Source organism: Spermophilus citellus, assembly GCF_964194105.1.
Source record: "Spermophilus citellus genome assembly, chromosome: 2".
Lineage (NCBI taxonomy): Eukaryota > Metazoa > Chordata > Mammalia > Rodentia > Sciuridae > Spermophilus > Spermophilus citellus.
The window spans coordinates 238561680-238827684 of record NC_138183.1 but is presented as its reverse complement, the minus strand read 5'-3'; the positions used below and the strand labels follow the sequence as shown (position 1 = coordinate 238827684).

Below are 266005 nucleotides of genomic sequence, written 5' to 3'. Positions count from 1 at the left end.
AAAAGGGATAAAGAAAGACATTTCATACTGCTCAAGAGAACCATACACCAACAAGGCATAACAATTATAAATATATATGCCCCAAACAATGGACCATCTTTGTTCATCAAACAACTTCTCAAGTTCAAGAGTCAAATAGACCACAACACAATAATTCTGGGTGACTTTAACACACCCCTCTCACCACTGGATAGATTTTCCAAACAAAAACTGAACAAAGAAACTATAGAACTCAATAATACAATCAATAAGTTTGATTTAACTGACATGTATAGAATATTTCATCCTTCAACAAGTGAATGCACTTTTTTCTCAGCAGCACATGGATCCTTCTCTAAAACAGACCATATAATATGCCACAAAGCAACTCTTAGCAAATACAAAAAAGTAGAGATACTACTCTGCATTTTACCAGATCATAATGGAATGAAATTAGAAATCAATGACAAAATAAAAGATAAAATTTACTCCAAAACCTGGAGACTAAAAAATATGCTAATGAATTAACAATGGGTTGCAAAAGACATCAAGAAGGAGATATAAAAATTCTTAGAGGTTCGGGCTGGGGATGTGGCTCAAGCGGTAGCGCGCTCGCCTGGCATGCGTGCGGCCCGGGTTCGATCCTCAGCACCACATACCAACAAAGCTATTGTGTCCGCCGAGAGCTAAAAAATAAATATTAAAAAAAAAATTCTCTCTCTCTCTCTCTCTCTCCTCTCTCACTCTCTCTTAAAAAAATTCTTAGAGGTAAATGAGAACAATGATACAACATATCAAAATCTTTAGGACACTATGACGGCAGTACTAGGAGGAAAGTTCATTGCATGGAGTTCATTCCTTAAAAGAAGATAAAGTCAACAAATAAATGACTTAACACTATATCTCAAAGCCCTAGAAAAAGAACAAATCAACACCAAAAGCAGTTGAAGAGAGGAAATAATTAAAATCAGACCTGAAATCAATGGAGTTGAAAAAAAAAGAAAAAAGAAACCCATTGAAAAAAATTGACAAAACAAAAAGCCGGTTCTTTGAAAAAATAAATAAAATTGACAAACCCTTAGCTATGCTAACAAAGAGAAGAAGAGAGAAAATTCAAATTACTAACATACGTGATAAAAAAGTAATATCACAACAGATACTACAGAAATACAGAAAATAATTAGAAATTATTTTGAAAACTTGTACTCCAATAGAAAATACTGAAGCCATCAAAAAATTTCTTAAGTCATATGATTTGCCCAAATTGAATCAGGATAATATACACAATTTAAACAGACCAATATCAAGTGATGAAATAGAAGACATCATCTGAAAGGGAAACAAGGAAAACTACCCCATTTACAATAGCCTCAAAAATAAAATAAAATACTAGGAAATCAACTTAACAAAAGAGGTGAAAGACCTATACAATGAAAACTACAGACCCATATCTTTAGGTACAGAACCATAAAGAAAGAAATCAAAGAAGACCTTAGAAGATGGAAAGATCTACCTTGCTCTTGGATAGGCAGAATTAATATTATCAAAATGATCTTACTACCAAAAGCATATACAGATTTAATGCAATTCCGATCAAAATCCCAATGGCATTCCTCATAGAAATAGAAAAGACAGTCATGAAATTCATCTGGAAAAATAAGAGACCCAGAATAGCTAAAGCAATCCTTAGCAAGCAGAGTGAAGCAGGTAGCATCACTATACCAGACCTTAAACTATACTACAGAGCAATAGTAACAAAAACAGCATGGTATTGGCACCAAAATAGACTTGTAGACCAATGGTACAGAATAAAGAACACAGACACTAACCCACAAAATTACAATTATCTTACATTAGACAAAGGCGCCAAAAACATATATTGGAGAAAAGAGCCTATTCAACAAATGGTGCTGGGAAAACTGGAAATCCATATGCAACAAAATGCAAGTTAGCACATCCACTTTGGAAAATAGTGTAGAGGGAAAAAAACTAAAAAATAAAAATAGAACTACATATGACCGAGAAATCTCTCTACTTGATATACATCTTTATATCATTTGCTCCCCAATGCTTATTATAGCATGTCTGCAATATCCATGATAAGGAATCAACTGAGATGTCCATCAATGGATGAGAAGATTAAGAACATATAGTATGGAGAGATTCAAAATAGCAGATTAGAAGCACCCAGCACTTGCCTGCTTCTCCACAAAATAGAATCATACTAACAGGTATGCAGTTGCTTGTTGAAGTGGGTGATGTGGCAGAGTATGAGATACAACAGAGGAAGAGACCTAGAGAGACCCAGATCTTTTGGATAATGGGATAGTGGGTGAAATAGAGTGACCAGCACCAGCTATACTAGCATTATGGCAGGAGAAAGGGTGCCGCAGTCTGGCTGCAGCAAAATAACCGGGGGGTGATGAACAACTTGTGTACATTGATACAGCAGGAGTGGGAGCCGTTTATTGTAGGACAGGAGGGGTATATATACATTCCACACAGCTTATCTTAATTAACATAAACTCAATACAGCAGTCAACCAATAAGGAATCTCCACAGTTAATGGCTCACTGGCATTACTTCACAAACCACTCCCTCTGGCAAAATGCCAGGCGCCATCCTGACTTGTTTACAGACTCTAACATAAGGGAATATCCCCTCAGTGAAGACACCGGTGCCTACATTTGCTCTGCCTCACTGTGCAAGCCTAGAAAGCTCCGGAGAGAATCTTTGTTTAGGGAGCTCTACATTTCTAAACAAAGATAGTTAATGTGCTGCAGCACCAGGCTCTGCCCCATCCTTGGAATGCACGGCTCAAAAAGATTCTAAGTGAATCTGCCTGGTGAGTTCCATATTCCACACTAGCTCATTCCAACACACAGAGTAGCTGAGAGGAATTCCACAAATCCCTGTCACTTATCACCTGGCAAGCACCACAGTGGAATGAATCAGGGGATTAAATGGCTCCTAACACTCACTCTGTCCATGAGATGCACAGCCTGAGACCCAGAGAAAAACTTCTCTCAGAATAGGTTGTGAAAATCCACCCCGAAACCCCACTGGAGTATCTCAACAGGGAGACAGAGTTACCTTAGATTAGGTAGAGGGAAATGAGGGGAGGTGGGGACAGGAGGGGATGTGGGGATAGCAAGGACAGTAGAATGAAACAGACATCATTATTTTATGTATATATATGACTGCATGACCAGTATGATTCCACAACATGTACACTCAGAAAAATGAGAAATTATATCCCACCTGTGTATTATATATCAAAGTGTATAAATGCATTCTATTGTCATATATAACTAATTTAAACAAATTTAAAAATTAAAAATTAAAAAAAGATATTGGCACAAACAATGATTTCATGGATATGATTCCAATATCTCAAGAAACAAAGCAAGAATTGACCAATGGATACCATCAAGTTAAGAAGCTTCTGCACAGCAAAGAAAACAATGAACAAAATATAGAGAAACTCAACACAATGGGAAAAAAATCTTTGCTAGATATTCACCTGACAGGATTAATACCCAGAATATAGGAAGAACTCAAAAAATTTAACAAGAAAAAACAAGCAACCCAATCAAAAATGGGCCTTGAGTAGACACTTCTCAAAAGAATGTTCCATCTGTCTTTCTCACTGGGGAAACCAAATCTGCACATGAGTAAGGAACTATCATCACAGCCTGCATCCTAAAGTCTTAGCCTGCTTTAATGCAGGCAGGGAACCAAAGAAGAGAACAGAGCTACTTTTATTTTGCTTAGTTTGGAACCAAATGTTTTGAAATATGCATTATCAGAATTTAAAAGCATAAGACATAGAAGAGAGGTTACATTACAGTAAGCATCTACTTTTTAAAATATTAAATTCCTGTTTTGTACCACATAGTATGTAAGGCACTCAAAGTCAGTTAAGTAACAGAAAGGAAACAAATGTTTACCCAAAACAAAGGAATGAACTGCCAAGAAGTGCTTGAAAGCTTTCAAGGTGGAACCAAGGTCTATTCTGAATAGCACTACAGAACAGAAAGACCAGTGTGTGGACAGAGAAGCAATAAGAGACAAAACTAAGGACCCGCATTAATGTTGATCATACTGATAGCTAATATTTATTGAGCACCAAGTTCTCTGTACCGTGTTTTTTACTGTTCTTTTTAGTTACACATGACAATAGAATTCATTTTGACATAATTATACAAGCATGGAATATAATTTGTTCTAATTCACTTCCCAGGTCTTTCCCTTTCCCTCCCCTCTTCCCTCTCCCTGTTCCCTTCCTTCTGTTCTACTGCTCTTTCTGCTATTTATTTATTGTTTGTTTGTTTGTTTGTTTTTAATCAGTGTCCTATGGATGTACATGATGGTGAGACTCACTGTGGCATACTCACATAGGCACATAGGAATGTGAGGTCCGATTCATTCCACTGTCTTTCCCTATCCCATCCGGGCTCCCTTCCGTTCATTTCCCTTTTTCTACTCCATTGTACCATGTCCTTTTCTAAAAGCATTACATGTATTATTTTAATCAGCTTTTTTATTGCTGTGACCTAACTACCTGAAAAGAACAATTAGAGAAGGAAAAATTTATTTTGTCTCATGGTTTCAGAGGTCTCAGTTCATAGTCAGCTGACTCCAGAGCTCTGAGCCAAGGTGAGACAGCACATCATGGTGGAAGAGCATGGCAGAGGAAAGCAGCTCAGGACATGGCAACAAGAAGCAGAAAGAGAGCTTCACTCACCAGGAACAATATATAAACCTGAAAGTCGTGTCCCCGATGACCTACCCCCTCCAGCCATACCCTACCTATCTACAGTTACCACCCAGCTAATCCACATCCCTGGATTAATTCATTCATTAGGTTACAACTCTCATTATATAATCATTTTACCTCCAAAACTTCTTGCATTATCTCATACATGAGCTTTTGGGGGATACCTCATATATAAACCATAACATGTATGTCATATAATGTTCAGAATAATCTTCTGGAGATTTTTTATTGCTACTGAACAACAATAGTCAATCATAAAAGTTAAGTGACTAGGATCTTGGGTTGTGATTGACAGGCAATTGGAACCACCTAATAAAATTTTGAAGCCTGAGCTCTTACAATTTTAACAAGAGAGAAATGCTGCCCCACTGCCAATGTCTTGGCTTGGCACAAGATCACGAGCCACCACACAGCTTTGTAGATTCAAACAGCAATTCTTTATTCCCGAACTCACACCGGCCTCTACACACGTTCTGGGGCAATCCCAGTTCTCCTCCGCCCAATTCACCTACTCCACGAGGCTTTTTTCCAATATCCCATTTGAATCTCACGAGAACTCAACGGGAACAAGCAGCAGGAACACCCTAATCCCGGCAGCAATAATCTTCAACCTCCAACTTCCCTAAAACCCCTATTGTCTTAAACCGGGAACGCCTTAAAACCAAATTATCTTAAACCCGGATACTTCCTAAAACCTGGATCCACCCTGGTCATTGAGCAGGGTCACCTTTCTCAAACACACATGCAAGGTCACAGCAAATTTCCAAGACAAGTCCATTTAACATGGGGTACGCTGGCAAGGAAATATCGATGCGTCATTCCTACTTGGCAATGGCCCTCAGCACCCCACCATGATGGTGTTCCTGAAGAATTCGTGAGGGTTGACTTTGCAAGGTTTGGACATGAGCCTCAAAGTTTGCTTATTCAACAAGTACTTTTGAAGCATCAACTAACTATGTGCGAGATTCATAGAGCTGCCAAGAAGAGGAACAGCACATAGTGCTACCCTTGGCAGTTTACAGTCTCATGAGAGAGAAACACATAGACAGTAATCACAATCAAAGTGATGGGGTAATGATGACATATAAATGTAAAATGGCCTTGGAAACAACCGCAATTCTACTCAAGAAAGATGGAGGTCAGACAAGGCCTTATAAGTGGGGAAATTTTAACCTAGGTTTTATAATCGTGCAGGAATTTTGCATTTAGAAAAGGAAGGCAATGTATTCCAGGCAGAAGCCGTAGCATTTTCACTGGGGTTAATGGTGGGCATCCATAGACATGATCAATGGGGACTACTCCAGGGAAATGCGGAAAATTTCCTGGAGCACTTACATCTACTCACCTGCATACTGAATTAGTACCTTCTGGAGAAAGGGGGAAATCTTCAAGACCTATAACACACCCAGGATGCTCCAACACTCTGCTTGGCAATTGCCTGTATGATTTCAACTGATCCTCAAGGAAAAGTGGATGGAGTGAGTGCAAACTCCCCACAACTGTGTGTAATTCCCCAGTCAACAGGGGCCACTTCACAATGTTGGACATTGTGAAAGGGCCCAATTCTACCTTTTGTGCCGACATGTCAAAAGAAGTAAAAATGCTTCAGGGACTTTTCTGATGACTATGATCACACAGTCTATGGTACTACCTGCCAAGAGCCCGCCAGAAGAATAGAAAGTTCAAAGAAACTCTTCTTCACATTGTAAGAGAAAAACAGATTGCTGTTCTCATCTTCAAATTCCCTGACAATTCCTCTGCTTGGTTTCCTTTCTTATTAAAATACAAGCTAATATCATGAGCAATGTTGAACAAAGAAGGGAAAAGGAAAGAAGGAAAGGAGGGAGGAAAAAGGAAGGGACGATATTACGGGGAAGGAAAGTGAAGTGCTTTCAACCTACAAAACATTTGCAAAATGTTCCTCTGTACAGGGATGCAAGTAGATAGAACATTAGGATAGCACAGGGGGATCACCATGGGTGAAAATAATTAAGGAATACTCTATACTAATTAGTGGAGAGGATATTTAATATTCCCAGTACAAAGACATGATAAATCATCGGGTGATAGATATGCTAATTTTCCTGATGTGATCATTACACATTTTATACATGTATTGAAATATCACACTGTGCCCCATAAATATGTAAGATTACTACAGAGGGAAGCAGAAAGAAATCAAAGAAGTGGTTTTAACTTATAAAACATGTGTCAAAATCCGCCATTTTGCATTTGCACTTGGTTTGAGCCTTCCAATTCCCCAAACCTTCATACTATTGGATATCATGCAGCCAATAAGATTCAGGGAGAATTCCTCACCTCTATCCCTCAAATATTACACCAGGGTGTCATGGTTACCAAGGAGAACCACAGAAGAAGTAACACAAAGTCCTTTATTTGTTGCGCCATACTAAAATATCCCACTGAAAATTATTTCAAACACCCAATAATCAGACGTACATCTTTCTATCATGTTCCCATCCCTGGGTTCTCCTTTCTGGCCCACAGCTTCCTCATGGCATTTTTCACCTCTGCGTTTCTGAGTGTGTAGATGATGGGGTTCAGCATGGGGGTGATGACTGTGTAGACCACAGCCACTAGTTTGTCCCCAGTGAAGGTGGACGAGGGCCGCATGTAGATGAAGATGGCAGGTCCAAAAAACAAGATGACCACCGTGATGTGAGAGGCGCAGGTGGATAGGGCTTTGCGCCTCCCCTCTGCAGAGCGTTTCCTCAGGTTGAACAGGATGATGGCATAGGATGACACCAAGATGGTGACGGAGAAGATGGAGATTAATCCACTGTTAGCCAACACAATGATCCCCTCTACAAAGGTGTCCTTGCAGGCTAGCTTGAATAAGGGACGGAGGTCACAGAAATAGTGGTCAATCACATTGGGACCACAGAAGGGCAGATTAATGGTGCTGAGAACCTGAATTATAGAGTGGATGAAGCCCCCCAGCCAGGAACCAGCCACCAGCATGTGACACAGTTGACGACTCATAATGTTCATGTAATGAAGAGGCTTGCAGATGGCCACGTAGCGGTCATAAGCCATCACCATAAGCAAAAGGATCTCAGTGACCACAAAGAAGTGGAAGAAGAAGATCTGGGCCAGACAGCCCTTCAGGGAGATGGTTTTAACCTTGGCAAGTAAGTCCATGATGAATTTAGGGACCACAGTAGAGGAGTAACAGATCTCCACCAGGGACAGGTAGCCAAGGAAGAAGTACATGGGGGAGCGCAGACTCTTACTGACACTGACCATCACAACAATGAGGCCATTGCCCACCACAGTGGCCAGGTACACAGGGAGAAACAACACAAAGCACACTTTCTGCACCTCTGGGTCCTGGAAAAGGCCAGTGATGATTAACTCAGTCACGTTATTTCTACTGGCCATGATTTCCATTTAGAAAAGATGGATCTCAGACTCCTGTAACAAAGGATATACAGTCATAAGGACATCTCTGAATTCTATCAGACTCTATTGTTTTGGCCCACCCCACATTCATGAATTTTTAAACATATTTTAAATTTTGTCACCTGAGAGCTAAGTGGACGGCTGGAAGTAGTTCAGAATATAGCTCACTATCAAACCACAGTTCAGATATAACATCTGGTCATTCACTACTTCATTATTTTTGTTCCAAATTTGCCCATCACTGGCAAACTCTTATCACCAGCAGGTTAGGATTTTTTCTTTATTTTTTATTGGTTATTTTTATTTATACATAACATTAGGATTCATTTTGACATAATTATAAAAGCATGGGATATAATTTGTTTTAATCCAGTCCCTCTCTTCTCTCCCCCAGTTCCCTTCCCTCTATTCTATTGATCTTTCTGCTATTTACTTATAGTTTATTTTTCTTAATTAGTGTCTTGTGGATATACATGATGGTGAGATTCACTGTGATATATTCACTGTGATATATGTGTACATAGGAAAGTTAGGTCAGATTCATTCCACTTTTCTTCCCGTATCCCATTTCTTCTCCCTCCCCCTCAATCTCCTTCACCTACTCCACTGATCTTCCTTCTATGTTGATGGAATGCATCCCCCTTTTTCCCTTCCTCCTCCCACCTCCTCTCTCTATTTCAGTCTCTCAGGATTTCTTTTATATAATTCTCTGAAACAAAGACAGTGTTAAGGGCTGGGGTTGTGGCTCAGTGGTAGAGCGCTTGCCCAGCCTATGTGAGGCACTGGGTTCAATTCTCAGCACCACATAAAAAAATAACCAAATAAAATAAAGGTATTGTGTTCATCTATAACTAATAAAAATATTTTTTAAAAAAAAGATTGTGATAAGCAACTCTGAGACAACATGTACCTAGGCAACTCAGGACTTAGGAGAAGACAATGGAAGATGGCTCCACCCTCAGGAAATTTGCAAGTCCATGTGATTAAAGAGCACATTTATGAGCTGAGGGAAAGAAATTCTCAAGATTTTCTCTGCTTTTAAAATTACTTTGAATTATCTCTTATTGTCCTGAATTTTCCTTCTTCCATATGCTTCCATCTTTATATATATATATAGTATACCCCAAATTTCTGTCATAGTGAAATATGAAGATTAATACGAGGTGAAAATCTGCTGAGAGAACCCTCAGTATGGTTTCTGGCTAGAGCTAGAGAAGACACAAGGGTTGCTCAGGTAAAAACAGGGGACCCAGGGAGCTGGAGCTGGAGCTCAGTGGCAGAGCACTTGCTTAGCACATGTGAGGCACTGGGTTCAATCCTCAGCACTGCATAAAAATGAACAAATAAAATAAAGGCATGCTGTCCATCTACAACTACAAAAAATAAATTTTTAAAATAAAAATAAATTTTAAAAAATAGAAGGGGACCCAGGAAGAACAACTTCATGGGAGACAGGAGGCAAGATGGCGCTCGCCTACTGTACCAGAGGAATGGAAATAGCAAAGCATCAGAATAGCCCCAGAAGGCTGCAATGCAGTCTGGTGGCCTGAAGGAAACTAGGACATCAGCGTGTGTGCCTGATGGTCACCATTTTCATTGTCATCCCAACACCCACAGACGACCACGAGGGCCCAAGGTCTACTGTGCATTGTACTGTAAGCACTTCCCCACCACCTCCTCACTTCATTCTTCCTTATCCCTTTGAGGTAGCTAATTGACCTCACACAGGTTTAGCATCTTGCCCAAAGAACACACCTGGTGAGCCCAGGCCAGACCCAGGCTATCTAGAAGAAAAGGAAGGAACCACCACACCTCAGGACACAGGAGTGAGCCACTCCAGTGCCTTAGGAAATGGCACCAAGACCCATGGCCAATGCAAAGCTTTCCCAAATCCATTTATGAGTCCCTCCCTGGGACTAGTACAAGCATTGTAAAACCTCCAAGTTATTGGTAGTGTTTCAGTTCCACCTTCTCTGGTCATCAGAGACCAGGAAGCTCTATGGGTTCTTCAACACAGTGTGAGATGAGGGATCTGCCTTCCTTCCTCCAGCCCATGGCCAGCACTGGGACAGGGGGCCCAGCTGCAACTGGCAGACTAAGCCATGGAATCTGTTGCTCCTCCCAGTAGAGGTGACCAGACAGATCCCCTCCTGCACTGGGTCTCATAGCAGCACCTTGTTCTCTCAGGCCCTCCCACCAAAGCCCCAAGGTCACCTCCACCTCATGCCCACCTCCCCCTCTATATTTACACAGTGCCACATCCAATGATCTCACCAGTCCCTGTGTCTGTCTTCCTGCAGCCATCTCCCAGCAGGACAGGAGCCCCTGTGAGGATGACTGCAGACCATCACATGCTCCATCTGTCCCCAGATGTCACAGTGTTCACCCCTCTTTATACTGAAGTTAGAAAGTCTCCCTGAGTCTCCCTCGGCTCCTCACATCGCTCAGCAATGCTCACTGTCTCCCTGTTGCCTGGCACTCAGACCCAATTTCCTCCACCTGGATTTTGGAATCCTCTCCAGTACTTTACCTGTCCCTTCCACTTCTCTCTTGAAAGGCCAAAACCCTTACAGACACTCAGGTCATTTCCAAGTCCTCATACAGACTAGGTTGCCATAATGGACCACGTGATGAGGATTTCAGTTAATGCATTAGAGGGGCTTAATACAATATATCCTATGGTTCCCTGGGATCATTGTGAGAGTCCAGAGCAGATGACTTCCAGAGATAAGTGACCTGTCTTTAGTGGAGGGCAGAGTTTAAGTTCCTGGATCTCTGAAGGACTGAGGAAAACAAAGCAAGTACCTAGCGGAATACCTTGCCCTTTCCTCAGGACTGGTCTAACGTGGCCCCAGGGGGGAGTGGAGCAGCTGGCAGCCTGTTCAACTCTGCCAACCACGTTTCACATCCTGGTGAATGGGGTTCTTTAAAATAAAGAAACAATTCATATTTAATGCGGTTGTTGCAAGAATTAGCTCTGAGATAAAACATATAAAGCACTTAATAGCCCTGTCAAACTAATAGGAATCTCTCCATAAATAGTAGCTATCATTAGCTCAGACTTCCTGGTGTTCATTGCATTTCTACTTTCTCATCTCCCTTGCCAAGGAGAAAGACAGTTGGTAGCAAGTTACCTCCTCTTCCCTCCAGAGCTTCCCCAGATAAAAACCCTCAACCTAGGATCATGAATTACAAGGTGAGCCATGGATTACATATAAAAGCCTAGGTAGAGAAATGTTGGGGAGACACAAACTAGGTCAAACGTTATTCACTAACATAAATGGACAAAGTCATAAGTGAGTCTGAAAGACCCACTGCCGTGCATTCCAAGCAGGAAGGTCTCCTCCCTACGTGGTCTTGCATGGAACCCCAGAAAGAGGACACCAAGGAGGAACTTTCTGTCCAGAACTTTCCTTTTTACAGTTGGGACCTGAGCCTAAGGGACAAAAAGTGACTCACCCCAGATCACATAGCGATTTGAAGCCTCTTACCCACTCATTGCACCTGAGAAACCTCGTGATTGGGCATTACTTACCTTCCTTGGGTAAATATTCTATCTCAGAACAAAGAGTTGAACATGGAGTTTCCACTCCTTAGGTTCTGAATAACGACCTCCCTTGGTGGCACGGCCTCATCACCCAGATGGACGGCCAGGCCTGAGGATACTGAAGGGCTGTGGCTGGAACAAGACTGAGCAAGACTCCTCCAGCCGGTTCCAGGATCTGCACTGAAGGCACCCAGGGGACTAAACCACTTCATCTGAACCAAGGCACCAAGTGAAGTCAAAGACATTTTAGAGCTGAAAGGAATATGTACACCGTTAATCTAATCTCTAGTTCCCAGACAATAGGACTAATGAACATAGAGTTTAACTGACTTCTCAAAGTCACACAGCTAGTTATTGATCAGGATTCTAACATCAAAATAAATGCTGCTCCCAGGTTTTTATTTTGTGGTTGTTATCATCAATCAACAAATAAATCTTACTTTTTTTTGGTAACAAAATTCCCTAAGTCCTAAATTCCTTTCATAAAATGAACAGCTTATGGTGACGTAGACAAATCACAAAAGGAAGGATTTAGGAAATCAGTCCCATGGCCAATCTTTGGATCAATTATTTAAAAATAGAAAAACAACTAAAGGGAGCAGCCAACCAATTGTTTTTGGATTCTGGGGATTATTTTTGTTTTTGTTTTGTTTAGAAACCCATTCTCACTGGGTCCCACTTCCCACTTATAAGATCTTGGGCAAGTTAAGCACAGTCTATGAGCCTCGGTTTCTTGATACAAAGTGATGTTACTTACTGTCTTTATCCTCTGGGATTTCTGTGAGAATTCAATGATGGAAGTGAAACAGTTAGAACGATATCTGTACTCAGTAAATGTTCCCTATTTTGGAAGTAGCCTATTTGCATTGTTGAAGAATCTAACTGTATAAGCCATTTGCCCAGAAATGTAAAAGAAGATCCTTTTATATTTTACTTTCAAAATCATACCATATTTAAAAGAAAAAAAAACTTTTTTAATCCAGAGAAGTATAAAATCCAATAACTGGTAAATAGTGAAATTTTCTCCTTTCTACTTTCTCATCTCATTTGGCTTCCATTTATCAAAATATCTTGCAGAATCCATCAGTATGTCCTTTGAAATCCTTACTACTTTGATATAATAAAGGTGCATAATTTTCTGAACTGAATTGAATTTCTCCAGACTCTAAATCCCCTTCTGGAATTTCCTCCTGTGATCTCCCACTACTCCAGTATGTGAGCCCTGTGACCACCTAGCCGAGCTTCAGTGCCATCTATGATGACCCTTCTCTAGCATGCTTAGGAGGGATTCTGCACATCAAACCTTGAAAAAAAAGGAATCAGTCACCAGATATTCTGCTTATACAGTCATGTGTTCATTCAGTAACAGCATTTTGCCTTCTTTAAATGATTTAAAATTCATTATTTCAGAACATCACTGCATAACAAATGAGTCTTTAATGCTAATAGTAATGAAGATACATTCCATCTTACAAGGCAACAACAAATTTATAATCAAATGCATGAAGTGGACATTTGAAAAGGAAGGAAGCCCACTCACTCACTAGAAGATCAAGGATTGTTTTCCGATATTGAGATCCTTGAACACTTTCAAATAAATTGGGCTCACTTTGTGGATCAGGAAACCAAATTCCCCTTGGAATTTCTTGTCTCCAGTGTGAAACTTGGCCAAGCAATTGAGTTAGAAAAATTTTCAAAATGTGCTTCAATTAATTCAGTTTCAAAGCATCTGTGGGTATGCTCATGAGAAGGGACATTGGGAGAGATTTTATGCCATCGAGTTTCTATGTCACCATGGGAAGATGAGACCAAAGGGAGAAGAAAAAAAGAGGGCTGGTCTGGGGGTATAGACTGCCAACTGGGGGCCAACTGGGTGCCAACTGGGTGCCAACTACTCTATCTTTAATTACACATTGAAGAATAGAGACCAATTCTTGGAGAAGTATTGCAGATGCCATATGGGACAGCTTTTGTACCCATGGGGAAAGGGGACTTTGGGAACCAATTAATAACAATGCACAATAGGAAGAGATAATGTCTAATCTAAAAATGTTCATCAAAAAAATGTTTAGTTCAAGATAAAAAAAATATCATAATGGAAAGTATGCATCAGGGAAAAGACAGCTATAGATTGTTTCTACCATTTAGTAACTTGAGAAAATTTAGTTAACAGCTAGAAGCCTCTGCTTTCTCATCTATTAAATGGGGATAATAATATATACCTTCAATGTTGTTAAAATGAGAAATCAAAATGACCTGGGTTGAAATATTTATCTAACATGGTGCTTGATGTATAGTAGATGTTCCATGAATGTGCATTAGGATTTTTAATTATGTGGAATTTCTTGTCTCCAGGGTGAAACTTGGTTGAATTATTACCCAGTTCAATGTGAAGGGGTTTGTATTGAATTTTATAGGGGAAGGGACACTTAAGAGTAAATTCAGGCTGGGGTTGTTGCTCAGTGGCAGAGTGCTTGCCTCGCACATGTGAGGCACTGGGTTCAATCCTCAGCACCACATAAAAATGAATAAACAAAATAAAGATATTGCATCCGTCTATAACTAAAAAATATTTTTTTTAAAAAAAAGAGCAAGTTCAGCAGCATCCCAAAAGAACTAATAATATTTCTTTCTTGCAACAAATTGGATAAAGACATCTCTTCTTCTATGGCAGTTACTGCTCCTTCCTCTGTTACGTTTACTCCTTTCTAGTCCTCAGAATAAAACAGTCACACTCTCAGACTCCCTAGCAGCTAGACACGATCTTATGACCCAAGTCTGGCTGAAGAAATGTAAGCAAGTCACTGGGTGGAACTTTTTTAAAATGTTAAAGGGTTCAAACCTAGTTGGTATGCCCAGAAACACACCTGCTCCTCTTTCCTCTCCTCCCTTCCCTCTTTTTTCTGTCAACCAGGTGCCAACTGGGTGCCAACTACTCTAATTTTAATTACACATTGAAGAATAGAGGCCAATTCTTGGAGAAGTATTGCAGATGCCATATGGGACAACTTTTGTCCCATATAGTACAGAGATGAGGAATAGGATCTGTATCAAGCTTTCAAAGAATTAAATAAATTGAATTAAAACCACACCCATAAGCATAGAAAAAATTCCTCCAAACAAATGTCCTATGAAAAAAATCTGAAAATGTGAACAACAGCACATCAGTTGATGAAAATGATGTAAATTCTTCCTAAAAACACAAACACAAAGCTGAAGAATTGTGCAACACCATAATCACAACTGAATTACAGATATACAAACACAAATTTATAGATAAAATTAAAACTTTGAATTAGAAATACAAAAAATTAAGACAAAAATAGATTTTAATAATCAGGATGAAATGAAGTGAGAGGAAAAAATAGAATAAAAAAGAAACCATATGGATAATGAAGATTAAAATACCAAAGGGAGAATATTTAAATTAAAATATAATAAAAAGAATGAAAGTAAACCAAATAATCAAAGTAAAATGAAATGTAAAAGAAGTAAAAAATGTCAATAAGAAAAAGATAGAAATGACTAAACTGAGCTATCTGGCATCTATTTAACTGATGTCCTGAAAAAAAGAAAATCAGGCCAATGAAATGGAGCCAATATTAAAACTGCAATCCAAAATATGTTCCAGAAATTTTAAAAATATCTGAATCTATTCAGAGGCACCAGGTTTGATCCTCAGCACCACATAAAAATAAAAATAAATTAAACAAAGGTATTATATACATCTACACCTTATTTATATATTTTAAAACATCTGAATCTACACAGTGAAAGGATCCACTGGATGTCAGAAAAAAGTAACATAAACAAACAACAGGGGCTGGAGTTGTAGCTCAATGGGAGAGTGCTTGCCTTGCACCTGTGAGGCACTGGGTTCAATTCTCAGAACCCCATATAAACTAAAAAAATATATTTTTTAAACTATAAATAAACTATATATAAACTAAAAAATATATTTTAAAAAACAACATTAAGACGTATTCTAGTAAAACTATTTTAGATTTAAAATAAAGAAAAAAATCCCAAGCACTCTCAGGAGAATAATAAAATAACTTATAGAAGTAAGAGAATTCTAGTGCAACTGATTTTTTTTTAAAAACAGTATACAAAGCAAAGCAATAGCATAGCAGCACTTTTAAGGAAATTAAGAAAATATAAAACAAAATCTTTTAACCAGCTAAGATTTTCTCTGATAACCAAAACTATAGCACAATAGTTTTGCTTGTGTTGGGTTTATTTTTAACTATTAATTCTACCTTTTAAGACCTCACATTGTCTTTGGTAAAATATTTCATTCCTTTTTTTTAATGCATAACAACACAATAAATGCTGCACTTACGCACCCTTCTGAGGAATCTACCACATGATGAAGTTCATCCAATCTGTTATGGTTTCGATATTAGGTGTTCCCCAAAAGCTCATGTGTGAGACAATACTAGAACATTCAGAGGTGAAATTATTGGATTATGAGAGCTTTGACCTAATCAGTTTGCTAATTCACTGGTAGGGATTTGGTGGTAACAGTAGGCAGATAGGGTGTGGCTGGAGGAGGTGGGTCACTGGGGATGTGCCTTTGGGATTTATGCTTTGTCCCTAGTGAGAAATGCTTCCTGATGGTCATGTCCTGAGACGGTTTTATCCTTGCGCTCTTCTGCCCTGATTTTCTGCCTCATCTCCAGCACAGAGCAATGGAACCAGCCATCTATGAACTGCGATCTCTGAAACTGTGAGCCCCAAATAAACCTTTCCTCCTCTACCTTGTTCTCATCAATTCTTTTGGTCACAGCATCGAAAAGCTGACTCAAAACACAATCAAAAGTTGATTGGGAAAACTTTGGTAAAAGAGCCATCAGCTCTATACATTTTGTCATGTATTTTTGAGACTCTGTTGTCAAGTGCATAAGCATTTAGGATTATTATGTTTTCTTGGAGACTTGGCCCAGTTATCGTTATGCAATGTCCCTCATTACCTCTGGTAATATCCCCTGTACCAAAGTCTACTTTTCCTGATACCAACATAACTGCTCCAACTCTCTTCTGATTAGTGCTCCTATGGTATATCTTTTTTTATAATTTTACTCTTAACCTATGTATGTCTTCATATTTAAAGTGGGTTTCTTAATGGACAGAACTTGAGAATATTGTGTTTAAACTCAGAAAGTCAATTGTCATGTTTTCTCTCACGTGTAGAAGCTAGAGAGGAAAAAGGAAAAGAAAGGTGGTGGGTAGAATCTCATGAATATCTAAAGGAGATCAGTAGAGTAACAGGACCAAGAGGAGAGAGGAGAAGAGAGAAAGCAGAAATACTGGGAATGATATTGGCAACATTATATTGTTATATTGTGTGCATACACAATTATATCAACGAATCCCATTATGCACCATTATGGACAAATATAATGGACCAATAAAAAGCATGGAAGAAATAAATAAAGTTGGTTTCTGGCCTGGGGTTTTGGCTCAGTGATAGAGTACTTGCCTAGCACATGTGAGGCACCAGATTCCATCCTGAGAACCACATAAAAAAAATAAACAAATAAAAAAGTTATTAAAATTTTAAAAATTTCAAAAAAATAAAATGAGTTTCTGTGAACAGAATAAACTTGGGCTTGCTACTTTATACAATTTGAATTTCAAATTTGTATGTTTTGACTATTGACACTTAGTACAATTATTGATTGGTTTGATTTCAATCCAATCTTAATCCTTGTGTTCTATTTGTTCCGCCTGACTTGTGTTTCTTTTTCCTTATTTCCTGCTTAACTTTGGATTAATTGTACATTGTACCTCACCATCGGTTTATTATTTATACCTCTTTTAAAAAAAAAAAACATTTTAGTAGTTTCTTTCGGAAACATTGTATGCATCTTTGATTGTTCAAACCTATCATTAAATATTTTTATACCTCCCCACATCCGTGTCAGAACCATGCAGCAGCCAAGTTCTAATGCCCTTCCCCACATTTGTGCTGTCCTCGTATCGCTCACTTTTACATTAGCTAAAAATCTGCAATATATTGCCTACTACTTTTGCCTTACATAATCAATTATCTTTAAGAGCAACTTTTCCAAAAAGTATTCCTCTATGTTCACCTTTATTTTAACCATTTGGGAGCACTCCATTTCTTTGTGTACATCCAGATTTTTATCAGGTGTTACATTCTTTCTTCCTGAAGAACTTTAATATTTCATATAGTGTGGAAATTTTTGTGCAAATACTCCAAAAATTTTTTGGATTTTTCCCAAAATATCATCATCAGGCTTTATTTAAAAAAAATTTAACAATGGTATCAAACTAGAGGTTAGCTGGGCCATGGAGAGTGGACGGTTCCCAATACTTTAAAGCCATCACTCCTTTATCTTCTAACTTGTATAATTTCTGATGAGAAGCCTGCTCTGATTTGTTTCTTATTTTTTATATAATGTGCATTCTTCCCTGGATGCCTTTGTCCCTTTTCTCGTTGCCTTGGTGTGAATCGGATTCACCATGTGCTATATCAATACCAACATTTCAGCAATGCTTTGCGCTGGTATCAGCCCACTTGCATGAACCCAGGTGAGAAAGAACACTCCCACAATGAGTTAAACAAAACAACTTCACTACTCATAGATACACACCGAGGGACAACAACAGCCTGGGATTCACGATGAGCCAGTCCTCCAATGCTCAGGAAAACTGTCCAGGGTGGATGGAATCCCATCTGCACCCATGTCACACTATGGCTGATGAACAGCTAAAGCATGCTGGGGCTGGCACCTGGGAGCTACTTGATCCTCTGGGCTAAGCCCTATAAAACAATGTGTCCAGGAGAGATGTTGCTGAGCCCAGGCTATTCAGGACCTTTCCTCTTTGCCTCAGGATGATGTATTCTTGACCCCATTTTACAGTTATTCTTGAGAACTATAGCAAGAGAGTGAGAAGAGCTGGATCCACTGAGGCCACCTGGGGACTTGTCCTGTACTTCAATTTTCAGCAGGTAGGACCACATTCCTTTTATAATTGTCTTTTCTGTTTGGAGTTCTCTTGGATCCTTGGCTCTGTGGTTCTATGTATTTCATTATTTTTTGGAAATTCTCTGTCAGGTTTCAGGGGGCTGAGTCTAGCTTCATGATATCCACTGTCAGCAGGTTGACTGACATCTAGGAAGGCTACACCCAAGGGCACAGTAAGATAAGAGGACACACAAAAGGTGTTTCCTTGGAACACTCTATCCCAAACAGTGCAAGGGGTAATATTACAAAGGAACAGGTGAGTGTAGCTCCACCCATGGGGCTGTAGGAAGGTAGGCAGGAACCCAAGAAGGGCGGGGCATGTAGCAGCATCTGCCTGAAGCCTCAATCACCCAGGCAGGAAGTGACTCAGTCAGGTGCAAGGTTGGTCTCCCACATCAAATAAAACACAGACACACAACCTTAATTCAAGCCCTTTACCTTTAATTCAAGCCCCAGGATGTCTCCTCTGCCCTTGGCCTCAAGTTTCCCAAATGGGAGAACGAGGAATGTCACGAGAGGCTGGCGAGAGACAGAGAGCTAGCACGTTCAGGAGTGGTCTTTAATTGGGGGGACTCTCATTCTTTAGAAATTTTCATCCAATGAAGATCAAGAGGGGCGGGGTTACAAGGACAGGTAACCCCTGGGGCTGTAGGAAGGCATGCCTACGCATGAAGACGCATTTTGTGACATTTTTATAATTTCCAAGATCAGGGCTGCAGTCTAGGGCCACTTGATGTGGCCAGATCACGGGAAGTGACCAACAGAGCCTCCCCAATCAGGAAGGAAAACACTGGTCACATGGTGTGGTGGCCTCCCACGAGAATCATGGGATTTTCTATAGGGACCACAACAATGAGATAACCCTATCACAGGGGCGTCAAGACCAATAGACTAAGCCAAAGGTCAGACAGAGAACAGACTGGAACTCAGGGAGAAGCCAGTAAAGGAGAGAGGAAGTACAACCCATAATATCCTATAAAACAATAAGGAAAAGTTCAACAACCAAAGCTAATGAAAAGACAATAGAAGAAAAATACAAGTAGTCAATAAAGCATGAAAAAATTCTCAACTCACTAGTAGGGAAATATATAATTGCTTTAGAAAACATCATTTTCACCATCAGTTTGGCAAAAAAGAAAAAGAAGAGATTGACTTTTGGTTTGCGATAGGATGTATCTGTCTTTGTGGACATCCAGATTGAACTGGGAAATACATTTGTAGGTTTAAAAAGAAGTACAAGGTTGATAATGTCCATTGTTTGGTACTGTGCAGGACAACAGTACCCTCAGATATTGCTGGAGGGAGCATTAGTAACTGGGGCAGAGATCACTAACTATCCACCAACACCCGATATCCCCCTCCTTAGACACACAGTTTGACCACATTGCTGGCAATCAAATGTTCTATTGTATTTAGGTATAATTTTTTGGTATGTTAAAACTATGCTTTATGTCATAAGCAATGATATAGTGCCTTTCTTTGTGTATTTTGACCACAAATGCAATTAGGGCGGCAATTAAATAGCTTTTCACCTGCTGAGCATGAGAAATGATGTAAGCCACTGACTCTGGAAGTCCCCCATGCACACACTCTATGATCTTCCTCTTCCACTACCTGGATACAGATGATGCTGAGTCCTTAGTAGACATCCCTGAATGACAGTGTAGGGAAGAGCCACCCACAAGCCTGATACTGCCCAGAGCAGCTACCTGATACTGCTTAAGCCCTTGAAGTTTTCTGGACCTTCCACTAGCATGGCCAATCCTAACTTAAGAAACTGAGTTGTTGAGTTTTTAGCAGAGCAATTCAGCCTCCCCCTTTAAAATATAAGCATCCCAATGACCCAGAAATTCTCTTGCTATTTACTTCTCCTAGATCATTATTGCAGATGATCAAAGAGAGATGTACACAAAGAAAGGCACTGTATCATTGCTTATGACATAAAGCATAGTTTTAACCTACCAAAAAATTATACCTAAATACAATGGAACATTGCCTGCTTGAAAGGAATGGGAGAAAGAAGAAGAAAGAAGATAAAAGAAACACACAAATAAGAGGGACCTTACATGGATCAGGGACAAAACAGTGAAAGGATCTCAATCTTGAGGTTGATACATGTATGCGGCTGCACACACACACTTGGGGACATGTACATATAAAATACTAAGAAACAGTCAAAAGAATGAATGTACATATACTGACATTGAAAGAAATCCAAAATATAGTGTTGGGTTAAAAAAAAAAGCAAGTTGCAAGATAGTGTTCAGAGTATAATGCCATAGGTATAAAAAAAAAATGCTTGTTGGTTAAATCCATGTTATTTCATTATTTTCCACAACTCTCCACAACTCAGATGTTGTCCTCTTTGAGTTTAGTAGAAATGCTCTCTGCTGATACCGTGATCACCAAGGGGAGAAAAGGGGCCAATTAGTCCTGTTCTGTGAGTTTGATGATCCTTCAGTCCTCTGCCTTCTGGGTCTGTGCCCAGGCTTCTTGGCATGGCGACAGCCGTTGGCAAGTAATTATACCCTAAGGAGCAGAGGCAAAGAGTTAGGAAAGTTTGCAAAGAAACAAATTAATGCTATCCCTTGGAGGTTCTTCAGAGATGACTGAGAACTTCTTTTGCCTCCTTGAGATTCCCAGGAGCCTCAGATCACATAATTAGTGGCACAATTAGCGGCCAGGTGAACACATCCTCGATGATGAGCCAGGACTTGCAGTTCCAACTCCTCCTGAAGCATAGTGTAGACCATGCTGTGGCCTTGCCAGGAACCCTGTTAGGTCCACAACACACATTGAGAAGGAGTGGGTTGCCATGCCAACCTAGGAAAACAGAGGCCACGTCCCACTTCTTTGCCCCCTATTCTTTCTCCCCACAGGTTGCTCTGAAAGGAAGGATAGTGCCATTTATGGAATCCCTACTGTGTACTGAGTACTGTGCTGAGCCCTTTACCCAATACCTGACCAATGTGGCAGAGATGCCAGCAGCCAGCATCATCCACAGTTGGGCACACAGCTAAATGCTATTTCCCTACCAGAGGAATGTAGATGAAAATGATACATGTCACTTCCAAACTTGACCCATGACCCACTCTGCAAACTGTTCCTATCTTCTAGCTAGATGGAGACACTGTGGGTGATCTTAAGAGGTGTGGGTTAAAGATCATAAAATCTCATCCAGCCTAATTCCTTGAGCGGTTATCAGCCACGTGTCACATAGGTATAAAGTCAGGGTGATCTGATGGTTGTTTGTAATAATAGTAAATTTACCCAACTCACAATCTATTTCACCATTTGGAAAATACTAATCAAATCATATCTTCTGTTTCCCCAGCCAATGGATCAAATCCTCACCTGCCTTTTTAGCAAAATATCCACTATCTCTCATAGAATGTCTGATCCACCTCCATCCAAACTGTCCAAGAAAATCCAAAGAACACTCAACCAAAAGGATTTCTGCTGCCAAAAGCCCTGGGGGGGGGGAAGAAAATTAAAAATCTGACCAGTCTTCAATCCCAGCCACTCAGGAGGCTGAGGCAGGAAGATCACAAGTTCAAAGCCAGCCTCAGCAACAGTGAGGTGCTAAGCAACTCAGTGAGACCCTGTCTTTAAATAAAATACAAAATGGGGCTGGGGATATGGCTCAGTGGTCAAGTGGCCCTGAGTTCAATCCCTGGTACCAAAAAAATATATATATCTAACCAATGATTGTTTTCCATCATTGCTATTAGTTGGCCCTGCACAATCTGGGGTGGGGGATGGGTCTACTGCCCAAAGTTGCAGGGATGCTGCTGCGGGTCTGGACTCGGCCATGCCATGGTTAGTCTCCATACTCCAAGGTCAGAGTTCTCTTCATTAATTCTCACATGCTCAGCTATTGATCCCCAAAACACAGTGGTCCAGGATGGCTGGATCTAAATGCTACACTGTATCAAGCTCCCCACCAAAACCCCAGTTCTGAACCTACATCACCAACACAGGTGTCCCTTTCCCTCAAGGTAGGATCCCTCTTGGGAATTCTAATATTCTTTTATGCGGAGAGAGCAAGCATAGTCAATGTCACCCTGAAACACCAGAAGAGGCTGACCTAATTGCAAATCTCAGAGTTCAAAGTTGAGGAATCTTATCCTCTTCCTTCATGAAAACCCCTCATTCTTTGTGAAAAATTTACTTATAAGAGGCGAGTCATTTTTTGCTCTACCTCAGGACAAATAGGTATCTACACTTGCGACATCTGCACTCTCATGCAAAGCACACAGTTAATTTATCAGAACAAGGACATCTATTCCAAGGAAATTTTCGGCCTCTGCTTATATAGAACAATAGTTAATCTTGAATTTTGCACACATTATCTCATGTAAAATTTAAGTAGGATATTATCATGATTTTCACTCTACAGGGAGGTGGAGTGGCTTGCCTAGTGTCACAGCTAGTAGGTGGTTAGCCAGGACACAAACCAGATGCATCTGGCTCCTAAGTCTGAAGTTTTCCCATCCCTGTACCACCTCCCCGCCAGCCCTGCGATTCTACCAAGTATCTTTTGAACATCTCTTCCCCACCTCACTCCTTTCTAAGCCTCCTCCTTTTCCCTTTTCAGTGATTCTGCATATTGCAGCTTCTCTACTCCCTTTACCCCATGTGTCACCACGCCTCCTGTGTCCCCTGCTCACTTACACTAAGTTGGAAGGAAGATCCACATCAGAAGGCTGATGTAAAAAGCAACTCCCTGTTGCAAAGCCAGGGTGGAGCCGTGGACACAGCCCTGACTTTTAAGCCAAATAGACTGGGGCCCAGTTCCCAGGCTTGTCACTTGCTGACTGTGTGGCTTTGGCAATGCTGGTCACTTCTGATTTCCTGATAAGGATTTTGCAGGGCCTGAGAGAGATGGACTGCTATTCTAATTTGATGCCAGACAAATCTGTTTTTCCCTTTGTTTCTTTCAACAGATTTTAATATTTCATGAGAAGGATAGATACAGGCTACAAAAAATTCTGATTTGGCTTTGGCTGTTAAAATAGACGGTTGAAATAAGCCAGTCCCACTAGGTCAAATGTCAAGTGTTTTCTCTGATATGCAGAAGTTAATCCAAAATAAGGGGGAGGATAAAACAAATTTTTTTTTAAATAAAAGAAAGATTGGTGGAGTCAATGAAGGGGAATGAAGAAAGGGAGGAGGAATGGAATAGGAAAGACAGTGGAATGAACGTGACCTAACTTTCCTGTGTACATATATGAATACACCACAGTAAATCTCACCATCATGTACATCCATAAGACACTAATTTTTCAAACAATTTCTGATAGCAGAAAGATCAGTAGATTAGGGGGAAGGGAACGGGGGAAGGGAGGAGGGAAGGGGAGGGGAAGTACTGGGGACCAAATTAGAACAAATTATATTCCATGCTTTTATAATTCTGTCAAGATGAATCCTAATGTTATATATAACTTAGAAAACAATAAAAACTAAAATTTAAAAATAGATGGTTGAAACACTCATGTGAAAAGAATATGCAAAGCCAAGTTCAACGGAGCAGAGTCAATGTCACCCTGAATCCATTCCTAATTGCAACTCTGAGAGTTCAAAGTTAGAGAACAGCTTTTCTAACAAGGTCTTCCAAATTCCAGAAACAATCTATTTATCAAGAATAAAGCTCAGACTCTAAGGACACAATTTTACTGTAACTACAGGAAAAGAAAACAGAATATGTGACGGGGAGGAGGTGAAAGGGCTGTGGCTGAAGGCTGAATAGAAAGAGACATTCAGAGGGAACTATACTGGAGCCCCTGAGGACTTACCCAGCTCCTGACAGGGATCCTAGCATCTTGCCCTTTTGCCACTTGACCTAAAGACAGGAGAGTTGAGACTCAAGGCAATAAAAACATCAGGTGGAGGGGCTGAGGTTGTGGCTTAGCTCAGCGGTAGAGCACTCGCCTAGCATGTGTGGGATGCTGGGTTCAATCCTCAGCACCACATAAAAAATAAAAACAAATAAAAAATAAAGATATTGTGTCCAACTACAACTAAAAATATATATATATTTTTAAAAATCAGGTGGAGTCGAGCACAGTGGTGCATGTCTGTAACCCAGCTACTCGGGAGGCTGGGATTATAGGATCTCACATTTGAGGCCAGTCTGGGCAATTTGGTGAGACCACATCTCAAAATTTTAAGAAAAAGTCAGGTGAAAATTCCAGATGGTGAGAACATCGAGACAGGAGTTGCACCCCGACCTCCAATAGAATGAATGGTGGAGCTTCATCAGTGGAGGAAGAGTGACAGCAGTACTGTGTATGGGAGATCCAGAACTTTCCATGTAGCCCCATCCCAGAAGATTCAGGGCTGCTGAGAAGACCACTAGACCTGAGGTGGGGACAAGAAAGTAGCCTAAAGCGGAGACCTCAAGACAGTAGTAATAACAGAATCCATGGCCAGCAGCAGCAGACATGATGGCCAGGAGCCAAATTCAACTCCTTAAGATTCAGCAATGATCAGAGGCAAGCAGATGCATCAAGAGAAGGGCCTTCACCCATCAGCCTGGAAAACCACGGGCCTCCCCTACAACCAGCCTCCATCACAGGAAGACACAGAGGACGATGGAGAAAACTTGATGGCTGAGAACTGATGAAAAAGAATCTGAGTTCATCTAAAAAACGGTTTTTAACCAGAAGATGCTGGATCACCTGTGACAAGTTGTGCTTTCCCTGGCCCCCCCCGCCATCAGCAAGGTGGGCTTCAGAGCAAGATGAGATCAGGTCTAGACCATCAAGACCTTTACTCGGCTGAACTGCGGTATACATTTTGGACCCCACAGCAATGCCTATCTCCTAGGATTAATCCAACATTTATTAAGTGCGAGACAGCCTCAACCAGTCACTCCACGAATATTAGGTCATTCTCTCCTTCAAGAATGAAACTTCAAGCAGTGGAAGGATTTGGGTGGAAGTGTTTCCTGGTTTCCTTTAACCGTATTATGGCAAGAATGGCCCACTCTGAATATGTATTTCTGCATGCACTCATTCATTCATTTAGCAAACACCAGAAGCCAGGCCCTGTGCTGGCCTCTGGGAAATCGTAATGACTAGGAAAGGGTTCCTGTCCCACAAAGTGAGGGTAAGGCCACAATTACGATTCAGAATTGCAAATGTGATAGACACAGCAGCAAACTGTTTTTGGATGACTTAGTGTGTTGCAGGCACTGTGTGAAATGTCACTTAACACTGACAACAACCCTGTGACCCTAAGTTTTCAGATGAGGACACTGGGCCCCAAGGTTACCTAAGAGACTCTATGGTAGTGCAAATCTAAATAGGAATGAGGAACAGAGGAGACTTTCTGGGATAAGGAATGCCTGAAACTGAGTTCTATGTCATTTTTGCTGAGCACAGAGAAGACAGAAGCATCTGAGCAAAAAGAAGCTTCTGTGGAGAACCGGAGGAGGAGGTTCGCTGTGGCTGGAGGGTGGATTCTGAGCAGAATGCAGAGGAGGTTGGTAATTGGATCTTACCATGGAACCTTCCAGTATTAAACTGAAGTAGCACACAGGTCTGTCCCAGTCCACCCTCCTGCCTCCCCTGGGTACCAATGAAGGGACTGAGATGAGGCCCTGCCATCAGAGGTCGATTCAAAGGGCTGATCCGTCCTGTTCTCTGATGCTTTCATTCCACCTTCGCTGCTCCCAGAGCTGAAGACACAGCACCAGGAGGTAGATCTCACAGAGGTCATGCTCCAGGCTCTTGGGCCTGGCCTTCTCCACCTGAGCTGCGCTGAGGGGCAGCTGACCTCTAGGGGACTTCACTCCTCAGGAGGCTTTGTCTCCTGTTTAGCAAACCTGCCTTCCTGTCACTGCTGTTCATAGGACCTCGATCAGCCTGTGGGGCCTCACGAGACAAATCTGCTCCTTCTTACCGTGGTAACCTTTCACACATTCCAAGAAACCGCCCGCCTTCTCCCTACCTCCAAAGATCCTGCCACTTATGTAAGCTTCCAGGCCAGGTCCGGTAGACACGACCCAGGCGTAGACAAAAGATTGATTAGAAAGGTCTTTAAAGATCCTTCCCATCTTGGGAGCTGATGCCTTGGATGGACCTCACTGCCAAGGCTGCTGAGGTCAGGACCTACAGGTGTGGATCAGGTTGTCCAAGACACAGTCATGACACCTGGCTTCATACCCAGGGCTGTAGCCATGGGAACCCCACAAAATTCCGTAGATCTTCAATGCATGGTGCTGGCTAAGTGGGAGAATTAGGCTTCCCAACTCCACGTAAAGGTCCCCAGAGGATTTTCTTTCTTTTTAATTTGTCCTAAAGTCACAAAGCATCTGGGGTTTGTTGTTGTTGTTGTTGTTTTGGTGCTGGGGATTGAACCCATGGGCCTTAACCACTGAGCCACATCCTCAGGCCCCCCGCCTTTTTTAATATCTTTATTTTGTTTCTTTATTTTTATGTGATGCTGAGGATCAAACCCAGTGCCTCACCCATGAGAGGCAAGCACTCTACCGCTGAGCCACAACCCCAGCCCCTCCCCAGCCGTTTTTTTATATTTTATTTTGAGACAGGGTCTCACTGAGATGCTTAGGGCCTTGCTTAGTTTCTGAGGCTGGCTTTGAACTTGTGATCCTCCTGCCTCAGCCTCCCGAGTCGCTGAAATTACAGGTGTGCACCACCGCACCCAGCTCCACAAAGGATGTGCTTATGAAGAGCAAGGCCCCAGGCCCAATAACTAGCACTAAATAAAAGAAGAAAAGTCACACATAAATACAAGGGGGGTTTGTTTATTATAATATTTATGTTGTCAAAGGTGCAGAGAACCCTTCTCAAACACTGATTAGAAGGAAATGGCTGTCTAGAAGGAAATTCCACAAGATTTTATCTCAACTCTTAACTTTTTATATGCATTTTTGATTCACTCATTTTATACGTATGAAAATTTGCTAAAACAGAAAACACTAAGAATTAGACCAGAAACTTTGCAACTGATAGAAGAGAACATAGACCCAACACTCCAACATATCGGCACAGGCACCGACTTCCTTAACTTCCTGAAGTGCAAGAAATAAAGCCAAAAATTAATAAGCAAGATGGCATCAAACTGAAAACTTCTGCACACACAGCAAAGGAAACAATTCAGAGCATGACTAGAGGCCTACAGAATGGGAGACTTTTGCCAGCTGCTCCTCAGATAGGGCATTAATATTCCAAGTATATGAAGAACACAAAAAACTTAACACCAAAAAAAAAAAATAACCCAATCAATAGATGGGCAAAAAACTAAATAGACATTTCTCAAAAGAAGAAATACAAATAACCAATAAATATATGGAAAAAATTTTTCAATATCCTAGAAATCAAAGGACTGCCAATCAAAACTACACTGAGATTTCATCTCACCCCAGTTAGAATGGCAATCATCAAGAATACAAATAATAAAAATAAATGCTGGTGAGGATGTGGGGGAAAGGTACACTTCTACCTTGACAGCGAGACTGAAAATTAGTACAACCACTGTGGAAAACAGAGTGGAGATTCCTCAAAAAAACTAGGAATGGAACCACTGTATGACCCAGCTATCCCATTCCTGGGTGTTTATTCAAATGAACTAAACCCTGCTCTGTCAGTATACTGATACAGCAACATTAATGTTTATAGCAGCTCAATTCACAATAGCCATTAGGGAACAAGCCAGGTTCCCCAGCAACAGATGAATGGATATGGAAAATGTGGTATATATACACAGTGAAGTATTAACTATGAAGAAGAATGGAATTATGGCATTTGCTGGGAAATGGATGGAACTAGAGAATCAAGGGTCAAATGCTTCCTGAATGCAGAAGCTGGATCAAAGTATGGGAAAATAAAGGGGTGTAATCCCAAGAAAATAGAAGAGAGATCAATGGAATAGACAAAGGGGAGGGAGGGGGGGAAAGGAAAAGGGAAAGACTGCGGAATAAAATTGACTAAATTGTGCCATGTACATATGTGAATACATCAGAGTGGATCTCACCTTTATGTACATCTATAAAGCACTAATTTAAATAACAGTAAATAAATAGAATGAAGACCAGTAGAGTAGAGGAAGGAGAATGGGAGAGGGAAGGAAGAGGGGATTGAAAGAAGTACTGGGGACTAAAGTAGAGCAAATTATAGTCCATGCATGTATGATTAGGTCAAAATGAACTCCACTCTTATAAGTAACTATAATGCATTAATAAAAACATTAATTGGAACGTCTTCAAGATCAGGTTACTGCAAGAGATGCCGCAGCCTTGCAGAGAGTCAAATCAGAAATGACCTAATGTCAATCAACAAGAGTAGTTTAGCTAGAGTGACAGGTAGCTGTCCTGTGGAATGTTATGCAGTCATTAAATGGTGAATAAGATGAATAACTAATGGCATAGAAGAAAAGTTCTTGACACCTCAGCGTATTAATTCAAAAAGTGCAAAATCAACTCATTATGTCAACAGTCAGGACGGTGGGAAGTGTTGCCAGGGAGCGTCTGGAGGAGGCCCTGCGGTGCTCTGGAGCGCTGGTCGTGTCCGTTTCTTGATTTGAGGACCAGTTGCATAGATGTGCTCAGTTGTTTTTTTAATTCCTCAAGCTACTGACCCATAATTGGTCCATTTTTTTTGTCTGTATATCAGGTTTCCAAAGAAGATATTCAAAGACATGTTAATCTTAAAAAGGGATATTAACATATTTGACTCCAGTTTTGCAAGAAAAAGAGAGAGAGTGTGTGTGTGTGTGTGTGTATTGTGATGTGTGTGTGTGTGCTCTGTAGAGAGAGAGATTAGGAGGATGAATACAAGCATTGAAAGCTCTTAGAATTATTGAAACCAAAATGTTAACAGTGGTATTACGTGTCCGTTGGAATGTTCTCACCTATACATTAGTTATCTCTCACCATGAAATGAATAATTCCAAAATGCAGCAGCTTGAGATAGCAAATCCCATCTCAGTGTCCATGGATCAGGAATCTAGGAGTGGCTTCTCTGGATATTTCTGGTTCAAGGTTTCCCACGAGGCTGCAGTCATCCAAAGGTTTGACTGGGGCTGGAGAGCTGCTTCCAAGCCCTCTCCTGTAGCTGCTGGCAGGAGGCTGGACCTCCATCCCACCTGGGCCTCCCATAAGACTGCTGAGAACATGTCATCTGACTTCCCCAAGAACAAGAGATCTGAGAAAGGGGGGCACAAGGAAAAGAGAGAGAAACCAAGAGAGACACTGCAGAATTTTATAGCCTAATCCTAGAAGTGAGCTATCCCCACTGCCTCTGTCTTCTGCAGTCACACGGACCAACCAGCTACAAGTGGGAGGCTACTACCCAAGGGTGTGCATGTCAAGTGGCAGGGTCACTGGGGGGCCTCTCACTGGCTGGTGACACATGGGATTTCTTTCCATTCTGAATTTCCCAAATTTTTCACCATGAATATATTTTATGTATAAAATTATAAGAGAAAGCTACTAGACTAACTGCTGACAAGGGCACTTGCTTAGCCCCTTTGTTGCTATTGGAGCTTCTCTCACCTCCTCCTGGTTCCTTTCCCAATCCTACTTAACTCCATTCTTGCAGCCTGGCGAAGCGTGTTTTTTTTTTTTTTTTTCTTCAGCCTGGACCTCTGGCACCATCTAGTGGCAGCCTCCAAAACCACCACCTTCAGCTGACATTTGCCCAACTTTTGGGTCAGACCTCACCTGCATGCAAGAGGGTGACTTTGATAGGATGCAACAGGTAAAGCCCACGATCGATCTCTTTTCCCACATGGGCCATAGAGATTCTCCACATTCATCCTCACAATACCAAGGACTTGTGAAATCCCAGAATGGGTAGGAGGGCTGTCACAAGTTTGAGGAATGGGAACCTAAAGCCCTTCTGCACTGACTGCTCATTCCTCTGGCTCCCCAGATGCCAGCCAGGCCCTGAGCCCTCGCAGACCACGCTCAGCCAGAAGCAGAAAAGTGGTCCCTTGTTTCTTATCACATTTCAGCTCATAATCTAGTATCCAAAACTTTTCATTTTTAGCAAGCTGCTAGCAACACGGGGTGCTCAAAAAACAGAGATGGTTCACACACATCTAAAGAATTTGACAAAATTTCACTATTTTAAGATATGTTGTAGCTTTGGGTTTTGAGGCAAGGGGGAAAATAGACTATGTGTTTTGTTGTTGTTGTTGTTGTTGTTTTGCATTGGTTTGACTTTAGTACTAAGGACTGAAACCAGTGAGCTACATCTCCGGTCCATTTTTCTTTTCTTTTCATTTTTTCTAAAGATAGGGTCTGATCTCACTAAGTTGCTGAGGGTCTAAGTTGCTGAGGCTAGCCTTGAACTTGTGATCAGTCTCCCACGTTGCTGCGATTACAAATGAGTGCCACTACACCCAGCCAAGTTTTTAACTAGTTATGATGATGATGATGTACTCTATGCTTAGTTGGAGAAATTAGAAAATATAGGCAAGTAAAAATAAAAGCCACTCACAATCCTATTGTTAACATTACTCTAGAATTGTCTCTTTTTCCTCCTATGTATTCAATTTTTAATGAGATTATTTTCTACTTAGAGTTCTGTACGTTGCTTTTCTCAGTTAAGCCTGACAGGTGATCATTTGATTGCTCCTTCCCATGATAGCTCCGTCTCTAGGTTATACCCAGGCCATCTTAATTAAACTAAGTGCAAGTATTCAGAAGACACTTGAATGCTGTGTTATTTTGGTCAGGTTAGCCTGGTTTTATACAAAATACACAGATAACATGTAGTGAGAGTCTGAAGGTTTCTTGCGTCCTCCTACCAATAGTGTACGCACCAGAGCTGTGGGACAACTTTGGCCTGGCACAACAGGAAGAGTACAGACACTGCCCCCACCACCAGCCCAAGTGTGGTCACTGCAGGAAGCTCAGGATCTACCTACAACAGGATCTTTAGTGATGGCCAGATGATATCAGGGCCAAAACTTACCCATGGGAAGCTGCCCTTTAGCAGTCTGAGTGTAAATGTAAATTAACAAGATGCCACACCACTTCCACCACCCTGGACAAGCGGCAGTTTCTGCACTCCCAACACTCAAGGAACACTTCAGTTCTCTGCCACCTAGTGCTGACCACAAGAAGAAATGGTCTGTGGTTTCCACTCCACCCCTTGAGGTGGAGGGAGAATCCAGGTGAAGGGAAAGTTTGGGACTTCCTACTTTGCACCAGTCAGTGTACCGCCACATATCCAGAAGGATCTTCTTTTTTTTTTTTTTTTTTTAATATTTTGTTTTAGTTATCATTGGACACAATACCTTTATCTCATTTTGTTATGTGGTACTGAGGATTGAACCTAGCACCCCACACATGCTAGGTGAGCGCTCTACCGCTGAGCCACAACCCCAGCCCCCAGAAGGATCTTCTTAAAAGCAAAATACTTTCTACCCTCAACCAGCACACTTATATTTGGAATGACTTATGCCTAATCAGAAAAAAATGGTTCAATAGTCCTTGGACTGACCTGGACATACTAAGGGACAATGTGCATGGAACTGACCTTATTTCACCCACTGTTTCGCATCCATGACTCGGGAGTCTAGTTATTTTGCACATAGCAAGCAGGCCAACATTTAGGCATGGCCCCCAGAAAGGCTGGAGGAGAGAATGAGGAGAGGGACAGAGGCGGGAGGGAGTGGGGGGGGGGGCAAACTCCTGACCTGCCCCCATCAATGCCTGCTGAGAGTCTGGGGGGACCTAAGACCAGGGAAACGTGTCTCCCACTGAAAGTGCCACAGCATGCCCTGCTCAGTGTTGCAAACTGTTATCCTGTGTCCACATTAACAGGACTGTACCTTCTGCCTGTGTCTGGTGTTATCTTTCATGCTATGGTCACTCGTGTGACCACCATGCACTTCCCCTCACAAGAAAACAGTGAACTAGAGAGGCTGAGGCAGAAGGATCACAAGTTCAAGACCAGCCTCAGCGACTTATCAAACTTCTGTCTCAAAATAAAAAACAAAAATGATTGGGAATGTAGCTTGGTAGTTAAGCAACCCTGGGTTCAGTTACCAGTATCAAAAAAAAGAAAGAAAAAAATACTGAAGGTAAAATTCTGTGTGCGTGTGTGTGTGTGTGTATACGCCCACCTATCCACCTACACACACACACACACACACACACACACACACCTGTGCAATGGTTTAAAGGCAAGACCGTTTTAATCACTTACCTATTTCCATTACATGCTACCGCCTCGTGGCACCAGGCCTCTGCCTGCACGATCCTGCTCTCCCAGCCACCCCCCAAACCTTCCTGTTCCCCAGCAAAGCCTGCACTTTCATGCCCTCCACCTCTCCCTTTTACCCCGCTGCTAAAACTCTGTATCTTTAGACTCCACTTCAATACCACTGTACTCGTATCTCCCCCACATCCCTGGTACCCCTTCCTTTACACCTCCTCAACACCTCTGGCAGGTTGAGCCTGGGGTTCACTGGCTTCCGCGACACACAGGCCCAGGCCCCTCCTCCTAGGCTATCTCCCCCATAAGGGAGGGCTCCTGCTCATTCCTCGCCTCCCCACATGCACAAACTCTCTCTCCTCTCCTCTCTTCCCCCAGAGCAGGGTGGGTGTGGAGTGTGGGTCAGAGAGCTCTCCCCTAACAGCTATTGAGTGAAAATGGAGAGTTGCTACGTGGAGACGTGAAATCCCACATTTCCCCATATTTTCACACTCTAACCTACTGAAGACGTGGTTTAAGTGTGTTTCTTGTTCATCCCTTCTTATCAAAATGTAAACCCCACAGAGGCAGAGATCCTAGTCTGTTTCGTTTCTGCTGAATCCTCAGTCTCTGAGCTGTGGCACCTGCCCCACAGCAAGCACTCTATCGGTCACTGCGGCATGAATCTGTCTCACAACAGAAGCATCTTAACATGCCAGCAATTTGGAGATCCCCAAATCCATCAACAAATGAGTAAAAATCCCGAGAGCAAAAAAAATAAAAGTAAGAATCCTGGGAGCCAGGTGTGGTGGCACCGGCCTGTAAACCCAGCAACTTGGGAGGAGGAGTTGGGAAGATCAAGAGTTCAAGGCCAGCCTTGGTGACTTAGCAAGACTCTGTTTCAAAATAAAAGTCAATAAATAAAAACCCCGGGGACTTGCCCAAGGCCTGCATGCCTCCACCAAGCAGGTACCTACCCATCTGCGATCCATGCATCTGAACCTCTGAGAACCCACAGCCATGTCATCTGAGCCTCGTCTTCACTAAATCACCTAGCATGTGTTATGGGCTGAACTGTGTCCCCTTAAAATTCATATATTGGAGACCTAACCTCCAGTACCTCAGAGGGTGACTGCATTTGGAGATGGGATCTTTAAAGAGGGAATTCAAGTAAAATGAGGTAATATGGGCCCTAATCCAGTGTGACTGGAGTCCTTAAAAGAGATTAAACAGAGACATGCACAGAGGGACAACCATGTCAGGACACAGGGAGAAGCCAGCCAAGGAAAGAGGCCTGCTGACATCTCGACCTCTGACCTTTAGCCTCCAGAATTGTGAGAAAATAAATTCTTGTTACTTAAACTACGCAGCCTGTGGTATTTGTAATGGCAGCCTTAGAAAACTAACTCTGTGTGGAAAATCCCAAAGGGAATCATGTTTTTGACGGGAGGGGGTTGTTTATTTGTTTTATGTTGTTGTTTTTTTAAGCCTACCCCAGCCAAATATAAGCCAATAAACTGCTTGGTAAATAGTGTGAACATGAAGTAAAGAGAGAGGGGGAAATAAAAGAAAGAAACAAAGGCATAATGTGTTGACATTTTGTATATTTGGTATTTGTAAGTCTTTAAAAAAAATTTTCAGGCCATTTTTTCCTTAAAAAAAAAAGCAACCAACAGCAATACTCTGTACAAGTATAACAAACATTAAAAATATGCATCATTCCAAAATAGTTACAAGAAAATTACAGTTTAGAGTCCACATCAACATGTCCTATTCATATGTGCCCCCAAGGGAGAAAAAGCTACAGTATGTTAAACACACAACTGCTACACAGTAGTCTGAAAACTCAGAAACTTGGACTTTTGAGGCAAATCAACATCAGTCACCAAGACTTTGTTTAGCTCATCAAGCGCAATCAAGCATTTCAAAAAAATAAAATAAAATAAAATAAAAATCAAGCTTTTTCATCCCACATGAAATACAAATATGCATAGTTGACCCCACCCCACCCCCACACCCGAGAGCCTCTGACTTTGCCAAGTACAAATCCAGTGGAGTCAATTATGTCCAAGTCTGGTTGGAGGTCACAATGTGGCCATGGGGAACAGACACCAAATGTCACTTCCCACTGGTGCCAGTCATTACTAGATTCAACTTTGGAGGCAAAATGTTTTTGCTCTTGGGAGAAGATATTAATGGCCCAAACCCCTCAAACCAGCTGGTCACCAATCTATAGCCCTTTCATGAACAGCAAATCCACACTGGCTGCTTTTCTATGTGCAACTGTCAAAATACTGAGCAGGGAGCACAAACCATCCTCACGGTCCCAATGGACTCTCCAAATTCTAGTTCATTGTTCCTGGGAGGGCTTGGGACAGAAGCTCAGGGCACCGTGGTCTTACATCAGACCCGCCCCCAGCCTGTCCTTACTATTTACACATTCATCTTCCCTTTCCAATGACAGTGCTATAAATACACTGGCCACCCCCAGTGGCCTGGTCCCCAGTCCTTCCCAGGCTGCAGAGCATCATCATGACCTTCGTGTGACCTACCCATTTGGAATTCCAGACCTCTCCATCTCAAGCCTTCCTCCTAGGAGCAGGGTGACGTTGGAGAGTGGCTTGCTGGGGCTGTTGCCCAACTATTTCCCAAGCTCACGTCAGGCAGGGGAAGGAGGGTCTCTGTGCTTTGCAATTTTTACACAAGATGTTTACAATTATGTTGACTTAATCTTTTGAGGGACTCTGATATTCTAAAGGACATTTTTAGGGGTAAGTCTTTCCTCTGATTTTTCCGTGGCAGCAGTGCAGACAGAGCAGGGCTTAGAAACTACATGGGATTTGATACTTCAGGCCCCCACCATGAGTGGGAAAGGTGTGGCCCACAGAGTGGCTATTGGGACAGGGAGCTCTGAATGGTGCCTGGGACTCTCCGCAGCCTGCATGACTTGGGGACAGATCAGTGTGAAGGTGCCGGAGCAACAGACCCAAAACCAGCTCCACCCCAAACCCAGGGATGGTGTGGCTTTCCTGGTCCCCACCTACAGAGCCACAGCCCTCTGTGACATGGAGTTAGGAGGGCCCAACCTGGCCTGTCCACCTCATGCTTGAAAGCCTGATACTGAATGGACTGCTTACTACCTAAGAATGCAAAGGATTCAGCAAAAAGTGCAATTTCCATTTGAGAAGCAAACTCTCCCCAAATCATGACACCACCATGACCTCTCCTTTTAATCCTTTCAGTACCTCACAGGGAAAGGGGGACAAAAGACATACAGCATGAAACCTCTGAACCACATCGAGGGCTTTCAGTACATTGAGGTTCATCCTATATCACCCTAAAATACCCACTAACATGTCCAGTCGCTTCTCAAAGTGCCAGTGAGGTGAGGAACATGGCAGCATCGGGAGGCAGGATCCCTCGGGCCCACAGTGACCAGGGAGGCAGAGAAGTCCCCGCTCTCGTTCTCAACAGGACACATGGTCCTGAGTGTGCAGCAGGATGTGTTACTGTGGGACACGGCCACAGGACTCCAAGGACTCAGTGATTCCTTCATAAGACCTTGTATACTTCATTGCCTATTGGAAAACAAACTCGAAACTTCTTCAAAATGTAACCTGAGCCACAATATAAAACAAACAAATCCTTTCATGTTAATGCCTTGAGAAGTTTACAGATGATGTACCCATAAAGTAAATCCACATAAATCCTGAAATTCTTGGTGAATACACACCTGAAGCCAAAAAAAAAAAAATCAATCTACATTAAAAATCAAAGTAATTACAGCAGCAGTATAGTGAAAAGAGGTTTTAAAAATAATAATTACATCTTTGATACAAATCAGACTTTGTACACCTCAATTCATAGGAATGACTGTTTTAAGAGTTTAGTATTTATATGTACAGTAGATACCGATATGTGTCACTGCAGATAGGGACTAAAGCCAGTGGACTTTGGGGGAGGGGGATTCATCTGACACTGAATTCACACCGAAGTGTTCACAGATTGCCACACTTTTAAACACACACACACACACATACACAGACATACGACACACATAAAATGCCAACCTGAGTAAAACATTACTAAAAACCCAGAGCATCATGAATCACTAAGTCACATATTGCACCTTTAAATAATCCTTCTTACCAAAGACAGAAATGAGAAAAGGGTTGAGACAGGGACAAGGAAAGGATTTATGTCACCGTAGGATTCCTCTGCTTCTCCCATCCCCATCCGCAGAAATTCTCACTGTGATATTTTAGTTTCCATTCTCACCCAACCAATGGGCTAAAAATGTTGCCAACAGAAGTCTTTGGAGAAAACTGGGAGGGAAAAAAAAATAAAAGCAAGAAAGAAATGGAGCACAGATGTACGTGGGGGGAGGGAGGGAGCAAAGAGAGGCCTCCTCAGTTGGGTGAGAACAGGAATGTGAGCGAGAAGGCGAACCTCGGATGCTAAACTATTGTTTAAATATTCCACATACTCCAATTATGAGATTCGATACAAAAATAGAGATATCTACTGAGTTTTGCCTGTGGAAGCATAATTCAGAAAAGGCACATGTTCAAATAGAAAACTTATGCGGAAGAGGCACCGCATCCCCCTCCCTACACAATTATCACCCACAATTATGTATTTTCCATCAGCTAGATTCCAAGATACAGTAGGTAAAAATAGACCTCTGATACTTAAAATATATTCAACCCAACACAATCCTGGCTTTAGCATGTGAATCATATAAAATAGTCTCTTTAAAAAAAAAAAAGAAAGAAAAGAAAAGAAAGAAAAAGAAACCTGTTTTGAAAAAGAAAAAAAAAATCATAGCTCACTTTTCCTGATTTTCCACAATTCTCAAAGAAAATAAAAAAGTGAACTCATCCCATTGGTAACAGGAATGCAGTTGATTTGCTCACCCCCATCCACAGCCCCTGAAAGCCCCAGCTTCTCATCTGCCACGTTTGACATGCGCAGCTTCACACCCTCCAGAGTAGTTCTAACAGAACAGAACACAGAATTGAGATAAGAGACGTATGAAGACATGTCAACATCGGGGCGTTTTCCTCTGCTGTGGGTGCGTCAGTCTGGTTAACTTCAAAAAGGATCTGCTTTGGAATTAGGCAATGTAACCATTTGTTTTTCCAAACATGCTCACTGGCTCAAGGTTTTCATAGATTGTCATTGCAGTCATATTCTGGTAGATGAGATTGACTTTGGAGTCTTTCTGGGATCTGATAATATCCAAAACACACTGATTGAGGAAAACATACTGGTCCTGAGAGAGAAAAGGAGAGAGCCAATGAGCACAGGTCCCAAGATTAGCACCCAAACTACTTTCCAATACATCATCCCTGTCACCAACCACCCAAACTCCACCCCACCCAATGGCAAGCAGCGAACAGGTTTTAAGAGATTCACAACATTCTGGTAAAATCTGAAACCCCAGACAGCAATATTTCTGCATCAGTGATTCTCAACCAGAGAGGCACATTCCCCCCTGCCCTCCCCATGGACACATATCGGAATCCTGGGGAAAGGGAGGATGTGGAGGAGATAATGCACAGATGTCCAAAAAAATAACAAGCCCAGCAAGATTTCCTGGGCTCGGGAAGCTGCGCAGCAAAAGTAAATCATAATTCTCAAGATAGAAGATGGGATAAAGGAGTGATCAGGTGAAAAGCAGTGAGAACCACATCAGGATATGCAGGTAGCCATGGGGGAAAAAAAGAGAGAGAGAGAGAGAGACAGAGAGAGAGAGAGAGAGAGAGAAAGGACTAGGTTGTGGCTCAGTGGTAGAGCGCTTGCCTAGCATGTGTGATGCACTGGTTCTTTCTCACACAAAAATAAATAAGTAAATAAAAGTATTGTGCTTATCTACAACTAAAAATATATCAGAAGAGTAGGAGGAGGAGGAGGAAGAGGTGGAAGAAGAGGAGGCCAGGCACTATAGCACATGCTGATAATCCCAGTGGCTTGTGAGGCTAAGGCAGGAGGATCAAAAATTTGAGGCCAGCCTTGGTAACTTGGAGAGGCCCTAAGCAACTTAAAGACCCTGTCTCAAAAAATTAAAAGGGGCTAGGGGTGTAGCTCAATGGCTAAGCACCTCTGGATTCAATCCTCAGTACCAAAAATAAAAAATAAAAAGAGGTGTATGCCAACACAGAAAGATAACCATAATCCTGTAAGGAAAAAAAAATGAGGAAGCCTTATGTAGAAAACAGGATCCATTTTTTTCAAAATACTCTACTCCATTTGAGTGAGTGAGTGAGGCTGTATGTATACTGAGGAACATGAAGTGGCCTATAAAAGACATATTCCAAACTAGACCCATTGACAGCCTCCAGGAAGCAGGCTTGGGGAAGAAAAGGGAAAAAGGAAAAATATACTCTACAAAGTCCTATATTGCTAAATTTTTTAATGACTAAGTACTATTTTCAGAACATAAAAAAAAAAAGAAAAGAAAAAAAATCCACAGGCACAAGACTTCTGTATTTCTTAAAAGAACACAGAGACTGAGAGATGACTCTATACAATTATAGCAGAAAAATGAAACTCAAATACAGGAGATAAATGTTCCTCTTTTCATTCAACGGCACAGTTCACCTTGAAGCACACAATGTACCTGGGCCTCCAGAACATTCCCTGCTAGACTCAAAAACACAGCGCATATTCAGAGGGTTCTAAATTGGTACAGGGCAACAGCCGGATACAAAATTAATATTCTGCTCTCATCTTGGTCAAGGCACATCCATCCCTTAGAGGAAGGCTAGTCCCCACTGTACTGTGACGAGAACATGCCTTGAAAAGACTGTTGATCGGGAACATTCGGGGAAAACAAATCTAACAGTCCTGCACACGTTCCATGGTGCACTGACCATCACCTCTGTATCTCTTGACAACTAATGTTCTTTAACCGCTACGAGGTTGGGTGGGGACTAAGTGCTGCATTAATGCTTAAGCAGAATCATGCTATTTCCTAGCTTTCCTGTTTAAGACATCTGTTTGGTCAGTTTACTTTAAAGATGTCAGATCTTCTTAGAAAAAAAAAGAGTGGAAGGATCAGTTTTACTAAAACCCGGACACCAAAGTTTGGAGACGTGAAAAGATTATTTGATAAGTCAGAGGCAGCACGGTGAAGGATCCTGACACTATCCAGGTAGTTCCACGACTGGGATCAGTGCCACTACGTCACTTGTATCAGGTCATTTAATTCCAACTCAGTTTAGGATTTGCAACGAAATTCAGGGTTACTCCAGAGCCAAGAGCTAGAAGATCTGGAAAGGTGAAATATTCTAATGCAAGCATGTGACCCCATGCCACCTTGAGAAACAGATGGGCAGGGCAGAGTGCCCGTCACGGATCCTGGCCTCACCTCTGTCTGCACCATGAGAGGCCTGTGCATCCGAAGGTCATACACGATGCCATACACATCCACAGTGTTCTCGTTCTCTATCTGATAGATGAGACGGTCGATAGCAATGAAAGTGCCCGTCCTTCCAACCCCAGCACTGAAAGAAAGGGACAGAAGCCCATCACCGTGGTTTGCCTCAACTGTGGACTTCCAAAAATGCCCCCATTTGTTCTCATTTCTTGCTCTTCTCCACTAGCACTGTTGGAGAGCGATGGCCAGGATCAACCAACCTTGGCTCAACTGAAATGGCAGCAAGTCAGGCTGCACTAGCTCGAACCTAAGGCATAAGTCCCAAACTAACTTTTGAGTTAAATGTCTTAAATAAAACACCTTGTCACAGAGTCTCCACTCATCCCACTCTAGTGGCCACCCTAACCCAGGAGAGGACCTTTCACCTATTTATTTCCCCACAGAGCAACAAAGCCCCTCCTCCTTTCTTCAGCCCCAAATTAATTCCTTTAGCTTTAAAGTTCACTTCTTATTGTTCTAGAGTAGGAGTGGGCACACTCTTTCTGCAAGGGCCAAATAGCAAATACCTTCAGCTTTGCAGGCCGTAATAGCACTGTAGCATGAAGGCAACTATAAAAGATATGTGAACAAATAGGCTGGCTGTGTTCCAATGACATTTTATTTGTAAAACAGGTGGCTGATCACAATTGGTCCACAGGCTACAGTTTGCCAACCACTATTCAAGCACCTTGGAGCTTAGGGAATCAATTCAGATCTTTCTTGAATTTGTAAATGACTATTATGCTGTTTTTGTGAACTGCTCATAAATCGCATGTGGAATTGTCACACATTTAGTGCCATCTGCATACCTGCAATGCACCAGAATGGGTGACTCGGGAGGACTCTGCTTCATGTAGTCACGAACAAGGTATCGGAAGTTGATGAGCAGGTCCGTGGTGTCGGGTACGCCATGGTCTGGCCAAGAGGTGAAATGGAACTGTCGCAGCGGGTGACTCTCACTGGTCTGGATCTACAAAACAACAAAGGGGTCAGGTTCAGAGACAAGAATTGCTTGACAATGTCACAAAGGAGAGCAGAGCTTGCTCACTGCATGCCTGGGACAGACAACAGGCACTGCAGCAGTAGTGGGCACAACCAGAGAAGAACTTCACATAGTACCAACGCCTGCTGTGGATCTTCCACATCCTTTATCCTCATCAAATCCTCATAACGTGCGCAAGAGGAAAGGGAGAGTCAGAGGAAAGTGAGTGGCTTCCCCGACATTCACCTCAGAGCCAGCTGAGACATCTACTCCTCCTCCTGTTCCTATCTCTTCTTCCCTTTCCAGTTGCTGGCCAACAATGGACTCACATCTTTGAACCTGCACCTCCTGAGAGATTCACAAACCCCATTCCTAAGCCCACCTGGGGACGTCGCTGACCACAAAACCAAAAGTAGTTTACCCAAATAAAACCATGAGGATCCATACCTCATAATTCATCAAGGTCCTCCAGAGACTCTAAGAGAATGGCAGGCAATTAGCAAGCACCAAGCAAATATTTACAATTGCAGAGTTTTGAGAAAGGTTCCTGCCCACCCTGCCCACTGCCAAAATCTAATAGACAGTAGAAACTGGGTCCTGTTCCAACAAACTAGTTATTGTGCCTACTGATTTCCTACCTCTGACCAAACATGTACTTTTAAGTATCAGAACTGACCCAGCTACAGCCCATGACTGAGCCTTGGCCTCACCAAGTGGACCCACAGCTGGACCGCAGGCATCTCCGTCTCTTTTATGAATGCTGTCCTTTGAGGCTAACGTTTTACTATGTATTTATTATAAAAATCAACGATTTCACATTAATCAAAATATTAAAAACAGTTGGAAGAAAGGGCAAAGTGAGGTGAAGCCTCATCACAAACAAACTTAACATCCCCAAGTTTCACCAAAAGTCCTCTTCCAAGGAAAGGGGCTAGCTAGGCAAAGTAGGAGGAGAGAGAGGGAGAGAAAAAGAAATCAAGGAAGGAAATAGTTCTCACTGTTATTTCTGCAGAGGGGCTCAGGTTAGGGGTGGTGGTAAAAGGAAAACTCTTAGCTGTATTAATGCTCTCATTTTTTAAAGGAAAATGTATTTGTGCATTTTATAAAATTGAAAGAATAATATTTTACTAAATGTCATCTGGTAACCTGGATTGGATTCTAATATAAGAGAAAGCTTTAGTGGAAAAAAAGTGAAATCTGAATTAATCTGGAGTTTAATTAATGAAACAATAATGACAGCCATAACAATCTTTTTATATGATGTGGGCAATTTGACCCACAGTTCCCCTCCACAAAGGCAAACTCCAAGCAGGAAAAGCAACCAGAGATAAGCCACTCAGTTTAAATGGGCAAAGCATACAGAAGTAAGCAAGGTTTTTCAACTATAAACCTAATTGTTTAGGCGGCCCAGCCAGTGCCTGGTAACAGCTTTGACAACAAGGAGGAAGTAAAATATTAATTGAGCCTAGAATCTTTGAGACATAGCAATAAGTAAAGAATTAATATTTATTATCCTGTGCTTTACCTCTGACTTATAGAACCTTCAAGGATAATCCTTGTCAACTAGAATTTAACACCCCAATTCCCATAAGAGTCCACACCACTGGATCTGCTGCCCGGCTTTTCTTCCATACACTTTTCATAACACTCATAAGATTTCATCTCCTCAAGTGTCTCAGTCACATTATGTTTTAACATCTCATGATGACAGTCATCCCTCAGCAACCTTGGGGGTTCCAGGACCCCCACAGATATGAAAATCCATGGATGCTCAAGCCCCTTAAATAAAACGACATAGTATAAAATGACATAGTATTTGCACATGACCTACACACATCCTCCTGAACACGGTCATGCACAAAGTTTCAACCACAGACCATGTAGAAGATATTGTGTGCATGACCTAGGAGTGCAGTAGTTTGTACCATCAGGTTTGTGTAAGCACACTCCATGTCGTTCACATGATGACACACTTCTCAGCACCTACCCCTGTCATTAAACAACACATGACTGTACTTTAAATCATCTCTAAATTACTTATAAAACCTAAACTATAATATAAATACTATGTAAATGGTTGTTACACTCTATTGTTTAAGGAGTAATGACTGGAAAAAGAAGTCTATGCACTCAGTGCAGATACAACTTTTTTTCCTAAACATTCTTTGATGGTAAGTTGGTCAAATCCATGGATCTAGAGCCCGGGTATCAGAGGGCCAGCTGTATACATACTATGTATATGCATCATTTCAAATAAGTGAGTAACAATATAGTTAGATAAGTCAGAGTTTCGCCTTTCTCCAAAGGCTGGGCATGTGCACAGTTTCCATCTTTCATCCATTATAAATAATGCTCAGACTCATCTTTATGACTAACAAAGCCTATTCCTGTATTTCCTACTATTTCTTTAGGGGAGAGACTTAAACTTGGAACCAGAAGATAAAAGAGAATAAATTGCAAATAGTTAAATCCATCTACACAGCCATCAGGAGGTATCAGTGTCATTTCATGGCATGGCCTCTATTTCAAACACTGTTTAAAAAATAAAAATAAGAACATATAGACTTGATGTCCTAGAACACCTGCACAATTTAATTGGATTTGTGTTTGTAACTTTTGGGGGAAAAGATGCAATGTGCATAGAGAGGCCCTGATCCTCTTAATATAACCCTTATAAACCACTCCTGGGCTGGGCTTGGGGCTCAGTGGTAGAGCACTTGCCTAGCACATGTGAGGCACTAGATTCGATCCTCAGCACCACATAAAAACAAATAAATAAAATAAAGGTATAAACCACTCCTAACAGCAATTGGCACCCCTGATGACATATTCCCAACCAAATAATCCAAAAGGCTTCAGTGTGTGACAAAAACTCCCTGAACAAATCACCTGGAGGAGGGAGGAAAGAACTACTGATTCAGGGCCATGCTCTTAAGACTCATTTTATTCAGGAAAAATTTACGAAATTTCTCTCGAGAAAATAAATACAAGGAGTTGCCTTTGAGTGTATTTACATAAGAATACCTTTTTTCTGCAAAATAAAGAAAAAAGAAAGAAAGCTAAAATCGTTTTCCTGATTCAAAAAAAAAAATAACCTAACAGTCAACATCAATCTAAACGTACACCCCAAAATCAGAAACTGCTAGCTTTTTAAGATGTATCTATTTTCACCTCTTACTTACATTTTTCACTGTGAAATCTCTGATGGTCCATTCCGGAAGAACAATTTCTGATGTCATTGCCACAGTTATGTCCCCATAGTCCTGGGCCTGCTTGGAGGGCCAGTACTCCTCACATTTTGTCTGAAATAAAATTGCAAAATTGCACTTTTCATGAAAAGACTCAGATCACATCAACTACTATCACTAAAGCCTCACAAGGAAAACCAGGTAACAGAAACTGGCATGAGGGACAGAACTGGTCCCTTAGCAGGGCTCTGGGTTGACCCTTTCTGGCTTTTAATTTATAATTCTTGTCAACTCCTTTAAAATGGGAGCTTTCAGACTTTGTAAAAATCAGATCTGCCAACACTGGGTCATCATTTTCTCTCCCCTGCCACCCCCAGTTTTACCACTGAGCTACATTCCTGGCCCTTTATAATTTTTATTTTGAGAAAGTATCTTGCTAAGTTTCCCAGACTGACCTAGAACTTGTGCTCCCCCTGCCTCAGCCTCCCAGACAGCTGAGATTATAGGTGTGCACCACTGGGTCCCATCATTTCTGCATTTCTGATTTAGAGCCAAACACCTGCTATCTCTTGACATTGGGACACAATCCCCATCCAGTTCCTTTTGGCCTTTTGAGGAGCCACTCCACGACAGATCACTGCACTAAACTCAGGTTGGCCCATAATCCCAAGCAGCCCAAAGAAATGGGAACTATTCCCAGCACTTGTAGATACACCCCATTTGCAGTCCAAATACACACAGCAGTAAAGGGGATCAAGTTGAATCACACTGAGATCTTCGATTCTGATAAAGTTGGTGAGCAAATGTAAACAGAAATCAAAACTAGGAAATAACTGCTCTTCAAGAATAGCTGAATCCCCATTTGGCAAATACCTTACACACCAGCGCACAAATACACAACTTCCCAAGGTGTGTTCACTTGCTAGTAGCTTCAAACTTGACTGATTATCTGACTTATCAGAGAGGTTTGTTTTGTTTTAAAAACAAATGCCTGGGTTTCCCCTCCAGAGATATGACTCTGGCTGGGGAATCTCTGCTTGTTTTTTTTTTAAAGATCCTATTGTCTGTACCAAGCTTCAAGAAAGAACTCAAGACTGGGACACATTCTAATACAGATTTGATTACCAGCTCAGCCTCTTATCAACTGGATTCTGTTGCTACTTTGTGAGCAAGTTATAAGGTTCTCTGAGCCTCAGTTTCTCCCTCTATAAAGTAATGATAATATCTCCCAGGGTTGATCTAGGAAAACCATAATAAATATGGCAGCAACTTAGGCTGTAAACAACTTAGTGAAACCCTGTCTCAAAATTTTAAAAAATAATAAAATAAAAAATTGTTTAAAAGGGGGATGTGGCCCATGTGGCACCCCTGGGTTTAATCTCTGATGTCAAAAAAAATGCAATTCTAATGCAGAAAATGCATTGGCTTCCTTTCCCTTTGACCCAGTCAGTGACACCCACTTCTACCCTGACCTAAGATGAATGGCCCATCTAAATTCATCTTCATGTTCTCCACACATTTAACTATTCATTTTCACTTGTCTAACAGTTATGATAATATTCCATGGACAAGGTCCTGGGATCAGCAGTACTATAAAGTTTATCTGCATTCATAAAATGACGGTTCTTTCATGCCCTTAAGAGCCTATTGTCCTGATGCAAGAAGGAATGCAGAACCCAGCCCTGTGTATCACAGGCAACGGGAAGCCGAGCACCATCACCTGCCGACCCTTGTGATCTCTCCTGCTCCATGACCTCCACTAGCACAGGAGCTTACCCACACTTGAAGCTGGATAAACATCTGGTAACTTTATGTTTTAAAGAACTACTTAATAATTTAGCCACATTCCTAAGATACACTCATAAGATAAAAAGAAGAGGTTTAAAAAGCCTCAGTATAATGTCTATTATGAAATAATAGTGTGTGTGCACTTATACACATTGACAGAAATTTTACTTTCAAAAATAACCAGAAAAAAGGAAAAGTGAGCAACCATCCAAAACTTTTTTTTTAAAAGAACATTTTTTTAAATGAAAGCTGATGAGTTCCCACTATCACCTAGGATGGTACCAACTTAGTATGTACGTGGACTTCAGCATCTGTATCACCTGGCCCTGCCAGAAATGCTGTTCTCAATGAGAAACTGGGGGTAGAACCACCTTCCAGGTGATTCTGAAGGACATCCAGTGTGAGAACCACTAGCTTAAGGAATCCATTCCTATTCCTCAAGAAGTAAAATCTACATTTTTTTTTAAATCAAGAATGCAGCTCAGTGGTATGGCTCATGCTTAGCATGTACAAAATCCTGGGTTCAATTCCCAGCAACAACAGCAAAAATTCACGGAGTAACGTCAGGCACCAAAGTTTTGAATTCAGCACGTTTTTCTATCTTCTTTATATCAACTTTGGGAAACAGAGTCTTATTACCAGAAGAAATCTTATCATTGATGGAAACAATAGGAGGATTCCAGGACACCAGGAAGAGCTGCTGCTGAAACTTATCTGGGGATAATGCTGAGATTTTACTTCAAGAAGGGGCCTCACTGATAAAAATCTAAGTGTGAAAATCACTAAACTGGTGAAACCTCCAAGCTGAGAGATAAAGAAGCCTGCTACTTACTGACAGGGTGGGCTTGCTCACGTGCACACAGCTGATTATGGACAGAGCTACGCATCTCTGTTATAGTTTAGATATGCAGTGTCCACCAGCTCCTCGTGTGTGAGACAATGCCAGAATTCTCAGAGGTGAAATTATTAGATTATGAGGTGTGAGCTAATCAGTGGATTAATCCACTGATATGGATTAAGTGGGCAGTAATTTGGGCAGGTCAGGTGTGGCTGGAGGAAGTAAGTCACCAGGATGTGCCTTTAGAGGGGTTTATGTTTTAGTCCCTGATAAGCAGAGCTCTCTCTCAGCTTTCTGGTTGTCATGTTTTGAGCAGCTTCCCTCTGCTGCGCCCATGCACCATGATGATCTGCCTCACTTCAGGCCCACAGCTGTGGAGTCAGCTGCCCATGGACTGAACCTAAGAAACTATGAGCCAAGATACATGTTTTCTCCTCTAAGTTGTTCTTGTCAGGTCTTTGGGTCACAGTGATAAAAAAATTAACTGAAACAGTCTCACTGGAGATTTTCCACAGCACTAACCCAACTCTTGCTATTTACTAACTCTAGCAGCAGTGACTTAATGAATTGAAGATGTTGCTATTTGTACACAAATGAACATAATGAAAAATCAGATGTTTTTCAAGATTAAAAAAAATATGACATGAAAATCAACAGAGAGACTTTTAGAGGAGAGGAAGGGAATCTGGAGGAGGAGGAAGAGAGGTTAATGGGAAAGTGAACATAATCAAAATGTTATCTGCATGTACAAATATGCCACAATCAAATCCATTATTCTGCATAATTAAAACACTAATAAAAATGAATAAAAGCTTAAAAGAGAAAAAACTTTTTAAGGAATAAAAGGAAAAATAAAGTTCTAAGAATAAAGATAGTAATATTTAGGAGGAAGGGTTTTTTTTAAAAGACATAGTTGCACCACAATAAAAAAAAAAACATTAATTAATTTCATTTGATTTTTAAATTTTTAAAGACTTACCCTTCCCTGTTCAACACATTTGGTCAACATCACAATGGCATAGACATTTTTCTCCCAAACCATGCGCCAAAAATCCTTCAAAGTGTTGGGTAAAGGTCCTTGTGTGGCAATAAACTCTCTTTTGGAATGGTAGCCCTAAAGACAGGAAACACATACTCAGTGTCAAAGAAAACAGAAAGGAACACTCTGATATTTCTGTCGTAACAACCCAGGACTATGAGCCATCTGCCGACTTACTGGCATGTAGTTGGCATTAACGTAGTCATCAGTGGAATGGGTCTGGACTGAAAGTTTGACTCGAGAAATATCATCTGTAACCATAAAAGGAGAAATCAAGGTCCACGTTAGAAGCCAGCATTTTAGAGAAGTTGCAGACATGAAAGAGAACAGAAGTGCAAGATCCGGGCTGTGTCTCTTGGAAGAGGAGCAACTTAGGATCCTCTACACCAGCTCATTTAATCTCACGGTCATCCTATGTGACTGCGGCATGGAGGAGTTACACGGTCACCCAAGTAGGGCTCATAAATGGCACAGACAGGGTTAGAACCCAGGCAGCCAGACACCAAGGCCCCAGCTCCTAACCACACCAGTCTCCCTGCTCAGACAAAGCAAGAGGCCACAGGTGTCTGCCATGAGCAGAGTAGGAATTGTACTGGGCAATTTTTTTCATTCCTCAAAAGCACCCCACAAGCTTTTACCCTGTTTTACAGATGAGGAAACTGGGGCTTATGAGTTGAAGTGATTCATGGGAGTCTTTGTATCTGGTGAGCAGCAAACAATGCAAAGTTAATGCCTGTTCTACCACGACAGGGTACACGCCCAGGTAAACCTCTTCCACCCTGCCTCTATCCTTATATAAAAAGGTTGTTATAAAAAATACTAAGTTCAAGAATAAACTGAATGTATAAGACTACTATGCATAGAAGTGTCAAAGTACTCACGTTTTCTAACTATGACTATCATTTTCAAAAGCATGACTCACAAATTTGCCTGATTCCCCAGCAGTGAAATAACCTTAGAACTCCAAGAGTCTGGACAGGCCTTGAGTGGTACCACAGGGGCTGCCCTGTCTCTGCCCACACCCACCTTACCTTCTCTGGGACAAAATAACACAGCAATGCTAAACCCAGTGACCAATGTGAGTCTCAGTCAAAAGTCTTCCAAGAGAAACCATACCCAGACACCAAACTCCCAGCCCTCGCTCCAGATCCGAAACTCTGCACGGATATTCACAAGAGCAGGCTGATAATCTGAGGTGGCCTCAGAAGCAGTGCTAGGGCAGCTCCCCCAACCCAGACTAAAAAGATTTTTCTCAGAAATGGAGTCAATACTCCTTGTCAAGTGTAAGGGGAGGAAATGAAGAAAAAAGAACCCAAGAGCTAGAGAGAAATGCTGAGACTGAACTGAGAAATTAATGTTTTAGTCCAGGAAAGAGAAAACATGGCTTCAAATTGAAAAGACAATGTCTCTAAATAGCCTGATGTACAAATTACCCACAAGTCTGTCAGTTTCTGCTAAATCAGAACATGGCTGCAATCCACCTGCACTTCCTTCTGGGCCCTAACTAACTCCCATCCCCAAAGAGAGACCACAACCCACTTTCATCTAACAGTTGATGTAATAAATGATTCTCCTTTTAAACTCAACTTGCTGTTTTCCCTGTTAGTTGTGTGGCAAACATGGGTAATTCTTCAAAATAGGAAGGAACCCACACATAACTCATATTTAGCTGTGGAATGTGCTTAGCCAATCAAAGGAGTGTCTGGACGAGCAGCAAGTGCAACCGGCCTGTTATGCATCTGCCCACCTTCACCCTGAACTCTACAAACTGAATTAAAGGGGCTGAAAGACAGACAGCGGGGTTGAGAGCACAAACTCTGGTTTTCCTTGAACGAGGATTGCAGGCTGGTCCAGAGCCTGGTTTTGCCCTTCCTGCCTGTGTGACCTTGAACAAATCACCTACACTAGGTGCTGCATTTTCCACATCTACTCATAGAAGTTCTATGCATTCAGTTTATTCTGCTACCCAATTCACAGTGATCGTGAGGACTCAGTTAAATGAGATGTCCCTGAGAGTAGCATTTAACATACAATAGGTGACCACTGAATAGTTCTGGAATGTGGCTATTAGTTAGAGCACTATGCCCCGACCCCGTTAGAGAGGTGCCGGCCAGCAAGAAAGAAGGGAAGGGAGTGTGGGCGAAGTCTCTTACAGGGCAGAACGTTATTATAGCGATTCTTTCCTCTGTTCTCTGCCAGCTCAGCCGCATATTTAGGTAGACTAATTCCAACAAGCTTCAGATCCTGAAAACAAAATGAATAAGTTGATTATTTATTCAGTTTTCACATATGATTACACTGAGCACAGAGTGTGGCAGGACCAAGGGGGAATGCAGAGGTGATCATTTATCTGTGTCCCCCAAAGGTATGCTGAACATCCAACTTCCAGTACCAATGATTAGTGGCATCTAACTGGAAATCTCCATAACTATTGACGTCATCAAATTAAAATGAGGTCACGCTAGAGCAGGGTGGTCCTTAATCTCATATGGGTGTATTGATGTAAGTGGAAAAGAGGCAAAGAGAGACTCACACAGGCAAAGGAGATGCCACGAGAAGATGAAGGTAGAGATCAGAGTGACGCTACCACAAAACCAAGGAACAACCGGGGCCACCAGAAGCTGCAGGTGGGAAGCGAGGACCTTCCCCTAGAGGCTAAGTTGTACCTAATCCCAGTGACACAGGATGCTGAAGCAAGAGGACTACAACTTTGAGGCCAGCCTCAGCAACTTAGCAAGACTCTGCCTCAAAAAATAAAAAGGGCTGGGGGCTTGACTCAGTGGTAGAGCATATGTTTGTTTACATAAATACATTTCTGTGTGCTTTAGGTCCAGAAAACCAACACACACAGCTAAAAGAAGAAAAAAAGGGCCAATTCCTGTCTTCCAGGGCTTGCAACCTAGAGGAGAGGTGTAGACAGAAATCGCCAACACGACAAGACAGAATTGAACAAACACCAAAGGTGGAAAACAGCAACTTGCCGCAGAACAAGGTAGTCTGAGGACAGATGCTGCAAAGGACAGAGAACTGCAAGGACAGACAGAGACTTCATGTTCCCCCAATGGGATCTGAGGAAGGGACATGGAGAAGGGAGTGTGTGAGCTGTGCCAGGTGGTGAGCAGGGTCTCGGGGGTGTAAATGTGGAGGACCAGTGTGCAGGGATGCTCTGGGCAGGGCAGTTCCAGGGCTGCTCTGGGGGGCAAAGGCAGGGATGGAAGTCAGACACTGGCAGTGAAACTGCACATAAAACTCCAAGTCAAACTTGGAGACCTCTCAAAGCCCCATCTGGTTTTCTTTCCAGCTCCTACAGTGTGCTAGTTATTCTATTCAATAATCCTCTAACTTGAATTCCTAGTTTCTCTACCTCTCTGCGTAATCCCCAAACATCAAGATTAAACACATAATCTACTGGAAGTGACAGTCAGTCCATCTGAGCTCTCAGGGTCAACAATGGGATCTCCAGGGTACAGGCACAAGTTTCAGCCCTCTGACACAGTCACCTCTCACACAAAGCAATGGAAAACACATTTGCAACCACGGACCTCGTATTCCTCTGCAAAGCCACAGTTGGAGTCGGCTTGCTGTTTCTTAAAGTAAGCCTCAAAATTCTCCACTCTGATTAACTTGGACCTAAGAAAACCAAAAAAAACAACTTATTAGCATTGTGTTTACATTTGCAGAAGTTCATACTAAAAGTAGAAAAATGTAAGTCATTAAAAAAAGGTGTTACTCACTTTTTAGGTCTTCATCACAGAAGGGGAAAGAAAAAAGTAAACAATTAGAAAGACTTGCTCATTTGGAAAGTAAAAAACATCTCAAAAGAACAAAACACAGAACATAATTTGTTGGGGGGAGGGTAGAATGAAGGCTGGAGATTAGAATAATATTATTCATAAAACACTGAACTGTGAATCAGGGAATCAAACGCTCTTCTATAACTGATCATATCTGTGACTTTACATGAGTTCTTCTCTCCCCTTAAATTTAATAATTCACTTAGTTTTTTAAAAAAGCAAATCACAAAGTATGTGTTTACTGGTAAAACAATAGAACAAAGCAAGATGCTAGCTTCAGATTTCTTGTAGAAAACAGCTACCAAGAACTTGCAGATGATCATGGCCAATTCTGTCCATCAGGAAAAATGACAGCAAGTTCCATCAAGAATTCTTTTGTCACTGAACAGATTGGGGGACTGGGTGTCCTAAAGTAAAGCTGATAACTATAAAAACTTACTTGATTTGAGAAAAGGACACTTCATTGTTCTTTGCATCTTTCCTGTTTAGAAAGAAAAAGAAGATCCATTAGACAAAATAGGCTCATTCTGCACTTCCCCCTTTCACACCTGCACTAAAGCCTTGTCCCTGGGCCTGGGTTCATATCAGACACTAAATCCTGCTCACTAATACCAAACTCAACAGCCCAAGCAGCAAACGCTGGTTACAAATCTGGAAAGTTATTCTCTTTTATGTTCTGGGAAAGTAGGAGGAAATCTTACTCAAGAAACTGTCAGGAATTTCCTTGCAAATACATATCAGTGGCATTTCTTTACTGAAAATCAAGACTTGTTCATACTCCATTTGTGTGAAGACCTGTCTGGTAAGTTATCTCGATAAAACAGAAAATCATGTCAGACCCAGAGCTGCCACACTGGTGGGCACCCGCATTCTTCCCCATTGCCAGCTCAACTCCGTTCTGGTGATTAAAATACACTTTCTGGAAGGCAATTTGGCAGACATGTACCAAAATTGAAGACATGCATACCCACTAACCCAGTAATTGCCCAGTTTGGAATTTAACCTCAAGAAAGAATCATGAGTGTGCCCAAGGATATGTAACTATGGCCAAAAATTAGAAACATCCAATAAATCAGTTAAATAGATGGCACATCCACACAGTTAAATATTCCGTGGCCACTTGAAATAATGATGAAGTGAAGCTGTCCACTCTGTCTTAAGTGGATGTGGCAGGCTAGACACTAACATGTATGATATGACTCCATCCAAGTGTGAGCTTTGTAAGCACATCAAAATGGTAAGAAAAAAAAAAAGTTAAGAGCAGTCTTGTGTGTTTCTACAATTATGGATTCCTTTTTGTTGTTGTTGTTGTTGTTGTTGTTTTTTCCTTGCATTAATTTTATTTTTCAGTACTGGGGATTAACCTCTACTACTAGGCTACAGCCCCAAGCCATTTTTTGAAACTGAGTCACACTAAGTTGCTGGGGCTGGCCTCAAACTTGTGGTCCTCCTCTCTCAGCCTCCTGAGTCACTGAGATTATAGGCATGAGCCACCACAGATTAGGCCTACTCTATTTTTATAACAAAAATACTATAAAGCTGTTTCACCCAGCCACTGATCTTTCCTTCCCCAAATTTAAGAACTGTGAGCACTGCCACCATCTGAACAGTGCAAGGTGGCAGCACCAGAAACCAGACACAGGTCACATTAAAAACCCTGGGTCAGGGTGGAAATCCCCTGGTTGACGGCACCTGGATGCAAATCAACCCCAACACCCAGGTTTCCCACGGTCAGGCAGGAGGGTAGGCGACAAAGTGCAAAGACCACGTTCAAGTTACGTTCTGCACCTCTGCATTCATGGAATGGGGCTCACAAGATCTGCCTCTCCAGATCCTTGGGAAGGAAATAATTCATGGAAAGCACAAACCCAAGCACACTAGGGGCACCTAAAACAGGGCGGCTATTTTCCATCACTACTTAACTACCCACAGGGTGCTTACACAGGTCAAACACCAGCTCTCGAGGGATAAGACAGTGTGCAAAGCATTTCACCTTCCAAGGCTCCGCAGCCTCCCGAGCTGGGCACGCTTGTTACCCCACACTACAGAGGAGGCCGCTGAGGCTCAGGTTCCCAACAGCAGGTGAGAGGGGGATCCTAGGTTGGGACCTGGCTGACTCTACAAGGAAACCTCTGACCACTACCCCGTGGAACTGCCTGTGGACTAGAACACTCCGAGGGAGCGCAGCATCCTACGCCGCAGGGTTCACCAACAGCCCGATGCAGCAGCCAAGTCGGGCTGAAAGTGCCCCGGCTGGGGCAAAAGTGAAGCCAGACTGGCAGGTGGAGACCCCTGAGGACGACGGGAAGGAACAGGGCGCTCTCCCAGTGACTCCTTCCAATCCTGGAATGTTTGAAATTTCCCACGATAAAAAAGCTCCCTTACAGAGTAGAGTGTTACAATCAACATAAACAATGTCACCTTTTCTTCCTCCAGAAGATGAAGCCTCCCACAGCCACGATGACCAGGGCACCAAAGATACATCCAAACACAGCTCCGCAGATGACACCTGGGCAAAGTCCAAATGGGAGGCACTTGGAAAGGTGTTCCTGCAGGACCCCCGACAAGCAGACAACCAGCCAGGGGCCTCATAGCACAGGGCGGGGGGTATGGTCAGAGTGCCAGAGTACACACATGTGCATGTGTGTGCACACGCACATGGAGCATGGTCAACTATCTTTGGACCTTAAACTAGTCCAGGCATTTGGGAGCTGGGCTCTTTATCCCCATTATTCCACCACTACCTGGACAGTTGTGAGAAAGGCCTAATTCATCTCCAGGTCTTAGTTCCTCAACTACAAATTTAGGGAACTGGGCTAGATCACTGATTATCTTACCACTTTAGGATTTTTGAGCCCAACACCCCGTATGAGCAAAAAACACTTTACGGCACCATGCTAAGGTGATGTGGATCTCTCATTTACTGGGGAGGAGTGGGGACTCCCCAGATTTTGCTCCTAGGGAATTCTTTTTTATACCCAACAACTCCCAAGTAGAAAAAACAGACAAGTCAATTTGTCTCTGGCATGGAGCTGGGGGAGGTACCTCCCTTAGGTTCCTGAAGCTCCCATAAGCACTCAGTTCTACCACGACGGATAGCAACACTTGACAAGGAGTCCAAGGCCAGAGTTTCAGGCCTCTAAGCCGCTGTGTAACCCTGGGGAAGTGACTTTCCATCTCGGGGTCTTAACAGCCTTGTTTCTAAAACAGATTGAATGAGGCAATTTCTATGATTCCTTCTGATGCAAATATTCAAGAATTCTATGCACCAAAAGTCACACAGCATGCCCAGCTACTCTGAGATTAAAGGACTAGATAATCTATGCAGATTGGAAATGCAGCTGGCTTTTCTAAAAGGGAGAGTGAGGGACAAGGGCTGCCGGGGACCTCAGAGTAGGGAAAGCTGAGCTGAGCCCAATGAACAAATGACATCTCCACTTCTAAGAGGGGAGAGGCAGGCACTCCAACCCCCTGGGGTCCAAAGGAGGTGGACACCGGAATTGATGACGGGGCTCCCGTCTTTCCTCTACCTGGATCCTGGGGCAAGAAAACCGCCTCTGAATAGGGACCAAAGGTCACGTAGCTCTCAGCTCCGTTGATGAGTCCATCACTTTGAAGGTTAAAGGTAATATTGGTGAAGCCAGCAACACAAGCCCTGTGGATGACAAGGACCACAATCAGGCACACAGAGCTCTGTATTCAGGAGGCTCGGCCCCAAACACAAGAACAAAGGACCTCACCGGTAGGAGCCCAGAGGCTCCAGCTTCCCGTTGTAATAGCCGTGGGTGGTTGACTCATTCCCAACATCGATCTCGTATTTCAGGACCTCAGACAAGCCCTGAGAATGTCCCTTTTCTTCTGTGCTTATGAAGTATGTCACGTAAGTGTTGGAGGCCCCGTTTTTGAAATCCTTATATGTATACTTCAAAACATCTGCAGAAGGGTTATCAGCTAAGAAAAGCACAGAGAAGGCAAATCGTTAAGTGACAGCAGAGACTTAAGTCTCCCGTTTACCTACCTTATGACACTGGCGCTGCGTGCCAGTGGCCTCTCACTGTCGGGCTTTGCTTACATTAACTCACTTCACCCCCATGGATCCCATCACAAAAGCTTATTATCCCCACTCTATAGACAAGAAAATAAAAGCACAGGTAAACGGACAGGGCCTGGCCCAAGGTCACAGGGCCCACATGGTCCTGGATTCCTAAGCCAGACCATCCGGCCGAAGGCCTGGGGTCCCGTTCATCACAGGCCAGTACTGGTCAGCAGTGCCACTAGGCAACATCAGCACCCTCATTCAGCAAAGGTCTGAGCCGTGGGATTTGTTGAAAACCATCCCAGCAAAATAAAAAAGAACTTGAAACAGACTCAAAGAGAGAAAGAGAAAGAGAGAGAGAGAGAGAGAGAGAGAAATGTGTCTCAACACTGCTCTTTGAAATTTTGGAGCCAGCAAACTTTTATCTCCTAGGATCCCTGCAGAGTGTGTTTGGTCCCCGTCTTCTTCAAGGAGATGAGGACAGCACCACAGGTTGAGGTACAGGGAGGGCAGAGGTGGCCCTGCATTTTTCACATGAAAGAATTGCCCAAAACAACAAAGCTTGGCATTTTACATTCAGGCCCATGCGGTGCCCTCACAGGCAGCAATTGAGGGCACTCTGTCATTCCCTTCTGACCACCAAGGAATGTAACAGAGCCCCCTAAGGAAAAGCAACCTGAATCCACTTCTGCAGGGATGCACTCTGCAAAGGAAATCGTTTTCTGTTTTCTTTCAAAAGAAAGTCATCCTTTAAGGATGATCTGGATGGGAGGGAAGATAATGTTGGTTAAGACTAAATAACATTCTGCCACTAAAAAACCCTGTGTTGCAAAAGAAAAGAAAAATCTACATCAGAGGTTGGCACATTATGGTCTATGACCCAAATCTAGCCACCACCTGTTTGGTAAATAATGTTTAAGGAGAGCAGCCACCACCATCTAGATGTCTCTCCTACTACAACGGCTGAGCTCAACAGGCAGAGGCTGTAGAGCAGGCAAAGCCTGATACATTTGCTCTCTGGCCCTTCCTAAAAAGTTTGCTGACCCCAGATCAAGACCATCAGGCCAACAGCCAGCTCCGGCTCTGGGTGCCAAAACAGGGGCTGAAGTGTGAAGAGAGGCATGTGCTTGTGTCACTACTATGCCTCAGTGGTCATGGCATCTCTCGCACACTGATTTACCCGTGGCAGCCCCTCCTTACCTTCCCCAGTGGTGAGAATGACAGCGTAGGCTTTGATGGGTCCGTGGCTGGCTTCAAACCCACTGAACTTGACCTTTACTGAATTATGACTGACAGATGTAATATTAGGGGATCCATCTGGAGGAGGGGGGTCTGAAAGAAAACAAATCCAAACAAACGTGATCACCCAACACATAAAACCAAAACAGGAACAAAAACATTCCTTAGCCAGAAGCAATAGCACATGCCTAAAATCGCAGCAACAGGGTAGCCCGAGACAGGAGGATCACAAGCTCAAAGGCCACTCTGAGCAACTCAGCAAGACTCTGTCTTAAAACTTTGAAGAAAAAAAAAAACTTTAAAAAAGAACAGGGGAAGGCTGGGTTGTGGCTCAGTGGTAGAGCACTTCCTTGCATGTGTGAGACCCTGGGTTCAATTCTCAGCACTGCATATAAATAAATAAATAAATAAAATAAAGGTCCACTGACAACTAAAAAGTATTAAAAGGAAAAAAAAAAAAAAGAACAGGGGAGGTAGCCCAATGGTAAAGCACCACTGGGTCCAATCTCCAATACAAAAAAAAAAAAATAGGGGAAGAATGCTTGAATGTCCTCCTGTCCACGCTCTGGGAGCTGAATGACAGGTTAATGCAAAGAAAATCCAGAAGGGAGAGGCAGGAAAGAAAACCAGTGACATGGAGAGACTGTGGATCCTGGAGAAGCCTTGATCACTCCTTCAGTGTGTCTAACCACAGTTCCAGGGTAGGCTCCCAGAAACCTCGTCTGACTTCTAACAACATATACTTTTCTTTTATTTTTTAAACAGATTTGTGGAGGTAAAAGACTTGTACACTGAAAACTACACAACACTGCTCAAAGCATTAAAGACACAGATAAATAGGAAGACATCCCACCTTCATGGATTGGGAGAATTCATATTATCAAAACGTCCACCCTACTCAAAGAAGTCTACAGATTCAATGCAATCCCTATCAAAATCCCAATGGCATCTTTTTTTACAGGAATAGAAAAAAACAATCTCAAAACTCATATGAGCCTATGAAAGAGAGAGAATAACCAAAGTGATCTTGAGAAAGGAGAGCGAAACTGGAGGCCTCACACTGCCTAGTTTCAAAATATCTACAAAGTCACAATAATTAAAAGTATAGGAGAGGCATAAAGACTCACATAGAGCCATGAAACAGATTGAGAGTGTCCAATTAAACCCACGCATATGCAGCTGATTGATCTTCAACAAGAGTGCCAAGATACACAGTGGGGGAGAAAAGACAGCCTCTTCTGCATAGCAACGGAAACAAGCGATACGATGAAAAGCCAGCATCCCGGTTGAAGATAACCTGCCTTTTCCATCTCCCCACAGACCTTATAGCTTAAGTTGGGCCAGGTCCCTTTCCAGAGAAACAGGTGGAAGGACAGTGAGAGAGACCATGTGGGTAGAACCCGAGGTGTAGACTAGGGAGCTGTACACAGACATCTGCTCGCACACGGATGGGTGCCGGGATCATCACCAGCTCACAACAAAGATGAACCAGATGCCCGGAGAAGAATCAAAGACGAGATCGGGAGAGGACTCAATCTCTCCTGAGACCTGGCCACGCTTCTGCTTCACGTCCTTCAAGCTGTAATCCCCATTTTTGGTGGAGTTGATCTGAAATGCCACCTAGAAAAACTGAACCAACCCTTTTTCTAGAAAGCAGAAAAGCCCACACTGGAATGTTCCACGGGTGACCTTCGTGAGTATACACCTTCCCTTTCCAAGCCAGGCTCTGAATTAGCACAGAAAAAAAAGAAATGCTGAATTAAAGTGAATCCCTCTCTACCTAACCTGTCTCCCGTAGACAGTTTGGGCTGTTTTCATTACGACATAAAGATTCAGAGAGAATGAAAAAACCAAAGTCCAAAAAAATCCACAATACAATTCTCTGAACTCGCGCTATCCAAGATGGTAGCCTATGCCCCAGCCACGGGCAACAGTTGAGCACATGAAATGTGACAAGGGCCAATTCAGATGTGCTACAAGCACAAAACAGGGAGTGGCTCTCAAACTTAGTAGCCAAAAAAGGGCAAAATATCTCATTAATATTTTAAACAGATTATATGTTGATCTTTTTTTTTTTTTTTTTTTTGGTACCAGGGACAGAACTCAAGGTCACTTAACCACTGTGCCACATCCCCAGCCTTTTTATTTTTTCATTTGAGACAGGTCACGCTAGGTCACTTACAGCCTCGCTAAATTGCTGAGGCCGGCTTTGAACCTGCAATCCTCCTGCCTCAGACTCCCGAGCCACTGGGATTACAGGCATGCGCAACTACACCCAGCAAGATATTTTTAATATAAAAGTTAAATTAAGCGTTATTGATTTCAGCTCTTCCTTTTTACATTTTTGACATAGCTCCTAGAAAATTCTGAATGATAGTGGGGCTCCCATGAATGATAATGAGGCGCCCATTCTAGTGAAGGGGTGGCTCTGTGCTACATGCTGGGAAACCTCTCATGTAACGGACAGCAGTGATCACTTGGAGGTGCTACTCCCACGTCTGTCAACTGTTCCAACAAAGGTTTTCAAACAGACACCCACACCTTCCATCAGCTCTGCCCTTCAGCTGGCCAGAGAGGGTCCCAGCTCTCTGCCCTCGGACTAGCACAGCATGCCAGCTCCCCTACTACTAAACCTGGAAATCCTTCCCTCTCATTCTCTATCTGAATCCTGAACTCAGCAGGGTCCCTGCCTACCTTATCTACCACAGTGTCCCTTAAGTGTACCACCACCATCCCCCCAACCCTGGCACACAGTAACAAACAAACAGCGAATCCTGGCAAAGACTATCACCCTGGCTCTCCTGGATCCACCCCACCCTCCAACAGCTCCAAACTCAGAGAAAATGCAGCTCCACTTTCATGTGACACACGCTACATTTATATATAAAAATTCATCTGCAAAAAGGAAGCTGTGAATTAGAGTGAGAGAATCACTGGACTAAATGTTGTATGGTCATTATCCAACCCTGACCCACATTGTTCAGCCTCAACAACTAATTCTGCTGCTCTCCTGGGCTTTGTCCTGGAAACACGTAATCCAACATGGTTTCTGATTTTTAGTAGTTTGTACACGCTGAAATATCAAAAAACAGAACTATGAAAAAGCAAACAAAATGTTCATTGCTTCTATTATATTCTGGAGTGCTGCAGAAACCCAAAGGGATGTGACCCAGGGTCCCATGCAGTTGTGTACTACATAACTTTAAAGAGCACCCCCCCACACTGCACTCAGTCTTCCTAAATGGTGTCCCCAGGAATTGTATAGTGCACAGCCTAAGCAGCCACACATGGCAACTCTAAAGTGGTCTCTGGTACACATTACTTCATCTAATTTGTACAACAGTCCTAGAAAATAAGTATTATTTCCCCTTTTACAACTAAGAAAAACAAGGCCCAGAGAGGTTAAATAGTTTTTCTGAGCTCACACAACTGATAAACGGCAGAACTTGGAATCCAACCCAGGTCTGCCTAAATCAAGGCTCTGTCCATACAATTCCTCAACCACTTTCCAAGGCAGCTCTCTGAAGTAAGAGGCTTTTTTCCCCCTTACTATTGCAAGCACTAATTCTTTAGATTGTTAGGAACATTCTTATGTCCTAAAGAACATATATCCAAAAGTCAAAAAGCACAAAGTAAGACGGATCCCTACCAGGTCATTCAAAGACATAACTCTGGCAAAGACACAGGGAAACGGAGATCAGAAGCAATGGAGCACAAATTCATAGAACTTGGTTTTTCCCAAGCACAAACACACACATATGCAGCAAAGACCAGGCCTGAAAAGATTACTGAGGAGGATCCCCTGCATAGGAAGTGTCTGCTTCCCCCAGCAGCTCCAGAGCTTGTTAACACGGACTCCAGGGAAATATGAATCTTGACTGAATATCTAATAATGATTTTTTTAAAGGTCTTGTTCCATTTTTAAGTAATATTATTGTAGCTATGTCTGAAAGAAAGAAGACGGGTGTCCCTGACTTGAAGTAATACCTACTGAAATATTTACAATTAAAAGTACACAACCATCAGAACTGTTTTAAAAGTCATCCTACATGGGAAAGGTGGCGGGGCGGGGAGGAAATAAAATGAGATTGGCCAAGTGCTCACGCGTGTTCAGCTGGGTGCATGAGTTTTATCATACGTGTCTACTTTGTGAGAATTTCTATAGAAATGTCTTTTTTTTTTTTCCTTTTTTGGTACCAGGGATTGAACTCAGGGGCATGCGACCACTGAGCCACATCCCCAGCCCTATTTTGTATTTGAGAGACAGGGTCTCACTGAGTTGCTTAGCACCTCACTTTTGCTGAGGCTGGCTCTGAACTTAAGATCTGCCTGCCTCAGTCTCCCAAACCACTGGGATTACAGGTGTGTGCCACCACACCCAGCTATAGCAATGCCTTTTCAATGCAGGAAGAGAACTCCCTACTTGAAAGAAAATGTGGCAATATGCTTTTCTACAAAGCAAGAGAACCTCCTAGGATGTAAAAAATGAGACCCTCTTATTCTGCTCTTCTAGACGAATTTCTACAGAATGGGATACCAGTCGATGCCAATAAAAATAAACATATGGGGGCTGGGGTTGTGGCTCAGTGGTAGAGCGCTTGCCTAGCACATGTGTGGCACTGGGTTCAATCCCCAGCACCATATAAATATAAATAAATAAATGAAGGTATCGTGTCCATTTATAACAACAACAACAAAATTAAAGTAAACATTTGGGGGGAAACTTAAAAAATAGATTTCTAGGCTACATTTGCAAAGCCACTGGGTCCACCTGTCCAGGCATGACCTCCCTCCTGCCATGCAGCCCACCTGTGATGCCAGTGACACAGGTGTTCTGGGTGGCGAGTGCCTTCTTTCCACAAGACAGGGTGGTGATGCTGAAGTTGTACGAGGTAGAGAAATTCAAATACGTGACTTCTTTCCTGTACTCAGTGCCGTTCTCTGAGGTGCAGCTCTCCAGGTTCGTCACGTTGTCCCAGGCTCCACTGCTGACCTCTAGCATGAAGCCTTCATTGGTGCCAGGGGGGCAGGCCCATTTCAGAACCAAGGCTGGCTCTTTGGGGACCACTTCACAGTGGAAGGGGGCCACTGGGGCAGGCTCTGCAAAGCAAGCACAGTGCTTTGTGAGATTCTGGAACTTTTGCTTTTGCAAACATGCAGACATGGGGAGCAGAAGGATACTGGCCCAGCCATGATGAGCAGACAGGCCTGACCTGAATTGGGCAACACAAGATAGTGCAGCCTTGGATCAGCCCCCACCTGCTCTGAGCCTCCACTGCAGAACTTTCTAGGGTCAGAGGAAACACTGGGTGTCAGTCTCTGAGCAAGTGGGAAGGCAAGTGGGTCCCTGGCAAGTCCCATACTGTGAGTGGTAGCAAGCTCTTCACCTGCAACGCCCCACGTGGGGCCCTCTTGACAACTCTTTAGGGGCAAAGTAAGGTCCATACTGTTCTGTTTTGCAGGTAAATCAGCTGCAGCTTAGCCAGGTGAGTCATCTGCAGAACAAGACACAGCTGGGGATCAGCACAGCCAAAACTGGATCCCAGGTTTTCTAAATGCATGCTCAGGGCACTTCCTATCCACACAGCATGCTGAGGGATCCAGGCCCAATGGCATCAGTGTCTTTGCCTTGAAAAATGCAGTATTATGTGTCTCTGTCTGAAGACCAGCAGTTTCACCAACGGCAACATCAAATTGATGTCAATGGGAAACTGTGCCCACATACTGGAGGAGGCTGTTATCACTCATGCCACAGAATTCTAGAGCAGGGAAAGCTCTCACCAGTCACTTGTGTGGCTCCCACATCACCCCCCCCACCCCGAGGCCTGAAAAGTAACCCACCCAGTGCACCCACTTCAGCAGTTCTTGTTCCATCCGCCATAAATAGGCGTATGAATTTTTTCTCTTGCTACAGGCTGCAATAATTATAGCTACGACAGGCGTCAGCAGTGGAAGCCACCCAGATGCCGAAGATCTGAGACTAGACCACTTGGGATGCAGCCCAAGTTGGCAGGGGTGACTCAAAGCTGCAGGTTTTGTAGCCACCCCATGGGAAAGGTCAGAGGCCAAAGGTCCTGCTCCAACACACAGGGGAGCCATGGTCCCATGAGATTCCCACCTCGGAACCTGAACCCACTTGAATGATGTGGTCTAAGGAAGAGAGGCTGCAGGAGCTAAGGGAGCTGAGAATGAAGGGGTCCAGGCTAGAGAGGTGACAACGCGCCAGCATCAACAGAGAGCAGGAGCACTCATCAAAACCACCTCAGCGCCTTCCCTGGATGCTCTCTCAACACACCCCGGCTCAGCACGGGCTCTTCTCCATCCCACCTTCTGAGTTGTGAGATGGGTAAAAATCAAGAAGGGAGAAAATGTTGAGCAATATCCTCTTCATCTTTTTCAATGGAAAAACCAGGCCAGGAACTACAAGGATGTGGTCCATGCCCCGGCCAGTCACCTCTAGCTCCTGTGGTCCACTCCCGCCACTGGCCTCCTGCTCTTCCTCCAGCACAGAGACTCCCACTAGCCTCGGGTGTGGGAGACCAACCTTACATGTGACTGAGTCACACTCCCCGGCTGGGTGCTGAGGCGCTCAGTCGCAGAAATGTGGCAGAGCTTTCCCCACCCTTCTTGGGTCCGAGGGTCGGTGCCTTGTGCATGGGTGTGTCTTGCTACAGCCCCATGGGTGAAGCTATGCTCACCTGTTCCTTTGTAATATAACCCCTTGCCCTGTTTAGGATAGAATCTTCCATGGAAGTGCCTGTGTGGGTCCCCTTCTCTTACTGTGCCCTTGGGTGTGGCCTACCCAGGTGTCAGTCAACCTGCTGACAGTGGACATCATGAAGATGGACTCAGCCCCTGAAACCTGACCCCTTGCCTCATTTGAATAGCTTCTCCTCAATAAAAGGGGTCAGTGCATGCTCTCTCTCTCTCTCTCTCTCTCTCTCTCTCTCTCTCTCTTCCTGTGGACCCTTAAGGTCAGAGGAGCCGTCACAGCGACCCCAAAGACAAAGGAATTTGTGTCTCTTGTGTGGTTATTTTGCACAGCCCAGTTCAACTGGAGTGACCCCTGAGCCTTTTAATCGCGAACAGAAACCCGGCACTAGGGCCTTTGCACGGCTGCTCCTTCATGTGTGATGCTTGGACACTCTGACAGCCACACGCTGGCTCCTTCCCTTCTTTGGGATCTCTGCTCAAAATTGCCTTTTCATTGAGCCTTGCCTGGACACCCTAGATAAACATCCCATGGTGCCCTTCTCTGTGTCTTCCTCCTCTCCTTAGCAGTAGTGATCACCTAACAATTTACTCATTTATCTTTATTATTTGTCTTCCCAGCCAGAATAAAATAAATAAAATCTGGCACCCAACAAGTGCGCAGTAAACATCTGCTGACTGAAGGGCACCAGGACAACAGGACGTCTCAGCCAGCCACCTACTACTGCACACCACCTGGGACCTAAGAAACCACCGGCCAGGGAGGACAACGTGAGGACATGGTCAGCACCACACAGGCAGAGGACCAAGAGGCACCTGGGGCTGCTCACCTGTACAGAATGACTCCAGGAATGGCAGCGACTCGGTGGCATTCCCCACCTGTGCAAAGATCTCCACTCTATAATGTGAGCCAGGCATCAGGTCCCCGACTGTGGCGTTAGTGACCCCAACGTCCGTCCTGACCACTTGAGTCGCGTTGCTGGAATTATCAGCCTTCTCAATCAGAAGGCGGTAGGAGTACGTGGAAGAGGCTGCGTCCTGGTTCCACCAGTGCAAGGTCGCCACTGTGCTGGTGGTCTTTATTGTCATGTTGGACACATTGCTTGGCCCTTGATTTGAAAAAAAAAAAAAAGATTTAAAGAAAAGCACAGACTAATTTGAATTCCAGGACTATTTTACTTACCATATGCAAAAACAGCCCCGTTTCCTTCAGAAGAATGAATAAAAGCTAATATGTGCTGGCTCAAAGTTCAGAAGACTTTCCCAAAAAGACACTCAGGAAATAATTATACAGGTCAAATCTGAAAAGAGTTAAAGTTTTTCAGACTTCTTCTAATACCTCAAGGTGTATCTGAAATGTATTTTTAAGGTCTGATTTCCAATCTGTTTTTCAAATCTGACTGATGAAAAGGGGGAAATACACTGAAGGTATATTATAAACTAACGTTGCTACCGTCTGTTTGGTTTGAATGTTAGCAAAACATCTCCCTCCCTACAAGCAAAGCTCCTCATCCAAGCAGGATTTTCCAATACCAGTGTGACCAGGTGACTCTCCTCCAGTCTGTGTTCCCAAGGAATGAGTAGAACAGTTATGTCCTCCACTCCCATGGAGTAGATCGCTTTGTTTCGAAAGCCAGGTACGGCGGTATACACCTGTAATCCCAGTGACCGATGCAGGAGGGTTTCAAGTTCCAGGTCAGTCTGGGCAATTTAAAGGGAGCGAGGGATGTAGCTCAGTGCTTGCCTAGAACGTGGGTTCCATCCTCAGGATCACAAAAAATAAACAAAGACAATTCCACGTTCACACAGGTTCCACACCAGGTGCTGCCCGACGAGAACAGCAGAACCTTTACCAAAGCTGAGGTTCCTCACTGAAGCCACTTCAAGGTCACCCTGGATCCCAGAAACACAATGGACCCTTATCCCATCATCCAACCAGTGCTGCCCCCAAGTGACAGGCAGGGAGACTCTCACCTAGAAGGGCATCCTAAGAGACTTACGTGTGTACTGGACAATGGAGCTGGGGTGCCCCTGGACAGCGTCTAGAGAGACTGAGATGTTGTATAACGTGCCCGGCTTGAGTTTCTGCAGTGTGACGGCTTTCCCCGAGATGTTCTCTTCCCTGGTGTAGTTCTCAGACCAGACAACCAAATGGTAGGTGTACTCAGCTGCACCATCTGTGTTCTGCCACTCCAGCTGCATCTCGGTGGTGGTGACACGGACCACACGGATGTCAAACACCGCACTAGTGTCTAATCAGAGGAAAGAAAGGAAAAAGGAAAACACGACCATTGTGACAACCGGCTTCCTTTCAACACGTCCAACCAAAAAACCTGCTCTTCTGTCATCAAACTCCGCAACGAGCTCGCAGAGGGCAAACTCCAAAACTGGGGAAAGAAATACACCAAGTTCTTTCAAGAATCCAGGCTCCTCCGTGACTTGGATGAACTTACCAGTTCTCAGGTGTTTTGATTTTGTTGAAAAATGACCCCTTCCAGGGGTTTTCTGAGGTGGAAATCGTGCTTGGTTCTTTCATCTGAGCTGGTACTCCCATGTGTTTGGTTCGTGAAAATGTATCAAACTATGTACCGAGGATGTGTGTGCACTTTTTGGTTTGTACATCACACCTCAATAGAGAGCTTGTTTGTTTTAAATCATTCCCTCAAAATAAAAAATGCTTTATTGTGACAGAGCCTGGAACACTGAAAACTGAAAAGGGGAGTTGACTTATTACTAAGTTGGAGCACCTGAGGTTGGGGGAGGAAGGGAAGAAAGCCCAGGAGTGCTCCCACCACAGAGCTGGGAGCCCAGAGAGAAGTCAGTGCGAGCCTGGACTTGGACCGCTCCATACCTGACCACGTACAACGTGAATGCAAACTTGCAGCCTGGAAATAACAATGTAAGCAGGGAGTCTTCTCTGCCCTCGCTTTCAAAAGCCTCCTCTCTACCCAGTAAGCAAGGTCACCTCTGGGGACAAGAATTGGATGGTTGGGGGACAAGAAAGGGGAACATTTCCACTATAACAGTAATACATGCATGTACTATTTGCTCCAAAAATAATTAATATTTTAAATGGGTCCTCCTAAAGGGAGCAGTGTGCAAAGCCTTGTTTCCCTACCCCCAATTTCCTGATGTCAAAGGGACCCACAGACAAAAGACTATGCAAAGCAGTTTTTTTCTATAAACATACACAAAAAACAGAAATAACCTAAATATTCCAATAAGGGTGGTAGGGGAGCAATGGGCCGTGATAACTATTAGGGCATATTTCCACTGAGTAAAACACAAATTCAAATACAAAATAAAATCATCTGCATAATAACTATGATGATGTAAATAAAGTCTAGACCCAGAGAGAAACAGAATTTGATCAGGTCAGGAGTCGTCGTAACCGTCTGTTAGTGTACCACTCAGTGGCTTTAAACACATTCCCTTCCTGGTGTAATCGCTATCACACCCCAGACATTTTCATCATCCCAACACAAGCTCTGTGTCTACTGAACAATAACTCCCGAGCCCCCGTAACCCTTGTTCTACCCTCTGTCTCCACGAGCCTGCCTACCTAGGCACCTCATGTAGTGGAATCCCACAGCATTCATCCTACCAAGCACAACATTTCCAACCTCCACCCGTGCTGTACATTATCAGAGCTCCACTCCTTTTTTACGGCTCAAGAATATTCTGCTGCACGGAGAAGCCACGTTTTGTCTATCCGCTCACCTGCTGATGGACCCTGGGTTGCAGCCACCTGTTGGCAATTGTGCATACACCACTGTGAACACTGGTGTGCAAGGAACTACTCCACACCCTGCTTTCAATCCCCGTGGATGTGTACCTACACGTGGAATTGCTGGGTAACATGGAATTTATTTTCCTTCTTCAAAATTGCCGTTCCTGCTGTTAAACTGGTTTTTCTCAATAACAGTGACGGCTACTCAACAATGGACTGGTAACCCTAGGCTTCTAGGGCCTCCCTTCGAGCCTTCTTGATTTCCCTTCCACAGGACCCAGCTTCAAGCTGCCCTGAAAGATATCTTCTCCTGGTGGATACTATACTGCTGGGCCGCACCACGTCCCTGTCAGTCCACACGGTGGTCAAACCCCTGGTCTCCATGTGCCGTTTTGTCACGCTGGGCCATTTACTAAAACTCACAGAGCCCCCCCCCCATTTCCTGTTCTATCAAACAGAGATAACAGAACCTATCCCACCAAGTTGAAGATTTTAAATACAGCATGGAGAACCCAGCACTCCGCAGACTCCCACCACATCACATGATTATTACAATAACTCGGTATTAGCGAGTCACACAGTGTATCAAGGGTTCAGAATAAGACTGAACCACCATCTCAACAGTCTCACCTAAAAGGTGAGCTACTGAATTTTGCCTGAGGGACAGATTTTACCTATTCCAGTATTTTGGAAGCAGACTAGTAATGCTTTGCCATAACCAGCACCACTTAACCAACCCAAGAGGGTGGAAGACACCTCCCCAGCCAGAAGGACTTGTGTGTCTCAAAGACTCCAACTCATTATTTTTCTTGCCCTTGATATAAAGGGTCTTAATATCTTGCAGTCAAAGATAGAGGAGTATTGTATGTTTTCTGTGCTTTCTGAAAAATTTATGCCAAACTTTAAAAACAACAAAAATTAACTTTATGGCAAGACTGTGGGTAAGAAGGTTCACTCCTACACTGCTGGTGGGACTGCAAACTGGTGAACCACTATGGAAAGTAGGATGGAAATTCCTCAGAAAACCTGGAATGGAACCACCATTTGACCTCGTTACCCACTCCTCAGTTTATACTCAAAGAATTTTAAATCAGCATACTACAGGGACACAGCCACATCAATGTTTATAGCAGCTCAATTCACTATAGTTAAACTATGGAACCAACCTAGATGCCATTCAATAGATCAATGGATAAAGAAAATGTGGTATACCTATGAGATGGAATATTACTCATCCATAAAGAAGACTGAAATACGGCATTTGCTGGTAAATGGACGGAACTGGAGACTATGATGCTAAGTGAAATAAGCCAATCCCCAAAAACCAAAGGCCACATGTTCTCTCTGGTATGCGGATGCCAACACACAATAAGGTGAGGATGGGGAGAACAGAAGTTCATTGGATTAGACAAAGGGGAATGAAAGGAAGGGAGGGGAGATGGGAATAGGAAAGATAATAGAATGAATTGGACGTAAGTTTTCTATGTTCATATATGAAACTCCATATATGTATAATATATCAAAAGATACTCTACTGTCATGTATATCTAAAAAGAATAAATAAATAATAATAGTGATAATAATAATGAGCAAGGAATTCCCAAAAGTTTCTCCAATCAACCTAGGAATAATTCAATGATTTATTTAAACTATTTTCATGAAATTGTTTCATCAATATCAATTATCATTATAGAACTAACAAAACCATGTCACAAAGTTCTTTCTGAAATATCATAAACAGTCGAGGTGCCCGAACACAGGGTAGTAGTTAACTTACAACAAACACATCTAGACCACAGCTCTTAAAACCTGTTGGTCTCCAGACCCCTTTCCCTTCTTAACAGTTATTAAGAATCTCAGAGAACTTTTTTTATAAAGGTTATATCTACCAATAGGTTATATCTACCAATATTTACTGTATTAGAAATTAAAATAAGGAATTTTTTAAAACATAAGAATGCAGAGCATACATCCCACTGGCCATCAGAATGAAAATGACATCCCATTTCACATAGTATCTGGAAATTTCCACTATATACTCTTGAGAGAATGAGCGGGAAAGTCAAAAAGATTTTAGTACAATGATGATGATGATGGTGATGATACCTCACAGAGCCCCCGAAAGAAAACAGGGGGCCATTTGTTAAGGGTAGATATGTGGTGACTCTCAAAAGCTCATGCGTGAGACAAGAAAGTTTAGAGGTGACATGATGGGGTTGTGACAGTCTTAACCCAATCAGTGTGTCAATCCCTGATATGGATTAACTGGGTGGTGAGAGTGGGAAGGTAGGGAGTGGGTGGAGGAGGTGGGTCCCAGGGGTGTGTCTCTGAGGTTTATATTTTGAGAGCTGAGTGTAGTCTCTCTCTACTTCCATGTTGTGACATCCCAGGCCGCTTTCGTCACCCTCACCCTTCCACCATGATGTTCCGCCTCATCTCGGGCCCCAAAGAATGGAGTTGGTCATCTATGGACTGAGACCTCTGAAACCATGAGCCCCAGATAAACTTTTCTGCTTGTTCTTGCCAGGTCTTTTGGTCACAGCAGGAAAAAAAAAAAAAACTGACTAAAACACTGTTGGAGCTTTCTGGACCACACTGTTCTAGATCAGGGGTCAGAAAACTTTCTCAGCCAGGATCAGAACATAAGTATTTAGGCTTTATAAGCCATAAATTCTCTGTCATTGCTACTCACTTCTAGCATGAAAGAAGGCATAGACAGTACACAAGTGAGCATGGTTGTGTTCCAATATAACTGTAGTTACAAAAACACACACCCATCAACCATGACTACCTACCAGTCCCAACATTTAGACAATGGAATACAAGGTAGGTGTCAAAAATATCTTGTAGAAACACTCACTGACAGGGGAAAATACTGATAACAAACTGTTAAGTGGGTTAAGACAGGTGACAAAACCACATGCATAAAATGACCTCAACTGAATCACCTGATAGGTTACATGCATTTTTTTTTCATTTGCCTGTTTTTTAAATCATCATATGCAAAAGTGTCATGAAAAGTTTTTAAAGGTTTTTTCCTTAATAAAAAGAAAAGCAACACGTGGAAAACGTGACATCTATAAATCATACAACTATCCTTTAAGAAGCCTCACTGACAGAAAGCACAGCCCACTTGCTTACCGGTTCTATTGTCAACTGTTTGGGGTGTCCCTTCAGTCCCATCCGGTCCTCGTGGAAATATTTCAAAACGATAACTGGTTCCAGGGGACAAGTTACCAATGGTAATACTTTGGTTGGTGGTTGTGTCATTTTTAAGTTCTCTAGTTTTTTCCTGCGTAGTAAGAATCCTAAAGGACTGTGAGTCATCGCTGCTCCAGGCTAAGCCAATTTCCCTGACGCTGACATTCGTCACTCGAAAGTTGGACACTGAACCAGGGGCTGTGGGAAGACAGAGGATGATTAGGTGAAGAATCTGCACCCCGAAAACAAGGGTGAGCAACTCTCACAAAGTATCGACCCTGAGATGGAAAGCACAGAGGACACCTGCTCTCTGGCCCATCAGCTACAGCACCGGCCCACGGATACCCGTGTTTCTCCCCATGGAGCAGACACCTGGCCACACGGGGGCAGATGCTGTGTGCTTACGTTATACAAAGCCATTCCCAGGAAACAAGAGGAGGCTAGAGCCCAGGAACATGGGCTCCAGCTCTGGGTAGATAACTGGTCACTGCTGCCTGCTTTCTAAGCCTCTTAGGAAGGACCTCTGTTTACAGAGCAGAGTCTGCGGTTGACCTGCAAAATACATCTCCATCCTACCTCCACTTCCTTTGTCACATACCCCCAGATTTTCAGCTATGTACATGAGTATAGGGAGTAAAGACTACATTTCCCAGCCTCCTTTGCAGCCAAATGGAGCCATGTGACTAAGCTCCAGCCAATCTGATATGAGCAGAAGTACTGTGGGACTTCTGGCAGCAAGCAAAGTCCTCAAGGGTGAAGCTCTAGGCTCTGCTGGGCATCCTTGTTATAGCTGGAAAATGGAGGTGATGGCTGGCGCTCAGGCTGCCGGCCTCTAGAACCAGCTAGGTCTCTACCATGCTAGAATAGTTACTACCGGCACAGGTTGGAACGGAGACAGACCAGAGGTCTAATCTCCCCTCTGTCATTTAGCAGGTGTGACACCTGCCTATGTCACCTCTCAGTCTTGACCTCTTCATCCATAAGATAAGGCTAATGACAACCACATCACAGGGTTGTTGTGAGCATTCAATGAGATAGCACAAGGAAAGAATGTCACAAGAAGCTCAGTGTGTGCTAGGGGCAACCGGTGATCACATTATCATCACATAGGCCAAAGAAGGGAAGAGTCCCTGTGGGTCCACAGGCTGCTCTGGGGACTCCTCCAGAGCAAGAACAGAGCTTCTTTGTCTTATAGCTGGTCCTGGCACATAGCAGGATGCAAGAAAGGTCAGTTAAGAGCTATGGTTGTGGCTCAGTGGTAGAGTGCGCATCTTGCATCTGTGAGGCCCTGGGTTTGATCCTCAGCACCACATAAAAATAAATAAATAAAATGAAGGTCTTTCAAACTAAAAACATATATATTTAAAAAAATAAAAAGAGCAATGGGTGAACTCACAGGTATATACTTGGAGAAAGCCTGGCATGCCCTCGGCGTCCCCCAGGAAAGGCCACACCGTGATGTTGTACAAGGTACTCGAGTTGAGTCCTGAGACCATGGCATGAGTCTCCCTGACAGTGAGATTGAGGACACTGGCCTCCCTGGCCACTTGTATCTTGTAGGAGTAAGCAGAGGATGACCCATTATAGATGGCTTTCCAGGTCAGGGTCATGCTTGTGGCACTGACGTTCACCGCTTTGAGGTCAGAAACCTGATTAGAATCTGTTAAGACACAGAGAAGTGAAAATTAATCGGATTGCCAAGCCAGAGTGGGGAAAGGGAGAGGGCCACCACAAAGCATGTCACGGGGCCTAAACACCAGCAGGAATGGCTCCTCCTCCATGCTACCCCTGCCAGGACTAGAAACACACACGGGTCCTGGAAAAGTCAGGCATCACCGGTGGGAGAAGAATCCACCTGGCCCTGCACAGATGCCCTTTGTTATTTTTTGTGAATCAACCTTCAGAGAAATGACAGGCTCCTGATCAAACAGTAACATGGATTCTTCTGATGCCAACCCCCACTTGGTGCCCAGGTGACCCAGGAAAGTCCTCAAGTATATCCATCCTGGAGCAAACACTGAAAAACTCGACATGAACAACTAAAGACCACAGGCTCAGGCTTGAGGCACATCTGATCAAGTCTGGCTGAGCTTTAATAGCCAGGCAGACCTTAGAAAAATCATCTCAGCTCAATTTGCGCATCTATAAAATGGAGCTAACAACCCTAACCTCAAGCAAAAGAGAACAAGAGAAGCCAGACACGGTGGGGCCCTCCTGTCAAACCGCTCAGGAGGCTGAGGCAAGAGGATTGCAAGTTCAAGGCCAGTCTAAGCAACTTGACAAGGCCCTGTGTCAAAATTTTAAAGAAGGGCTGGGGATGCAGTTCAGTGGTAGAACGTCCCTGAGTTTGGTCCTCAGTCCCGGAAAAAAAGAAAAGTAATTCAAGAGCACACTCGTCATTGTCACTTCCCACCCCAACCTCCCAGTCCGTCCTCTTTCCTCTTTTCTGCTCTGTGCCATGGAGGGCTGAGCATCACTGGGGGCCCTACCACATGGCCTGTGAGCAGGTTCCACAGTGAATGACATGTCGGGCTGCTGAGGGCAGGTTGGAGGAGAGCAGTCGGGGTCCTTCCTCCATGCTCCTGCTCTGTGCCCCATGTCCTGGCACCTCTGTGCCCTCCCCTGGCTCAGCACTCCCTGGGATCCAGAAAAACCATCGCCTCCCCTTGCCTTCAAGATGTATCCCTGCCATGGGCTTATGTGGGGCACCTCAAACCCCTCTGGTTTCCTTAACCCTGCCCCACCTAACTAGTCACTTATAGAATGCCAGGCGTGTGTGTGCATGTGTGCGCAAGGGACTGAATGCTTATGTCCCCCAAGTATGTGGAAATCCTAACTGCTGAGGCAATGGTACAGGAGGTAGGGCTGTAGGAAGGGGATCAGGTCATGGGGGTAGAGGCTTGTGGATGGGATTAGTGCTGTCACAAAAGAGGCCCTGTCTTACCCCTTCTGCGTGTGAGGACCCAGGGTCTACAACCCAGCACAGGGCCCGCAACCAGAAACCAACTATGCTTGTCCCCCAATCTCCAACTTCTGGCTTACAGGACTGTGGGAAATCAATAGCTGTCCAAGTCTGTGGTAACTGGTTACAGCAGCCCAAACTGACTAAAATGTAAAATGCAAACACACACACACACACACACACACACACACACACACACACTTATACATACCACAGAGTGGGGTATAGCTGCTGTGATTACGATTTATCAAGCCCTAAGGAACTTTGACACAAACCATGATATGTACATACGTGGAACACCAACTAAGACACAATCACTTTTGCTCAAACCTCTTTAAAAAGAAGGAACCCAAAGCCCACCTTAATCAACACGGACCGGTTTCAATCAGCGTTTTTGCTGCTGTGACTAACAGGACCCGACCAGAACAACTGTAGAGGAGGAAAGTTTATTTGAGGCCTCAGGGCTTCAGAGGTCTCAGTTCACAGACAGCAGGCTCCATTCCTTGGGGCTCGAGGTGAGGGAGGACATGGCAGAAGAGTGTGGTGGAGGGAAGCAGCTCACATGATGATCAGGACGCAGAGAGTGAGATCTCCACTTTCAGATACAAATATAGACCCCAAAGCCACGTCCCCAGTGCCCACCCTCCTCCAGCAACGGACTTTACCAGTCCATTAATCCCATCAGGCGATTAATTCGCTGATTGGGTTAAGGCTCTCACAACCCAATCACGTCCCCTCTGAACCCTCTCACATTATCTCACACGTGAGCTTTTGGGGGACACCTCACATCCAAACCATAACAGCCCCTTTTAGTAAATCGGGCAAAGGAACCTTCCTCTGAGCAGACCCAGCAGGAGGTGCCTGGCTTGGTGAGAGGCCCCCAGGCCAGATTTCGGCACCACTCGCCTTCTCACACAAGCTTCTCAAGTGAATGGCACCTGTGGAGCAGCCCCGTCCTCCTAGAGTCCTCCCCACCCTCCCTACCCAGAAGCCTCCACCTGCCACCCCGCTGGGCCACCCAGGGCCCTCTGAGGCCAAATGGCTACTCCTGTGGCCACATCCTTCCCTCCCCACCCACACAGTAGCATCACCTGGAGAGAAGGAAAGAAGACATACCCATGTGACCCCTTCCACAGGGCACGAGGAGAGCCTGCCATCCCTGACACATGACTAGCACTCACTTCTTCCCCGAATTGCCAAGCCCTGCATGTAATACAGACCCGCTAGGCATTCCCAGCCTCCTCCCCTTTTCAGTCTCTAAAGGAGACAGAGACGATTCTCAAAATCTCAAAGAACACCTGCAACATTTCCCTGGGTATTAAATCAGGCACTCTGGAGTGAACCAGGGTCCTTGAGTGTCACTGAGTCCCCTCCTTTTCCCACACCCTTCATCCCACCTCCAGCCTTCATCAGCCGGGGCATGGGCTCCTGACCTTTCTTCCCAGCCAAGCTTCCCGCCCAGGACTCTCAATGCTCTGAGCTCCACTAGTTACCATTCTTCTAAACACCCACCTATCTGGTCACTCCTTAGGGAGAGGCCTCTGTGAGCCCAGGGGAGACTTTGTAAGTATTTGTTTTAAAAAAAAAAATTCAGGGGCTGGGGTTGTGGCTCAGCAGTAGAGCACTCACCTAGCATTCGCAAGACACTAGGTTCAATCCTCAGTACCGCATAATAAATAAATAAATAAAATAAAGGTATTGTGTCCGACTGCATCATATCATACACACACACACACACACACACACACACACACACACTCAAAGCTCCCCAGATGGGCCTGGAAAGGAGAGTTACAGTCCCCCATTCATCTCCCCTCCACCGCCCTCAGCCCTCTACCTTCATACCTGGGGTCTGTCACTTGCTCTTCCACTCAGGACATTTCCTCACTAAGGTGTCCTGCTCTCCCTTCTCTCTATCCTAGTCCTATTGCCCCTCCAAAGGGACTTCAGATCCTCCCTACAGAAGAGGTCTTCCCTGGGGAACGGAAGTTAAAATCAGCTCCCACCTCCAATAGCCACAGCACTCCCTGGGCAGATCCAGGGGTCGGTGCCCACGTGTTACCTGTGCAGTAAGCATTCCTTCCATCAACACCCCAACATCCTTGGTGGGAGGAACCGCTTGTCACTCACATAAAATCTGGGGGACAGTGGCTCCTTCTCCCCACACAGCCACCCAGCAAGCAGGTATGACATTCTCTCCTTCCAGAGACTTTAAATCCTGAGGGGGTCACTGGACCTGGTGTGGCCCAACCCTCCCAGAGCTTTCTGGGTGCCGGTGTGCTTCCTGTCCTTGCTCCGCCAACCTCCACCCTCAGTCCCTCAGTTCTGTGGGCCTGTTCACAGGTCCTGCCACCAAGGCCCCAGGAACTGTGATGTTGCAGCATTTGTCCCTGAGCCCCGCCACTTTCTTCTCCATGAAGGTTTGTCTCAACTCCCCATCTGCACTGGGAGCTCCCTGAAGGTAGGAACTCTGTATCTCTTTACTCCCTCATCAGCACTGACCCCAAAAGCCACCGAGCACTGGTCAATTGACAGAGCAGAAGTGCTGATGGATCACAGCTAGGGAGAAGGGATGTGCTCATCAACAAACGTTTCCACAGAAAGATCAGCGTGAATTCCAAGGACAAGCCAAAAAGAGAAACTCATTTCCTCATCTAACAGTGGGGAAAATTAGGCAACGACTATCTACTTATAAGAGAAAAAAACATGACTGCAGTTGTCTCTTGAACTAACAAGCAGAGACAGGAAAGACACGTGAGACGGGGCCACAGCCTGCAAACAGCAGCTGCTCGGGGTGCTCTCCTGAGCCTCATGAAAGGCGTACTACAGCCACAGACGAAAGGAGACACCCCACAGATCTGTGCTGCCCAAAATCTCTCCCAGAAAACTCCCCCTGACCACAGAATTCATTGATAAGCCACAGATAACTCAGATCCATAATCACAGGAGATAAAACTCTGTGCTGGGAAACCCTGATTGAAATCATCACACAAAATCCAACATACTTGTCCTGAACTCGATGGCCTGGGGCTGTCCTTTTGTGCCATCTGCTGCTTGAGAATAAACAGTGGCCTTGTATTGAGTGTTGGACTTCAACCCAATAAGCAGGACGTCAATGTGTTGGGACTCCTGGCCAGAGGATGGGTCTGCAGATACACGGCAGTATGCAGTCACGGGGCCCGGAGGGCTGCTGCACGGCTGGTGTGTGCTCACCTCCTTTCCTGTGTTGCTGGCATCTGTTTTAAGTGCAGAAAGCAAAGACACTGACCACAAGAGAAACACATCCCCAACTTCTTTCAGTGTCCCCACCCCACAAAAGATGACACATCTGACCATGCCCACATTTGGTACTCCATAAATATCTGCTCCCTTCCTCCCCTAAAGAGAGATATGGTCTCTTAAAAAGGCCTTGATATTTTACTTTGTGCTGTTATTCCAGTAACACCCCAGATAGTTTGTGCTTCTCTCTCAAGTTCGCTATTTTGGACCATTCTCCCTTCTTTGGGACATTTTTCTTCTCCCATCCCAACATGATCTTCCAGAGACGGTCCATGATTCAGATTTTGCTAACCAAAGCCCACTCGGGAAATGCCTCCCTGGACCGCAGTGGGTAGGGGAGATGCAGGGTACGAAACAGGGAGGCCTGGTGGCTACTACTCCCTGAGTGTGTGGAAGGGGCCCCTCTGACAAGAAGCTGCCAAACACAAGGAAGAAGAGAGGAAAAATGCCCCCCATCTTTCTTTAAGGCCTTGCTGCCTGAGGTGGGGAAACACACACGCACCATAAATCACTCTCCAAAGTCTGATTTCTGTCTATCACTTGCAGTAGAGAATCCTAACACCAACTTTATAGTTCTGGCTCTACTTGGGTTAATCCACCTGTTACTTGTTCCAGTAAAAAATAAAAAGCTAAGAGGTCCGCCTCCTTTCATGGATGGCAGAATCCAGAAGTTTGAAGACCCACTGCTTTCTGAACCCCAATTCGCCTGTAAAATAAGAACACTCTTTCCTCCTTCATAAAGGAATTGGATCAAACTAAAGTGTGGTGGAAAAGCCCTCTACAAACCCTGAAACCCTCTACCAATATAAGAATAGTGTTTTTTAAATAAAACATTACTGAAAGACAAAACTAGGAGGCACATTTTCACAACTTCCCCCAGTCACTTTCCATACCCAGGGTGTCTCCTTGTGTCTCGTTTGATTCTGGACGAAGCGGAAACCCCGGCTTCAGGACTGAAATATTGATGGCCAAGTCTCTGGTCATCTCTGTCTGACCTCCATTGGTTTCAAGGAGAATCTGGTAAGACTCAGTACCGTTGTCCTTGATCCAGGTAAGAGCAAGCAGCTTCACACCCATGAAGGTAACACGAAGCCCAGACACTGGATGAGGCTCTATTTTAAAAACACACAGTGGACATTACTGGACCAAGATATCTGCAATCATCTTTCCATTAAGTCACTGACGTTTCGATGTGACCCACTAAAACACTTTATTTATACCGGGATCCAGCACATAGTCATCATTTCACAGGAGAGGAAAAAGGACATTATATAGAAAGAAGGAGAAATAAACCTTAAGACCAAAATTGTCTAGGATCTGTACAATCCCTTGACACTAACCCCAATGAGGATTGGAAATTCTTCTTTAAAATGTCCCTTTAAACAGCAGCATTTAATTATGTTTGTTTTAGACACTTACAATAAAGGTTCAAATAAAATTATTATTTCCCAAGTCTAATGGTCTCAATTCAAGATAAGGCACATAGCATCATTTTATAGTACCAAGGCACTTAGGTTAAGGAGCACATCCTGTATTCTAACCCCTGAGGAGATTGTCCAAAAGTCTATCTATGTACACCATACCCTCGTCCTTCATTCCACTACCTTATTTGGCTGACAGTGACATAAATCAAACCATTGCCTCTAACATGACATCTACTCCACTTTTGAGATGAAAAAAAGACCCAGAGAGGCAGGGTGGCTTGCTCAAGAACACACATTATTGGTGGCAGTGGGGAAAGTAGAATCCATAAACTCACAGGCAATATTGCACATAGAGGAAAACACTTAACCAGAGGTCTCCAGGTGGCTCAACATAGAGACACTGGCCCTCTCCAGCCTTGTAGCAAGGTGGTCTGCTCTCTGATTTCCTTCCTCACCTTAAATATCTCTCATGCAAAGATTTCTAAGATTTCTAAACCAGGTCACTCAGGTGCGTACATGTGTGTGTTTGTGTATGTGTGGTGTGTGCTAGGGATGTAACCTGGGCCCCACTCATGCTAGACAAAGAGCTCTACCACTGAGCTACACCCCCAGCACTCTTTTGCACTACTACTATTAAGAAATGTAACACTAGTAAACCACTCAGCTTAAGGACTCTGGCTGCCTATTATGTGCGTCGTGGTACCACAGTGGACTGCAGACAGGTTCCCTGGGCTCCAATTCCATCACCGGATATTGGAAACTCTGGTATCTTGGAAGAAACTTAACTTCTCTACATTTAGTTTTTTCAGATGTAGCTCTTTGGGCTACTATGAGGAAAAGCAAATCAATTAAGGACAGCTCTGCACACGGTAGGTGCTAGATCCACAGCAGCTGATGTGCTCTGCACTGACACCAGAATACTCAGCTCCTCTGCCAGGTGCTTCCTGCCACCTTCCATGATTCCTTCTCCATCATTCTACGTGCTTTTCTCTTATTCATCTCCTCTATTGATCCTCTGCTCTCCTTTCCCTCTGTCTTTTACAAGGCAACAAAGAAAACCTGTAATGTGGGCTTGTTATCCCCCTACAATTGTGCTCTGAGAAGCTGTAGGACATTTTTGTGAGGTACCTGAGACACCCATCCCTGTAGCTCCTTTCTCCGGTTTTGTTTTATTTTAACATATGTGGTTTCTGGGCAAGATTTTGTTTAATAAAATGGCTTCCCAGCTTTAAAAACAAAAATGCTGAAAGCCACTGGTTTCATATTTGCCTATTCCATGTCCAGATAGGATATTATACTAGATCCAGGTGACTTCAAGTTGTGGGACCCAAAGGCCGGGTTTCCACAGCCTTCACCAGCCAACAAGATGACACACCAGCCTCAACATCCAGAAAACCAACAAAGGGCCTTTTTTCCATTCTTACCTTAAAAGATAAAAAAGAAAAAAAAAATTAAATTTCCAGCTATAACAGGAGCCTTACAGTACTGGTATCCAAACTACACCATAATCTAACCTGCCTAATATGATCTAAAGTCTAAATGTCATCAGGCTCTTGTGTCATTTGAAACACACATGTTTTTCTACAATTCATACCAAACTCTCCCACACAAAAGAAACTCCTGGGAATACAAAAACAGCATTGATTTCCTGAAGATACAAAATTCCATAATTTGCGGGTAAATGAATGGAACTGGAGAATAACATGCTAAGCAAAATAAGCCAACCCCAAAAACTCAAAGGCCAAATGTTCTCTCATATGCAGATGCTAATGCACAATAAGGGTGGGGCACTGGGGAAGAATAGACTTACCTTACATTAGGTAGAGGAGAGTGAAGGGAAGGGAGAGGGAAGGAAGGATAGTAGAAAGGATCCGGCATTATTAGCTTATGTACATCTATGACTACACAACCAGTGTGATTCTACATCATGTCCAACCTGAAGAATGCGAAATTATACTCCATTTATGTATGATGGGTCAAAAGTGCATTCTACTGTCTCATATAACTAATTAGAACACATAAATAAATAAATAAATAAATAAATAAATAAATAAATAAATAAAATCTTTAAAGGCTAATCATTACTGATATCATCAAAGCATACTTCTAAAGCAGTCTCCGCCCCTTAAGTCTTGGCAAAACAGTAGGCATGAACCAATAATAGCAAAAGAAATTTTGAAAACAAAACAGGTGGAAATAGTTAAAACTCCCCAAAACACGCAGAAGCTTAACACTGAAGGGTCTGGCCAGCTGAACTCCTAGGCTTGACACAACACACACCCTGTTCTCCTCCTCTAGCAAATGCACACCCATCTTATCACAACTGGCAACCTGAATGGACAACGTTCCAGGAGACAGAATGAGAAGAAACAGTCCGTCATCACCCCTGGGAGCCACAGAGCTCACCTGTTGTGACAGTTTTGGACATGGGACTTCCCCACGTCTCATTGGCTATTCCTGGAGTGATGGAGAATTCATATGAAGTTCCTGGACTTAAGCCTGCGATGGTACACTCTGTTTCATTTCTTCCAGTCATCCTCCACTCGTTGTCCCTCTCATTCTTTACTGCATACGAGTACTCAGAAGCAGCTGTGTCATTGTTTTTCCAGGTTAGGACCACGCTGGTTGGACTCATGGAAACAACATCAATGTCAAACACAGGACTAGGTGCTGTTTATAAGTTGTTTTCAAGGAAAAAGAAAAAAAAATACATTAGAAAAATACATGTGTCAGGTCTGCTGTGTCTAGTATAAAAAGCAAATCTTACAATGACATTTTCATTTCTCTTCATTTGCCCCTTAGGCATTCCTGCAACAAAAGGCATTTAAACAAATATGCACATGTATGAGCATATGTCCCTGAAACGCAGGCTTTAAAATGAGGCAAAACTCATACAGGTTGACCTTGTTGTCTATGACTTGAACTTAGGGTTAATTCTGTCTAGCAGCAGAATACAAAAAGAGATAGAAGAGGCAAAATGAGTCTGTCTCCCAATTCTCTGGAAACTCTGCATGAAGAGAGATGGTATAGAATACAGAAGCATGTGGTAATCATTTTGCCAAACCCTGACATCACAAGGAAGCTCAGACGTAAGAGCAGCTCTAGGAATCCCAATCTGGACTTAAAGACCTGATCCACTTGTTAGCTGCGTCTCCTGCAATCTGTCCCTTGAAACACTCTCTGGTTCCCCTGTTGACAGGTAAAACACACCACCAAATGCAAATGATTACTACAGGCCACCATAACATGGAAACAAGACACTAGACTTGGACATTTAGAACTCTGGGCTAAGACGCCATCCTGCTAGTCACTAGCCTTACAATTTGCTCAGAGTCGTCTCATGACTTTCACCATCTATAAAATTGCAGATGTACAGAATCATAAACTAACGGAAGCCGTCTGGAGTAAAAACCAGAAACCACATAAACACAGATGATGTGGCCCTTACCCTCAAGGAGCTTCTAACTGACCCCAAATGAGCAGAGACTTTCCAAGTGACACCATCTTGGCATGAGCCTGGAGAAGGTACCTCATCTGGCTCATAGGAGGTGTGAATATTTATCCAATCAGTAAAAAAGGGCAGGAGAGGTGATAAAAAGAAGAAAAAAAAATGGAACAAGTAGGAATCGTGTCAGGGACCACGATTCAAAAAGTTTCATGACATGAAGTTTCCTCTTTCTAAAGCAACACATGCCAGTGTCCGAGAAGCAGTTTTGGCAGATGATCACTGGGGTGCTGCCCTTTACATTCAGATGATGATGGTGAGGAGGATCATGAGAAAACAAGAACAGCTGCAAGGGCGGAGGTACCTTCTTTGGGGGCTGGTCATCTCCCCCACACTGTGGTATGGCACAATTTTCAAGGAGAAAGAAATTTTGTTCACTCATTTAGGGGAGTCTGGGAAGGTCTGGGAACGAGATTCATAAGTTTCAATACTTCAGAAAAGAAAGAAATGGGTTTTTTGTTTGTTTGTTTGTTTGTTTCAAACTCTATTTCCTACATTTGCTATCATCCTTCATCCTGTCGATGTGAGATATCGGGGTAATACCACTGCACCATCCTTGCCTCCCTGGAATGAATCTCACTTCATCACAGTTGAATGGTCTTTTAACTGTACTCTTGAATCCAGCTTCCAGTATTGCGGTTAAGGATTTCTGCACCTGCATTCACTGGGAATCCTGGCTCACAGGCTTCTTGTTGCCGTTGCTGTCCTTGTCTGGTTTCTGTATCAGGTTGAATGCAGTCCTTATAAAACCGTTTTTGAAAATATTCTCTCCTCTTTGATTGTTTTGGGGAAAAAAAATTAGATAAATTGATATTAATTAATTTTTAAATAGTAGGTAGAATTCCACAGTGAGGCCATCAGGTCCTGGGCCTTTCTTTGAATGGGAAATGTTTTATCACTGATTCAGTTTCCTTATTCACTGGTGATCTGTTTAGATTTTCTCTCTTCACACTTCAATCTTGGTTGGTTTATGTGTCAAGGAGTTTATTCATATCTTCTGGGTTATCCACCTGTTGGCACATAATGGCTCATGATGTCTCTTTTTATGCTTTGCATGTCTGTGGTGTCAGGTGTAATTCTCCTTCATTTCTGATATTTAGTGAGTCCTCAGTCTTTTTTTCTCTAGTCACTTTTCTGGTCAATTATTACTATATTCACTTCTTTGAATTCTTTCTCTGTCATCTTCTGAAGTCAACTGGGTTTCCCTAGAGGAGTTATTTTGTCAATTTTGTTTGTCTTTTCAAAAAACAAGTTGTTCCTTTTATTGATTTTTGAATTATATTTCTAGTTTCTGGATTGTCATTTTTTTTCTTTCTTTCTTTGATCTTTATTATTTCCATTCCTCCACTAACATTGGGCTCAGTATTTTCTTATTTTTCTAGTTCCTTAGGTGCAACACGGGGTTCAGATCTTTCTTCATTTTCGGTATAGTTATTTGATGCATAAACCTCCCTCGTAGAACTCTTCTTGCCATATCCCGTAGGTTTGGGCATGTGATGTTTCCACTGTCATTTTCCTCAGTAATTTTTTAGTTTCCCTCTTAATATTTTTATTAAATCTCTGATTGTACAAGAGAATAATGTTTACTTTCCATATACTTTTAAAGTTTTCAAAGTTTTTTTTTTTTTTGTAGTTCTACATGGACCTTTATTTTATTTGTTTATTTTTTTTACGTAATGCTGAGGATCAAACTCACTGCCTCATGCATGCTACGCAACTGATCTGCCACTGAGCTACAGCCCCATCCTTAGTTAACAAAGTTCTTGTTATTAATGTCTACTAGTATATTGGATGGTTACAAAAGATAAATGAGATAACTTCCGTATTCTTATATCGTTAAGACTTGTTTTGTGACCTCCCATATGATCTATGCCAGATAATGTCCCATATGCAACTGAGAAAAATGGATATTCTGAAGCTACTAGAGGGGAGGTTCTATACACATCTGTTAGGTCAACTTGGTCTCAAGTACAGTTCAGGTCTTTTTTTAAACTTTGGCACTTTTAATCTATCATTCCACTCACTCATGGACTGTAAAGTTTCTGCTGAGAAATCTGCTCCTGGTCATATTGTAACTACATGATATATTATTTGCTTCTTTTCTTTTAAGATTTCAAGATAATGTCTTTGCCTTTGATATTTGATGGAATAATTATAATGTGTAGAGGTAGCTTTATTAGGATTCGATATGAATGGAGATTTTTCTACTTCTTATACCTTGATATTTATATCTTTTTCCAGGTTTGGAAAGTTTTAAGCTATCGTTTATTTAAATAACCTTTCTAAATTTTTGTATATTTCAAAATATTTTTTAGTTGTAAATGGACTTTTTTTTTTATTCATTTATATGTGGTGCTCAGAATAGAACCCAGTGCTTCACACAAGCCGTGTAAGCACTCTACCACTGAGTCAAAACCCCAGCCCATACTTTTTTGTATTCTTCTTCTCCCTCTTGAATTCCAATGACTTGAACACTTGCTCTTTAAATGCCATTCCATAAATCCCGAAAGCATTCTTCATAACTTTTCACTCTCTCTCTCCTCCCACTGTATATTTTCAAATAAGATCTCTTCAAGTTCCTAGATCCTTTCTTCAGCTTAATCAGCTCTGCTGATGGTGCTGTCTAAGACACTGGTCTCTTCAGTCACTGTATTTTTCAGCTCCAGGATTTCTGTTTGATTTTGTCTGTACTAGTTCAACCTTTGTGTACAGTTCCCATTTCTGGTCACTTATGACCATAGTCACTTCTTTGAATTCTTTCTCTGTCCTCTTCTGAAGTTCACTGGGCTTACCTAGAGGAGTTATTTTGAATTCCTCAGAATTCAAACATGCATCTCTATCTCTTTTTGTCCAGTTGCTAGCAACTGTATCTCTGGTGATATCGTGGCCTCTCTCATTATTCTTAGTTCTTGTCACTAGACATTAATATCAATGCATTTGAAATATAGGGATCATTCCAGTCTTTGTAGACTGGTTTTGTCTTAAGGACCAGCTGCTATGTTCCCAATGCCCAGCACCACTGTGGCCACTGAAGCACTTGAGGTGTCCTCAGACTGAGACCAATTTTAAAACACCACTGATGACATAATCTCCTTAGGAACTCCTAAAATTTCCTTATCTTGCCCTAGGAACAATTCAGTAGTTTGTTTAAACTGTTTTTGAAGAATAATTTTATCAATACCAAATAGCCTCATAGAACTAACAAAATTATTGCATCACAATGAAAATAATCGACCTATTCCACGTTATGAGGTAACTAGTTATAGAACTTACAAAACCTGCAGACCAGCAGTTCTTATACTTTTTTGGATTAAGGACCTATTTACTCTCTTCAAAATCAGGGATCTAGGGAGCTCCAGAATATTTTTGTGAAGATACCTGAGACACTCATCCCTGTAGCTCCTTTCTCCAGTTTTGTTTTGTTTTAACACATTGGGTTTCTGGGCAAGATTTATTTAATGAAATAATTTCCTAGCTTTAAAAAAAAAAAAAAATGCTGAAGGCCACTGGTTTGAGACTTGCCTATTCCATGTCCAGATAGGATACTATACTAGATAGAGCTGACTTCAAGTTATGAAACCCAAAGGCCAGGTTTCCACGGCCTTCACCAGCCAATGAAATCACACACTAGCCTCAATAACAAGAAAACCAACAAAGGGTCTGTTTTCCCTTCTGACCTGGGAAGTGGGGGGAAGGGGGGAGCTCATTTGTTAAATAACTTTTTAATTTTGGGGGGTACTTTCAGCTTAAAAAAAAGGAAAAGAGCTAAACTTCCAGCTATAACAGGAGGTTTAGGGTACCGATAGCCAACTACACAATCACGAAAACTGCTTAAAATTATTTAAAGTCTGAATGTCATCAGGCTCTGCTGTCATTGGAAACACACATGTTTTCTACAATGCATACCAAACTCTCCCACACAAAAGAAACTCCTGGGAATAGAAACACAGCATTGATTTCCTAAGGATACAAAGGGATGAAAATTTTGCAGGAGAATAAATAAAACTGGAGAATATCATGCAAAGCAAACTAAGCCAATCTAAAAAACTCAAAGGCCAAATGTTCTCATATGAGGATGCTAATGCACATAAAGGGTGGGGCACTGGGGAAGAATAGACTTACTTTACATTAGGTAGAGGAGAGTGAAGGGAGGGGAGAGGGAAGGAAGGATAGTAGAAAGGATCCGGCATTATCACCTTATGTACATCTATGACTACACAACCAGTGTGATTCTACATCATGTCCAACCTGAAGAATGGGAAATTATACTCCACTTATGTACGATGGGTCAGAAGTGCATTCTACTGTCTCATATAACTAATTAGAACAAAATAAATACATAAATAAATTTTTTAAAGACTGGCATCATCAAAACATACTTCTAAGGCAGTCCCTACTTCTTAAGATTTGGCAAAAAGTAGGCATGAATCAATAATACACACAAAAAAATTTTTCTTAAATCAAAACAGGTGAAAATAGTTAAAACTCCTCAAAACACGCAGAAGCTTAATACAGAAGAGTCTGGCCACTTGAACTCCTGGGCTTCACACAACACACACGCTGTTCTCCTCCTCTAGCAAATGCACACCCATCTTATCACAACTGGCAACCTGAATGGACAACGTTCCAGGAGACAGAATGAGAAGAAACAGTCCGTCATCACCCCTGGGAGCCAGAGAGCTCACCTGTTGTGACAGTTTTGGACGTGGGACTTCCCCACGTCTCATTGGCTATTCCTGGAGTGATGGAGAATTCATATGAAGTTCCTGGACTTAAGCCTGTGATGGTACACTCTGTGTTATTTGTTACAATCATCCTCCAGGCGTTGTCCCTCTCATTCTTTACTGCATACGAGTACTCAGAAGCATCTCTGTCATTGTTTTTCCAGGTCAGGACCACGCTGGTTGGACTGATGGAAACAGCATCAATGTCAAACACAGGACTGGGTGCTGTTTATAGGTCGTTTTCAAGGAAAAAGAAAAAAAATACATTAGAAAAATACATGAAAGTGTCAGGTCTGCTGTGTCTACTATACAAAAGCAAATCTTATAATGACAGTTTCATTTCTTTTCATTTGCCCCTTAGATTTTCCTGCAACAAAAGGCATTTAAACACACATATGCACCTGTATGAGCATGTGTCCCTCAAACAGAGTAAGCTTTAGAATGTGGCAAAACTCATTTTGACCTTGTTGTCTGTGACTTGAACTCAGGGTTAACTCTGTCTAGCAGCGGATACAAAAAAGAGATTTACGAGGGAAAATGAGTCTCTCTCCCAGGAAACTCTGCATGTAGAGAAATGACATAGGATGCAGAAGCATGTGGTAACCATTTTGCCAAACCTTGACATCACAAAGAAGCTCAGAGGTAAGAGCAGCTTTGGAATCCCAATCTGGATTTAAAGACTTGCTCCATTTTTTCATGTACTTGTTGATTGATTGTATGTCCTCCTCTGAGAAGTGTCTGTTCAGGTCCTTGGCCCATTTGTTGATTGGGTTATTTGTTATCTTATTATCTAATTTTTTGAGTTCTTTGTATACTCTGGATATTAGGGCTCTATCTGAAGTGTGTGGGGTAAAGATTTGTTCCCAGGATGTAGGCTCCCTGTTTATCTCTCTTATTGTTTCTTTTGTTGAGAGAAAACTTTTTAGTTTGAGTAAGTCCCATTTGTTGATTCTGGTTGTTAACTGAGAAATGCAAATCAAAACCACCCTAAGATACCATCTCACTCCAGTAAGATTGGCAGCCATTAAGAAGTCCAACAACAACAAGTGCTGGCGAGGATGCGGGGAAATGGGTACACTTGTTCATTGTTGGTGGGACTGCAAAATGGTGCAGCCAATTTGGAAAGCAGTATGGAGATTTCTTGGAAAGCTGGGAATGGAACCACCATTTGACCCAGCTATTCCCCTTCTCGGTCTATTCCCTAAAGACCTAACAAGAGCATGCTACAGGGACACTGCTATATCGATGTTCATAGCAGCACAATTCACGATAGCAAGATTGTGGAACCAACCTAGAAGCCCTTCAATAGATGAATGGATTAAAAAAATGTGGCATTTATACACAATGGAGTATTACTCTGCATCAAAAAATGACAAAATCATAGAATTTGGAGGGAAATGGATGGCATTAGAGCAGATTATGCTAAGTGAAGCTAGCCAATCCTTAAAAAACAAATGTCAAATGTCTTCTTTGATATAAGGGGAGTAACCAAGGACAGGGTAGAGACGAAGAGCTGGAGAAGAAGAATAACATTAAACAGGGATGATAGGTGGGAGGGAAAGTGAGAGTTAAGGGAAATTGCATGGAATTGGAAGGTGAGCCTCAGGGTTATACACAATTACACATAAGAGGAAAGGAGGAGTAGGAGAAAAATTATATAAGTGGAAGAAACGATTTATAGTAGAGGGGATGGAGAGAGAGAAGGGGAGGGGAGGGGAGGGGAGGGGTGAGGGGACAGTGGAGAATGGGATAGACAGCAGAATACATCAGTCACTAGAAAGGCAATTTGTAAATCAATGGAAATGTAACTGATGTGACACAGCAATCTGTATACGGGGTAAAAATGGGAGTTCATAGCCCACTTGAATCAATCTGTGAAATATGGTATATTAAGAACTATGTAATGTTTTGAACAACCAACAATAAAATAAAAAAAAAAAAAAAGACTTGCTCCACCTGTTAGCTGCGTCACCTGCAATCTGTCCCTTGAAACACTCACTCTCTGGTGCCCCTGTTGACAGGCCTAACACACCATCAAATGCAAATGATTACTACTGGCCACCATAACGAGAGGAACAAGACACCAGACTTGGACATTTAGAACTCTGAGCTAAGACGCCATCATGCTAGTCACTAGCCTTGTAATTTGCTCAAAGTCATCTCATCTACCCAACATGACTTTCACCATCTATAAAATTGCAGATGTACAGAATCATAAATTTAAAAAACCTGTCATGGTTATTAACATTAAGGACTAACAACCATAAACCAAGTAAAACACAGATGATGTGGCCCTTACCCTCAAGGAGATTCTAACTGACCCCAAATGAGCAGGGACTTTCCAAGTGACACCATCTTGGCATGAGTGTGGAGAAGGCACCTCATCTGGCTCATAGGAGGTGAGAATATTTATCCAATCAGTGAAAAAGAAAAAATGGAATGAGCAGGAATCATCTCAGGGACCACGATTCAAAAAGTTTCATGACATGAAGCTTATTCTTTCTAAAGCAACACATGCCAGTGTCCGAGAAGCAGTTTTGGCAGATGATCACTGGGGTGCTGCCCTTTACATTCAGATGATGATGGTGAGGAGGATCATGAGAAAACAAGAACAGCTGCAGGGGCGGAGGGAGCAAGAACAGCAGCACCCTCTTTGGGGGCAGGTCGTCTCCCCCACACTGTGCTAGGGCACCATTTTCAAGGAGAAAAAATTTTGTTCACTCATTCAGGGGAGTCTGGGAAGGTCTGGGAAACAGATTCATAAGTTTCGATACTTTAGAAAAGAAAAAAATGGGTTTTTTGTTTGTTTGTTTCAACCTCTGTTTCCTACATTTACTATCATCCTTCAGCCTGTTCATGTGAGATATCAGGGTAACTGACTTGCAGGCACCACTGCACCATCCTTGCCTCCCTGGAATGAATCCCACTTTTCACAGTTGAATGGTCTTTTAACTCTACTCTTGAATCCAGCTTCCAGCATTTGGTTAAGGATCTCTGCACCTGGGTTCACTGGGAATTCTGGCTCGAAAGCTTCTTGTTGCTGTTGCTGTCCTTGTCTGGTTATGTATCAGGTTGAATGTTGTCCTCGTAAAAACACTTTTGAAAATATTCTCTCCCCTTTGATTGTTTTGGGGAAAAAATTCAGATAAATTGATATTAGTTCTTTTTTGAATAATTAATAGAATTCCACAGTGAAGCCATCAGGTCCTGGGCCTTTCTTTGAATGGGAAAAGTTTTATCACTGATTCAGTTTCCTTATTCACTGGTGATCTGTTTACATTTTCTCTCTTCACACTTCAATCTTGGTTGATTTTTGTGTTACGGAATTTATTCATATCTTCTGCTTTATCCAACCTATTGGCAAATAGTGGTTCATCAGTTTCTTATTATGCGTTGCATGTCTGTAGTGTCAGTTCAAATGTCTCCTTCATTTCTGATATTTAGTGAGTTCACACTTTTTTTTTACTATACCTAAAAATTTGTCAATTTGTCTTTTCAAAAAACAAACTCTTCCTTGTGTTGATTTTTTAGTTATACTTCTAGTTGGAATCTTTTTTTTTCTTTCTCTGGTCTTTATTATTTCCTTTCCTCTACTAATTCTGAGCTCAGTATTTCTTATTTTTCTTGTTCCTTACATGCAATACTTGTTAAGATCTTTCTTCATTTTGATATAGTTATTTGATGCATAAACCTCCCTCATAGAACTCTTCTTAGCATATCCCATAGGTTGTTACCTAGGAACAATTCAGTAGTTTTTTTAACCTGCTTTGGAACAAGCATTTTATCAATACCAAATAGCCTGACAGAACTAACAAAATTATTGCATCACAATGAAAATAATCGACCTATTCCACGTTATGAGGTAACTAGTTATAGAACTTACAAAACCTGCAGACCAGCAGTTCTTATACTTTTTTGGATTAAGGACCTATTTACCTTCTTTAAAATCAGGGATATAGGGAGCTCCAGAATATTTTTGTGAAGATACCTGAGACACTCATCCCTGTGGCTCCTTTCTCTAGTTTTCTTTTGTTTTAACGCATTGGGTTTCTGGAAAAGATTTTCTTTAATGAAATAATTTCCTAGCTTTAAAAAACAAAACAAAACAAAAAAATGTGTGGCTAGGGTTGTGGCTCAGTGATAGAGAACGCGCCTAGCATAGGAAAGGCCCTGGGTACAATCCCAGCACCACCTAAAAATAAACAAAAGTACTGTGTCCAACTACACCTAAAAAAGAAATGTTAAAAAAAAATGCTGAAGGCCACTGGTTCGATATTTGCCTATTACATGTCCAGATAGAATAATATAAGTTGTGTAACCCAAAGGCCGGGTTTCCAAACACTTCACCAGCCAATGAGTCACACACCAGCCTCAACATCCAGAAAACAAAGATCCTGTACTCCCTTCTTACCTGGACAAAAAAAAAAAATCCCTGCTCATTTGTCAAATACTTTTTAATTTCTTGGGGGGGTTTACTTTCAGCGAAAGAAAAAAAAAGGAAAAGAGTTAAACTTCCAGCTATAACAAGAGACTTAGGGTACTGATGTACAAGCTACGCCATAATCTAAACTGCCTAATATGATTTAAAGTCTAAATGTCATCAGGCTCTTGTGTCATTTGAAACACACATGTTTTTCTACAATTCATACCAAACTCTCCCACACAAAAGAAACTCCTGGGAATACAAAAACAGCATTGATTTCCTGAAGATACAAAATTCCATAATTTGCGGGTAAATGAATGGAACTGGAGAATATCATGCTAAGCAAAATAAGACAACCCCAAAAACTCAAAGGTCAAATGTTTTCTCTCATATGCAGATGCTAATGCACATTAAGGGTGGGGCACTGGGGAAGAATAGACTTACCTTACATTAGGTAGAGGAGAGTGAAGGGAGGGGAGAGGGAAGGAAGAATAGTAGAAAGGATCCGGCATTATTAGCTTATGTACATCTATGACTACACAACCAGTGTGATTCTACATCATGTCCAACCTGAAGAATGGGAAATTATACTCCGCTCATGTATGATGGGTCAAAAGTGCATTCCACTGTCTCATATAACTAATTAGAACATAATAAATAAATAAATAACATCTTTAAAAGCTAATAATTACTGATATCATCAAAGCATACTTCTAAACCAGTCTCCGCTCCTTAAGTCTTGGCAAAACAGTAGGCATGAACCATTAATAGCAAAACAAATTTTGAAAAACAAAACAGGTGGAAATAGTTAAAACTCCCCAAAACACGCAGAAGCTTAATACTGAAGGGTCTGGCCAGCTTAACTCCTGGGCTTCACACAACACACACGCTGTTCTCCTCCTCTAGCAAATGCACACCCATCTTATCACAACTGGCAACCTGAATGGACAACGTTCCAGGAGACAGAATGAGAAGAAACAGTCCGTCATCACCCCTGGGAGCCAGAGAGCTCACCTGTTGTGACAGTTTTGGACGTGGGACTTCCCCACGTCTCATTGGCTATTCCTGGAGTGATGGAGAATTCATATGAAGTTCCTGGACTTAAGCCTGTGATGGTACACTCTGTGTTATTTGTTACAATCATCCTCCAGGCGTTGTCCCTCTCATTCTTTACTGCATACGTGTACTCAGAAGCATCTCTGTCATTGTTTTTCCAGGTCAGGACCACGCTGGTTGGACTGATGGAAACAGCATCAATGCCAAACACAGGACTGGGTGCTGTTTACAGGTCGTTTTCAAGGACAAAGAAAAGAAAATACGTTCGAAAAATACATGTAAGTGTCAGGTCTGCTGTGTCTGCTGTACAAAAGCAAATCTTACAATGTCAGTTTCATTTCTCTTCATTTGCCCCTTACACTTTCCTGCAACAAAAGGCATTTAAACACACATATGCACCTGTATATTTTTGTGTCAAGGGGTTTATTCATATCTTCTGCGTTATCCACCTGTTGGCACATAATGGCTCAGGATGTCTCTTATTATGCTTTGCATGTCTGTAGTGTCAGTTGTAATGTCTCCTTCGTATCTGATATTTACTGAGTTCACAGCCTTTTTTTCTCTAGTCACTTTTCTGGTCACTTGTTACTATACTCACTTCTTTGAATTCTTTCTCTGTCGTCTTCTGAAGTTCACTGAGCTCCGCCACAGGAGTTATTTTGTCAATTTGGTTTCTCTTTTCAAAAACAAGTTTTTCCTTTTGTTGATTTTTGAATTATATTTCTACTTTCTGTTTTTTTTTTCTTTTTCTTTTTCCTTTCTCTGATCTTTATTATTTTCTTTCCTCTGCTAAATCTGGGCTCAGTATTTTCTTATTTTTCTGGTTCCTTAGGTGAAACACCGGGTTAACATCTTTCTTCTTTTTTGATATAGTTCTTTGATGCATAAACCTCCATTTTAGAACTCTTCTTGCCATACCCATTAGGTTTGGGCATGCAGTGTTTCCATTTTCATTTTTCTCAGTAACTTTTTATTTCCCTTTTAATATTTTTATTGAACCTCTGATTGTACAAGAGAGTAATGTTTAGTTTCCATACACTTCTAATTTCCAAAGTTCTTTTTGTCTGTGTTTTTGTGTGTGTTTGTGTGGTATTTCTACATAGACAGAATGCCTTTATTTTATTTGTTTATTTTTTATGTGATGCTGAGGATCAAACTCAGTGCCTCATACATGCTAGGCAAGCGCTCTGCCACTGAGCTACAGCCCCACCCCATAGTTTCCAAAATTCTTGTTACTAATGTCTACTTTTATATTGTGATGGTTAGAAACAATGCCTGAGATAATTTCAGTATTCTTATATTCTTAAGACTTCTTTAGTAACCTCCCATATGATCTATGCCAGATAATGTCCCATATGCAACTGAGAAAAATGTATATTCTGCAGCTACTAGAGGGAAAGTTCTATACACATCCGTTAGGTCAACTTGGTCTCAAGTACAGTTCAGGTCTTTTTTTAAACGTTGGCACTTTTAATCTACCATTCCACCCGTTCACAGACTGTAAAGTTTCTGCTGAGAAATCTGCTCCTGGTCATATTATAACTACATGATATATTATATTCTTCTTTTAAGATTTCAAGATCCTGTCTTTACTTTTTATATTTGATGGAATAATTATGTGTAGGGGTAGCTTTCTTAGGATTCGATATGAATAGAGATTTTTCTTCTTATACCCTGATATTTATATCTTTTTCCAGGTTTGGAAAGTTTTATGCTATCATTTATTTAAATAAGATTACTAAATTTTTTATTTTTTGAATACTTTTTAGTTGTCAATGGACCTTTATATTTATTTATTTATATGTGGTGCTCAGAATTGAACCCAGTGCCTCACACAAGCCATGCAAGCACTCTATCACTGAGCCACAATCCCAGCCCATACTCTTTTGTATTCTTCTTCTCCCTCATGAATGTCAGTGACTTGAACACTCGCTCTTTGGGTGCTATCCCATAAATCCCGAAAGCATTCTTCATATCTCTTCTTTCTCTCTCCTCCCACTGTATATTTTCACAATATACAAGTTCCTAGATTCTATCTTCAGCTTTATCAGCTCTGCTGATGGTGCTCTCTATCGCACTGGTCCTTTCAGTCACTGTACTTTTCAGCTCCAGGATTTCTGTTTGATTTTGGCTGTACTATTTCAACCTCTCTGTTACAGTTCCCATTTCTGGTCACTTATTACTATACTCACGTCTTTGAATTCTATCTCTGTCGTCTTCTGAAGTTCACTGGGCTTACCTAGAGGAGTTATTTTGAATTCCTCAGAATTCAAACATACATCTCTGTCTCCTTTTATCCAGTTAATAGCACTTGTTTTTGTACCTCGGTGATATCATGGCCTTTCTCGTTATTCTTAGTCCTCATGAGTAGACATTAATGTGTATGCCTTTGAAACACAGGGATCATTCCAGTCTTTGTAGACTGGTTTTGTCTGCAAGGACCATCTGCTATGTTCCCAAAAACCAGCACCACTGTGGTCACTGAAGCTCTTGGGGGTCTCCTGAGACTGAGACCAATTTTTAAAACACCACTGATTCACATAATCTCCTTAGGAACTCCTAAAATTTCCCTAAGTGCCCTAGGAACAATTCAGTAGTTTGTTTAAACTGCTTTGGAACAAGCATTTTATCAATACCAAATAGCCTGACAGAACTAACAAAATTATTGCATCACAATGAAAATAATCGACCTATTCCACGTTATGAGGTAACTAGTTATAGAACTTACAAAACCTGCAGACCAGCAGTTCTTATACTTTTTTGGATTAAGGACCTATTTACCTTCTTTAAAATCAGGGATCTAGGGAGCTCCAGAATACTTTTGTGAAGATACCTGAGACACTCATCCCTGTGGCTCCTTTCTCTAGTTTTGTTTTGTTTTAACGCATTGGGTTTCTGGAAAAGATTTTCTTTAATGAAATAATTTCCTAGCTTTAAAAAACAAAAAAAAAAAAAAATGTGTGGCTAGGGTTGTGGCTCAGTGATAGAGAACGCGCCTAGCATAGGAAAGGCCCTGGGTACAATCCCAGCACCACCTAAAAATAAACAAAAGTACTGTGTCCAACTACACCTAAAAAAGAAATGTTAAAAAAAAATGCTGAAGGCCACTGGTTCGATATTTGCCTATTACATGTCCAGATAGAATAATATAAGTTGTGTAACCCAAAGGCCGGGTTTCCAAACACTTCACCAGCCAATGAGTCACACACCAGCCTCAACATCCAGAAAACAAAGATCCTGTACTCCCTTCTTACCTGGACAAAAAAAAAAAAAAAAAAAAATCCCTGCTCATTTGTCAAATACTTTTTAATTTCTTGGGGGGGTTTACTTTCAGCGAAAGAAAAAAAAAGGAAAAGAGTTAAACTTCCAGCTATAACAAGAGACTTAGGGTACTGATGTACAAGCTACGCCATAATCTAAACTGCCTAATATGATTTAAAGTCTAAATGTCATCAGGCTCTTGTGTCATTTGAAACACACATGTTTTTCTACAATTCATACCAAACTCTCCCACACAAAAGAAACTCCTGGGAATACAAAAACAGCATTGATTTCCTGAAGATACAAAATTCCATAATTTGCGGGTAAATGAATGGAACTGGAGAATATCATGCTAAGCAAAATAAGCCAACCCCAAAAACTCAAAGGCCAAATGTTTTCTCTCATATGCAGATGCTAATGCACATTAAGGGTGGGGCACTGGGGAAGAATAGACTTACCTTACATTAGGTAGAGGAGAGTGAAGGGAGGGGAGAGGGAAGGAAGAATAGTAGAAAGGATCCGGCATTATTAGCTTATGTACATCTATGACTACACAACCAGTGTGATTCTACATCATGTCCAACCTGAAGAATGGGAAATTATACTCCGCTCATGTATGATGGGTCAAAAGTGCATTCCACTGTCTCATATAACTAATTAGAACATAATAAATAAATAAATAACATCTTTAAAAGCTAATAATTACTGATATCATCAAAGCATACTTCTAAACCAGTCTCCGCTCCTTAAGTCTTGGCAAAACAGTAGGCATGAACCATTAATAGCAAAACAAATTTTGAAAAACAAAACAGGTGGAAATAGTTAAAACTCCCCAAAACACGCAGAAGCTTAATACTGAAGGGTCTGGCCAGCTTAACTCCTGGGCTTCACACAACACACACGCTGTTCTCCTCCTCTAGCAAATGCACACCCATCTTATCACAACTGGCAACCTGAATGGACAACGTTCCAGGAGACAGAATGAGAAGAAACAGTCCGTCATCACCCCTGGGAGCCAGAGAGCTCACCTGTTGTGACAGTTTTGGACGTGGGACTTCCCCACGTCTCATTGGCTATTCCTGGAGTGATGGAGAATTCATATGAAGTTCCTGGACTTAAGCCTGTGATGGTACACTCTGTGTTATTTGTTACAATCATCCTCCAGGCGTTGTCCCTCTCATTCTTTACTGCATACGTGTACTCAGAAGCATCTCTGTCATTGTTTTTCCAGGTCAGGACCACGCTGGTTGGACTGATGGAAACAGCATCAATGCCAAACACAGGACTGGGTGCTGTTTACAGGTCGTTTTCAAGGACAAAGAAAAGAAAATACGTTCGAAAAATACATGTAAGTGTCAGGTCTGCTGTGTCTGCTGTACAAAAGCAAATCTTACAATGTCAGTTTCATTTCTCTTCATTTGCCCCTTACACTTTCCTGCAACAAAAGGCATTTAAACACACATATGCACCTGTATATTTTTGTGTCAAGGGGTTTATTCATATCTTCTGCGTTATCCACCTGTTGGCACATAATGGCTCAGGATGTCTCTTATTATGCTTTGCATGTCTGTAGTGTCAGTTGTAATGTCTCCTTCGTATCTGATATTTACTGAGTTCACAGCCTTTTTTTCTCTAGTCACTTTTCTGGTCACTTGTTACTATACTCACTTCTTTGAATTCTTAGTCTCTGTCGTCTTCTGAAGTTCACTGAGCTCCGCCACAGGAGTTATTTTGTCAATTTGGTTTCTCTTTTCAAAAACAAGTTTTTCCTTTTGTTGATTTTTGAATTATATTTCTACTTTCTGGTTTTTTTTTTCTTTTTCTTTTTCCTTTCTCTGATCTTTATTATTTTCTTTCCTCTGCTAAATCTGGGCTCAGTATTTTCTTATTTTTCTGGTTCCTTAGGTGAAACACCGGGTTAACATCTTTCTTCTTTTTTGATATAGTTCTTTGATGCATAAACCTCCATTTTAGAACTCTTCTTGCCATATCCATTAGGTTTGGGCATGCAGTGTTTCCATTTTCATTTTTCTCAGTAACTTTTTATTTCCCTTTTAATATTTTTATTGAACCTCTGATTGTACAAGAGAGTAATGTTTAGTTTCCATACACTTCTAATTTCCAAAGTTCTTTTTGTCTGTGTTTTTGTGTGTGTTTGTGTGGTATTTCTACATAGACAGAATGCCTTTATTTTATTTGTTTATTTTTTATGTGATGCTGAGGATCAAACTCAGTGCCTCATACATGCTAGGCAAGCGCTCTGCCACTGAGCTACAGCCCCACCCCATAGTTTCCAAAATTCTTGTTACTAATGTCTACTTTTATATTGTGATGGTTAGAAACAATGCCTGAGATAATTTCAGTATTCTTATATTCTTAAGACTTCTTTAGTAACCTCCCATATGATCTATGCCAGATAATGTCCCATATGCAACTGAGAAAAATGTATATTCTGCAGCTACTAGAGGGAAAGTTCTATACACATCCGTTAGGTCAACTTGGTCTCAAGTACAGTTCAGGTCTTTTTTTAAACGTTGGCACTTTTAATCTACCATTCCACCCGTTCACAGACTGTAAAGTTTCTGCTGAGAAATCTGCTCCTGGTCATATTATAACTACATGATATATTATATTCTTCTTTTAAGATTTCAAGATCCTGTCTTTACTTTTTATATTTGATGGAATAATTATGTGTAGGGGTAGCTTTCTTAGGATTCGATATGAATAGAGATTTTTCTTCTTATACCCTGATATTTATATCTTTTTCCAGGTTTGGAAAGTTTTATGCTATCATTTATTTAAATAAGATTACTAAATTTTTTATTTTTTGAATACTTTTTAGTTGTCAATGGACCTTTATATTTATTTATTTATATGTGGTGCTCAGAATTGAACCCAGTGCCTCACACAAGCCATGCAAGCACTCTATCACTGAGCCACAATCCCAGCCCATACTCTTTTGTATTCTTCTTCTCCCTCATGAATGTCAGTGACTTGAACACTCGCTCTTTGGGTGCTATCCCATAAATCCCGAAAGCATTCTTCATATCTCTTCTTTCTCTCTCCTCCCACTGTATATTTTCACAATATACAAGTTCCTAGATTCTATCTTCAGCTTTATCAGCTCTGCTGATGGTGCTCTCTATCGCACTGGTCCTTTCAGTCACTGTACTTTTCAGCTCCAGGATTTCTGTTTGATTTTGGCTGTACTATTTCAACCTCTCTGTTACAGTTCCCATTTCTGGTCACTTATTACTATACTCACGTCTTTGAATTCTATCTCTGTCGTCTTCTGAAGTTCACTGGGCTTACCTAGAGGAGTTATTTTGAATTCCTCAGAATTCAAACATACATCTCTGTCTCCTTTTATCCAGTTAATAGCACTTGTTTTTGTACCTCGGTGATATCATGGCCTTTCTCGTTATTCTTAGTCCTCATGAGTAGACATTAATGTGTATGCCTTTGAAACACAGGGATCATTCCAGTCTTTGTAGACTGGTTTTGTCTGCAAGGACCATCTGCTATGTTCCCAAAAACCAGCACCACTGTGGTCACTGAAGCTCTTGGGGGTCTCCTGAGACTGAGACCAGTTTTTAAAACACCACTGATTCACATAATCTCCTTAGGAACTCCTAAAATTTCCCTAAGTGCCCTAGGAACAATTCAGTAGTTTGTTTAAACTGCTTTGGAACAAGCATTTTATCAATACCAAATAGCCTGACAGAACTAACAAAATTATTGCATCACAATGAAAATAATCGACCTATTCCACGTTATGAGGTAACTAGTTATAGAACTTACAAAACCTGCAGACCAGCAGTTCTTATACTTTTTTGGATTAAGGACCTATTTACCTTCTTTAAAATCAGGGATCTAGGGAGCTCCAGAATACTTTTGTGAAGATACCTGAGACACTCATCCCTGTGGCTCCTTTCTCTAGTTTTCTTTTGTTTTAACGCATTGGGTTTCTGGAAAAGATTTTCTTTAATGAAATAATTTCCTAGCTTTAAAAAACAAAACAAAACAAAAAAATGTGTGGCTAGGGTTGTGGCTCAGTGATAGAGAACGCGCCTAGCATAGGAAAGGCCCTGGGTACAATCCCAGCACCACCTAAAAATAAACAAAAGTACTGTGTCCAACTACACCTAAAAAAGAAATGTTAAAAAAAAATGCTGAAGGCCACTGGTTCGATATTTGCCTATTACATGTCCAGATAGAATAATATAAGTTGTGTAACCCAAAGGCCGGGTTTCCAAACACTTCACCAGCCAATGAGTCACACACCAGCCTCAACATCCAGAAAACAAAGATCCTGTACTCCCTTCTTACCTGGACAAAAAAAAAAAATCCCTGCTCATTTGTCAAATACTTTTTAATTTCTTGGGGGGGTTTACTTTCAGCGAAAGAAAAAAAAAGGAAAAGAGTTAAACTTCCAGCTATAACAAGAGACTTAGGGTACTGATGTACAAGCTACGCCATAATCTAAACTGCCTAATATGATTTAAAGTCTAAATGTCATCAGGCTCTTGTGTCATTTGAAACACACATGTTTTTCTACAATTCATACCAAACTCTCCCACACAAAAGAAACTCCTGGGAATACAAAAACAGCATTGATTTCCTGAAGATACAAAATTCCATAATTTGCGGGTAAATGAATGGAACTGGAGAATATCATGCTAAGCAAAATAAGCCAACCCCAAAAACTCAAAGGCCAAATGTTTTCTCTCATATGCAGATGCTAATGCACATTAAGGGTGGGGCACTGGGGAAGAATAGACTTACCTTACATTAGGTAGAGGAGAGTGAAGGGAGGGGAGAGGGAAGGAAGAATAGTAGAAAGGATCCGGCATTATTAGCTTATGTACATCTATGACTACACAACCAGTGTGATTCTACATCATGTCCAACCTGAAGAATGGGAAATTATACTCCGCTCATGTATGATGGGTCAAAAGTGCATTCCACTGTCTCATATAACTAATTAGAACATAATAAATAAATAAATAACATCTTTAAAAGCTAATAATTACTGATATCATCAAAGCATACTTCTAAACCAGTCTCCGCTCCTTAAGTCTTGGCAAAACAGTAGGCATGAACCATTAATAGCAAAACAAATTTTGAAAAACAAAACAGGTGGAAATAGTTAAAACTCCCCAAAACACGCAGAAGCTTAATACTGAAGGGTCTGGCCAGCTTAACTCCTGGGCTTCACACAACACACACGCTGTTCTCCTCCTCTAGCAAATGCACACCCATCTTATCACAACTGGCAACCTGAATGGACAACGTTCCAGGAGACAGAATGAGAAGAAACAGTCCGTCATCACCCCTGGGAGCCAGAGAGCTCACCTGTTGTGACAGTTTTGGACGTGGGACTTCCCCACGTCTCATTGGCTATTCCTGGAGTGATGGAGAATTCATATGAAGTTCCTGGACTTAAGCCTGTGATGGTACACTCTGTGTTATTTGTTACAATCATCCTCCAGGCGTTGTCCCTCTCATTCTTTACTGCATACGTGTACTCAGAAGCATCTCTGTCATTGTTTTTCCAGGTCAGGACCACGCTGGTTGGACTGATGGAAACAGCATCAATGCCAAACACAGGACTGGGTGCTGTTTACAGGTCGTTTTCAAGGACAAAGAAAAGAAAATACGTTCGAAAAATACATGTAAGTGTCAGGTCTGCTGTGTCTGCTGTACAAAAGCAAATCTTACAATGTCAGTTTCATTTCTCTTCATTTGCCCCTTACACTTTCCTGCAACAAAAGGCATTTAAACACACATATGCACCTGTATATTTTTGTGTCAAGGGGTTTATTCATATCTTCTGCGTTATCCACCTGTTGGCACATAATGGCTCAGGATGTCTCTTATTATGCTTTGCATGTCTGTAGTGTCAGTTGTAATGTCTCCTTCGTATCTGATATTTACTGAGTTCACAGCCTTTTTTTCTCTAGTCACTTTTCTGGTCACTTGTTACTATACTCACTTCTTTGAATTCTTAGTCTCTGTCGTCTTCTGAAGTTCACTGAGCTCCGCCACAGGAGTTATTTTGTCAATTTGGTTTCTCTTTTCAAAAACAAGTTTTTCCTTTTGTTGATTTTTGAATTATATTTCTACTTTCTGTTTTTTTTTTTTCTTTTTCTTTTTCCTTTCTCTGATCTTTATTATTTTCTTTCCTCTGCTAAATCTGGGCTCAGTATTTTCTTATTTTTCTGGTTCCTTAGGTGAAACACCGGGTTAACATCTTTCTTCTTTTTTGATATAGTTCTTTGATGCATAAACCTCCATTTTAGAACTCTTCTTGCCATATCCATTAGGTTTGGGCATGCAGTGTTTCCATTTTCATTTTTCTCAGTAACTTTTTATTTCCCTTTTAATATTTTTATTGAACCTCTGATTGTACAAGAGAGTAATGTTTAGTTTCCATACACTTCTAATTTCCAAAGTTCTTTTTGTCTGTGTTTTTGTGTGTGTTTGTGTGGTATTTCTACATAGACAGAATGCCTTTATTTTATTTGTTTATTTTTTATGTGATGCTGAGGATCAAACTCAGTGCCTCATACATGCTAGGCAAGCGCTCTGCCACTGAGCTACAGCCCCACCCCATAGTTTCCAAAATTCTTGTTACTAATGTCTACTTTTATATTGTGATGGTTAGAAACAATGCCTGAGATAATTTCAGTATTCTTATATTCTTAAGACTTCTTTAGTAACCTCCCATATGATCTATGCCAGATAATGTCCCATATGCAACTGAGAAAAATGTATATTCTGCAGCTACTAGAGGGAAAGTTCTATACACATCCGTTAGGTCAACTTGGTCTCAAGTACAGTTCAGGTCTTTTTTTAAACGTTGGCACTTTTAATCTACCATTCCACCCGTTCACAGACTGTAAAGTTTCTGCTGAGAAATCTGCTCCTGGTCATATTATAACTACATGATATATTATATTCTTCTTTTAAGATTTCAAGATCCTGTCTTTACTTTTTATATTTGATGGAATAATTATGTGTAGGGGTAGCTTTCTTAGGATTCGATATGAATAGAGATTTTTCTTCTTATACCCTGATATTTATATCTTTTTCCAGGTTTGGAAAGTTTTATGCTATCATTTATTTAAATAAGATTACTAAATTTTTTATTTTTTGAATACTTTTTAGTTGTCAATGGACCTTTATATTTATTTATTTATATGTGGTGCTCAGAATTGAACCCAGTGCCTCACACAAGCCATGCAAGCACTCTATCACTGAGCCACAATCCCAGCCCATACTCTTTTGTATTCTTCTTCTCCCTCATGAATGTCAGTGACTTGAACACTCGCTCTTTGGGTGCTATCCCATAAATCCCGAAAGCATTCTTCATATCTCTTCTTTCTCTCTCCTCCCACTGTATATTTTCACAATATACAAGTTCCTAGATTCTATCTTCAGCTTTATCAGCTCTGCTGATGGTGCTCTCTATCGCACTGGTCCTTTCAGTCACTGTACTTTTCAGCTCCAGGATTTCTGTTTGATTTTGGCTGTACTATTTCAACCTCTCTGTTACAGTTCCCATTTCTGGTCACTTATTACTATACTCACGTCTTTGAATTCTATCTCTGTCGTCTTCTGAAGTTCACTGGGCTTACCTAGAGGAGTTATTTTGAATTCCTCAGAATTCAAACATACATCTCTGTCTCCTTTTATCCAGTTAATAGCACTTGTTTTTGTACCTCGGTGATATCATGGCCTTTCTCGTTATTCTTAGTCCTCATGAGTAGACATTAATGTGTATGCCTTTGAAACACAGGGATCATTCCAGTCTTTGTAGACTGGTTTTGTCTGCAAGGACCATCTGCTATGTTCCCAAAAACCAGCACCACTGTGGTCACTGAAGCTCTTGGGGGTCTCCTGAGACTGAGACCAATTTTTAAAACACCACTGATTCACATAATCTCCTTAGGAACTCCTAAAATTTCCCTAAGTGCCCTAGGAACAATTCAGTAGTTTGTTTAAACTGCTTTGGAACAAGCATTTTATCAATACCAAATAGCCTGACAGAACTAACAAAATTATTGCATCACAATGAAAATAATCGACCTATTCCACGTTATGAGGTAACTAGTTATAGAACTTACAAAACCTGCAGACCAGCAGTTCTTATACTTTTTTGGATTAAGGACCTATTTACCTTCTTTAAAATCAGGGATCTAGGGAGCTCCAGAATACTTTTGTGAAGATACCTGAGACACTCATCCCTGTGGCTCCTTTCTCTAGTTTTCTTTTGTTTTAACGCATTGGGTTTCTGGAAAAGATTTTCTTTAATTAAATAATTTCCTAGCTTTAAAAAACAAAAAAAAAAAAAATGTGTGGCTAGGGTTGTGGCTCAGTGATAGAGAACGCGCCTAGCATAGGAAAGGCCCTGGGTACAATCCCAGCACCACCTAAAAATAAACAAAAGTACTGTGTCCAACTACACCTAAAAAAGAAATGTTAAAAAAAAATGCTGAAGGCCACTGGTTCGATATTTGCCTATTACATGTCCAGATAGAATAATATAAGTTGTGTAACCCAAAGGCCGGGTTTCCAAACACTTCACCAGCCAATGAGTCACACACCAGCCTCAACATCCAGAAAACAAAGATCCTGTACTCCCTTCTTACCTGGACAAAAAAAAAAAATCCCTGCTCATTTGTCAAATACTTTTTAATTTCTTGGGGGGGTTTACTTTCAGCGAAAGAAAAAAAAAGGAAAAGAGTTAAACTTCCAGCTATAACAAGAGACTTAGGGTACTGATGTACAAGCTACGCCATAATCTAAACTGCCTAATATGATTTAAAGTCTAAATGTCATCAGGCTCTTGTGTCATTTGAAACACACATGTTTTTCTACAATTCATACCAAACTCTCCCACACAAAAGAAACTCCTGGGAATACAAAAACAGCATTGATTTCCTGAAGATACAAAATTCCATAATTTGCGGGTAAATGAATGGAACTGGAGAATATCATGCTAAGCAAAATAAGCCAACCCCAAAAACTCAAAGGCCAAATGTTTTCTCTCATATGCAGATGCTAATGCACATTAAGGGTGGGGCACTGGGGAAGAATAGACTTACCTTACATTAGGTAGAGGAGAGTGAAGGGAGGGGAGAGGGAAGGAAGAATAGTAGAAAGGATCCGGCATTATTAGCTTATGTACATCTATGACTACACAACCAGTGTGATTCTACATCATGTCCAACCTGAAGAATGGGAAATTATACTCCGCTCATGTATGATGGGTCAAAAGTGCATTCCACTGTCTCATATAACTAATTAGAACATAATAAATAAATAAATAACATCTTTAAAAGCTAATAATTACTGATATCATCAAAGCATACTTCTAAACCAGTCTCCGCTCCTTAAGTCTTGGCAAAACAGTAGGCATGAACCATTAATAGCAAAACAAATTTTGAAAAACAAAACAGGTGGAAATAGTTAAAACTCCCCAAAACACGCAGAAGCTTAATACTGAAGGGTCTGGCCAGCTTAACTCCTGGGCTTCACACAACACACACGCTGTTCTCCTCCTCTAGCAAATGCACACCCATCTTATCACAACTGGCAACCTGAATGGACAACGTTCCAGGAGACAGAATGAGAAGAAACAGTCCGTCATCACCCCTGGGAGCCAGAGAGCTCACCTGTTGTGACAGTTTTGGACGTGGGACTTCCCCACGTCTCATTGGCTATTCCTGGAGTGATGGAGAATTCATATGAAGTTCCTGGACTTAAGCCTGTGATGGTACACTCTGTGTTATTTGTTACAATCATCCTCCAGGCGTTGTCCCTCTCATTCTTTACTGCATACGTGTACTCAGAAGCATCTCTGTCATTGTTTTTCCAGGTCAGGACCACGCTGGTTGGACTGATGGAAACAGCATCAATGCCAAACACAGGACTGGGTGCTGTTTACAGGTCGTTTTCAAGGACAAAGAAAAGAAAATACGTTCGAAAAATACATGTAAGTGTCAGGTCTGCTGTGTCTGCTGTACAAAAGCAAATCTTACAATGTCAGTTTCATTTCTCTTCATTTGCCCCTTACACTTTCCTGCAACAAAAGGCATTTAAACACACATATGCACCTGTATATTTTTGTGTCAAGGGGTTTATTCATATCTTCTGCGTTATCCACCTGTTGGCACATAATGGCTCAGGATGTCTCTTATTATGCTTTGCATGTCTGTAGTGTCAGTTGTAATGTCTCCTTCGTATCTGATATTTACTGAGTTCACAGCCTTTTTTTCTCTAGTCACTTTTCTGGTCACTTGTTACTATACTCACTTCTTTGAATTCTTAGTCTCTGTCGTCTTCTGAAGTTCACTGAGCTCCGCCACAGGAGTTATTTTGTCAATTTGGTTTCTCTTTTCAAAAACAAGTTTTTCCTTTTGTTGATTTTTGAATTATATTTCTACTTTCTGGTTTTTTTTTTCTTTTTCTTTTTCCTTTCTCTGATCTTTATTATTTTCTTTCCTCTGCTAAATCTGGGCTCAGTATTTTCTTATTTTTCTGGTTCCTTAGGTGAAACACCGGGTTAACATCTTTCTTCTTTTTTGATATAGTTCTTTGATGCATAAACCTCCATTTTAGAACTCTTCTTGCCATATCCATTAGGTTTGGGCATGCAGTGTTTCCATTTTCATTTTTCTCAGTAACTTTTTATTTCCCTTTTAATATTTTTATTGAACCTCTGATTGTACAAGAGAGTAATGTTTAGTTTCCATACACTTCTAATTTCCAAAGTTCTTTTTGTCTGTGTTTTTGTGTGTGTTTGTGTGGTATTTCTACATAGACAGAATGCCTTTATTTTATTTGTTTATTTTTTATGTGATGCTGAGGATCAAACTCAGTGCCTCATACATGCTAGGCAAGCGCTCTGCCACTGAGCTACAGCCCCACCCCATAGTTTCCAAAATTCTTGTTACTAATGTCTACTTTTATATTGTGATGGTTAGAAACAATGCCTGAGATAATTTCAGTATTCTTATATTCTTAAGACTTCTTTAGTAACCTCCCATATGATCTATGCCAGATAATGTCCCATATGCAACTGAGAAAAATGTATATTCTGCAGCTACTAGAGGGAAAGTTCTATACACATCCGTTAGGTCAACTTGGTCTCAAGTACAGTTCAGGTCTTTTTTTAAACGTTGGCACTTTTAATCTACCATTCCACCCGTTCACAGACTGTAAAGTTTCTGCTGAGAAATCTGCTCCTGGTCATATTATAACTACATGATATATTATATTCTTCTTTTAAGATTTCAAGATCCTGTCTTTACTTTTTATATTTGATGGAATAATTATGTGTAGGGGTAGCTTTCTTAGGATTCGATATGAATAGAGATTTTTCTTCTTATACCCTGATATTTATATCTTTTTCCAGGTTTGGAAAGTTTTATGCTATCATTTATTTAAATAAGATTACTAAATTTTTTATTTTTTGAATACTTTTTAGTTGTCAATGGACCTTTATATTTATTTATTTATATGTGGTGCTCAGAATTGAACCCAGTGCCTCACACAAGCCATGCAAGCACTCTATCACTGAGCCACAATCCCAGCCCATACTCTTTTGTATTCTTCTTCTCCCTCATGAATGTCAGTGACTTGAACACTCGCTCTTTGGGTGCTATCCCATAAATCCCGAAAGCATTCTTCATATCTCTTCTTTCTCTCTCCTCCCACTGTATATTTTCACAATATACAAGTTCCTAGATTCTATCTTCAGCTTTATCAGCTCTGCTGATGGTGCTCTCTATCGCACTGGTCCTTTCAGTCACTGTACTTTTCAGCTCCAGGATTTCTGTTTGATTTTGGCTGTACTATTTCAACCTCTCTGTTACAGTTCCCATTTCTGGTCACTTATTACTATACTCACGTCTTTGAATTCTATCTCTGTCGTCTTCTGAAGTTCACTGGGCTTACCTAGAGGAGTTATTTTGAATTCCTCAGAATTCAAACATACATCTCTGTCTCCTTTTATCCAGTTAATAGCACTTGTTTTTGTACCTCGGTGATATCATGGCCTTTCTCGTTATTCTTAGTCCTCATGAGTAGACATTAATGTGTATGCCTTTGAAACACAGGGATCATTCCAGTCTTTGTAGACTGGTTTTGTCTGCAAGGACCATCTGCTATGTTCCCAAAAACCAGCACCACTGTGGTCACTGAAGCTCTTGGGGGTCTCCTGAGACTGAGACCAATTTTTAAAACACCACTGATTCACATAATCTCCTTAGGAACTCCTAAAATTTCCCTAAGTGCCCTAGGAACAATTCAGTAGTTTGTTTAAACTGCTTTGGAACAAGCATTTTATCAATACCAAATAGCCTGACAGAACTAACAAAATTATTGCATCACAATGAAAATAATCGACCTATTCCACGTTATGAGGTAACTAGTTATAGAACTTACAAAACCTGCAGACCAGCAGTTCTTATACTTTTTTGGATTAAGGACCTATTTACCTTCTTTAAAATCAGGGATCTAGGGAGCTCCAGAATACTTTTGTGAAGATACCTGAGACACTCATCCCTGTGGCTCCTTTCTCTAGTTTTCTTTTGTTTTAACGCATTGGGTTTCTGGAAAAGATTTTCTTTAATTAAATAATTTCCTAGCTTTAAAAAACAAAAAAAAAAAAAAATGTGTGGCTAGGGTTGTGGCTCAGTGATAGAGAACGCGCCTAGCATAGGAAAGGCCCTGGGTACAATCCCAGCACCACCTAAAAATAAACAAAAGTACTGTGTCCAACTACACCTAAAAAAGAAATGTTAAAAAAAAATGCTGAAGGCCACTGGTTCGATATTTGCCTATTACATGTCCAGATAGAATAATATAAGTTGTGTAACCCAAAGGCCGGGTTTCCAAACACTTCACCAGCCAATGAGTCACACACCAGCCTCAACATCCAGAAAACAAAGATCCTGTACTCCCTTCTTACCTGGACAAAAAAAAAAAATCCCTGCTCATTTGTCAAATACTTTTTAATTTCTTGGGGGGGTTTACTTTCAGCGAAAGAAAAAAAAAGGAAAAGAGTTAAACTTCCAGCTATAACAAGAGACTTAGGGTACTGATGTACAAGCTACGCCATAATCTAAACTGCCTAATATGATTTAAAGTCTAAATGTCATCAGGCTCTTGTGTCATTTGAAACACACATGTTTTTCTACAATTCATACCAAACTCTCCCACACAAAAGAAACTCCTGGGAATACAAAAACAGCATTGATTTCCTGAAGATACAAAATTCCATAATTTGCGGGTAAATGAATGGAACTGGAGAATATCATGCTAAGCAAAATAAGCCAACCCCAAAAACTCAAAGGCCAAATGTTTTCTCTCATATGCAGATGCTAATGCACATTAAGGGTGGGGCACTGGGGAAGAATAGACTTACCTTACATTAGGTAGAGGAGAGTGAAGGGAGGGGAGAGGGAAGGAAGAATAGTAGAAAGGATCCGGCATTATTAGCTTATGTACATCTATGACTACACAACCAGTGTGATTCTACATCATGTCCAACCTGAAGAATGGGAAATTATACTCCGCTCATGTATGATGGGTCAAAAGTGCATTCCACTGTCTCATATAACTAATTAGAACATAATAAATAAATAAATAACATCTTTAAAAGCTAATAATTACTGATATCATCAAAGCATACTTCTAAACCAGTCTCCGCTCCTTAAGTCTTGGCAAAACAGTAGGCATGAACCATTAATAGCAAAACAAATTTTGAAAAACAAAACAGGTGGAAATAGTTAAAACTCCCCAAAACACGCAGAAGCTTAATACTGAAGGGTCTGGCCAGCTTAACTCCTGGGCTTCACACAACACACACGCTGTTCTCCTCCTCTAGCAAATGCACACCCATCTTATCACAACTGGCAACCTGAATGGACAACGTTCCAGGAGACAGAATGAGAAGAAACAGTCCGTCATCACCCCTGGGAGCCAGAGAGCTCACCTGTTGTGACAGTTTTGGACGTGGGACTTCCCCACGTCTCATTGGCTATTCCTGGAGTGATGGAGAATTCATATGAAGTTCCTGGACTTAAGCCTGTGATGGTACACTCTGTGTTATTTGTTACAATCATCCTCCAGGCGTTGTCCCTCTCATTCTTTACTGCATACGTGTACTCAGAAGCATCTCTGTCATTGTTTTTCCAGGTCAGGACCACGCTGGTTGGACTGATGGAAACAGCATCAATGCCAAACACAGGACTGGGTGCTGTTTACAGGTCGTTTTCAAGGACAAAGAAAAGAAAATACGTTCGAAAAATACATGTAAGTGTCAGGTCTGCTGTGTCTGCTGTACAAAAGCAAATCTTACAATGTCAGTTTCATTTCTCTTCATTTGCCCCTTACACTTTCCTGCAACAAAAGGCATTTAAACACACATATGCACCTGTATATTTTTGTGTCAAGGGGTTTATTCATATCTTCTGCGTTATCCACCTGTTGGCACATAATGGCTCAGGATGTCTCTTATTATGCTTTGCATGTCTGTAGTGTCAGTTGTAATGTCTCCTTCGTATCTGATATTTACTGAGTTCACAGCCTTTTTTTCTCTAGTCACTTTTCTGGTCACTTGTTACTATACTCACTTCTTTGAATTCTTAGTCTCTGTCGTCTTCTGAAGTTCACTGAGCTCCGCCACAGGAGTTATTTTGTCAATTTGGTTTCTCTTTTCAAAAACAAGTTTTTCCTTTTGTTGATTTTTGAATTATATTTCTACTTTCTGTTTTTTTTTTTCTTTTTCTTTTTCCTTTCTCTGATCTTTATTATTTTCTTTCCTCTGCTAAATCTGGGCTCAGTATTTTCTTATTTTTCTGGTTCCTTAGGTGAAACACCGGGTTAACATCTTTCTTCTTTTTTGATATAGTTCTTTGATGCATAAACCTCCATTTTAGAACTCTTCTTGCCATATCCATTAGGTTTGGGCATGCAGTGTTTCCATTTTCATTTTTCTCAGTAACTTTTTATTTCCCTTTTAATATTTTTATTGAACCTCTGATTGTACAAGAGAGTAATGTTTAGTTTCCATACACTTCTAATTTCCAAAGTTCTTTTTGTCTGTGTTTTTGTGTGTGTTTGTGTGGTATTTCTACATAGACAGAATGCCTTTATTTTATTTGTTTATTTTTTATGTGATGCTGAGGATCAAACTCAGTGCCTCATACATGCTAGGCAAGCGCTCTGCCACTGAGCTACAGCCCCACCCCATAGTTTCCAAAATTCTTGTTACTAATGTCTACTTTTATATTGTGATGGTTAGAAACAATGCCTGAGATAATTTCAGTATTCTTATATTCTTAAGACTTCTTTAGTAACCTCCCATATGATCTATGCCAGATAATGTCCCATATGCAACTGAGAAAAATGTATATTCTGCAGCTACTAGAGGGAAAGTTCTATACACATCCGTTAGGTCAACTTGGTCTCAAGTACAGTTCAGGTCTTTTTTTAAACGTTGGCACTTTTAATCTACCATTCCACCCGTTCACAGACTGTAAAGTTTCTGCTGAGAAATCTGCTCCTGGTCATATTATAACTACATGATATATTATATTCTTCTTTTAAGATTTCAAGATCCTGTCTTTACTTTTTATATTTGATGGAATAATTATGTGTAGGGGTAGCTTTCTTAGGATTCGATATGAATAGAGATTTTTCTTCTTATACCCTGATATTTATATCTTTTTCCAGGTTTGGAAAGTTTTATGCTATCATTTATTTAAATAAGATTACTAAATTTTTTATTTTTTGAATACTTTTTAGTTGTCAATGGACCTTTATATTTATTTATTTATATGTGGTGCTCAGAATTGAACCCAGTGCCTCACACAAGCCATGCAAGCACTCTATCACTGAGCCACAATCCCAGCCCATACTCTTTTGTATTCTTCTTCTCCCTCATGAATGTCAGTGACTTGAACACTCGCTCTTTGGGTGCTATCCCATAAATCCCGAAAGCATTCTTCATATCTCTTCTTTCTCTCTCCTCCCACTGTATATTTTCACAATATACAAGTTCCTAGATTCTATCTTCAGCTTTATCAGCTCTGCTGATGGTGCTCTCTATCGCACTGGTCCTTTCAGTCACTGTACTTTTCAGCTCCAGGATTTCTGTTTGATTTTGGCTGTACTATTTCAACCTCTCTGTTACAGTTCCCATTTCTGGTCACTTATTACTATACTCACGTCTTTGAATTCTATCTCTGTCGTCTTCTGAAGTTCACTGGGCTTACCTAGAGGAGTTATTTTGAATTCCTCAGAATTCAAACATACATCTCTGTCTCCTTTTATCCAGTTAATAGCACTTGTTTTTGTACCTCGGTGATATCATGGCCTTTCTCGTTATTCTTAGTCCTCATGAGTAGACATTAATGTGTATGCCTTTGAAACACAGGGATCATTCCAGTCTTTGTAGACTGGTTTTGTCTGCAAGGACCATCTGCTATGTTCCCAAAAACCAGCACCACTGTGGTCACTGAAGCTCTTGGGGGTCTCCTGAGACTGAGACCAGTTTTTAAAACACCACTGATTCACATAATCTCCTTAGGAACTCCTAAAATTTCCCTAAGTGCCCTAGGAACAATTCAGTAGTTTGTTTAAACTGCTTTGGAACAAGCATTTTATCAATACCAAATAGCCTGACAGAACTAACAAAATTATTGCATCACAATGAAAATAATCGACCTATTCCACGTTATGAGGTAACTAGTTATAGAACTTACAAAACCTGCAGACCAGCAGTTCTTATACTTTTTTGGATTAAGGACCTATTTACCTTCTTTAAAATCAGGGATCTAGGGAGCTCCAGAATACTTTTGTGAAGATACCTGAGACACTCATCCCTGTGGCTCCTTTCTCTAGTTTTCTTTTGTTTTAACGCATTGGGTTTCTGGAAAAGATTTTCTTTAATTAAATAATTTCCTAGCTTTAAAAAACAAAACAAAAAAAAAAAAATGTGTGGCTAGGGTTGTGGCTCAGTGATAGAGAACGCGCCTAGCATAGGAAAGGCCCTGGGTACAATCCCAGCACCACCTAAAAATAAACAAAAGTACTGTGTCCAACTACACCTAAAAAAGAAATGTTAAAAAAAAATGCTGAAGGCCACTGGTTCGATATTTGCCTATTACATGTCCAGATAGAATAATATAAGTTGTGTAACCCAAAGGCCGGGTTTCCAAACACTTCACCAGCCAATGAGTCACACACCAGCCTCAACATCCAGAAAACAAAGATCCTGTACTCCCTTCTTACCTGGACAAAAAAAAAAAAAAAAAAAAAAAAAAAAAAAAAAATCCCTGCTCATTTGTCAAATACTTTTTAATTTCTTGGGGGGGTTTACTTTCAGCGAAAGAAAAAAAAAGGAAAAGAGTTAAACTTCCAGCTATAACAAGAGACTTAGGGTACTGATGTACAAGCTACGCCATAATCTAAACTGCCTAATATGATTTAAAGTCTAAATGTCATCAGGCTCTTGTGTCATTTGAAACACACATGTTTTTCTACAATTCATACCAAACTCTCCCACACAAAAGAAACTCCTGGGAATACAAAAACAGCATTGATTTCCTGAAGATACAAAATTCCATAATTTGCGGGTAAATGAATGGAACTGGAGAATATCATGCTAAGCAAAATAAGCCAACCCCAAAAACTCAAAGGCCAAATGTTTTCTCTCATATGCAGATGCTAATGCACATTAAGGGTGGGGCACTGGGGAAGAATAGACTTACCTTACATTAGGTAGAGGAGAGTGAAGGGAGGGGAGAGGGAAGGAAGAATAGTAGAAAGGATCCGGCATTATTAGCTTATGTACATCTATGACTACACAACCAGTGTGATTCTACATCATGTCCAACCTGAAGAATGGGAAATTATACTCCGCTCATGTATGATGGGTCAAAAGTGCATTCCACTGTCTCATATAACTAATTAGAACATAATAAATAAATAAATAACATCTTTAAAAGCTAATAATTACTGATATCATCAAAGCATACTTCTAAACCAGTCTCCGCTCCTTAAGTCTTGGCAAAACAGTAGGCATGAACCATTAATAGCAAAACAAATTTTGAAAAACAAAACAGGTGGAAATAGTTAAAACTCCCCAAAACACGCAGAAGCTTAATACTGAAGGGTCTGGCCAGCTTAACTCCTGGGCTTCACACAACACACACGCTGTTCTCCTCCTCTAGCAAATGCACACCCATCTTATCACAACTGGCAACCTGAATGGACAACGTTCCAGGAGACAGAATGAGAAGAAACAGTCCGTCATCACCCCTGGGAGCCAGAGAGCTCACCTGTTGTGACAGTTTTGGACGTGGGACTTCCCCACGTCTCATTGGCTATTCCTGGAGTGATGGAGAATTCATATGAAGTTCCTGGACTTAAGCCTGTGATGGTACACTCTGTGTTATTTGTTACAATCATCCTCCAGGCGTTGTCCCTCTCATTCTTTACTGCATACGTGTACTCAGAAGCATCTCTGTCATTGTTTTTCCAGGTCAGGACCACGCTGGTTGGACTGATGGAAACAGCATCAATGCCAAACACAGGACTGGGTGCTGTTTACAGGTCGTTTTCAAGGACAAAGAAAAGAAAATACGTTCGAAAAATACATGTAAGTGTCAGGTCTGCTGTGTCTGCTGTACAAAAGCAAATCTTACAATGTCAGTTTCATTTCTCTTCATTTGCCCCTTACACTTTCCTGCAACAAAAGGCATTTAAACACACATATGCACTTGTATATTTTTGTGTCAAGGGGTTTATTCATATCTTCTGCGTTATCCACCTGTTGGCACATAATGGCTCAGGATGTCTCTTATTATGCTTTGCATGTCTGTAGTGTCAGTTGTAATGTCTCCTTCGTATCTGATATTTACTGAGTTCACAGCCTTTTTTTCTCTAGTCACTTTTCTGGTCACTTGTTACTATACTCACTTCTTTGAATTCTTTCTCTGTCGTCTTCTGAAGTTCACTGAGCTCCGCCACAGGAGTTATTTTGTCAATTTGGTTTCTCTTTTCAAAAACAAGTTTTTCCTTTTGTTGATTTTTGAATTATATTTCTACTTTCTGTTTTTTTTTTTCTTTTTCTTTTTCCTTTCTCTGATCTTTATTATTTTCTTTCCTCTGCTAAATCTGGGCTCAGTATTTTCTTATTTTTCTGGTTCCTTAGGTGAAACACCGGGTTAACATCTTTCTTCTTTTTTGATATAGTTCTTTGATGCATAAACCTCCATTTTAGAACTCTTCTTGCCATATCCATTAGGTTTGGGCATGCAGTGTTTCCATTTTCATTTTTCTCAGTAACTTTTTATTTCCCTTTTAATATTTTTATTGAACCTCTGATTGTACAAGAGAGTAATGTTTAGTTTCCATACACTTCTAATTTCCAAAGTTCTTTTTGTCTGTGTTTTTGTGTGTGTTTGTGTGGTATTTCTACATAGACAGAATGCCTTTATTTTATTTGTTTATTTTTTATGTGATGCTGAGGATCAAACTCAGTGCCTCATACATGCTAGGCAAGCGCTCTGCCACTGAGCTACAGCCCCACCCCATAGTTTCCAAAATTCTTGTTACTAATGTCTACTTTTATATTGTGATGGTTAGAAACAATGCCTGAGATAATTTCAGTATTCTTATATTCTTAAGACTTCTTTAGTAACCTCCCATATGATCTATGCCAGATAATGTCCCATATGCAACTGAGAAAAATGTATATTCTGCAGCTACTAGAGGGAAAGTTCTATACACATCCGTTAGGTCAACTTGGTCTCAAGTACAGTTCAGGTCTTTTTTTAAACGTTGGCACTTTTAATCTACCATTCCACCCGTTCACAGACTGTAAAGTTTCTGCTGAGAAATCTGCTCCTGGTCATATTATAACTACATGATATATTATATTCTTCTTTTAAGATTTCAAGATCCTGTCTTTACTTTTTATATTTGATGGAATAATTATGTGTAGGGGTAGCTTTCTTAGGATTCGATATGAATAGAGATTTTTCTTCTTATACCCTGATATTTATATCTTTTTCCAGGTTTGGAAAGTTTTATGCTATCATTTATTTAAATAAGATTACTAAATTTTTTATTTTTTGAATACTTTTTAGTTGTCAATGGACCTTTATATTTATTTATTTATATGTGGTGCTCAGAATTGAACCCAGTGCCTCACACAAGCCATGCAAGCACTCTATCACTGAGCCACAATCCCAGCCCATACTCTTTTGTATTCTTCTTCTCCCTCATGAATGTCAGTGACTTGAACACTCGCTCTTTGGGTGCTATCCCATAAATCCCGAAAGCATTCTTCATATCTCTTCTTTCTCTCTCCTCCCACTGTATATTTTCACAATATACAAGTTCCTAGATTCTATCTTCAGCTTTATCAGCTCTGCTGATGGTGCTCTCTATCGCACTGGTCCTTTCAGTCACTGTACTTTTCAGCTCCAGGATTTCTGTTTGATTTTGGCTGTACTATTTCAACCTCTCTGTTACAGTTCCCATTTCTGGTCACTTATTACTATACTCACGTCTTTGAATTCTATCTCTGTCGTCTTCTGAAGTTCACTGGGCTTACCTAGAGGAGTTATTTTGAATTCCTCAGAATTCAAACATACATCTCTGTCTCCTTTTATCCAGTTAATAGCACTTGTTTTTGTACCTCGGTGATATCATGGCCTTTCTCGTTATTCTTAGTCCTCATGAGTAGACATTAATGTGTATGCCTTTGAAACACAGGGATCATTCCAGTCTTTGTAGACTGGTTTTGTCTGCAAGGACCATCTGCTATGTTCCCAAAAACCAGCACCACTGTGGCCACTGAAGCTCTTGGGGGTCTCCTGAGACTGAGACCAATTTTTAAAACACCACTGATTCACATAATCTCCTTAGGAACTCCTAAAATTTCCCTATCTTGACCTAGGAACAATTCAGTAGTTTGTTTAAACTGCTTTCTTTTTTTTAATTTTATTTTTTTTATTGGTTGTTCACATTACAAAGCTCTTTACATGTCATATTTCATACATTAGATTGAAGTGGGTTATAAACTCCCAATTTTACCCCAAATGCAGATTGCAGAATCACGTCGGTTACACATCCACATTTTTACATACTGCCATATTAGTGATTGTTGTATTCTGCTACCTTTCCTATCCCCTACTATCCCCCCTCCCCTTCCCTCACATCTTCTCTCTCTACCCCATCTACTGTAATTCATTTCTCTCCTTGTTAATTTTCCCATTCCCCTCACAGCCTCTTATATGTAATTTTGTATAGCAATGAGGGTCTCCCTTCATTTCCATGCAATTTCCCTTTTCTTTCCCTTTCCCTCCCACCTCATGTCTCTGTTTAAAGTTAATCTTTTCTTCCTGCTCTTCCTCCCTGCTCTGTTCATAGTTGCTCTCATTATATCAAAGAAGACATTTGGTATTTGTTTTTTAGGGATTGGCTAGCTTCACTAAGCATAATCTGCTCTAGTGCCATCCATTTCCCTGCAAATTCTATGATTTTGTCATTTTTTTATTGCTGTGTAGTACTCCATTGTGTATAGATGCCACATTTTTTTTATCCATTCATCTATTGAAGGGCATCTGGGTTGGTTCCACAGTCTAGCTATTGTGAATTGTGCTGCTATGAACATCGATGTGGCAGGATCCCTGTAGCATGCTCTTTTAAGGTCTTCAGGGAATAGTCCAAGAAGGGCAATAGCAGGGTCAAATGGTGGTTCCATTCCCAGCTTTCCCAGGAATCTCCATACTGCTTTCCAAATTGGCCGCACCAATTTGCAGTCCCACCAGCAATGTACAAGTGTACCCTTTTCTCCACATCCTCGCCAGCACTTGTTGTTGTTTGACTTCATAGTGGCTGCCAATCTTACTGGAGTGAGATGGTATCTTAGGGTGGTTTTGATTTGCATTTCTCTGACTGCTAGCGATGGTGAGCATTTTTTCATGTACTTGTTGATTGATTGTATATCCTCCTCTGAGAAGTGTCTGTTCAGGTCCTTGGCCCATTTGTTGAATGGGTTATTTGTTATCTTATTGTCTAGTTTTTTGAGTTCTTTGTATACTCTGGATATTAGGGCTCTATCTGAAGTGTGAGGAGTAAAAATTTCTTCCCAGGATGTAGGCTCCCTATTTACCTCTTATTGTTTCTCTTGCTGAGAAAAAACTTTTTAGTTTAAGTAAGTCCCATTTGTTGATTCTTGTTATTAACTCTTGTGCTATGGGTATCCTATTAAGGAATTTGGAGCCCGACCCCACAATATGTAGATCGGAGCCAACTTTTTCTTCTATCAGACGCAGAGTCTCTGATTTGATATCAAGCTCCTTGATCCATTTTGAGTTGACTTTTGTGCATGGCGAGAGAAAGGGATTCAGTTTCATTTTGTTGCATATGGATTTCCAGTTTTCCCAACACCATTTGTTGAAGATGCTATCCTTCCTCCATTGCATGCTTTTAGCCCCTTTATCAAATATAAGATAGTTGTAACTTTGTGGATTAGTCTCTGTGTCCTCTATTCTATACCATTGGTCCACCCGCCTGTTTTGGTACCAGTACCATGCTGTTTTTGTTACTATTGCTCTGTAGTATAGTTTGAAATCTGGTATCGCTATACCGCCTGATTCACACTTCCTGCTTAGAATTGTTTTTGCTATTCGGGGTCTTTTATTTTTCCATATGAATTTCATGATTGCTTTCTCTATTTCTACAAAAAATGCCATTGGTATTTTGATTGGCATTGCATTAAACCTATAGAGAACTTTTGGTAATATCGCCATTTTGATGATGTTAGCCTGCCTATCCATGAACAGGGTATATTTTTCCATCTTCTAAGATCTTCTTCTACTTCTCTCTTTAGGGTTCTGTAGTTTTCATTGTATAAATCTTTCACCTCGTTTAAACTGCTTTCGTAGTATAATTTTATCAATACCTTATAGCCTTATTGAACTAACAAAATTATTGCATCACAATGCTATTTATGGAAAAAGTATGAAAATAATATACCTATTCAACATTATTAGATAACTAGTTATACAACTTAGAAAACCTGCAGACCAGCAATTCTTACACTTTTTTGGATTAAGTACCTATATACCTTTTTTAAAATTAAGGATCTCAGAGAATTTCTGCTTGCATAGGTTATATTTATTCATACTATAGTACAGATAAATAGGAAATTTTTTAAACATAAAAATACAGAAGCAGGAGCTGGGGTCGTGGCTCAGCTGTAGAGCACTTGCCTTGCACATGTGAAGCACTGGGCTCAATCACCAGCACCACATAAAAATAAATAAAATAAAGGTATTGTGTCCATCTACAATTAAAAAAAAATTTTTTAAATATATACAAGCATACATTCTATTCGCCATTGGAATGACAATGTCTTCCCATTCCTTACAACATCTGGGAAACTCCACTGTGTACCCAATAAAGAATGAAGGGCAAGAAAGCCAAATATCATGTTAGTATTATAATACTTCATGAAGCCCTGAAAACAAGGGGGGAACCCTAGATTCCTTTGAACCATGATGTTAAGAGCCAATGATCTACCCCAGAAGTCAGAAAGCTTCTTCTATGAATGCCAGAGTGCCACTCCCATCTATTACGTGTGGTGATGCACAATACCACACAGACACAAAATACCTTCATATGAGCTTCAGCATGGCTTCCCCATCTCTGGCCTCAGGCTCCCCAAAGTGGTGTAAGAGAAGGTCACAAGAGACTGACAGGAGTGAGATCACGTTTGGAAGTGGGCTTTTATTTGGGGGAATGCTGTTTCTTAGAACATTCTATCCAAAAAAGGCAGAAGGGGTAGGATTACAAAGGAACAGGTGAGTGTAACTCAGCCCCAGCAAGTGACACCTACACCTGGAGCCACGCCTTGTTATCTGAGCTGGGGTAAGCCCAAGTTAATAATTGTTCAGGACCCCAGGGCATCAGGACTTAAAGACGTGTTCATCCAGGGTGGCTCCCCGCACCAGAGAACAAATACTTCAGGCTTTCCATCCCATAAATTCCCTGTTATGCCTCCTCAATTCTAACAGGAAAGCAGACACAGAGAGTACAGAAACAAATTAGCAGGACTGTGTCCCAGTAAAACATACATATAAAACATACAAAAACGCAAAGTGGACCTGTTTTGGACCATGGGTCATTATCATCTACCAATATGATTCCAACAACAGACTGGCAGGAAGGTGTTAAAAGTATGCTATATTCAGGCACCTTGGCCCACTCCTGTAATCCCAGTGGCTTGGGAGGCTGAGGCACGAGGATTGCAAGTTCAAAACCAGCCTCAGCAAAAGCAAGGCCCTAAATAATCATTGAGACCATGTCTCTAAATAAAATATAAATAGGGCTGGGGTGGTGGCTCAGTGGTTGCATGCCCCTGAGTTCAATCCCCAGCAACCCCCCCCAAAAAAAGTATGCTGTAAAAATATTTATATTGAAGAATAATATTCATAATAAACTGACTAGCAGAAAAAATATATATACACGTCTTAAAATTATAAAATAACATCATAATTCATCAGTGATTGTTTCTGATTGATGGTTCATATGATATCTTTTTGCTGAGATGCATTTTATATTATGAATATGCACTTTCATAAAGAGAAATTTCAAGTCTTTTAGATGATTAAAAGAAAATATTTAGAAAATATGATATTTACAGATCTTACAAGTTTCCTTTAAGAAGCATCACTGACAAAAAGTACCACCCACTTGCTTACCAGTTCTACTGTCAACTGTTTTGGATGTCCCTTCAGTCCCACTCGGATAACTGGTTACAGGAGACAAGTTACCAATGGTAATACTTTGGCTGGTGGTGTCCTCACGTTTAAATTCTCCAGTATTTTCCTGCCCAGTAGGAATCCTAGAGGACTGTGAGTCATTGCTGCTCAAGCCGGTTTCGGAAACTGGACCAGGGGCTGTGGGAAAACAGAGAATGATTAGATGAAGAATCTGCACCTCGAAAACAAGGGTGAGAAACTCTCACAAAATAACGACACTGAGATGGAAAAGCACACTAGGACATCTGAGCTCTCATCAGCTGCTCTCTGGCCCATCAGCTACAGCACCAATCCACAGGCACTCATGTTTCTCACCACGGAACAGGCACTTGGCCACACGGGGGCAGATGCTGTGTGCTTACACTGTACAAAGCCATTCCCAGGAAACTAGAGCCACTAGGTTCCATCAGTTGCCCCCAGAAACACTCTGGGGTAGACCCCTGGCCGCTGCTGCCTGCCTTATAATGACTGTGTTACTAAGCCTCCCAGGACCTCTGTTGACAGAGTTGCAGTAGAGCCTGCTGTTGACCCGCAAAATACATCCCCCCTGCTTCCTTTGTCACATACCCCTAGATTTTCCAAAGGTTATCCTAGTATATGGCTTTTTTTTTTTTAACATAGCAAGGTAGCACCAAAAGAAAATACCTATGGAATAACAGCACATAAAACATAAAAATACTATGTTATAATTTCTAATAAGTTAAATCACCCCTCGGTATTGGGGAAAAAAAAGTCACACAGTATACATTTTTCTTAAAAGACAGGGTTTCACTATGTTGCCCAACCTGGTCTTAAACCCCTCAGCTCAAGTAATCTTCCTGCCCCAGCCTCCCAAGTGGCTGGGACTAGAGGTACACAGCATCCAACTTAGAAAATATAAATTTTTATATTTTATAAAATATAATTTTTTTATAAATAATCAGGACTGCATGATTATTTGAAATTTTTTTCCTTTTATTTGCTGTTTCCATCCTCACCCCACTTCTTCTAAAGAAAATTTGGAAAGTTACAGGGCTTTAACAAATTATCCTAAAACAAAACTAGATATAATAGTTAAGTTTGTTTTGTTTTAATATCAGGGATTGAACCTAAGGGTATTTAAAATTCTGAGATTTTTCACAGTTGCTGTTAATGTTGCTCTATGTTCACTAGGGGGCAGTAGCGAACAATACAAGAACAGAGGAAAATGGTACTCACCATCACCTGCGCACACAATCTGTAACAGGAAGAAAAAAAAAAACAGAAGTCAGCAGATTCATTCAGACATGGAAAATGCAAATCAGAAATAGAGCAGTTGAGGATTTAATAATGGGGGGTGGAGTGGTACGTGCATTAAGCTAAGGCTTGCTGGCCAAGGCTCAGGTGTCTTGGGACATTAAATATAGGGACTCAGAGAAATCAATGGTTAACTACAAAGATTAACTGGGCAGCTGTTGGCTCCGCAGTGTTTTTTCCCACGGACAGCACTGGAGCAGCTCCCAGGCCAGCACCTCTCTCTTGCCCTTTCTTGATGAACTGGGGCCATCAGGACCAGATAAAAAGGAAACCAGGACCGGTGCACCCCTTCCCCAGAATGATTTCCAGGTCACAAGTGCAGCATGCAAAGCCAGATGCAGCAGAAGAAATCCACTGGGTTGGGGGTTTTCATTGTACAAAAATTCATCTTCTATCAGTAGGTGGCAGTAATATTTTTTTTTTTTTTTAATCATAGGACGAGCAGCTTTAGGTGGAATGAAGATCTGAAAAGAAAGGCTTTCAAGATTTGGCTGATGAATCCGCCATCTCCAGATCCTCAGCAGGTTGGAGGGGGGTCCTCAAGGATATTCGTTGTGATCCATAAATTATTTCTCCATCCTTTTAAAGCCTAAAATAATTCAAGGCTGTATGTGCCATTGTTTCATAAACATATCTTTTTGGTGAGCTGGATTGTTCAAAGGATGATGCTCAGGAAGAAAATAATCAAAAGTGGTGGGGAATGGCGGGAGTCCACTAACTTCCCACCACACTGAGAATAAAATTCCACCCTTCAATCACAGCCCACCCAGCCCCTCTGGTCTCAGTGCCCCTCACGTTGTTGAAGCTGGCTTCCCCCTTAGGTATTTATCCCTCCTGAAGCTTTCTGCCCCAGACCTTCCTTCTCATGGCATGGCCAAAACTGTCCCCTCTTCACCAAGTTCTCCCAGTCAGCCATGGAAATTAATGCCCCTTATCCCCCGCATATCCCATCTCCCCCAACTACAATGCATGCCTCATGAGAGCAAAGACTATGTTGCACACAGTAGGCCCTCAGTGAATGCCACTGGAAAGAAAGAATGAGCCCAACAGGCAGGGAAGCCTGCCGCAATGTTCCCCCATTCTCAAACTTCCCACCCCCACCCCTCCACATCAGCCAGTAAGCCCTCAATGCAAAGGCTCACCTCGGGCCCCCGCCCCGCCCTTCAGTCCAGGCAACACACCAGTCCACATGGTCTGAGACGGGCAGGGAGTCAGTGGCCAGGCAGGCGCACAGGGCGGTAAACGTATTCTGCCCAGGAGTTAGAAAATGTGAGACCACAAAACCTTAACACCCTGGGAGGGCACGTCCCAGCCCCCTCCCAGTGGCATCTCTTCGGCATGTGCCATCCCTTCCCCTGGAACCCATCCATCTAAGTATCACCTAAAATCTTCACGGATCTCGGTCCCGCCCGCAAGCTGTTTCCAGGAAAGTAAGGGAAACACGACGTGCCCAAAAACAAGTGATTCAGGAGAAACACGGATGGTTGTCTAACAAGCGATTCTCAAGCACCTGAGTGGGCCAAGCACGCCACTCAAGGGCCAGAGCTACAGCAGACAGCCTGTGTGTCGCCGGGAGGATGGTGGCTGAACGCAGCTGGGGGCTGGTGCCATCTGACTGTGTCTGTGTGTTCCGATGATCTGGCCCCTAAGTCAGAGGCTGATGACCACTACACGGGACAACACATCCAAGGGCTGTGAGTTCTACCGTTAGGAGCGCAAGGACGACATCTTGGAGGAAAAGGCAGGTTTACGGGAGATTAAAATCACAGCTTTGAATCTGTATTCTCAACCTGTTTCCCAGGCTGGGCCCTGTTTTAAGTGCTTCCCAAAACCAGTCTTGTCCTGCAAACAACCTGGAAGGCGGCACAGATCACTAATGAGCTGGGGAGGTGAAGGGCCTGGATCTGAACCCAGGCACGCAACTCCAGAACCCCTGGGCTTAGCCACTAGCCATGTGCCTCCCAAGTGCACAGAAACACTCTAAGAGTTCGGGGTAACTTATAAGTTAGTTTCAAAAGATGATATCTGTGTGTTCCTTTTTAACCTCCACCCTCTAAAAAAGTAATCCCACCATGTCCTTGTCCAGGACCACAGAGCACCCGGGGAGAGGCAGAGCCAGGATCTGGGTCATCAGCCAGACCCCCAGTCTCTGAGTAAAAAGGCACTGGGAAAGACACCATGGGCAAGACACCTGGCACAGGGGGTACTTACTTCACTAACACCTTTTTAGAGAATGCAATCAACAGAAAGCTCATCTTTCTCCAATAAAGTCAAAGACCAGTTGTGCCAGAGGAGACCAGTTTCCATAGATGCACATGCAAAGCAGAAAAGAAACTTTTGGGGGACAATTTTCTACCAGTTGACAGAGAGGCACAGTGACAAGAATAACCTCAGCTCCTTCCCCACTAATGGAGAAGGACTCCACAGAAATAATCCCTCGTGAATGACCTTCCAACAGTGGGTCTCCACCCCAGCCTCTCCCAATCCTAGAAGGCAAAGAAGCGAGCACTTCACAGCTCCTCCCTGGGACTCCTGTACTGTACAGCAGCAGCTATAAATCTCCACTTTACAGATAAGGACCCTGGGTTACACAACCCAAAATCACGCAGCAACCATAACTTGCCCCAGGGACCAGGGAACAGAGGAAAAGAATGGGAAAGAGGGGCTTCAGGCTGGAGATAAGACCATCCCGCCCACTCTGTACTTCCCTCTGGTAGAAATTAAACCTGATAAAGAGTGCAGGGGCAAGCTCCGTGCCAGGGGCACATCTCCCTGAGCTCCCAGCCCTTCCCTTGGGACCTGGCAGACCCTTGGATCAGAGGGTTATCAACCAGCCCGCCCTCTGGCCAGGGCTGAGGGGCACCAGAAGTCAGTCCCAAAACCTAAACTGAAACCAGGGAGCCATGCTCACATGAAAGACAGCACGTGTTAGGGCAGCCGAATTCGCAAAAATCAAAAGGCAGAGTCAACCCAACCCGTTCCAACAGAGGCTGAAATGCGGTCTATCCACGGGACCAAATATCCTTTGACCACAAAGAGGAGCAAAGTACTGATCCACGCGATCACGGGGACGGACCTTGAAAACATTACGGAGGCCCCACTTGTTGTATGATTTCATGGACATGTAACATCCGGAACAGGGGACTTCACAGAAACAGAAAGCAGGCTAGTGGTCGCCTGGGCTGGGAGGAGGGGTGGCTGCTAATGAGTTTGGGGTTTGGGGTTTCCTGTGGGTAACGTGTTTGGAACTAGATGAAGCGATGGTCACACAATATTGCAGACGTACTAAAGGCCGCTGAAGTCAAGTGCTTCCTCTTATGCTATATAGGTTTCACCTTGATTTTTAAAAAAGATAATAGTGGATGACTGTATAATCAAGCTCAGCCACTGCTGGGGGAGGGGGGGGGAGGCTGTTGTTGGAAAATAAGTCTTGAGAGGTGGATTTGGGGAGTCAGAGAAGAGGGAGAGCAGTCACCCTGAACTGAACCAAAAACATTGGCGCTCCAGAGCCCGGGGCAGCCGGAGGATGATGAAGTGACCCAAGTTCACTAAGTGCCAGCCCCGTGCCGGGTGCTGAGCTGGGCTCTCTGCAACCCTTGTCTCAGCAGAGTCGTGCGTCAGGCTACGAGATGGATCTAGACTCCGACACCGTGAAGGGCACCATGCAGCAGCCCCAGCTGCGGGGAGGCAGGCTGCAAGCTCAACCTCTGCTCCCCAGGGTCTGTATCTGTAAACGGAGATGCTGACCCGTCTGGCTCCTGGTAGTGAGGAAGAGAGTCAACGACCTCGTTCAGCTGCCACTATTACCGTCACCTTCACGGCAACCCTGCAAGGTGCTTCTGTCCCCTCTGCACAGATAACATGGCCAAGGCTCAGGTCCCATGGACAAAAACAATGGATAATCTGAAATTCCTACTCTCCCGAATATTCTTTTTCCCCAAGTATGAAAAGGAACGATCCAGATACAGAGGAGGCCATCAAGGCCCAGAGACAGTAAGTGGCTTGTCCAAGGACACACAGCCAGGGAGGAGCACCAAAACCAAAGCCCAGGTCTCGGCCTCACCCCCTCTCACCAAGGGTCCTCAGCCCCTCCTGTCCTGGGTACTCAAAACTCACCCTTTTATTGCTACTGCCCTGAAAAGTCACTCATACAGGGGACCCCATGCTTCTGCCAACCCCCACAGCTGGACAACAGGAGCAAACCCTGAGGATCGAGAAGACACCCAGCGATGACAGGAGGAAGGGAGCGGTGTCCTCTGTCCTGTCAAAGGCTTTGGCTACCCAGACCCCCCAGGTGTGGTGGACAGCCCATCAGACAGCAGACGTGTCCAAGAACACCCAGTGCCTCGAGGTCGGGAGAGTCTCCTCCTCTCTGGGGAGCAGCCCCTGCTGTGAGACTTCCAGCCCGGCTCCTGGCTCCCTCCCTCAGAGATGGGTTCCTGTTTCACAACTTCTCCTTCCCTTCTGCTGAAGAGGCAAACCCTCTCTGGGAACCACCAGCCTCCAGGAACTGTGGCTCCAGTCACAAGGATATCCCCCTGGCCTGAAAGAAAAAGCAAATGTTCACGCTGCTCCTCACGCCATCCCTTTTTAGCCAAAGCTGCAGAAGGGACATCAGTGATCCACTCTGAACCCTGGATTCTTCTCACTCCACAACTACGCAACAGGACCTCACCCGTCATGTCCACCTTAGACTTCTAAATCCCCACCCCCTCACCCTCCATGAAACACTACACACCAAAACACCCCAACCTCCTCTCCTCCTCCCCTCTGTCTGAGGTGACCAATGGGTTCCATTTTTTTGATGCTCCCAATAAACACATACACATACAATCAGCAAGTGCCAGACAGGATTCTATCTGCTACCATATATTTTTGTTTCAGTCTGTCAGATTCTCACTGTAACTCTCTCTAGATCCTCTTGTTTGGAACATAAAAGACCAAAGCCTAAAGTCTTCTGTGAACACGGAGGGGGACAGCCGGGCCCTAATGTACCCGGATGCCCCTCCTCTAGCAGCCTCTCCCTTCAATCTACAGAGGAAACGCAACAGAACTACTAGACTACTTCCCAGAAACATGTTCAACCAGAGTAAGGAGAGTTTGAAAGGTCTGTTTGCAATGTGTGGGTAGGGGAAGGGACATTAGCAAGGGATGTGCAAGAATCCTGGGGTAGCCACATTAGGAAAGAGCAAACAGGCATCTCCCAGGAGGCCCTCTGGCTGGGGCCTCCTGCTGGGCTGGCCCAATGGGAAGCCAGAGGTCAAAGTCACCCCTGGTGTAGAACATAAAGGTCAGCCTCATCTTGGTGGGCAGAGCAGGTTGGGGACAGGTGAGCAGGGGTCCACAGGAGCACACAGACCAGCAGCACAGACCTCAGAACGTCACTGCCGAGAGCCTGGGAATCTGGGGTCAGGTCCAGCTGCTCCTGGTCCTTACGCTCTCACAGAGCCACCCCTTCACCAATTACAAAATGATAGAAGGTGCCTGACATGTAGGAGCCACGTCTAGGTTCTCCCAAGACGTGAACAAAACAAACTTCCTTTATTCCCAGCTGACGACCTTCCCCTGCTCCAAGAACCTCTGCAGCCGCTGCCCCTGGGCTTTGCTGGGTGACCTCTGACCTGTTCAGTCCCTCCATTCATGCCTCCTCCTCCACCCTGCACTGTCCCAGGCTCTGAAGAGATGGGGGGGGGGAACTCAGGTGGTCCCAAGAGCTCACCAGCAAGAGACCCACCAAAAGAACGTGACAGTGTGGTAGGGCGGGGGAGGTGGGTACACCTGTCGTCCCAGCAGCTTGGAAAGCTGAGGCAAGAGGACAGCCACTTAGAGGCCAGCTTCAGCAACTTAGCGAGACCCTGTTTCAAAATAAAAAATTAAAAGGGCTGGGGAAGTAGCCAGTGGTGGGGCATCCAAGTTCAACTCTGAGTAACCCCCCCCCAAAAAAAAGTCAAAGCCTGATACCACAATGTGGACAAGCAGCCAGGAGCCACCGGAAGAGCAGGCAGAGGGTGCAAGGACCTCGTGAGCTTGGGGACAGGAAAGGAGGGGCTCAAGTGGTTTGAGGGCAGCCTGCAGAGGAAGAGTGGCAGAAAAGTCTCAAGAGTGGCCCTGTCCCGTGAAATTTAATCCTGGTCGGTGCTACTTGTTAGGCTGACTGAGCCCCTCACTGCTGCCCAGTCACTGTGCTTCGGCTTAAAACGATCCGGGAGGCAGCAGCTGTGTTTATTCCCATTTTACAGACGTGGACACCGGCCCTTAGAAAAGTTAAGAGCCTAGCTGGGTGTGGCAGCCCCCGCATGTCATCCCAGGGGCTCAGGAGGCTGAGGCAGGAGGATCACAAGTTCAAAGCCAGCCTCAGCAACAATGAGGCCCTAAGCAACTCAGTGAGATCCTGTCTCTAAATAAAATACAAAATAGGCTCAGGATGTGGCTCAGTGGTTGAGTGTCCCTGAGTTCCATCCCTGCTACAAAAAAAAAGAAAAAGAAAAGTTAAGAGCCTTTCGGGCATCTTACAGATTCTGGCCCAGGTCTGCCGAGCCCTGAAGCCTTTGACCTGAACCACGCCCAGGCATCACTAAGCAGCTTCATCCCCAGGGAAGTCTCTTACTGAGACCAGGAAATCAAAAGCAAACCCCAGGCCTGCAGGTGGCAGGGCCCATCCAGGCCTCACAGCCAGGTGCCATCAGGCCAGCCGAACTGAATGACTGATGCGGCTTTTGCACTATTCTTTAAAAAAAAAAAAAAAAAAAAAAAGGAGCCAACTGGCAGAGCCTGGATTTTAACAACTGACAAAGCTTCAGGTTTTCTATTATACACGTTGGTTTTTCAAGGGTGGGTAATAAGTGACTGAATAGCACAATGGGTAACAATAGACTCTTTATCCTTCTAAAACCAAGCCCACACACCATATGACAATAGTTATTTTTACTCACTGACGTAATTAACCAAAATGTGAACTGCTTCAAGCAATGTTTAAAATCAAATAGCATTTTATGGGATCTGGAGCATGCAAAGATTTCATTTCTGAAAGACCATCATTCTCCCTAGTCCTCATTTATCTCCCATGTGAAAATCACCCAACGGCTCCCTAAAATAAAAAAGGCCCCCAAAGCAAATCATTGATCATGAAAATGGCAGATTGGGTGGCCCCACCAAACCCAGAAGCCAGGCAGCAAACATCTCTGCAAACACTTCCCACAGGCAGGTGTGGCGTTGTGGGGTGGCCTGAGCCCCCGGCATCTGCTTCCACCCTAGAGTCCAAGAGGCAGGGGATGGGCAAGCCAGCAGGCAGCGTGGCAAAGGGTACCCAGGGCACAAGACGGCAGGCAAAGCAAGATGATCATGGCTGGCTTACTCTGCCTCGTTGGCAAGTAAGTGACTGAACTCCTTGCTGTCATCCAGAAGGAAGGGTGGAGAAGAGAGAGCACAACCCACAGTTCTGTGCTCCAAAACACCACACGAGGCTTCGAGGACCAACCACCCTGCACAGCCCAGGTGGCTGCCCTCCCCCACCTGGGCCAACTGGAGGCATGAGGGACTCTACCAAAGGCACTGAGAAAAGAGTCACCAGAGGCACTATTTTGGTGAGACTATGTGAACTCTTTGAGATTTAGAGCTGAGGGTGACGAAATCCCAGGCCAAAAGTTTCCATGGGTATTTTTAGCAGCAGAACTATTTTTTAAGAATCTTATGAAGAACTACATATAGATTTAGAATTCCACACTTCATATTTGATCTAGGTATGTATGAATGTAAACCTGTGTGTGTGTGTGTGTGTGTGTGTGTGTGTGTGTGTGTGTGTGAGTGTGAGTGTATTCTTCAACGAAAGCAGCCTCTTCCAAGTTCAAGTGGCCCTGCTCTTATTTTGAATGTAACCAAGTTAAAACGCTGAGAGCCTCGGCTGTACGCAGACTTGGTGGAAGAGATATGGGGACAAGTATTTTCATTATAATTTTAAACACACTCAAAGGGTGAGGGGCGGATACTAAATGAAACTCAAATCAACATTTATGGATTTCCCGAGGGACCTCAAGAACACAAGTGGCCTACCTTCCCTTGGACAACTGAAGGCGAGAGTAAGCCCCCGCGGGGTTCAGCAGCTCCACCAGACCAGCGCTGGGCCTGAGGCCCAGATCCCAGAGCGCTCCTCGGGGCTCAGTCCTCGTACACCGAGGCCAGAGGGTCTGAACCCCTGCTCCACCTCAGATCCCAGGTCTGGGGGTGCTAAATCAGGGCTCTGTCGTCTGAATCTAACCCACTGGCACCTTTTGTTTGACCCGTGATGTTTCTTAAAATCTTAAGGATTGAAAAAACAAACAGGGAGACTTAACAGTTTTTAAATCCTGATTTTCAGCTTCTCAAATAAAATTTTTTAAAAAAAAAGGATTTGGTTTTCTTATCTGGCCACGTTCAAGCTATTAATTGGATCTGACTGTCAATCCCCTTTGGGGAGGGGGGAGTGCTTGATGTTCACAGTCTCTCCCAGACACTGTCACCCCAACGCTGAGGACAAATGGCAGTTGCCAAGCAACGTGGCACCCACACTGTGGGTTTTCTCCACCACACTAAGGCCTGAGAGGCATGTGACTTTTCACAATTTGGCCCAATCCATTTATTTACGTTCCCAACTGGCCCTGAAGACATCTGAGTTGGTGACCTTTGATTGAAGTGTACCTTGTAGCCACAACACCCGGGTCACAATCATTAACAGACTGTTTACTTTCTCGGGTTCTCTCTTAGGAAGAGACTTCTAGCCAATGTCAGCTGTGAAGAATGAGCACAAAGGGAATACTAAATGTACATTCGACTGCCCCCAAATTCCCACTGCCTCCCCACGCCTCGCCACCAACGCTAGGTCCAAACCCCCCAAAATCAAAATGCAAGGCAGAGAGTTCGGATCTTCTAGTCGAAGACTTTGATTCCATCCCCTGAATCTAATAAAACTGCTCCATAAATCCCACCAGTCCCCTTCCCTCCTGCCCTGTCCAGCCCCCTTAGAGTAAAAAACAGCCAATAGCCACCATGGTACGCCAAGCCACCACCCACTGACCCTGCTATTCTGAACTGAGGGGACTGAGACAAGGTGGGGTAGGGTAGAAAAATCAGCAGGACTTGGAGTTAGATCTGAATCCTGGCACCAACACCTTAATTAGCAAAGAGTCCGAAGGCCAATGACCTAACTTCATGAGTTACTCCACCTGTGCCATGTTTAAGAACAGTGTGTCCCCACCAAAGTTCCCACTGAGACTTACGCCCTCCGTGCAGCAGTGCTGGAAGGTGGGGCGTGATGCAAGGTATTTGGGTCAAGGGGGCAGTGCCCTCGTGAGTGGATCAATGCCTTTCTCAAGTGAAGAGGGGACTGGCCTGGTTACCATGAAAGCAGGTTGTCCTTCTGCTTCCCCCAAGAATTAAGACAGCATGAGGCCCTCAGCAGATGTGGTCCTAGACTTACAAAACCATGAGCCAAAAATTAACCTCTTTCCTTTATAAATTACCCATTCTCTGACATTCTGTAATAGCACCAGAAAACAGACTAAGACAGCTTGTAAGTTATGGTCTACTCTGCAGGATCTATGCAGGAATTAAGCAGCATGGAGTAGGGGCTCTATCAATGGCAGCAGACACCCATATGAGGGAGTTGACCTGGCATTGCCAGCCATCGAGCACAAGAATTACAGAGGACACACTCAGGAGTCTACTTAACCACTTTCGACAATTATCAACAATACCATCTAGCTGGAGCAAGGGCAGGGTGAAATATCTGAAAAGGACTGAGCCTGAGAGGTGGGTGTTTGGAAGTTCATTTTTGTACATTTGATAATTTTCATAACTACAAGAAAATGGCAGGGATATGTGGGGTACATCTGTAACTTCCTCTCAATTTTGTTGTGAACTTAAAACTGCTCTTTTAAAAAGTCAGTCCCCCCTCCGCCCCCCGACTTCTCATGGTATAAACAGTATTTACCTCATACGATTATTGTGACAAGTCTTCAATGATAAAATCCATGTGAAGAACTCAGCATACAGAGGGTGCACAATCAATATTAGCTATTATGATAATTATCACCTCCAGCAGGGCCTCGGGGAGGAGGGTGGAGTAATGGAGCAGAAGAGGAGTGGGCCTTCTCACAAGACTGAGAAGAGCAGGACTGGAGGGGAATCTGCCAACACAGGAGCCTGAACAGCAGGGGAGAGCGAGTGGGCGTTCTGGGCTCTCTTGCATGCCGAGGGGACCAGCCAGAGTTGCACTGAGCCCCCAGAGAGGCCGGGCTGCATCAGCCTGGAACACACTGCTTCCCGAAAAGCCACCACCAACCCCACTCCCCACACCTGCCAGCAGGGTCTGCCAAGGTTGGCTGAGCGCCCAAGACCTTGGTGCCCTTCTCCCCGTGTGCCAGGACAGTCTCACAGTGGGCTCAAAGTCTGGGGGCGGTGGAAAGTCAGCCTTACGGATCTTCCCATCCAATGCACAGCACATCACCAGAACATCCACACGACAGTTCTCCAATCAGTAACCTAACAGCCCCCAAACACAGGTTTCACAGTAAAGCCACATAGTTATCACAGCAGATGCTGTCAAGCCATAAACATGACCCAGGAGACACTTTTTTTATTTAACATCCAAGCAGTGAAAAGAAGACGGAGTCGTCAAATAAATTATTGGAGAGCTGGCGCAGCAGAGCTGGCCCACAGAGAAGATGGTGATAGGAGGTGACAGGTGATTCTCAACATCTCATCAAGCCTAATGAATGTCGTCCTAAATTGAAGGGTCAACAAACTTCTTCTGTAAAAGGCCACACAGTAAATACTTCAGGCCCTGCAGGTTGTACAACTCTGCCAGTGTGTAGCTGGGCATGGTGGCACATACCCCGGATCCCAGCAACTCAGGAGACTGAGGCAGGTAGGATGCAAATCCAAGACCAGCCTGGCAACTAAGTGAGACCCTGTCTCATAATAAAAATAAATAAATAAAAATGGCTGAGGATGTAGCTCACTAGTAAGTGCCCCCCTGGACTCAATCCAATACTACTCAAAAAAAAAAAAAAAAAAGAAAAAGAAAATACTGCCAGTGTAGTGAAGTCAGCCACCTACAATATACTAATGCCCATGGTTGTGTCTCTATACAATTTTATTAACAAGCATTAAATTTGCATCTCATGTGATTTTCATGTGTCACAAAATATTATTCTTTGATTGTTTTTCAACCACTTAAAAATGTGAAAACCATTCTTAGCTCATAGCCCATCCAAGAATAAGCAGTGATTGAAACTGGCACACAGGCTATAGTTTGCTGACCCTGCCCTAAATCACATATTTACCCTGGACAGAACCCACAAGTATGGGCCTTGTGGTCGGATCCTAGCTCCACGTCCTGGTTCTGACAATTACCAGTTTCAGCACTGAGCTAAATCTCAATTTTCTCATCTAAAAATAAGAATTACGATCAGACCCTCCTCAAACACTTGCGAGAATTAAGTGGAATGGTATCAGGGACAAGACAATGTTCAAGAGAGGACAACTCTATTATTATTACCATTGTCTCTTTGCTTTGGGCTGGATTTCAATCAACTCAGTTTTAGAAAGCACACCGATCCCTCAAGGCTAGAATGAAGTTCCAACTGGAAATCTTTGGCTGATAAGACGTGGGATGGAACAAAGCCTTTCTTAATGAATGCAGGGTATTGGGGAGATTGAAATAATTTGAAATGTGAGTCCATCGTCAACAGAGGATACCTGGTGATCAGAGCAGCATGGGGCCACGGAGATGCCTTCTCAGAGCAGCCCCGTGGCATCCTGTGCATGCAGCTGACCCTCTGGGAGCACTCAGCATGCACCAATCTATTTGACCACATGCCCACCTCCTCTCTTTGGTTATAGTACCAGCTCTGCCAGGGTAAAATGGGTTGCTCTTCCTATCCACCCACGCCTAGCCCTTCGCCTTCCCTGTTCTGTGCTCATTCGGCACAGGCAGGTCAGAGGACTTTTACCGGGATCTCTGGGGTCTGAGACAGCTGGCCTGGGCTTTCATGGGTATAGCTGAGTGTGTGAACTTCAGGGCCTCAAGGGCAATCAATGATGTATGTGACCAGTCACACAGTAGGATAAAATCTTAGGGATGATCTAAACCCACCTGCCTCTATTTACAGTTGTGGAAACAGGCTCAGAAAGCTAAGAGTGATTTGTCCCGCACACCTGGGTCTGAAGCTCATTCATTCATCCCCCGTTTACTGTTGTGGCTCTGCCAGGCTCTCGGATCACTGGAGGGCATAGAATGGAAGTCTCCTCATCCCAAATTGCTTTTTTAAAGGCCAGCAAGAGAGAGAAAGACTTTTATCTCATTTTAGGTGGAACCACTAAATTTAATTTTTTAATTTGGTGCGAACTGCTTTAATAATTCCACTGCTTTATGTCTCTCCTTTGTCATCTTCATAATTTTTCAATATACAGGCCTTTTTTTTTTTTTTTAAACAGAGGTACTCAGGGCTTCTGTAAAGGAAAGGGTGACTCATGAAAGCGGAATTCCCGTTGCACACAGGCTTTTCCGCACACACACACCTCAGGGGCCCTGAACCACCCGCGGTCATCCCCTACTCTGACCAGTGCTGCTCCTGCCACCTAGAAAGCGAGGCCTTCTCACTCCCTCCTTTCTTTACTTGACTCTGGCTCCTTCCCCTGCCAGGATAACTCGCGGAAATCCCTCCCCAGAGGAGCCAGCGCGCTCCTCTGTGGGTCTGCTCCGCACCTGGCGCTCACCTGGAGCACAAGGCACTGTCCCTGTCCACTGACTGGCTGACAGGCGGCTGGACGGGCTGAGCAGGATGTGGGCTGAAAGGATGACAGCGCAGAGGGCGGGCAGTGTGAAAGCCAGCTGGAATTGGGCCGTGGGGAAGAACAGAGAGCCATGGAGCCGAGGGTGGGGAAAGCATAGCATGTCCAGAAAGCACAAAAAGGGGTTCTCGGACTCTGGCAGGTTCAGAACTGGGAACTTGGTAAGAAATACAAAGGCCCGGCCCTGTCCTACCTCCACTGGTCTGGACGTTGGTGCTCTCTAAGTAACCTTGAAGCGTGAGAACCACTGGCACATGGCACTTTAGGAGAAAGGACGCTATAGCCCAGGGTCCCCTCTGACTGCAGCAGCCACAACCCAGAAGCCTCCAGAAAGGTCCTGAACGCCCTAGGAGAAGGGTTGGGAGTTGTTCAACCAATAGACTGAAATAATCTCTAATGGTTTTTCAACAAGGAAGGGCCCGGTTTCCTGGAACCCAGGCCACCTGCCCAGCAGGTTCTCACTGGGCAAGAACCAGACTAATCTGGGAAGAGAACCAGGGCCAAAGAGAATGCTCCCTTCAGGCGCCCTGTAAACTTCTGACAGCTTCTTCCAGTTCTCCCTGCGACAAATCCAGTAATCCAACACATCTTAGAAAGTAATCCCGTCGGCCTAGTTGCGAATTTGGGCTAACAGTGATTTTCCCTACCGAACAAGAACTTGAAATGTTTTTCCTATCAAGGTCAGGAAGACCCATCCTCCACCTCTCAACACGTAGTAAATCCTGTTCCTGCCCATTGACTGGCACCATCTGTCCACCCAGCACATTACTGGTCACATTTGTGGACCCCTGGCTTGGCTTTGTGTGCTTTCAGGAAACAAAATCAACACTTAAAATGCACGACGGACGTACACATAGTCTGTCAACTGCAATGAACTGTGTTAAATTAAACAAGTCAGCATTTTACAGAAAAAAAAGATTGTATGGTTGTGGAAGTCACTGCTGGATTAAGATCTCTGCCCCACCATTTAGTAGCTGAAGGACACTGGGTGAGTCACTGATGATCCTGAAGCTTCAGTCTGCACATATCCACAGGAGAAATGCTGCTGCCTGACCCCCCTCAGCTGTGCCCCCCGAGAGCCCTGGCAAAGTAGACAGCTTAATAAATGTTAGGCAGTTACATCCATGAGGTAGACTCTTCTTCAGAAGTAGCAAAGCTAACTCTGGGAAAAGATTCTCTTTCTCTCTCAAGCTCAATGGTATTTTACCCAGTTGAAGATAATTATTAGCTATTAACAATAATTACCTCATTGTGCAAATAAATTGCATTATAGAAAGAGTCACTCTCTTCCAAAGTTTGCATTAACAAAGAAAAAGCTAGAATTCTCAAAGTCTCCAAAGTCCAGTCCATCTTTCTTTGCCATCTAATAAAACACTTTTTATTTCCTTTCATGGGCTTAAACTTCACTAAAAGGCAAATTGTCTGAGGGCATGCTGCTGAGACAACAGGACTCTGTGTGTGCTCAAATAATCCCCTGTTCCAGTTGACTGTTTTCTACTTTTCTGAATAGACACTGTACAGAATCAGGAATCAGAAACGGTCCTGTGATCTCCCTAATTGCTTCCACAGACAAGTCCAAAATGGGTAAATTTTTTTTTAAAGACACAACTGATTCAAACCCTAAATGCTCCTCCAGGAGCTCTCAGCCTTTCTCCCACAATGGCCTGCCCCCCCCTCCCCCCCCGCCGCCAGCCCAGCCTTCATACCCCAGGGCTGGGCAAGAATTCAAGTGGCAGAAAGGGTCTTCCCTCCAGACAAGACCCATCTCTGCCCAAGAAAGGCCAGAACTCAGAAGAGGAAGGCCAGGAAGTAGAAGACAGCATGTTCTTGGGCAAGCATTCTCTCGTTACCCTGAAGCTGGTCCAAAGTCTAATCCAAAATCTAGCATTTGGGAACGGCTTTATTACAAAGAACTCCCATAGACCAAAAATATCCATAAAGGCCACAAAAGGACTTCAAATACACCCATCACAGTAAACACAGCAAAAAGCTCACCCAATCTCAGGTTTGACAGATATCTCAGTAGAGATCAGGGTCTAGGTCTGCCCAGCACTATTCACTAGGATTCTCCAGGTCCAGTTAATCATAAGGCTGGGCTGACACGTTTGAGCAGCCACTAATGCTGGTCCAAATTCCCAACAGGTTTAACACAGATGCCACTGATTTCAAACAACAGCCTCTGTCAAAGCCATCTCAGTAAGCTTATGCCACAAGTATCTCATTAGGGTACTCAGTAAGCTTGATATTGATTATTGCCATTTGTTAAAGATAATAAGAAGCTCCAGCAAGATCTCTTGGTGATGAAAGAGGGAATTTTCTACTCTTGCATGTTTTAACAAATTAGATAAGAGGGAATTTTTTTTTTTAACTTGGTCCCTGCTGTTCAAAGAAAAATTTCCCTGCGCACACTATAGCTTCTGACATCCTGCCAAGTTTCAGACGCTGAAATATGAATGGGATTAAAAAGGATTAAGACAGAGTAAATGCTATTAACAGCTCCTCCATTGCATGCATCTATCTTACTCAGGAGCCAATGACCCACCAGGGAAAAAGAAGGGCTGAGAAGGAACCGCGCTCATTCAACACCTACTCGCTAGGGATGGCAAGGTCAGCAGTTAATGCTGGGCTCTCTCCAACCACAAGCCTGTCAAAGGTCCGCCCCACTCACCTTGACACATAATCAAAGCACACTTCATCCTGGATCGTCAGGGCCACAGAAGCCATTAGCAACCAGTGGCTTCCCATTTTTATGCTAGAATAGCAAAATCCTCCTGATAAATTAAATGTTATGAGAAACCCACATAAAATCAGATAACATTATTAATAAGCCTTCATTTGAAAACTACAAGTTTATAACATGTGCTTTTTACAGAGTATCGAGTCTATTTTTAAAAAAGCAACTCGGGAAAACACAAAACCCAAAGTCATTCCATCCATCTCTGCATCTCATTGGACTGCACGAGATCAATAAAAGTCTGATTTGCATAGATGTAAACCTGCAAATGGTACAAGGTTAACAATTCATCTCCACCAAACAGAGAGCAGAGACTTTACTCATAACGATGTCACGAAAACTGGCGAGGCTGGAGGTCAAAGGAGCATGTGGACAGCTGCCAAGGGTAAAACTTTTAAATAATATAAAAAAGAAATATAAAAAAAAATTTTAACCAAACATTTAATGAAAGTCCTGAAACACATCACAAAGCATTTCCTTCAGACAGGCTTTCGTTACTCATCTACACTCTAATCTTAGACAAACTGTACTAAAGGATTATTTTTTTAAACGATGAGCATTTCCTCACCCTAGGAAGCCAATATAACCTTGATACCAAGACACGCAAGTACAAAATGAAAAAGGAAAGTTACAGGCCAACCATATCCATGATCACAGATGCAAGCATTCCAAACAAAATTAATCTAGCAATGTATAAAAACAATGTCTGTCTGGATTTAAGATTATCCTCCAAAGGGCTCATGCATGAGGAAATGTAGTGTTCAGAGGAGAAAAAACTGGATTATGAGAGTTGCAACTTCACCAGTGGATTAATCCACTTGATGGATTACCAATTTGGGTGGACTACTGGGTGGTAAATGTAGGCAGGTGGGGCATGGCTGGAAGACACAGGTTGCCGGGGGCATAGTCCTGGACTATATCTGTCCCAGGCCGCCTTCTTTCTCTCTCCCCCGCTCCCAGGACTCCGCTTCCACCTGCTATGAGCTAAGCAGTGTTCCTCCACCATGCCCTTCCACCATGATGTTCTGCCCCACCACAGGCCCAGAGCAATAGACTTGACTGACCATGGACTGAACCTCTGAAACCATGAGTCCAAAATACTTTTGCTCCTCAAGTTGTTCTTGTCAGGTTACGTCACAGTGACAAAAAGGCAAATTAAGCAGTATCACAACCAAACTGATTTACCATAGGAACAAAAGTGTGATTTGTAAATAGAAAATATATGTAATTTATTATGTGATTAGATTAAAGGTAAAACCTACCAAGTCACCTCAGTGGGTATAGAAAAAGCATTGGGGGATATTCAACAGTCATCCATGAAAAACCCTTAGCAAACTTAGACTAGAAAAGAACTTCCTTCGCTCCATAATGGCCACCCACCATGTCCCACTGTGGCATTATTCACCACAGCTAAGAGAGGAGAACAACCTGACTGCTGGCCCATGGATGACTGGATAAGAAATGATGAGACAGATATACACCTCAACATACATATCCACAATATTCTTCTGCCTCAGAAAAGCAGTAGATTCTGCCTTTTGTAACGACTCAGATGAATCTAGAAGGCAATACGCTAAGTGAAATAAGCCAGACCGGGAAAAAAAAAAAAAAAACTTCATGATCTCACTCACACAGTTATTCATCACTTAACGTGGGGGGTACTTTCTGAGAACTGGGTTAGTCAAAGTCATCACTGTGCAAACATCATGGAGTGAACTTACACCAACCTAACAGGTCCATCACTCAATGTGGCCTCTTCATGCAATCAGGAGACATGGTTAACACGAGACTCATATGAGGCTGCTGTTTTACAGAATGGCAACTGTTTTACAGAAAAAAAAAAATCTTAAGCCAGGCATGGTGGCACAAAAACTTTTTTTTAAGCTGAGCATGGTGACACACACCTGGAATCCCAGCAGCTCAGGAGGCTGAGACAGGAAGACTGCAAGTGCAAAGCCAGCCTCAGCAATTTAGCAAGGCCCTAAGCAACTTAGTGAGACCCTGTCTCGAAATGCAAAATAAAAAGGACGGGGGATGTTGGCTAGTGGTTAAGCGTCCCAGAGTTCAATCCCCAATATCATTAAATAAATAAATAAATAAATAGTATATAAGTCGATACATGAACCAATATCATAATAGTTTATTAACATTATCAAAGTAGTATGACCTCTATGTAATTATATGTACCATATGTTACTAGCAGTACAGTATGTTTTATACCAGGATTACCACAAATTTGTGAAGACTGCACTGGGAAAAAAATACTATGACAATTTCAATGTCACAAGGCAACATGAATTTTGTAGTTGATTATAAACTTTGGGGCTGCAGTCCATTGTTATGCAATGTATAGCTGGACGTGGAATCTAAACGTAAGTCAACTTCACTGTAACAGCAGAGCTGCAAGTCCTAAGGGGTGAGGGAGAACAGGGGGTGTGGTCACACAGATCAGAGGGTACACACTTGCAGCTATGTGGGAGGAGTACATCTAGAGGGCACTGCACAGCATGGGACCTATAGTTAATAAGGGTGCACTGTGTTCTAGAGAATAGATTTTGGGTGCTCTACCACACACACACACACACACACACACACACCAACTCTCATTCCGCGCACAGCAAGACACATATGCATCAGGAACAGCCCAACAGGTAGGAAAAGCCAAATGTCCATCACTCAGGAAAATGAATAAACTACAGGATATCATACCAATTAATGGTTCACATCAATAAAAATGAATAAACTGCTATAACGCTACAAGATGGATGGATATTAGAAAGTTGATACTGAGTGACAAAAAAACAAGTCAGCCAGAACCATGTGACCCCACCTTAATATACTCCAGGTCAGTAGGTGACCTGGAGCCATTCACAGATATACTAAAAGCTACTTAATGCTGAGACCCAGTAACATCAGAATGGTGTGGTCTGGCTGAGGTGGGCACGTAACAGGCCACAGAAGCAGCCCAGCACAGGTAGGTGGAATGATCAGGCTGTGGATTCACAGGTGTTTGCATTATCACAGTACTCACCCCTCTATCCTCTCCAATCATCGAATATTACATTTCAATTTTTAATCCACTAACATTATCCACCGTCGTCGTCGTCATCATCAAGGACAATGACACCAGCTAACTTTTATCAGGAGATTACTTGATTACTAGATGCCAGGCACTGCTCCAATTCCACAAGCGAGGAACTAGAGAAACCAGGTGACCGGCCCAAGGTAGCACTGCCAGGTAGGAGGCAGGAAATAAAACCCAGATCTCCTCCCCGCTCTTGGCTAGTGCTCCCTGCACCATGCCCAGCGCTCTGCTTTGTTCCCACCTGTGGGTATCTGTTCGCCTCATTTCTGCAATTACAGTGTCTATTAAAGGGCATGCCTTATCACTCTCTTTGCTCCCTTCTGAATGCTTAGCACACAGTAGGTGCCCAATAAATACCTGTAGGCTAGATGCATAGATGAAAGGCGCCAGACCCTCAACCATAACTCGTTCTGTCATTTAAAGAAGATCCTGAGAAACTGATCCATGAGCACACATGGGCACCCTAGAAAAAGCTTCCTGCTTTATGCAATTTGCAACTAATCATTAGTTTCCAGAGAAATGATTCTTGGCCAACAAGGAAGCAACAGACAAGTGAGTGGCCATCCGTCAGGAGAAATACTGCCTATGAGGTGTTACTAATAAGCTCACAAATGGTTGGCTTCTTGTCAAAGTTGAGCAAATCCGTGGCTCTCTGCAAACAGCCACCGCAGGCGCTCTGAGCTAGGAGGGAAAGGGATGGGTGGATAAACAGGCTATCAGAAGCTTGGGTGCAAAGTTGGGGTGGGGAGGTACTGAGAACCTAGACTCTAGGAGGAGCTGGGCTGTGTCGGCCAGCCAGCAGGCTGGGTCATGTGGAAACAACACTAGAGGCCACCATGGCCACAGGCCACCCTCCTACTCTACAACTGATCTAAGGACAAAAAAAGAATACCTGTACGTCTAGAGACCTGCATTCTGGTCCTGGATCTAACTACCTGTTCCATCCCTGGGGTTCCATCCCTCGCCTTGGTTGGGCCACTGTTCTTCGGTCTATAAAATGAGATTTGTCAGGCCTGCCTTCGAATTTCACAGAATCATTCAAAGATCCCGTGGGATGGCACATACTGCCCCCTCGCCTACTGCAGACTCTTCAAACGTGACACAAATTCTTTTCTCTCGGTGAAAGTACATATTTAAGAACACTTTTCAGAAGGAAGTCACCAACCTTATCAGTCTGGCAACAGCCTCACTGTCTCACAGCTAGAAGCACCTGCATTTCTGGACAGCACCCAGGGGAATTCAGAAACAAGGAGTTCTGTTGCCAAACACTACAGACTACGTATGTTCGGGCTTCACAGGGAGACTCAACCCTACCCCACAGAGCAGCCGTGCCCCAGGCCCCAGCCCAACCCCCAGCCGATGCTGCCTCCTCTGGGCCCAGAAAACAAGCTTCCAGTGGGGAAGGGACAACTTGAAATAAGTTGAGATCAGTAGTTCTGCCTGTAATCCCAGAAGCTCAGGAGGCTGAAGCACAAGGATCGCAAGTTCAATGCCAGCCTCGGCAACTCAGCAAGGCCCTAAGCAACTTAGCGAGACCCTGTCTCAAAATGCAAAATAAAAAGGGCTGGGGATGTGGCTCCGTACTTAAGCACCCCTGGGTTCCATCCCCAGTACAAAAAAAAAAAAAAAAAAAAATCAGTACTTCTTGGAAGCTACTTCCCAAAAGTTGACTTCCCTTGAATTGGTTTGCTTTGTCCTGTCTTGACACCAATCCCGAGGAAGCAGGTGATCTTAAGAAATTTAACAATCACCTGAAGGAACAAAAGGTCAAATCCAGAGCAGAAAGGGAAAAGTTGTCACATAAACAACTACTGTTTTTCACTTGGAGGAAGCCAGTCCAGACCTGCCTTTAAGAAGACAGCAAGGGTGAGAACAGCTGGGTATGTGACTTCTCCCCCGTCACCCACCACCACTAACCAAACAAGACCCATCCTGCCCTGCGGTTTCCAATGAGTTTTATGTCGGAGGCTAATCTTTTAAATACAAATACACACGCTTAACTCCTCACAGGGAAGTAACAGAAAATGCAAATTTATGACAGTGATGAGAATAACGTTAGGACAGCGGCACACTTTTACAAAGCTCTGCCCGTATGTCCAGCCATTTTTCTCCCAACATTTCCAGCAATCCCAGTTGCATTCCTGTGAAATGTGGGATGCTATTAGCTGCATTCTACAAGTCCAGAGTGTGAGGTGCAAACATAAAAAGGGAATCACTCAAGGCCATGCAACTAGATGTGGCAGCTCCAGGAGCTAAGTGCCTGACACAGGCCCTCCTTCCCCGGGAGGCCACTTGCCCACGGCCTTGATGGCCCTGATCACAGAGGGCAAGGCCTGCATGCAGACTGAGGAACCCCCGGGCAGACAGGTAAAAGCCCTTGTCTGCGCTGTCTGGAATGCAAGTGATAAGCAGCCTTGGATGGGAAGCCCTGCACCAGCCCAGAGCCTCGCCCACTCCAGTGGGCAGGCCGTGTCCTCCTCCACCGTGGGAAGCACAACAGGACTTGGCCTAAATGGCTCAAACATGGAGGGCACTGGCCACATGCCTGGGCAGAAAGGGCCAGCTGGCCAACAGATCCAGGAGGAAACCGAAAGACCAGCACCCAAGACCTCACCCTCTCGGGAAAGGACAAGGGGCATTCCTGGCCACACAAGCCCACTGAGAGCCGGGGCAGCAGTATGTTCCAGGGCACAGGAAAATGGCCCGTGAAGCCGGTGTGCCCACTTCTGGTCTAGGAGGGCAATGGAGACACTCGGGCCACCCAGATGTGCAGATCTGACTACTGAGGGCCAGTGGGCTCTGCTCTGGCCAGGAACAGGACACCAGAGCCGCGTCCTTGGTAAGGTTGAGGGGACAAGGCAATGTTGGGTGCAGGAGCTTTAAGAAAGGGCAGGTGGTCTGGAGGTCTGGGAAGGAGAGACCACTCTTACTGCCGCCCTGAGGCTTGGGGAGCAAGTGGCTGTGAGAGAGAAGAGGTGCACCAGGAAGGAGAAAGGCGTACAGCATCTGGGGCTGCGCAGGGGAGACGAATCCTGTGTCTGCCTCCAGGCCATTTCCAGGCTGACAGGGGCCCACAGGTCACATCAGAAATTAAAGAGAGTGTCCCTGATCCACTCAGACTGAAGGGGTGGAGGGAGAGGATGAAACACTCACTTTGTAGAAAAAGGTGTTTCCCCACATTCCTCCTGAATGATAACAGTCACATTTACTGTGAGCTGATAGAAGGCAGCACTGCCCTAAGGGCCTGATGTGGGCTACTTCATTAAATCCTCTTGACACTGCTTTGGAGTTAGGCTGCACTCCACTGCCTGGCTCGGGGCCTGGAGCAGGGTGCTCTGCCTCTGAGCCCACAGAAAGACTCCTGTCACCTCCTTTGAACATGGCTAGGTGCCAAGCATCGTGTTAAGCATCTCACACACACGATCTTACAACCACCCTTGGAATGAAGTATGCATCAACTCCACCTAAATTTTGTCCACGGACAGTATGACATCAATTCTTGAGCACATTTTTTTAAAAAGACACAGGCTACATCACTAGCAATGGTCTCTTCAGGTGGTAGGTGGCGGGAACATTTTTTAATGTGTTTTTAACACAGGATACAGCTTCCTTTCACAATAAAAACAAATGAGATAGTATTTAATTCCGTGTAATACACATTTGGGCACGATAAACAGCCAAAATAAAAACGTTCAAAGTGGTTCTCAACCGTAGCAGGCAGATGGCCCTCCCAGCCACATGACACTCTGACCAGCGATGACAAATGGTGTCACACGCTGAAATTACGAGAGAGAAGTGTGCTAACTGGGTAGACGACAGAGGATGAACTCCTCGCAGAGTTCTAAAGCAAAGTTTGTCAGCTGACTTGACTCAGCTGGTGCAACTTAAATTTTCTTAATATGACATGCCAGGGTAGACACTGCCTTGCTAACACCACCCAGAGCCAAGCACAACAAGCCCCAGCATAGAATCCACACACGACTCCTGGCCTTCACCCTGGGGCAAAGGAGAGGGGGCCATCTTGGTGCACAAATTGGCCCATGATGGGAATCTAATTCACCCATCCTTCAGAACACAATAGCTAAGTAACAGGTAGAAGACCTCAGAACCTGGCCAGGGTCCAGAATCCCAGTGGTGTCGACCACCGCCTAGGAAGGGCCACTGGACACGAAGAACAAAGACAGTCATTTTTCACACATCACTGTGCCCTGGTCTCGAGGACAATCCTATGGCAACAAGCCAGGGGCATTTGGGACCATTTGCCAAGTCACCATGTTTCCTTCATCTGTGAACAGATGGAGTCACCACACTGTCACCAGGAAAGCACGGTCCGCCAGGACCATTCCATTCCCACAAGGTAATTTATGTCAGTTATTATAAGGCTTCAAGAGGGAGCACGGAATGTTCTTTGGTCTTAAAATTTGATGGTACGTCATGAGAATTTCTGCATGCTTGCGACTCTGTGATGGCTCTGTTAAAAGGCTGTTGCCGGGTGCCCCAGATGAGAGTGAAAATGCTATAATTGAATGTTATCACTGTCAATCATCTTGGGTCCCAAAAGGCAGGCAGGTCATCTCCAGAAAGAGAAGAGTGACAAGCTGCATAAACAGCACTTGAGTCTGAGGCAAAGCCTTTCTTACTCTATCCTCCTTAGACCTGTGCCTGGGGCTGGGGACAGGGAGGCAGGAGTGTCAGATCTTTGAAACCATTCAGCAGTTAAGAACAAGAGCCCTAAGAGAGGGCTGAGGAACAGCCCAAGAAACAACTCAGATTACTCAGAATCATAAGTAGTAAATGCAGAGTCTTTGCTAAAAATAAAACCCTCTGGCTGCTGTCCCTCACTGACTTATCACAAGGACCTATGTGTTAATGGGGGAGGGGGACAGGCAAAGAGAAGAGGGTTTCCTTTGCTCTTGAGCCAAAATTTCTCCTAAGCCAAGTCATCTCATTAAAGGATCGTGTGAACCACTTGCATAGGTACACCAGATAAGACCTCAGCTCATAAATAAGTGAGAGAGGATTTAAGCACAGGTGTAGCTAACTCAAAAAACTGGTGCCTATAACCATCCTGTCTGGATTTCAGCCCCGACTGACCTCCAATTTGCTGGGTGACCTTGGGCAAGTCACATGCCATCTCTGAGTCTCAGGTACTTAAACCATAAAAGGAAGGTGGTGTGCCTTGACTGATTCCTGAGATCCCATCTAGCTCTGCTGTTGGATTTTTATCTACCAGTGTTTGGGATTTCACAGTCTACTGCATTTTCAAACATCACACGTACCAAAATGTTAAAGGTCAATACAGGCCTCACAACTTTTTACCTTCCCACCTATCATCATTCTTGTTTCACAAAAGGATATACTTTCCCCCTGAAAACTTGAGCTCTGTATATGTAGTAAGAATTGTAATGCATTCCGCTGATATATATAAATATAAATAAATAAAATTTCAGGAAGGACTTATTCTAACTGAAGGAAATTCTTTGAAATGAGTAACAGTTAACTCCGTGAGAATCTCAGTACTGTGTCCTTTTCACTCTTCTTAACATGTACCCCCACCCCAAAAACTGGACCACTGGAACAGTCTGCAGACCAGTGTTTGGGAACCACTGTCACATGCATTTCTAACCCTGTTAATCCCAGCAAATGAAACGCAGCACTGTGCCTGGCATACAGGAAGAACATAATGGTTTTTTTTGTTATTGTTGTTTTGATTTGGGGGGGGGGGGTTTAGGTTTTGTACTGGGGATTGAACCCAAGGTTGCTTAACCACTGAGCCACATCTCTAGCCCTTTTGATTTTGAGACAGGGTCCTGCTGAGTTGCTTAGGGCCTCACTAAATTGCTGAGGCTGACTTGGAACTCAAGATCCTCCTGCCTCAGCCTCCCAATCCGCTGGGATTATAGGCGTGCACCACCGTGCCCAGCTACAGTACATTTTAGTTGCAGAAAGAAAAAAAAAAAAAAAAACATAAGGTGAGTTGTACAAATCTTCTATCAAGATTACTCAAGAGAAACAACGTTGATCATCACCACAATGCATTACATCATCATCAACATCATCACCATCATCATGGAGCCAGGCAACAAGCTCCAGTGTATTAGAGACATTGGTTCATTTAATTTTCTCAACCCAAGTTTTAACCATTTTCTGTCAAAAGTGTGCAGCTCCCCAGGGACACAATAATGTGAAACACATTCAGGTTAGAAAAAAAAACAGATTTCAACATCATTTGACGTTCAAAATGGGGAAGCACACGCACACAGTCTTTTTTTAAACCATCCTTGCTCTGGGAAGAGCAGCAGGAAGCTGCAGAGGAGCCACGAAAATAAACATGCAGTGTCTTCTGGCACTAACTGGTCAGCTGGGAGAGGCAGGTGGCCTGAAGCAAACCACCTCAGTTACCCAATAAACACCAGGACAGAACCCCAGGTGAGCTCACTGCTGTGGTCTTGGACTACAGGGTGAAGATAAGACACCAAACTTCAGGCTACAGGCTGGGGAAAGCCTGGGACCCAGGATGAACGTAACAGCCCCAGGTCTCAGAGAGCCCCCATTTACGTATCAGCAAGGTGCAGTGGTCCCCACATCCAGAGGTCCTTCCTGCTCACAGGCGACCCTGGTTCGCCATTACCTCTTCCCTGAAACCAACTCTCGCTGCTGCAGTTCTCACCAATCTCTTTCAGAGGGATGAACAACGCTAACAGATGGAGAAGGTTCCAGGAATTAAATACGAAAGTGTCACAGCTGGAGGAAAACCATCGCATTTTCTTACCACACAAGCCCCAGGCCACTCCGGCCAATCTTTAAACACACAAGACAACAAGGCGCACGGGGAGTGCAACTCACCCAAGCCTACGAGGCTAGGAAGGCAAACAGATCAGTCATTCAGACTGACAGCTCCTGACATCAGGGATGAGGAATAAACCTGATCAACCACCTAGAAGAGACTCCCGAATGATCTGCTACAAGATCACTTCGGTCCCCGAGGCTCCGTCTTAACCAGCCCGTCTTGAACATTTTGGTTTCAGGGCCCCTTTATGCTTGTAGAATTTCGAGGACTCCAAAGAGCTTTCACTTATAATAAACCTATGGCTCGTTAACATAAATAACCATTTTATGAAAAGTGATGCTATTTTCCAGTACAAACAAAAGTAAGAAGAGTGGTGACGTGATTTTAAATTCTTGCAAGTCTCTTTCAGATCTGGCTTGAGAGACAAGCCTCTGCGTTCGATATGTTACAATTCAGTTTTTTAGGTGGTGAAGAAACCCTGGACTCACACCAACAGCAGCTGGGAAAGGGGTGTCTTCACAGGCTTTTCAGTAAGTGTGGATATTTTTCTTGATGCTACACCAAAACTGTACAAGTGGATGGCTGGCTGCAATGTGGAATCTGAAACTGTCTGTGAACTTTTCATGTTGTTGTATAAAAATCCACTGGTCTTTGCATCCATTATTGTACTTTGGGGGGTTTTGATTGTTGTTCTTTCTTTAATTGACAAATAAAATTGTACATACTTATAGGGTGTCCCCTGCACTTTGAATGGCTCCTTTTACCCTGCATAGCTTTGTCATCAAGCATTGGTTACTTGGGAAATACCAGTTCACAGAGATCTGCACATGAGAGAATGAGAGGGAGAAGGCAAGTAACAGTTGACTATCACTATGGAAATAGTTTTGACCTTGCAGGCTCCCAAAGGGGTCTCCGGAACCCCCAAACCACTCTCTTTTTGAGTAAAGTCAAAAAACTTCACAGGCAAGTGCTCGTTCATTCATTCATACATCCATCCCACAAATATTTACAGGGCACCCGCTACATGCCAGCAACCGCTCCAGGAGCTGGGAATTGAGAAGTCAACAAAATGAAGCCCTGGCCTCATGCACAAACAATACACAAACAAGCAAGCAAATGTGCTCTCTCGTGTCAGACAGTGGTAAGTGCTGGTAGAAAGAAGAAAAAAAAATGAAAGCACTGTTTCACCAGACGTTTGCACATGAGGGATGTGGTTTGCCTGAGAAGCCTACTTCACCCAGCCTGAGATTTGCTAATTTAAGGGTTTCACAATAAAATATGGGTTTCTTTTTAAATACCAAAATACTTGCAGACCTGGGGGTGGAGGAGGGGGACCTGCCCTAGAACGGGCTGAGAGCCCATCCCTGAGGATTCCTTTCCAATTCTCTAGGAGGGGTGAACCTCAGACGCTCTGCCCTGGGGCAGGGCTCAGCATATGCCCTCCCTGCTCACACACACCATCGCCTTCTGCAGTCCCAGGCCTTCACACAGCACGTTCACATATGCTGGCTGGTCTCAGCCTCCAGTGACTCCCAGGCAGTGGAAGAGGTGGGCACTATTCCTCTATTTACAGATCAGGAAACCGAGCCTGGGTGAAGTTAATAAGTTCAGAAATACACAGTTCAATCCACCACACGGATCTTCACTGTTTCTTTAACTTGTGATATTGCTACATGTAAAGAAGAGAAATTGAGAAAGGAATAGGGGGCAGGGGAGCAAGAGGTTTTAAAAAACAATGTAAAAAAGAGGCTGGGGACGTGCAGCTCAGTGGTAGAGCACTTGTCTATCATGCACAAGGTGCTGGTTTCCATCCCCAGCACTGCAGGGGGGGAAAAAGGAAAAGAAAGAGAAAAAAAATTGGATGAAACACTAAAAACACAGGTAAAAATCCTTCCTTCCAAAGGTCCTTTTCCTCAAGTCCCCTCTCAAACAAGTCAAACCCGTGAAGGCAAAAAGAGCTGAGGCCCAACACCCAGCAGGTGCTAGTATCGGGAGTTTTGAGCTCTGCAAGTATTCATGGAGACCCCATGTGCCAGGACCAGTTCTAAGCAGTGGGGACACAGAGATGAGCAAGAAAAACCAAGTCCTCATCCTCCTGGAGCTTATGCCCAAAGGACCCATCATCCACACAGTCCTGTGACACCTTTCACTGTGAGCTCCCTGAAAGGGTTAACTCTGCGAGCTTCCTGAGACTTGCCAGTAGCATCGGACCAACAATGGAGCCCTGTGTCCAATTTTGACATGGGCCTTGAAACATCCCTTTCAGGAGATGAAAGAAGCTTTATGGCTCTGCTCCTTTAACCCACCCATTTTACAGACAGAAAAGCAAGCCCGGGGCCCAGAAGCCACGCCCTCTGAATCTTACAATGAGTCCGTGGCCTGGCAAGGCCAAGCCAGCTCCCCTGTCTTCCTGTGAAGCCCTGGCCTCAGCCCTGCCCGATTCTCTCCTTTCAGCATCCCAGGAGGCTTCCCTGAACCACTGCCACGCATTTGTGGCCACCGACCAACACACAAGCCAGCCAAGGAAGTGACCGTTTAGAGAGGAAAGAGGCACATATAGCAATGGTCTCGGGGGCCACCCAAAGTACAACCAGCCCCAACCTTCGGCCAGCCCCGAGCCCCACACAGCTTCCTATCCTCCCGGTCGGCCTTGCCAGCACGGTTCCCACCCGGGTTCAGAAAAGAAGTGGAAGTTCCCTTCTGCCTGAGAGGCCAGCACATTCCACTGACTCAGACTGTTCTGGGCACCGTGGAGAAGACACTGTCCATTTTCCCTGGGTTGAGAACTGGCCCACATCCGGACCTGTCGCCAGCAGGAGGGGCACTTGGCGGCTCAGCACAAACAAATGAATGAAGAGCTATTTTTAATGCTCAGTTCCTGTCTTTATTCCAGGAGGCTAGGCACCTGTGCCAGGGTTGCTCCAAGTGTGGCTCGAGAGCCACCCGCATCAGAAACACCTGGGCAGCAATATATAGCTTCTGGGGTCCAACTCAAAACTGGGAGTCAACCACGGTGGCAGGAATCAGGAATTTCAAACCCCTCCCCCAACTGAGGATTGTACCCTGGGGCTATCACTGAGCTATATTCCCACCTCTTTTATTTTTATTTATTTCTATCTATCTATCTATTTATTTATTTTTGAGGCAGGGTCTTGCTAAACTGCCCAAGCTGGCCTTGAACTTGCAATCCTCCTGCCTCAGTCTCCTGAGTAGCTGGAATTACAAGCATGAACCACCACCATTCCCATCTCAATGAGTCTTTTGCCGAATATTTAAGGATCTTTGGCTGTCTAGGTTTGTATTCATTCATTCACTCATTCATTCATTCATTCATTTATTCAATGAATGAGTTGCTGAGTATTCTCAATAGGCACCAAGCTTATAAGTAGAAATACAAAGGTAAATGCACATGCTCTCAATTCTGGGGTCCAAAGGAGACGCAATACACCCTGAAGTGCTAAAGAAAAAGCATGAGGAGTTCGAAACTGAGAGAAGTCAACTTGCGCAGTAGGCTGACTTTAAGGAGGAGGGGACCATGGTGAGCACTGGCATCCCCTCTGGCTTGGCCAAAGTCAAGGTGGTGTCCAGCCTGTCCCCATCTAACCAGTGTCCTCCTGACTTCCCACAGGTACTCAGTCCACATTTGGTGAACAAATAAAAACCAGAATGGCCTGGGCTCTGTGTGGGAACGTGAGTCAGGAAGCCACTCCAGACAGCTTTATCTGCACCTAGTGGTTAAGGCCTCGGGCTCTGGTGGAAAGTTTAAAACATAAAAAAAAAATTAAAAATTAAAAAAAAAAAACTGAAAGCGGGGGTACTACTGGGGAACCAGGAAGGGGGCCAAGATGGGGCAGGAAGAGGAGGCTGAATGGACATAGTCGATATACAATATATGCATGTATGGCAATGTAGCAACAAATCCCAATAAATTGCAAAATTAATGTATGTTAATAATATATATATATATACACACACACATATACACACACACACACATTTTTTTTTAATACACAGGCTCTGAGGTTAGATTAGGGGCCCATGATCATTTCCAGTTGGCCTTCGTCATCTGTGAAACAGGAACAACAGGTACTTCCCAAGGTTGTAGTGACCAGCATCAGTGACTATTTCTGTACAGGACCTGTATGTAAATTATCCAGCACATAGCCTGGAACCCAGTATGCACTTGAAAAAGTTAAAAGTCCTGAGATTAAGTCCAAGTTCTAACACCAACTCTTTTTGATAAATCCATCTACTTTGGGCTTTGGGTCTTCAGTTACTAAACAAGAGGCTGAGGCCAGATCCTCTCTCAAATCGCTTCCAGCAATAAGACTATTTTTTAATTTTTTTAGTTGTTGATTGATCTTTATTTATTTACTTATATGCTGTGCTGAGAATCGGACCCAGTGCCTCACACATGCTCGGTGAGCACTCTACCAACTGAGCCACAACCCCAGCCCCAGGCTCTATTTTTTTTTTTTTTTTTGATGAAGTAAAAGTTTAATTCCCCAGGGTCTTTCCTGGACTGATGGGCACTGCCCTCTGACTCATGGCATTGGTGACGCCCATTCAGCACCCCTGATGCTGGGAAAGTTGTGCCTTGTCCCCTCTGGGAACAGGCCTCAGGATGTTGCACTATGGTCTTGAACTCCCTTCTCACCCTGTGCTTCCTCTTTGTACATTTCCACATTCAAAGCGCTAGGGGTGGCACTGACCCCCAGAAGCTGACACGTGACCATAGAGAAGTTGACCTCCCAGCCTTGTTCTCACTTGAGGCTAATGGAGTCATTCCCAGAGGCAGCGAGAAGAAGTGTCAACCGAGCCAGAAAAAAGCGCTCCAACTTCTTAGGTCATACACAAACACACCCTTGAGAAGTTGCAGCTGGGGTGAAGGCTGCCTCTGAGAGCCAATCCTCCTGATTATCCTCCTCCTCCTCCTCCTCCTCCTCCTCCTTCTCTTCCTCCTCCTCCTCTCCTCCTGCCTTCTCTGCAGAACACAGTGGCCCCCAAAGCCTCCTCCATCAGCTGGGGGTGGACATCTGAATTTCCATTCTCATCTCATTTTAGCAGCCAGCAGGTGCCCTTGGTCCAGCCAGGAGACCAGCAGTGGACTTGGAGCCACCATCACCAAGACTGGGATTTTATCAGAAGAAAAGCCTCTCCCGCACTGCCTCTTCCTCTAAACCGACCCCTGATCCTCCATCCCTTCCTCTCTCTCACACTCTCTCACCCTGGCTGGTCTTCACCAGCATCAGCGACTATTTCTGTACAGGACCAGAAGGTCATTATTTTAGCTTTTGCAGGCCACACAGCCTCGGCCGCAACTGTTCAGGCTGACACAACTGTGTGAAAGCAGCCACAGACAACACATAAACAAGTAAACACGGCGGTGTTCCAACTCAACTCGTGGACGGACACCGACATTTGAATTTTATCTAATGTTCACATCATAACATACATGGTCACATTGATTTTTTAAAAAACCATTAAAAAAATGTAAAAAACCCTTCTTAGTTCCTGGGCTTTACAGAAAGAGGTGGCAAGCCACAGCATGTGGCCCCTGGTCTACCCGTTATCTTGCAACTTTCTCCTACCCAGCCTTCCCAGCGCTCCCCACCCCACCCCACCCCACCCCACCCCTCCCCCTTGAGTCCATCCTGCTCACTCCCACTCAGGCAGATCTTCCTGTAAATTCCACTTTAATCATCCCATTCCTTTTCTAAAAATGGCCGAACACCTTGGCTGGTATTTGAGGCCTGTCTCTATAGGGCTACAGGACACTTTTCCACTTTTGCCTCCTCACAACCTGAACTTCCTAAGTTCATCCCATTTAATTTTGTAAGTAAACTGTATCCATATGCAAAGATTTGGCAGCAACCTCTTCCCTAAAGCCTTCCCTGGCCAGTCAACCCCACCTCAGAATCAATTTCTACAGCCCTTGCCAATGCCAATCATTTATCTATCAAAATGTGCAAGGGGAAAAAAAGTGGAAGTACATAATTACAGTAGAATAAAATAATTCTAACATTTGTTCACAGGTTACAAATATTCAGTTGCTATTTACAAAGCAACCAGCTGAGGGGAATTTTAGGGAAAGGATCCATCAAGGATTTACACCTGGAACTTGAAGTTGAATAAGGATTCATCAGACAATAAGAGGACAAGGTTTGGAAGTTAAAGAGAGACATATTCCGGGCCAGAAAAATTTGTGCAAAGGCACAGGGTTGGGCAGAGGGTGTGTGCAGGGGCAGGTGGCAAGATGTGAGCTCATGAGGACAGCGTGCTGGATGAAACTGGGGAGCAGAGGGGCCAGCGTGGGCCTGAGACTCAAGAGTGGGATTTGGGGACTCAACATACAAACTAGGAGGGATCCACTCTCATTCCTGAAAGAGTCACTTACATCAAGTCTCAAAAAGTCAACAAACAAGAGCATCAAAGGGTCCATGGAAAGATACCACTGGTCTTTAATCTCCCTCTCTCTGTTCTGCCCACACCCTCAGCCAGGAGGAAAGCTGGTGAGAGGGCCCAGCAGGCCCAGCACTCTTCTTATGCTCTGTAACACGCAACCCCACTTGGCCATCTTGGGAAATGCTGCCCACAAGTTAGGGCTGTGTTTCTATCCCAAGCTCTTGTAACTAGGGCAGAACAGCACAAGTAATTTTTTTTTAAGAAAAAGACTTGTTCTTTTTTTACCAACTATAAAATCACTTTTTTTAAGCTCTCTTAATTTTTTTTAAATTGCACTGCCTTATATTTGATGTTTTAAAGAAGCAGATGTTTCAGTAACCCTCCTCCCCCCCTTCCCCATTAAAGAGATTATAAAAATAGAAGTCTGAAAAAACCCTTGAATGCAACCGCCACAGGGTCCTCCATTGACGCCAGCTCCCGTAGGCTTCACTGGAGAGTATTTCTGGGCTGAGGGGGCTTTGAAGTCAACTCTTTGAAGTGAGCCTGGTGCTCTCTCAGTACTAAAGGAAGTAAAAATGGAAGCTAAAAGATGAGGAGGAAGACGGAAATACAAGAATGAGCAAGGGGAAGAAGGCCCTTTTGAACACAAGCCCTGTGTGATTTCATTCCACTTCTGGAGTTGACTCCAGACCAACTTGATTCTATAGATATCAGCAACAACACTTATGTACAAAGTGTTGTGCTAGACACCTCTGGAGAAACAAAGAGAAAACAGTGCCATTTTCTGGAAGATTATATTTCATTAAAAATAAGACGAAGACACAAACTCTACGGAAATGGAAAGACCTCCTTGGAGACACCACTGTTTAGAGAGAAGTTCCTAAGGTCAGGCCCTATATTAGGTGCTCGGGCTATTCAGTCTCATGAGAGTCAGAGACCCTCTGCACCATGTTCTCAGAGCTGACCCACCCAAATCATTCCTCAGGTAAGCAAATGGGCAGGATTTGAACTCAAGTCAAGCTGTCTTGTTCCCCCCACAGGGTAGTCCAATAAGAGAAAGGGTCGCTGTGTGGGATAGGGGGAAGACCTCGAGAGGCTTCATGAACAAAGAGGCCTTTGAGCTAAAACCTTGATGGCCAGGACTTTAATAGGCATAGCTGGGAAGGGAGAATATCCTGTGTGAAAGACTCAAACGTCTGACTTCGGAGAGAGACAATGCGCAGGCTAGCTGCACCAGAGCCTGGGCTGCATCTAGGGAAGGAGGCCAGGGGAGGAGGCCTGGCAGAGGGTGCAGAATGCCAAAGCAGAATGTGGCAGAAAGCAGCAGCCAGCAGGGGCCTCAAAGCAGGTAAGGGTCATGATTGTACATCAAAATATTATTCTTGAGCGTCTCTGGGAAGAATGCTAAGAGGAAAGAAGTTAGCAGTCAGTTGCAAACAAAGACCAAAGAATCCTGGAGATTCAACAGTTCTCAGCTACTCTTCATAGCTCATCTGATGTACTCCCACGGGCTCCCCCTGTTTGCAAAGATACCTAGACAAGGGACTGACCTCTCCCCTCTCTGTGCGTCCCTGCACTTAATGCGCAAAACTTATATGTCAAGAGCTTTGTAATGTTATGAACAACCAATAAAAAAAAAAAAAACTTACATAAAATACATAAAAAGTGAGAATCTTTCATGTTAATAAGACAGACTCCTGATCCTAATTTGGTGAAATCCCATATTCTCTTCAATTATTTTAGCAAGCACTTTGTGACTCTCAAAAATACCTAAAAACCATGACACACTGTACTTCAGAGAACATCAAGCAGGATTGGTCAAAACATTCTTTGAGGCAGTGGCATAGGGCTAAGGGTCAAAGCCTCCATGACAGGCTGACACTGACCTTCCTGGTTTCACCCAAACTGCACGGACACAAAAATTGATTTTTTTTTCCTCAAACCTATTTTATCAACAACCTCTCATTTACAAAAAGAAAGGGTCAATTAATTTCACACCAAGGCTCAGAAAGGTGACGTACCTTGCAGAGGTTCACAGAACAGGTGGCGAGGAACGATTTGCTAACACCTAATCGTTCCTCGCCACCACCTAAATGATGCCACTTTCTATGATATAGTGTTGCCTGAAATCTAAACAGTGCATGTTAATTTGGGTCCCACGCTGGGTGATGACAAATTTGAGCATGATAAATGTGATTCTTATCAAGCAAAATGCTCTAAATATACCCAGACACAAATTAGTCCACCATCCAACATGCTAACAACTGAGGACGGCTGAAATCATTAAAGCTACAAAAATAAATTGGGAACACAAAACCTATGAAGATAGTTAAGGTTCTCACATTTAAAGTGCCTTAAACACCTTTTTAAAAAAAAAAAAGTTTTTAAAATTTAGTAAGTTTTTTCCTCAATGGTTTGAAAATTTAAGTATAATTTTGCCATGTAAATATACATAAACAGCCAAGCAAGGTGGTACATGCCTGTAATCCCAGCAGCTTGGGAGGCTGAGGCAGAAGGATCTAGAGTTCAAAGCCAGCCTCAGCAAAAGTGAGACCCTAAGTGAGTGGTTGGGTGCCCCTGAGTTCAATCCCCAGTCCCCCGCAAAAAAAAAAAAAAACATACATATGAATATATACATAAACTGCTACAAGCTATCTTAAATGTAATATCCTAAAGATTTTCAAAGTGAATTGGTCAACTAAACACTGGAGAAAGTTCTTTTAGACGCTTTCAGCTCCATGGATTCATCCTTACATCACATGCACATGAACTGCTTTTAAATAATGAGACTCCAACCATCACCCAGAAAAAAAAAAAAGGAGAAGAGAGAAAACTGAACTTGAAAGTGAAAAGATATTAAACATCCCTTTTTTATTTTCTTTTTTTAATTTGAAAGGAAAATTGTGAAAAGGAATTGGGAAGAGGATCTTTCACTGTGAGGCCAAGAGTCATAAATCAGGAAATTTTCAAATTACAGTTGATTAGTTCATATTAACAACAAAGTTATAATCAAAAATCAATATGACTTGGCTGGGGTTGTGGCTCAGTGGTAGAGCGCCTGCCTAGCATGTGTGAGGCACTGGGTTCAATTCTCAGAACCACATATAAACACACAAATAAATAAAGGTCCATCAATAACAAAAAAAAAAAATTAAATAACAGTATGATCCATTTTGAGTGACTTTACAATCGCAATGATCGTCTGTGTAGAGTAAGCACTGTGGGTTCTCTCTCCAGACTGTGAATGTGGAAACTGAGGTGCTGGGTTCGTAAGACCCAGGGGTAGACACCAGATGGGAGGCTGGACTGCCCCAGTGTCACCATCAGGGAGCAGCATTTCCAGAGCTCCCAGGGGGATCTGAGTCCAGGTGGGGAAGGTTCAAACTGTCAAAGAACACACAAAAAGGAACAAGAGGTTTTCAAAATAATTTCTAATTGACATTGCTGGTGGGACTGCAAATTGGTGCGGCCAATTTGGAAAGCAGTTTGGAGATTCCTGGGAAAGCTGGGAATGGAACCACCATTTGACCCTGCTATTGCCCTTCTTGGACTATTCCCTGAAGACCTCAAAAGAGCATGCTACAGGGATCCTGCCACATCGATGTTCATAGCAGCACAATTCACAATAGCTAGACTGTGGAACCAACCCAGATGCCCTTCAATAGATGAATGGATTAAAAAAATGTGGCATCTATACACAATGGAGTACTATGCAGCAATAAAAAATGACAAAATCATAGAATTTGCAGGGAAATGGATGGCACTAGAGCAGATTATGCTTAGTGAAGCTAGCCAATCCCTAAAAAACAAATACCAAATGTCTTCTTTGATATAATGAGAGCAACTATGAACAGAGCAGGGAGGAAGAGCAGGAAGAAAAGATTAACATTAAACAGAGACATGAGATGGGAGGGAAAGGGAGAGAAAAGGGAAATTGCATGGAAATGAAGGGAGACCCTCACTGCTATACAAAATTACATATAAGAGGTTGTGAGGGGAATGGGAAAATAAACAAGGAGAGAAATGAATTACAGTAGATGGGGTAGAGAGAGAACATTTTTTTTTATTTCTTTTTTTTTCCTTTTTATTGGTTGTTCACAACATTACAAAGCTCTTGAGATATCATATTTCATACATTAGATTGAAGTGGGTTATGAACCCCCAATTTTACCCCAAATGCAGATTGCAGAATCACGTCGGTTACACATCCACAATTTTACATAATGCCCTATTAGTAATTGTTGTATTCTGCTACCTTTCCTATCCCCTACTATCCCCCCTCCCCTCCCCTCCCATCTCTAGCAATTAGAGAAATGCAAATCAAAACTATACTGAGATTTCATCTCACTCCAGTCAGAATGGCAATTATCAAGAATACAAGCAACAATAAATGTTGGCGAGGATGTGGAGAAAAAGGTACACTCATACACTGCTGTGGGATTGAAAATTGGTGCAACCACTCTGGAAAGCAGTATGGAGATTCCTTAAAAAACTACAAATGGAACCACCATTTGACCTAGTTATCCCACTCCTTGGTATATATCCAAAGGACTTAAAAACAGCATACTACAGTGATGTAGTCACATTAATGTTTATAGCAGCACAATTCACAATAGCTAACCCATGGAGTCAACTTAGGTGCCTTCAACAGATGAGTGGATAAAGAAACTGTGGTATATATACACAATGGAATATTACTCAGCCTTAAAGAAAAATGAAATTATGGCATTTGCCAGTAAATGGATGGAAATAGAAAATACTATGCTAAGCAAAATATGCCAATCCCAAGAACCATAGGCTGAATGTTTCCTCTGATATGTGGATGCTAATTCACAATGTGGGTGGTAAGAATAGAGGTGTTTTGGACTAAACAGAGGGAAGTGAAGGGAGGGGAGTGGGCATGGGGTAGGAAGGATAGTAGAATGAATCAGACATTATTACCCTCCCTATGTGCATATGTGATTACATGACCTGTGTAATCTACATCATGTACAACCAGACGAAAGAGATTATACTCCATTTATGTATGATGTGTCAAAATGCATTCTACTGTCATGAATAACTAATTAGAACAAATAAAAACAAAACAAAACCAAAAAAAAAAAAAAAGGAACAAGAGATATAGATACGCAGGCTCCCTGCATGCGTCTCCAAAAGAGCCAAATAGCAGAAAGTGCCGCCCAGGAGACCACCCCATGGTAAGAACTCTCCAAGCAGGAGAGCCACCTCAACAATGGAGAGGTACCTGAGAACAAATGCCCCTCTGGAGTTACTTCTGACACTCAAAGACCACTATTGTTATTTTACCATAGCCACATAGATCTATACCGTTATCTATTTAATATTTTTCTTTAAATTGACCCATGTATTTTTTACTGAGATGAGCTTTCATTCTATGCAATACGGCCCAAGAAGCCATGAGGTTCGTTGTATTATGGGGGTTCTTTTTCCTAAATACATATTAAAATAGTCGACTATTAAAATAAATATTCACCTAATTAGATAGCATCTAAAATCATCCTCTACGTCAGTAGTGACATGACCAACACATTTAGAAACATAAATCAGAAAAACAGGTCACTGGCTTGTGGATTAGACAGTTATGTATTAAAACTCCATGCTGTGCATTTTCTCACCTGCAGATGAATACGATATAGCTTTAGGTCCACTGTTAGGGTGGTTCATCCTAGTACTAAGCACCATGTCAAGGACCTACTAGTTTGACACTTCTTATAACCCACCTCTACGGGTGTTTTCACACTGTCTGACCTAAGGGTTGCATCAATAGTCAAAAGCTATTTTATCTGCTCAGAACCTCGTAGAAGATTCCCTGCTCTTGGAAGGTGGGTGAAACAGGTGGTATCTTACCCTTTTATTAACTTGTGTGAAGTTCTAGTGAACAAATATTCACAAAATCCCAGAAAAACCAAGTCCCGGCACCCCTCAGAAAACAGGTAACAACCTATTTCCTCAGCAAGAAGCACTATTGTGTGACATTCAGGCCAGCTAAAGGTCGTAGCATATAGCACAAAATTACCAGATGTTCCCTCTACATTTGACAATGTCAAGGCCACTTCTTAATGGAAGAACACAAAACTAGTTCTGTCCTCCCAAACAATAATAATGAATGATATTTGCTGCTGTGGATAAACTGCCAAGGGATAAATAATAAAGTATACTTCAGTAATGCCACTTAAGAAATTTTCCACTGGGCTGGGGATGTGGCTCAAGTAGTAGCCATCATCACATACAAACAAAGATGTCGTGTCTGCTGAAAACTAAAAAATGAATATTAAAAATTCTCTCTCTCTCTCTCTCTCTCTCTCTCTCTCTCTCTCTCTAAAAAAAAAGAAATTTTCCACACAGAACAAAAACTCTGAGCAATGGTATATTTATATTATAAAAAGAAAAATACAGCTGGTTATTCTACCCACCCTCTGGAGTGAGCCTGAGTTGAGAGACCTAAATCTACTCTAGAGTTCATCCACCTCATGGGGATCTCACTTTTTTTTTTTTTTTAAAGAGAGAGTGAGAGAGGAGAGAGAGAGAGAGAGAGAGAGAGAGAGAGAGAGAGAGAGAGAGAGAGAAAGAGAGAGAGAATTTTTAATATTTATTTTTTAGTTCTCGGCAGACACAACATCTTTGTTTGTATGTGGTGCTGAGGATCGAACCCGGGTCGCACGCACGCCAGGCGAGCGCGCTACCGCTTGAGCCACATCCCCAGCCCGGGATCTCACTTTTTAAGAATATGGATTTTCCATTCCACATAGCCCTTAAGTATAATATTTTGTCTGGTGCTCAATCAAATAAATGGCACTTTTTTCATCCTTGGAGAAGTAAATGGCCGGAGTGGGGCTTACTAAGAGATGGCATGTGTTCCCCAATATGGTGGACAAATCACTTTGTATACTATATGGGGAGGCGGTTCAAGGGATAATTTTTCACTTGTACTTTTGACTAAACCTCACTTCTGCCACCATTAGTAGAAGAATCTACTACAAATGAGAGGCGCTCTCTCTACATTTGCTGTTACTTTGAACACCAACTTGGCATCCTTACTGGTGACCTTGCTCCAAAACCAAAGTAAGTCTTATCCAGTCGAGCTGCATTTGCCCACCACTAGCAGGCGATACGGCATTCCATGCCAAAACAAATAAAGGCCAAAGCACTTTTTAATCACAGTCAACTGGAACAGCTAAAAGTTTAAAGTAGGCACACATCTTATTCTCAACAGATGTTGCCTCCTTTGCACCTGCTCATGGTGATCTCAAGGCTGGGTTCAAACATTACTTCCTCTCCAAAGCTGCCCTGGAACGCTCCCTGGGCAGATGTGGAGTGTGAAGGAGCATGAGAGCAGCTCACAGGACATGCCACACTGTACAAGGCACTTTCCATGCCTTTTCTTGTTTAATTTTTCGGAAAGATCTCAGAGGGTAAAACTGTTCCTGATCTTCGATTCATACAGAAGCCAAGTAGGAATTAGGAGAAAGGGACTTGGCCAAATCTTCTTGAGAAGGTGAGTAGCAGGGCCAGGTTCAAGGCAGGACTTCTCCTAGCTGCAGGATCCTCAGCCTTGGCGCTCCCCCATCTCAGTGCAGATCACAGGGATTCTCACCACCAATGAAGTCCAAATTCCTCAGGCAAGGTCTGCGTCTCTTCCTCTGCCTATTCCTAGAACCTGTGCAGCAGCAAACCTACAGGTCTAGCGGATTAATGGCCCAGAGCAGGCCATTCTTTCAATCAAAAGTCAATCTAATGCAGCCATGGCTAACAGGCCCTGCTCAGCTCTGCTGCCTCTTTGCATAAGGAATAAAAAATGATGGGGATCTGTATGAATCACACTGTCTCGTCTTTTTAAACGGACCATGCTGAGTTGAATACTAGCACTCTAATCTTTGGAGGGGGACTCTGATCCAGCAAGCAGACCACTTATGTGAGCTGGATTAATATTTTCCAGTCCAACTAAGGTATGGACCTTCTGCACTCATTAGAAATGAAAGCCGCAAAGGTCCCCAGGGTCACAGTTATTTGAGGGCTTGCGTCTCCTCTTTTCAGTTCCTCCTGTCATACCTCCACGGGGGCTACTCATTCGTATTCTGCAGATCTCTCCTATTCCTCCTAATTTCCTGCTGATCTGGACAGGAAACTGGAAGAACTACATTTGTGGGCCATCTTTAAAGCATGAGTGAGAAGACTCTCCCCTGAGGAAAACATCTCACAGGCTCTGGGGGACTCCAGCCTCCCGGCCTGCTCAGGCCCCTGGTGTGCTGGGTGCAGGGCAGTGGCTTACATAATTGCTACTGCCAGGCCAGTGGAATCTGAGGAAAAGAGCAGCTTCCCGGGATAAGGTTCCCGTCTCTTTCCAATTTCCCTAAGAATTCACAGAATTCAGGGCCCTGCCGATGGTCTGAAACTTTCCTTCTTGGACAATAGGATGTGGAGAGTGAAAGCAAATCCCATCTGCAGCGACCTGTTGACAGGGGACTCCAAGTGGAGCATTTTCAAAGCACAAGCCCGAGGCCTGCATTGAGGAAGTCATCGGCACCACGGGCCAACGCATTGCTTTCCCTTCCTTCCCCCCATTGTTTGTACGACAGTGTCTCCTCCAGGCTGGTGAGGAAGGTTCCAGGCCCAGGCTCTGCCACCGCTCTGGTCAGGGAAAGGGCTGGTTTTATCACAGGAAAGGGACTCCCTTCCAGGAGGCCTCCTAATCCCCTCTCTCTCCAGGAGAGAAAAAAGGGAGGGGAGAGAAGAGGGGGAAAAAAAAAAAGACTTGTCCTACTTCCTTCTTTTCTATGTCCCCACCACAAGTTTCAGATTTTCTAAACTGAAACTGAAGATTTGCATTCTTCTGTCAATTCCCTTTTTCACTGTGGCCATGAAAGGTGCCCGAAACAACTGAGAGACCCTCTATTAACAATGCGACCAGAGCATTCCTATACAGAAGCACCCTACACACACACACACACACAGAGAGAGAGAGAGAGAGAGAGAGAGAGAGAGAGAGAGAGAGAGAGAGAGTTCTCCAGGTGGCAGGCGGCACTGAAGAGGGGAAATCTGAATTCAAGTCTGGCCTCTTCCCTTGCACCTGTTCCTGGAGCAGACTTCACTCTGGAGCCTCCATCAAACCACCTGCAGGACCAGGTGGGGGCCTGCTAGAGTGGTTAGATGTTATGATACTTAATGAGTACTCCACATGGAGGGTCTGTCACGGCATCCCCCTGTGGTCCAGCTCAGGGCGTTAGAGGAGAGGGATTCTCCCTTTCTGCTTTTATGCATCTCATGTTATCTGAGTGTTTCTTGCAGTGCATATTATCTTTGAATGTTTTTTGAAAAAGGTTTCCTTTTTGAAAAATAAATTAAGAGTGATAAGTCCTAATCCTGCAAACATGCAGGCCAGGGAGGTATGGTTGTTGAACACCAGGATTCTGGAGCTCAACCAGCTGGGTACAAGTCCCAGCCCTCCATTTGACAAGTGTGAGGCCTCAGGAGTGTCATTTAACCTCCCTCTACCTTTGTCTCTCCTCTCTACATTCAGGGAGGGACACCAGCCCTCTGTGTGGTTGTGAAGTTTAGTAAATCAGCATCATGAAGTTCCCTGAACAGAACCTGACTCGGAGCAAGCCCTACAACAAAGTTCTGCTGTTGATGTTATTTAGAAGTAAGAAAGAGCCTGAGGTGCTCTGAAATCTGAGATGTGCTATACAAACACACCGCAGCAACACAGAAAGACACTGAGTTTTTACGTTTTCAAGTCTAACCCAAGATATATAATTCACACACAGGAAAAGGGCTTTCAGGTGTTTCCAGAACATGTAAATACAAATCCAGGTGATGGGGGAAAGCTGATGGGTGCACAGGGAGGGAGCAAGGACAAGAAGAGTGTAGAGGTGGACACAGGGTCGCCCCCTCCAGGGAGGGACCATGCTGGGGCGTCAGGGAATGGGGAGGGCTAAATAACCAATGCAGCCAGCAGAGGCAGGCCCAAGACCAACTGGAGCGGGAGAGCCTCCTCCTGGTCCCCTCAGACTGGCAGCTCCTAGCGGAGTTGATTCCTCTCCCTGCTCCACGGGAACATTCTGAGGGTGCTGGAGGAGCAGGGTGGGCTCAGGCAATGCCCAGTAGACACCTGTGCCCAGGCGGCTGATTCTGCGCACAACTGCCCCTGGGCTGCTGCCCACTTTGGGTCCAACCATTCCTCCTGATGGTAACCTTCCTCCACCCCCACGGTTACCACCCCTCCCACTTTGTGAACTAACCCAGCCCTTGGGGGAGGAGAACTTGAGTTCCGCAGAGGGAGGGCCATGAGCAGCCAGGGCACAGTGGCCTTCAACACCCCCCCTGCAACCGCACGAAACTGCCCCCAAGGAGAAAGCGCTGACACACAGCTACAGAACTAGGGTTAGGATGGAGGGATGGGAAGATGGACTCTGAGAGACCCTGTCCACATGTGAACTAAAAATAGAGGGAAACACAGCTGGGAGCATCAAGTAGAAGGCCAAAGAGAATGGTTTCCAACTCACCCTTAAAACTGAAACTGAATGTTGAGCACCCACTTACAAGCTGGCCTTCCAGGGAGCAGGAAAATCAACTCACAGGCATTGGGGCGGGGGGAAATCACTGGGAATCAAAACTAAAGCCAAAACATGAGCTCTTAAAACACACACACACACACACACACACACACACGCACACACGCTCACACGCACGCGCTCACACGCAAGCTGAGAACTTTCTCCACCAAATGCCACATTTTCACTTGGGAGAAAAACAGAAGCCTTTGGGTAAAATAAACAGGAGGGGGGAAAGTTCCCCTCCCATAAACCAAGGGGAACCTCCTTCCTGCAGATCTGAGTTCTGACCTTTACGTGAACTTGAAATAACTAGCTCATGATTTCACAAAGCAAGAGGAATGGCAAGCATTTTGAATGATGCTAAAAATCTTCATTTCTTCTCTGGGTTTTTGTTAGGCAGCCAAGTGTATCAGTCAGAGCAAAAGTAGCTAAAAAATGCACACTTCCCTCAGTCGGGAACTGGGGAGGTGTTCAGTAACCAGCCACCCTCCTGGACACTGCCCCATTTGTGAAAACCGGAATTTTCAATGAGAACTAAAAACGGAGGCCAATTCCTTTTGTTAACTCCGTCAACAAATACTTACTGACCACCTACTATGTGCCAGTGACTATATTAGAGCAGCTAACAAAATAGCCAAAACCCCTCTGTTTGTGGGGCTAACTTTTCTGAGTTCTCTTTTTACAAATGGACATATAAGACATTCCCTGGCCCCATGCCCTCCTGGTACCCAGCTATGTGCTCTTACCTGGCCCCTATTTCTAGATAGCTCACAGCCTGGAATAAAAAACAACTCCATGGCCCCTGCATCCATCCAAGTATTGACTGGAGCAAATCTTAGCCCCAGGCTGGAAGGGCTGCTAGCAGTCATCAGGAAGCAGGTGATTACATGTGAGAATAGATGAGAAAGTGCTTCAGAGACAAAGCTGCCCAGAGGCAACTCAGTCTGTGGTTCCAAGTCCACCCCTCTCCCCTGCTGCTCCCCCACCACCCTCCCTATCCCTCCTGGGCTATTTGTATCTCCAGGTGCACAGAGCGTGGTATACAGTAGGAGATCAATAGTCACTGCATCACTTAACCCTGCTGTGACAATAACAACACAGCAGTGCACATGTGCCAGGAACTTGGTTTCTAAGAAACAGCCAGGATCCCAGCTCTGCCACTCGCTCCGTGTGTGGTCCTGCGGAGGTCCACAGCCCATTCTCAGCCCTTGGTTTTCTCATCCATCCAATGGAGATCATTAAAGTACCTATCTTACAGTAGAGTTACTGTGAGCAAGGAACAAGTTCAGAAAAGGGGCCCTGAAAAGGACATGCCACACAGATGTACCGTGTCCACTGGTATTGATTACCATCCGCTGTGGCACGAGCGTGACGGTGCACATCCAAGCACCACCGCCTTGCTCCAACCACTCTGGAGTCAATCCTCTGTGCAGGGTTCTTCCAGAAGTCTCACCACGGGTGATGGCAACTTGCAACCACTTGCCAGAACCTGTCACATGGCCACCCCATGTGTCAGTGACACATAGAGGCTTGTGTCCAAAGGAGATGGAGAGTCTAGCAATTGAGGAGGAAGCCAGGAGCGTCCACCACAGTGATGGAGGCAGGAGAAGACCCAGGCAGCCCAGAGCATGCGTCTCCCAGAGGAGGGCTCCCTGGGGCAGACTGGGCAGTGTCCTCTGCTGAAGTCACTGATCACACAGGACTCAGGAGCCCCTTCACCATGCAGAGTAGTTTTCCCTCTCTGTAAAGGGACTTTTCCATAATGTTGATATTTTTTTCTAACAAATCTGTTGAGGTATTGGTTCTAACAAAAACATTAAACTGCCTCAGAGCTCCTTCCGGAGTTACTAAAATTAACAGGAGCCCTACCACCCCTCAAAAAAAAAAAAAAAAAACCTGGCATTACCTCACTGGCTTCCGACTTCTTCAATCCTGCATCTTTCCAAGTTTGTGGGTGGGTAAAGCAAATGTTTGTTCTTGGAACGTACTGGTTTATTTTGCTGTTTGTGTGGCAACATGAGTTTAGATTTTTTTTTTAATTAAAAAGAAAAAAAAATAGCTTCTGTTTCTTTAAGTTATGCAAAAGTGGCAGCTCCCAGGAGCACGATCTGTTTATAGTATACCACACACACTCTGATGGAGAGGAGTCTTCCTGGAGCGTGCTTCCTGGCTTCGAAAAGAACTCCTCGAAAATGTCTTTCAAAAGATGAAACTGCATTCAAATATTTCGATAACACACCTCTTGGATTCTCAGTTACCATAAGAATCATTTAAATTTTGCAAATAGCAAAAGTCTTCTTCACAGACAGAGAGGAAAAAGACAGGCATATCTTCACAGGTGAGCGCCTGACGTACTGCACTTAACTCAAAAAGCAAACTGACTTGAGAACATCAATCGGCTTACCAAGGAAGTCTTCATCTACAACATCCCTTCCCCCAGGCACAGTGGCGCATGCCTGTAATCCCAGTAGCTCGAGGATGAGGCAGGAGGATCACGAGTTCAAAGCCAACCTCAGCAAAAGCAAGGAGCTAAGCAACTCAATGAGACCCTGTCTCTAAATAAAATACAAAACAGAGCTGGGGATATGGCTCAGCGGCTGAGTGCCCCCTGAGTTCAAACCCACTACCCCCTAAAAAAATCCCTTCCAGGCCAAAGTCTCCCAGCCCTCAGAGCACCTCGTTACCACGCACAAGGCTCCTTGGTAGCTAGCCCCAGCCAAACTGGGTTCTGAAAGCAAACTGAGTGGTCAGTGGGGGCAGCAGGCATGGCACAGACTCAAGGGGCTGATGCTCGGTAGCATCGCACACCAGATGTGTGGCCTGGGGTTAATTAATTATCCTTTCTTTGCCTCACCTATTAAAACAGAGGTGAAGAAAACTGCTACCTATTGGGGTCTGGGAGGAAGCACTTGGTACTATATAGGCCATAGTGACAGCTTTGCAAGTGTGCACTTCCTTATCACCAGGGAGTCATGCCCTGTGAGGGTGAGGACAATGTGTGTGCCTGGCTCCTACTCCTCCGCGGGCACACACAGCACAATCTCCAGTATTTCTTCCAGGACCATATTCTCCACCTACTACCCGAGGGGCTGGAGATGTATCAGCTGACAGAACAGATCAGCATCCCCAGACATCTCCCCTGCTGGTTTGGGAGGGGCACTATCATACACTAAAGATGGTGAATAAAACACAGGGCAGGGTTAAGGGGAGAGCAGGAGTACTGGGTGCTGCTGTAAGTGGGTGATCAGGGCCTAAGAAGTGAGGAAGGGCCCCATGCACCACAGTTGCTCCTCAACTTAGGATGCAGCAACGTCCAAACAAAACTACAAGTCCAAAATAAGGTAAGTCGAAAATGCACTCACTACTCCTACCCTGCCACAGCTCAGAGCTTGGCCTAGCCTGCTTTGAACACGCTCAGAACCCAGTTGGGTGAAATCACCTAGCACCAAATGTATTTTTTTTTTAAAAGAGAGACACAGAGAGAGAGAATTTTTTTTTTAAAGAGAGAGTGAGAGAGGAGAGAGAGAGAGTTTTTTTAATATTTATTTTTTAGTTCTCGGCGGACACAACATCTTTGCTTGTATGTGGTGCTGAGGATCGAACCCGGGCCGCACGCACGCCAGGTGAACGCGCTACCACTTGAGCCACATCCCCAGCCTCAACACCAAATGTATTTTATAATAAAGTGTTGACAACCTGACCTCACATAGTGGACAGGGAGCTAGAAATTACTACTGCTGCCCAGCATTACAAAGTCTCAGAACACATATTGCTACTCCAGGGGGGAAAGATCAAAAATTAAAGTTTCTAGTCAGTGTGTATCACTTTTGCACTCTCACATAAAATCATAAGTCAAGGGGCTGGGGTTGTGGCTCAGCGGTAGAGCGCTCACCTCACACGTGTGAGCCCTGGGTTCCATCCTCAGCACCACATAAAAATAAATAAATGAAATAAAGGTATTGTGTCCAACTACAAAATATATATATATATATATATATATATATATATATATATATATATTTTTTTTTTTTTTTTTTTTTTTTAATCATAAGTCAAACCACTGTAAGTCAGGCCCCGAGCTTGGGAAAGGACTTCCGAGCAGAAAGCACAAGGCTGTCTGAAGCCCCGAGGCGCTGTGAACCTGGTGTGGTTAGGAACTGGCGGGGCTGGTGGGGGCCCTGCAGGGAGGGCAGAGAGCAGAAGGAAGAGAATCGGCCAGCAAGCTGAGGAGGAAGATCATTCTGGGCTGTGTGAGGACCTTGCCTTTTTCCCTGCGTGGGAATGGGGAACGCAGGAACACGATCCAACTTCAGTTTTCTGGCTGCCTCATGGGAACAGACTGACTAGGGTCAAGGGCAACAGTGGGAGCCCAGCAAAGAGACCCAGGCACCAACCCAGGTGGGAGACAACAGGGCCTTGGACCAGGGCCGTGGCTGGGAGGTCAGAGACCCCGATCCTGGCTCTGCTTTGAAGGTCAAGCCCACAGACTGGCAGATGGACTGGCCGAGGGTTTAGAAGAGAGGAGTCAAGGATGACTCAAAAGTTTGGGATGTGAGCAACCGGAAGGCGGAGCAGCCGTGGACTGGGAGGGAAACGGCTGGAACCAATAGGGGAGGTCGCTTTGCTGTTTCTGGGCAGTCGTTGTGACCTCTGTGCCTCTTCCCTACTTGTGGCTTCCAAACAGGGCTTTCCACTCAACACTGCTGGCTTCCATCTGCCCCTCACACAGCTCCCCCCCAGGAAGCAGAGTGATTTACCCACCCAGGTGGTCCACTCCTCCACCCACAAGCTGCACACGGCAGCCCCACACCCATGCAGAAAGGTGCCAGGGGACCTAAGGCTGCCAGTGACAGTAACGGGTAAAAACACCCACCTAATTCAGGTTCACACCTGAGCCACATCCTCCAGCAAGGCTTTACCAGGAATAAAGGCGAGATTTCAACATTCTTTAAGCTGTGCCCCTCACTGAGTGGTTCAGAAATGTGAAAAATACGCATGCTTTTTAAATCCTAACATTAAGTACCTTGGAGTATTTCATATAACTACCAACTTTTACCTAGTTTCATTGGAACCTCATAATAACCCCTTCAGCTGGTTAATCAGCAAATGATTCCTAAGCACCTATTATTAAGCACTCCCACCGCAACACCATGCCAGGCAATGAAGGGAAGGGTGGGGACAGGGTCTAAATCAGCAGCTCCACTTCACAGCTGACAAGGCCATTCAAGAGTTAAGTACACTGCAGTCGGCCACATCCTGAGATGACACGCAAGCATGCCATCCTGGTCTTCTGATTCTAAAGCCCAAGCTTTTATTTTTTACTTATGAGCTGGGTAAATTACTTGACCTTTCTGTGCCAGCATTTCATCATCTGTAAGACTGACATTATGAGAGCATGTCCTTCCTTGTTTTACTATTAAGATGAAGTGAGTTAACTGATACAAAGTTCTCAGAGGAAGAGCTGACACACAGTAAGTAGGCAATAAGTGACATCCTCGTCATCATTAACTACCCTACCGAGATGCCCCTCTAATAATTAGGATAAAAGTTACCATCATTAAATCGCTCTGTGGCAAGAACTGTACACCAAGGGCTTCACATGTAATGACTCACTGAAACCTTACAACAATCTATGAGTTTTGTCTCCGTTTTACATTCAGAAATCTAAAGCTCAGAGCAAAGTGGAGTGTACTAGCTAGAGCTCACCCAGCTAGTAAGTGTTGAAGTCAGGAGTTGAACTCGTGTCTTAGAAATTATTTTGCAGAACCATATTTGCGGCACAAAATAAAGTAACATGTGTACCCTTGATTTGTATTCAAATGTTAAAAATACACGCAGAATTCAGGGCACCTCCCTGATACACAAAGCTCCTTTTGAGGAGCCTTAGCCCAAAAGTACAAAAGGAAAAAGAGGCTCCAAGGTCCCGGTTAACTTTATCCACAGTGTGTAATAGTAATCACCCCAGACCACATCCTATACCCGCCACAACCTGAAAACCCACTTCCTCCCTAGAATACATCCCAGGGAGCAAAAGTCAACATCCAGCTCTGGCTTCTCCGAGAACACCTTGTGTGTTGACCTACGCATGCCAGCAAGTAACCAGGCTGGAAAAACATTCTCCCAGAGCCCAGAAAGGGATCCAAGTGATCTGGATTGAAATGCTTCGAGTCTCCAACGCTGCTTATTATTCCCAGCACCAGGTGGCTGAGCCCACCCATCTGGTAGCATCCTGCAAGACCTTGAGATCAGCATCACAGAGCAGAGGTAAGCTGGCCCCAGTGGCCTGCTCTGGCCCTGACTTAAGGGATCTGTCTTCAGCACCTGACCCGGAGGCCTTCCAGTAGAATGGAACCCTCATGCCCTCAGGCCTGCATAGCAGCTTGGCTGAGAAAGCTGGGCCCCCTTGAATCATGGAGCCGAGGGGCCCTTCTAAGGATCTGGAGCAGGGGGTGGCACTGTTCTTCACATGCCAGTCATGAGACCAGCTCTCAAGCCTCCCCAGTCCAGAATTCATCAGAAACATTCTAGAGAGGATATGACTGTCACACTGGTGGAGACGGAAAAAAAAACAGACACTAAGAAAGAAGAGTAAAAGGCTGACTATGTGTTAACCCAGAGATGTGGTGGGAGACCTGGAGCCTCACACACCAACAATCACTGTTGTATCAAAAGTTCCAGGCCTGTGGGCAACCGGCCAGGGGGGAAATGCAGTCTGTGGCCCTGAAAGAACCCAGATCCCACACACAAATGTCAAGTCCTGAACACCTTAGAGGGGTGTCTGCTGAGTGCCGGCGTGTGCCAGTCCTGGGCGAAAGCTTTACATTCCCCTCTTCAGTCCTCCCCGGGAGAGATGGGGACTGGCCCTGTTTTACAGATGAAGAAACTCAATACCCAGGAGTTATTTACTTGTTCTGATACAAAGCAGACTCTATGGTGGTACAGAATTAAAACCTCGGGCTCAGAGCTCAAGTTCAACTTTTTCTCATAGAAAGGTATCGTCTGGAGTGATGTCACGAGAGACCCGGTGAACATGAGCAGTGGGTGAGTCCGCAGAGAGGCAAAGGTGCGACAGTCTGAAAGGACCCAGGAGTCAGAAGATGATGGTCTCTAGCTGCGCTAGCCGGTAACCTTTCCAGGCCTGGATAAGGTGTCAACTTGAAATAAGATGATGCAGACAGAGCCTGTGGCACGAAAGGCCAGCCAAGATGTCAGAGATATCATTTCTCTCCACGCAACTTCTCAGTGAAATGGCAGCAATGCCCTCTACTTCCTAGGGTGAGAGTAAGGGTAAGCAAGAGCCCCGCCCTCAGGCAGCTTCACACTTGGCCTTCAGGTTGCCAAAGCCCCCTCTTCACCATGGTCTCCATCACCATCTTCATCAAGGCACAAACTCACTGATCGCTCACAGCTGCTCCACACGCTACACACTTCACCCTCAGGAGCACACCCAGGCGTGACTACTAGCCCTATGCAAGCGATGAGAAAACTCCGGAGACTATACTCCAGATGCCAAAGAGAAATAATTTCCCAATTTTCAGCCTCAAAAAGTTTCTAGACTTTGTCCAAAATGATTAAACCAGAAAGAGGTCTCACTCCCAGGCACTCTCCTCTGCTCCCTCCCTCCTGGCTGCCTTGGGGTCGCCACTGCCAGAAGTTACTCTGCACCACCAACATGCAGGCTGCATATGCCACCGTGGTGGGCCTTCTACCAGCACCCCTGGCCAGTACACCCTTAGAACTCCTTGCACCAGATCATGACACCTCAAAAGGTCTCCTGGCATTGCCAAGTGTCCCATGGGGTACAAAAGTGTCCCCATTTGAGAACCACACAGTACACCAAGGGCACAATTCAGAACATATGGCAGAACAGGTGAACTGAGGGAGGAGCACCTTGGACATGGGCCAGGCCTGAGTCCAAGCCCCACACCCTTGGGCACATAACTTGGCTCCTCTTCTTCAATGCAGGAAGGATCATGGTGTCTCCCTCACAGGGCAGACGTGAAGAAGGACTTGATCTGGTTATGCAGAACACTTAGGTCAGTGGCCGCCTCTCGTAAGCTATTGGTAGCATAGTGATTCTGTCCAGCTGGTTGAGACCCTCCCCACAGTGTCCTTGAAAACCTCTCCGGAAAAACAGAGCAGGTTTTTCCACATTTACAAGTTAACCAGGCATCAGGGGGGAAAATTTTTTTTTCCTATGTCTTGGGAGGAGAGAGCATGATCAAAAGACTTCCTCTAAATCAAAAACAAAAAACCACAAGCAGAGGTTTACATTTGATGTGGAAGTTGACTCTACCAGCTCTCGCCTGGATTCCAACAGCCTATCACACAGCCTTGGTACTGAGGGGTCAGTATCCACAAGCACATGTGGGTGCACACGTGTGAGCACGCACATACATACACACCCTGAACAACTGAGCAGCACCGCAGTCACAACTCTTCATGACCATCAAACAACAGAACAGCAAAATGCCCAACATCAGAACAGTTAAATACAGTCTCCAACAACTTATGCTGGCATACACACAGCTACCAAGTGCAGAGCTTTATAAGAATTACCAACATGAGAAAGCACACGTCACCGTACACAGACAAGATACCCAAAAAGTGATACATACAATCTGATCAGTTTTGTAACATGTAGAGTCATAAGTCATAAGGAAACACGGTTAAATGGTAAAAGGTTAACAATGCTGATCTCTAGATAGTTCATTCAGGGATTTTTTTTTCTTCTTCATTGTACCTTCATTCATTTTTCCACTTCTTTACCTCCAACAACCACCCAAAGCTAGAGAGCCCTGGGCTGTAATTCTAGTTCCACCGCCTACCTGCTGGTGACCCTGAGCCAAGTATTTACCTTCTCTGAGTTAATAACATTTCTAATAATAGCAAGGATCCTGAACAGTAGCTATTATTATCACCCTTATAATGCAAAAGGGGTTAAGCCTTGGGAATAAAAATAATGATATACTATGAGATAAAAGATGTCATCAGCTAATTGGCTGTCGCCCCAAGGGAGCTGTGTTAGCACTGATAGGAAGGCAGAAATATCCACCAGGCATTTTTGCAAAACTCCTGTTGGAGTTACAAGTGAGCCATTTCCTGAAAACCATCCCGGCTCTCGAAATGGACTAAAGGTAAGATCAGCAGGACACTCCCTCAAAGAGCTGCTGGCTACAGAAGGAAGCAAACTACACGCTGGCTCAGCCGTGTCCCAGGAAAGCATAGGCAAACAGGAGCTGCAAAATGAAGTCCACTCACGACATAACAAGCAGGAGCTCTGTTCTACAGAACACGAGAAATGAACGCACCATCCAAAAAAATAGATCGCACTGTTCCATTTGAGGTCTTATAAATTAGATTTTCTCAGGAAAGGCATCTCATCAGGTTGGATGCTCTAATATTTAATTAACTCCAAATAAATGCTGGGAGGCTTCAAATGCAGCTCAGCACACAGTAGGCACTTAAGCGTTCTAACAAATGAAATGTGTGAACAAATGAGCACCACACATGGAACGGAAGAAAAGGAATCTTGATACGTGTCATGATGCATTTGTCCAAGCACACAGAACACTCAACACCAGAGTGAATCCTAATGTGAACTTGGACTTAGAAAACAATGTGCAAGCGCAGATTCTCCGATTAAAACAAATGTGTCGATCTGGTAAGGGATGCTGATGAATGGGGGAGGATGTACACAGGGGGGCACAGGAAGCCCAGGAGAATTCTCTGTACCTTCTACTTAATTTTACTATCAGCCTAAAACTACTCGGAAAGCATAAACACCATTTTTTTTAAAAAATCATATTTGACAATCCGTGGCAGGTTTACCAGCCACGTGTACTAGTAAAATCAAACTCACACATGATCGGGCACACACACCTCAGAACACATCTTCTCACACCATCTGGCTGCAGAGGCTATGAAACCAGAAGAGCAGGTTCACCAGGGGCACTGAGAAAGCAGGGGAACGTTCTGCACCCCACATATGCTCTAAGGATCAGGAGACTCGCAGGAAGCCCTTCCCACTTTCACCTTGTTCTTTCAACAACAACAAAAAAAAAAGTGCTTTATTTTTTTTTAAGTGCTTTAATAAAAAATGTGAGGCTATGATTTCTTTTTCTCCTGCAAGTTCCAGTGCAGAAAGAGAATATTTTAAGGGGCTTCATTTACAAGACCCCCCAGGAGGCACACAGCACTGTAATTTTCATTATGAAAGGTTATCTCCAAATAAAGTCCATTGTCAATCTCTCTTTCCCAGGCAGAAGACTGTAGTTAAAGAAACGGAATGTTCCCAGTGTTCTCAGAAGACAGGCTGGTGTAAAACATTCTACCTGTCCCCACCTCCATACGCTGAACGTCCCAGCACTGGGTTGGAAATGACCGCCATAACACAGTGGTTCTCTCTGAGGTGAAATCTGGCTCTCCAGGGGATATTCTGCAATGTCTGGAGACAGTCTGGTTGTCACAGCTGGGAGCAGAGGGGAGGTGCTCCTGGCATCTAGTGGGTAGAGACCCGGGAGGCTGCTGGGTGTCACACAATGCCTAAAACAGCCCCCAAACATCACCAGGTGCCAAATGGCAGCAGTGCCACGGCTCAGGAGCCCCCTGGTAAGGGAAAGCTGAGACAGCTCTAACACACAACTCTCAGGACTGTCAGCGCGGTTCATGCCTAACAGCGCCCTGTGGGCAGGCAGCACCTCCACCACTGCCTGTGAGAGCTGGGATCGCGACCCACTCCCTCCAGGCATCTGCCTCTTGGGCTGTAAAATAGGGACAACAGAAACACATGCCACCCAAACCCTTGTGAAAATGACATGACAGCCTTATGTCCATAAAGCCCCCGGTGCCTGACTTCACAACCCCAGACCACCCAAGCACAGGGAGGTCCCCCAGGCTGCACTGGTGGACGCAGCTCTGCCTGCGGGGCACGAGCACCCAGGACCCACAGGGCAGGGACAGGAGGCTTCCTGAGTCAGGCAAGGCCCGAGGAGACCCAGAGATCTGGGGCAGATCAGGGTTCTCTGAGAAGAGACAATAACAACTGAGCAGAGTGTGTTGGGGTTACCCGGCCCCGCCCCCAGGATGTCTGAGAGGGGAGCGATGAATTCTCAAGCACAAGCAAGGAGAAAGCAGAGTCCGAATTCCGGGCGGCTCTTAGGCCTGTACTGGGTGGGAAGAGGCAGACCTACCAAAGACAACCATCATCAATCAGGGCCCCAGGAAAGAAGAGTGGCCCAAACCACACCCCCGTCCATGTGTCTGTTGATCAACGTGCACAAAAACTGGGAATGCAGTGTTCAGGGCCCCAAGCAGGTTCCCCAAAGATGCCGCCAACTACCTACAACACATCCTCCAAGACAGCCACTCACGATAAGAACCCAACAGAGCCGGTAATAACCAGTCTGGGAGGCTCACAGGCCCCACAAAAGCCCCATAAAAGGTGAAGACGCACCACCCTGGAAATTCTGTTTCCCAAGAGCCACTGCAGAGACTGCAGAGACAGTGTGATCCTCCCCCTCCCCCATCCCGTGTCACACTCATGCTCTTGTGCGGGTGGGGAAGGAATTTCCAGACTTCCGTTTTCTAAAATTTTGAGCAGAGTTTTCAAATACTAAGAAAGGTCAATGTTGGCAACAAATTTGAGAAGTTTATTTTGAAAAGCTTGTAAACCCCAATCCCAACTGGAGCATATGTCAGACCATGACCAAGTTCATCTCTTAGATGAGACCCTCCCTTCAGACCACAGACAACCCACACTCCTCAGAGTCCAAATTACAAGAATTGATCCAGGCCTCCACCCATATTTGGTAGCAAATTTGAACTTCCTTCAAAATATGTTTTGAGAGTTCAACAAAAGATTGACAGCCTATAGCCAGGCAGGGTGACACACACCTGTCATCCCAGCAACTCAGGAGGCTGAGGCAGGAGGATCGCGAGTTCAAAGCCAGCCTCAGCGACAGCGAGGTGTTAAGCAACTCAGTGAGACCCTGTCTCTAAATAAAGAGCTGGGGATGTGGCTCAGTGGTTGAGTGCCCCTGAGTTCATTCCCTAGTACCTGCCCCGCAGCAAAAAAAAAAAAAGATTGACAGATTATTGATTGTTTCTCTGCAAACTGCTTTTTAAAATCATTTTTATGTAAACACATTATTCACAAACAGGCAGTCAAGGATGATACAACACAACTGGATTCTGTTTGAATTCTAGGCCATTTTCTGCGCAACCGTGGATAAGTGACCCTGCCTCTCTCAGCCTAGGTTTACCATATGTAACAGTGCTACTATCCAACCACATGGGAGAGGGGCTGGGGAAGGGGTCATAGGGAAAAGGTTGGTAACATGGTACATTACAAAGCAACTCATAAAATGGGCTAAATCCTAACTTGTTCCCTTGCCCCAGTCCCTAATCACCTCCTTTCCCAGGAACTCGGCCACAGAATCCTTGACAAGGGATCCTCATCACCATACTCTTGATTCTTTGAGAATTGAGAGCCTGCCGTTCTTGGTCCACTGTTGAGGGCAGGGTTCAGCACACAGCAGATGATCAATAACAATCATGTGAACGAAGAAATGAATGAAAGTGACCCTTTGCAAAGAGCCCCACCTCTCCTGTCTATAAGACAGATAGTGACCTGCTGTGTTCTCTGAAGACCAAATGAGCTGCTGGGTGGGGCGTGTCAGATTTGGGCCTCCACAGTGGTGGTTTGTTGTTTTGGGTGTTTTGGTTTTTTTTTTTTTCCTTTTGCAGGGCAGGGGGTACCAGGGATTGAACTCAGGGGCACTCAACCACTGAGCCACATCCCAGCCCTATTTTGTATTTTACTTAGAGATGGGGTCTATGTTGCTTAGCGCCTCACTGTTGCTGAGGCTGGCTTTGAACTTGTGATCCTCCTGCTCAGCCTCCGAGCCACTGGACTTATAGATGGGCGCCACCACACCCGGCCACAAGGGTGTTCTTAAGTCGCTCAGAGAAGATGGTGAACAGTCTGGAATGGGTGCACAGCACATGCACATCACCAGGTGGCTTTTCACTTTCTGTTCCACTTGAGGGAATACACCCAAAACCAAATCCATGGCAGGTGGCCACCAGCATGCAGCAGCAGGGCAGGCCGCGGCCTGTAGAAGTCAGCCACAAGGAGAAGCAACAGGACCACAACCACCTGCCCCTACCCAATGAGGCAGAGGAAGGGGCCCCACGCCCCCCAGCACAGCTCCCCACTCAGAACTCCACCAGTTCCCCTCCACCCATCACTGCCCAGGCAGCCATGAGGGGCGACAACACACGATGGGTAGAGAAGAGCAAAGCAGAAGTAAGGGAAGAAAAAATGAGCCCACAAAGGAAATATCCAAGCGCTACAACAGTCTTGAGCAAAGAATTCCACGTTTTCACACGGACAAGGAGACACCCAAAAGAAATCCCTCTCCCAGCTCTGTGTGGCAGGAACTGGAGAGATGTGTATCTTCACGGAAGTTCCTGGTCACTTCACAGTCCAAGGCCACTCCTGGGATTGGGACCAAGAAACACCATGAAGTGAAGCAGCAGGTTCAAGGCGGGGGTGCGGCTCACAGAGGAGCACTTGCTCAGCATGTGTGAGACCCAGGGTTCGATCCCCAGCACCACCAAAAAGGAGGAGGATGGGGAGGTTGCTCAAGTCCAGCTCTGCTGCGGAGTACCAGGGCATCTTCCAAAGGCTTGGTGGAATCTACTCTCTCCTGGAAAAACAGATGGTCCAAGAGCTCCCTCCCAAATCCAAAGCAGTCAACTGTACCAGAAGCAAGTTTGAAATCCAGATCAAACACACAAGACCAAAAAAAAAAAGATGTCTCTCAAAGAACGATCCCAACCCCCATGATTTTGAGGGGAAAAAAGTAGAACTGGATGTATAGACCAAGGGTACTGCTCAGAGCTGATCCCACCCTGGGATAAGAGGTGTGATCCAGGGAGGAAAGAGAGGGAGGTCACATGGGGAAGAGGAAATTCCAGAAAGTGCTGGGCAAATAGATGAGTTCATTCCCAACACCTAAGAGATTCTTCCAAGTCCTCAGCAAACATTGAGAACTTACTATGGCCAGCGCTGCTGGAGACCAGGCACAAAAGCACTGAATTAAACCAATAACAACCATGAGGGCTTTGACTCTGTCTGGGTCACTGCGAAGTCCAGCTAGCCCTCCCACACCCCTGCAGCTAAAGGCACGACTTGGCAGGTGTCTTCACCATGGTTTGGTGATTTGGTTTGGTTTTTGTACCAGGGACTGAACTCAGGGGCACTCGATCACTGAGCCACATCCCCAGCCCTTTTTTGTACTTTATTTAGAGACAGGGTCTCACTGAGTTACTTAACACCTCAATAAATTGCTAAGGCTGGCTCTGAACTTGTGATCCTCTTGCCTCAGCCTCCCAAGCCACTGGGATTACAGGCATGTGCCACCACACCGGGCTTCACCCTGGTTTAGACAGAGTTGTACAAGGAATTATCAGACTTGGAAGAGTTCCAACACTTGATGTTATGCAAGTCTACACTATCTCACCTACGCAACGAGGAAGAGCACTGGAGCTGACCTACTAACCTTACAGGTTTCTTCTGAAACCCAAAACTCAGTGGGCACATGCGAAAGCATTATACAAACAAGTTATTCCTTGTCTAATGTCACTAGCAAGCCAACCAACGTTGGAAATGGATTGTAATCCTGCTGAGAATCACATGCAACCATCCAAGCTCCAGCCTAGACCCTGGATGCTCGGATTCCTCTTAGACCCTCACCACACCCATCGGGCTTGACCTCAGAGCAGCTGTGAATCTACCCAACCGTACAGTGTCCTTCACTGGAGGATGAGCCCCCACCCTCCATCCCCCACTGAGGCAGTCAACCCTGCGTCCAGCTGGGCAAAGAATTAGTTTGACCCCAAAATAAACACAGGTGGAAAGCCAAGGGTGGACCTCACCATCCTAGAGAAGGCCTATGCACCCAACATTCCTGATGCCCAGTCCCTCTCCCGGAGAAAACGCACTCAGTGTGACAGCAGCCCTTCGAGCAAACTGAAGGAACGTGGTCGTGGAATCTTCCAGAGTGTCAAAGCATCTGTGAAGGGTCCCACCTCCCCTCAGAGGGAGGGGAGAGGACCGCACGACTGCTCCTCTCCAGGTGTCAAAGGTGCCACCCGCCAGCCAGCCAGTGTGCCACTTAGAAGCTGTAGATCCTGGAGATGTGGTTCACCCTCCCTAAGCCCAGCTTCTTCTGCCTGTCGGATGGTCCTGAGGATCAAGCTGAGGCTGGCACACAGCCAACACCTGGCGCACGGCAGCCATTAGCCACCTGTGGCCCTTCAGGAATCCCCCACCACCACCCCCAGGGATCCCACAATTCATCTCATTAGACACTGAAGATCTGAAACGTCCCTCTTGATGGAGGGGTAAAGGAAAATCATTCAAGAAAGAAGAAAAAAGAACTAGCCAACCATTTCCTTCCCTCTTCTGCTCTGACCGCCCACCGTCCCATACAGGTGGCACTTGTTCTGGTTAACTAAACACTGAATTTTTTCTAAAGACAAAAACTGCAGCCTTTTTCTACACCGGTTGATTCTCAGCTCCCACTGCCCTCTAGCCACGCAGCGCTGGCCTCTCCCGCCTCTCCCGCCTCCCCCCGGGTCTTCCTGGTCTGAGGGGTGTGGTTCTGTTCTTCTGGAAAAGAAAAAGTTCTGACTAAATGTGACCTCATTTACGAATGTGAGGCTAAAAGAGAAAGTTCTGCCTAAAAGAAAGCCCGCCAAAGGCCCTGAAGACCATTGTCTGTGCGGGGACTAGGTTCCGGACCTCACAGGTCGATGCCCTCTGTAGGAGGGCATTCTTCTTCCAAGGTGGCCCACCAGCGGGCACTGTCACACATTTACAAGACTTCTCACACCAACGGATCCCCGAGTCATAAGAAAACCTTTTATCACACCACAAGCCTGACTCCAGCCTGGAAAACACCACAAAGCCTGACTCCAGGCCTGTATGATGTCTCTTTGGAGCTCACATTTTAAAAAGCCTGTTCCGCTCTGGGCCACAGCTTCCTAATCAATCAGTATCTCTCGTGCATAGCTCCCCCCACCATCTCTCTCTCTCTCTCTCTCTGTCTCTGTCTCTCTCTCTCTCTCTCTCTCTCTCTCTCTCACACACACACACACACAGACAGAGCCCAGGGATACAGATTCATCATGCAAATGTCTCAAGTGTTCTAAACTGCTGTCCCCTAGTCCTACTGAATAGCCCTTCAGCTCTTGGAGATAGCACTTTTTTTGGTCGGGCGAGTGGAGGAGTGAAAGGAATCCCTGATCCCTGGCAGAACAATTCTAGTGAATTTGCTAAAACACACCTTCTCAAACTCAGACATAGAAGAGCAAGAAAGAGAAGGTTCCTTGCCACTCAGAAGCACCAAAAAACCTTTACCTGGAACCCCCAAATAGAAAAAGCCCATTGGTTCAAATGCTAGGAAAACACACCACGTGCTGTCCCCATGGGGCAACCATTCAGGACAGAGTGTTCTATTCATGAGCAGAACATAAGAGAGATGTTTTCTTTGACTATTCAGAGTCTCGGTCATGTCCTACTGGGCAAATAAAACTCATATGACCAAGAAGACACTAAAGAGACCCTTATAACATAATTCCCTGTCGCCACAAGGCCCCATCCAGCAGCCCTGCGGCCCTCACAAAAGGTGGACTCAGTCTAGGAAGGATATCAAATCTGAAGTATTCAAAGAGATAGTTTCTTTTTGATTCAATAAACAAGTCCATTTTGATCTTTACATAAACGCAAACCATTTGAAAAAGGAAACACCCACCCACCCACTCCTGCTTTGCACCCAAGAGTTAGGCAACTGGCAACCTCCCAGGACCCAAGCACCTGAAATTGTATTTAAAATACCATCCTAATATTTCTCTATGTATCTGGGGTGAAGTTTTCCAGCTTTAAATCCAGAAGATGCTTTGAAATGCTCACAAGCCATGGTCTACTCTGGAGCAAAGACTTTAAGAAATAAAGAGAAATCAGCAGCCCTAAAGAAGAATGAAATTATAGCATCTGCAGGTAAATGGATGGAACTAGAGACTATCATGCTAAGTGAAATAAGCCAGTCCCAAAAACTCAAAGGCCAAATGTTTGCTATGCAGAGGTTAACACATAATAAGAAAGGGAGGGGGAAGAACTGAAGTTCACTGGATTAGACAAAGGAGAATGAAGGGTAAGGATGGGGATGAGAATAGGAAAGACAGTGGAATTAATCGGACATAACTTTCCTAACCTTATAAATAAATATACCACCAGTGAAACTCCACATCGTGTACAACCACGAAAATGGGATACTAATTAGAATAAGTTATATTCCATGTATGCATAATGTCAAAATACATTATACTATCATATTTATCTTAAAAAATCAAAAGAAAGAAAGAGAGAGAGAGAGAGAAGTCAGGTGTGGTGGCTCACACCTATACTACCAGCAGCTCAGAAGGCTAAGGCAGGAGGATCACAAGTTCAAAGTCAGCCTCAGCAACTTAGTGAGGCCCTAAGAAACTTTTTAATTTTCTTTAAAGGGCCAGGGATGTGACTCAGTGCTTAAGTGCCTTTGGGTTCAATCCCAAATACCAAAAAAAGAAATAAAGAGAAAGATCTCCGGGCGCTTGTCTTTGTGATAGCTGGTAATGACACACCACATATCTGGACATACTAGAGGGTTAACAATAAACTGCATAACACACATGAATACACGCAGCAGGCAATCGACTAATGGTAGTTCCTGCGCACACCTGGGAATGCTCAAGGAACACAAAATGCTATTTTCCACCTCGTGTTTCCACACTAATCCTCGTTCAATGCACAGTTCTGAGCTCCTCCATGTGCCAGGGGCTGGGTTGGGAGGAACAGAGATGAAGGCACCTTGCCTGCCCTTAGGAAGGGGAGGAGCTGGCTGGGAAAGACGCAGCACAGAAGGCTGAATGAGGCACCAGAAGGTCAGACCCAGGACAGACCTGACTGGCGTGAATTTCCAGAAGGACCAAGAGGAATCAGCCATGTGGAGGATGGGAGGGAGACCCAGACAGAGGGTGCAGCCAGCCCAAGAGGCCTGGAAAAGAGAGAGAGGCTCACACAGGGAGAAACAACGTGAGGCTGGGGTGAACACAGGAGAAAAACCCAAGAACCTAAGAAAGGCACTGGGAGAGGTGAGCAGCCACCTGGCCCCAAACCCTGAAGGCAACAGGGCCAAGGAGGACGTCTAATGGAGGGACGACAGCATCAGACTGGCTTCTAGGCAACATGTCTCTGGTTTGGGGTGGCTGATGGCAAATAAACTTGTGGAGCTGCAGACAAGCAGAGCTTAGCAAAGTACATGGAATCGTGGTCAAAGCTGTGAACATAAGGAGCTGTTCAAATTGTAATTCTGGAGAAAGAATTTCTTGTACTCCCGCAAAGGTTGGCACCTCACTGGGCACACAGGCATGTGTGCACACACACGGCCTCACGGGGGTCTCCTGTGGAGCCCCTGGTGCTCTGTCGTTGAGCAAAGTCTGTGCCATCTGGGAACTCTTGGGAAGAAGTAACACCTATTTGGAGTTTGTCTCCCAAGAAAACAAATCAGAGACTCAGAACTTGGCAGATAGGAAGGGGCACTTAACCTTTACTGTCTTACCCGATGGTGGGAGCCCTGTAGACTCACATCAGCCAGTTTCTCAGTAAAGTTTCAAAAACAAGAGGAGCGAGGGGAAAACAGAATTAAGAAAATTTGTAAAGCAGGTACATTAGCCATGTTTAAATCCACAAACATCTATGTCTGAAATAGAAAAAGAAATAGTGCTATTCAAAAAGGCAAAGGGGACGGGAAAGCAGAAGGGTAGATTCCAAGAGCAATTAGATAAATGAGGAAAAGCCACATGCACATGCACACCCAGCGTAGTGTGCATGTGGTGTGATGACCGCAGAGCCATCTAAGGCTGATTCCAGCTCTGCCTTTCATGAGATAACCTTGCTTGAGCCAGTTATTTAACCTCTCTGAGCCACAGGCGTGTCAATACCTGAATGGCAAAACCTAACTCACCAGGTAGAGGTCAGGATTAAAGAGAAAGAATGCAAAAAGTATTTTGCATATAGTAAGTGCCCAGGAAAACAAAAGCTCTTGCCAGTAGTTTTCTAGATGAAATCTTCATTTAACTGATCAGAAGAAAACCGGAAGGCTATCCTCCCCAGAGAGCCGAAGGAAGGCAAAGGCAGATTCTGTGTCTCAGGCAGGAACCTACTGAGTCAGCATCAAACGTGGCTAATGTACCTTCCAGGAGAACATCTGCACTACCAACACTACCACCAGGCCCTCCCTCCACTGGAAGGCACCCAGCACCATGAGCATCTGCTCCACAGCGGTCAGGTTCAACTGGCAGGTACAGACAGCAAAGGTGAGTACAGGAGGCCAAGAGGGAAACCGTACAGAGGATGCATAAGGACAAGGCAAAGAAAGATGATCTACACTGAGCCTTGGAAAGTGGGTCAAATTGAGCCACGTGGAGGGAAGCATGAGGGCGGGCCAAGCAGAGGCCAGCATGCACAGACCCGAGGCCAGGAGGAACAGGAAGCAAGAAGGGAGAGCAGGGATGGGGGCCACCCTGTAGGGCTTAAAAGCCCTCTCATTCTTGGCTCAGCAATATCCCACATGCTGCGTGTGATGCTGGGTGTCCGCCAGAGCTCCGTGGGACACTCGGGCCTCCGTGAGACCAACAGGCTCCCTGACTGCAGCGTCTTTGAGCCATCAAGGGCTTCTGGAGTCTCCTCATTCCAGAGCCCTTCCCCAGTTCATATGACCAAAGGGCCATCTCTCCTCGATCATATTATCTCCTGTTCTGAGCGAATAGTTTGAGGAAGACTATGGTGTCAATCAGGGCTCTGCTTCAGGAAGTCAACTTTATAAGTTACCGACAGAGAGAACATGTTACTATACTGACTCAAGCTGATAACGGTGTTTCCAAATGGGAGCCATGAGGACTCTACAGGAGGTCTGAGTTGTACGAATTAAAGAGCATTCCTTTGATTTAATGTGATCTTCACACTATACTTTACTCTTAAATGGAATTCTCTTGAAAAGTGTGATCATCTTGAACATGTGATAGTTGCATGTGCTACACACAAAAGGTATGTAGGTGTTCAGGGTGAAGAAGTTAGTTTATCCCAAGATGCTCCTGAGAACGTGAACCACTGTCAAATTTTACAATGAAAACCAGGCGCAGTGGCACATGCTGGTGATCCCAGAAATTAGGGAGGCTGAGGCAGGAGGATCACCAGTCCAAGGCCAGCCTCAGCAACTTAGCCAAGGCCTAAACAACTTAGTAAGATCCCATCTTAAAATAAAAAATAAAAGAGGTAGAGATGTGGCTCAGTGGTTAAGCACCCTTGGTTAAGCATCCTTGTTATCAAAAAAAAAAAAAAATTCTTTTTCAAAAGAGGAGGAAAAGAAATCCAGAGCAACTCACCCTAGACCACCCAGGTGAGAAGCAGCTCACTCCTGAGGAACAGTATGTACCTGATTCCTCTAGGAAGGTTCTAGAACTCTAACCGGTAAAAAATCAGGAAAACTAATACCAGTAGAAATAGCACTGGATTTGAAGGCAGGCTGAGCTGGGTTTAAACCCAACTTTGTTTTTTATTGTTGTTTTGTTTTGTTTTTGCTTTTGTTTTGTTGGGGGGATGATACTGAGGATTGAACCCAAGGGCCCTTTGCCATTGAGCTATATCCCAGCCCTTTTTACTTTGAGACATATCTCCCTAAATTGCTTAGGGTCTGGATAAGATGCTGGCCTCAAACTTGCGTTCCTCCTGCTGCCGCCTCCTGAGCCTGGGATGACAGGAGGGCACCCACCGCATCCAGCTACTTTCTCTTCTTTTAAGTTCAGATTCTCAGTAAACTCATTTCTAGGAATCCGTCCTGGGCTAACTGCCAATATAATATGCCTTACATAGCAAGGGGGAGTGGGGGTTGGAGGAACAGGATCCAAACCAAATATCCAAAAATGGTGCAAGGTAAGCAGTGACACACATGTATGATTAACTTTAAGGCCACTACTAAAAAAAAAAAAAAAAAAAAAAAAACACTTTCAAAAAAAAAAACTCTTTGGAGTAATAATTATCTTCAAAATCGAGGTAATCCTACAGGGGAGCAAAGCTACATGGCTTTCGATCTGATGCTAGCAACGTGAAATTTGCAGACTAAAGAAAAGGAGAGAAAGGAATGCCAGAAGTTTAGGACTGGGAAAGGTTCAAAAAGAGGGAGACCGCAATTAAAAGGAGGCAGAGAAGTCGACGGCATGAAACCCAAGAGGACCTGCCTCGGATAGACTCCCCCGGAGGTTGCGTGGGGAATGCCAAGAAGGGCATTCTTCTATCTGTTCCAGCCAAGATGTAGGTCAGTGTGTCATTTCTTCAAAGAGGTGAGTCGGGATCAGAGGAGCCAAGAATTCAAAGGCAACAGAGACAAGAGCTAAATTAAAGAAGGCCCCTCCAGAGAGCCCAGCACTCCCCAGAGACTTCAATCTCTGTGCTATTTTTTACCCAGCTATTGACTGAGAAGAATGCACTATTAAGTAGACCACATCTCCCCCTCTCCAACTGTCCTATAAATTGGCCCTGTGTTTCCCAGCACCAAAAAGGGGTAGTAACTCACAAGAGAGCAAAATGCCAGTGGTACAAATTTAGAAGATGGGTTAAAAAAGATTCTGATCAAACCCCCAGCAACAGCCCTGAAGAGACAGGGAGCAAGAGCCTTGCTCTCCCTACAACTTAATTCCATGCTCCAATTCAGAGCAGTATAATTAACCCCGAGTTTCGCCGCTAACACTGAAGTTTTTCAGCCTGATGAGAATATCATTTAGTATCCTGCAATCGCCAATAATAGCAATATGGCACAATGGTGCCTATTGAGGATCTAATCAGGGCACAGAGTCATTTACATAGAACATTTTCTGTGACTCTCTGTAATACAACGCCACAAAGACTCAATTGAGACACAAGTCTCCTTTTCCCATAAACTAAAAAAGAGAGAGAGAGAAATAAAGAAAGAAAGAAAAAGAAGAAGAAGAAAAGAAAGAAACCACAATTTCCTTTACAGGAGAGCACAGATGGTCCCCACCCTTGCAGAAGGCTCCCCAGGGTCAGGCACTTCACGGGAAACTGCTCATCCTGATGTTGACCAGACTAGATGCTCACGCACTGCCCAGTGTGGACAGCTGCACAATCACTTCTTGCAGGAAAAGTATCCACAATACTTTAGGGAAACCTTAGGAGGCAAACGGAGCAAGGGATGGATATAGAGGGTGTTGGGTGGATTACAAGCTCTCACAGTCAAGCTCTGGCTTTGCTGGCTTCCCTGGGGTGGCCTGAGAAATGTGGGCCACGATCCCCCAGTGACCCAACCAGGAGCCGTGGGCCACAAAGTGAGTCTGAATAGGAGGCAACCAGGCATGTGGTCACTAGGGAAGGAGAGCGGGATAGCTCTGAGGATGGCCCCTGTGCTGAGGTCACAGCAGGACTCAGACGCCAGAGAGACCCAAATGTGAATCCCACGTCCACTCCTTAGCCCCAGACTAACGACTCTGCGTCTTCGTTTCCTTCTCTGTAAAATGGGCTTCTAATGCCTTGCGAGGATGAAAATTCTTATTCATGCATCTGAAATACACAACATAGTGCACGCCATATGAAAAACAGAAATTCACATGGACATTGTCATTATTCTTAGTAAAGGTTTGTGTGAAACCGATAGGCCTTGGAGTGACCTCATTCAATCTTTCTGTGCTTGTTTCCTCATCTGTAAAACAGGTGAAAAGGCAAAACAATCCTGACCTCCTGGGGCTACTGTGAGGATTAAATGGGTTAATACATACAAAGCATTTATACAGTAGATGTGTGTGTGTGCATGCACACACATGAATGACAGGCACTTGGGGGCAGGGGGTAGGGGTACTAGAGATTTTAACCACTGGGCATTTTATCAATTTTACCACTGAGCTACATTCCGTCTTTTTTCTTTCTTTTTTTTTTTTCTTTTTTGAAACAGTCACTGAGATTAGCTTTAAACTTGTGATCCTCCTGCCTCAGCCTCCTGTGTCACTGAGATTTACAGGCATATACCATCACACCTGGCTCGTGCCAGGCACTATTCTAATGATCTGTTTCATTAATAAAAATAAGATGAGGGCTGGGGTTGTAACTCAGAGGTAGAGCACTCGCCTAGCAAGTGGGATGCTCTGGGTTTGATCCTCAGCACCACATAAAAATAAATAAAATAAAGGTATTGTGTCCAACTACAACTAAAAAAAATAAATATTTTTTAAAAAAGATGAATCAGTAAGGGAAATAGAAATGAGCTTTAATGCACAGAACAATTACCAATACCTACATTATGCTTTCATAGCCACTATGTTAGTTAATCTTTGAATTGAAACCCAGGAAAAACAGAATCCCATGGTGCGAAATGGAGGCCTACATTCTAAAGAAGGCCTGATAACAGTCCTTCCTTACAGGTTTCCTTATGGTTGATGGGAAGTGATGAATGAGTAACCATTTGTTCTTTTTCTAGCTTGAGTTTTTGCCTAGACAGCCAAGTTCATATGCACAGAGCACACCCTTCTTCTGGGTCATCTTGAAAGGATGGCCAGCCAGAAGGCCAGAGCCAACGTCCACAGCAGGATGGAATGCAGGAAAAAGGGAGAGATGGGCCAAGTTTGCAGGTTACTCTTCAACCAGGAGAGAAGGGCATCACTAGACAATTGTCAACAGGACCAGCACCTGGAGTCTGCAGTCCTCACAAGTCCCTGCTGCAGTCCTCATATGCCCCAGTGAGCTTTGAAGAGAAGCCTTCCAGTAAGCACAGCATCTGCTGCTGACCACTCAGCTAGCTACCAGGGTCACATACTTTGTAATCTGCTAATCAGCCCCCAAGAGGCCACAGAGACGTAGGACAGGTGTCTTTTTCTGTTCCCCACCGCTGATCTAAACCATCCCTCCTCTTCCTCCTTCTTTAAAACCTTCAGGTCCTCTGAAGAGCCACCAGCAATGGAACCACCCCTCACACAACTATCAGGGCCACATCTCCAGCACTCACCTGTCAGTGACACTCTTCTCACCAGGGCTCTTATCTGACAGCAAGGCATTTCACACCTCAGTAGTTAATCCATCCCACAGGCATGCTGGAGGAGCTAAGTCCTTGGTCACTCTGCCTAGATTAGACCACCATGAAATCACAGATTGCTGCCCATATTCGCAATATCCACTCTCTTCCTTGAAAAAAAGACCCTTGGTTTTATACATACACTGCACCTGACATTGAAAACTACACTTCTCAGCCTGCTTTGCATCTAGGTGTCTGCATGTGACTAAATTAGGATTGGTGAGACGCACACAGAAGTGCTTGGAGCAAAGGGACTTGGAGCAAAGTTGCTCAGAGGGAGCTAGTGCAGCGGGAAGCCTCCTTTTTGACCTGTGCCTTTCCTTCTTCTGCCAACATATGGCTCAGACATGAGAGGCAGAGTTCCAGGAGCCAGCCCCAGTTGAGAGTGACCTACAGGACAGAAGCCATGTGTAGGAGAAAGATGACAGCCTGGAGCCTCTAAGGGTCCTGAACTGCTACCTGCAACTGACTGGTATGAGAGAGATAACTAAAACTGCATCAGTTAAGTCACTGTTCAATTACTGTTAATCTGTTGTTGTTAAATGCAACTAAAGTTAATCCTAAAAACATCAGCCCAAAGCAAAAACAAAAGCATCACTAAAACTCTGCCCCCACCTCTCACTGCCAACCAACTCCATTAAAAGCAAAACATCTGTCCAGATAAAAATCCAACATTCCTACAAATGAATCTGTTTTACATTTGAATTTCCTGAGCTTCATATACCATCATCTCTACCACTGGCTCCAAAGAACATGCAACCAAGATTCTATATCCTTTTCTAATTAAGAGAAAACATCCCCCAGCTTTTATGAGGAGTCACTGCACTGTCAGGGGCCTTCATGAATCTGGGAGGTGGGAGGGTGCAGAAAGCAATTTTAAGTTCCCAAATGAAAAGGAAAGAAGGGCAGGACTTCATGTTGGAAACAGTGCAGGCCATCTTTACTGTCTTCCGTTCTTTCTCTTACACAGGTACGAATATGTTCATGGAACACAAACTGTGCTGAACCACTATAGCATCCAGTCCCCCAAATCCCACAGTTCTAACTTTAGCGCTTCTGTAGCAATTACACGGGGGATCACTAAAGAAATCCTGACCGGGGCTGGGGATGTGGCTCAAGCGGTAGCGCGCTCGCCTGGCATGCGTGCGGCCCGGGTTCAATCCTCAGCACCACATACCAACAAAGATGTTGTGTCCGCCGAAAACTAAAAAAAATAAATATTAAAAATTCTCTCTCTCTCAAAAAAAAAAAAAAAAAAAAAAAAGAAATCCTGACCGTACAAAAAGGGCCCATGAGCACCTTTTATGCATGCACAGGATGTCAGGAATTTCTTGTCAACTCACTTAATAGGTGTTAAAAATGATAATAAGAGTAATATGGGTTAGGTTTTATCATGATCACAGAAACTTCGTTTTGGAAAGGTCAAAGGACTGGTGTGAGGTCACACGGCTAGTCAGACATCCTTCTTGTTAAAAGAATTTAGAGAGGAAGAGGGAATAGAAGAAAAAGTACTTTCCCCTTTCCTTCTATCTTTCTGTATAATCTGAAATTTATAGAATTGTGCATATGCATTAGTTTGATTTTTTTCTCTTTAAAGAGGTAACAGTTACCCCTAATTAGAATAAGTTATATTCCATGTATATATGCTAAAATACACTCTACTGTCATGTGTATCTCAAAAAGAACAAATATTTTTTAAAAAGAATAAAAAATATTAAGGAAACAAATCATTATCAAAGAAAAAAAGATTACCATTACTTTTCATGGCTCTGAGAAGGAACAGAAGCAATATGCAATGAGGTCACAAGGAACACAGGTGCGAGAAGCTCACCTGACCCAAGAAGATGAGCCCACACACGTCCTCTAAGCATGAGTGGGGATGCTTCATGACGCTGGACAGGCAGGACCATGAGCACGGCAATGCCTACGTACATGCAGCCCTGGTCAGAGGGCCTGGCCCACACACAGCAGGTCCAACACCAACACTGTGTTCAAAGTCACCATAACAGGGACAACCTGTGTCATGCCGCACATGCTACCAGAAAAAGGTATGAAATCATAAAATGTCTGCTTTAGATTCACTTCCTCACTTGTAGCTTTAAGCTCCCTCTTCACTAAGAATTGGTGGCCAACAGGTCAAACCAGGCTTGCACATGAGTTTGGTTCATGCACATGATGTTTTTAAAACAAATCTAAGTAAGCTTTTAACAAGTAAGAGATTTTGCATTTAAAGTCCAGACTTCCAGTTTTCATGACGATTTGGATGATGGGCCAACACTGGTCCACATTCTCAGGCTGATGAATAAAGGAGGCATGGAGGCCACCAAGCCACACCTGGCACCACTGCTGAGGGCCCATCAACACTCTTTGGCCTCCATTTCTCAACAAAACAGAAACATCTCAGTATCCATGCTCTGTTGAAAGCACAAAATAAAAAGATAAACCAAGAAGAACCTGTGTTCCAAAAAAAGTGAGACCACATAAGACTCAGCAAAAGTGAAGCGGTTTCCTTTGTGTCTTAAATGCAAACCCAACGCCCCTGTTCAGAAATACTATAAACGCTGGTGGCCTTCCTTTTATGGAAAGACTTTGTGTCCTGGGATCTTGTCCATTCTAGGCATGATATCTCAAGGAGGTTCTGAGGCTCACCCAAACCTGGCCACTGTCATGGAACCAAGTTGAAAATGGCCCTTAAAAACACACAAACACACACTCTTTCCTCCAAACCATCCCCTGCTAATGCTTGCATTGGATCCGTTCATTCTTCGTGGGTGGTGGGAAAGAGGGAATGACAAATACGTTTACAAGCCTACAATCATGACCACCTGACCCTGAGTCATGGGATACCGGGACCCAAAAGGACCCTAGCAACCACATAAACCAGGTAAGGAAATAAACCCTGAAGCTAAGGGTCTCACCCAAAGTCACCCAGCTGGGAGTGGCAGACCTGGCCCTGGAATCCAGTTCTCCGTGCTCAAGAACAAGGGTTCTCCTCATGCTCTCCCGAAAGGTGGGCTTCTGCAGGCTCACGACCCTCGGCTGTCCTCAGGGAACCCACAGAAGATCTGTCACAGTGAGCAGGAGGAATGTATGTGGGAGGAAGCCATCCTATCTGGGCAAAGGTGTCAGGTCAGGCCCATGCAAGGCTCACTGACACAGCAAAGAAGATACACAGGGAACTGTCCTCCCAAGCAGGGAGGCCTGATGGTGTCTCCTTCGGTTGAGGAGGAGTTGGATTCATCTTTACCTGTCCCTCACAGCCTCTGTTCCAGCCACTGCCCCCTTTCCTGTGGTCACCACACACATTTCACAGCCGCCTCTTGAGAATCAGTTATTCACAGTCCAACATCCAGCGTCTAACCTCATCGACTGTTACCCCAAGACAAACACAGAGGGGACACAGTGATGAACAAGATGTGCACCTTCCACAAGGACCTCATCATCTACGAAGACACACCTCTTAAGAGCTGTGACCCAAGGCCTGTGGTGGAGGTGACGGGCGGATGCTGTGGAAGTTGAGAGAAAGATGCGATTGATTCCAAATTTACAGACTGAGGAGGGCAGCTGACGTCAGGGAGAATGTGTCTTTTGTGCAGAGTCTTTTGAAGACAGAGTGGGCAGTAGGATTTCCATAAATTGGGGGACGAGCATTCCGGGACGATGGGACAGCATGAGTAAAATCTGGGAAGAAACCGAGGGTGTGTCTGGGAACACCCACCAGTCTGGGGCAGCTGCGGCCTGGGGTGTCTGGGAGGAAACCCTGTGTCCAGTTGAGGTCACAGAGTGAAGCCAGGGCACTACATAAGGGTCACGGGAGGCTGGGAATGCCAGATCATAAAATTTGGATCTATGCCAGAGGGAGCAGGGGAAAGCCCCTGCAAGCAGGGGGAGGGAAGCAGACAAGGAACAGAAGGCTTGCTGGAGGACAAAAGACTTTGTCATCAACACCTCCTTGACACCAACTCTGCCTGCTCAGCATGTTGCCTCCATTTCTGTGGTGATCCTGGTATCTGACCATGTGGATGGCAACCAACACCCATCTAATCTGACCCTAGGGTGCATGCACATGGGGGAGGGTTGCCACATGGCCTCACCTGCCCCACTCCCTGCTTAGAGGTCAGCAGGTGTGATTTTGTTGTTGAACTGGTTACCAAATTTTATAAATTAGGGGACCCATCACATTTTAAAAACTTGGATTTTATGGATCTATATTTTTACACGACAAAAAAGCTGACTGAAGCTGCCTCACTGCAGAGCACCCAACCTCCGGTGTCCCACACATCACCTCCTTAATCTCTAAGGCTGAGAATAAATGCCCACTAGTCACGTGTCACCAGTCAGCAAATACCTACGACACACCAAAAAGGCCTCTGGTTTGCACAACCCAACCACACTTAACTTAGATTTATGGGTCCACTAGATTCCTGCTCCTTCCAGTTCCAGGCTTGAACCCCTTACTCAGATCCCTCAGCCCACCTACAAGGTCGGGCACCGAAAACCCAGCACCTCTCTCATTCCCACATACCCTCAGGCCCTGCCAGATGGCACTGCTGAAAGAAATCAGAAGGCCCCTCCAGGAAACTGGGCAGCAAGCCTAGAAGAAATCGAATATACCTTACTCTCCCTTCTAGCACTAGAGGACTCTGTGAATTCAGCTCTTCCTGTTACCTACTGTGGGTCAGGCCTTCTAAGCAGGGCTCGAGAAATCGAGCTGAATGAGACAGGAACCCTGCCTTTACCAGGTTCTGCTGGACTTGGAGAAACTCCAGACAGCCCTGGCTTAGATGCCACACACTATACAGGAAATGACAGCACAGCTCACGCGTGAAACTTAGCAGTCCACATACACTGCACAACCAAATGTTCAACACTCTCCAGCCCATAAATAAGGCAGGAGGCACGGCATTTCAGAACAGGGTAAATGGACAGTACAGTCACTCCCATTAACATCAACCATTGGTGACGCTACCACTTTGATTACAGAGAAAAGATTGGTCAGGGAGTAAAGTAGAAGAGAAATATAATGTGGTTCCCATCTTGGGTGAGCTAGCTGGGGAACAAAACACAGAATCTTAGAGCTGAAAGAAGCTACTGAGTGTAGGTGTGGGAGGGGTGTGAACAGGAGCAGGGTCCAGGTGGGAGGCCTGCTGGATGAACTGCTAGAGCTGAGTGCTGAGAATTCTGGATAGGTGAGGTGGCCTAGTAGGATACAAACAATCAAGAATTCTAGTAGTGTCTAAAAATGTATGTGGCTGGGACAGGTGGTGCATGCCTGTAATCCCAGCAGCTCAGGAAGACAAGGTAGGAGGATTGCAAGTTCAAAGCCAGCCTCAGCAACTTAGCAAGGCCCTAAGCAACTCAGTGAGATCCTGTCTCTAAATAAAATATAAAAAGAGCTGGGGATGTGGTTCCGTGGTTAAGCACCCCTGGGTTCAATTCCTGAACCAAAAAAAAAGTGAATATAATAAAACTACAATTTAAAAAATGGCAAAAGACATTAAATTCCCTTTTTAAAAGGGTAAAGTTCTAAAAATTCACGGAAAACTCTGACTCGGAACGCCGCAGATTTTGCCTATGAATAGTTTTTCCACTTGGCAAGTCAGCTTCTCAGCTGAGGGGCAACGCAGACGAATGAATGGGCACTGGTATCAGGGAAATTCCTAGTGATCATCCAAATGGAAAGGAAAGGAAAGGAGAGATGGGGGAGGAAGCCAGAGAATTTACTCCTGACAGGCACCCTCTGGTCTAAGTTCTGGCACAGGCAGCAGCCCTTCTGTTCAAACAGGAGACTTCCTGCAAAGTCAATTTCTATACACATTTTTTTTTCCCTGTCTTACTATAAAGTTCTCCTCCAAACTCCAGTCACCATATCCAAAGGAGGAACTTGACACCTTATAATTCACACTATCTCCCCAGTATCAATCTGCTCTAACCATCCAGATACCACTGTGCACAGCTCTTTCCCGCTGACCCATCCCATACCACGCAACCTCGGGTCTTCAAACTCCTCTCCCCAGGCCCATTATGTCTACCATGCCCACCTCCCCTGACTCCCCCACTTCCTCCTGCATCTTCCCCCTGACTGAGAACTCGGGGGACTCAGGTCATCTCGTTGGTCACTTCTACACCCTTCTTTATCACCTGCACATACAAAAGAACCTTTTCTCCCCAAAACCAAAATCCACAAATGAAATGAACCCAAGCTGCTCTCTTTGGCTAAAGCAGGGACAGAGGGCTAGAAGCTTCTGGAACAGAACAGGGGCGTTCAGCTATGAGACCCAGCAGAGCAGTCGGTGGTCCTCCCAGAAGCTCCAAACTAGAAGCTGGCGACAGTGCAACAGACACACAGTGTGGTTTTCGGACTTGGTCCTGGGGCTGCCCCCGACCTCTACTCCTTAGTATTCAGAGTCTAAGAAAAGCGCTGTTCAAATCAAAGTTCTTCATTTTGCAGGTGTGAAATCAGAACCCAAGATAAGCAAAGTACCTGGCCCAAGGACACACAGCTTGTTAAGAACAGGACAAAGTCAGATTCTAGACTCACCTGATGAGGGCTCTTCTCCCGGCCCCACACTGCATCTTAATGTTCTCACATAACCAACACATTGCTGTGTGCCTGGCACTCCTCCCAGCACCCAGGGTCACATGTTTAGTTCCCAAAATGTCATGATGTATGTTCTGTTATTCTCTCCATTTTACAGAGTAGGAAACCGAGGCACAGGAAGATTAGGTAACTTGGCCAGTGCCACCCAAGGGTAGCACCAGAGCAGGTGTCTGAACTCAGGCAGCCTGGCTCTGTGCCCAGGGTTCTTGAGCAGTGTGACAGAAGGAATCACTTGCTGCCTTCAGGCAGAAAAGGGAATGCCATGTCATTAACCACCTGATAAATGAAATAGAGTTTCGGGCTGGGGTTGGGCTCAGCGGTAGAGCACTTGCCTAGTGCTGGTGAGGCACCGAGTTTGATCTTCAGCCCCACATAAAAATAAATAAATAAAAGAAAGGTATTGTGTCCAAAAAAAAAAAAAAAGAAAGAAAGAAAGAAAGAAAGAAAAGAAACAAGTTTTCCTGGAAAAGTAACTCAAAGTCTCATAAAATGAGAAAACAGTGACACTGGAGATGGCAACACAGCATTAGCTTTCTTCCTCAGGTAGCACGTGCTCAGGGTGTAGTGGGTGCTGTGTGTGTTCAGCCACATGGTGGCCTAAATTTTGCTGCCTGTTCTTGATGATCTGTCATTTAGATACACCCACGTTTTGTTTCAGTCCCACCCCGGGATAGTAATGCCTTGGGTACAAAAACCTAACCTTTTGTTAATAGTTCGACTGTGGTCAGCCTTCCCTCCTACCACAGAAGAATGAAAGTCCCCTGTCCTTTCTTTAAAAAGGAAAAAAAAAAAATCAAGCCAGGCACTATGGCACACACCTGTGATCCCAGCTGCTCGGGAGGCTGAGGTTGGCCTCAGCAACTTAGCAAGACCCTATCTCAAAATAAAAAAATTAAAAGGGCTGGGGTGCAACTCAGTGGCAGAGCACTCACCCAGCATGTGCAAGGTCCTGGACTCAAATCTCAGTACCATGGCAAAAAAAAAAAAAAAAATCACCAGTAGCCAGCATGTGCCTTTGGCAATCTGTCTCTGAGGATCTTTTCCCACCTAACATTGCCATGTGCTCCCCAAAATAAAGTCAAACAATCTGAGATAAACCAGATAGATCTTCACTTGCCCACGGGCTGTTCTTAGCTCATACACGTGTCCACACTAGTGCAGGGCAGAGAGCAGAACAGGGGCGTTCAGCTCTGAGACCCAACAGAGTAGTCGGTGGTCCTCCCAGAAGCTCCAAGCTAGAAGCTGGCGACAGTGCAACAGACACACAGTGTGGTTTTTGGAGAGTTTTCAACCAGTACCTGCTCAGCGGCTGCCCACCTTGAAGAGCTGAGCTGTGACCAACTGCAGCCTGGGTACTTGCTCTGCACCCGACTACACCCCGTTGAGTCAGAAGACCTTCAGACGTGAGATGAGGGAAGCAGGTACAAAGGTTCTCAAAAGCCCAGGGAACTCCAAATGTCCTCAGAAGGAAAGGGGCCCCACCAAATGAGGTGACAGAGAGATAAGGGATATCCCATCATAGCAAAGAACAAAGAGCATTCCCACTCCCACACCACACCCTCCACCACCACCAAAAACCATGGTATTTTATGCCATTAGCTGAGGCTACTGACTCAAATCTCTCCACTTTCACATTTGCATATGGGCTCAGACATTTGGCTACGAGTTAACTGTCACCAAGTAAGACACAGGGTGGAGACCTCCTCACAAAGCAACATTTATTGTCTTTGGATCACACTGGCTAAAAGCTCCTGAAACTTCCCCAAATGCAGCTCTGTAAAACAAAGGAAAAAGAACACCATTATAAATTATAATCTCCCCAGGATCTCAGGACATGCCTATACTTTGTATTTTCTAATTTTTGTATAAATATTGGAACAGTACAGAAACAGTGATCTCAGAAATATGCCACTTTGATAGCCACATGACAAAACCCAATTATTTATTTCATTTTATTTTACTTCTTATCTCAAATACACAGTTCCTTTTCCTTCAATCAAAAAAAAAAAAAAGCCTCTTTTTAAAACAATATGTAATGCAAAGCAAATATAACAAGGTACCAAAACAAATCTTTCCTGCAAAATTTATGGTTCCTCTTCTGTCCCCAGTTGCACACATAACCATCCCCCAGGCCTATCTCTATGCACAAAACACAGGCCATTAATTCTAAAGAGTCGTGTTAATCTCTCAACCCCGTGCAGCGTGACCAGGCATGCTTAGATGCTGATTTCTAAAAGCAATCAACTTTCCTCAAATTATTAAGGAAAAATTGGAAGGAAAAAGCGGGTAGCAAGAAGTAAAATAGGAGGAAAAAAACCTAACTGTTCCTAAGTCTCAGTGCAATGCCTTGGAACAGGTAACACTGTTGGCTCCCCAGTAAATTGTCCATCACAACATTTTTCACCCCTAACTTGGGTCAATATTTTACTTTCTAGGCTTGTGAAAATGAGCGGTGATCAGTCACCACTAGGGCCCCTTCCTGGCCAGGACAGGCCTGTCCCTGAGCATCTGCCCACTGGTCATCTGGAAGGAGAACCAGGCAGACAGGACAGGACATTTCCTTTCCACTGAGAATCCTCCTCTGCTGCTCTCATAAAAGCCAAGTGCCCTCCTAGCTCCTGCCACCCCTGTATTCCTAACTAGAGGGTGTCCTAAAGGAAGGGAAAGAGGATGGAGATTGGGAGCCACTCAAATTCCCAGCAACCTGCCACAGCAGGACCAATGGCCTTATTCCACTGACCCCAGCCTCGCCACCCCAACTCTCCTCTTTTCTCTCTTGCATACACACACACACACACACACACACACACGCACGCACACATAGTGTGCCAAGAAAGCATGGAAGCATGGACCTGACTTCTCTGTCCCTCGGAGTGGCTTGGAGAAGCAGAGGGAAAAAAAAGCAAGACCTCTCTGTACTCCCAGGTATCTAACCCTGCCCAAGGTGGCTGCCTGCCGCCATCCCCATTGAAGAAGACTGTGGTCAGCTTGTACCTGGGAGAGAACAAAGCAGCATATAAAAGAGGCTGTCACTCAGGACGGGTGTGCTCAGTGCCCCTCCCCCCTGGCACTTACAACGGCTGCTGTTCTCACTTAACCTGTTTCTAGTCTCCAAGGGCACTGACTGCACTTATATTTTTAATTAGCTGCTTTTTAGGTTGATTTTTTTTTTTAAGTATCACTGTTACTGAGGGCAGGAGATGTAACTCAGTGATAGAGCACTTGCCTAATATATACTTAAGACCCCAAGTTCAACCCCCAGCATTGGAGGGGGAAAAAAAATCTAAGCCAACAATGAAATCTTGCAAAATCTTCCTCCCGCCTCAGAACCCAGGAATTCCAGTCTCTTGTGGCAGGAACTTCATTTTTAAGACTTTCCCCAGCTCCCCCACAAGTAAGCCTAGGTAGGTTCTGTGCCACCCATGGTCACCTCCAGGCCCCAACCTCAGCTGAGCTGGAACATCCTCACTCTCACCAGGCGACATCCCTGGGTGTGTGACTCACACTTGGCACTGTGCTAGGACTTGGCAAAATGAACTTCAAATTGGCTGGGGCAAGAAAATATGTGGAACAGTTTCCAGAATGTAAAGGGTTACAAACCCTTTGCCTACATCAAAGCCTATATTTTGTTTGTTTGTTTGTTTTTAACGTTTGTAAGTCATATATTTAGTGAGGGAGTGATATGCAAAAAAAAAAAAAACAGAACTCCTAAAACTCAACAACATAAATATAAACAACCCAATCAGAAGTACGCAAAGGACTTGGGTAGACATTTCTACAAAGAAGACATACAAATGGCCAATAAGCACATGAAAAGATGCTCAGGATCACTAACCACTACAGCAACCCAAATCAAAACTGTACTGAAATGCCATCTGACACCCTGATGTTGGCTGCTCTCAAAACAATAGGTGTGTGAGAGGTTGCACAGAAATCAGAAGCTCTGTGCACCGTCGGTGGGGTCGGTGGGATGCACAGTTACACAACTGCTATAGAAAATAGCTTATGATCCAGCGACACCATTTCTGGGCATAATTGAAAGTAGGGTCTCAAAAAGGTATTTGTACACCCACATTCATAGCAGCATTATCTGTAGTAGCTAAGCATGGAAACGATTCTTTTTTTTTTATTGGTTATTCAAAACATTACAAAGCTCTTGACATATCACATTTCATACATTTGATTCAAGTGGATTATGAACTCCCATTTTTACCCCGTATACAGATTGCAGAATCACATCGGTTACACATCCACATTTTTACATACTGCCATACTAGTGTCTGTTGTATTCTGCTATCTTTCCTATCCTCTACTATCCCCCCTCCCCTCCCCTCCCATCTTCTATCTGTACCCCATCTACTGTAATTCATTTCTCTCCCTTGATTTTTTTCCCTTTCCCCTCACATCCTCCTATATGTAATTTTGTATAACAATGAAGGTCACCTTCCATTTCCATGCAATTTCCCTTCTCTCTCCCTTTCCCTCCCACCTCTCGTCCCTGTTTAATGTTAATCTTTTTCTCATGCTCTTCCTCCCTGCTCTGTTTTTAGTAGCTCTCCTTATATCAAAGAAGACATTTGGCATTTGTTTTTTAGGGATTGGCTAGCTTCACTTAGCATAATCTGCTCAAATGCCATCCATTTCCCTGCAAATTCCATGAATTTGTCGTTTTTTAGTGCTGAGTAGTACTCCATTGTGTATAAATGCCACATTTTTTTAATCCATTCATCTACTGAAGGGCATCTAAGTTGGTGGAAACGATTCTTATGTCTATTGATGAAGAAATGAATACAAGCAAAATGTGGTATACACTTACAACGGAATATCATTCAGCCTAAAAAAGTAAGGAAATTCCGACTCGTGCTACAACATGGCTGAACCTTGAAGATATTCTAAGTGGCACTGTCATGCCAGTCACAACACTGTAGGATCCCATTGACATGAGGTTCTTAAAATCATTAAATAGAGAGGAAGAAAGTAGAACCATGGTTGCCAGACACTAGGAAGAGACCCGATGGAGAGTTGCTTAATGAGAATAAAGTTTCAATTAGAGATCTGGAGTTGGACAGGTGGTGCTGCCCAGCGATATACATGTACTTAATGCCAACCAACTGTACAGTTAAGATAGTAGTTTTTGTCACATGAATTTTACCATAATAAAAAACAATTGAAAAAAAATTAAAGGCCCCAGATGAGATAGCAGAAGACTGAGACCTGCTAGGCTTGTTAGGGGAGCAGAAGTAAGGGCCCCCAAGGTCCCACCGTGGCCCAATGAATGAGTGTCAATGATCTCCTGCTTCCTGCCATCTGCCTCCTGTTCTTCCTCATTCCTTTTGCCTGATCTATCTTCCTGAGAAGAATCTGCTTCACTGAGATCTAAACTTCCAAGTTTGATGTGAGGAATACGGAGTAGGGTGGGGGTATCAAGGTAGGCATGAGAAGGTGGGACACTAAGGAAGGCCTTTTAGTTTTCTACTAGTCACACCAACTTTTAAAAGTGATCTGTGGGACCTGGGGACTTTGCAGTACCAGTGCGGTGCCTTGAAGTAACGGAGTGAGCAGTTTTTAATGATTTGTTTGGGTTGGTGGTCTAGTTGCCAGCTAAGGGTACAGTTTAGAGAGATGATTTTTTTTTATCATTCCTTAATTAACTTGTTTCCAGAATAAACACAGCCTTGGTGAGATGACAATCTCTGTTCTTTCCAAAATGAGGACAATGTTGCTTATTTTCTGAATGACGGTATGAAATCTGAGAAGGAAACAGGAAGGCTCACAAATTAGAAAAATTTGAATATCCACAGGTTATTGTTGTCCCGTTTCTAAACCTGCTTGTGAGACCTTCCAAATGAATGAACTTTTATGTCTGTATTTCAAACTCAGAATATTCTCTTGACTTGCACTTGGCACTGTGCTAGGACTTGGCAAAATGAACTCTCAATAAATTGGTTGGGGGAAAAAGAATACATGGAACAGCTTCTAGAATGTAAAGGGTTACAAACCCTTTGCCTACATCAATGCCTGAATTTTCTTATTTAAGTAATATCTTTTAAGCTAAAATCAACCAGCATTTCTTCAGGAAGTCCAGCATGTCAAACTTTGTAATCAATCAACTACCTACTTTATCTTCAAAAGGAGTTCTACATATCAAATCATCTCATCACATACCTTGACTATACACACACACACACACACACACACACACTTTTGTCAATTAAATATTTTTTAATTTTAAAAAATTAAACCCGGGCTGGGGATGTGGCTCAAGCGGTAGCGCGCTCGCCTGGCATGCGTGCGGCCCGGGTTCAATCCTCAGCACCACATACCAACAAAAAGATGTTGTGTCCGCCGAGAACTAAAAAATAAATATTAAAAATTCTCTCTCTCTCTCTCTCTCTCTCTCTCTCTCTCTCTCTCTCTCCTCTCTCACTCTCTCTTTTAAAAAAAAATTAAACCCTTTGCAGAAAGAGTAGAAAGACATATACTAATGCAGTAAATGACATGGCTACTTGTTAGGATTGTGGATGATTCTTATGTTCAATTTCATGTTTTTCTCTATTTTCCAAGTTTACATAAATACACTTTTGATAATCAGAAATAAATCACATCCATACATGCATTCTCATTTACCTCCCCGCCTGGCAAATCCATCAGTTTTTATGCATTTTGTTTTTGTTCCATGTCAGTGAAGGAACAAATTTACATTTCTAAAGTGCTTTACAGTTTATATGGTACTTTATGACCGCAAGGCTTCTCAGGAGTGGACACTGTCCTACAACCTTCTGCTTCCTGACAGCACCCCCACCCCCACCTTGGGCTAAGCCTGCTGTCACTGTGCAGAGTTCCATCAAAAACTGTGACACACTGAAACGTCCTCACCCTGTGCCTTGTCCACACCCCCACCAGGCAGCCTACAGCTGGCCAGCCCTCGGCAGCTCTCTGCAAAATGGTTTTTGAATCCAACAGAGCGCGTCCACAAACGTGACGCACACAGGTAAGGGCGGCAGCAGCACTCCCCTGGCTGGCGAGAGAGCTGAGGCTCAGCAAGCATCTGGCTTGTCAGCAGGGCTCCAGCTCACATGCCTGTTCCCAGCGGGCGGTGACCCGTGCTGCACACGGAAGGTGAGCTGGCTGTTCCAACTCATTCACGTCCACCCCACATGTTTTTGGGACTGTCACAGGCCATCACAGACATTGTTACAGCCATGCACAAGGGGCCATGTAGCCACTGTACCTCTCCGTCTCACAGGTGACAAGCCCAAAGCTTGAAGACAAGTTCAGTGTCCCAGAGCTATTACCCAGCCACATCCCAGGTTCTACGCCACCACCAGGGCCAGCTGACACCCACACCCAACTTCCTTCCCCTGATGGTCCTGCTGTCCCTACCAGACTGATGTGCAGAGGTGTCAACACTCAAGAAGAGTCCCAAGCTCTTCCCTACGTGATCAGAGTGGTATCACGGTGGGGTCAGCTGCCAGGGGTCAAGTCTTGCCTCTATCTCCTAAAACCTCTGTGACCTTGGGCTAATTACTTAACCTTTATTAAGCCTCTGTTTCCAACAATAGAGAGAAGAAAGGAATAGACCATCTCTACTCATCTGCTTGTTTTGTGCATTAAAATCATGTACATAAAACTGACCAGTGTCCAGCCCAGACGTCAATGTTCTTCAAATGTTCGGCACATTATCATTATTAATAATACCATCGGGGGCAGGAGCAGTGCAACACAGGCACAGCCAAGGACGGACACAGTGCCTAACACCAGACCAGAGGCTTCCCGTTCAATTTCTCTTCTTGTTCAATTTCTCACAGGCTGGCAGGGTAGGAATTAAGGACCACATTTTAAGGAGGAGGCTACTAAGGCTCAAAAAGAGACTTCTCCCTATACAAAAGGCTGGGGTCCTAGCTCCCAAACCCTAAACTTGGCCCATTTCCCATGCCACCTCCTAGCCCACAGATGATTCAGTGAATGATCCCTGCGGCTGTCTGACCTAAGAACTGCAAGGGAATAGAGGTTTTATGTTGGGGCGCAGGCTCGGCCATCACCTAGTGGGCAAAGTCACTGCACCTCTGCTGGCCTCAGCTTCTCCATCCACACCACCTGCTCTTCTGCTCTCATCAACCCAGTGAATGGAAAGTAGCTGGGAAGAGTAGACGGGGCTCATATTGACTGGACGCTGCCTGGAACCTGAGAGCAAGAGTTAGAGGCTTGGATTCTCTCCTGGACAAGGCTGAACAGCACTCACCAAGAAGGAATCCACTGTTCAGACTCCTCCTCAAGCCACGTGTGTGACACTCAGGTCAATTTACCACTCGAGCCTCCGGTCCAGCCAGACCAGCTTCCTCTGGAACCCACAAGATGATGGCTAATAAGCCAAACTGATCTGCCTCCCATTACAAAAGAAGCTGGTAAGTCCTAATCCAGAAAGGCAGGTAGTGTGATGGGAAAAGGGTGGAATCCACAGTCTGCAGAGCTGGGCTTGGAACCTGGCTCCCCACAGACTCCCTGAGGAATGTTATAAAAATCATCTTACCATTATTTTTTAAATTCTAGCTATACCCAGCTCCATTCCACCAAGTATTTACAGTGACTTAGAATAATACAAACAACACAAAAGAATAAACAGTCATGGGAACCAGGCCAAGAGAAAATGAGTGTAGGGAACATAATAAGAAAGCCAGGGGTAAGATTAGCACCTGGAAACGCACACCATATGGCCTCTTCCTGCAGAGGTGTCAAGATGGGCCACAAATCTAGCTCTCAGGTGCTTAGTAACCAAAGCCAAAGAGAAACATGATCCGCCACGAGATTCTCTGTGCCCATAATATGAAAACAAACCAGCAGTCAGGGAGAAACCTATCTTTCCCTGCTTGATTTAAAGGCTCGGGGAAATTTCTCCACTGGACCTTCACAAAGGGCAAGTGGGTGAACAGCAAGGCTGTAGCAATTCCACCAAAGACCCTAGTGTCTCCACCAGGTATTCCTCCTCCTTCCAGTCCCTCTGTAAGCATCTCCTTTTGCATTTCCAAGGTATAATTCAAAAAGGACAATTCAGCCAAAGCAGGCAAGTCACTCTACCCCTACAGCCTCAGTTACCTAATCTACTTCACCAGGCTGTTACAAAAGCTAAACAGGATAACATGAAACTCACGAGCCTAACACAGAGTAGGTACACCATCACTTCTGCTGGAATGTAAGTTTCTGAGAGCTGGGGATCTTGGTGTGGATTAATCACTGTTGTAGCCCAAGCATCTGAAGCAGTCACTAGCACACAGTAGGTGCTCAATAAACATCTGTTAAATAAATAAATTTCCTAAAGCAAGTTCCTGAAAACACTGGTCTCATGAGCTATGTCTAAAGAAACAAGACAGATACAGAGTAAAACAAAAATCTAGGGAAAATAAAGGTCTAACAAGTCCCCTCCTCTTAAAGAACCACAAGCACACTGAAGGTTCTTATGAGTCCTGCAAGAAAGACATCTCTTTGACTGTGTTTGGCCCAGATTCTTCAAACTCATTTGAACACAATGTTCCTTCTTTTCCCCCGAAAGAATGGGAGATGGACCCACAAGTGTTCTCATGACCCCCAGGGGACTCTAAATGATCCTAAGAGGGAAAGGGGGCCACCAGCCCACAGACAATAACTGTCCCATAACAGCAAAAGAACAAAGGGCACCCCCACTCCCCATGCCAACCCCCTCCACCATCACCTATAAACTTTGGAAAACCAAATGGGTACTTCAGACCTAAACAGTTCCCTTCATAAGGACCTGGCTCAGGGCCACCTGAATGCATCCAAGCCAAGGCCAACATCACGGATACCGGGGACAGGGGAGGGTCTTCACCACCCCAGGGAGGACAGTACTTTCTGAGAAGCAAGCAAGGCAAGAAGGATCTGGGTCCTGTCCTGGAGTCCCTGAAAGGCCACCCACAGGGTGTTATCACATGGTTGTGTTCAGCTCACCACGCCCAAGGTGCTGGGCAACAGGCTCTGCTCACTGTGTCCTCTGCTTATTGACCCACACAGACACTCTCACTGTTCATGGAAATCTGCTGTTGGTTCCACGTCAGAGAGCCAGCAGGTGGGCAGAAGGTCAGGTGATACCCAAATGACAAGTGCGCATACACACACACACACACACACACACACACACACACTCACACGCAGCAGAGCTCTCCTGGGCATGCTACAGACCTTCACCAGTTCACCAGGAAGGAAATGATTAACAAATGTTTACCAAACACTTCCGGGCAGCTGGCCTCCTGTCCCCAGCTGTTCTGCAGGTCTTGAGGCCTGCTCCCTCATCACTCTACCTAGAACCCTGCCCTGGCTCCTGCAGGAACCCAGGTTCTGATTAGAACACTGGCCTTGACTTCTGACCTCTGCATGCTGCTGGACTCCAGGCCCACAGACCACACCTAGTGGGGACCCTATGTGGCCACCAGATTGATGGTCCTCTAGTTCTGGGTGCCCAGTTCATATATATATATATATATAAAAAAAAATAAGGTGGCCTATAGGTGAACGTGGACCCAAATGGAGTTCAGTGTCACCTCATACCTTCCGCCCCACAGGGCTTGGTATCTTCAGTGCAACCGTGAAACCCATTCTCAGCAGCCCCTGTGTGCAGGCCCTGAGTGAGGTCCCAGGACACAAAGATGATTGAGGACCAAGAGCCCTCCCTCCAAGGGCTCACCTGAAGGGCTCTTCTCCCAAGGCCCCCTCCAGAGGTGTCTTTACCGTCCCACCTCCACCTGTCTGCCTGTGTTGTTCCTGCAACATCCTTCCTCAAAGGCTACCCCTGCCATGTCTTGCGCAGAGTGGCTGCTCCTCCCACCCCCTCCCCACCAGCCTGAATGCCATGACTACTATGGGGCACTGCCTTCGCCATCCACCTTCTCTCCCCTGTGCTACTCGGGCTTGGAACAGAGCAGGCGCTCAGGGAAATCCTGCTGAATCAACAGGCAGTCAGCAGTTTGGCTGGAGAGAATGCAGTACAAGACCTGACAGCCTCCCAGATGCCAACCTTGAAAGCACAGCCTTGGACTGTGGCTCAATTCAATTAGCACCACTTAGAGAGGGTGTGGATGCCAACGGTGGATCTGCAAGGCTGCGACTAGCAAAGCACCACAGGAGGAAAAAACGAGAGTAAAGGAGGGACAACGGCTAGCAGGCTAGCAGGACAGCCACCCCAGGAACCCCCGCTTCAAGGTTCCCCCAAACTATGCCTCCACCCGAAGTCATGTGACTCCCCCCACAAGTGACCCAACATATGCATGAAGGGAAACAAGTGAACTCTGTCCCTTCAACAGAGCTGCCCTCCAATCCCCCACTGCATTTTTCAGGTGCGTCTCTGAACTCAGGTATTTCTAAACACCAAAATTCAGTTGGTTACTGTGGCAGACAGAAGCTCATGGGTCTGGCAGTGTCTCAGCCTCAAACCCTAAGAACTCTGCACCTCCTTCCTAGCAAGTCACTAGACTTCTCTGGGTCTCAGTTTCCACATCTGTATAATTAGAACCCCATCACGGCCTCAGGACTGTCCAGAGGGTTCCACAAAATACACAGAGTGGTGTCTGAATGGAGGTTCATGGCTTCCCCTTCCCTGATAACTCTGCAGAGTTGGGCACAAGCTAAGGAAACCAGCACAGTGGACAGAGTCCCTCCGGCCCACCAGAGCCCCACTACCAGGACTCCAATCCTAACGCCACTGCTCTCTGCTGGGCCACCTTACTGGCGCTACTTCCCCTCTCTGTGCCTCAGCTCCCTTCTCTGCACAAGGAGCGTAATTATATGCTGTCCTCAGAGGCTCTTATGAGAATTAAAGTGCTCAGAAGAGCAGGCCTGGGATATATGCAGCAGCATTCAATACGTGTCTCAGCCATTAACGCCTACCCTATATCTCTTTTTTTTTTTTTTAATTTTTCTTGGTTATACATTGACACAGTATCTTTATTTTGTTTATTTATTTTTATGTGGTGCTGAGGATCAAACCCAGTGCCTCACATGTGCAAGCCAAGTGCTCTGCCACTGAGCCACAAACCCAGCCCTCTATCTGACATCTGACTGCTCTTTATAGGTTATAAAACATTCCCACTTGCATTAAGCCCTCCATTCTCTCCTCCCCACTGGAGACAGGCAGGGTAGGTAGGGGACTCCAGTGAGTTATCATGAAGACCCTGCCCCAACTATAATGGAAATGGTTCAGTCTGGCCCCAAGAGGGTTTTCTTGGGTTAATGTGAGTGGGATTGCTGAAAAGCAGATTTCCTTCACCCAGGTAACAGGACAGGGCTCTACGCTCACATGCCACCCTGGATTTCAGAACTGCCATGGACCAGTGACTGCAGTTCCCTTCCCCTCTTCTAAACGTGTTGAGCAACATGACAGCTCAATATGAGGTGGATCCAGACTGGATCCTGGACCAGGAAAAGGCCACTCACAAGACAATTAGAGAAATGTGAACGAGGTCTGCTGCAGATGAGTTAACGGAGTCCCATCAGCACTGTTAATTTCCTTACAACTTGTAAAAATTAATTTTGCATGTTGTGTCCTTTGGGAAAGGTGGGCAAAAGTACTTGGAAACTTTGCACTATTTTTTTTTTTGCAACTTTCCTTTAATTCAAAAATTATTTCAAATTTAAAGAAAAATAAATAAATAAAGACAAAGGCATTTTTCCAAAAGGGAAGGCCTGGGGTGAAGCACACACAAGGCCCTAGGTTTATGTCTCAGCTCCACCAAAAAAAAAAAAAGATATTATATATGCATATACATATGCATATATTTTTTAAAGGAGATTTAACATTTTTAAAATATCTCTATTTCCAGCTCTTCAGGGGGAAAGAAAAAAAGAATCAGAATCAGTGACAACAGGGGACTCCCTAAGGTTAGGATCCCAGCTCCAGCATTAACTATTACATGGCCTCTGGGGAAGCTACGGGACCTCAGGCTCCTCAACATACAAATGAAAGTTTGAAATGTAGATTTCTCAATGGGCCACAGTGAGGATGAAATCAGTTAACATTGGCAAAGCACAAAAAGCAGGATTTGGGGAGACAGGGGTGACTCAGGCAGGCACAGCCCTGAAAATGTATTTAGTGATGATGAATTTAAAGCTGGTGAAAATGATAAATTTTATTACAATTTTTTAAAAAGGTACCTGAAACCTGGTGAGAATATACATATTCATTAAAAAAGGATAAGAAGAGGCATTGTCCTTCAAACAGGACACATTCCTAGTGCCTTCTTTCCGAGTTCTGCCAAAGTCTCCACCATACTCTACTGTCTCATCTATACCAACCATGCACCTGTGGTCCACCCGACTCTGCGCTGGACCCCTGCCAAGTGAGAATACTGCTAGTAAAGCCACATGGAACCTGCTGGGCCCCTGATAAGCATCACTGTACTCCCCTAAGTCACTCGGCTCAAGTTGACCAATCGAGAAAATGGTAAGGGCCAGAGGCAGAGCCCAGGCTCCCTCTGCCTGCAGGTCCAGCTCTCATCTCAACCATGCACACAACCTGGGAAGACACACACACATATACACACACACACAAACACACACACACGCACACACACGCACACATGTACACATGACATCACATCTACACAGGCTTCATCTTGATGGAGCACTCCTAGAAACAAACACACATGGCCCCAAGCTACAGAAGGTAGCAAAACCCATTCCACATCCTAAGGTAACTCCTATGTGACAATAAACACTGAAACACAGGTGGCTCCAAAGCTGATCTCGGCCTGTTCCCAGCTGGCCTGTCTCTGAATAGGCAGTAGTAGCCACCTCTGCCCTCTGTCCTGCCTATCTCCTTAAACAGTGCCCCTGCTCTGCTCACCAAACTCTTTTTTTTATTTAAAGGTCCAACTCTTTTTTATTTAAAGGACCCACCTCTTTGATTCATTCAGCATTCACTGAGCACCTGCTGGGTGGCCAGGCCTCACAACATGGTACCCAGGGGAACCCAGTTTATTCAGGGAGACAGAAGAAAAGGGCATGTGCAGCAGCATGTGCAAGGGTTGAGGACTAAAATGGGGAGTGGTGAAGCTGCAAGAAAATTGGTACAGTGAGCCCCAGAGGACTTAAGAGTACCCAGAAGACACCAGGAGCCTTGCTGGGCTAGGAGCAGTAGATAACTTGGTCTTATCTGATCAAAACAACAGTGCAAGGATCCAACTGGGGAGGTCCAAGAGCAGGGGTACCGCTTTCTCTGAAATGCCAGACACCTCATTGCTTCTCACTATGACCTAAAGAGAGAAGGTACCATTCTCATTTTGCACATGAGAAGCCTGGTTGGGCACTTCCTATGATCTATCCAAGGCCACACAACATTTACGTGGCAGAACTTGGTTCCAGTCAGGTCTGCTTAACATGCTTTTAAGAGCCACATTAGAGGGGTTGGGGATGTGGCTCAAGTGGTAGCATGCTCCCCTGGCATGCGTGAGGCAGTGGGTTCGATCCTCAGCACCACATAAAAATAAAATAAAGACATTGTGTCCACCTAAAAAACTAAAAAGAAAATATTTAAAAAAGAAAAAAGAAAGAAAGAGCCACATTAGAGAGACAGCACCCATGCACCCATGCAAAGCACATTGTTAAGTTTCAGATCTATTTGATTGTTTTGCCCAGTTAGGTTTATACTTTATTTTGTAGCCTACAACTTTAAATTTTTTTATATGAATATCTTCCCATTATATGAATATCATTCAATAGTCTTTCAAAGCGTGTCACAACTGCAGAGTAGTTGGCGATCCCCTATTACTTAACATTTAGGTTGTTTCCAACAAATGACTTTTTGTTTTGTTTTTATATTTGTTCATTTTGTTTTTTTGTGATACTGAGTATCAGGCCCAGGGTCTCAGGCATGACAGACAAGTGCTCTACCACTGAGCTACAGCCCCAGCTGGCTTGTCTTTAACAGACAAATCCACACACAGTTCATCCTGCTGTGTCCTCACAGGGGGAACTCTGCACCCCTGATACCACCCATTGCATGACTTATCTCAGATGAGGATGAGTAAGACAATGACTTTCAAAGTTATATCAGCAAGTTTTATTATAGAAGCAAACAATTTTTTTCCCCAACCCACCTCCCAAACTCAACCTCACATTTTTGGCAGCAGTAAATTCATCTGCTTATTGGGCTGGCTTCTCTACTGAATGCAAACGCAGTAAATGGGATAGGATCTGGCAGCCAATACCTCCAGAGTGCAGGCATGGTCTCAGATGACAGGAAACAGCAGAGATTCCAGAATCCAGCCCATTCTTTCAACTCCTCACTGAACGGAATGGCAAGTTGTCAGAATTCAACAGGTCAAAGATAGATATATTCCTTGAAAATACTACAGAACATTAATGTTGGAAAGAACAAGGGCTCAAGTCAGGACAATGAGTTCACACTGTGACAAGCTGTGTGGTCTTGGACAAGTCAGTTCCCCTCTCTGAGCCCTGGTTTCAACATCTACAAAACGAACAGTTTAAATTAGAAGGCCATCAAGGATCCCCTCTTGCTCAGAATGAGGTCCTTGGGCCTGACCAGTTTCATAAACGTGCCCTGACTATATTCATAATGCAAACTCTACAGCTCCAAGAGCTGTGGCCTTGACGGAAGAGACAGGCAGAAAGAAGGGGGTCTCCTCCACCCCATGTCCATTACGGGGGCACTGGTCAGGATAAAGAGGAACACAAAGGAACAAGTGCTTTCTGATTTGAATGTAGGGAGAGAAGTCTGGCTTTGAATTTTTAAAAATCATCTAATTTGCATCACCTGGGCCTCGTTTGTCATACAAAGACAAGTGTGTTCATCATACTCAAAAAAAATAAGTGACTGATTCATGACAACCCAGCAAAAGAGTGGAGTCAGAACAAGAGCAAGTCATCAGGACACCAGCTCCAAAGGACAGGCTTCTGTCGCTTCTGTCTCTATTTTCTAACCGGCAGTGACAAGCTTCTCAAAAAACCCCAGGCCAGCTGCAAGTCAGTGATAAAGGGCACAGTGAGCCCTGCCACTCCAACAGAGGCAAGCCCAGATGGGCGAGGCCACCAGCCACCTCCACAGCCCGGGAAGCCTCCCTGGTGTCAAGGTAACACCCAGCAGGAGGGAGGGGGGGGTGCCCTGTGGGCAAGGGAGGCTACTGACACTGTGGTTGGTTCCACACCAGACTTTTCCCAGAAATGAAGGCTCAAATTCAAATACTAAGAAAAATCAATAGCCTCTGGATTACAACCAGCTCATTAGCCTCCGGGTGGGAGCTTTGGCAGGATCCAGAAACTCCCCTGAGCGGGCAGGGATGTCCTCCCAGACCAGCAGGCTCCCCCTCCCACACCTCCCACACCTGCTGCACCTCCCTTCCTGCGCCCCCACCCCCAGCTGGACTCCACAGGTTCCAGCACGTTCTTCCATCTGCACTCCACCTCCCCTTCCCCCTTCCCTTCCGGCTTCTTTCCCCATCCCTCTTCCCTCCCCCAGCTCTCTCTTCCTCCCTCCTTCCCTCTCTCACATCAGCCTTAGGGGTTGGCAAGAAGCAAGGACCAGAGAGAGCTCCAGGTTCCAGATGAAGAAGCTGAAGCTCAAAGGAGACAGGATCAGCCCAAGATCACAAAGGTCACCCCAAGAATCAAACCCTGTCTGCTAAGTCAGCATGCTTTCTCCGGCCACATCCAAAGCCAGGCCCTGCTGATGCATCTTCCAAAACACTCCCTCGCCCCACAACCCCCCATGTCGGTCACGGACACACCACCCTGCCCAGCTTGCTGCCTCTATGACACTACTCGACACTGAGACTTCACCTGGCCTACCGGGGAGAGGTGGCCACAGGCTGGCTGAGAGCCCACAGGGCTGGAGGCTGCCACTTTCCAGCTGTGCAGCCTGAGTGTCGACTGCTGTAAAAGGGACGAAGATAGACCCTGCCCGGAAGGTCACTTACAAGAAATGAAGCACACAAAGCCTGCCCTGGATCTGGCCTGGTCAGGACAGACACACATAGGGATCCTGGCAGCAACCCCTGCCACTCCCAAGGTCAAAATGTTCCCGTGTTGAAGACCCACATCCATATAATCTGTGTACACAAAGATTCCCAGCAGTTTCACTCAAAAGAGCAGAAGTGGAAAGAACCCAAATGTCCACCAACCATGAAAGAGTGATCAAACCATGGCCTACTCCTGGGGCCTATGATGAGGGCCATAAAAAAGGAAAAGGTCCCAATGCAGGTCCCAAGGTGCACTGACCTTGAAAACACAAGGCTAGGTGAAATTAGCCAGGTACAAAGGAGACATATTGTTGATTCCACCTTTTTGGAAATACACCAAGTAGGCAAATTCGTAGAAATAGAAAGTAAATTAGGGGTTGCCAGGAGCTGGGGGAGGAGGGACTGGGAACACCTCTAATGATATGGGGTTTCCTTTGGAGGTCATGAAACTGTAACAGGGGTTCACCTGATGCTCTGACTATATCCCTGTGGCTTTGAAACTTACATATTTTTTTTCCCAATCTTCTTTTCCCTAAACTTCTGCTCCCTGATCTCCTCCTTCCTGATCTCTCCCTTATCTCATTTTCTCTAAATCACCTCTATAAAAGCCCCCTGCTCCTGCAGATGGGCAGAATAACAGCCTTTGGGACAGGAGTCCCTCTTTCTCCTTTGCCAGCAAAGCAATAAACCTTCTTTTTCCTTTTTCTCAAGACTCAGTCTTCATTATTGAATTGTCGTCGAGGACGGGGACCAAGCTTTCAGTTACAAAACTACCCTGGAACTTGACGGTGGTGATGGTTGTGTACCTGAACATGCTAAAAACAACTAAACTGCACATTTCTGAAGGGTGGTTTTTATGGTGTGTGAATAACATCTGAATAAAGCTTATTTTTAATTGCCATAAAAATACAAGACAATAAAATGTTTAACGTTTACAACATGAAAAGAAAATTCTGCCATGATGCCTCATTCTCCAGAAGATCCAGTCTAAGTCAAGAGGCATGTGGGACCTCCAAGTCCCAACCCAGTGGGTCTCCCCAACAGCAGCCTGGGCCCCTGATAATCACCCCAAGCAGCAGCGATGGTAACTCATGTGGCCTTATCCCTGTCTCAGCGCACGCTGTCACCTTGAAACCTGCACTGTCTGTGATTTGAAACTCTCTCCTGCCAGCCCGGCTTATCTCCCCAACTAAGTAGAACTGCCTACAGGAAAGAGGAGGAGACCAGCCCTTTTCCCTCTTCTTTTATCCCTGCCCCTCGGGCCACTGGAAGGTCAATACCAACACCAGCCTCTTCCTGGCTTCCCCTGCGCTAAATCCTTGACAGCACGATATCCTTACTGCTGACATTGTAGATGGGGAAACTAAGGCTAGTGGTGGAGGAAGGGGAGGGAGGAAGACCAGGGGAGCGTGATCAAGGCCATGATACAAGGGGCCAGGTGTTTCCCCCAACTGGGAGCACAGGCTGGCCTCGGGATGCAGTAGACGCACAGCTGGATTTCATTCTGCAAGTGTTCATTGCTTGGGTTTAAAGCTAGATCCTGGAGACAAGGCACCCCTAAAATCAGCTCTAAAACTCAAACAGTCACACCTGACAGTCTTTGCAGGCAGGTAATATACAACGAGGCCTATCTGATTTCTGGCTCCGGTTACCATTTTTCACCACCAGACAAACGCAGGCTGTAGTATAAAACACAGAATGTGACTTAGCATTTTCTCCACACATTCAAAAATACTTAATTTTTAAAAAGGATTACACAAAACAGGTCCTGCGTGAGTCACGCAAGGTCATAAAACGATGCGAAGCAGCCACCACACAGGCCAGTTGGCATGTCTGCCAATGCAAATATTCAACATCAAAATCTGCTTTTAAAAAATGATAACACCCAGTGCCAGAGTGGGCGTAATGAAAAAGGCAGTCTCCTACATTCTAACGGCCATGAAAACAAAGCATCTCTTTTGGAAGCTGTTTGGCAAATGGTGTCAAATATTATTAGAAAGATGCCTGGAAATTAATCCTGAGTAATCTCTACTTCATATAAAAAGCTGTGTATGAAAATATACATCCCTGCACTACTAGCAATGGTGAGAAATTGGCTGCTGCCTAAATCCCTAAATATGAAAAAGGTTAAGTGGATTGCAGCGATCCACTCAGCAACGGGCTGCAGCTATTAACAACCGTGGTTATATCATCCCCAAAGCACCAGGGAAAAAATGTTCTGTTCATTCAGTCTTTTGGCATTGAAGAATCTGAAACTGTCCCCACTGTGTGAATACAACTATTTGAAATAAGAAGCCACCTGGAATAAATCATAGCCATAACTACTTTAAATGATCACTCTTCTGGGATGAGGTGGTTAAATAACTTTTTTTTCTTTCTCTAGTTCTAAATTTCTTTTAATGTTGTTATATGCCATTTTTACATAATTAGGAAAGAATGAGTTTAAAAAACAATGACTAAATTCATTTTTTTCTAGAGAGAGAGAGAGAGAGAATTTTTTTAATGTTTATTTTTCAGTTTTCGGTAGACACAACATCTTTTATTTTTTTATTTTATGTGGTGCTGAGGATCGAACCCAGCGCCCCGCGCATGCCAGGCGACCGCATTACCACTTGAGCCACATCCCCAGCCCCCCAGATTCATTTTATAGAGGCTCTGTCTCAACCCCCCAGGTCTGCCTACTCCACCTGGAACAGGCTGGCTTGCCCACTCTTCCGTTTATCAAAGCAAAACAAACTATACTTCAGCAAAGTGACACCCACCTCAGGCCCACCACAGTCACAAATCTGCATCACCAATAAGTCTAGTCACAACCAAGAAAAACATCCAGGTAACAGATCACGGAAAAATACAGAACTTGCAGAAGTGGGGGTGACAGACAGCAACTTATTGTTTGAAAATGTTTTATTGGTTATAGTCACAATAACTGGCACAAAGTAGTCACTTAATAAATATTTGAGGCAGAAATGTTTTTGAAAGGGAAAATGTACTCATTTGCCCACACTCCCCGAACACCAAGGCCCCAGCCACCTGGAATGGCCCCTGAAGTCTGACCAACTGAAGCTCAGTCTAGAAGTGAGCACCTCCAACAGACAGGAAATTGATACTTTTGTCACCAACTTGAGAACAAATCAGTGAGAAAACTTAAATGTCACCATGAGAGTAAATGTCAAAGGGGGAAGGGTGACGGTAACTAATGTTTACTGAGCCTCTGAAACACTACCTGCAAACTCATAGAAATAGAAAGTAAATTAAGGGTTGCCAGGAGCCGGGGAGAAGAGGGAATCAGGAACCACAACAGCCAGTAACTACAGTCAGAAACCAACTGGGCTTACTGGTGTATTCCCTGCCTGCATCAGGCTGTCTGGACGTGAGTTCACAATTTCCTAACACTAACTACAGAGCTAAGTGGGCTAGGCTTCAATCCTGTCTCCTGGATTGACCAGCTGTGTGACCTCAGAAGGTTGCTTCAGTTCTCTGTATCTCATTTTCTTCTATGAAACCAAGTAGAGACCAACCTCATTAGGTTGCCATGAGGATTCACTCATTAAAGACGCAGAAAGCACTTGGTACAGTGCCTGGCACATAGAAAGCATTCAGTCAACATCAGTTAATTACTGTGGTTCTATTTTTCTGCATATCAAAAAAAAAAAAACAGGCTCAGAGAGATTCAGTAATATTCTGTGCTCTTTTTACCAGAGCATGCTAAAATCCACTCACAAGAATTATTATGACACACTCCCCCCCCACCCACACACACACACACATACACACAAAAATATATATATATAGGGTTGTCATTGCAAAAGGTAAGAAAATTATGAGCTAATTCAAAGTGACATGGGACTGAAAGGTGGTTTAGCCCACAGTAACTTGGGGATAATACCAGCTCACGTCATTGTTCTTCAATTTATCCATTCAACAAATATCTAGACAGAAGGGAACCAGACAGAGTCCCTACCCTCCTTAAGGTCATACTCCAGGACATGGGGACCCAGAAAGAAAGAGAATGTGGTAAGAACGGGAGGTAAAGCAGGATAAAGAGAGGCACCCTATGAGAAGGGGTCAGGGGACCCGTGGAAGAACACTGCAGCAAGAACCAGGCCCAAGGGAGAGAGGCCACACCTCTGCTTTAACAGGTGACCGAGTCATGAAGAAGGCACAGGTGGATGAGATAAGGTCGGGAGAGAGGAAGACTCTGATCATTCAGATAGAAGGTTCAGGGTCTTGTGGGCGACCAGCTGGATCTCAATGGAGAGCAATACGTCATCATGGAGGGACTGAAGCAGTGGAATAACATGACGCTGACTGTGAGACCAGAACATGTCAGAAAGTACAAGAGCCTAGCCCATGGGGCTGGGGATGTGGCTCGGTGGTAAAACACTTGCTAACATGTGCGAGGCACCAGGTTCAATCACCAGTTCTGCAAAGACACAGAGAGAAAGAGCAGCTAGCGTGTGGCTGAGACCTGAGGAAGGTCCAGGGTCCTATTATCCCTAAATTTTCCTTCTCTTTGCCACTAACCCCACAAAACCCTGAACGATCATGCCCCCTTTCTGGGTCTCTATTTCCAACAGAGATTTGGCTTATGTGGTTCTCAACCCTAGCTGCATATTAACATCTCATGAGGAGTTTATAAAACAGCACAACTGGGAATGATGTGTCCCCACCCACCCTCATACCAGATTGTCTTGGTCTGGGGTGGGGGCCTCCAGTTGGCACTTTATAGCAAGAGCTCCCCAGGTGCAGCCACAGCTGGAAAGAACCTACCAAAGGGGGATTCAAAGGCCTTTCCCCTCGATGGTGTAAGTCTGAACTTGGAAAGCTGCTTAAACACAGAACATGCTGCCTTAAGAGGTAGCAGGGACGAAGTGGAGCAAATTATATGTCATGTTGTATGACGGTGTCAAAATGAACCCCAACATTACATATAACCCCAATGCACTAATAAAAAAAGAGAAAAGAAGAAGCAGGGTCCCTCCTTGCTGAAGACAGTCAAGCAAAAAGCACTCTCTTGTCTTTTCTAAAGATGAAACTCAAGCATCAGACCTTCTTCAAAGGACCCTTTCCAAGAGATTTTTGTGGTTTTATGACTTGTTGGGTGACCCTCCAGAGGGTAAGTCTTAGGCTTCAGTGTCCTCAACTGGAACCAATGTCAGCAAACAAACAGCCACAGCAGACATCACTAATGGATCCCAGCATGCTCTCCTGCTGAGCCAGGACATCCCAAGAGGTCTGAGAACCCCTTCTTTGCAGGGCCCAAGCAGCCACTATCAATCATTTGAAGATGGACAAACTAGAACTCATTTGTCTTTCCTAGCCTAATGTCCCTAAAGTCGTTTTCAATTCTGACATTCTTTGAGGCAACGCTCCTTTCTATCATCTTAGTAACAATCATTAACTACCAAGTTGCCTGGCAATGCGCTCAGCCCATTTGAGGCTGGTCAGACCATAAGATCACATGTTCCATCCCCGAGGATGGGTTTTGCTTGATTTCCTGAATCTCAGCCTCTTTGTCTTCTCCAGGTAAACGTCCCCCTCGCCCCACCACCCCTGCCCCTGGCAGCTGCACCATTACTAGCTGGGGCCTGATATAAACTGTAAGATTAGAGCAAAGAAAAGCAGTCCGTATTCCTGGAAAAGTTCATCAAAGCAGGTGCTCTCTGCTGTCACTGGCAATTGAAATGATAATAACGGTAGCAGCTGGCATTTATGGAGCATTTCTGAATGCCAGGCACCATGCAGCGGTTCACATACATTTTCTCATGGAATCCCGATCACAATCTTCTCAGGTGTTTATGATCCCTATTTGGCACGTAAGAAAATTCAGCCATTGAAAGCTACTAAGTGACTATCGATCAAAAAGCAGAAGTGAGATTACAAGATAGCCACATACCCCGGGCCTGGGCAACTGCCCTCACCTCTCTGGGCCTCATCTCTAGAATGGACACAATTAACTGTAAGGAAGAAATGAGAGCCAAGCACATCATGTATGACAGTTCAGTGGACATTCGGGAACCACCTGCCAAAGTGTGGGGGAATGCCCTGGCCAGGTCTGTCCAACGCTGATCTGGGAGCTCTCTTTTGGTTCCTGATAAGTTGTGTGAGCACCGAGTTTCCAGAAAGCCAACAGAGCCTCACTGGCCCCTGGCGGGCGTAAGACTTGAAGAGGGTTTCTCCTTCTGTGCACTCACGTTCACTGGCTCTCAAGGCACGCTCTCTAATTTTAAGCCCTGAGGCTTCTGAACACTCTAAAAGTTGAAAATTGCTCCAGGGAGCTGGTGGGCAGGCGAACTTGGCAGTGAATCTCTTTGTAATGGGATCTCCCTTTGACTGCCGGCCTATCTCCTGTGTGGAACTTGGCACGTCTGGCCTCACACTCCCAGTGCTGCAATTCCACATGCCCTGCAGCAGAGCTTAGCACCACCCGTATCACATTAACACAGGCTTCCTCTCCCACCCCAGGCAAGGCGGGGAAAGCTACCATTGTTCCCAGTTTACCAAGAAGGAAACTGAGGCTAGAAACACAGGGAGAAGTGTGGCAGAGGAAGGGACAGGGCACTGAGATTCCTGGGAGGGTGCCTGCTCTCCCCTCCCAACCCTAAAAAGTACTCACTGGGCGAGCAGAGGGGTCGGAGGGGAATCCTCTCTGAGCCCAACAACCTGGTATCAGTCCCATATTCAATGCTCCTGTTAGTTGAGGTGTACTGACCCACTGGGAGGAAGTAAGGTACAGACACGAGGATGATCATATGGTGTGAAAGGACAGCTGGTCCTACTTCGTACAGTCAGAGCATGGGCCATCCTTACCGGGACTGCAAAACGGGGGTTTCTGGAGCATGGTTCTCACCAAGGCTGCACCCCTCCCCCAACCATGGGACATGGGGCAACACCTAGAGTTGTCGGTTGTCACCAGGGGGTTGGGGGGTGCTACTGGTATCAGAAAGTAGAAGCCAGGGATGCTGCTAAACATCTACAGAGCACAGGATAATCACCCAAATCAACAAATAACCCAGCCCGAATGGCAACACTGCCAAGGTCTAGAAACTCTGGGCTAAAGGAAAAGAAGTTGTTCCCACTCGCCCAACCATGCTGTTGGAAGGCAGCAAAGCCTGAATGCCAGGTCCCATAGAAGAGCCAAGGTTAAATAAGCACTTCATGCACATCTTCCCAAAGAAGTCAAAAGCCGGGCACAAACTCTGTGGTCAGGCCCAGGCTAAGGGTCAGCGTTGTAACCTGCCCCCAACCCCAAACACACCATCTGAAATAAGAGCTGCTACTCTCTGTCCTCAACAATTTCCCTCCACACAGTACAATTCAGCGACCACTCTAGACGACACTCCTTGGCATCCAGAAGTTGTCTGAACACACCCTGGGTACATGACAACCCGAGCCAGGCCTCCACACCACTCTGCAGCCCCAACGCCAGGAGGGGTTGTGTTTAAAAAGGGAACAGAAAAGGACTTACTAACTGCCAATTCTGGATCGAGTGCCTCTCACACTGCCCCCCCCCCCACATAATCCAATGTTACCAATTCCACATATTACCAATTCCAGATGAGGTGACAGGTTCTGAGGCTGCAGTGCCTGGGCAGGTGGCAGATCACAGGGGTGCAGGTGAAGAGCAAGCACCCGGGTCCACACTTCTGCTGACACAAACACCCAGTCCCTTCCCATATTCCTCTTTTTATGGGATGTCCTGATGTCATTTCATCTGTGCCTAATTTCAAGCTCCATAAAATCCAAATTCATTCACAATAGGAAGGCCAAGACCCCTACACAATGCCATTGTCATCCTGTTTATTGGGACTGGAAAGGCTTCATCACACCACACAGCTCCAGGATCTACATCCCATGGCAAAGACACTCTTGAGTCCTGTGGCTTTGGGAAGCATGTCTCTGCTGCCACATCATGACTCTGAGCAGCAAGTCAACAGGTCGACCGCCCTACAAGAAGGCAACCATCCCCGCGGAGAGAACGCGGAGATCCCATGATCCCCCACGTCCTTCCTGACTCAGACATGTTCTGGCCCCTGCAGACTCTTCTGTCCAGATCCCCCTTGGCCCAAAGAAGACCCCAGTTAACTGACGGAGGTTCTGAGCCCTGGCTTCCCACACCAGACCACAGGATTAAATGAGTTAATGTGTGCAAAGTGCTGACAACCATTCAGAATAAATATTCAGTGTATGGTAGTTGTTTTTATTATCTCAATTTATCCTAAGACCAGAGAAGCACCAGAGATATGCTCAGAGATTTATTCACAAGGTCATCTAAATAATGTTCATGGCAAGAAATTTTGAAAATAAACTGAAGACTAATCCTGGGACTAATTAGGTAAGTTAAGGCACCTGCATATAATGGAATGGGAGAAACCAGAGAAGAAGAGCTCCTGGCAAGGGGAAATGCCTTCACAAACTGGCCCCCCTCGCCCCTGAGAACGACAGAAGAGGGGGCACTCATGCCTCTCAAGGGTCCGTGAGGTAAAGATTTCTTTGTTGTCTCCTGTATCAGCAGAAAAAAATTCTGATGCAAAATTGATATCTAGTCTATAATATGTCCATGTTTGACTTCAAAAACCATTTAAAAATACTTTCCACTGAGTAACAGTGACCTTTCAGGAAGAAGCCTTGTGTTTATCTTGTGGCTTCCTGGGGTACCCCTAGGGAGACATCTACACCAATTGTTAAAAAAAAATAATAAAATGAAAAATCTTAAGTTATGAAGCAGGTGTGAGAGGGTATCCTATGTTAGTATATACAGAACAAGCATTAAAAAAGACAAAGATCACCCATCAAAAGGTATTTGGTGTTAACTTGGAGAGAGTGAGAATATTAAATTCTTGGGTTTTTTTTTCTTTTTTAGTATTTTTTTTTTTTAGTTGTAGATGGACACAATGCCTTTATTTTATTTATTTATTTTTATGTGGTGCCAAGGGTTGAATCCAATGCCTCATGTGTGCTAGGCAAGCTCTCTACCACGGAGCTACAACCCCAGCCCCACTTTCTTTTTTATTTACTGTATCTTCAAAAAAATGTTTATATTTAAAAAAAAAAAGTACAGCCAGATGCAGTAGCTCATGCCTGTAATCCCAGCAACTCAGGAGGCTGAGGCAGGAGGATCCCAAGTTTGAGGCCAGCCTGGGCAACTTAATGAGATCCTCAGCTACTTAGCAAGACCCTGTCTCAAAATAAAAACTAAAAAGAGCTGGGAATGTAGAACAGTGGTACAGCACTCCTGGGTGCAATCCCCAGTACCCAAGGAAAAAAGGACCCCTATGGGAAGGGAATCAACCAGAGCTTAGGCTCCTCCAGCCCCCTGGGCTATCAGTGCCCAGACACCCACAAGGGGGCCACTCTGTCAGATGCAGATCAGCACAGGAATGAGGGCAGCACAGCCAAGAGGGTCAGGCCTGCACTGTAAGGTCAGACAAGCAGTTTGTGCCTCCTGTGCTCACCCAGTGGGTGGTGGCGAGTTCTCAGGCCTCAGCTCCCCTGTGCTGGTCATAAGTTCTCAATCAAAGCACACGACACAGCAGGCAGTGAGTGTAGCTGTCTACCAAACCCACGTGCCAGAACACCAAGCACTGACCAACAGCCTGTTCTGCCAGCAGTGGTCCCCAGAAGTCTCCAGAAGGGCAGATGCTAAAGGGCTCCTCAGCTCTCAGCTGGCCCACTCCTGTCTAAAGCAGGGCTCCAGAACACGGTCCTCCAGGGCCAGCTCCTGCATGGTGGTGCCCAGCACAACTGGGGAGTTCACCGGGCTTTTCACTATCTCTGGAAACAGAATCCACCTCCACCCCTCCCTCACCCCCAGCACCTTCTACCACCTCACCCCCTTGACAGTGATGTCCAGTTGCTTTTTTGTTTTGGGTTTCTTGGGGATTTTGAAATTCACTTTATATGCTGCTCAGCACCCGCTCGCACATGCACACACCCCCACCGGCTGGGTGCTCACTGCACAGTGCTCACCAGAAACGCTGACGTCTTCTATTCTAGCCTTCTTTTTAATACCGATCGAAACTTAACAAATTGACTTCCTTACCCACAACTTTGATTTTACACTGCCTTTGATTTCCAAATTTCATTTTATAAGTACACTGCCTGGAATATATTACAGTGGACCCATACAAACTGTCAATAGTCAGAGGATGAAAAAGGGTACAGAATTTTTATATGGCTCAACTTAGTCATTCTGTAGGGACCAAACTAGAGGACACAGCTGATTCACCCCTTGAAAGCTAACCATAAATCTGAATAATCCTTAAAAGTGGGCTACACTACAAATGCACATTAGTGCAGGGCAAAAGACAGGTATCTGTCTGCACGTGGACATCGGAAAAGGGGCATCGCTGACGGCCTCTGAGTCACATCTCTAATAGGAATAACGATGACAACTCCCAGGGACGCTGTGAGGACTGAGTGGGCTCACGGATGGTCAAGGGCCCTACACTATAAAGTAAAAACTGTTTTTAATTTTTTTAATATTTTTATTAGTTGTTGATGGACCTTTATTTTATTTACTTATTTATATGTGGTGCTGAGAATCCAACCCAGTGCCTCACGCATACTAGGCAAGCGACCACTGAGCCACAACCCCAGCCCCGTGTTTTTAATTATTTTTAAATAGTAATTTATGTCCGTGTCCCAGCAAAATGGTAAAACAGCAGCCACCCCCATTATCTGATGGGGGTTTATATCTTGCTGAGCACTTCAATCCACCACAGCAGTCCTATGGGGTAGGTATTCTTATTGTCCCCATTACACAGATGTCCCCATTACACAGATGTCCCCATTCTAAGAGTTGGCTGAAGGTCACAGGGCTAGAGGTGGTGGAGTCAGGACAGTCTGACTCCAAAGTCCACCCACTAAGCACTGGTGGCAACTCCCTCCACGCTCCAAACCACCGGCATGCAGGACCACAGCAAGGTCTGCTCTCCTGGGGGAGGAAGACCCCCACCCCATGCCACTTGAGAAGGCGATGGCCCCTGAGCCAGCAGCAGGAAATGCAGGATCACTCCGCTGCCCCAAGGAAACAGGTGGCACAGTCAGAGCGGACTCTGCAGCCTCCCAACTCCCGCAACTAAAGCCAAGGATTATGCCTTTAGGCTTTCCATTGGTGGCTTAAAATAACTCCTCTTGACCCTACAGAAAATGTACCCAGTGACAGGAGATGGCCACGGCCAGAGCTGGCCAGGTCACAAGATAAAGAGAAATGCTCAAGCCAACACAAAGAGAACCCTGTACTTTAAAGGCACACGGTCAATATCCCTGTGCTCCTTTTAGGGCTAGGACCACATGGCCATTCCTCAGTCACTTCCTGTGGTCACTTACCCTATACTAATTAAATTACACACATTTGTCAAAAGAGCAATATAACTTGAATTGTGGTATCTTGTGATACCGGAGAAATCTCCAGTCTTTCACATAACATTGTAATACATTTGTCTGTGTGTGGTATGTAAGTATACAGAATGCACATAACCCATTGTGCATTTAGATTTTATAGCATAATTGTAACAAATTCATAACTATGGCTCTTGCCCTAGCTTTAGAATCTATCTCTGGAGTAAGTAGGATATTTCAACGTTTTCTAAAATGTTGTTCTTATAATCCCATGTCCAGTTACAAGGAATTTTAGGAAAATGTGGTCTCAAGTAACTTACCACCTACCCTGTGTGAGAAGTACCACTATTATTAGCATTTTAGGAATAGGAACACCAAAGATCAGAAAGGTCAAGGCACCTGCCCAAGAATACACAGCTAGTTGGGTAATAACCAGGACTCCACCTAGGCAGTCTGGTTCCAAATTAATGCCCTCTTATTATCTCTGAGTTTAGGGAACAAGGACTTCATCTAAATTAGGGGGAAAAACATGTTTGCAACACAAATGAGAGTCAAAAGAACTGACTTCCTTAATTTCCAAAGAGCTTGTATAAACTAATAACAAAAAGAATTTTTTTAATGAACAAGGAACTAACCAAAAAATAAGCTATGTAAGTGACTCCTAACACAAGAAATGATATCCAACTAAATCAAATTTTAAAATATAATTAAATTGACATGATAGAATTTTTGACCTCTCAAGAGACTTGAACACATTAAAAATGTAACAAACCTCACCAGGAGCAGTGGCACATGCCTGTAATCCCAGCCCAGCCACTTCCGAGGCTGAGGCAGGAAGATTCAAAGAGTTTCAAGCCAGCCTCAGGGGGCTGGGGATGTGGCTCAAGTGGTAGTGTGCTCGTCTAGCATACGTGAGGCACTGGGTTCGATCTTCAGCACCACGTAAAAAAATAAATAAAATAAAGATGTTGTGTCCACCTAAAACTAAAAAATAAATATTAAAAAAAAAAAGTGAGGCACTTAGCAGCTCAGTGAGACCCTGTCTCTAAATAAAAAATACAAAATAGGGCTGGGAATGTGGCTCAGTGGTTGAGTTTCCGTGAGTTCAATCCCTGGTACCCACCCTTGCAAAAAAAAAAAAAAAAAAATGTAACAAACCTCAACCCAGGTGAGAGTGTGGAGAAATAGGCCTCTCCAAACCTAGGAGTTCAGGTGCAAACTACAGCAACATTCTGGAGGACAACTGAACAACTCTCAAATCCTGAAATACATGCATTTTCAAACCCAGCAACACTAAAATATACTGAATGGTGACATTCCTGATAGTACAAGAACCATGCACCAAATACCTTCTTCCCAGAAGGGACTTGCCATGGGGAAAGGAGGAGCACCAAAACAACTAGGTGCCCATCAACAGAAGAACCCTCAAATAAACGATGGTAATCTACCCATCAGAATTCTAGCCAGTCATTGACAAGAATGAGTCAGATGGATAGGCACAAACACGATATAATCTCCAAAATAACTGAACAAACTAAGAGGCTAAGTACAGAACGGGGGATGTGATTCAATGGTAGAGTTCCAGCCTGGCCCTGGGTTCAACCCCCAGTATGTGGGAGGGCGAGAAGGGCAGGGTGCACTAAGTACAGAGCATGTGCACTTAACTGCTCTACAAGGTAACTTCCTAGATGAATACAGTACTTCTGTACACCACACAGAAACACTCTTTTTTTTCCTAGAAGGACATTTGCCTTTAAAGAGGACTGACTTTTCTAACCTTACAGCAGCCCAGCCCCCGCTCCCCACTTATCCACAGGGATGAAATCTAAGACCCCCAGTGAATGCCTGAAACCTCAGAGGACTGACTGCTTTTTCCTCTAGATAGAATACCTATGATAAAGTCTAACTCGACAATTAGGCAAGGTGAGTATTAACAACCAATAAAATACTACAACTATAACAATATGCAGCAACAGAAGTTATGTGGTCTCTCCTCTCAAAATACAGAATTTTTGTATTTAGTATTTCAGACCTCGGTTTCCCATGGGTAATTGAAACCTCTGAAAGCAAAACCACAGATAAGTGGGGGGGAGCTATTGTATATTTTAGATTGGGGCGTTTAAACCTGGGCTTCATGAGCTATTTTAAAGAGTCGAGGGGCTAAGGGTGGAGCTCAGTGGTAGAGCACTTGCCTAGCATGCATGAGGCCCTGGGTTCCATCCAGCACCCTGAGGGGGGAAGGAAAAAAACTCCAGTCTATGAAACTCCTGGAGTCCAATACAAAATTGTAAACACATGCATTCCTCTGGGAAAAGGATTATTCCCTTTCACATTCTCTGTAATGGGTCTTATACCCCCCACCGCCAGGTTCTAAACTGCACACTGCTGCTCCGTTTAGTATTCACCAGGCTGGGTCCTGGAGCAGGGCACCCAGAAAAACACCACCCCACTCCTGCCCTGAAGAAGCAGATAGTTTGTGACATAATAACGACATTGTCCGCCCAAGCCTCAGAAATGGCAGCAGGGTACAGCTTCCCTCTAACAGGAAGAAGGAAAAGTGGAACTGAAAATTATATGCATGTTTAAAATTAGATCTGTGGGAGCTGGCCACTTCCCTTTCAGATCGCCATCCCCCCCAGCCCGCCCCCCACCCCAGTCCACTGTGTCATTACCACCACCCCTCACCCAGGCATTTACATGCCATGGAAATTCTCAAACAATAGGATGACTACAGCTGTCACTAATAAGGAAGTAATAACAAATTTCCTACAGCTCCTGTCCTCTCCCGGGTCAACAGAAAAGCTGCTGGAAAGCCAGCTCTGAGAGGTGGCAATAAAACTGTGTGGACTTCTGCGGTGTGAGCTATCTGCCACTTTAAGGGATCGCCACTCAGGGGCTCTCTGCCCCTCTTATCACCATGGTTTCTCCTCTGGCAAATCCAGTGCTGCCAGCCCATTCTCTGACAGTGCAACAGGGATGTCACAACTGTGACTGGTTAGCCGGGTGTGATGTGAGTTATATCTCATGTCCTAGCCGCTGATAGCCGCGAGAGCAGGCTCTTGTTCCACACCCTGACTTCCGCTCAGCGCCTGTCCCCCAAGATTAAGCGATTTACCATCTTTATAATTTTGTGACAACCACATCACACATATGTAACTATTTATTCACTGTTTTTCTTTAAACAACTATTTATTAAATTTAAACAAATTGATTTATCATGACACACACGTAGCCTCATGCCACCTATAAAATCAAGGGCTTGATAGGAAGTTTACATTTTTTTATTATTAATACCCCCTAAAATAAATCATTCTTAGCATTTAAAAAAGTGTATTGTAGGGCTGGGAGTGGATCTCAGTGGTAGTGTGTGTGCTACACCTGCACAAGGCCCAGAAATGAAAAAAAAAAAAAAAAAAAGTACTGTGATTGAGCTAGGTTCATCTTGCATGCTCCACAGTTGTTCCATACCATTTTGAGGGAAACACTTGATAAATATTTGTTAAGTCAACTAATGATGTGAAGCCCCATCCCCCCCCCTTTACCCCCCACAGCAGCTACAGCTAGCAATGGGATTGCACTTTAGGTTGTACTTGGCAGTTCTTCTCCTATCTTATTTGATCCTCTCAACCACCCAGGGAAGCAGGAAGTATTAGTCCCATTTCCCAGATAAGGAAATGAAGAGTCACAGAGGTTAAGTGACTTGCCTATGCTTATGCAACCACTAAGTGTCCAAGCAAGAACCCAAACCCATTCCAGACCCCAATATGTCTCCACTAAGGCAGGCTTGCCTTTTAAACTCAGGCTCCAAGGAAACTTGAGCAGAAAAGGCAACTTGAGCTGTTGTGTTACAAATGGAATCCACCCTACAGGATCTGAGACACAAAGAACCAAAAATGACTCCCGCCTATATCAGGGTTCAGGGACCACAAGGCTAACTCCTGCCACAAAAGTCGGCTGAAAACCTGACACAGAGGACTTCTCACAGTGCAGGACAGTAAACTGAGATAGTGGACACATCAGACCTGGCCCTGCACATACTATTTAGGACTCTTTGGAAGTTCTGAAACTTAGTTTTCTCTCTGATAAAATGAGAACATGAACGGCGTTGACTTCTTAGCATTTTGAAATGGTCAAATGAGATAATGCCTTAAAATCCCTAACAGTGCTTGCCACACCTAATGTTACCTATTAATTATAATATTTATCAGTAGCATTATGTTAGAGAAAATACACAGAAAATTGCATCTTATCCTGCACTTAAAATAATTCCCTTGGCCAAGAAGTGAATGAACTAAGAAGTAATTACTTATGATGCACTGGCTAAACTCAGGCCTGGCCTACACTCATTCAGCAACTCTACCTCAGCCTCAACCCAAGCAAAAATTATTTTGAGGAGCTAAATAGCTTCTTGCTGACCGAAATTACTCATTCAGGAGCCAGGATTCTCTCTGCTTAGGAAAGCTTGGGTATTCCATGGTTATCTTTATCATGGGGCTGAACTTGAAGTAAGCTCAAAGTCACAGTCTAACCATAAACCAATTTGCTCTGTTTTCTTAAACTGTCTGCAAACAAAACATAACCATTTGGTTTTCTGTTCTTGTTCTGAAGCAAAACAAAAATACTTAAAGTCACGCCTGTGATAGAAAAGTCAAAATATTTTTTTTTTTTTTTTTGTACTCTGGAAGAAGCAGGTAAGTAATCAGGCTTATGGAATAGTTATAATAGATAATATACACAAACAGTTATTATTCACCAGGAAACAAGAAAACAAAGAAAAAACAAACCAAAACATTGCAAGACCAACAAAACTGGTGATCAGTGGCCAGCTTTTTTATTTTATTTTGTCATTGTAAAGCAGCACACTATCAAGCTGATGTCATAAAAAAAATCTATCAGGAATACATCTCAAGAGAAGGAGGAAAAGTGGGGAGAATGTATTTGTCTCATTGCCTGAAACATACACACAAAAGTAGTGTGCAAAAGTGCTACTAGAATGGGTGGAGTCAGACACTGCAACCAGTACAGTCCTCATGTTGGAATCATCTCTGATCGTCCTTCCTGTCTTAGAGAAGGGGAATGAGATGCCAGGCTCAAAAATTGCTTTTCCCAGCCTACTAAGTACTGAGTCTTCCGGCATCTCAGTTTTCCAGTTTCCACACCCCATTCTCATTAGTGTCCTAACAGAGCTGCTTCTTTTCCATGACTTCTCCATTTTTTTTAACCCATTACAGTTGATTCCATTTTAACACACACACAATCCAAGCCTCACAGAACCAATCAGCTACTAGGGAGGCAGTCAGATACCTTCCCTCTTGTTTCCTAAACAAACAAACTGCAGAAATATCTCAAATCTGATTTGATTTTTTAAATTCAATTTACACTCACAGTTTGGGAAGTACACAGTGACGCAGCACCATGCCTATGGTTAAAAGTAAGATCAAACTGAAAACCTCAACAAAAACAGCATTATAAAAATACTAAGCATAGGCAAGTAACCCAAGTTCAAATCCTGGCTTCTGTACTATCTGGCCAGGTGACGTTGGCCTGTTCATTGTCTCCTCTGGACCTCAAAAACCTCATCGAAGCAGTTTGAGGGCTCCGAGCTATCTTCAAATTCCAAAGATATCTCTGAGTCACCTCAAAAAATGCAATAATTCCCTGAAATGTCCAATACCAAAATGAACCGTTGAATGTGAATTTTGAAGATGCTTTTTCAGAGGCCCTATATTATAACATAAGCAAAAAACGAGAAATATAAAGAGAACTCTCTTGAGTTTCTACAGAACAAACCATAGAGGAAGGAAATATCTGAATACAAGGTGAGTGGAGAGTGGCAATACAGTAATGAAATACAAGGAAGGATTGGGAAAGAAATAAATTTACCCAAGAAACTTTTTGCTGATTCAAAGCACAGCTAGCAACCACCATGGTTGAAACAAAAAAGTAAATAATCTGTATGCACCAAATTAAACTAAATATAAATGAAGCTTGAATATTTCTTTAGTATAAGCTTTTTTGGTACAAGAGATCTTCAAATATGAGGCAATTTTTTTTCTTCAAATTTCCTTACAGAGACAGGGAGAAGACTGCCCATAAACACTGGGCTACACAGTTGGTGTTATATCCATTCTACACTTGCTATTAACTGAGGTTAGAAAAAGTAGGGAAGGCAAGTTCAACTCTTTTTCTTCAAATATTTATTTTTTATTTGTAGTTGGACACAATACCTTTATTTTATTTGTTTATTTTTATATGGTGCTGAGGACAGAACCCAGGGCCTCACACCTGCTAGGTGAGCACTCTACCACTCCAGGCCCACAAGTTCAACTCTCATGCCTAGTCTTCTGACACCTAATCCAGTGTGGTATTCTCTGCATGAGATCACAGTACCTCCCAGGCCATCAAGAGAACCAGTGCAAAACCTGCTGAGGAAAAGAAACTGAATGACCTTCTGGGTACTAAGGATTAGGAAGGCCAACAGGCCCCAGCCCCCTTCCTGTCCTGCCTGCTGGGCAACATTGCTGCCCCAGGGTGTATGTTTCCGTCCTCAGACAATTCTGTATCTGTGCATGAAAAGTTTTCCCCGAAACCAGGTTCCACCCACAGCCAACAGCTCTCTACCCGGCTTTCAAACTCCATCTCCCTATAGTAGGTGCCCAAAACAAGCAAGATTTTCATTAGCACAGTGCACAACAGGGGCACCACCAGGTCCCTGGCCGCTGCGGGTTCAAGGCTCTAGCAGGCTCCCAGAAGCCTGTGAGCATGAACCTGCTTGCTCAGCTCCCGCGGCCCCGGACGGCGATTCCGCTCTTTCACTTCTCTCCCTCGGTTCCGTATCTGTAAAATGGGAATGTCCCCCAGCTGCCCTGCCTCACTCCCTATGGAAATGTCACGAAGGGGAAACAGCGCTTTCAGAAAGGCCGGTCACCAAAACGCCAGGCACAGCTTTATCTAAAAAGTGAAGGGGGGAAAAAAGCGGTAGGGAAAGGAAAGCTGGCGCCCACAAAGCCCGAATTAGAGAGCCCTGAAAGCACCTTCTTCGGAAAGATGACGGGAAGAGGGCCGGCCACCTTTTCCCAGGACTGGGAACTTGCCCCTGAAACAGCGCCCTCGGCCCCGAGGTCCGGGGCCTCGCCCACCGCCCAGCTGCCCAGCGCCCGGCCCTGCCCGGCCCTGCCCGGCCGCCGCCGCTGCCCTTCAGCCCAGCCCCTTGGGCCCCTGCAGGCCAGGTCGGAGGTCGGCCGCGGCTTGGCCAGGCCGGCCCTGCTCTGCATGCAGAGCCCTCGGCAAACACGCCCCCTCCGGCCGCCTCCGGCGCGCGAGCCGGGCCCGCGCCGGCCAGATGTGACCACCTCCAGGAAAGGCCGGGCCGGTGACCGCCCAGAACCCGCGCGAGGGCTTCCACAGAGCGGTTACGGGCACTCTGCAGCCTCCGATCCCACCCTCCCCCTGGTACCGGCCAGCTGAGGAAGGGGCTTGGTCGCCGGCGTGCGAGGCCAACCAGGGTCCCCACAAGCCCGCCCAAGGAAGAGGGCTCCAAGGATCCGGACCCCTTGCCACCTTCCCCCAAAGCCCCCAGGAGGGGAACACCCAGGCAGGTGCAGGGGATGCCAGTGCCGTCCCCGTCCTCCTGCCCCCACACGCGGGCCCACCCGGCGGCTTACCTGGGCCAGGAGAAGCAGCAGCAGCAGCGGCGGCAGCGCCCAGCGCAGCCCCGCCGAGCGCGGGGGCGGCCGCGCCTCCCGCGCCTCCGGCTTCATGCCCTGCGCGCCCTGGAACGTGCCCGGGACGCGCGAATCGGGCCCCGCCGTGTGCCCGAGCTCGGGCGCCCTTGTCGCCGCCTCCAGCCGCCGCCTCCGCCTCCTTCTTCGCCAGCCGGTCCGCCTCGTCCCCGCTCCGCCCGCCCCGGGCTTCCCCGGGGACATGGCAGCGGCCGCGGCGGCGGCGGCCACACGGCGGAGCCTGGCGCGGCTGCCGCGGGGGAGCCGCGTCCCTGGGCGTGCAGGGGCTTCTCGGGGCGGAGCGAGTGGCGCCCACCCCCAGCGCGCGGCGCCCGGATCCCGGCTCCCGCTGCTCCCGCTGCTCCGGCTGCCTCCTCCGCGCGTCATGCGGCTCGGGCTGCAGGGAGCCGCGGCGAGCGCTCAGCCCCCTCTCTTCCCCCTCCCCCTCTGAATATTCATCGCTTCCTCCCGCCCCGGCCGGGCGGCTGCAGAACACCGTGGCCCCTCGCTGCCCCCGCCCCTACCGAGCCGGCGAGCGGCGAGGAGGGGGCGGCGGCGTGCCCCGCGCGCGCCCTAGCGGCTCCCCTCCCGCGGGCAGAGGAAGCGCCCCCTCCTTGCCCGCCCTTCGTCCCGCTCTCCCGCATTCCTGGGACCCGGGACACGGCTCCACTCTAGAGCGCCACGAGCCAGTACCGAGAGATATGGGCTCCCCAGCCTCGGATCTTCTCTAAGGTCCCCGGTTTGGATCACCAGATGTTAACCGAGACTCCTGCCGAGGTCACAACCAGGTCTGCTTCCAGACAGCAGTTTGGCCAAGGCCAGGATTGTGGGTGAACTTGGGGATACGTGAACCCAAAAATTATAGGGGGCACGCCGAATGTTGTGTTCTCTCCCAGTCCATGGTCAGTGGAAGCAAGAGAGGGCCAGGACTCCATCCAGTGATTAGAACTCCAACTGTTGCATATGGCAAACCCGGCTGTGCTAGTAATACTAGCTCTGTGACCTAGGAAGAGACATTTCACCTCTCGGGGCCTCCCTTTGCTATTGTGTGAAATAGAAATACTAATAGTACCTGCCTAGAGAGACTTGGCTGACGATTAAGTGAGATAATGGCAAGAGAATCCTGGAGTGTAGTTCAGTGTTATGGCACTTGCCTAACAGGCAAGAGGCCCAGGGTTCCCATCCCCAGCATGGGGGGTAGTGGAGGTGGTGGGGATACCGGGGAAAAAAGCCTAAAGAGCAGACCTGATACAGGGCCTCAATATACATTAGCTCTTCTGGCAGTTCTCACCACATTGTAAAAGAGGTGTCTAATCTGAAAAGAGTCAGCAGTTTATGCCCATGCACCAAGGAGGGAACTGAGGAGGCTAAGCCACTGGCTCAAGGAGAAGTAATGAGAGAAAGGGCCAAAGGAAGGACTGCTAGGGAGGAGTGATTAATTCCATCCAGTGGAAGAGGTGACACCTGAGCTGGGCTTTGAAGGCTGGGTTGTGTTTCACCAGGCAGATAGAGGGGATGGTGTCTCCAGAAGTGGGAGCAACTTGGCAAAAACTGGAAGGCAGATGCTTCAGCCTAGGCCTTTTAAGAAGCCAAAATGGGAGGTTGAGGGTTCATACTTAGGGAGACTTCAAAGACCAGAATAAAGAGTTGGAGCTGGATTCTAAGTGCAGACCATGAGATGCCAGACCCGCCCCCAGGTACCCCTTGGATTGTAGGTTCCCTGTCTTACATATCTTCACTTAGAGTTGAAGCAGTTCCCACCAGTGTCACACATACAAACACAATAGGTAAAGGGACCACACATGTCCACTGACACCCCATGCTTTTATTTAAACATAATGTTGAATATCATAATTCACCAGGAATTGTTTCTCCCTGTTTCCATCCCCCTTCTGAGGCAAAGACAGGTGGTTTAAAAGGTGTTCTTGTCCAAAAATCACAGAGGAAAGGAAAGTCTGATGCTACCACAGACACAGACCTACTGAGACCCTAAAGACCCAGCTTGGCCTCCGAAGATGCATGGCTTGGGTCTGCAAACAGCTCTGTGAACTCCTGTATGCACTTGGGTTTTCTCCTGAATAAAATATGTGCCTGTACTTAAGTGTCAGCTCCAACTGGATTTCCCCCACTGCATAGTGATAAAACAGAAAAAAACAGCTTTTTCAGTAAAGGGAGTTAGGACATGAATCATAAACTACCTCTCCCGTCATAAACACATCACACTGGACCCATGGCCAAGTAAGTATTAGTATAAACTCCATAAAGGCAAGGGTTGGTTGTTCCTGGTTGCCCTGCAATATGTCACTCAGTGCTTTGCTGGTAGCAGGAACTCACTCTTTAGTGCAGATGCAAGGTTGCAAAAATGAATCCAGGGGAACCATGATGTGACCGTTGATTGTTTCAGAGAAAAACTGAGAAAGGATTATTCCCTTTGCAAAAGGTTTCGAGACTAGATTCCAGATTATAAATCTATCCTTAAAACTTCCCTTTTTGTTTTGGGTACACGTCCCCCTCCACATACCCATAGCTCCCTGTGCTTAACCTTATCTAACCATGGTTTTGTAATATTCTGCTTATTTATCTGCCTTCCTCACTAAACTCCAAGTAAGCCCCCTGAAGACAGGGCCTGCATCTTGATGATGTGTGTCTCCAGCACATGACAGTCAATCAAATAATATTTATTTCATTAAATTAAGTGCATTTCTTTGAGTAGCAAATTAAGACAATAAATAGGTCATTTTCACATACATACAGCAAATCCCATCTGCAAAAAACTTTTCAGGAATAAATCTATTCAAAGTATAGGTTACATTCACCTTGAGATTATACAATATAATGATATTTGACCTTTTAGCCATATCCCTTTCACACAAAGGGTAAAGCTTTACTGGATGTAGGGTCAGAAGATAAGAAACAAAAGGCTCAGACTAAGAGAGTGGGTGGATGATTCCTGGATGCATTCCAAAATTGCCAGATCAGAGTCACCAGCACTGGTGACATTCCAATGTCTTTCCTTACACTGCAAAGGGTGGAGCCTGGGAATCTGTATTTTAGCCTGCTCCCAAGGTAATTCTTGCTGTCAGGCATGATTAGAAAACATTGTTTACCCTACAACTGGCCCACATTGTGTCTCTAATAATAATAAACATCATGTATCAGATACCTACCAGGCACAAGCACTGATCCAGGAAACTTATATCCATTATCCTTATAGAACCAGTATCATTGTCAATATTTTACAAAGAAGGAAACTTAGTCTCAGAGAGGTTTAGTTACACAAAGTTGCACAGCTTTGGAGTGGCAAAACCAGGATCTGAAACTGAATCTTGTCACTATGCCATGGTGCCTTTTCCCTTGATGTTTGCAGAAGAGGTAATATAAAGCACTCTATACACTGTCTTATTATTATATATTTTATTATTACTCTCTTGGGCATGTTTCTCCAACTGTAAAATGGCTAGGGACAGAATACAAGACTTTCCATTTCATCCCACAAGAACTGGGCATAGGCAAGACAACCATGTTTAATAACAGGTCCACCATCCACCAGGAGGCAGGCCTGCTGGGCACCGGCCTAGAGCCAGGTCACCAGCCCCTCAGGGAGTCCATTCAGCCTGGCAACCCTCCGTTTATTTTAAAAGCCACCATGAGCAAACCATTCTCCAAAGCCCTCCTAAGCGGAATGGAATGTTTCTTGAGAGTCTGATTAGCTAATGTTGCAGGCATGGCTGCCCTGAGACCTTCCTGCCTCACAGACTTGAATTGAATCAGAATGGAAAGGGAGACTTTTAGAAAGTTATTTAAAAAAAAAAATAGCACTTCATCTTTATAATAGTAACAGGATGTTTCCCGTGGACTAATAACTGGGCTGTGGTTAGAACTCCATGTTTGTCCACTAGACCTCAGTTCCTCCCTAAAAAGGCCCTTAATCACCTGCCCATGCACAGGGCCTGGGAGTGCCTTAGAAATCTTTTTTTGTTTCTGATGTCAAGCACTTGCAACATTAAACATTTTCCTCATTTCTCTCTCTCTCTCTCTCTCTCTCTCTCTCTCTCTCTCTCTGGTTCCAAAGACACAGTTGCATGTGATAGATTTTCAATGCAAGAAAAAAAAAGAAAGACATTTTTAAAAAGCCTGTTGCAGCCATCTCAGGGTCTGGGGTGCACAGTGACAGAGCTGTGGCCTTCAAGGATCCCCACTCCTTCCATGGCAGACACCCACAGTGATGAGCCCACTGGCTTCTGTGCTCCCGGCCCACCTCCAGAGCAGCTGGGACCCACATCAAGCTCCCGGTTCTGGCAAGATGGACACAGAACCCAGGGTCTTAGGTACCTGGAAACGGGCAATGTGTAACAAGGAGACAGGGGCCTAGGGGACAAGGAGCTTTTGTCCAGGGCTTGAGAACAGCACCTCGTGCACAAAGCCCAGAAGTGGCAGGCAGGGGGCAGGAGGCAGTCAAGCTTACAACAGAAATATCACCTCAAACAAAGAAAGAAAGGGCTGAGAGGTGTAAAGACAAGAAGAGGCCAGGGAGCTGAGGCCCAGGCTCCTGGGCAGCTGGGTCCTTCCAGGCCTGTTAAAAATAAACTAATTGTTTTCAATTTGAAAAGCCATGTTCTCTTTTTGTTTTCAGATTGAAAAAAAATTCCTTGTCACATTGTGCTGGTTGTATAGAACACCTGAGTCCCTATAGTCAGGCTAAGAAATTAACTTGGGACAATAGCTGGTAGGGAAGAAGTAACTGGCAATCTGAAAAAGCAAACATAAATTATATACGATATATAGTTAAATTATATATAAATGATATATACACATTTGTGTGTGTGTGTGTATACATCATGTTAGATAGATACATGCATGAACTTTGCCCCTAGGAATCAAGCATAGTAGGTACAATAATCGACTCTTATCATGTAATCAATTGCTTGGGTTCAAATCTTAGTCCTGCCCCTTAGCTCTGTGGCCCTAGACAAATTATATAAATTCTCCATGCATCAATATCCTTATCTATAAATGAGGATATAGATTTTGATAATATCTAACTCATAGGATTATTATACGTATTAAAATAGTTGAAGCAGTTATAATACTACCTGGAGTAAAGTAAATACTATGGACATGTTTGCAGTTATTAAAGTATCTTCTTGGAGGATCTGACGCAGATGGTGTGTTAGGGAGAATACGTGCTTTGGATCAGATGGTCACACACTCGAATCCCATATTACAACTTTGGCCTCCATTTCCTCAAATAGTTGTGAAGATGAAAGTGAATGACACATGTGAAGTACCTGGCGCATTATCTCAGGAGACTCAGGTAGTAAAGACACAATCATTGTTGCAGAGTAAAGAAGATTAGAACTCAGAGCCTTAAGACTTAATTAACTTAGGTGTCAGATCACAGAGAAATCACTCTAGATTGACATATCAGTCAGGATGGGTCAGGTTATGATGCAGTAACAAACTACCCCCAAATCTCAATGACTGAAGACAACATACATGTTGTTCTCACTACATGTCCACACAGGTCAGCTAAGGGGTGTGTTTCACGTTGTCCTCCCTCACTCCAGGATCTATCTGCAGGCACATTGACAACTGTTGCAGCAAAGGGATAGAAAGCTTTGGAGGGAAGGGTCTTTGTTACAGTTTGAATCTTAAACCTCTCCCAAAGGCCCACATGCTAAAGGATTGGTCACCACTTGTGGTGTTCTGAGGAGGTGGTGGAACCTTTAGGAGGTGGAGCCAAATGGAAGGAAGTCAGGTCATTGGGGTACTCTTAAGGGGGATATTGGAATTCCCTTTCCCTCTCTGTCTCTCTTTGCTTGTCAGCCAACATGATATGAACATATTTCTTCCACTATAGACTTGCACCATTCTACCACAGCCCCAAAGCAACAAGACTAAGGAAGCATTGACTGAAAGTTCTAAAACCATAAACCAAAATAAACCTTTTCTTCTTATAAGTTGATTATCTCAAGTATTTTATCACATTGATTGAAAGCTAACAGAGTAAAAAAAAAAAAAAACCCAGCAATTTAATAATTTAATACTGTGCTTTGTGATGACACTCATATCATTCTTCCCCTTCCCCTCTAAGCTGAAATGGTTGGACTCAAACTTATGTGAAATAAAAATACTAACAATACCTGTCTAGAGAGACTTGGCTGGCAATTAAGTGAGATAATGGTAGGAGAATCCGAGGTGGAGCTCATTGGTATGACACTTACTTAACAGGCAAGAGGCCCAGGGTTCCCATCCCAGCATGGGGGAAAAAAAAGAGAAAGATAGGGTGAAATGGAGTGGGGGTGATTACAGGCATGCACCACCATGTCCAGCGACACTCATCTCTTTTACTCACAGCTCATTAGCCAGAACCAGTCAGATGGACCCACCCAACACAAAGAAGCTGAGAAGTACAGTTGTACCATCCACCCCTTAAATAGAGGTGGAAATGTCTGGGAACATCACAGAACCACTACAAAGAACCTCTGAAACCTTGTTATTGAAGCGGGGTCACCAGATGAGGCTTGGACCTCCCCTGCGAACTTATTGGAAAGGCAATACTTCTGGCCCCACCCCAGACCTAGAATGAGAATCCACATTTTTAAAAAAATATTTTTTAGCTGTTGATGGACCTTTATTTATTTATTTATAACCTCTCCAGTAAATTTCCATGAATATCAAAGGAGAACTAGCCTAGTCTATAGGGTGCAGGGCAGCGTGCTGCCTGAGAGTGGCTCTCAGCCTCTATCAGTGGGTTTAGTCAGCATGCTTCTTCCTGGGGCCTTAGACTTAGTGGGTTAGAGCTCAGGAATCTGCACTAAAGCAGACACAGGTAACTCGGAAGCTTTACCTTCCTCCACCCACTTAGAGAAAATACTCTCAAGTTTGTTCTGGATGCATTTTTTTTTTTCTATGAAGCAAAAAAAAAAAAAAAAAAAAAAAATTGAAAGGCCTGGACTATCAAGTATAAGAAAAATACTTTAGGGCTGGGGATGTGGCGCAAGCGGTAGCGCGCTCGCCTGGCATGCGTGCGGCCCGGGTTCCATCCTCAGCACCACATACCAACAAAGATGTGTGTCCACTGAAAACTAAAAAATAAATATTAAAAATTCTCTCTCTCTCTCTCTCTCTCTCTCTCTCTCTCTTGAAAAAAAAATACTTTAGGGATTTTCCATTTACTTTCTTCTAAACTATAATTTAGGATAGGGAGAGGGTCAAAAACTATCATCAGCAATTTACTGTGTACCAGGCTCTATGCAAGCTACTTATGCACTTTATCTCATTTACAACTAACCCCAACCCTACACCATAGGCACATCTTGATCCTTATTTCATGAGAGACCAAAGTACACACACTTTAAGTAACTTGTTCAAAGACACACAGATCCATAAGCTCAAGTTTATGTTCACTACATGAGCCACTCCCCAGAACCAGCATTCCTAGTCTAAGGAAGTCCCTCTGCAGAACTTCTTCCCCACTCAGAGCAGTCTCCTGCATGGCCCTCTAACTTTCAGCCTCTTGCCAAGGGCAGCATGATACATATATTTCTGATTTCCTTGGATGCATGTGGTAAATGAACATTTTTAGGGAGATAGAGACAAATTCCTAACCTCCTTCAATTTTTAGTCATCTACTGCTGAAATTTTCACTGGACATTTTTCCCCTGGTCCTTATGTCCACTCTTCTAAGGCTACTGCTGTTGTTGCTGCTCTCAGGCTTTATCATTCTGAACTTCAGGAGACTGTGCAAAGGAATATGATAATGAACCCTTGGATCCCATTCAATTTACCCTGCACATAAGACGGAGGATCAGGGAGGTAAAGTCACTTGCAAATGGTAACTCGGCTGTCCCTAGAAATCAGCAATGCTTTAACAGTAAGGCTCTGTCCTGCCATCTCTCTGCTCTGTGTGACTAGCAGGGAAGAAAAATGAGATCTCCCTTATTCTAGCCCTTCTCAATTGACCTCCATTAATTTATGGGCTGTTCATAAATGTCAGTACGCTTGCCTGAGCCAAGCCTTGAAATTTGCAGTCACCTAAGACACACACAATATGAAGCAATTTTGGAGCCTCTGGGCCCTGGAAAAGCAAGCTGGGCTGGGCTGATCCTGGTCCTGGTTCTCACTTGGCTGACTTGGCCGTCATCCTAAGCTGAGAAATCTGGCTGAGAGGAGCTTGCAGACCAGCTTTTGATCCTGGTACAGGCGAGGCTACAGCAGGTGTCCCAGGGGTCTTGGTTTTTCTGGCAAAGCCAGACTTGCCTTTCTCTTGTCCCTGCTGACACAATGACAAATCTGGAGGCTTGTTTTGCCTGGAGCAAGACATCACATTGCAGAACCATCAATCTGAACAGGGCAGAACAGTGAAGGTTCCTACCTGACTCTCTCACTAATCCTGGCACTTGCTATCTGGGAGGATCCCTGGCTCCCTGCCACCAGCACTTCAGCACCAACCAGAAGCAGGTGTGCTTTTGCATGCCTGGGCCTACCCAGGTGTTGGCCAGCCAAATCCACATTGGCCTTGTAGGGTTGGAAGGGAATTGAAAGGTCATACATTGGATCCTGATTTACTGATGAACAAGTGAAGGCTCAAACAAGAACAAAAACTTGCCTAAGGTCATGGAGAAGTTTAGAGTAAACGTCAGGATAAGGATGGAGAAGGAGATGGGCAGTGAAACATACAAATGTAAATATACACATGCGTACACGATTTATACCATTTTAAAGTTTACAAAGTTCTTTCACATATAATCAAGGATGACAGCCTAAATATTTTAACCAGTTGGACACAGGTTCTGATGAATCAAGATGGATACCAGCTTGTGGCCCTACAAACAATACATTTGGCTCTCTGGACAACCCTGAGAAGCGGGCACTGTTACTGTTCCCATCCTTAAAGACAAGGAAACAGAGGCACAGAGGCTTAGGATTGACATTTAGCTCTGTTCATCACCTTACATAAGATCTGTGTTTGCCTGTTTGTAGGTTACAAAGGTAGTTTAAGCAAAAAAAAAAAAAAAAAAAAAAATAGAGGCTTTATTATGAGGGTAATGGTGGGCCTCAGAGACCCTAGAGCAAATCAGGGTCACCAGGAGAACTCATATTAAGAATTAGAAAGCCACCGAAAGCCCAGCCAGGTATCTCTCTATATATACTTCTGTTTCCTGCTTCTCTCTCATAGCCCCCCTTTCTGTTTCTCTGTACACTTGTCCCCCCTTATCTTCGCCTCTGTTTCAGGTTTTTAACAGCAATTCCTAGCCCATCTCAAATCCCAGTTAATTGACCCAGCTGGTATTCCAGGCCCATCTCTAGTCCAATCAATGTGGCTGAAAGGACAGGGTCACTTTATATGAAAATGACTATCAAAGATCACCCGCACTGGGGAGCAGATGCAGACAGGGGTGACATTGACCTTGGCAGACACCCCAAAGATCACATGACATGCAGAAGCAGGGCTCCCATCCTGGCCTCTGGGCTTTTAGAACACACTACTCTTTGCATAGGACTACTGATCCCTCCATTCTCGTTTTCCTTAAACAAGGCTGCCTCACGTCACACACATCTTTGGAAAGCTAAGGGACATCCCTGCTGTTCTAAAAAGACTTAAGCCAAAGGTGAGAGTTAATTCCAGTTATGGCTGGGCCTCTTGCATGTGTTTCAAGGGAGACCTCTGATGGGTTCCTGAGGGTATTGATGACATTGGACAAAAAGACAAAAGAAGGATAAAACCTTCAGCCATGGGAGTCCCAGACTCCAGCCTGCTTCTTTCTTGGTGGTTATCTGAGCCCTCTATTTGGGGGCAACTGTGTGGCAGCTGACTCTGTGGGGAGCACTGCATGGGGATATCTGCAGGGAACCGCAAAATTGAAGACCTATTCACAGCCAAACAGGAAGCCAGGGTCGGTGAGCCAGAGTCAGACAGTGCAAAATGTAGCTAGACTGAAAGGGTGTGAGGCCAAGGAAAGACCTAGAAAGAGGGGAGAAGCTGAGCAGGGAATAGAGGCCCAACATACTGTAGGGCACCTCCCTGCAGAGGCTGTCTGGAGCTGGCTCTTAAGGACAATGCAGGGATGGGTCACAGGAGACTCACATATTGCAGTTGGGAATGGAAACCAATCCAGGGTCTCTGGAGGCAACATTTGGTGGTATGTACCTATAGTCCCAGGGGAGCTGAGACAGGAAGATCACTTGAGCCCATGAGTTGGAGACCAGCCTGAGCAACATAATAAGACTCTGTCTCACCAAAAAAAAAAAAAAAAAAAAAAGGAGGCGGAAGGAATGAGAATGATGATGGTGATGTCATCTTTACCCCAGAAGGAGCACTACTGTTTCTCCAGCCCCTAGAAAAGAACCTGGTACATAGAAGACACTCTATGTATGTATGTTTAAAAAAAATGCTAAATGAATGATGTGAGCATCAACACAGAGGAATGTGAGGGTGCTCAGCACAGTAGTGGATTAGAAACAACCTAAATGGCCAACAATAAGGGACTGAAGTTATAAAAGACAGATAAACTCCTAGAAGAAAGTGTAGGATCAACACTCCGGCATAGAGGCATAGACAACGACTTTCTCAATGGGACTCCTAAAGCTCAGGGAATAGTTCGGAGAGTGAATAAATGGGATGGCATCAACATAAAAATCTTCTGCACAGCAAAGGAAACAATCAAGAATGTGAAGAGAGCCAGGCTCAGCAGCGCATACTTGTGATCCTAGCAGCTAGGGAGGCTGAGACAGGAGGGTCTCGAGTTTAAAGCCAGCCTCAGCAATAATGAGGCACGAAGCAACTCAGTGAGACCCTGTCTCTGAATAAAATACAAAATAGGGCTGGGGATGTGACTCAGTGGTTGAACGCCCCTAAATTCAATCCCTAGTACAAAAAAAAAAAAAAAAAAAGAATATGAAGAGAGAGCCTACAGAATGGAAGAAAACTTTTGCTAGCTACTCTTCTGACAGAGTATTATGATCTAAATTATAGATAAAGAACTCAAAAACTTAACATCAAAAACCAAATAACCCAAACAATAAATAGGCAAATAAATTAAAGGACACTTCTCAAAAGAAGAAATATGGCCAGGCACAGTGGTGTACACCTGTAATCCCAGCATCTTGGAAAGCTGAGACAGGAGGATCTCGAGTTCAAAGCCAGCTTCAGCAACTTAGTGAGGCCCTAAGCAATTCAGTGAGACGCTATCTCTAAATAAAATATAAAAAAGGCCTGGGTATGTAGTTCAGTGGTTAAACCTGGGTTCAATTCCCAGTACCAAAAAAAAAAGAAGAAGAAGAAGAAATATGAATGGTCAACAAATATATGAAAAATATTCAATGTCATCAGCAATTAGGGAAATACAAATCAAAAGTACACTGAGATTTCATGTTACATGAGTCAGAATGACTCAAGAATACCAACAATAATAAATGCTGGAAGAGGGCTGGCGTTGTGGCTCAGTGGTAGAGCGCTCACCTAGCATGTGCAAGGCCCTGGGTTCGATCCTCAGCACCACATAAAAATTTTAAAAAATGAAGGTATTTTTTTTAAAAAACTAGACATAGAACCCCATATGACCCAAATATACCACTCCTCAGTACTTTTCCCAAAGGACTGAAGTCATTATACTACAGTGATACATGCATAGCCAAAATGTAAACAGGTTTTCATCAAAAATTAATGGATAAAGAAAATGTGATATATTTACACAATGGATTTTTATTCAACCATAAAGAAAAATGAAATTATGTCATTTGCAGGAAACTAGATGGAACTGGATGGAACTAGAGACCATCATATTAAGTGAAATGTCAAACTCAGGAGGCCAAAGGTCATATGTTTTCTGCTACATTTGGAAGCTAAAGAGGAAAAAGATAAAGAAAGGTGTGTTGGGGGGGAGGGTCTCAGGAAAATCAGAAGATCAGTAGAGTAGAGGAAAGGAACAGGGTAGGAGGGCTGGGGAGTGATTATCTGCCAAATTATATTGCTATGTTGTGTATTGTGTGCTTGTACAAATATGTAAGAAACAAATCCTACCATCATGTACAACTGTAATACACCAAGAAAATAATGTAGGGAAAACGATGGCATCAACAGGGAGCCTGGAGCCTTCAGAGCTCGGCCACCCTGACACCTTGGTTTTGGACTCCGGGTCTCCAGCCTTATATGAGGAAACATTTCTGGTGTTCTGAGCCACCCAGTTTATGGTACTTTGTTCCAACAGCCCTAGGAAATGGATACTTTTGTTCTTAGGCAGAATTGGAGGACTATTTTCTTGAAAAATTGAACAGTCCCAGAAAAAAAAAAAAAAGTCTACAAATACTGACATTCAGGAATTTCACACCTATGATGGAGCTACTGGCCAACTGCCAAACGAACCATCGGGAAAGCCTGATTCTCTTCAAACACTGCTTAGTACCAGTAATCAGTTTCTAACCAGCTTCTTAATGCCTAGGTCTTAAATATGAGTGGATAGCCCAGAACCCTCAGACATCTGAGGAGAGCCTTTGATATCAGAGACAGAGACAATGAGCTGCCTGCCCCACAATCACTCTCCCACTTTCCCTTTTGGTACCAGAACCTCAGGAACCTGTGTTGGGTGTGAGGCTCTTCACCTGAAGGCCATGCTTCTCAAACTCCCTTCCAGGTAAAGGGGCCAGAGAGGTGCCGCAACTTCCAATTTGTGTCCTTAAAAGGAAGCTGCTTAGCCAGTACAGTGGCACACACCTGGAATCCCAGCAGCTCGAAAGTTCAAAGCCAGCCTCAGCAAAAGACAGGCTTGCTAAGCAACTCAGTGAGACCCTGTCTCTAAATAAAATACAAAATACGGCTGGGGATGTGGCTCAGTGGTCGAGAGCCCCTGAGTTGAATCCCAATAGTACCAAAAAAAAAAAAAAAAACCACCTTGGTTTATTAGAGATGACCAGTTTCCACCATGATAAAGAGGAAAAATCCTCAGAGCACGTGGCATAAATCTTATAGCCCAGGTCCCTGGATGACCCTTGGAAGACAAGCTATCCAGTCTCCCAGACTGTCTTCTTCCTTTTCTGTCAAATGAAAGAAAAATAATTTTTTTGTGTGTTATGGGGTGGGGATGGGAAATGATGGTATAAATGAATAGCTCTTGCTTTGGAAGAAAATTCTCACCATGCACAATGACACACACCTGTAACCCTAGCAAAGCAGGAGGCTGAGGCAGGAGGGTCACAAGCTGAAGCTCAGCCTGAGCAATTTAGCAAGACCTTGTCTCAAAATAAAAATAAAAAGGACTGGGCTGGGGTTGTGGCTCAGCAATAGAGTGCTCGCCAAGCACGTGCAATGCTCTGAGTTCAATCCTCAGCACCACATAAAAATAAATAAAGGTATTGTGTCCAACTACAACCAAAAAATAAATATTAAAAAATAAATAAACAAAAATAAAAAGAACTGCAATGTATAGCTCAGTGGTAGAGTGCCCCTGGGTTCAATCCCCAGTAGCAAAAAAAAAAAAAAAAAAAACAAACTTGAAAATATTTCTCATTTTAAAAGAGAGAAGTAGGACCAGGAAGGAGATGAATAAAAGCAGTCAATTGACAAATGACTTCTGAGCATCAATTATGTGCAGCACCAAGCGCTTCATCAGCTGCTAAGGAGTCATCATGGTAATTAATGGCAGCAACCTCAGGGCAGGTGGGAGATGGCCACAGGCTGCTGCTGAGACTGTGGCCAGCACTTAGGCCACCAGCAGCCTTTGCTTCCCACCTAACTGGACCTGTGACCAGGGACAGATTATGACAAGGCAAGTGACAACAAAAGCTAGAGACACAGAGATCTGACCAGAACCAGCGAGAACTAAAAGCCAGAGTCAATGGATGAGTTAAATTCACCAGGAATTTAATTTAGTAGAAAAAAATAAAATAAAATAAAAAACTTGATTTTTATTCTAGCATCTAGCTATAGGGCTAGGTGCTAAAGGTATGGAATTAATGAAAACTAGCAGTCTCTGTTTTCATGGCGTTACAGTCAAGTGTGTGTGGGGGGGTGACAAGTAAAGATAAACAATCAATTTTTCTTCAAAAAATAAAGATCATGGAGAAATATAATATAATAAACATTCATGTACCTATTACCAGTATTTAACAATTTTTAACATTTTGCCATATTTACTTCATCTATTTTTCTGTTATTATTATTATTATTATTTTTATTATTATTATTATTATTATTTTGGAGTACCGGGAATTGAACTCAGGGCCCTCGCCCACTGAGCCACATCCCCGGCCTGATTTTATATTTTATTTAGAGACAGGGTCTCACTGAGTTGCTTACCTTGCTTTTGCTGAGGCTGACTTTGAACTCATGATCCTCCTGCCTCAGCCTCCTGAGCCTCTGGGATTACAGGCATGTATCACTGTGCCTGGCTTCTTCTGCTATTATTGTTGTTCATATTTTTTTTTAATTAAAGTGCAAACATTGCCAGGCATGATGGTGCACAGCTGTAATCCCAGCGGCTTGGGAGGCTGAGGCAGGAGGCTGGCAAGTTCAAAACCAGCCTCAACAACTTAGCAAGGCCCTAAGCAACTCAGTGAAATCCTGTCTCAAAATAAAATACAGGGCTGGGGTTGTGGCTCAGCAGTCGTGCGCTCTCCTCATACATGCAAGACCCTGGGTTCGATCCTCAGCACCACATAAAAATAAATAAGTGAAATAAAGGTATTGTGTCCAACTACAACTAAAAAATCAACATTTTTTAAGAAGAAAAATAAATAAAATACAAAAAAGGGCTGGGGATGTGGCTCAGAGATTAAGCTCCCCTGGGTTCAATTCCCAGTACCAAAATAAATATAAATAATAAATAGATAAATTGCAAACATTTTACCCCTAAACACTTAGGTATGCATCTCTAAAAATAGATATTTTTCTACTTAACCACATTATCACATTCAATAAAACTTACAATAACTCTTTAATATAATCAAATACACTATCTATATATAAACATAGAAATAATGGTCCCCAAAATATTTTTTATTGCTGGCTTTTCAAATTAAGGTCCACTCAGCATCTACACATTATGTTTGCTAATTATACTTTAAAATGTCCTTTTAATATCTACATCTATTTCATCTACATCTATAGAAGCAACTCCAGTGCCAAAGGGACTCTTACCAAGCATCATGTAATCAGAAAAGGACACAGACAAAACCCAGACAAAAGAAATCTGGACCATTTGTGGATGGCCAATGTACGAGTAAGAGGCACTGACAATGATAAACTCTATGGCCTTGGAAAAAGACAAACGACAGCCTAAACATAAGGGACTGTAGTCTCTTCCTCTTCACCTTTCTCAAGTAATCCAAAGAGGCAAATAGATGCAATAGGAAAAGCATAGGTAGACAATGGCTCAATCTGGCTCTCTAACTGTGGAGTTATATGACCTCGGGCAAGTCATTTTACCTCTTTGAGTCTCAGTTTCTATCTGTGTAAAATGAACTATCCACTTGTGGTAATATTGTGAGGATGACATGAATTAATTATCCAGCATGCCCATCACAAGGCTTGAAATCGCTACTTGCTACTAAACCCATTTCCTTTCTTCCTAGACTACATTTTCCAATCTCCCTTGCAGTTAGTTAAGGCATGGGCTCAGCTCTAGCAGTGGAATGTGAGAAACTATTCCAGGCTCAGCCTAAAACTTTCTACTCTCTATGGCAGCCCTTGAAATGATCAGCTGGAAGAATCTCCATGTGGCAGGATGCCTGAATTGCCATGTAAAGTAGAGCCCTCGTTACCAATAAGGAACGCCTGACTTGGACTTCATGTGAGCAAGAAAGAAACCTGTACAGTGGGAACCGATGAGGTTTTAGGGTTTATCTGTTATAGCAGCTAGCATTGTAGTAACTAACACAAACCTAAATGTGAGATGAAGTCATTATTTAGAAGGAAAACTGAAACAAGTTTGAGTTAATCCATGGTAGCTTTGGGAAAGTCAAATTGGGAAACATATCTACTGGGAGGAACATTTAAATTTTAAAAATGTTGTGTCAACCAAACTTACAACAGTTTTTTCACATTTTTTACATAGATGTGTAAATCAACTTTCCATTGATGGCATCTGAAATTCCTGACATCCAGGCGATGGTCCTGAGGTGGTTGTCACTGCCTGCACATGTAAAACCTGGTCACAGCTCTTTCTCTCTTGTCATTCTTCCCCTTAAGGCATGTGCATTCTTAGTACAAGAGGTGTTGAGTTTAATCGCCATTTACATTGACTTCAAAAAGCTTCCATGCTGACTTGTCACCAAAATGAAGTTCTTATGTACTAAAAATGGCAAGGAAACAGAGCGGCTTTTTGACATATGATGAAAAATCTACTTCTCAATAAGACTTAAAGGAGCTCTTTCAATATGCATAACATGAAATTTCTGAGGGACAGAAACGCTTTGTGTCATAGTTTTTCTTTTTCTTAGAAATGTATCAGCAGTAATGGATGGTATGGGTTATAATCGATGGTGCCTTAGGTTTGATGAAATTGTCAATAATGTAGATATTTAATTGATTTTAACCCAGGAAGGAATCCAGTGTAATAATAATGATAATAATTATAACAAACTCACACTGGCTGAGAACCAAACTCGTACCGCATTGTGGTTTACCTTCATTGTCTACAGAACCATCATCCTCACCCTGGGAGCCAGTTCCTCTTCTATGTGATTGCAAATGGGCCTGTGTGCTCTATAGGAAAAGAACAGAGCAGAACAGCATAACTAAGATCCGGAAGGGAGGGAAGACCACAAGGTAGTAGGAGGCAACATTTGTAGAGCATTTAGAATGTACCAGGTGCAATTCTAAATTGCCTGTATTAAGTCACTTAATTCTCCCCCACACTCTAAGAATATTATCAGCTCTTCTTTACAGATGAACAAAATTAAGACAGGGATAGAGAAGTTAAATAGCTTGCTCAAAATCACTCAGGTCACCCAGCTAATGAGGGATAAGCCTGGGATCTGAACCAGAACAGTCTGCGACAGAGCCATGCGTTTTACCACTTTGCTACCTCCTCTCACTAGAGAGCTGTGAGAAGTAAATCTCTACCCCCCCACACACACACACACTGAAATGGCCACAGAGATTATTTGATCAATGATGGTCAAATCTAAAATGAGCGCATCATTCCTATTTTACCAACGGGGGTGGCAGTAAGTGATGTTACCTAAAGAGACCCCGAGACCCTACAACCAACCAGCCCAGTAATTTATCTTTCTGTGTCTGGTTCCTTCATTTGTTGCAAAGATTAGATGTGTTAATACCCGTATAAAACTTGGATCAGAGCCAGAAGATAGTAAGCCCTCAATAAATGCTATGTAGTGTTATCATCTTCAAACAATGTTCAAAACAAACCAAAGGAAACCAAGACTCAGAGAGGCTTAGCAACTTGTCCAAAATCACACATTTCCAGAAAGAAGCAGGATTCCAACAAGTCCTTTCACTCAGAAGCCCTTGCTTCATACATCATCCCAGGAGCTACCTACTAAAGATGAGTCAGTGGCTTAAGTCTTCATTCCTGAAGACTTCCAGGAAAGGAAATTCCAAATCTCAATGTGTCACACATTTTAACATCCCAAGCCAGGCACAGTGGCACACACCTCTAATCCCAGCAGTTCCAGAGGCTGAGGCAGGAGGATCATGAGTTCAAAGCCAGTGTAAGCCACCTAGCAAGGTCCTAAGCAACTCAACAAGAGCATGTCTCTAATAAAATATATTTGGGGATGTTGCTCAGTGGTTAGGCACCCCCGGGTTTGATCCCTGGTACAAAAAAAAAAAAAAAAAAAAAAAACCCCAATAACAATAAAAACAAACAACAACACCAAAAAAAAAAAAAACAAACCTATCCTAAATGTTACCATGTTTCCATCCCTACACAAAGAAAGCAGGGACCATTTTAGAGTCTGGCACCAAATAGGCACTTAACAAAAAATGTGGTGTCAATGAATGAACTAATGAGAAAATGGACTCATGACCTCTCAGTCCCCCGTCAGACAAACCCCACCCACTTGCTTACTTTCTTGAACTCCCGTTGCTTAACCTAGTGTTTCTCAACATGGTTGTCACCAGGGCATTGTGAGGACATCATGGAGCTGAAGTGGCTTTGGTATGTGGAGACACCTTGGGTTTCCTCATTCCCTTGGGCCCGTTTTTGACCAAGAGCACAGAGTAGAGATATCTTGAGGGGAGGATTGCTGAGGATGAGGGTATGCAGGTGGATGGGCTTATTCCTGCAGCCCCCACATGTCCTCAGAATAATCAGTCAAGGTCACAAGTGACACAGGTGGAGGAAGGTTGAGGGACCTACTAGACATTCATTGTTAGGACAGGAAATATGTGGGTATCAACTCCATTCATTGAAAATAATGGAAATCCATCAGGAACAAGTATTAGGGGGAAAAAAAAAGGCAGGTATTGTTCACATCACTCGGAATTCCAGGGCTGGCTTCAGATAGGAAGGATCCAGACGCTCAAACAAGGCCTCCACTTTTATCCACACCTGCCCCCTAACTTTTTTGCTCTCCTCTCTGTGTTGGATCATCCTTGCTCCCCAGCAGGCAGGCTTTCTGCAAACTATGGTTGTTGATAACCCTCAGTTCACATTCTTCCATTGCAGTGTTCTAGCCATTATGACTGTTTTAAGTTTGGGGCGGGAGGAAGAGTTTGCCTGTGAGAGGAAGCTGGGACTCTCTCCTTTCGTCAAAAAAAAAAAAAAAAAAAAATCAAAAGCTTTCTTAGAAGCCACAGAGCAGACTTCTAGTTAGGTCCTTGGCAAAGCTGCAAGGGAGGCTGAAAAAGTGGGAAACAGGGTCGCCATCGTTAGCTTAAATATATGACCATCTATCATCACCTGGGACTCGCCATGCACTCACCCTGAGCAAGCTGCAGGTTCTTAGATCAGAAAGGGGAGAGACGAAATTGGGTGGATAACTACGGCATGTATCACAATGAGGTACTGTAAAGCAGCCTCGCCGGATGGTATAACAAGAATGGGGAAGCCAGGCGCTGGGATATGTGCCAGCGATCCCAGTGACTCCAGAGGCTGGGGATTGCTATTTAAGACCAACCTCAGCAACTTAGCAAGACCAGGTCTCGAAATTAAAAAAGGAATGGGGATATAGTTCAGTGGTAAAGCACCCCTGGGTTCAATATCCAGTACCCGCCCCCGCAAAAAAAAAAAAAAATGGGAAGGAGAAATTTGCCAAAGAATTGAAAGTGCTAGCCACACAGAAACAACCGGTGTTCACATCAGAATTGAGGAGTGAGGAGATCAAAGCCAAAAAAAGTGAAAGTGTTAAATCAGGGGGAGATAAAAAGAGAGGACAGTCCTGCTAAGGACAACACCTGTCAGGATATTACCTGGGACATTCGGTTCTTATCTAAGCATGCTAGAGCAGAAGTTCAAAAACACAGAGTGTTCTTAGCAAGCGAGGAGGATGTGAAAGGTCTCCTTGCCACACAATCTGAGTTTTCTTTCTGCTGTCTTTGTTTCGTTCCACTATTCACTCTCTAAGGCAGATTAGCAAAGATGCAGCTCTGAGGCACCACGGAAAAACAGGCTCAAAAATCTCCAGCGGAGCCAGGTGCCGTAGTAGCAGGAGCCTGTGGTCCCAGCTATTTGGGAGACTAAGGCAGGAGGATCCCTTGAGCCCAGGAGTCACAGGCCTGTCTGGGCAACATAGTAGACTCTATCTCCTGAAATAAAATGTAAAAGAACAAACCTTCGTTAGGCTGGGGTATACCTCCGAGGTAGATGGCATCTTAGCATGCACCAGGCCCTGGCTCACTCCCTACCACCCATGAACTCAAGACCAAATCTAGGGTCTGGGCCTGCTGTCCCCTCCCACCTTGTCCTTCACTGTAACTCTCCCTCCATCTTCTTGGCCCAGTCCCCACACCCAGCTCCCTAAATCCAACCTGAACTTTCCTGACCTCAGGCTTTTTGTCCCCACACTGCCCTTTCCTGTGACATCAGTGTATCTCCATTTTGCTTCTCCCTTTTTTTGTTTGTTTATTTCCATATTTTTCTTGGGGCACTATAATTATGCACAATGTTGGGATTCACTGTAAGGTATTTTTACATGCACACAACCTAATTTGGCCAATATCATCCCTTGGTATTTTCCCTCCCTTCCCCTTTCCCTCTTTCTTTTCCTTTTCTAGTCTCCCTTTGGCTTTCATTGTATCTCCGTTTTTTTTTTTATCTATAAAGTAGGATAATCCTTCCTTATAAGGTGTTGTGAAGGTTATGAAAATTAAACAAGTGAGGTGCTTAGGATACCTTCTCCCACCACCTGAAGTGCTCAATAGATGTTAACTATAGATATTACCGGTGGATCCACGTTACAAAGACTTCATGAGCCTCACTTCATGAGCCTGGTGTGCACTTCTAGTGATTACCTGTTTCTTTCTTGAGGTATTTGTGAATGTGTCAAGAAGGAGCTTCATGAACCCAGAGTGACAAGGATGGCCCCCCTTTGCTTCTTGCCCATCTTTATCCTGGCCAAGCACACAGCTGCTGTTGAACAGTTCAACCTGAGATGGAAGGGAGTCGGCTGACAAGGGACAGAATGTGCCATCCAGGACATGGTAGAGAATGAAGTGCTGGGCTGGGCAGAAAGTCAACCTCCACGGGCCGGCCGGCTGTTCACTCTTGCTGGCTGTGGGGCCTTGTTAAGGAGAGGAGCCTACCCACAATTTCACAACAGAGCTGTCAGGACAGTCAGGTGAATTCATCCGCTGTCAGGGGACAGTGAAGGCCTGTTATAGGTATCTTCCCCAGAAGGCAGAAGCCTACCACCATGAGAGGGCTGAGCACCACTGGCCTCCCTCTCAGCCCAAGAACAGTGACTCAGCAGGAAGCCTGCCAGGGCCTGAGTCACTCCCTCTCTTGCCACCACACCCAGGGTTTTCCTCCAAGGCTTTGAAAATTTGCCTGAAGCCGGGTGCAGTGTCGCATGCCTGTAATCCCAGCATCTTGGGAGGCTGAGGCAGGAGGATCATGAGTTCAAAGCCAGCCTCAGCAAAAGCAAGGCACTAAGCAACTCAGTGAGACCCTGTCTCTAAATAAAATACAAAATAGGGCTGGGGATGTGGCTCAGTGGTTGAGTGCTCCTGAGTTCAAATCTCGATACCTGCCCCACCAAAAAAAAAAAAAAAAAAAGTTCACCCAGAACTGGAGGTATGTCTTTGGTACCTGGGTCTACAAAGGCCAACACAATCTTTCCATAATAATTTAACAACTTAGTATTTAGGAGCACAAACTTCCTGGGTTAAAGCTTGCCTCTACTTCTGTATAACCTGATGCAAATTTCTTAGCCTCCCTGGACACAGTTTGCCCATCTGTGAAAGGGAATAATAACACTACCTTTTTCATAGTGGTGAGAAAGTGAAGAATAGAACCTGTTGTGGTGACAGGTCACCTCTTGAATACATCAAGCCTGGTCCCACTTCAAGGTGTTTTCTATGCCTAGAACACTCTTGCCCCAGTGAGCCCAGTGAGCTAGCTCCCTCACTTAATTCAGGCTCTTATTAAATATGCCTTTTCTTAGTGAAGCCTCTGATGGCTAACTCTTTTAACCCCACCTCCTCCAACATTTCTTACCCCCTGCCAAAAGACAAAATTGCAACAAATTTAGTATAGATCTAATTTCTTTTTTATTTGATCTAATTTTAGAGACCTAATTGCTTTTATTTGCAATTCATGAATCAGGAAGCCCCTAGTCTACACAATAGAAAATGAAAGTTCCCATGGGGTAATGGCAGAACAGTAAGCTTTTTAAGGTAGGAAAAGAAAGCAGAACAATAGAAAAAATAAAAGCTGACTGGTTTAACATCAGGTCACTTTTTTGTAAGGGTTAAAGTAGGAGTTTTCCTAATTACACTGACTCAGGTAACCTAGACCAGAATTTCCTTTTTTAAGGAAAAATCAATCTGTTTTGAGAATATATTTGCTTCCTTAAAGTTTCAGTTTGATTTTGTGGCATTTAGCATGAGTGACTCCATTTTGATTTGGGCTGATTTCTTGGGACATAGGACAAGAAGGACCTCAGTCAAAAGAATGGACCCACATAATGCTTGTTTAACACCCCTTCCCCATTTACTACCACCTAATGTGTATCTTCTTTATAGACTTCCCACCCACACTGGAATGCAAGTTTTTTTTTTTCTGAGACAGGGTCTTGCTATGTAGCCCACACTAGTCTCAAATGCATGCCTCAAGCCTCCTAAGTAGCTGTAATTACAGGTATGTACCACTATGCCCAGCTTTTGAGTTCCATTTTTGTCTGTTTTTCTTCATTATTGTATTCCCAAGACATAGAAAAGTACCGGAACATAACAGCTCTCAATAAACACATGTGGAATGAACACAAATGAATTTCAGCTTATTCACCATCTTTTATCAATTCTCATTATTGCTATAAAGATCACCAAGCTGGGCATGGTGGTACATACCTGTAATCCCAGCAACTGAGGCTGAGGCAAGAAAATCACAAGTTCAAGGCCAGCCTCAGCAATTTAGCAAGACCCTCAGAAACTTAGTAAGAATCTATTTAAAATAAAAAGGACTAGGGATGTAGCTCAGTAGTAAAGTGTCCCTGGGTTCCATTCCCAGCACCAAAACAAAACAAAACAGAGATCACTAATAAAGTTCACCATTACTATTTCATTACACTGAGAGTCAGAGAACATTTCACAGCCAGGAATGGTGGCACACATCTATAATCCCAGAGATTTGGGAGGCTGAGGCAAGAGGATCCCAAGTTAAAGGCTAGCCTCAGCAATTTATCAAAACCTTGTCTCAAAATTAAAAAGGAAGAAGGATGGGGTCCTAGGTCAGTGGTAGAGCACTTGCCTAGTGCATGTGAAGAACTGGGTTCAATCCTCAGCACCACATAGAAATAAATAAATTAAATAAAGGTACTGTGTCCCTCTACAACTGAAAATAATAAGAATAAAAAAGGCAGGGGATAGTGGTGGCTGGGGACATAGCTCAATGGTAGTGTGACTCTGGGTTCAATACCCAGTACAAAAAACAAACCACATACAACAAATTCACCTTTGGTTCACCAATGCTTAAATGAATAAACCCCAAGACTTAGAGACATCTACTGTTAGGGTAGAACATGCAATTAGTTACCAGGGGTTAGACAGATGGCTGATGAATACATTATGAGTCACGTGGGGCTGTTAGAGAGCAGTGAGAACCTAGAAAGTTTGCAATTTCCATCTAAAGGTTTAAATTCAATTTTAAAAGATAATCTCTACAAGCCAAACACATCTTTAGGCTGCATTCCCAGATGCCAGTCTCTAACTGTAAATATATCTTATCTCCCACTTCATTTTTCTGACTTTAAAATACCCCAATATTAATATCATTCAGAACCTTCTATTCTTCTAAAACTGTTTTTCTTCTATAGGGCACTTCCATGACACCAAGACCCCAGGTGGCTTCAATGGTCCAAATGTCAGTTGCCATCTTAGCTGCCCTATTTGGGGGCTGGTTTGTTTCCCTTACAGGTCTCCAAAGTTCAGCTAAGGGTAACTAGTCAGTGCGTTCCCAAAGCCTAGCAGAACTCTCAAATGAATGAGTGAATGAATAAATGAATAAATGAATAAATGAATAACTTGGCTCTAAGAAGGCAGTCACGAGTCTCCATTACTCAGTCTTCAATAACTTCCCAGGGAGGGACCAACTGTCATATCCCCTGAGAAACACCATTTCTCCCCAACTCCTCAGTGAAGTTCTGCTGAAAACTTCAGGTCACTAAAGAAAACTCTTCGAGCAGTCTACCGCATCTGCGTGGAGACTCTGGTGACTCCACCCTTGTCCCCAAGGACAATGGGTGGGGATCTGCCTCACGTCTGCAAAAAGGTCCCTCCTGTTCGATTTCCTAAACAAAGGGAGACAGCTCCGAAGTAGACAGCCTTCACTCCTTGAAGGGAAATTGCCAGCACCCGTCCCACGCTCCCCACCTCCGCCAAGTGTCATTTTCTCATTAAAATAGAAAGAAGGAATTAAGTCACCCTTTCACACACACCCCAACACACAGATGGGGGAAATGGAGCCTCGATGGACTTGAATTCTAATTTTCACTGACTGTGTAACCTTACATCCCTGAGCCTCCGCCTTTGCATCTGCGAAAAAGGAAGTACATTCGAATGACCTTCCTGGGTGCTGGGAAAATGAAATGCAAGCCACGCCTCCTTCTGGTTTAGCCCCGCCCTGGGACTTAGCCCTGCCCCAGCCCAGGCACACAACAGGAGTTGTGAGGCCCCCAGGTGTGGCCTCATCACTGCATTTAGGCTCATTGAATCTTAGCTATGGGATGCGGAGCCTAGACAACCAACCCACACGTCAGCTCTCAGTACCCGCCACCACCCTGCCTCTCAAAGCAGAGACTTTCAAGAGCAAATGAGATGTAACAGATGTGTGTCTATGAAGCACCACCCCCGTGGTTCTCGACTACTATTTACTGGCCCATTACCCTCCCCCCATGCCCCTGCTATTGTCCTGTAATAATACTTTTTTATGGGAGTTTTAAATGATCGTGTCTCATAGACAAACAGAGGTATGGATATTTTCTGCCAGAAACATAACCATGTGAAGACAGAAAGCTCCTAGTACTATGATTGCCAGTGTCCGTGTCCATTTGCCTATAGGCTCCTCCCCCTAACCTGCCAGCGCTGTGGAGGGTTGAGATTGGGCCTTGCTTCTGCAATCACTAATTTATCTCCAGTGTCTGGTACTGCATGGAGAACTCTTGTCCACTGTTGCTGGGAATGTAAATTAGCACAACCACTATGGAAATCGATTCAGAGGCTCCTCAAAAAACTAAAAATAGAAATAACATATGCTCCAGCTATTCCGCTCCTCAGTATATACCTGAAAGAATCATAAAGTCGCTTGACGCAGAGGCACACGCCTGCAATCTCAGCAGCTCGGGAGGCTGAGGCAGGAGGATTGCAAGTTCAAAGCCAGCACCTTAGCAAGGCTCTAAGCAACTTAGGGAGGCCCTATCTCTAAATAAAGTATTTAAAAGGGCTGGGGTTGTGGCTGGGGTTGTGGCTGGTGGTTAAGTGCCTCTGGGGTTCAATTCCCTGTACAAAAAAAAAAAAAAAAATCAAGTCAACATACTATAGAAATACCTGCATACCTATATTTGTCACACCATAATTCTAAATAGCCAGTTATGGAATCAGCCTAGGTGTCTTCCAACAGATGAATAGACAAAGAAAATATGAGATACACACATACACATATACATACACACACAATGGAGTATTATTCAACTATAAAGAAGAAAGAACACGTGTCATTTGTAGGAAAAGGGATGGAACTAGGGATTGTCCTGTTAAGCAAAATAAGCCAGACTCAGAAAGACAAGTACCATATGTTTTTTTCTCATATACCAAAGCTGGTGGTGGTATGGTGGGGGCAGATATGCATGACATGAATATAGAAGGGATACTATTAGTGAAGAGGAAGGGGAATCTGAGGGAAGCGGAAGGGAAGGGGAAGGTGGGATAACAGGGGAACTGGAATGATCAAATCATGTTACATGAACATATGAATTTGATGCAATGAAAACCCACTATTCTATATAATTATATGCACCAATTAAAAAATACTGCTTCAGCCAGGTGCCGTGGCACATGCCTATAATTCTAGCAGCTCTGAGGGAGAAGGATTGCAAGTTCAAAACCAACCTCAGCAACTTAGTGAGACAGGAAGCAACTCAGTGAGACTCTGCTCTAAATAAAAAGGGCTGGGGATGCAGCTCAATGGTTAAGTGCCCCTAAATTCAATCCCCAGTACCAAACAACAACAACAATAAAAACCACCAAAAAATACTGCTTGACTGTAAATCTAAATGAAAGCCAACCAGGGAGATTTTTTTTTTTAAGTGAGAGAGGAAATTTTTTTTTTTTTTAAGAGAGAGACAGAGTTTTTTTTTTTTAATATTTATTTATTTTTTAGTTTTCGGCGACACAACATCTTTGCTTGTATGTGGTACTGAGGATCGAACCCGGGCTGCACGCATGCCAGGCCAGCATGCTACCGCTTGAGCCACATCCCCAGCCCAGGGAGATTTTATATTGCCACCCCGCCCCCATCTTGGAGGAGTGGGATAGTGGGATAAAGCTTCCAGACTTTCTTCTCCTTCCCCTCTTGCCCAGGGTTCTTGTGCACTGGGAGTCAAGTCCTCTGTGGGCCTGAGAATTCTTCCCTTTCATCAACACTACAACCTTTGACTTCTAAGGCTCAGAGGGTAGCAAATTCAGGACAGAGAGATCTAGAAGTCCAGAGACTGTCCTAGAGTGCAAGCTTTGCTGCTAACCTGCTGTGTGACCTCAGGCAAATAGCTTTATTTCTAATCTGCAAAGGCAGAAAACAAACATTTGCCAACAGGTGTTTAGGCTCCTATTCATAATTTTATCCCATTTGATCCATAAAATGAAGGAATCAGGCGAGGTAACTTCTGAATTTTCTTCCCTGGAAGATTACAATGTGACTTTTAAAACCACTCTCAGGGCTGGGGATGTGGCTCAAGCGGTAGCGTGCTCGCCTGGCATGCGTGCAGCCCGAGTTCTATCCTCAGCACCACATACAAACAAAAGATGTTGTGTCCGCTGAAAACTAAAAAATAAATATTTAAAAAAAACTCTCTCTCTCTCTCCCTCTCTCTCTCTCTCTCTCTCTCTCTCTCTCTCTCACACACACACACACACACACACACTCACACACACACACACACACACACTCTCTCTCTCTCTCTCTCAAAAAAAAAAAAAAAAAACTCTCTAGCTCTCAGAAGTGTGGGCCTAAGAGTTCTTCCCTTTAATCAACACTACAACCTTTGATTTCTAAGGCTCAGAGGGTGGAAAAGGCTGTGACATCATAGAGAGAGCACAGACCTGGGTTTGAATCTCTGATCTGTCATTTCCCAATGGCAGTTGATGCTGGGCAAGTCACCTGGGCACTCTGAGCTTGTTTCCTCATCTACAAAATGAAACAACAAGACCTCCCTTGTATTGCTAAGCAACTCAGTGAGTGAGACCCTGTCTCTAAATAAAATACAAAATAGGGCTGGGGATGTGGCTCAGTGGTCAAGTGCCCCTGAGTTCAATCCCTGGTACAAAAAAAAAAAAAAAAGGGATGGGGTCTGTAGAAGCCTAGCACTGCAACTGTCACATAGTAGGGGTCAACCAATGTTGTTCCCTACCCTTCTTAAGGTACTCTAAGAAGACTTGAGGATGAGTCTTTTTTGCTTGGGTGGGGTCTTCCAAAAGGAAACAGAAAGTTAATTCTGATGTTCCAAAAGAGCATCGATAGCTAAGGTTTTGTTTCAGCAGCCTACGCCGCAAGCCACAGTGTCACTGGTCTTCACCACACACCCCAGCATCATCAGCCTTTTCCCCAATGCTGTGCTTCCCAAGAACAAAGATGCTTCTTTAAAAATATATATATAAATTAAAAAGAAAAAGTCCCCTCATGGTGCTAAGCACAGCCCAGAATCTGGGTCACTTTCTCTGAGAGGCCCTCTATGTACAATTCCAGCCCTTCCCCACCTCTGGCAACTCCCTATTCTTCTTCCCTGCTTTACTTTTCTCCACAGCACTTGTCATCACAGACCACACACACACACACACACACACACACACACACACACACACACAGTATGGAAGCACAGTGAAGGTAAAAATCAAAAGTGCTGTGTTCATTTCAATGTAGCCAGTGTTAAGAGCAAGACCCACAATAGTAGGCACTAAATAGAAGTTTGTCGAAAGAATGAATCTGGGCCTCAGCCACAGCCAAGCTGGCAGTTAGAACCAAACGATAATAAAATATCATGTGTGCCCTTCATCTCCTGGTTTGCAAAGGCCTCTCAATATTTGATTCTGTGCAGAAGACTTTGTCTCTGCATTTTCAGGCAATGACACCTGATTCAGAGAGGTGAAGTGTCTCTGAGAGACAGAGGAAGCTTTTCTGGCCTCCAGACCTTGGGCAAGACACTTCCCTTCTCTGATCTCATTTTTCTTTATTTGTTAAGTAAAAAGGAACTGGCTCCCTTCTGGGGCTAGGCCTTTTAAAATCTTAAATCCTGAAACCTGATTGTTAATCCTCTAAAGACTGACTTAAGTGATGTCCCCCACAAATCATACTTGCAGAATCAGGACAAGCTGAAACCTCAGTCTATCTGATTCCATTTCCAGTTCTCTTTCAGATCCCACCACCACTGGGAGACATTCCAGCTGGTCCATTGAGACACTCAAACAAAAGCACACAGTGAGATCTACATAAACATGGGTTGCAGTTTTTGTTGTTATATGGTCAAAGAAGACAATATATTTAGTTTAAAAATAAATCACTCTGGAGCTGGGGTTGTGGCTCAATGGTAAAGGGCTTGCCTAGCATGTGTGAGGCACTGGATTTGATTCTCAGCACTGCAAATAAATAAATGAACAAAATAAAGGTCCATCAACATCTAAAAATATAAAAATAAATAAATAAATCACTCTGCACTAACTGGATTTCCAGAAGTCTCCTAACTTGACAGCCTACCTCTAGGCTCTCCTCTCCAATCCATCCTACATACGGCTTGCTATTTGTTGGACAAAATTTACTTTCAAGAAATCAAAAACCTAGTGGGGTATGGTGGCACATGCATATAGTCTCATCAACTCAGGAATTTGAGGCAGGAATATTGCAAGGTTGAGGCCAGCCTAGGCAACTTAGGGAGACCCTGTCTCAAAATAAAAAATAAAGAGCCTAGGGACGTGGTAGAGTGCCCTTGGATTCAATCCCCACTATTGTAATATAGCTGGAGGCTTTGGAGTGCCATTGGAAGCTCTTGTCAATTTTGCCCTAACCCTTTCAAATATATCTACCTACCCCATCCCATGTTTGTGTCACCAGAATTCCCTGCTTCAATCATTTGTTTATTCAGCAACTGTTAAATCTCTACTATTGCCAGATGCTCCCAGCTCTAGGTCCTGGTATGGTGAACGAGATCCTATCTTCATAAAGTGTGCATCTAGAGGGGGAAAGATGGATGGTAAACAACAAACAAGCGAACCAGATTATTTCAGATGGTGATGAGGGCTGTGACAATAATGACACAGTAGCATGAAACAAAGCAGGCTGCAGTGATGAAAGGCCGTGGAGCTACCTGAGATCCGTGGTCGGGAAGTCCTCTCCATGGGGCCACCTTAGAGAAGACCAGGTACATAGGCTCCATGTGTCTTCCAGGTAAAAAGAAGGCCAGGGTGGCAGGGGATGAGGTCAGGGAGGTAGGCAGAGGCCAGCTCAAGCAGAGCTTTGGCAAGGAGTTGTTTTTTTATTTTGGTACCAGGGATTGAACTCAGGGGTGCTCAACCACTGAGCCACATCCCCACCCCCTTTTTTTTTTTTTGTATTTTATTTAGAGACAGGGTTTCACTGAGTCACTTAGAGACTTGCTAAGGTGCTGAGGCTGGCTTTGAACTTGCGATCCTTCTGCGTCAGCCTCCCCTGGGATTATAGGCATGCGCCACGATGCCCGGCTTTGGTAAGGAGTTTTGATTTTATTCTAAGTGCAGCAGGAAGCTGTTAGAAGATATTTGTAGGAAAGTGATGTAATCTGACATATGTTCTAAAAGATGATCCTGGCTGGGCCTAGTGATGCCTGTCTGTAATTCCAGAAACCCAGAAGGCTGAGACAGGAAGATGGCAAGTTTGAATCCAGCCTGGACAACTAAGTAAGACCCTGTCTCAAAATAAAAAGCAAGAAGGGCTTGGAATCTAGCATAGTGGTAGAATGCCCCTGGGTTCAAACCCCAGTACCACCCAAAAAAAACAAAAAACAAAAAACAAAAAAATGACTCTGGTTGTTGTATGGAGAAAAAATTATGGAAAATACAAGAAAGAACTGACAAGAACAATTCTAGGAGGAAAAGTTTATTTGGGGGCTCACAGTTTCAGAGGCCCCATTCCTTGGGGCTCAAGCTGAGGCAGAACATCATGGCAGAGGAAAGCAGGTCAGGACATGGTCACCAAGAAGCAGAGAGAGAGAGAGAGAGAGAGAGAGAGACTAAGCTCAGCTCACTAAATATAGACTCCAAAGGCAAGCCCCCCATGACCCACCTCCTCCAGCCACACCTTACCTGCCTACAGTCACCACTCAGTTAATCCCTATCAGGGGATTAACACAAAGATTGGGTTAAAGCTTTCATAGCCCAATCACTTCACTTGTAAATGTTCTTGCAATGTCTAACACATGAGTTTTTTGGGGACACCTAATATCTAAACCGTATCGAGAAGCCACGTGGAGGCTTTTGAGGTATAACGTGGCCAGAGCCAGGAGGTGACAGTGCAGATGAGAGGTGAAGAAAAGTAGAGGGACCCTGGATGTTTCTGGAAGTAGAGCTAATGAGACTCGCTGAAGGGGACCTGGGGTAGCAGGACCAAGAGTTTCTTCATTTTCTCCACCTCTACTGTCTACTCTGCCTTCTCATCACCATCTCTGAACCTACCCATTTTTATAGATTCCTTACCTCTTCGGGTTCCAGAAGCACGGTTCTTTTCTGCCCTCTTCAGTTCCAAGAACTTTCCTCCTCCATTGACTCTCTGACAGTTTGAGGGTGTGTCCCCAGCAGGAGATGCTGAAGTCAATTTCTCCTGTGACAGCTGGGTTCTGCCTCCCCTACATGCTGATCAATTCTGTAAGACTAGCAAAATTTGGGGACAGAATACCATGTTAGGCATGGGCAGAGCCAGAATCTCTTTTTTTAGTGACAGTCAACAAGTTATTGACTTAGGAGATCCTCAACCTCAGAAATTAAAAAAAGGACAGGCAACTGTGTGATTAAATAGACAATGCACGGCAAACACTTGGTGCAGCACCTGGCACAGCACAACCTCAAGGAGTGACAGCTGTAGTTACTGTGTGCAAGGCAGTTGAGCTGCTGTGGCCATGACCTTGAACAAGATGTTTTCCCACTGAGTCTCAGTTTTGCTCATCTGTAACGTAGGATGTGGCTAGAACTCAGCCCTAAGATTCTCAGTACCTATGTTCCATTTGGAAACATTTTTGAATTTAGCATTAAACAGCATTAACCCAAAACGGTGTGATGTGGTTTTAGTCTTTGTAAGGTTACGCTGCCCTCTATTGGAGGTCCTCTGCCAGCATTTTTGGAACCCTTAAGTCAACAGATGTACCTGAAAACAGTCTTTTAAGTAATGTCCCTCCCTGTGTAGCTGTGGATTATTTTTACAAAAACGAAAAAGGGCTTTAGTTTTTGTTTTCTATTTTAAAATTTCATTCTTACTAAATTTTCATTTCTACTTTTTAGGAGCTTGTAAAACTGTTAGGTTTTTAAAAGTTATTTTGACATCATTTCTGACTTTCAAAAAAAAATGCCAAGACAAGAATTACATTATATCCTTCACTCAGATTCCCCGATGATAACATTTTACCCCCTTCACTTTATAACTCTTTTTTCTGCCTATACACACACATAATACATCCAAATATATTTGTTATGAATCATTTGAGAGTAAATTAGACTGAAGCCCTTTTTACCTCTATCAATGATGATGTGATATTGCTATTAAATTGTGAGACTTTATTTGAATTTATTAAATTATTTCAATAATCTTTAGACCAGAAAAAAATCCCACATCCCATTTTCCATTCAATTGTCATATCTCTTTAGTTTCCTTTACTGTGGAGTAGTTTCCAAATTTCTTTGTCTTTCAAGACATTGGAATTTTTGAAGAATAAAGAATGTTCCTCAATTCAAGCTTCTGGGATATTTCCTAATGACTAGATTCAGACTGTGCATTTTTGGCAGCAATACCACCAAAAGTTATTTTTGAGTTTAAAAAAATCTAGTATTTGTTTAGGAAAGATATACAACAATATAGAAAATTATTAGAGACTTGTGTATTTGTTTATTTATATAAACAAACATTTGGCGAGTTTAAAAAAAAACTGATGCTCAGCCAGACTTCTAGAACTTTTTATTAAATTGGAATGTCCCTTAATGTTTTTTTTTTGGGGGGGGGGTGGTGGTAACTAGGAATTGAACCCAGAGGGGCTTGACCACTGAGCCACATCTCTGTGTGTGTGTGTGTGTGTGTGTGTGTGTGTGTGTGTATATATATAAAATTTTATAATTTAAAAATATATATATATATATATTTTAGAGACAGAGTCTCACTAAGTTGTTTAGGGCCTTGCTAAGTTGCTGAGGCTGGCTTTGAACTCATAATCCTCCTGCCTCAGCCTCCCAAACTGCTGGGATTACAGGCCTGCACCACAGTGCCTAGCTGGGAGGTTGTTTGATTTTAATGTGCAACTAGGGTTCAGAGTCATTGGTTTCTACTCAGCCTTATTTTTTAAAAAAAAGTTTTATCTTTTTGTAGAATGTTTTTATTTTTTGTAGACAAGTTACAGAGATCCATAAAAAATGTAAAGATAAAAATAAACCAGAAGGAGGGGTTTCAATAAGAGGCAATGCATGAAGTCTCATGTTGCTTTGGTGGCTACACATTTCCTCCGAGTTCCAATGATAAGGATGATGAAATGACATTAAGGCAGAGACTCAATTTTTATTTATTTATTTTTATTTTTTTAATTTAATTTTTAGTTATAGTTGGACACAATACCTTTATTTTATTTACTTATTTTTATGTGATGCTGAGGATTGAACCCAGGGCCTCACACATGTGAGGTGAGCACTCTGCCGCTGAGCCCTAGCCCCAGCCCCTGAGACCCAATTTTTAAACAATATATGGAAGGTAAAATTACACCATGTCTAGAAAAAAAAAAAGAAACTGAAAAAAAAAAAGTCCATGACTATATTTGAATGGTGACATTATGGGTGATCTTAATTTTTTCCACATTTTCTTTATTTTTAATTTTTTTTAAAAAAAGTCTGAGGTATTTTTTACACTTAATTTTTTAAAAAACAATATAATTTAAATAATTTTAACTTGCATAGCATTTAATTTGTAAAACAAATATATCTTATATCTAATAATAAGTAAATTATAATAATGACAATTTATTGAATATTTAGACTATGTGCCAGGTACCATGTTATAATCTTTTGTTTGTTTTGTTTCTTTTTGGTGCTGGGGATTGAACCCAGGGCCTTGTGCATGCAAGGGAAGCACTCTTCCAACAGAGCTATATCCGCAGCCCCCCATGTTATAATCTTTATATAGGTACCCCCATCTTTTTTTGTTAAGAGGCATGGTCTCACTATGTTGCCCAGGCTGGTCTTTTTTTTTTTAATATTTATTTTTTAGGTGTAGATGGACACAACACAATGCCTTTATTTTTATGTGGTGCTGAGAATCAAACCCAGGTCCCACCCTTGCTAGGCGAGTGCTCTATTGCTGAGCCACAATCCCAGTCCCCCAGGCTGGTCTTGAACTCCTGGGTTCAAGTTATTCTCCTGTCTCAGCCTCCAAAGAAGCTGGGACTATAATTACACACCCTGTCATTCAGCTACAAGGATTCCCTTTATACTGTAGCCCTGTTCTTTGATGAAAGTACTATTGTTAACCCCGTTTTGCAAAATGAATAAACCAGGATTAGGAGGGGTAAGTCACCTGTCCAAGCAAAAGCAGTTTCTAAGTATCAGAGCAAAGATTTGACTCCAAAGGCTTAACATTTTTCCCTACATATAATGCTGTCTAATTGCTAGGAAAAATAGGTACCTTATCCAAACAGCTAAATTCAGCTATTTTGCATATTTTTTGTTAAAGGTTAGTTTCAGTATCAGACGAATGTTTAATATGAAAAATACCTTGCAGCTGGGAGCGGTGGCACAGGCCTGTAATTCCAGTGGTTTGGGAGGCTGAGGCAGGAGGATTACGAGTTCAAAGCCAGCCTCAGCAAAAGCGAGGTGCTAAGCAATTCAGTGAGACCCTGTCTCTAAATAAAATACAAAATAGGGTTGGGGATGTGGCTCAGTGGTCGTGTGCCCCTCAGTTCAATCCCCAGTATACCCTCCCCCAAAAAAGAAACACTCTGCTTTGATTAGTAGTTTACCACAAACACTCAGGCACATATGTCTTTCTAAAAACAAAATGCACCAAATAAATGCCAATATTAGGCAATATTCAGTTATGTCACTTACAATAAGGATTTTAAAGCATGATGATGATGCAGTACTTAGAGATGTTTATACAATGGAGTCATTCATTCTTCCAAAGAAACTCAAAGAATATCTTAACATTTCTCCCATACATCAAGATGAAAAGTTGTTTTGTTTTGTTTTTTTCTAAAACTGAGATCTGTCCAAAAGGCTCAGGAGTAGGAAAACAAAATCTAAAAAGTCTGGTTCAGTTTAGTGTAGTTGAGTTTTAATTGCTTTTGTTCTTGGTAAAAAGAATTGGAAAAACATGTGGACTATTGGCTGTGACAGAGCTGGGGTCAGGAGTCTTGGGTTTTGGTTAAGTCAATTCCCCTCTCTGGGTTGTTGTTTTTTTTTTTTTTTTTTTTCCTTATAAAATGAGGGGATTGAAGCAGACAATCTCTAAAGAATTTCTCAGGCCAAAAAAAATTTATGATTTTACCACCAGAGCATCCTGCATCGTTCATTCTTCATTAACTGTATCTAATGAAGACCCCAGTGGTGCCATATATAGTGGCACACACCTGTAATCCCACTGGCTAGGGAGGTTGAGATTGGAGGATCGAAAGCTCAAAGCTAGCCTCTGAAACTTATCGAGAACTGTCTCAAAATAAAAAATAAAGAAAGGGCTAGGGATGTGGCTTGGTGGTAAAGCATCCCTGGGTTCAAATTACCAGTACCAAAAAAATCACCCCAGTGGCAGCCCTCTCACAGCATGGTGCAGTCCTGGGTCACTGCCACTTGCAACCGGACACAGTTAGACAACAGAAAGAACTGGGGCACTTTCTCCCTGTCAACCCTCTCTATCCACCGAGGCTGTTTTCAGCTCTAGCCAGAGAGGGAAGGGCCCAGAAAGAAAGCAAAGAGAAACAAAGAAAACAGCAAATAGAGTTGGGGAAGTAGGAGGAAGGAAAAAAAAAAGAGGAGGAGCAGAGGAAGAAGTGAATGGAAAAGGGGGGGGCTTTATAAATAAATTTTTTTGTCATGATCCTCCAAAA

At 43.9% G+C, this 266005-nt stretch overlaps 2 protein-coding genes across 2 annotated transcripts; both read right to left on the bottom strand.

The window, feature by feature from the left end:
* Window positions 1-7228: 7228 nt before the first annotated feature.
* LOC308641803 (olfactory receptor 4B13-like) lies at window positions 7229-8170 on the bottom strand (the record flags this gene model as incomplete). Its single annotated transcript, XM_081280395.1, has 1 exon — window positions 7229-8170. One exon carries the CDS (start codon window positions 8168-8170, stop codon window positions 7229-7231), a length of 942 nt encoding a protein of 313 aa, XP_081136521.1.
* A 26318-nt stretch (window positions 8171-34488) lies between these two features.
* On the bottom strand, window positions 34489-231345 carry PTPRJ (protein tyrosine phosphatase receptor type J). The gene is made up of 31 exons (XM_081279725.1): window positions 230807-231345; window positions 121547-121565; window positions 120290-120487; window positions 113852-114115; window positions 109501-109764; window positions 105176-105439; window positions 100851-101114; window positions 96524-96787; window positions 92193-92456; window positions 86717-86980; window positions 80933-81196; window positions 77996-78214; window positions 76829-77059; window positions 72258-72521; window positions 70802-71059; window positions 65931-66182; window positions 64761-65039; window positions 62029-62319; window positions 57181-57312; window positions 55685-55895; window positions 55475-55599; window positions 54366-54453; window positions 52384-52425; window positions 51693-51780; window positions 50304-50394; window positions 48328-48401; window positions 48091-48225; window positions 44480-44599; window positions 41125-41285; window positions 40268-40403; window positions 34489-38170 (listed from the first exon to the last, which is right to left on the bottom strand). The coding sequence occupies exons 1-31, from the start codon at window positions 231248-231250 to the stop codon at window positions 38012-38014; spliced, it is 6129 nt and encodes a 2042-aa protein (XP_081135851.1). The 5' UTR covers window positions 231251-231345; the 3' UTR covers window positions 34489-38011.
* Window positions 231346-266005: the final 34660 nt, after the last annotated feature.

What these genes read in the sequence shown, in the direction of transcription:
- PTPRJ (XM_081279725.1), bottom strand. Translation starts at nt 231,250, where the DNA reads ATGACGCGCGGAGGAGGCAGCCGGAGCAGCGGGAGCAGCGGGAGCCGG. An exon ending in CATTCTCACCACTGGGGAAG is followed by an intron (nt 55,896 to 57,180) that starts GTAAGGAGGGGC and finishes TGCTTTTCTTAG; the next exon opens with CTGATAACCCTTCTGCAGAT. An exon ending in GTGTCCTTTTCTCAAATCAA is followed by an intron (nt 51,781 to 52,383) that starts GTAAGTTTTTAT and finishes TGGTTTTCTTAG; the next exon opens with GTCCAAGTTAATCAGAGTGG.